Source organism: Episyrphus balteatus, chromosome 3 (assembly GCF_945859705.1).
Source record: "Episyrphus balteatus chromosome 3, idEpiBalt1.1, whole genome shotgun sequence".
Taxonomy (NCBI): Eukaryota; Metazoa; Arthropoda; class Insecta; order Diptera; family Syrphidae; genus Episyrphus; species Episyrphus balteatus.
In genome coordinates, this window is record NC_079136.1 from 86,700,320 (window position 1) to 86,988,677 (window position 288,358).

The following is a 288,358-nucleotide window of genomic DNA, read 5'->3' on the forward strand; positions in this document are numbered from 1 at the left end:
GATCACACACTTGAATGTCTTCTAGTTTTTGAGAAAATCTATAAGAAATAATGTAAGAAAGGTGTTATTAAAAAAATAAAATCCTGTGAAACACCATTCCTTCTTCGAATGCACAATATGAAATACTAAAAACTATATTTTACTAAAAAATATTGCTCTTTTATTTATAATTTCTTTCTTTTTTTTTATTTAATTGACATTTTTCCATCTAAATGACAAATATGTACACAATATTGTATGAATTTTAAGACTCATTTTTATTCTTAAGGTAGGGGAGAGTGGGGCAGTTTTGAACACGGGGCACATTTGAACACTGCATATAAAATTTTAGTATATCAATCTTTTTTAGAAGTATTTCGATATTTGAACCCGTCAACACGATATCCATAAATGTCAACGACTTTCCATCGTTATCTCGGCTGACTTTCAGATTTATAAGTGGAAGGTGATTTTTATAGTGGTTTTGCATTATTTCAGTTTTTTAGTTGTAAGAGTTTAAAAAAAAATTGGCACGTGATTTCAAAACGCAATACAGTTTTTGTTAATGGTTAATGAATTTTAAACTAATTGACGGTGAATTTTTGAATGAATATATTAATGTTAAATATTTATTCAACATTTTATGTCGTTGACACAGTGGGGGCAGTTTTGAACAAGTATGGTGGGGCACTTTTGAACATGTTCAAAACCGCCCCGAGCAGTTTGTGTCAGACATTTTAAGGACACTTGAATGTGTTTTATTTAATAAATCGTAATGTTCTTATAAAAAAAATAATGAAACTAGCATTTGTGGGCAAAATTAAAGAAAAAATGGGAATATGTACAACATAATTGAAGATTTAAAAAAATGCCTGAATTCTTCAAGTTCTGCTAGACTGTTCTCGATGAGAACTCGATTATATACCGCTTAAGCGTTATAGGAATTAAAGTCAAGCTACCTACACCAATTAATGCTCCTGATACATGAAGAACATCTTTTTTTTTAACATTTGGATTTAATGTCTAGAAATATATCTATACATTTATATTGAAAATAAATCTATTTTACTCTGAGAAGCATAAATGGTATGAATTCCATTTTTCTAAGATATTTTAAATGAATTTTTCTTGGTTTTTGTTTTTCTTTTGAACTTATAAATGTGATAATCTGATAACTATAGTTTAAATTTTAATGTTATTTTTTCTGAGTTTTTATTATTTGTTGGTTAATTGAATATGATATAATAATCAATTTGGAGTTTTTGTATATTCTTATTAAAAAACTAATAAAAAGTTAAGTATTATTTATTCATTACAAAGAAATTAATACTGATGTTCAAAACTGCCCCTTTTATGTTCAAAACTGCCCCATACATGGGGCACTTTTGAACATAAGATCTAATATTGGTTAAAAATTAAAATTAAATATAAATAATATGCTAAAATAACCAGCTATAATTTAAAATCGAAGTTCAATATCACTGCTTCATATGAATAAACTTAACAGATCAATAAATCGAATAAATATCTTTCTAGCAGTTGCGAAAGCAAAAAGTGTTCAAAACTGCCCCACTCTCCCCTACATAATCGCAGTAGGTATAGGAACAGCAATTTTTTTTATTAAACATATCGCTTTTTTTAAATTGTTTTAAAAGAATTATAAATTTTTTTCAAATAGTTTATTTTTTTTTTTAAGTTTTTAATTTTAAAATTATTATTATTATTTACATTAGTATATATTTGTATTATAATTAAAAAATATATAAGCTAAAATAGTGTCTTTTATTCTTGGTTCTCTCCGAAGTATTTCGCTTCAAATTTTGTTGTTGTTTTTTTTATTGTTTTCTTTTTTATATTTAACGATATTTACAAAATTATTAATTTTTTGTTTTAATTTTGAATTTAAAATATTTGCGCAAAAATAGAATACTACTGATGGGTCTTTTTTTTTATTAGTTTTTTGTCAATTGAGTTTGGAAAAAAATTAATAAATATCGTTATGTTGCTTTAAAGGGTTTCTTATTTAAAATAAATAACTATACTTAAAAATTAATTAACAAGTTTTAAATATATAATAATTAGATTTGTCTATTAAATACTTTTTTTTTTAGTATTTTAAATAATCAAAAATTGCTTTTTTTTTAATTTTTTTTGTTTTGTAAAATAAATAATATATTATAATAGGGAAAGGTAAAATTGACAGTTTTTTGTTAGGAGGATAAGTTTAACTTTTTAGACTTACTACTTTTGTTCATAGCTTAAAAAAAGTATTTATTTACAAAAAAAAAAAACATTTTCAAAGTAGCTAAATGAGGCGCAAGGAAAGAGGCCAATAGGTCATAAATCCATATTGGAATTGTAACCCAAGTGCGACATAACTCCACACTTTTTTTTCTACACTTATATCCCATTAGGAAGGAAAACAAGTTCATATTGAAATTGTGGAGTTATATCCCAACTTATGGGAAATAAAGTCCATCATGGACTTATGTCCTATGGATCGATTTCCCTGCGCTGCTAAGTGAATGCTTGTGCGTAATTTATAGCTCACAAAAAAATGTTTCATTTTGTAAATTTTGAGTAGAAAGTTGACAACTTTTTTTTTTATATAGTGTATGTTTAATTTCTAAAGGTTTTTGAAACCATTTTTTTGAGAAGCCTTTTGTAGTTAAAATAAAATAATAAATATAAAATAAGAAATAAAAAAACACAAGAACTTTTTTTTTATCACACTTGTGGATGTTCATCGTGGTTTTTTGTCGTCCAAATGCCGGGTATTAATTCCGGAGGTAGATTCGATTTTTTGCTAAACGCTTGATTATTGTTATTGTTGTTGTTATTATTAATATTCGACGACTGATGGAGATTTGTAGATGGATATTTTGTGTCTTGTGTTGACGTCGTCGTCGTCGTCGTTAGTGTTGTCTTTTGTTTGCTTATTGTACGTGGACTAGATATAAGGATGGATAAAACTCCACCAATAATTGTAAATGAGGCAAATGCCGATTGTGGCACAAGCTGCCCAAAAATCACAGTTGCCCCAACAAATGGAGCTGTTAGGAGCCATATTCGTGCCCAAACTATTGTCGAATATGCACAGATTTTCTTTTTATCTTCAGTAACTAATTCTGTTGTGCATGTTGTGAGAATTGATAGTGTGCAAGAGATTGCAGCTTTTGATATCATTGCAGATAGCATTAGAAGGGCTACACGTGGATTTCCTTTAACTGGAAGAAGTTTAAAAAGAAGGAAATAAGTACAAAATTACTGCAGTTTCATTAAATAATAGCTCAAACTTACTACTATCAGGAATCAACCAAGCTGACCAAGCAATCATACCGGCAACAATATTAAATGCACCTGTACATTGCCACTTTTTACTTGTTGTCAGAATTAACAATAATCCAATAAAAGTTCCAGTTATTTCGGAGCAACCAGCTATTATCGTATTTATTTCCAAATGTTCTCGACTAAATGAACGTATATTGAGCAACATTCCGTAGTAGACTACAATGTATAAGGACCAACACAAATGTACGCAAATCATGTGTCGGACAGCTCGAGGACCCTTCCATAGGGACCACCATCCAGATGGAGGAGCTGCTTCCATACTTGTGATTGCTTGCAATTGTAGTTGTTGGTCAATATCATGTGGAAGACAGTATTTTGTGCCATTCATTTCGATGCATTCTTGTAAAATTGCCTTAGCTTCGAGAACTCGACCTCTTTGTATCATCCAACGCGGTGAGTCTGGAATCCACCTTAAATAAATTTAAGTCTTAGTAAAAATTTTGTTAAAATTAAAATTCTCTTAAAATATGATACATTTTGGCTGGAAAACGATTGATACAAGTGTGATTTTGCATTTAAACAGGGTTGCCGCATTCTTGAGTTGGCTTATGTACATATACTTGGCAACTGGTCTTATATTAAAGCCCTTCTACAGTGCTCATATTGACAATAAGTTATACCTGCACCTGAATGGTATTCTGAAATACTTCAATTCTGATTACTTCAACTGCATAGAGAGCAAGTCAATGTACATATAGGCTACTTTTTGAAAAAAATCAAAAAAGTAAAAGTTTTCAAACTAATTTTATGATAGTTCTTCTTAAATTTAAAATAATAATGTAGAAAGCTTGTATCTTGGTTTCAAAAACAATTTTTGTAGGTTTTTTTCGAAAACAAATGACGCTTGTAAGAAGAAACAAGTTTTACCTTGGTAATTTTCCCTCTTTTTGCAAAAAGTGGCCATTGTTGTTATACCTACAAGCTCCAAAATCCAAAATGCAAGAGTACATATGTATACAAATTTTCATTAACATCGTTTGAATCCTTTACTAACTCGTCAGAAATGAAGAAAACGGTTCTATGACCGGTAATGTTAAAAACGGTTCAAAAAATATTTCTATAACTGCTTAAGTAAGTTAAGACAAACAATTTTCAGTGGTCTTATGAAGCTTTCCAATTCAAAGTCTAGATACTTTTAATTTAACTATAAAAAAACGAAAAATTAAAACCATCTACATCGAGTTAAGTTCTTAAGAAATCCGACTTTTTATTGGGTAATTTTTCCATATTTTTTAAGTTTTGTACCCTTTCAGAATACAAAAACTTAAATAATATGGAAAAATTACCTAATAAAAAAGTCGGATTTCTTAAGAAAATTAATTTTATCCCGGTTATTTATGGAATATTCTCAACAATGTTATACCATTTTGAAAAGAGAAATGAACACACGTAACATCGTAGTGCATTTTTTTTACACTGCGGTTCATTCAATTAGAATCATGTAAAATTTTTTAATACTAAGTTGGACAAAAAATTGAAATTTTCTTTAAAACTGATGCAGCTGAGTAAAAATTTTTGAATGCATTTGGTAGCAGGGTTATTCACGGTTCCGTAACAAAAAAAAAAAAATGAGAAAAAATAAGATTTGTAGTCACGGCACATAAAAAACCTTCACAGGGTGACTATTTTTTTCAACTTTTATTCAAATGCCCATAACTCACAAAACATATGTATGGCTGCGATTTTTTTTATTATTTTTCTGATAACTGTCCACCTACCCTATCTACCGTTTTCGTTTCGACGTTAACTTTTGGGACACCCTGTATATAAAATATATTTTTGTTTCAAAAATTTTACTTATTTTTGATTTAACGGTTACTAAAATAGTATATTTATATATAAATATACAAAACTCGTCAGAAATGAAGAAAACGATTCAATGACAGGTAATGTTAATAACGGTTCAAAAATATTTTTTTACTTTAAAAATACAGGCACACACAGCTTATAAAAAATGTTTTCAAAATCGTTAGAGGCGAGTAATTTATTAAAAATAAAATGCACGACTGGGTCGCACGAACTTGCTCTTAGAGATAAAGTTGCTTAAATTTTTAAGACTTTTTGTATAAAAATTTGGAAAAAAAAATAAAATTCGTTTTTTAAAAAAATAAAATAAAATCTGGAATCAAATTGCCCTCCAAAACAAATATGCAGTTTTGATTGATATATTAAGGTATATTTTTAGAAAAAAAATTTCAAAATCGTTAGAGCCGTTTTTTAAAAAACTAGTTTTTTATAAATAATTTCTTGTAAAAAAAAGTTTTTAAATAAAATTGGTATGCCCTTTTGTAGAAATCACTAATCAACATCTAAATACAAAATTTCAAAAAAATTCAATGTCCCGTTTTCAAAAATTTGATTTTTCAAAAAAAAATTTTCAAATTTTTTTTAAAAATCCAAAAATTATTTTTTTTTGAAATTTTGTTTTTGGCTCATATTAAAATTATATAAATACTTTTTCACAAAAAGTTTCGTTGAAATCGAATTAGCAGTTTCGGAGATAATCGGATTTGAAAAAAACGGTTCTATGGCAGGTACCAAGTTTGGCATCAATCGGCCCATCCGTTTAGGCTGTAGTTTCGTTTACAGACAGACAGACAGACGGACTTCCGGGACCCACTTTTTTGGCATTCTCTATCATCGTAATGTCATGGAAAAATGCTATCTCAACTTTTTTTTTTTACGAATGCATAACTTGATATATAGTACCTATATCGCAAGTAAAAATCAACATTACGATGATGGAGAACTCCGAAAAAGTGGGTCCGGCAATTCCGTCTGTCCGTCTGTGTGTCCATCTGTACACATTTCTACAGCCTAAACGGGTGGACGGATTTTCTTAAAAATTTTTTACAGATGATTTTAATGGAATTCTGAAAGTGTACCTCCCATAAACATTTTTCAATTTAAACCAAATATCTCGAAAACGCTCTAACGATTTTGATTAAACTTTGCAGACGTAACACTGAGGGAAAAACCGCAACGTTCAATGTTGATTTAATGTTGAAAAAACTAACATGAAATGTCTTTAAATTAAAATTGAAACAACTTAAGAAATTTTTTTATTTTTGTCGGACTTCAGCTTTTGTTGCATTTTATCACCCTAATTTCCAACAGTGAGATAGCACAGTGGTAAAGCATTCGCCTAGTGACCCAATTTTTTTTTTTTTTTTTAATAAATTGATGCTTTTTTAAAGTTAAAACAACTTTGATTTAAAAATGTTTTATAATGGCAAACCACTTTAAACTAACCATGTTCTACTTTGATTTTAAAATTTTCGTCTTCAACGCAAAATCATTCCGAAAAATAGTTGGATCAACGTGGTTTTCGTTGATTTTAAATTTTTTTTTCCTCAGTGAATATTCAAAGCGATTGCAATAAAACTGCATTTTTATTTTTTCCAAAAAAAAGTCAAATAAAAATTTTGCCCTAAATGTCGGCTCTTCCTCAATATTAATTTTTTTGTTTTATTTATATAGAGCCAGATTTAAAAATCTACAAGTAGATTTGGTAGATATTTTTTGACTTTTCTGCATTGCGATATCTCAAAAACAAAACCTATAGATATCGAGCAAAGACCTCAGAATCACATCGAATTCTTCAAGATTTCTAATGCATTTTGAGTTTTCTTATTTCGCAGTGGAAATAGTCTCTCGAAAAAAGAACCAAATTCAAATAATTAAAATCCCATGCAATTTCCGGCGTTCTTCAATTTTCTACAGGTCGAGATTTTTAAAGTACCTAATGAAAAACCACTAGATTTCTGAACTGCTACCTTTTATTTTTCCTAAGCAACTTTTTAGCGCAAAATCATATCGTAGGTATATTGTTTACTATCCTAATTTTACCATTTAAATTTTTACTTACCTCCATAAATAAATAAGTATGACAGTCGGCCATGATATTGCCATATAGAGAAATGTCCAGCTCTTTGAAAAGCTAGCAACTCCTGGTAGCATTATGACACCAACAGACCAAAATTGTTCAAACAGTGTACAAACTACAGTTCGATATGTCCCTGTTGTAATATCCATGACTGCAAAAGATGAACGTTTATTTAAAAGATAGAAAGAAACAATTATTTCAATTTCCTTACAAATCATAGCTCCAGCGGTATACATTTGACAACAGCAAACAGCTGAAAGGCAGCGAAAGAACACATGTAATTCATAAGATGAAACGTGACCCGTTAAATTACCGCATATTATTTGAGTAATCATTCCAAAGAGCATAACATTGCGAGGACTAAAGCTGTTAAGTAACAATAAATACAAATTTTGAGCAAAATGAAAACAAACAATTTGGGCTAATGAAAAGGTGCATTTCTGATAACTGTGATAAACTGTGATAAGTAGCAGCTAGTTTCCAGAGATTCTGACTGATGTTTAAAAGCAATTCAGAATTTCTACAAAAGCTGCTAAAATAAAATAATTTTCAACGTATAACTTATTCCTGGTGCAAGGCCTTTTTCGTAATAGATAATGTATAAAAAAAAACTTACTACTTAAGTAAATGAGTGGCCAATATGCCACCTGTTAGAACACCAAACAAATGGAAGAATTGTGTGACAGCAACCAAAATATCACGTGAGCATACCAAATCGAACTGAGTTATCAGCGATGGATAATCCGATTTATGCTCGAAGGCTTTGCAAGGAATAACTGTAGCGTTCTTTGTTGATGGTTCATCCCACAAACGTGGTTCCATGTCTTGATGTTGATAATGATAATATTGATGAGCATGTTCCAACGCATCCTGATAAACATTACAAAAGTCTATATTAAACTCATGATCTTCCACTTCTTCCAGTGCCGGATGTGAGACTTTAATCCATTTTGTATGATTTCGCGGACTTAAAGTATCCGGTGGTTTACAATAGAATTCACCATGACGTGGGGCAGGTGCAGTGAATATGATGCATGCCATGAACCATGAGGAGGGTATTTTACATAGGAAGATCAATAAGACTGTTCGGAGTTGCCATTTGCCCCATTCGCCTGTTATTTTTCCAACAGCATCGACTTTTGTTTGCATTTTAGTGGCAGCTTTAGGTGGTTTTCCTTCGATTAGGGCAAAGGAATCGACTGGATAGAGGGTTTGTTTGTGTATGGGTGTATTATGTAGGGATTGTGTAGATGATGTAGCGTCGTAAATGGCGGTAGCGTTGGTACCGTCTGAGGTATCTAATCGGGTAACTGATGAGGCTGAACTTCTTCTTCTGCAGGATATATTGTTATTAAAGTTAATATTATTATTTCGACTTGTTGTGGTGTTGTTGTTGTTGTTGTTATTGTTGTTATTATTAGGTATTCGTGCTTCGTTTCTCACATTCGCCGGAGATGAAGACAACGATTCAGGTATCGCTATGGGAGCTAGAAGTGGTGTTGATATGTTTGTTACGGAGGTGGGTAGTGATTCAGTTTTGTCTTGATTCCGCAGGAGTGGTGACTCCGCCTGAAAATTTAGGAAAAAATATTAAAACAAATATTTGCAGCTTATAAAAAATTATAGAAACAGAATCATTTCGTTTAACTTTAAGGATTTTTTTGGGTTTATTATTACAGTCAAATTAAGTTTTGACATTACAAAACCTTTGAACAGGACGTTTTTTTAGATGCTGTTGTTGTACAAAATGCAAATCTCCGTACCATTTCCCCCTTAAATTGATGTATTAAATTGATTTATTTCAATTCACATTGATGATATGAAAACCGTGTGATTTAACATTTGATACCTTTTATGGTTAAGAGCTTGACGCTCTATAGTTACTACTTGGGTACATAGAGGGCGGCAATTTTTAGGTCCCCTTTTAGAATGATTTCGATTTTTGTTTGGTTGGAGGGAAAAAAATTAAATGCTAAGAATATTGAACTTAAAATTTTAAACCTAAATACCAAAAAAAGCAGAGAAAATATCAATTTAAAAAAAATGCATTTGAAATTAAAAAAAAAATGCATTTGAAATTTAAAAAAAAAAAATATTTATCGCAAGTGAAAAGAAATTTGTATTAAAAAACAATATTCATTGCAACTGAAAACAAATTGAATTGAAAAAAAATTTTTTATTGCAACTCAAAAATATTTGCATTAAAACAAATTAAAAAAACATTGCATTAAAAAAAATGATGTTGCAACTGAAAAATATTTGCATTGAAAATAAAATTTTTATTGCAAATAAAAATATTTTGCATTAAAAATAAAAATATTTTGCAATAAAAATAAATTTTATTGAAAATAAAAATATTCTGCATTGAAAAACAAAAAAATTCAATGCAAAATGTGTGCATTAGGTACATATTTTTTTTTATGTTCATCGAATTTTACAATTTTTGACTTATGTGAATCCAACATAAGGGTCAATATTATTATTATAGAAATTCGACGAATATTAGAATAAAAATATTTAATGCACAATTTTTGCATTAAATTTTTACTTTCATGGAGAAAAATTTTTATTTGCAATACAATTTTTTTTAAGTGCAAAATATTTTTATTTGCAATTTAAATTTTATTTTTTAGTTGCAATAAAATTTTTTAATTTAAATTTTATTTTTTAATTGCAATTAAATTTTTTTAAGGCCAATTTTTCAAGAGTCAGATAAACCTCAGATAGAGCTTATTCTTAGGAATAAAAGTTTTTTTTTTTTATATTGACATTTATTCTTCTGATAGTCTAACTGACGATTGAAAAATCAGGGCTAAATGTAAAATTTTTTTTATTTGCAATAAATATTTTTTTTAGTGCTAATATTTATCAGTTGCAATCAAATTTTTATTTAATTTTTTCTTTCAGTTCTAAAAATATTTTTTTTACTGCAATTTTTTTTATAATTTTTATTATTTTTTCTTCATTATTGGAAAACAAAAGCATTAAAAAAATGATTTTTTACAACCCTGGTCTCTTCTTACTTGCAATATATTGGTACTATACCTCTATAGTACCAATATTGCAAGTAAGAACATTATGGTGATGAAGTATGCAAAAAAAAGTGGGTCTCGCAATTCTGTCTATGTGTGTGTCTGTCTCTATCTCTAGCTAGAATCTTAACCACAGCAGCGATTTGCTTCAAATTTGGCAAATAAGTGTTTTTGGTTATTTAGATTAGAACCAAAAATAACGGTTCTTGCCGTATGACCAAAATGAAAAAGGTTGTTTTTCTCACAAACGGCTCTGATTCAAGAAAAAAATACTTGTAATGTAGCAAACTTTTGAAAAAAAAAATATATTTTGAACAGTTATTGACGGTACTTGCCAAAGAACCGTCTTGCTGAGGTCTTACTTTCTCCTAAGTTTAAGTAACTTTAATGTTAAATTTAAGAAAATTAAAAAAAAAAAACACTTTTGGATTTTTAAAAAAGTTCAAAATTTTATTTTTGAAAATCAATTTTTTGAAAATGCATCAATGAATAATATTCAATTTAATATGTTTTAATATATCGATTTATATTTTTTTGGCATACCTACAGTTTTTTTTTGGAAACTTTTATACAGGGTGTCGCAAAAGTAAAGGATCAAACGAAATATGCTGATAGGCCAACTTAGGGGCTCTAAGAATTTGGTAACTTGTTCCTAACATATCCTTACGGTTTTCGATTAGATCATTAGATGCAGTTTTTGTGAAATTTTGAAAAATCCCAACTTTGCAACAGTATTTTGTTTCTTCCGACCATAAATTATTTTTGGTTTTTACTATTCTTTCACTAAAATATTGCCTGATATATTTATTTCATTCGCCATTTAACTGCAAACTAATTAACAATTCCAAGTTTTATGAATACTCAATTTCTTACTTTTATTTCAGAGCCGAAAAACATTTGTATGGTCTGAAACTGGTTTATTATTTAAAAAACCTGTACCGGTATTGCAGTTTTCAAAAAGGTATAAAAGTTGTTTTTTTTTAATAAAAGAAACTCCCAAATTCTATAAAACTTTTCGATTTTTTTAAATTTACTTTTCACAGAACCAATCCCACAAATCTTAAAGAAACCATGAGAATTTGGTTTTCATTTTCTGTTACGTCTCTTGTATTTGAGTATGCATAACACTTCAATGGGGATACAAATATTTTCCAAACCTACAAACATTAACATTTGTCTTCTATATGGCACGTGTCTGGTGTTAATTTGTTGAGAAAGATATAAATCTTATATCCTAAAATTATTGTTCTTCATTTATTTGGCTTTTTGTTTCTGTTCATTAAAATACAGAAGATATAAAAAAGTTTCTGAAATTAAACAAAAAATTGTAACCAAAAGAAATAATAAATTTGTTTGGAAAAAAAGACTATAAATAAATTTATTATCATTTGTTACGATAAAATGAAACCACATCCACCATAAAAAGGTGCTACTTTTACTGTAATAGATTCAATATAAAGTTATGTCACACAAACAAAAAAAGACACAAGACCAATCGAGACATTTATTAATAATGTCTAAATCGAAGCTTTTCAAATAAAGTTAGAGGACATATATAAAAAAAAATAAACATTTCTCTGTGGATGGAATATGAAATATCTTATATACTATGATAGGGATAGGGATACCTTTTGTGTCAAATAAAGGTTCAGTAGGTCAAATAACTTTTTGATGACTTTTTGTTGTTTTTTTTTTTTTTTATTTGAGTCAGTCTATCGAAATATCTTGGGGGAAATCTACGGTCAGACGGGTGTTATCAAAAGAGACAACTTGTTGTTAAGATTTTTCTATAAAAGAAATACAAAACAAAATTGTATCAATCTGTTGAAGGATTTTGTACTGAAATAAGACCCAAAGAATTTAATCTTTTTATACATATACCATAGAGGTATTTATATATTTTAAAGAAACTCTTTATTGAAATAGCCTATAGGAAATTAGATAGCAAAATGGAATGTCGAAAATTAAAAACATGGTTCGATTTTCAAAAGTATTTTTCACCAAAAAACTTTGCCTGCGGGATGGTAAATTTTTAATGACCTAAAATATATGATATATGTAGGTATAGTATATGTCAACATAGTAAGTAGTAGTTTTATTAATTGATCAGTGATAGCAAATGTAATAAGAATTTTTAAAGTTTTCAATTTAACCGTTCACTGTGGCGTATGTGGAACATTTTTTTCCACTCGTAAATGTTTCACCGATAATGAACTTTTTTTTCATTGTTGAACAAGTAATGTAGCCAGTTGACTTATTGGGCATTCACTGATCTGTTGAATAATATTAAGAAAGTACATAATAACTATCAAGAGAATGGGAGAAATTATCTTGTAGTACATTTAAAATAGGCATTTAAAAAATAATAAAATGCACGACTGGGGTAGAACGTACTTGCTCTTATGCTTAAAGTAACTCTAATGTTAAAGCTTTTTATTCAAGAAAATTAGGAAAAATTTGATATTTTCAAGAAATTTCATAGGTATAATAAAATCTGTTTTTATAATTAATTAAACACCGTTTTAAATGATGTTTAAAAAAAAAAACAAGTATGCCATTTTATTACTTGTAATAAATATAAGGTATTTTTAGAAAAAAATTTTCGAAAATCGTAGGAGCCGTTTTTTTTAAAAATAATTTTTTATATATAAAAAATTTCTAACATTTGTTGTTGGTATGCCATTTTGAAGAAATTATTAATTTACACATAAAAACTAAATTTCAAAATTTTTCATTAATCCGTTTTCAAAAAATTTATTTTCAAAAAAAAAATTTTGAAATATTTTTTAAAAATACAAAAATGCGTTTTTTCTAAAATTTTAATATTACCTTTACTTAAACACTTTTGTATAAAATTTTTTATTAAAATCGGGTTAATGTTGTACGAGATATTCAGAAACGAAAAAAACCGTTCTATGACAGGTACCTTTAATAACTGTACAAAAAATATTTTTTTTATTTTAAAAGTTGGCTCTTATGTGTAATACTACAAACAAAAATTTTAATCAAAATCGTTAGAGCCGTTTTTGAAAAAAAAAAATGAAATGAAATTTGTCAAAAAGTTTTTTTTTTTGGGATAATAACCCAGGATAAAGAAAAGGGAGGGGGTGAAGCTCAAAAACATAGTGAACAAAATTGTTTGTGGAATATTATCATATTACACATCGTCCCATTTTTGTTTAAGATTTTTTTTTCTGTTAAAATTTGCTCTAGAACTTAAAAAAAGAATAGATACAAAGGTTTTAGTTTAGAAACAACTCAATCAATATGTCATAAACATAACTTGATTTCCTTTTGTTCAATTCATAATTTTAATTTTTAGAAAAATGTATATTTCTTTTAAGAACAGAACAAAATTTGCTATGTAGATACGTGGTTCACGCAGAAACGGGACGACATGTTTTTAAGGTATTTTTTGATGCTGAATCTAATGAGTCAAATAAAGTCAATACGATTGCTCTAAGAAAAGTTATGGCCGATTAAAAACAAGGGTGCTTGGATGAAGGTTTCAGATAAAGCAGAGACAAAGGATTCATAAAGTTCTTAAAAATATTTTTGGTAAAAGGGTTTTTTTTTTTTTTGATGGGTTGGTAAAAGGGTTTTTTTTTTTTTGATGGGTTGAGTTATGTGTATCATAACAGATGACTTAAATTTTATTAATTTTTAAAACTTGGTGAAAAAATTTTGATTGGTATAAGAATTTATAAAGTGTACAAAATTATCTTGAGTGAGAGGGTGTTTTTTTTTTTTTAAGAAATGATGAAATTCGGAATTAGTACCACAAAAACTTGGAAAAAATTGTTACACCAATGAAAATCGGTAAAAATTTTTCATTTATAACAAAAACCAAGAACCCAAACAGTCTATACAAATATTTTAGGTTAAAGGGTGTTTTTGGGAAATAGGGAAATCCCCTTTACCTTTACGAAATTCATTAAATATGTTCTCTTTCTCATGTGAACTACGAATAAAAGAAATCTTTAAATTTTTTTCATGTGAAAGAATGATTTTTTTAGAGGTAGAGAAAATATGGGTACATTTGAAAAAGTGTTTAATACTAGAGTAATATTATTGGTACCCTATTGAAATTCAGCAATTATGTTACTTTTAAAATTAGAAACAATAATCTAAAGTGTCTATAAAAATATCATGGTTAAAAGGGTGTTTTTTTGAGTGAAAACAAAAATGATGGGTCACCCTAATGAAATTTGGTTAAAACATTGAATTTGGGATAGAAAGCAAGAATATAAAGAGTTTTCATAAAAAAAATATAGGTGAAAGGGTGTTTTTTTTAATCGAAGAGACAGTAAAATCTGTAATTGGTCCCAAAAAGCCAAAGATTCGTGTAAAACGTCTAAGAACTTAAGTATAAACGTTTAATTTGTCATCAAAACCAAAAGTAAAATGAATCATTGGCTTTTTGGGACCAATTACAGATTTTACACTATTTTATATTTATCAAATAGTGGCTACTGGCGAAAACAACGGCGTAAGATATTCCAAACATTTTAATTAAATAACAAAAAATGGCCCTCTATAAAATAAATAGGTAGTTTAATTAAATTTAAAAAAATATCCAACAATTTTAATGAATATGTCCCATTTGTTGTTTAAGTTTCATTTTTTTACAAGCGTTGTTCCAAAGTGTATTTCCAGTTCCCAGGTTATTGACAGACCATAACATTATTGACGAGTAAACCAAAAAAAAAAAAAAACTAATTTATTCAAACATCTTGTGTATACCTGATAGGTATTAAGTATTTAGATCTCGCAGAATTAGTATTAAAACAGGTGTCAAAGTCTGTCAACGAATTTCAATCAAAATAACATTTGAGATTATCTGTATAAATTTCCATAAGAAATTATTTTTATAATAACAAAATAATATTGTAATATAAACAAAACAAACTAGAAAGAATACTAAAGAGTGAATTTTTAATATATAAAAAATAGTTGTTACTTTTATTCCAATACAAAGTCTTGTTGCAAAGTTTTGACAAACTAAACCATTTATTTAACAGAAATCTAATTTCTTAGAAATTGTCAAAATATTAATAAATTCACCTACAACTTAATTTAATTTCTACAAAATAGCAGTTATCAAGTTTTAGCAGCTAACGAAATTTTTGAACAGTTGCGTATTTTTCTGCAATGAATTAAATTTTCGCAAAAATGGATCAATTCTAATTCGGAAAGTTGTCGTTTTCATTATCATGTAAAAATTTTCAGTTTTATTCAGCTGGATAAAAATCTCATTAAATAATTTAAAATTGAGATCAATTTAAGGTAAAAATAAAAAATAAGTGTGTTTCTGATCGAAAAAAATAATATTAAAATGCATTCAATATTTAAACGTTATCCGAATTCAATCGTACTTTAAACGAGTAAAAATCTTAATTTTTTTCACGTGTCCTTTCGTTTTTTTTTTTATATACATACGTACTTTTTTTTGCACTATGTGCACTAGGTCACTTATTAAAGCTTAAAATAAACACATCCCGTTATGTTTTTTATTTTGTATATTGTACCCGGAAGTTAAACTTTCAAAGTAACTAATTTCACTTATTTGGTCAACTGTTCTCTTAAGACTGTCCTTTGAATCCACAAATCCAGAAACGGAGAGTTTTTTTTTTTTTTCTTAATACTAAAAACAAATAAGTATATTAATTGAGCACATGCTGAAAATTGGTCGTACGTATATAATTTTGTTGTTGTTTTACACACCGGCTATTGCCGGTCCAATTACGCCAATAAAACCGTTTTATGCATTTCAAATGAGTATTTCAGAATAAAAAGATATAAATATCTCTGGGTAGTTCACCGGTAAGGTGATATCGAAATGATATGACTTCCGGCATAAGTTCAACGGACACAAAAAAAAAAAAAAAAAAAAAGCCCAAAATTCAAAGGAAAATTTATCTTTATAACTTAAAATTAAAAAAATGTGCGTGTTCATTCTTAAACAATGAATTTGCTTGATTGTATCGGTTAATTCAAATTGGTTGCAATTTGTTAATGATCCTATATGGAGAAATAAAAGGTCTAAGAATTCTGCTTAGCTTATCTAAACTCTGATTCATAGCAAGTATAAACCGAGAGCCCAATAAAATTTTTGGGTATGAATGTTTGTATCAGAATAAGATGAATGAGATGTACATGGGCAAGCTTGCAGTCCCTAGAAGGGGCATCTGAGTAAAAAAGTATAGAATTTAATATAAAAAAATATTTTAATACGTCATGATTTCGAAATCCATTATTTAATAATTATCTTTTTAAGTCATGTTTTTAAAGTATACCTAAACATAGTTAGTAAATTATTATTAATTATTATTGTTTTAATTAGCTATTTTTATATCATACATAACTGTTCATGCTTTACAAGCCTTACAAATCGATTCAAAATAGAAAATAGATCATGGATCAAGAAAAAAACTGAAAAGTCTGAATAAGATTTCAATTTTGTCAAATTTTTTTTACCCCAAATCTCTTCTAAAACAATGCTTAACAGATAACACCCAAACGCGATTGAAATCCTCTTGGATATGAAAAATTCCGAGAAAATCGTTTAATCAATAAGAAAAATTTATGTGACAAGTTAAAATTGTTCAAATAAAATTAAAATTATTAAATTCAGTTAAGGTTTGGTGTTGCAATTCAAAGAAAATAACAATGAAAAAAGTACTTCATTAAACCATAGTCTTTGTCTATTCGCCAGATGCATAGACTCAACAGTTCTTTAAGATGCATTTTTAGACTTTTTTCACATTAGTAAGAAGCATGCAAAAAAAAAATATATTTTTTGGAAATAATTTTTTTAAAGAAAATTTAATATACTTTTATGGAATTTTTTTTTTAGTAATTTATTAATCAATACCTAAAACCAAAAATTCAAGGTTCTGTCTTCAATAATTTTTCTTTTATGAAAAAACTTATTTTTAAAATCTTGTTTTTGACTTTAATTCATGTAAAAGTTTTTGTTAAAAAAATTATTGTTGAAATTAAATTATTCGTTTTCGACAAATACAAAAACCAAAAAAACTTAGAGCTAAAAATCTACGAAGGTAGGCACCGCTAATAAATTAATAATTATTAATTATATATTAAAATCGTAGAGCTGTTTTTGAGAAGATTGAACTTTTACAAAATCGTTATTTTTCGTTTTAAGGAATTAATTAAAAAAAAAAATAACTCTCTGGACAGCGAAGTGAATAAGGCTGTAGCTTCTAATAAGACAAATTGATAAAATGACAGATTGAAAAAAATTAACAGACTGACAGACCTTCCACTTTTTTTTTGCATCTCGATATTTCATATTGTATGTATTTTTTTTTTACAACGCATAACTTGATAAAGTTAAAAAATCGCAAGTAAAAACAGCATTTAGGTTCGAAACCCCTTAACTAAAGCTTTTCATTATAGTTTTTGATTTGGAGAATCTTTTTTTTTCAAAAAAAAATTGCAAAGCAATGGTTAACATGGTACTAGAATGATAGAGCCACTACTACTCAGAAAATGTTACACATACGCCACAGTGAACGTGGATAGAACTAAGAGCTTATAGTAGAGTAACTAAAGCAAATTATTAGGGAACCCGGCCGAACAGCTCTGATTTTAACGATTTTTTTTTTCAAATGTAGGTAATTAAAAATACTTTAAAGTCTATATTTTAAAAATTGCCGGTGTTGCCGTATTGTTTTTTAAAATTCAAATTAAATTTTTTTTTAAGAAAACCATTTTTTTTGCTTAAATTTCATAATTATAATAATAATTTAAATAATTTTATAATAATTTAAGGAAAATATATAAAAGGCAGTAAGGGACAATCTTCCATCGTTTAAGCGATAAATGCAATTTTCTAACATTCTGACCTCAAACACAAAAAAAATATTTTGAAAACAACGGCAACACCTACAATATTTTAAAATATATTTTTAAAAAGCCAGAAGCTCATTCTTATCTCTTAAATTTAAATCCACTAAATTTAATCAAGACTTTTTGAAAAAATGGTACTCAAACTAAGAATTCAAAAAAAAAAAAATATTATTAGAAAAATTTAAAATGACTTTTTTCCAAACTTTTTCTAATAAAATATGAATTTATTTAAAAAAAATTTTTGGCCATAAATATTATCAGTTGAATTTCGAAGTAAAAAAGGTAAAATATATCACACTTTTGAAAAAAAAAAATGAAAAATTACTTCAATTTCAATGGTTTTTTTTATTAAAACTGAATTTTTGCATTGAAATAATTAATTTTCTCAAAGACTGTGGTAAATAGGAACTTTAAATTTTTGCTCTTTAACTTTCAACAGTAAGGGTTATTAAATGAATAAAAAATAATTTTATGTTTAGATGTTGAACTTTAAAAAAAAAAATAAGTTACATTTTTTTCAAAACTTTTATTAAAAAAAGTTCTTCGAAAATGAAATACTTTTTGATTTTTTTCATAAACCGTAATACATATTGACATTTCCTTTTATAATTTGAAATCATAATAAATGCGGCCAAAAAAATTTGAAAATAAATACATTTTATATTAAGATCAAGTTTAAAAAACGACATGTTAAAATTTTTCCAATAATTTTTTTTTTTCAAAAATCTGAGTTCAATTACCATTCTTTCAAAAGCCGTTCATTCAATGAACTTAATTTTAATTTTACATATATGACTAAGCTTCTAGCTTTTAAAAAATGTATATTTGAATATTGTAGGTGTTGCCGTTGTGTTCAAATATTTTTTTTTGTGTTTGAAGTCAATTAATAAGAAAATTGCATCTATCACTTGAACTATGGAAGATTGTCCCTCACTCCCATATATTTTTTTTCCTTGAATTTCCTAGACAATCTTTAAGCATCAATTAATTTATGAAATTTAAGAAAAATTTTTGAAAAAAATTTGTTTTTGTTCACAAAAATCTTCAATTAAATTTAAAAAATCAAAACGGCAACACCGGCAATTTTTAATCTATAGACTTTAAAGTATTTTTAATTACCGACGTTTGAAAAAAAAAGATCATCAAAATCTAAGTTGTTCGGCCGGGTTCCCTAATATTGCCAATTTTTGAGCTTTAGTTACTCCACTATTAACTTAACCCATGTAATATAGTTTTTTTTTTTAATTTTATTTTTCAAGTTTATTAGGCCAATTTAGACAACAAACCAGTTTTAGACAACAAACAGTTGTTTTTAGAGTTGTTTTTCAAATAATTTCAAAATTAAAAAAACTATTTTAATTCGAGATCCAAAAATAAAAACTTTCCGTATATGCAGTTCTTTTTATGTTTTTTTTTTTTTTATTGCAGGTTTTACATTTTTAATTTTAAACACCTTGATAAGAAATTAGAACAACAAAAGAAGATGACGCAAGGTTTTTGTTTTATTAGCAGATCGAATGTCTTGAATTGATTTTGATGTTCATTTCGAATCTTTATTATTGATTAGTCATCGTTTTATATTAAATATTTATATCTTCCAAATACTATTCGTATTAAATGCATTTTTGAGGGAATCCCCTGTCGACAGTTAACGCCTTTGTCTTTACTCCTTAAACCTCTTACCTCATAAAAAATGCTTCTTTATAAGATCGAATAAAAATAAATACAAATTTTTATTATTATTCGAATTTACCAATATGCTAAGCTTTCGTAACAGTTAGATACAAGACACAAATATTATCATGAAATGAATCAATAAGTGCTGAACTTGACGTGTTTTTGTCATAAACACCTCAATAATAAAACATTACATCCATTTTGTTCTCAAAATAAATCTGAAGGAAAAAATAAAAAACAGGGACTATAAAAAGTAACTTGAAATCGTTCACAATTGCATTTTCATGTTCAAGGACATCATACTATAACAAAATATTGAAAGCAAAAAAAGGGGCCAACCAAGGTCACCATTTTTTGTTGTTGCCTAAATCAGGAAGGTGTGTTTCGCATTAAAGAAGCTCCTTATTGAGTCACAATGGGATTTGCATTGATCGATTTGTTGTTTCACAACTTTGTTCGTGTCGCGCCTAAATAACTATAACAATTTGAGGTAAATGAAAGTGGGGGTTTGTTGACTAAATATCCACACAGGGAGCTATATCCTTACGTTGATTTATTTATTTCCGAATAAGTATCGGCACGTTGTTCTATATTTACATGTAAGAAAATGATGAGTAGAGCAGGTAATGAAATTGATATGAAGTAGGTATGTATATAAAGGACACGGCAAAGTCGCATTTACTTATTTTTGTTATGACTTAAAGTTCAAGGCTATTAAAAGGATGCGATAAACTGGGCAGTTGGTTATTCATTAAAAATGAAAGGGTTGAGAAAATAAGGAGAAGAATGAATCTTCGTTTTAATAATTTTAGCAAGTTGAAATTACATCGCCTTAAGTAGGCAATTTGTTGGTTGTAATAAAGGGACAGACAGAAGAAGGGGCTTCAATCGAAACTGCAAGTAGCTGGTTGGAGAAGCTTGTTTGTTGAGGCCCAAACGATGGACTGCAGCGCCACCAAACCGGACAGAGTTACCTCTGGGTTATTTTGTTTAACTAATCCAGAGTTTAACCTTGGTTAGCTGTTTACTGAAAAAGTAACCCTCAAAGTCATAAGAACTGACTTTTTAAAAATATGGATAGTTCCAATATAAGTTAAAACGGCTGAATACGTTTTTTTTTAAATTCTTTGACTTTTTTTCATTCTCATATATACATTTAAACAAAAATTAAACCAAACCTTAAGTACTTAAACGTATACAAGTATAGAATGGGTTACAAGTTGTGATCAAAAAACAATAAAATTTCACTATAGGAAATAGTATAAAATTTAAATTTATACCCCAATATCTATCAACTTCACCATTTGACATTTAAAATTGTATTTGAATTTTAAATTTCAATAAACTCAATACCCAAACCCAAATTAATTGAAATTCCTTACCAAACTCTCGCCTGCTGCGAAAAGACCTTTTACTTTCACTTAATCTTCCTACACAAGACACATTTGTTTATTCTTGTTTGTATTGTATCAACACTTTGTTAGATTTTCAAAACAAATATTTGAACTTATATACGTTTTTTGGTTTAATCAATTTTTAAGAAAAAAAAAAAAAGGAAGACACAAAATTTAATTTTTTAAGGAAATGTCAATTTGTCAGTATCAGAATAATAACAGTGAATGAGCTTTGCAATGCAATATAAAAATTTCATTGCTTAGCTCTTTAGTTTCTTATTATTTACTTTAGAAAAGTTAATTGAAAAATGAATTAAAAAGTAAACATATTACCTTTTTTTTGATAAGATTGCTCTATTTCCTGATGAGTTTCACAAGTTTTGAAATACAATACATATACACGTTCTTCTACAAGACATCATTACATGACTGTGATATTGTTTGTTTTAAACGTCTGTCCAATTGAGAGTAAGAACACTGCCTTTAAGTCTGGAATTTTGATTTTAATCACTCAACACTCGAGATGGACTCATGTTTTGATAAGTATCGATGAACTTTGCTCGTATCTTGAGATAGAATTCGAAAGTAAATATGGTGTAATATCTTATTAATCATACTAGGATGTCGTTCACTTACTTTAAAAATTTGTAACTTATCTACAATCTATCTATCTTATCTATCTGTTCTGTAGTGTCTGCCATTCAATTCATTTAGTTATTTAATTAAATTATTACTTTCGAAATTTTCGGAAAAATTTTTTTAACATTTTAAGCAATTTTGAGCAAGTTGGTGCAACCTATTCGTGCATTTTACTTACTTACCTGCTTTCTATGGAAAATAATCATTTTTATAAAAAAAAAAAAAAACAAAACCGACTTCCATGGATAAAAACAGGGTTTTATGGTTTTTCTCATAGTTTTTATAGCAATAACTGGACGAAATTGAAATGGGACCACACTGCAGGCTAATACAAAAAAGAATTATCAAAATTGGTTCACTTAGTCCAAAGTTATGAGGTAACAAACATAAACAAAAAAAACAAATTAAAAAAAAACAGACGAATTAAATACCTACTCCATTTTGAAAGTCGGTAATAAAATAACTAAAATATGGCTTTTTGAGATTACAGAAAAGGTTTTGCAAGGACAAAATTCAAATTCGTAGTAGCCGTTTGAAAAAAAAATTTTTTTTCTAAAATTGATATATGACAGGTATCACTATTTTTAGCCCTAAAAAAATTAATTCCAAGAACCTTTCTGTACAAAAAGCAGACGAGTAACAGTCGAAAGATTTTTCACGGATAAAGGCGACATTTCTTCGGCAAGGATACGGTCATGTATCCAAGTTTTGAATATACTGAACGAATTAACCGAGAAGTTATTACCTTTTTGTAAAAGAACTCTTAGTTATGGAGATAGAACAAAAAATGTCAAAGTCAAATAAATAAATATATAAAAATATTTTTTGAACCTGCCATTTCGGACTTTCTCATAAATGACTTTACCGATTTCAACTAAAATTTTTGTACAAAAAACCTTTCAGCAGCCTTAATTTTAAAATTAAGAAAAAATTTCAAGTACCTATTTGTTTTTGGATTTTTTAAAAAAAGTTACAAAATTTTTTTTTTTGAAAAATGAGTTTTATGAAAATGGGTTGAAATTTTGTGTTTATGTGTTGAATAATTAATCCTTCAGAAAATCTTACCAATTTTGTTTTCAACTGTTAAAAAAACGATTTCTACAATTTCAAAAAAACAAATTCTAAAAAAGTTATTAATTCCAAAAACCCCTCAATTCAATCTCCCAAAACTGCTATGTACATTTAATATGAAGGGAATCGACCGATTGGCCTGTAGCTCCATATACAGAGAGACATTTCTTATCATCGTAACGTTATGTTTGATTGTTGGTTCAACTTATTCTTAAATGCAAAAACTTGATTTTAGTTCCTATATCACAGAATTTAAGCAAAGAGTTTGTGTCAGTAAAAAAACTCTCAAATGTACACGGGATAATCAGAACCACTCAAATCCGAGAGTAAAATTTAAGAATTTACTAGTAAAAGCAATCTTAAATGGACACACAACATAAAGTTAAGAAAATTCTCTATTCAGATTGTTTGCTTTGCAATGATTACTTAAACAGTAATTTGAAGTTTTTGATTAAAGAATTTATTTATGCAAAAGCACATACACAAAATTTCAGTTCGAAGTTAGGGTAGTTTCAATGTCCTAAAAGTGCCTATACATATTTTTTCTTGGAGTTTATTTTTTCTGGCAGCGTTGTTATACATTTTTTTTTTAAATTTCATTAAAACGAAAAAAAAAATCAAGATTACAAAGTAGTAAGTATGAAATTAAATTGAATTATTTGCTAGAAGACGAGATGAAAACCTGTGAGAAAAATACAAAATTTCAAAAAAAAAAAAACGTAGCTACTTCATCATCTGAACTCTTCTCTTCTACTAACTACTAAAAATTTTATTGAAAATTGAAAACTAAAACAAATACTTTTTTGCATTAAAAAAATGGTTCGCAACTGAAAAATATTTGCATTAAAAAAATATTTGTTGCATTGAAAATAAAATTTTTACTGCTAATAAAAATATTTTGCATTAAAAAAAAAAAAAAATCATTGAAAAAAAATTTGCTACAAAAATTCAATGCAAAATGTGGCCACTAAATTTTTTTAATATCCGTCGAATTTCTTACAATTTTGACTATTCGGACAAACATTAGGTTCAATCTTCAATGTTAAAGTTGACATAGCTGATGTACTATGGTCAAATAGTCAAAATTGTAAGAAATTCGACGAATATTAAAAACAAATTTAATGCACACATTTTGCATTGATTTTTTTTTCAATGCAGAAAATTATTTGCAGTAATTTTTTTTTTTCAATGCAAAATATTTTTGTTTGCGATAACAATTTTTTATTCAATGCAAATATTTTTCAATTATAATAAATTTTTTTTAATGCAAATTGTTTTCAGTTGCAATAAATAATAATTTTTGTCATTGCATTTTTTTATTTCCAATAAATATTTGTTTTTAATTTGCAATGGAAAACAAATGCATTAAAAAAATGATTTTTTACAACCTTGGTATAACATCACTGCTTTGAAGATTTCTAAACAAAAAAAAAATTAAAAGGATTTCGAAATATCTTGTATATAGCTTTAGATAGTCTAGCACTGGAAAGGGAGAATTTATTTATTTGATGATGTTGCCTTTAAATTTCAGCCTCTTATTCTTACAAAATACGAGACATCTCACGTCCTTGCCAGTTGATTAGTGGCACTTATTTGTCAGCGTGAAATGTTTGCAATTATAATAAGATATCTTCTAAGTTTCATTTTCTTTGTATTTTTTTTTTCATTCATTAAATCACTTTTGTGTGAAAGTATACATTGGTATTTCTTGCTTGCTTGCGTGAGTGGGTGTGACGTCCTTACGAGTTTTAATCTTTCGCAAAGTTTTGTGAAAATTAGAAAACGAAATGTTGAGGTATGGATGGAAGACTTTTTGTGGGTGAACCTGTCATTGTCAAGCTTGTTTATAGAGTGTTTTGTGTCATCAGTTTTAAATTATTGATAAAGACTTTTACGTTATTTTTTTTTTTTTTGTTCTAATCACCATACTACGAGTATCGTACAATTTACAAAAATTCGTGAAGGTATTTTCTTGAGTGAGACCACGAACCGAACAAATATATGGACTTAATTATAATCGTGTCAGGAGGACTTCTTCATATATGCTTTGTTATTCACTTTCTCCATAGTTGCTCAGGAAGCTCTTGTGCACGTGGTACACATGCTTTTATTATAGAAATTCAGGAGTTTGGACATTCAAAAAATACGACTATTGTTCCTTGGAGAATATTAAATTCATGCTAATAAAGTTTAATTAATGGATGGATTACAAAGAATATAATAGATTTTGAAAAAAAAGTTATTATCTTATGGGCAATTCCATGGTAACTCACGTTACATTCACAAAAATTTCGAACACATAAATAATTTTTTTTTTTTCAATTTTAATGTAAATTGATACGAAATTACTATCCATGAATGGAGCATATCTATTACTTTCATAATTAACTAAAAAAATTGTCTTTATTTTTAACATTTGCTTGGGAAAAATAAAAGTTTGATGGTAACTCACGTTACAAAAATCGGACACGAATTTTAAGAGTCCGACAGTATGAAGTTTTTATGTGATAATTAAGAATCTTAATTTGTTTTCAATGAAGATTCCATACATACAAAATTACAAGCTTTTAATATGAGTGACAAAACCAAACATTTTTTCAATATTTCGAGGAAAAATTTTTAAATATTTAGGTAACTCACGTTACATTATTTTGGTAACTCATGTTGCCTGCGATTTGTGGTTCCAAAAGTAAAGAAAAGATGCATTTTCACTCAAGTTTTTTTTTAATCGAATAGTGTGTAACGAAGCTTGCTTAAATGTTAACTTATTTTAGCACTCATTAGGGGATATTGTCATCGTCACTATTAGACTCATCATATTTTCAGTTTGCTAGTTTTTCCGTCATTTTCATGTGAAATTCTTCTGTTGTTGTCAAGCTTATGCTATAAAAATGCTTTAAGATTATTAAACTCCCTGAATTTTATGTCTATCCATAAGGGAATACAACAAAGAATATTTTTTTGCAACTTGCATAAAGAGTTGCCGTTTGTAAATAGTAATTTTCTAATAAAAAAAGTAAAAAAGACTGCATAATTTGTTCAAAATTCGTGTCCACTTTTTCATGGAATTACCCTTATTATATTACTTGATTTTTTTTGTTTCGTATTTTATTTAACATACTTAAATAAAAATGTTCTTAATAAGAAAGAAATAAATTATTTAGTTTTTTCTTTCTATTATTTTTTTGTTAGGTTGTTTACATTGTTTCAATGTGTGAAGACCAAGAAGTCTCAATAAAAGGACACTATAGATGGCTATGAATTTTATAGAGCCCACCAAAATTTTTACGATCAAAAAGTAGATGCTTTTAGTCAATGATTTTGAAGTCCACTTATATGAGTTTCTTTTTATTACAAAAACATTATTCAAGGCTATAAAATTATATGTGTCGTGTTTTTATTCATGAATATATTTTTTATTAAAATTTATTGCAGAGTTGTGATTTTTTAAATAACACAAGTAAATAAGTAAACAAGTAATCTTCTTGATAATTAGGTACTGTTCAAATTTGATAAAAGTTAAGTAAACCATGAGTTCTCGAAAATTCCTCATACTAGTTGTTGCATTATTCTTTGAAAGCAAAGCATCCTTTTTATAATTGGGGAGTCACATAAAATAGTGATGATGATATTATTGTGTTATTTATGCGATTTTTTTTTTTTTAATAATTTCTATTCTTGGCTATGGAAAAAGGATTCTTTTATGCACTTCTATTTTCAAATAAAATGTTATATTTTCTCTTGGGTGATTTTTAAGAAAATTAAATTGTAAAATATCGAAAATTAAAAAAAGAATCCTTTTTTATGATGCTCAAAAATATATATGCTTTTCTAATTGCTTAAAAATAGCCAGTAATTTAGTCGATATGTTGAGGAAGACTGTGCGTCAAATCTGGCCATTATTTATAACAATGGCCCAATAGTACTAGTTTTTGGACACGAGTGTCGAACGCAACATTGTCAAAAATATCAAAAAATACCTGAATTTCTTAATCTTTGTTCGTTTAAAGATTATCTTTGTGGTCTCTAAAATATTACTTTTCAAATTTTGTCCGTTTCTCCAAAATCGATTAATTTTTTCAATACTTTTTACTTGCTCTATAGGGCAAGTATTGGTTTCGTGTAGAAAAAAAATTCGAGGTTTTAATCAAAACCAACATTACGATGATGGAGAAGATCAAAAAAGTGGTTTTCGTCATGCCGTCCGTCGCGTCGGTCTGTGCGTGTGTGCGTCTGTGCGTCCATTTTCCAATACATATTTAAGATAAAGATACTTGGAAGTACAAGAGCAAGTACGTGCGACCCAGTCGTGCATTTTATTTAAGTAGGTACAAGTTATTCGGTCAGAGGTGAATTTAGTATTTCAAGGGGTGATTTCGTTTCAATTTTTGCACATGTTGTTTTAAAATTGATTGTTACGAAAAATGCAGAGTTTGACAAAGCTGTAAGGACATAAAATAAATGTTATGAGATTTAAACAACGTTGGAAAACAATGGTACAATTTGGCATTAAGGTTTGATTTGTAAATTCTTTTATTGTACTTATGACGTCGCACCTTTGTCAATATTTTATTTTCCGTACTGGTACCAAGTTATTTGATAAAATTGACTTTTTTGCGTCGTTGATTCAAAATTGTGGATTCCTTCTCGATGTGGTTAAATTGCATTGAATTTTTTTTTTTGTGTACAAGTTGCTTGTCCACATGGTTCCTATGTGAGTAGAATATTTTTTCGAAGTCAATGTAAAAAAGAATCATCTAAATTTTCGTTTTATATTAATTAGGATTCAGTAGTTCAAGGAGAGACTTTAAGCTTTAAATTTCGTTTTTATCATTATCATTTTTAACAAAAATACGGCCATTTGAAAAATCGCTAAACATTTGGATTTTTTATTTTAATTTTTTTCCAATATGGTATTTAAATCCACCGATGAGCTACAAAGATGATATTTGGTGTAAAGATACAATAAGTCTCAAAAATAAAATGACGAAAACAAATTGGCATATAAGCTTACGTTGGGTTCTAATATCTTTGTTTTCTTCATTTTTTCATATTACAAAAATATTTTCTTACATAAAAAATCTACGAAGCCTTTTAAAGCTTTTTAGGTGAGAGCAATAAGGCTATTGATTCATAAGTGCGTTTGTATTCAGGATTTTTAAAATGCAGCTGTTAATCATTTTTATTGATGAATTCATTTCCTACAGAAATAAGCATATAATAAGACAAATAAACAAGTGACCTTTTCAATATTAAACATATTAATAAATTAGTTATGGCATCGTTGTAAAAATGGATCGCTTGACCTATACATAGCGATTAAAGCAAAGCACACTTCTTGTTCTTTATCCTCTTCCTCAGTGCATACATAATATGGTACAATGGAAAAAAGGATATAGAAGGCATTACTTTATTATGAGTATCGACCTTCGATATTATACACACATACATACAAGGTACATATAAACAGAACACAGATGTGAGAAAGTTAATTTCCTTCAGGGTGTTAAGTTTATTCTTGAAAATCATCCAAGTGTAATGTCATTAAATTTGAACTTCATTGGTTTTGGTTTGTTCAAATTATTGTGTTTACTTTGAGATATTGATATATTTATTTATAATGTAATTTTGATTACCTTACATACTCTGTTTTTTATTAAATATATTTATTGTGTTTTCATCAATCAATAGTTGAATAATAAAAAATATTTCACTGTTAAGAAAAACGTATCCTTAAAGTTTTGTTTTTCTCAGTACTCTGTTAAAGTTAACAAGTTTTTCTAATCAAGTTCTATTTGGTGGTATCGGAAAAAAACGTTCATTCTCCTAGAACTAAGGTTTTATGTGGTATTTATGAGTAACTTAAAAATATTTTTCAAGAATTTCTTTTAAATTTTTATTCTGTGATTCAAAGCAAAAAAAAAAAAAAAGAAAATGGTGATATTTTTCCCACCCTAAAAAGTTGTATGTTTGATCTTTAAATTTTAAAGCCACTTTATTTAGATACTGTACGTTACCTTATTAACGTTATTTTATCTATAGGTACATACATCCTCCTTGGTATTTCCTTTGAATATTTCTATTTTGAAACTTTTAATTAGCCTTAAAATCTTCACAATGAAATTCTTTCAAAGGAACTCCAATAGCACATTAAAATTTGAAGGTTAAATTCACCTATTCTCGTCTTGTGTCCCACGACCCAGGGCCGGTTTTAGGGGGGGGGGCAGCCTGGGCCGTCGCCCAGGGGCGCAAGAATTGAGGGGCGCCGCAGGCGCCCCGAACTTTTACAAAGTTATATAAATAACGAAGTCTTTCCAATCGATGTTTTATTCATTTTTACTTTCACAAAGGCGCCCCAATTTTTTTCTATTTTACATTTTCAACAGCGCTCGTTTTGTTTGTCCTAAACTTTTTGAAGAATGAAGGCGCCCCCCCAATTTTGGGTTAATTTGTTTGGCTTCCGGAAGGACAATGGTGTCCAAAATCTTCGTTCATCTTTGAAGAACAAGGCGCCCCAATTTTTTTGAAAGACTTAGGCAATCCTAATATTCACAGAAGGGAGACGGACAGAATCCCGAAATTAAAAATCCAGAAAGCCCAAAACAAGAAAACTCTAAATCCCGAAAACCCAAAAACTCGAAACCCCAAAATTCCGAAAACCCAGAATCCCAAAATCCCGAAAAACCAAAATCCCGTAAACCCAAAATCCAGCCAAAAATTGACAGCTTGTCCATTTCTCATAAGCACTACATTCGTGTGTGAGAATAAAAAAATAGGTCTGTTCGTTGTTCCCCCCTCCAGGGCAATCTAAATCATGTCAATTAACTGTCAAAAAATCAGAGTTTCTCGGGTTTTCATTTTTCATCGAACACCTCAGAGCTTTAGTTTCATCAGCGAGCATCGAATTTATTATGTCTTGGACAACGAATTCGGAGCGACCCAGAGTGCCCTAGAGCTCACAACGAGCAAACCTAATACTTCTAAATGTATGTCGTTTTCAATTGGCCGTCCGGAAGCGTCCGGAATCATTCAGAAGCCTGCTGCAAGTTTTTTATTTTCCTAATGAAAAAACAAAAAAAAATTATTTGATTTTTCACCAATACAGATATTAAATTTCAGGATTGGGTGGAAGCGATTCAAACTTTTTTATTGGGTTTCAGAATGAGTGAATCATTGAGTGATTCCAATCGAAAACTATATTAATGTACCTAGTTGAAAAAGTTTTTGAAAAATTATTGTTCAAATAAAACCAACTGTACCTACTCTTTAAATGTGTTTAAACAAAAAAGTCAGATATAAAGGTAAACGTGTCAATTGAGCCTAAATGACATGATTACTTAATTTTTTTTTAAGTTAACCTTATGTACTTTAATAAACTGCACATTGTTAATAAATGCATTAACAAGTATATGAGAGGTAAGACATAATCTGCTGTTGCTTTTTTTCGTGATTTAAAAAAATTGTTTTAAAATCAATTTTTTTTGAGAGGCGCCACTTGCAATCTTGCCCAGGGGCGCCGGTAGTGCTTAAGCCGGCACTGCCACGACCAAACACGTTATTGAGCAGGAGTATAGCTCAATGTCAACAGTGTCAATGTGCTCATACTCCTACAGGTGATTTCGTTAACATCATACCTAGTATAAGTTGCGTGTCCTGTTTCGTGTTTTTTTTTTTTTTGGCTACTTTTCGTGAGGGAGCTTAAGTAATTCATAAACAAAACAAATCCTATAACCGGCACATAAATCAAGTAAATAAATGACCGTAATTCAAGCGATAAAGTATAAACGGATGTCAATATTTACAGGGCAACCATCATAAATGTCAGACATTTCCTCGAATCTGTCAACAAGCTAAACACATACCTTAAATGGAATGAGGATGTGTTTGGGAGGGGGGAGGCCATTAGCACCTAATAAATTTCAAACGCTTTTATGTCGACTTACAAAATAATTATGTCAGTTAAACAAGGGGGATTTTCGTTCATTAAGTTGGAAAAGTAGAAAAAAGCTTTAGCGAACCTAAAACATTCCAATACAATTATTATTGTTATTGATTTTAATCTTTGAAATTGTGTTCGTGAAAATTTGTTATAGTTAAGGCTTTTCATTCTATTAAAGAAAAAAAAAAAATGTTTGACTTTATTTGTAAAATTATTGTCTTTCTTCAGTTAAACGCTTTAAGTGCTAGAGATAAAATACCAATTAATTTTGGCTGTAGATGACATTTTAATTTTTTTTTTAGTTTTAAACTTTAGTTGTTTCGTGATGCACTAAAATAAAATTATTGCAAAAACTACTAAAAGTTCACCAACGTCCACAGGTCTTTAACCAAATTTTCTCTCATGTTCACGTGTCGAACATCGAGTGGCCAGTATTTCAAACAAAAATTGGGTAACATAAAAACTCGTTGAGAAATTATTGTTGGTGGCAACAAAAGAGAGGGGGGAGGGACATATTGGTTTTCTCTATGTCACGTTTCCTTGGCAACCAGGTGGCAGCGGAGGAATTTCCTGGATGACATCAACGATGATGTCTACAGTTCCAATTGAACATCTTATATGGGATATCTCGACCATCGTCCCCTCCTAAGAATTTATTATTGGCCCTCCATCCGGTTGTCGTAACTACCAGCCCAGTAATAGGAGGAAGATTTAAAACATCGAAAAATCTCCGATAAGGACGGATTTACTGATGAAGAACCCTGGCGGGGTTGATTTGTTGATTTTATCAACACCCGATTTCCTTTTATACTATGAATGTTAAAAAACAAGAAAGTTTTAATTTAAAATAAGGTTTTTGTTACAAAAAATTGGTTTGGATTCTTTTTTTTTCATTTCTCGAAAAAGACAAAATCATTTTTGCATCCAGATTTATTTTTTTTGAGTAAAAACTAATAAGAGCATTGAATTTTGAAAATTAGTACTAAACTACATATTTTTATGTTTTGAAAACAATTAATTTGGTTTTTTTTTTATTATTTTTGAAGTGAAAACTTCTTAAGTATCGTAGTGATTTGAAACATGATGAAACGAAAACGCGACACGACCATTCAACTTGTTATAACTTTTTTGTTTTAATAGATAGATGAATGAAATTTGTACTGCAGATAGGTAATTAAATAAACTATAAATGTACAAAATTTCAATTAATTTCATATTCAAAATTCTGTGATAACGGTAAAAAGATGTTCTTTTTCTACACACGTTATATATTTTTTAATTTTTATTAATGCGCATTAAATTTAACTTTAATACGCATGCTGATAACATAACCTTTCATTTGATATATCACAATTAACTGTACAAGCTCTTCAAGTTACACAATCTTAAATTGAAAAACTTGAAAAATATCTCAAAACACCTGTGGAGATCTGTTGACGATGACCAGTGTAGAAAGTACCGTAATCTCTGCTTGAAATTTCGACATAGTTGGCTTTAAAAAATTCTTATTTTTTTTCTAGGCATGGTAGAAATATGATTCATACGTCATATAAAAGGTGAAATAACCTTTCAGGTGATATAAAATTTTACTAAAGGTTGTCATATAAAAAACATGTATTTAAATTAGATAGAATAAAAAATATGTAGATTTTTTCTTTTTTTTGCAAGAAATTTTTTTTTTAAAGGTTTCACTTCTACCACGTGTGAACTGCACACATGAATTTTTTTTATCAAACATTTTGAATTTGAAAATAATATTTTTTTTAAATAAAGGATTTTTCATTATAAAAAAAATAAAACAGCTTTAATTTTATTTGCCCTTCTCGGCTAAACGGAGGGGAATATACCCCCTATTCCCATACGATTTCTTTCTTGTCTTAACCCATCCTTCACGCTCTAGATTTTGGCACAATGCTTATTAATCATCCTGTGTATAAAGGTATTGAAATAACTAAGCAATTGCAGATTGTTTTGGGTTTCTCCTGTTTGGTTTGTTCTCTATTTGAATGCTATTCTTAACTTTTCCTGACCGGATTGAAGTTTGTGATCGTTATTCTCCTTAGGACGGGACCTAAAATTCTATGAAATGACAGTGTTAAATTGACAATAGAATATTATTCTGTTTATTTTCTAGTTCCATATAATTTAATTAAAATAACATGAAAAAATTAATAAAAATTACAATTTCACAGGACTCGTCGATTCTTCTTAAAACCTGATTTTTACAGGATGTTTTGTTTTTACCAATAACGGATTAACAATTTAACAAATAAAAGAGAAGTGCGGAGAGGGAATACACAATTTTTTTAGGAATAATTGATCTCAAGAAAAGATCCGATTTTTTGTTTTTTTTTTTTTTTACTGTACTTTAAGATTAATCTTAATTTTCACTGTGGTGTATGTGTAACATTTTTTTTACAGTCAAATTAGGTTTCAAAAACACAAAATTTATTAACAGGTTTTTCTTTGCATTTTTGTATTGTGTATTCCCCCTCCTAGCACTTTCGACCTATTAAACCTCTCCCCTCACAATTTTATAAATAAAAGCAATCAAATTTCAATAGCTGTTGGTCAAAGGAGAAAAGTGTTTGAGTGTAAAATATTGACGTTTAAATTTTTAAAAGAACTTGACGGAATGTAGTTGTTGTTTTAGAACTAAAGACGGCGGAAGTAGCTTTATTTATATATTCGAAGTTTTTACATCAGAGATGTGATCAAAGCATCAAACTTTAAATGCAGTGTTGTAAAGATAAAGAAAAACTTATGATTTCTCCTCATTATTGTCTCTTCCCCCGATCTTATCCTTTTTTAACTGGATTCGATTTTTCTTAAAAAAAAGTTTTGCTCGGAAAGTTGAGATGTGTTGACAAAAATTAAGTTCAACTCAATATCAAAACTTTTAAGAATCGACTTCTGAATATTTTTCTTTGCGTTCTATCTCTCTTCAAAGTTACCATTTTCTGTTTGAAACATTACTTTTTGGGCACCCTGTACTTATCACAAAAGAAAAATTCAACAAATAACTTAAATATGTTGATGCACTTCAACCCTTTTCTATGTGCATTCAATAATGCATTTTATTTAATTCTTGTGAATGAATGAAGGACATCGAGTGTTATTCCGAGAAAAAATTATTTATTTTGGTTAAACACAATATGGTCGTTCTGACCAAAGGCAAATTCACAAAAAGAGAGCAGACATGGTGTGTGGGTATCTTTTATTACCCGCTGCGTAGCTTTTCCAACCAACTATAAGTGTGATGCCATACTTGGGTTTTAAAAATAAAATGTTAGAAGCATATCCTTGGTAATGGATAAATGCATGCATTAGTATTTAGAAAGTCCAATTGCGCAAATGAAAGTACAGCTGTTGTGAAGCATTAAAGACTAGGGGTTATTTTAACCCCCAAAATTGATTCACACATTTAAATTAATTATGATTTTTTTGTTTTCTAAAAGAGGATACAAAATTTTGGTGAAGTTGGAAAGCAATATTTGGAAATTTATACTAAACTAAAGATAATCTGAATCTTAAATTGTAGGAATATATTACTTAAAGTACCTATCGGTTATTAAATATTTTTTTTTGCTCACAACATTGTCTGGAATTTGACTTGTTCAATTAACAAATATCATTACCAGTAAGAAGAACTGAATATGATCCAAATCCGATGTATAAAGTTACTGTACAATTAAACATCTCGAGAGAAGGATACAGCTTTTATAAAAATTTTGGATGTCAAATTATTTTGGCAACTTAGCTCATTACCATTGATGTTTATTAAGTACAAGACTTGCAAAATTCTATTCGAGTCAGCAAATTATATTTAGTAAAGTTGACTGACCTAGAATAATAAGGTGACGCTTTCAAATCAAATCCACCCCAAATAACCTTTCCCATAGCTTTTTTTAACAAATTCCAAGCTATAACCAGCAGACAAAATGAAAATAGTAAAACCACCCAGGCATAAAGAACAACATCAAAAAAAAAAAAAAAAAAAAAAACAAAAATATCCTACCGTCAAATCATCTTCGTCCTCCCCATTACTGCTATAGTCCTCGCCGATAAGGTATGATGAGGCCATTTTGCTGACAAACAGTTTCACTGACACTATTTTACCTCAAAATATATTTTTTTTTTTTTTTTGTATTTTCTTCAAACTTATCCAGGCCACTTCACCAACTGAGGCGGGCTTTTCTCAGGGAACTTTAGGACTTAGAATATAATTTTATCAATTCTTTTTATATTTTCTTTTTCTACTTCTCATTTTTCTAGTTTTCAAAAAAAAAAAAAAAACTTTTATTTTGAGCTAGACATCGACTTTGATTTATTTTTCAATTTCTTTTTTTTTTTCAGTACTCGGAAAATTCTTCACTTTCACTTTTCTTGATTTTATAATTTTTCTATTCGTAAACTCAAATATCAGCTTCCGTAAATGGTAGCAGACCACACTTATATCGGAAGACAACTGATTTGAGGAGAGAGCTTATAACCTTTCACTAGAGAGACCGAGGCAGTAGCACGGCTACCACAAGACGAAACAACGGACGCAGATGACATGACGGGTGGCATTGCATGTCGAATTTCAATTTCATTTCCAAGGGTAAGTTGCGTGTGAGTGCCAATTCGTATTTGAATTTTTTTGGGTCGGGTCTGGGGGATGGAAAAAAAAAGCATAACTGGAAATGTGTTATCCTAGGATATTTGTGTTTATGGAACATCAGCTGTTAAGCTCTCTGAGAGGATACAGTAAAAAAGCTTTTTCCAGTCTACTTACTATGTATAGAAGTATTGCCAATATCGTGTATTTTCGTTGAACTTTTGGATACAAAAATTGAAATTATTTTTAAAAACGTTGGTTATATTCTATGTATTTTTTCTCTTTGTCAGAGGGAAATTAAGAAATTTGGTGAATTTGTTATCTTTGCTTAAATAATAAAAATGTTTCCATTCACAGGCATAATATGATATGATTAATATATGATATATGATTTATTATGAGCACGTTAAAATCCTAACGTTACAGATAATTAATGCACTAGCAATCCTCGGTATTTTTGAAGGACTACAAATTAACGTTACCTATGCCATACCAACTAAAATAGGAAAACTTATTTTTCTCATAAACCCAATACTTTGATATTTTATTTTGATTATAATATAATATATAATATATGTAAGTGAGCACCATCGAAAATAAGGCCAAACTTTTGAGATACAAAACATATTTTTTAAACCTTTTGTTTTTAATTTTTTTTTAAATACACTATGTACATAGGTATGTAATTTGGAAATTTGTATACACAAAAAATTATTTTTTTACTTGCTCTAGGTATAGGGTCTTGGTTTCGTGTCAAAAAAAATTGCGTCAGTGCGTCCATCTGCGTACATAAAGCTGCAGCCTAAGCGGGTGGTCAGAATTTCTTGAAATTTACAGATGGTTTTTTCGTAATTTCCAAGGTTGGTATTTTTTTAAAATTTTTTTATATCTCACTTAGAACTTGTACCTACCTCCCATACAAATTTTTCGAGTTTTTGCATTTTTCTAAAAAACACTCCAATGATTTCGATTAAATTTAGTGTGTGAAATAAAACGAGCTATTGCAACAATACTGCATTTTTAGTTTTTCTCAGAAAATTCGGATAATGTAAATACGGCGTTGCCGTTTTTTCGAAAACTGACGTTTTTGTTATTTATGTAGATATATTGCGTTGATGGCTATAATGATTTTCTTTGAACTAAAACAGACAGGTAATTCTTATCATTCTAAAGATTTTGTGAATAAAAATTAAAAAAAAAAAACAACAACAAAAGTTTTACAAATTCTGATATCTAATCAAATCGCTAATATTAATGCATTTGAACAATAAGAGCAAGTAGGTGCAACCCAGTCGTGCATTTTACTTTAAAACGTATCGAAAAATAACCAAAAATTGTTTGCAAGAAATCCAATGAGAAAGTTTAAACCGTTTTGAAATTTCAAACATTTAAAAGACCTTGAATTTTGAAATATTAAAAAAACGCATCCAAAACTGTACACTTTTTTTCGGTGCAGGGTCATAAGTCCACGGACTACTGACTCACTTGGGTGGGTTATAAGTCCACAAATCAATTATGGACTTACAACTCACCCAAGGTAGTCGGAAACCCACAAAAAAGTGAGCCAGAACTTCCTAATGTCGAAAAAGATGTGGAAATTGCTTAAGAAATATTAATTTGTAAACAATGTGGAAACGTTCAATTTTTTTCAAGAATATTTTTGTAAATTAATTTTTTTGAAACTTTATGTTTTTTTTTAACTGACTCGAGTTTCGTTTGTAAAGCTTATTGAAGTGATTTACGAAAACTCGCACAAAGCAAAGCAGAAAAAATTTTGTTAGTTTGGAGTCTCATAGTGATAATCGCCACTGATTTGGGCAAACAAAGCGGACTAATTAATAATCTCACGGAAATTTGCAATTTTTTTCCGCATCGCGTTTACCGAGTTATAATATAAACATCTTTGGTGTTCGGTATTATCATACAATTGCCAAAACGGGCTTTTTTCATTTAATGTATTCAAATGTTTATTCAAATATTTTAAAAAGCACAAGCAAATGAACATATAAATGTTGAAAATTTTTGGGAGTTGGTCTTATTTCACTTGGACTAATTTCATGGCACACAAATTGAACATTTAATGAAAAAACTTTCGAAAATCGAGGAGCGTTCCAGTTTTGAATACTTATTAAAGTAGTTCAGTCAATGGGGAAAAATCCGACAAAAGTTGTGACGTCAGCTTAGTTTGGATGCAGAATTAAAGAGGGGTTTATCCTGACTATAAAAAAGAATATAAAATGTTATAAGAATATAAAATATCAAAAAATGCACTATTTGCGGTACTGTAACTTTGAAAGTATAACTCTTAGAGAAAAATATTGTACTGAGGAAAGAAAGATAAATATATTTCCAATCTGAAAAGTCTTTACAAATTTTCTGTTCGACCAGTCGTTCTCGAGATATTGAGACTAATGCGTTTTTTTAAAATGGCGCACGCCCCACAAGACCAAATAATACGCAAACTGAGATTTATACTCAAGATAAACCCCTCTTCAATTCTACATCCAAACTTAGCTGACGCCACAACTTCTGTCGGATCCACTGCATTTGACTCCTCATTAACTGAACTAAAGTATTTTTCTGAGATTCAGTCGAATTTAAAAGATATTTGCTTAATTTTTTTTATAAATGTTTTGGAGAGATATTGCGAAGAAATTTCGAAGATGAGAGTTCAGCCACATTATGAATTTTAGCTTTCTTAATTGGTTACAAATTTTTAATAGATCGGCCAAGAGTCCACAGTTTTGTGTGAACTTTTGACCCACTTGGGTGGCTTGTAAGTTCATAATTGATTTGTGCAGCTATGACCCACACTAGTGAACCAATATGGACTTTTGACCCTGCACCTTTTTTCTTCCTTAATTACAGAAAGATTTTCTTGAAATTGGGTGCAGCTTGTTTTCATGGAATTGTTTTTTTTTTTTTTTGTTAATTACTGATATGGGATTCAGTTATCTTTCACATAATATTTTCGAGGGATTATAATTTTCTCAAAAACCGCAATAACGACTTTTATATAAAACGTCCATCATTTGATGGACTTTACGCACCTTGCACCTATTTAATTTTGTTTGTATGAAAATTTTTGTAATACCTGCCTAGTATCATTCTTTAAATGGTTTTGTTACCACCTATCTTTAAATTAAAAAATCTTAAAAAACGCACTTTTTCCCAGTACCTTATCCATTAATTTAGAACGGGTCACTACGGTGTATGTGTAATTTTTTTTTTGTTTGTATCGAAACATTTTATCGAGTAATTTAAATTTGTAAAAATTTAAGTTGAAAGGACCATGGGCACTTTTGTATATACTTTGGGCCCAATTTCAACATTGCTCAACAGTGATGAAACGCATGTCAAATGAAAGGTCTTGAGGAGTACTTTAATTTATTATATGGGGGTGAAGTCGAAATCAAGCGCAAAAGTGGTGTTTTGACCATTTTATAAAATAGTACTCAAAATGAAAAAAAATATATTTAAAAAAAGTGGCAACACTTACTATAATGTGTTTAACCTTTTTCAAAAGCTAGACATCCCACCTTTAATTCAGTATTAAAATAAAGTTATTTCTATTAATAGTTTTCGAAAAAAATCATTTATAAATAAAAAAATGTAAAAAAATAAGGTAAAATCAAAATATTTAGTTCTAATTTTTTCTCACTTTTTGTGAAATAAAGCTCTAAAATGACTTTTTATTCACTGCACTATCAATTTATCATACACTGAAAACCAAATAGTTTTATCTCTTCTAGTTTTTAAGAAAATCGAAAATTACTAAAACTTCATTTTTTCCATACGATTTTTTATGCTGAGTCCTGAGTATCAAGTTTGGATAAGTGTAAACGAAGTCTCCTATTTTGTGAAAATACCCCGATATAATAAATTGAAGTACTCCTCAAGACCTTTCATTTGACATGCGTTTCATCACTGTTGAGCAAAGTTGAAATTGGGCCCAAAATGCCCATGGTCCTTTTGCAGCTTAAGTGTATCTATATACTTGAATTGAGGCTATACTTGAGTTGAGGCCTTAAGGCTTGGCCACACCGAAGGGTACATGCGGTAGCGGTACGGGTAATTGTATGAAAAAAAATTCCACATCTGAACGTTGATGTGTCAGCTTAGAATTTTTTTCATACAAGTACCCGTACCGCTACCGTATGTACCCTTCAGTGTGGCCAAGCCTTTATACGTCCCGTTAGGATCGTTATAGACTTAAAAACTTTAGTACATAATTCTTGCATAAAGAGAGAGTCGAAACAATTTCCAAACTTCCTAAACTACAAAACCTTATGAACATCAACACAAAAAACAACTAGAGACTACACACTAGCAATTAAAGTTCATAAGGTTTATTAAAGTTAATGCTACACATAAAAGTAAATTTGTGTGTAATTCTATTACAGTTTAGTAATTAAGATAACAGGAATCAATAAACAGCAAATAGTTTCGGCACTATCGGTCCTTGTAACCAAATATGTCTAAAAAATAAGCCGACTTTATTATGGATTGGGGTTGTGGTAGGTAAAGATTCTGACATAGATAGAGTATTAACATTTATCGGAGAAACAAGATATGAAATACTTTATTTTCAATAGAAAAATATGTTAGGAACAATTTTTTTTTTTTGCGAAATTCAATAAAACATCTATTCACTTAGATAAGAGTTTGTGTATACAACCAAGGGAATTATTACAAGATTGATGGGCTAGTTTAAGTTATTACTACGATATTTGCATTCAAAGAAACTAATTCGCGTAGTTAACTACTATTTCTTTGACAGATTATTATTTTCTCAAAAAAAAAAAAATAAATCTGTTATTTCCGTTAATAATGTGCATAATCTTAATTTAATTCATCAAGATAATAATATAATAATCGATGACGAACACACACTCGCCTTTATAGGTAATACTCAAACCTCTGTGTTTTCTATACAAAAATAAAGCAAATATAATCCTCTTCAAGGTATAGGATATCTATTTCGTTGATTTTATTATTTCAAGAAATTCGATGTCGTTCTAAGAAAAATGATACCAAAGGATTTTTTACCAAATCAGCACGTGCCATAAGAATATAGAAATAGAATCACAAGGACAACATTATCATCCCATTCCAAATTTATTGGTGTCTTTGGTTTCCATTTTTTTTTATTTCATCAGAAAAAAAACCTATACCTTAATCCTACTTATTTATGGCGGAAAATACCTACTTATGTGTATACGAATTAAATTGTTGTTCATTTGCTTGTGGTTTAATAATTTATTATTTGCTTAACGATATATACCTAACCATCGTGAACAATAATAAAAACCCAAGTCTTTTAAGTGGCTCCGTGACTGAATACCATCGGATGTCTTCATCTTGATATATATACATAACTTTGTTTATAGTATATAAAGAAATATTGCTGCTACAACAAAGGAATGTTCATCAAGCCTTGCATGCAATTTTTTGAGTTGCTGTGAATTTATTATAATTTTTTATGAAAACGAACATACAAAGGTCCTTGAAAAAATCAATTTCTTTAAGAATTCATTTAGCAAGGTGCTTTAAAAATTTACTTCGTATTTAAAGTAGTTAATTTTTTTTTTGTCGTGAACATAAGGAAGTTGTAGTAGTATTGCTCCGGACGACGCACGCCTCGCCTCAGCCGTTATAACTTGATACTCAAGAAATTTACTTACAACTAAATTGAAGCTACAATCATAGAATTTAACTTTTTATGTCTAAGCAAATTAAAGAAAACGAATCTTTCATTTAATGCTGCAAGTCAATCAAGAAGAGGACATTTTGTGATTGTTTGCTTATGTGCCTCAAGGGTATTCACACACACTCGAATAGAAAAAAATCTTATAAAAATAAGGTACATATTTCCAAGATTTTTGTTTTTTTTTTTCCAGACCTCTTTATTAATTTTTGTCTCATCAGACAAAACATTCCTGACTTCATGTCATATTAATGACATCGACAGAGCTTAGGCGTTGCTTATTACGAGATTGGTTTTTTCTTAAGCTTTCTTCGCTTCGAGTGCATACAAGACATACATGTCCTGACTAAACCCCTAGTCCTAGAAAAATGGTTTATACCTTTTTGAAAAGGGTGTTTAATACAGAATAGAACTTAACCCTCTTGGGGCGCCATCTAGTGTCAAAATTAGGGAAACAGTTTTTCCACTTAGGAACTTGATTCCCGAAAAAAACGTAAATAACGAACGCCCTAGTATATGTAGGTACTAGACTGATTAAAAAATTTTTTTTTTTTGTTCAAAGCATCATTGAAAATATTGTTGGAAATGACGAAAAAAATACTGTAAAAGTTTTAGCCCTTAATATTAACATTAAGTACCGCCGCATCGCAAATTTGTATTTCCCATATGATTTACATGGGAAAGATTGTGTTTTTGTATAAGTTCAAGTGACCTCAACTCCAAAAATTAATAAAGCGTTTCGCCCAGGTACGACAGTGGGCTCATCAGTTAGATCTGTCGTACCCTTACTAAGACGCCTTATTTTGGTCGATGTTTACCGACACTATATAAAACTCACAGCATGAATATACTGTGAATTATAATATTCTAAGGGAATTTGTTTAAATTCAGACACTTAGAAAATGTATGCCCGTGGTCAGGATTATATAATAACGAAGAAAAAATAACAAAAATAATAAAAAATTATTAAAATTATTTTTATTTTAAGTGGAGTGATTGAATATAATTCAATATAAGTTCAAGTGACCTCAACTCCAAAAATTAATAAAGCGTTTCGCTATTATATAAGCCTGACCACGGGCATACATTTTCTAAGTGTCTGAATTTAAACAAATTCCCTTAGAATATTATAATTCACAGTATATTCATGCTGTGAGTTTTATATAGTGTCGGTAAACATCGACCAAAATAAGGCGTCTTAGCAGAGGCGTACAATCCCTTGGGGCAAGCGGGGCGGCGCCCCGGGGCCCCGACTGACCCTAGGGCCCCCACTAGAGACAATGCAGAGAAGGAAACTGTTAGCATAAATTGAGTTATGAAGTACAAGGAAGACAAATTATGTCATTCAGTGTAATGTATATTGCATTGGTAGCCACACAATATATATTGATTTAAAAAAGGTTACCCCAGGGGCCCCAAAAAAATGAACTGCTTTTTTAAAAGAAAAATTATAATTTTATCTTAGGGCCCCATAAAATATTTGTTGCAACCCAAAAAAGCAAAAAAAGCTTTGTTAATGGCATACTAAATATTACTTCAAGTCAATACGTTAGGGGCTCCAAAAAAGCAAACAAATTCAGGCCAGGGGCCCCAAAAGCCTTTACTTCAGGATGTCAAAAAAAAAAATTAAATTAAAAAAAAATTGTTTTTTAAATTAAACTACATTTGTTGATGGATTACTAAATATTACTTTAGGAGTCCCAAAAAATATGACTTTGGGGCTCCAAAAATATTATTGAGATTCCCAACAAATAATTTTTCAGGAACCCCGTTAGTTGAGAGGCAATCAAATATTAATTTGGTGGCCCCAAAATCTATTACTAAGGATCCCAAAAATATTCATCAAATTTTTTGATGGCATGACAAATATTATTTGAGGATGCTCAAAAGCTATTACTTCAGTGGTTCAAAACAATCAAATGGAAAATTAAATATCAATTCAGTGGCCCCAACATAAATACATCAGGGCCCAAAATAAAAACATCACGTTATTGGTGGCAATCCGAATATTACTTCAGAACAGAGGCCCCAATACCTTTTAATTCTTGGCTAAAAAAAAATTATATTATATTTTAGGGGCCTCTAAGCACTTAATTTTGAGGCCCCAAAAATAATATTTCAGGGGCCCCAAAAGAAATAAACTATGTTTGATGATGGAAAATCAAATGTGTACATATTACTTCAGAACAGAGGCCCCAAGAACTATCAATTCTGAGCTAAAAAAAAATGTATTTTAGGGGTCTCTAAATATTTAATTTTGGGGCCCCTAGTACAAGTATTTACTACTTTTATGATAGACATTTTAAGTAAGTATAGAAAAGTGGATTACGAACATATTAAAACATTCAAATAAACCTAAAAATAAATAAGCCATACAATAAAATGTATGGCGTATACGTACTTTTTTTTTTATCTGAGGGGCCCCCAAATATCAAAGGGGCCCCAAAATGTATTCTTGTCCCGGGGCCCCGGCGACTAAACGTACGCCACTGCGTCTTAGTAAGGGTACGACAGATCTAACTGATGAGCCCACTGTCGTACCTGGGCAAAACGCTTTATTAATTTTTGGAGTTGAGGTCACTTGAACTTATATTGAATTATATTCAATCACTCCACTTAAAATAAAAATAATTTTAATAATTTTTTATTATTTTTGTTATTTTTTCTTCGTGATTGTGTTTTTGAGTTTGGAATTTTATAACTTTTTAATGGTTCATCAAAAAGGCTAGATTTCTTGTATAAAATTGAACGCTCTACAAAAAAGCTCTTATTAATTTTTTTGGTAAACTGCCCCGTTTGGAAGTTATTCAACTTTAAAATATAAAATGTAATTTTTTCTTAATTTTTGTTCAATTTTTTGACGAAACTATTGGGTTTTTCAAAAAATTTGGCAAACTTTTCGAATTTTTGTATTCTATGTTGTGTATTGGTTTCACAGATCATTTTATATAACTCTCAAACCCCTTCTTTTTAAATTCTATAAATGCAATTTTGTAGAGCTTTCAATTTTATACAAGAAAATGATTAAATCTATCCTTTTTGATGAACCATTAAAAAGTTATAAAATTCCAAACTCAAAAACACTATCTTTCCCATGTAAACCATATGGGAAATACAAATTTTCGATGCGGCGGTACTTAATGTTAATATTAAGGGCTGAAACATTTACAGTATTTTTTTTCGTCATTTCCAACAATATTTTCGGTAATGCTTTGAACAACAAAAAATTTTTTTTTTTGAATCAGTCTAATATGTACATCCCTAATATTTTAACGAACACTTTTTGGCGGAATCAAACATTTTAATTTCACAAATTGAAGCTAATTGTATGATAATCTGTTGCGCAAACTTAAAATTTGTATCTCCTCAGTGAATGTTTTGACGCTAGTGGACAAAATCATGAAATGAAAAAAAAAAATTTAATTTGGCTTTTAAACGCACACAAATTTTGTTTTTATAGCTTCAACAGTTTTTTTTTTTGATATTTAAAAGTCTGGCAAAATATGACTGAAGTTAGCGAACAAAAAAAAAAATTATTTTTAATATCCAAAATTATAGATTATTAAATCCTTATACTGCGTTATTTATTTTGTAGCTCCTATGGGAAATTTTTATTTTAATTTGAAGTTTAAAAAGTGGACGTCCAGTTTTCGCAAACTAAGAACAAATTTTTAAACGAGTATCATTTATGTTTTTTTTGCCAGTTTATGTATTTTTTTTTTGTATCTCGAACGCTTGTTAAAAATATTCAGGATTTGGCTCAAAAACGGTATTTGTTTTAAACTATCCCCATAGGTATAGAAGTGCACTTTAAGAAAGCATTAAATAAAAACTGATGAAGCTACAAAATTTTAACGTAACGTATTTTGTTTTGAAAAGGTAACATTTCTATGAAAGAAACAAAAAAAAGGAAACATTTAACTCTTCAAAAAAAATATTTTTTTAAATTAAGGAAAATAAAGTGTCTCTCAAAGCTACAAAATTTTAACGTAACGTATTTTGTTTTGAAAAGGTAACATTTCTATGAAAGAAACAAAAAAAGGAAACATTTAACTCTTCAAAAAAAATATTTTTTTAAATTAAGGAAAATAAAGTGTCTCTCAAAGTAATAACGTCACTTATGTGTCCATGTGTCATACATAATGTATGTATATATGTATTTTTCTTAATCCACACCCCACGGTTTCATAACAAAATTGAAAAAAAAAACATTTTTTTAATATCAGCAAAAAAATGCTCTATAAAATGTGTTTTCTGATAATTAAAATATTAAAACAATATTTGTATTATCAGGATGATATTTAAACATCACATTTTTTTTTTTTTTTAATCAATTTTTATTATCAATTTTTCATATCAATTTCTCATTCCAAATTATTGAAAAATATTGACAAAAAAAATCTTATTGTGTACTAATTTAAAGGTGCTTTGTGTTTTTTCGAAGTAAAATCTATGATTTACTGAGAAAATTTGATCGGTAATAAGATTTTACTTCACATAGTTTGGGAGAAAATAACAAAACAGTTATATAAGCTATAATAGAAAAAGTAATATCACCACTATTTTATAAAGATTATTCACTTTCAGTAATGTTTTGAAAAAAGAAAGAAAATACTTAAACTAATAAAAATAATAAAAAATGAAAAAGAAAGAAATATCATTATAATAAACTGAAACGTAAAATCTAGTCAACATTGATATTTTAATTGTCAAAGTGAAATTTTCATTTTCCACCTAAAATTAAAAATTGTCAAAATGTTATGATAATCATATCAAAATTGATATTTTAATTGTTGGACGACTTTACTTCTAATATAATCAAAAAAATGGTCAAGTGCTCAAAATATATGCTAAATTTTAGCTAAAATACAAAATTCTATCCAAAATCTTAGATCAAATGTATTTTCGAGGATTTTGTTTCGGAGCTTAAATTAAGATAAATTTTTGGCAATACATTTTTTTAGAAAAAAATTTTCAGCTGTCAAACATTTACCCTGCTCAGGGACACGGTTTAACTTTTATTTTTAGAGTATAAATTGTTTGCAGAAAGATTAACGTATTTTTTTTTAATAAATAGTCAAAAACTGAAAATAAAGAAAGAAAATTGGGAAAGTAATGCCAACTTTTCACTAGTCGATTTTAGCCGCACGATAGCAGCTTACAATAAAAGCAGGATTTTGTTTTGTTATTGTTTCGCAAATAGATACAATGATCTGACCTGGATCACGAGAAAAATAATACAGCTTTTATTGATGATGAAAAAAAAAAAAAAAATTTTAAGTGAATGTAAGCCCAAAAATAAAATTCACAGGTCAACGCTTGATGGAAGTTTGTAAATTGTTAATATTTATAAATGTTTTAAACACCATTAATTCTTTTGTTTTGCAACTAAGAAAGTATTAATCCAATTCAAAATTGTATCCCAATTCTCAAAGCTAAATAAAGTCCAAGATAAATTCTATATTCAACAGACATAGATACAAATGTCAAAAACTTATCCCCGGCTAAAAATTTAACCAAATTCACACACGGCCTAAAACTAAGACTTGAAAAATATGTCCCGTTTTCGAAAAATTTATATTTAAAAAATACATAATGTATGTGCCTATATATGTGTTTTTCTTAATCCAAAGAATTAATTTTTCTATATTTAATTTTTAATTAATCAAATCAAAGCTTTTGTTTAAAAAAATCAGTTGAAATTATTGAGGTTGTCATTTAAAACAAATTTGGAAGATAATAACCGTTCTACCCTGTGTGCGAATCTTGAACCTAGTTAAAATATACAGAAACCACTTTGATTTAACTGTTTTTCGGAATGATTTTGTGTTTGAAGGACATCATTTTCAAATGTATTTCATTTTTTTTTTTATTGAATTAACGTTGACCTTACTACATTTTACATTAGAGTTGAATGTTTTTATCATATTCGCAGGGACCGGTTTGGAGAAAATTACCTATATTTTTACAAAATTCTTACGTGGAAGGTACCTTAATTTATGGTTCAACTGTACTAAAAGTAGTACTAAAGTACTAAAAGTACGAAAATAATTCAGAAATGTTTTTCTTCCACATAAGTAGTAGAACTCGCCTGGTGCCCTTTACTTAAAAAAAAAAAACTTTGAAGTTTCGATTACATCGATGTTTCCAAGAGCGATGTTTTCAGCATCATTATTTTTTTGCAGAAATATCAAACCATAAATATTTTTTTCTATAAAAAAGTAAAAATAGTATAATTTATTATATGATTAATACGCATTTTAAGAAATGTGATCTCTGAAAGCAAAAGTTAGCTTTAAAAAGAAAAAAAATGTACAAATTAAAAAATACATAGGTATGTTTAATATGAAATAAATTTCCTCGTATATCTTAAATTATTATTAAGATATACGCTTTTCTTTGTAAGAAACCTGTGTTCTTACAAAGAAAAGCGTATATCTTAATAATAATAATAATAATTTTAAGTATCTTCTTAAACCAAAATATCAAATTAAGTTATTGCGAATAGTTATAACTTATAATATAGCGTTCGTGGATCGAAATACATGTAATCATGTAATAGTTATACATGGAAAATTATCATGACCCCCACGGGAGGGATACATGGGAATTGCTCTGAAAGAAGATATTTTTTTATGAATTTTTAAAAATAGCTTTAAATAGAAGAGAATAAATAAGTAGCCGCCTGAGTCATTCCAATTCATTTTCTCTGTGTTCAAATATACACTCCGCTTCAACTGAATAAGCACACAAATTTTCAAAGGTATTTTGTCCATTTTTTCCTAAGATTGTTCTTTCATGTAACATTTGATGATGTTTACAGTTAGCTTACGATGTTGAGAAACCAAATCAGAAAGAATAATTCTCAAAGTACCGCTATTTTTTTTCGTGTTCTCTTACAAAGCGCCCCATATGGAAAAATGCAGTTTTTTTTTGCGTCAACTGAATAGACACACGGTCTTTCAAGGTCGATATCTTCGCTGTTTATGAGAGTTTTGAGGTGTTTGGCATACCAAATCAAAGGTTGAAATTTTCTCAGTGCGATTTTGTCATTTAATTAAAATTTAAAAAAAAGTAGTAGATTAAAAGCTTTGAATACTGTCGACAGAGCTAAAATTAATTTGTTAACGGAACAAGTAATGACCGGGTCTGCTATAGCTACCAAAATTGATCGGAGTTTTAGTGTGTTGCCTATTCGTACCTCAAAAATAAAAGTTCGTACAGGAAAAATATGAATTAAGGTAAAAAACGGCAAAAATAGCAGTTAATCGACGAGAAATTTTGAGATCTGCCTCCAATTCATTTGACTCTGGGGCAAAAATCAAACAAAAAGCTGGTGTTTCTGCAAGTGTTTCAACACTCCGCAGAGTAATTAACAGCACGGATCATTTTAGCCAATTAAAAGTCCAAAAGAAACCAACTTTAAACAAGCAACAAAAAGGTATTCGTTTAGAATTTTCTAGACTCCATATGAGCTGGAAAAATGAGTGACGCAAAGTGGTTTTTCTCATTTGAAAAAGTTTAATTTTGATGGATTCATAATTGAAGTCATCGGGGCCATCAAAATTGACCTTTTTCAAATGAAAAAAAACCACTTTGCGTCACTCATTTTTCCAGCTCATATGGAGTCTAGAAAATTCTAAACGAATACCTTTTTGTTGCTTGTTTAAAGTTGGTTTCTTTTGGACTTTTAATGGGCTAAAATGATCCGTGCTGTTAATTACTCTGCGGAGTGTTGAAACACTTGCAGAAACACCAGCTTTTTGTTTGATTTTTGCCCCAGAGTCAAATGAATTGGAGGCAGATCTCAAAATTTCTCGTCGATTAACTGCTATTTTTGCCGTTTTTTACCTTAATTCATATTTTTCCTGTACGAACTTTTATTTTTGAGGTACGAATAGGCAACACACTAAAACTCCGATCAATTTTGGTAGCTATAGCAGACCCGGTCATTACTTGTTCCGTTAACAAATTAATTTTAGCTCTGTCGACAGTATTCAAAGCTTTTAATCTACTACTTTTTTTTAAATTTTAATTAAATGACAAAATCTCACTGAGAACATTTCAACCTTTGATTTGGTATGCCAAACACCTCAAAACTCTCATAAACAGCGAAGATATTGACCTTGAAAGACCGTGTGTCTATTCAGTTGACGCAAAAAAAAACTGCATTTTTCCATACGGGACGCTTTGTAAGCGAACACGAAAAAAAATAGCGGTACTTTGAGAATTATTCTTTCCGATTTGGTTTCTCAACATCGTAAGCTAACTGTAAACATCATCAAATGTTACATGAAAGATCAATCTTAGGAAAAAATGGACAAAATAGCTTTGAAAATTTGTGTGCTTATTCAGTTGAAGCGGAGTGTATGTCATCAAAATCCTCCTTTTGTCTGCACAAAATAATACATATCAAAAAAGTCTTTAAAATAAAATTTATAGTTGGGATTCAAAAATTCAAAGCACGTATATAAAGTATGTTAGTTACCCATCAAAGCTCTTGGAAGGAATAAGACAAATTTTAAAATTCAAAAATGACAAATTTTTTTTTTATTTTTTTTTTTTCAAAACTTATTTTTTTTTTTAAACAGACAGGCTAGTTGCTAGTGCTAGTACCTCGTGTTGAATTTTCACAAAATAGATTGATTTTTCGAAAAACAATTTAATGACTCGAAACACACTCTAAACTTGGTAGCTATTTAGGTATTAGAAAACTATGAAAACAGTATCTGCATCACCTGCTTGGCTAGAAGCAGTGCTGCCATTTCGAAATTTGCAAAAAAACATGATAAAAAATATGATTTCAGTTCAAAAAACATGAGTTATAAAGAAAAAAGAAAAAAACTTATAGAAAATGAACAACCACATCGTGACTAGGGAGGAATAAAACAAATTATTTCGAGTTTATTTTATAAAATAGTATTAATATAGTATCAAAGGTATAACTACATAGGCTCCGTTTTGCAAAAATTCTAAAAATGAACGATTTTAAACTCATTTTAGGATGCAGAAAGCTTAGATCTTGGCTTCAAACATTTTGTTTATAGTTGATGAAAGTTGGAAAAAATAGTTTTTTGCTTTTGTAATTTTCCCACTTTTTTCAAAAAGTTGTAGTTGTAGTTATAACTTAATTTACAAAGATGGCAGGAATAAAACTTGAAAACATAAATAAGTTTATAGTTTTTACGCATTATTAAAAATAACAGTTCACCAAGTAAAACAGTTTGTTGGTTAACAAACCAAAAAAAAAATTTAAAAAAAAAACATGATTTTGGGCACGAACGAAACATTTAAACATGATTTTAGTTCAAAAAACATGAAAATCATGCTTCATCATGATTTCTGGCAGGCCTGGCTAGCTTATTATTGTGCATACACCAAGTTGTTAGATTTCAAAAAATTAACATTAATTTGATCAAAATAAAATATTCATAATGTTGTTCTTATTTTATTGCTTTAAGTTTAATGTGTCATTGGCATTTTATTTTTGATTCTACTACCCATAAAATAATGTCAAAATGAATATTTTCAAAAGTTGAGGCAGGAAGATTTTTAAGACAAATAAAACGCTATTATTTTTAATGAAATAAATGAAATTTAGTAAAAGCATAATGTACACAAAAATTCTGTCATCTTAGTAGCTCTATTGTCTTCATTTAAAATATTCCTATTTGATGGAAAGAAAATCTGCTTAGCATTTTATCATTTTGATATCTTAATGGAAGTTCACTTATACCTTTCTATTTTGTAAAAGTCAAGTGTCTTTTACTACAAAGAAAATAAATTCTCACAGAATTATTCGTCCCCAACAAACAACATCTTAAAATATTTATACAAATCACAAATCGTTGATTAATAAGCAATTAATATCATTTCAGATTGATCATAATTTGTCTATTGAAATCTCTTTCGCATTTCAAATAAAATCATCCACATGTTTACATATTGATAGACGAATAAAATAGTTTCTACAAATGATGTTTACTCGGGCGTATACGTAACAAAAAATGCAATTTATTTTTAGTGTGCAAAATCGATTCTTTTAATTTAAGAGTAAAATGAAAATAAAAAAAAAAAAAAACATTTCCTTAAGTAAACATTGAAAAGTTCAACTACTAATTGGTTGTAAATGAAAACATTACATATATAAAAGAATAGTTTTCAAAGGAAAAACTCCATTCACATTATTGTACCTCAACTTTGACCATGACGATTTTTATCTGAACAGTCTTGGGTGGTTTTTCATCATCATCCACAGTGGTAATCCTTTTTGACGTCTCCTCATCCTCATCGTTGTTGGAGCTGCTATCAGACATTGCTTTTTAAATTTGTTGTTATATAATATAACCCGTAAAGCACTATAAAACCGTAAACGATTGCTCGTCGTCAAATTTATTTAATTTGCATTGATTTATCACCGACCAATATTTTATTTTTTTTTTCAATTTTGTATGTTTTTTTTTTTTATTTTTTAAAATATTTTTTGTATGACAAAATTTAAAAATTGAATCTATCTACAGTTTTGTCTCTGCGATAACTAAAACAGGGAAATCAACTAAGGGTATTTTTTTTTCTCTGTTCCCCGATCAAATAGAAGAAAAAAAAAATCCCAGAACCATGCCAACTGTTACCAAATTCAAATTCAAGTTCAACATGAGATGCAACATCAAATTGTTGTTATTATTGGATTTGTAGAGATCTTCCGTTTTGGGGCTCGAAAAGTGAAAGCATCTTTTAAATATTTGTTGGGTTTTTGTAGTGTCTGCTGCCTAGCCGCCTGCGCCTTGTATTTCAATATATCAGACACAAACGTAACGGAATAACCAACAAAAATTTTTCGTTTCATACAAAAAAAAAAAAAAAATTGCATTTTCCCAAAAGGTATAGTGCAACGAAATAACATTTTACTCTACCCCCACACATCTTTATTAAAAATAGCTCTCTTAAGTCTGCTTACACAGATTTGTGATTTTTTTTTTCCCTTAAAGTTTGTCTATTTCCTTGTTGAAGAAGGAGACGAAGGCGACGACGGACGGTGGGCGACATGGTGCTAGTGGAGACAACTACCATAAGACTTTGAGTTAGTTACCTTGAACTTGAACGTCATATGTCTACATTGGTAAAGTGGGCGATATGTGAAGCGCACACAACAAGTAAGCTTGATTGGGACGAATTGTTCAGTGCGTATCACTCTTGTAGCAGTGTTTTTATCAAAATTAGATTTATTTATAACTTCTAGCCATCAAGGTGCTCATCCATAGTTTTTGTATATTTTTATTGCGGAATAGGTAGCATAATATTTTTATTGGCATAACTTGTAAATTTATTTGTTGGTGGGGATGTAAGGAACATGCTCTTTTGATATATACTTGTATTATCTCGTCAAATTAATTCGAATGAATGAAGAGGAGGGTTAGTGACTGAGAAAAATTTTGGCATTTCTTCGAAGGGTGAACTTTTGTGTACGGAAGATTTAGAAATCAAAATAAAATCATACAAATGGTTTTGCATTTCTTATAAAAATAAATTATTTGATGCAGCAGATGCAGGCTCGTTTGACTGTTATATATAGCTATTTAGATTTATATTTTATATAATTTTAGTCTGTTGTGAATGTGAAAGAATTTTAAGTTATTTTTTTTTTTAAGTTTTGAAGAAATGAATTTCTGGTTGATGTTGTTCGCCTTGTAAAAGTGTCAATTAATTTTGTTTATTGTTTATTTAAAATTTTTATTTCATCAAATTTTTTATATTTTATAGTTGACGTTTTATTATATTGTTTTATTTGAAAAAGAGTGGGACATCTATATAGCATAGCAGACATTCAGACTTCTTGTGTTTGTTTTTTTTTTCGGGTTATGTTCCAAAGAAGTCTCAAGGTTTTTGTAGACCAATTCAGTATTGTTCAGATTCGATTTGGTTGAAGAAAAAGTTTTAAATCTTAGCCTAGTTCTAAGGCAGAGCAGAGTATTTGTTTATAGAAGTGTCTTGGGTAATTCCCTAGAGGGGATTTTTTTAGAAACATAATTTATATAGCCGAATAAAAAAAATATTCTCGTTAACGAATCAACCGTTTGCAATTAAAAATCATATACAGAAGCGTAACCGCATATTGAAATTTAAAAAAAATTTAAAAAAAAACACATTTTATTGATTTATTTAAAACTTTGTTGTGATATGACTATTATTATAATTTATTTCGAACTAGCTGACCCGGCAGACTTCGTTCCGCATTTTTCTAGTATATATTTCCAATTTTTGGCTTTGTAATGTGTTAACCTTTTCCAATACAAAAAAAATCGGGCCACAACTTGATATATGGAGCACAAACACAAAATTGTATAAAGTATTAAAAAAAGCAAACCATTTATTTGACAGCTATTATAATTTTAACATAAATCTTCAGCGGAAAACAAAATGGTGCTATGTGCTTAACAGATCCTATGGAGTTACAATAATTTAGCTTCCAGGCGATATGTATGTTGTATGCATGCCACTGTTTTTTTCTGTTATTGGCACTGGTTTTTTGCGTCAAATAGTAAAAAACTGTTTTTAAAAACACAATCTTATATGTGATGTGTCTCGAACTCCTTTCAATCACTTGCAATCGCTACTAAAATTTGATATTTTTTGGCTATTTAGTTAATTCAAAAAGTAGCGATCTTTTTTTGTAAATTGTAAAAAAATCGACTTAAAATGAAAAGATTCCGTCTTAATTCTATGCATACGTCTAAATATTAAAATATTTTCTTAAAAAATTAAATCATTTTAAATTAATGCGGAAGTTGTATTAATAAATTGGAAGTTGAAACAACTTAAACAAATTTTAAGTTTCAGTTTATCATACCAATTTTCAACTATGAGATAGCTTAGTGGTCAACAATTTTAATTGAGGAAATAACATTTTAAAGAGTTAAATCATGTTTGTTTTTATTAGCCTTGAATATGAGCTCTTTGAAACCCAAATATTGAATTTGCTCATAACTTGACAGCAGCGCCACGTACCAGGTCCAACTATAAAACAAAACCTATCTCGAATGAACCTTATCAAACGCAAAAAATTTCATAAAAATCTATACAGCCGTTCGGACTCCAAATATGGAATTTAACTATAACTTGACAACAGCGTCAAGTCTTTCGAACTCCAAATATGGAATATTTGCCTATAATTTGACAACAGCGCCAACTACCGCATACAATTATAAATTACAAAACATGGATGAACCTTATCACACAAACGAACTTTCACAAAAATCTGTCAAGTCTTTCGGACTCCAAATATGAATTTTGTCTACACATACTTCGGCGACAGTGCCACCTACCGGGTCCAATTTATGAAACAAAACATGTTTCGAATGAATTTTATCAGACACAAAAAATTTCACAAAAATCTGTCCAGTCGTTCGTTCAAAATATGCAATTGTCCTAAAACTTGACAACAGTGCCAACTAAAAATCATGAAACAAAACTTGTCTCGAATGAACCTTGTCATAAGACAAAATTTCACAAAAATCTGTCCAGTCATTCGACCCTACCTATGGAATTTACCTTCACTGAGGGAAAAAACTCAAAGTGAAATGTAATACGTTCAACGTTGATTTAATGTTGAAAAAACTAACATGAAACATCTTTAAATTAAAATTGAAACAACGTAAAAATTTTTTTTATTTTTGTCGGACTTCAGCTTTTGTTGCATTTTATCACCCTTATTTTCAACAGCGAGATAGCACGTTGCTAAAGCATTCGCCTGGAGATCCAAGAGTTTTTTTCTTTTTTTTTTGAAGTGAAAACTTCTTTAGTATCGTAGTGATTTGAAACAAAATGAAACGAAAACGCGACACGACTTCAACTTGTTATAACTTTTTTGTTTTAATAGATAGATGAATGAAATTTGTACTGTAGATAGGTAATTAAATAATATATTATTGTACAAAATTTCAATTAATTTCATATTCAAAATTCGGAGATAACGGTAAAAAGATGCTCTTTTCGAACACACGTTATATCTTTTGATCTAGTGCACATACAAATTTGATTTAACTTTAATACGCATGCTGCTAACATAACCTTTTATTTGATATATCACACATAACGTTGCGTGCTCTACAAGTTACACAATCTTAAATTGAAAAAAAATTAAAAATACCTCATAACACCTGTGGAGATCTGTTGGCGATGACGAGCTATCAGTGTAGGAAGTACCGTAATCTCAGTCTGGAAATTCGACATGGTTGACTTTAAAAAATTCTAACTTCTCTTGTAGACATCTTTGACATAAGATTTATACATCATTATACAAGGTGAAACAATAACTTTCACATGGTATAAAATTTTGTATACGTTGTCAAACAAAAAAATTGATTTAATAGCATGAGAACATAAAAATAAATGTTTTTTTTTGCTTTTTAGATGAAATTTCATCAAGTTAAAAAAATTCTAGCTCTTTTTGTAGATGTCTCATACACCTGATCGATATATATATTTTGAGCTAAGACAATAAGCTTTCCGATGGTGTAAAAATTTGTATAGGTTGTTTGGGAAAAAATGGATTTAATAGCGTGAGAAGATAAAAATACGTGTTTTTTTGCTTTTTTTGATGGAAATTGATCGAGTTCAAAAAATTCTAGCTCTTTTTGTAGATATCTCATAGAACTGATCGATATATATATTTTGAGCTTAGACAATAAGCTTTCAGATGATATAAGATTTATATAGGTTGTCATATAAAAAACATGGATTTGAAGGTGATAGAATAAAAATAGGTAGATTTTTTCTATTTTTTTATTTTTGCAAGAAAAATGATTTTTTAAGGTTTCACTTCTACCACGTGTGAATTGCACACATGATTTTTTTTTTAATAAATTGATGCATTTTTTCAAAGTTGAAACAACTTTGGTTCAAAGATGTTTTATAACGGCAAACCACTTTAAACTAATGATGTTCTACTTTGATTTTAAAATTTTCGTCTTCAACGCAAAATCATTCCGAAAAATAGTTGAATCAACGTGGTTTTCGTTGATTTTAAGTTGTTTTTTCCCCCAGTGTATAACTTGAAAACAGCGCCACCTACTGGATCAACTTATTAAACAAAACCTGTAACGGATAGACATTATCACATACACAAAATTTCACAAAAATCTGTCCAGTTATTCGACCCCAAATATGGAATTTGCCTATAACTTGACAGCAGCGCCACCTACCGGATCCAATTATAAAACAAAACCTTTTTCGGACGAACCTTTTCACATACATTTCACACAAAATTTCAGAAAAATCTGTCTAGTCGTTTAGGAGTAGGGTCACAAACAAACGCACATTAAAAATATATACAATACATACATAGATACAAACCATAACTCTGATGGATGACACCTTGCATAATGGTGTCATACACATACTTTTGTTGATCGTTTAATTTATTCAACGTAATTGTATTGCCTTTCGCGTAGTATTTCTGATCAAGAACATCTTGGTTTGGACGATTTGGAAGAACCAATCCTATGTGCCCTTAATTATGAAAGTGGACTAAGTCACTCCTAAAAATGGCATCAAATCTAGCCTAAAAATGATTATTATTTAAGGGGTAAAGTTTATTTGAAAGCGAAAATGCAGTAAATAAAGTTCTTTATTGCTCCTCTAGTGATTTCATAAAAGAAATATAATTAAATCGTTATAAGAAAATTATTATGTAAGTTTCTATTCAAACAATGCAAAAAGTGACTTAGTCCACTTTCATAATCATAAGCACATATAAGATAACACACCAGCTTTTTGACATTTCTTATAATAATCGTTAATTTAATATTTTTTTTTTGAGAAGAGAAATTTTAAAGTGGTTAGGTTCTTATTAAAAAAAAATAAAATACTTTGTTTTAAGTTTCTGAAGAAGTTATATTATGTAGAAGGAATTTGATCTTAAAGGCAAAATTTCGTAGTTCGTATTTTGTATAGTGTTGTCCAAAAAAATATTTTTTTCGATTTTCGGTCGGGCCACCCGCTAAATTTGTTCCACTTATCTATATAACATTAACGTTCTGAAATTTCAATTCGCTATCTTAAGCGCAAGAGTGTGCTAGTAACAGTTCAATTTTTAGGTTTTGTAGGTAATTTTTTTTTAATTTTATTTATGTTTTACTTGTCTTTATAAAACATATAAAATATTTTTTTTTTTCGAAAAAAGTGAGAAATAATAAACAATAAGCAAAATGTGCAAAAAAAAAAGTCTGTGTACTACCTGTTAACGAAACTTACTTGAAAGTGCCCCCAGAAATTATTACTTCGATATTTTTTCAGAATAAGTACAACAACCACAACTTTCAAGCAATTTTTAACTAAAAAAAAAAAATTTTACTTTTTTCCAACAAAATAAAATTTTTCAATATCGATCAACAGTATGATACCAATAGTATGTGGAACCAAACTAGTGGGTGGCCCATCGTTTATTTGAAAATTTTATTTTTCCCATACAAGCGTGGGATCTATACCTAGATTACTTTTAAATTTCATAATTTCTTTTTTGTATCAAAACTTAACCAAAAATCATAAAAAAACCTTTAGTAAATAGGGAGCGATATTTAAAATGGAAAAAAATATGTACATACATATCCCAACTTCCCAACTCACAATTTAGAAACTTCAAGTTAAGTCTGGACTTCAAAAGGGGTTATGGGAAGCGGTTTATAAAAACAGACCGACTCTAGAAATAATATGGGAATTCATAATTCCATTGTTTGATTTTCTGAGAAATTATCAAACGTGTTTTTATCCTCCTAAGAAAAGACACTTCTCAATTAAACTTGTAAGAAGAATATCACTCTCACATACAAAAAAAAAGAAGTTGAGGGAAACCCGCACTGATAACTTACACTAGTCTGGGACTTGAGTCATTTTTCACGTTCAATATCGTTTTTTACTTGCGATATGGGTACTATATATCAAGTTATGTATTCGTACAAAAAAAAAAAAGAGTGTGTGTACACATGTACACCCGACTGAAGTTATACTTCTCATTCAGTATATGTAAATGAATTTCATTTGATATTTTTAATTTCTATTTTATTAAAAATGTAAAAAAACGAAGTGTGGATTAAGTAATTTATCAAGTGAACAATAGATTAATTCTTTCATCCTCCTTGCGTCCATGTAGCTTTCAATTTATTCTGTAAAATTTACTCTTGTTGTGCGGTTCAGAACGTACTGTATATGCTTAACGAAAGTAAATGAATTGCGCATAAAATGTGCGATATGGTAATTTTATGAGAATTGTGTGTGCTTCAGCACTAGTAGTAGCAATATGCAACTTGCAGGGTTGCTACAAAGCTCAAAAGTGAGCTGAGCTCAGCTCACAGCTCAGCTCAAATTTTGAGCTAGCTCACTTTTCAGCTATGTACCATAGCTCAGCTCATTTGAGCTGAGCTGAAAGTGAACTGAGCTGATGGTTGAACTGAGCTGTTCGGTGAGCTGAGCTGTGTCGGTGAGCTGAGCTGTTGGGTGAGCTGAGGTAAAGTGAGCTGAGCTGAGCTGTGATGGGTCAGAGGATACATTGATTTTTATTTGGAAAGTATAATGAAATATGAAGATATTTTAAACTTTTATAAAACACCATAGCTTAAGATGTTTGGCTCTAGTTCTTAATGAAATTATTTTAACACATGGATATTTTTATAAATAAAACAGATAATTTTTCGTGATCTTTTCTCTTGTTTTTTTTTAATAGTATATTTCTATTTTTTTTAGTAAAATATTTCTTTTTTTGTCATAAAAAAAATTCCGGTACAATCCGGTTTTTCGACTTTTTTCAAAATTCCGAGAAAATCGCTTTTGAAAGTTGGGATAAATTTTTTTTTTCGAAAAATGCTCGAATCCTTGAACGCTCCTGGTAGCTTAACCGCTTGAGAGCAATTTTTGGGAGTAATGCCAAATGATAGCTTGTGTCATGGGCCTACGATTAGCACATTGTCAGATTTTTAAAAAATCGCCTTCCATATTAAACCGCCACATCATGCTTATTTTTTCAGAATCGTGCCAATTTTTTTTTTTACTTTTAAGTTCTCCCGGTTTGAGAACGCGTGGACCTACAGGGATGAGAGTTGTACCCAAATGTAGGTTAGAGTCCCCGCTACCTTTTGGCATCAAATTTTTTTTTTTCATTTTCTTCAAAACTCCGAGATATAGGCGTTGGAAGTTGGGGCGCTCACTTTCAGCTCAGCTCACTTTCAGCTCAGCTCAAATGAGCTAAGCTATGGTATCTAGCTCAAATTTGAGCTGAGCTGTGAGCTGAGCTGAAATGTGAGCTTTGCAACCCTGGCAACTTGCCACATGGAAATTACCACATGCAACTCGCCACATGCAACTTGCCACATGAAACATGTAACTTGCAACGTGTTGAGTGTTTTATGTTTGCCGTACTGCGGCGTACTGCATTTTTAAATACTAAAGTACTGCCTACTCTAAAGGTGAAACCACAGCCCTGCTACCCAGGGTGATCGCGTCATAATCGCTTTGACATTCTTGTCAAAAAGTAAATTTTCATACCCACCCTCCCATAAGAAGTATAACTTCAAAAAAGTTGAGATAACATTTTTCCATGACATTACGATGGTAGAGAATGCCAAAAAAGTGGGTCCCAAAAGTCCGTCTGTCTGTCTGTCAGTCTGTCTGTCGGTCAGTCTGTCTGTCTGTCTGTCTGTCTGTATAAGGAGCAACAGCCTAAACGGATGAACCGATTGACTTCAAATTTGGTATGTAGCGTTATTTGGTGACTCTCCAGAGGGGTTTTCGGAATTAATTTTTTTGGACCAAAAATAACGGTACTTGTCATATAACAATTTTAGTAAAGTTGAAATTGCTCAGAAACGGCTCTAAAGATTTTGCTTAAAAAATTCAAATGTTAGTTTTAAGACAAGGTCTATCTTCTAATGAAAAAATTTTTTTTTGAAAATCATTATTAACGGTAACTCCCATAGAACTGTTTTTTTTTTTAAATCCGATTATCTCCGAAACTGCTGATTCGATTTCAACAAAACTTTTTTTGAAAAAGCATTTATATAATTTAAATATAAGCCAAAAATAAAATTTTGAAAAAAAAATAATTTTTGGATTTTTAAAAAAACAACATTGAATAAAAATTTCAAACTTAATATCAACATTTTCAAATGGACAAATCGCACCGAAATTTTGTTTTTAACATCTTTCAGCCCTATGATTTTTAAAACTGGAGTTCCTACTTCTTATTTACTAGTATGTAGCTACTTATAAAACAATTTTTCTGAAAAGTGCATCATGAATTGGTATCAATTTTAACTTCTTTTATTAAAAACGACACACTTTTTTATACTTAAAGCTTTGTACTCTGCAATCCTATTGTTTCATATAATCACTTTCACAATAAATAATTATTTTCTATTGACTCACCTTATCAAAATTAAAATTTAACTACAGAACAGAAACTTTTTTAGTTATTTACACAATGTTTTCCTATCACAAACTTTTTTTCTGGGAAATATATTCCATTTCGCTATGATCTTCGATACTGCGAAATTTTACAACACTTGAACCAGATCAGCACAATAATCAAAATAAATCTGATATCAGGTGTCAGTTTTTAGTTTTGCACTTTACCTTCGCTAGCGCCAAAATTGTCAACACAATAAATATGAAAAAAAAAAATTCTTCGATTAATAAAACGAATAACAAATGTTATGCATATCGATAATTTATAAGTTCTCGTCATCCTTTTGTTTGACAAAAAAAAGGGTAAATATTTGGCCAATCAATCTTTAATTAGCATCTTCTTGTGAGTGCAAATAATAACTTACACGCGATTGTTGGATAATTGATTGTCACAAGAAAAAAAACAAAAAAAAACTGCTGCGAAATTTATGATAATAATGTGATAGACATAATTTTGTTTGATTAGTAAAAGTATAAATTTTCAAAATATTTGTGTTTAGATTTGTAGTTTTTCATTATTAATGTTATTATAATTTTGTTATTATAGGAAATGCGGTAGGAAAACTATCAACGTCAAGGCAGGTAATAAACAAAATTTTTTTCATCAAAAGGTACTAATTTGTATGAATTTTTTCAACGGTCTCCTGAGTATAAGAATCCTAATTCTATACTGACTCTAGTGCTGAATGTCATCTCATAAGCCTTCGTTTGAACAATTGAACTTTTAAAAAAATGTTCAAAAAATGCAACCTCATCTGATTAATAAAAAAAATACAATTTGAATAAAGATTTTTCAGTAAAAAAGGTTACGTATACGCCGCGTTGAACTTTTAATTTTTTTCTACTTAACCGCTAGCTAAGTTAACTTTTATCAGCATATCACTGAATATTAACAGTATGTAGTTGTTTAGTCTTCCGACTTAAAACATCATTCACAAGTCGGCTTCAAAGATGTCGGAAGCCTTACCAATATCGAAAGCGAAAAAATAGTGTATTTTTTAACTAACTCATGTGGAAAATATTAATTTTCTCAACTGATTAAAATGGCAATATGCATAGACCAAAATTACATAGTCTTTGCATGCTCCGAATGATAACATACAATTGGGTGAAAAGTGAATCGAAATCAAAAAACAAGTTTAAGGTATAAAACATTATGTTTGAAAACAGAATTATAGAATAATGAATGTTGATGCACAAATCAATAACATTTCAATATTTTAAAACGTTAATTATGTTTAATTACTAAATATATTTTGTTTTGTGATTTTATTATCTAAAAATTTACGAAATCATTCAAAATCAAAAACAATTTTAATTTAACACGAGATAGATGCATGATCAAGAGCTCACAAGTTCTTTATTGTATTTTTTTTTTTCTTATATAATAAAAAAAGTTTTTTTTTTCAAATCAAATCGCAGTTTTGTATTTAAGAATACTGTATTGTCCATACCTTGAAAAAAAGCAGATTTCTCCAATTGATATCTGTCAATATCATTTTGCGGCTTTTCCTTTTTTCCTTTCAAAATTCAATTATTGTTCTTTTATTCTATAATCACTCACTCATAGGTAACAAGTTGTAAAATAGTTTATTTTATTATTTTTTCTTCTCGTTTTGTTTTTTCTTTAGTAAAAAAAAAAACACTTATATTATGACAGTTCTTATAAATTCTTTACAAAACTTAGCGTATTAAATACAGATGATTTACCCATGGGAAAATTTTTTTTGAATGAAAATGATTGAAGTACCATTGACATTCAAAAAAAAAAAAAAAAAATAAAAATACTCGAGTAAATAAAAGAATGAGAAGAAACAGATCTCGAAAAATTTTAGTTTTAATTTTTTTTTTCATATTTTCTTCCGGGGGATGGGAAATATGTTGGTCTAAAAATAATTTTTTCTTTTCTATTAGGTATGTCTCTCAAAATTTTTCCATCATTGATATGAATTCAATAATTGATAAGATGTACCGGCCTCTGGTTTTTTTTAAATTTTGGATTTTTTTTCCAAAGAAGAAAAAAAAAACATGCTTCAGGTATTCAAAAAAGCTTTTCATTTTCAGGGGGTGTGTGCAGTTACAATATTTTGACAAACTTTTGAACTTTATTCAAATTAGCAAAAAAAAAAAAATATTATTTAAACATTCTGTTCTTCGTCTGTCTTCAAATTCAATTTTGAAAAATCAAACTTTTAGATCATTGATAGGTCATTGCATTAGAACTTAATGACAGCGCAAATTTCGTAAGAAAATTCAAGAAATAAGTAAACAAAAAGAAAAGTATCTCATTGCCGGATTATAAAGCGTGCAGCCCGAATCGGCAAAGAGGCCTCGCACTTTTAGATTGAATGAACTTCTTTAATCAAATTAATTTCTTACGGCAATAATAATAATTTACAAAACTATTTCTATGCCAAAATAAGTATCAAATTTTCCACAAATTGGTCAAAATATTAAAACAAGATTTGAATAAAACTTGAAATTAGTAAAACCAGAAAAAGCTGGTTTTATAAAACTCAAAACTTGGTTTAAACCAGGGTTGTAAAAGTATCAATTAAAAAAATGCATTTTAAATTAAAAAAAATATTTATTGCAAATAAAAAAAAAATTTTATTAAAAAACAATATTTATAGCAAATGAAAAAAATGTATTTGCATTAAAAAAAAAAAATTATTGCAACTGAAAAATATTTCCATTAAAAATAAATGTTTTATTGCAAAAAAAACCATTTGCTTGAAAATAATTTTTATTGCAAATAAAAAATTTTCTACTTTGAAAAAAAAAAAAATCAAAATTCAAAATGCGAAATGCATTGAATATTTTTGTGTTAATATTCGTAGAATTTCTTACAATTTTGAATATTTGACCATACTTCCGCTATGTCAACTATAAAGTTGAACCTAATGTATGGTCAAGTTATCAAATTTTCCTTTCAATCTCAAGGAGAACTCGAAATAAGGAAGTTATTTTCATCCAAATATGTATATTCTTAATACAATATAAAAAATGAGTTTTAGTTTTTAATGAACTTCAAGACGAAAGGTAATATATCTATGACGAATGTAGTTTTTAGATTACGTAGATTTTATGTTGATTTTTTACTTAAAATAAGAAAATCATTCCGGGGTAGAATCACGGCACACGATTACGATCATACACTGAGGGAAAAAGCGCAACGTAAAATTGAATATGTTCAACGTTGATTTAATGTTGAAAAAACTAACATGAAACATCTTTAAATTAAAACTGAAACAACGTAAGAAATTTTTTTTATTTTTGTCGGACTTCAGCTTTTGATGCATTTTATCACCCTTATTTCCAACAGTGAGGCATGTTGGTAAAGCATTCACCATTTAAAAAAAAAAGGATGCTTTTTTTTCAAAGTTGAAACAACTTTGATTTAAAAAAGTTTATAACCAAACCACTTTAAACTAACGATGATCTACTTCGATTTAAAAATTTTCGTCTTCAACGCAAAATCATTCCGAAAAATAGTTGAATCAACGTGGTTTTTGTTGATTTTAAGTTGTTTTTTTCCCTCAGTGTAGGTAGATCTAAATTTTTTTAACTTTTATGTCTTATATGTCACTTATATCTACCATATTAAACTATTTATAGAGTCCTTTTTCCCATTTTATAGCAAGCAATACAAACTCGCTAATGGTAAAACATTGGAAAAGGCTCGAAGTAAAGAAATAACAAATTCGAAAGAAAAGAGTTTACCTTTATTCAATCAATTTCTCTCTCTTTTAATAAGGCAACCTACCTCTATCAGTCTTTCTATAATCATGACTTTTCTTTTTTTTTTTGTTTCTTTTTAAAGTTCAAGGTTGCTATAGTGGAGTAACTAAAGCTCAAAAATTGGCAATATTAGGGAACCCGGCCGAACAGCTTAGATTTTGATGGCCTTTTTTTTCAAACGTCGGTAATTAAAAATACTTTCAAGTCTATAGATTAAAAATTGCCGGTGTTGCCGTTTTGATTTTTTAAATTTAATTGAAGATTTTTGTGAACAAAAACAATTTTTTTTCAAAAATTTTTCTTAAATTTGATAAATTAATTGATGGCAAAAGATTGTCTAGGAAATTCAAGGAAAAAAAATATATGGGAGTGAGGGACAATCTTCCATAGTTCAAGCGATAGATGCAATTTTCTTATTAATTGACTTCAAACACAAACAAAAATATTTGAACACAACGGCAACACCTACAATATTCAAATATACATTTTTTAAAAGCTAGAAGCTTAGTCATATATGTAAAATTAAAATAAAGTTAATTGAATGAACGGCTTTTGAAAGAATGGTAATTGAACTCAGATTTTTGAAAAAAAAAAATTATTGAAAAAATTTTAATATGTCGTTTTTTAAACTTGGTCGTAATATAAAATGCATTTATTTTCAAATTTTTTTGGCCGCATTTATTATGATTTCAAATTATAAAAGGAAATGTCAATATGTATTACGGTTTATGAAAAAAATTAAAAAGTATTTCATTTTCGAAGAACTTTTTTTAATAAAAGTTTTGAAAAAAAATGTAGGTAACTTATTTTTTTTTTAAAGTTCAACATCTAAACATAAAATTATTTTTTATTCATTTAATAACTCTTACTGTTGAAAGTTAAATAGCAAAAATTTAAAGTTCCTATTTACCATAGTCTTTGAGAAAATTAATTATTTCAATGCAAAAATTCAGTTTTAATAAAAAAAAACCATTGAAATTGAAGTAATTTTTCATTTTTTTTTTTCAAAAGTGTGATATATTTTACCTTTTTTGCTTCGAAATTCAACTGATAATATTTATGGCCAAACATTTTTTTAAATAAATTCATATTTTATTAGAAAAAGTTTGGAAAAAAGTCATTTTAAATTTTTCTAATAACATTTTTTTTTTTTAATTCTGAGTTTGAGGACCATTTTTTCAAAAAGTATTAATTAAATTTAGTGGATTTAAATTTAAGAGATAAGAATGAGCTTCTGGCTTTTTAAAAATGTATTTTAAAATATTGTAGGTATTGCCGTTGTTTTCAAAATATTTTTTTTGTGTTTGAGGTCAGACTGTTAGAAAATTGCATTTATCGCTTAAACGATGGAAGATTGTCCCTTACTGCCTTTTATATATTTTCCTTAAATTACCTAGAGAATCTTTTGCTATCATTTGTTTTATGAAATTTAAGCAAAAAAATGGTTTTGTTAAAAAAAAATTTAATTTTAATTTAAAAAAACAATACGGCAACACCGGCAATTTTTAATCTATAGACTTTAAAGTATTTTTAATTACCTACGTTTGAAAAAAAAAAAATCGTCAAAATCAGAGCTGTTAGGCCGGGTTCCCTAATAATTTGCTTTAGTTACTCTACTACTAGACTAAATACAAATTGGCAAGTCAAATTTCCATTTGAATGAATATAATAATTGCCTTGATTGTTATTGCGACTCATTGATAGCTTGTAAAGTGTGAAATTGAATTGATATCCATATAGCACCCAAGTGTCGTTTAAATATTCCAAACTACACATAATATTCAGATTCACCCACTGAACTACATATAATTATAAATGTTATGTCGCAACTTATTTAAACACCTCAAATTGTTAATGAAAATATTTCAAAATCAAGGTTCTGTACAGTGAGCTTAACTCATTATCACTTGATTACACTTAAAACAACCGATTATCGAATAATAAAACTCGCGTGTTCTCAAGTCTCAACGTAATAAAGTTGTCTTAACATCATAAAGTTAAAGTACCTATGTATATTAAGATAAAATGCTGTCAAACAATTCAACTCATATTACTTACTTCTTTTGGCTTGGATTTTTTTTTTATTTTTTGTCAAATAAAAATATTGAAAGAATGATTTTGTAAATGAGTGTATTTTATTGTTTTTATTCGACTTTTATCAAATAAAACAAAATTGATTTAACAACAAACATCAAAGCATTTGAAAGAAGTATTTATGTTTAAGAACAAGAAAACTCCATTAAAGATTTTAAATTAAGGGTTACAAAATTCACAGGTGTAAAGACTTCAACTTTGAGAAGTAGGCATGTTTTCTTTTAAATGCCAAGGGTATAAAACAATAAAAAAAAAAAAAATAGAAAGTAAAACATCATTAGAATGTTTTTATAGGAATGCCCAAAGGATTCTGAAACTGGTAGGTGTCTTTTTAATTAATTGAAATGAAAGTTAAGATTGATGTCAAGGACATACCAAAAGATAAAGGTCATACTTTCGTGAAACGAGGGGGAGAAGATAAATGAAGTATTTTATAACAAAAGTGACAGTTTTATTTATAACTCATTTTATTTTTTTTTTTTTTTTTCAAAGTTATAATAAAAATAATAAAATATTGTATCTGGATAACACTTAATTCAAGAATAATTGTTGTTTAATTTTATTTTTAATTTTATCACCTACCACTTTTTAGATAACAAATATGAATTAAAAATATTGTTTGAATGATTTTTTATTAAAAGAATACATTTTTGCTTAAATATAATTAAAAATTATTATTTACTTCCTTAATTTGTAGATATATGTTATGTACGTCCAAATATAAACATTTATACATATTATAAAAAAAGGTACAAAGCACAGCCATTTAAAGGCCCCAATTTAAGTACAAAAATTATTTGTTTCTCAACACATTTGGTTTTTTTTTTTCAACTCTCTGAGCTTATAGGATTATCATAAACTTCGACAGTCCAAATGGCTTTGTTGACGTCTTTTGTCGATGGTTCATGTTCTACTTCCGCATTTCCATTTTCTATTATATATTTCGTTGTAGGCACCGATGATGGCCTTGGTGTAAGTAAGAAACATAAACAAATACCACCGACAATACTTAAAAAGCAAAATGCACTAAGCGACAATGGAACGGCAATTTTCTTGAAAACGTTAACAAATGGCGCTGTCAGTAGCCAGATCCTGGCCCACGTCACAACTGAGAACATGAATGGTGCCTTCTTGTGCTGTGGTACTAATTCTGGCAAACACGCAATTATCATCGATTGAGCGAGGGAGACTCCAGCCTTTGGTATAGCTGCTATTATAATCCAAAGGGTTGCTTTTAAGTCATCATCAACTGGAAATAATAATTAATTTTATAGTAAAGTTGGTTTAATAAACTTGAAAGTTTTTTAAGGTCATGCTATATTATGAAAGTTTTTTTTTTAGTTAAATGAGCTGAAAAGAAAACTTTGACATAACAATCATATTGTGAGAAAATAGACTTGGTCTTTGAACCTATTAATAGAAGGTAGAAAGTTTGTGTTTGATAACAAAAGAATTTGAAGAAAGAGAAACAAGTTTTTAAAAAAATATTCGAGCTTAATCAAATTCTAACCCAAAAAGTATTTCGTATTTCATACTTTGGAAAATGCTGATTAAAAAACCGTCTGTCTACTTTATTTCAATTCCCTCATATAAAAAGAGTTTTGGCAAAACTTAATTTTTTTTTTTTATTTTTATTTTTTTCAAATCCTAACCTAACATATAATTTTTGATTTTCAAAACTATTTGGAAGGCAATACTTTCTTTTCATTGAAAACTTTGTACTTTAACATGACTTATAAAAAGTTAGAACACAATGTCAAAAAACCTAGTTTTTTTTTCATGAGTACCTAACCTACTAGCATTCGTTAAATTATATGAAGAGTTCAAAGTTATGCAAAATATAAAATTTTGATTTAATTTTATCATAAATTCTATACTTCAAAAAAGTAAGAAAAAAAACTTTTAAAATTGTGAAACATTATTTTTGTTTTTAATCTGCTACTTGTATAACAAAGAATTTTTGCATTATGTTTTTTCCAAAAAAAAAAAACTTAAAAAATAAATATAAATAGGTATACCTTTCTGGAAAAATTATTATTAATCCGCATTCAAACAAATTAAAAAAAAAATCAATAAACAGGTAAAAAAAATATTTAAAATTTCAATTTTTTTTTTTCAAAATCCAAGTTTAATATTTTGGAAATTGTTTTTTTAATTTTTGATTTAATGTTACTACCGTTTAAAAGTTACAACATTTCTCTTGATATATTTAAATAAAATAATAATATGTTGATGGTGATGACCTTTTGTTGATAATAATTAAATGTTTAAGTCAATGAAAACAAATATATTTTTGTCTCGACGTTTCGTTTATGTCTATGAACATCATCAGGTGATGGCAAAGGATAAATAAAATAATAATTATCAATAATTAATAATAATAATTAATAATAATAATTAATAATAATGACACTGGTATGCAAGGAAATCCTCCTTTAAATAAAACTATACTTTTCTAAAGGATTTTTGTATGCTAATTCCAAATCCGAAGTCAGAATTGATCTAGCACGTCACGTTTTTTAGATATTTCCGTTAGAAAATCTCAAAAACCCATTTTTTGCTGTTTTCGAAGAAATATTTTGGCATAATTTAATATTTTTCAATTAAAATTGTTAAGTTTTATGAAAGAACTTATTTTTTTCTTTCAAATTCAGTTTCAATCTTCTCAATATCTCTTTTCTTCTCCGAGATATCTTAATTTAAGTAAGTTTAGTAGCTTTGGCATATCTTATCATAAAAAAACTGATCTCTAAAAATTAATATATCTTTCTCCCTAGAACAAAAATATACTTTTCTAATGAACTGTGTTGATTTTGAATCCGAACTCAAAAAATTTCGGTCAGCTCTGGTTTGTGAGATATAGTAGTTTTTTTTAGATTTTCTAAGAAAAAACTTGATTTTGTGTTACTTTAATGCGAATATCTTAAAATCCTCACGTGATAGAATTTTATTGACTTCGGATTCTAACTCAGCACATCAAAAACTATAAGAAAAGTATACTTTTGTTTCTAGGAGAAAAAAATCTGAAGCTTTACAAGGCAGTTTATCGAATGGTTTATTACAATTAAGATATTTCTAAATAGATAAATAGTATATAAAATTACAAAACACGTAAAAATTTTGTTTAATATATTTTATTATGGTTTTCTTTACATATTTGACTTTTTAAATACAATGAGCGTTGATATTTTACATTTTCCTTAATTAAGGTGTTTTTGTTCATGTTGGATTTACTAAAAAGTAAAGGATTTCGATATTTCTGCTTTTTTTATAAATCAGTATTTGAAAATATGAGTAAACATTTATGTAAAAAGACATATTTAGTGTCAATCGATAGGCCATATTACGAGGAATAAGTCTTCCAAATTTGAGCTCAATGCTACAAATAGTTTTAATTTTGCACGAGTTCAAATAAATCTAAAAGGTTGATTTTTTAGAAACTACCCACATTTTTTAAAATTCATTTTTACAAAAATGGTACCTGATAGAATTATTCTGAATTATACGTGACACAAGTTACACAATCTTAAATTAAAAAACTTGAAAAATACATCGAAACACTGATGTTGCTGATGACTAGCCACCAGTGTAGGAAGTACCGTAATCTCTTTTTGAAATTTTGACATGGTTGGCTTTAAAAAATTGTAATTTTTGAAGTGAAAACTTCTTTAGTATCGTAGTGATTTGAAACAAGATGAAACGAAAACGCGACACGACTTCAACTTGTTATAACTTTTTTGTTTTAATAGATAGATGAATGAAATTTGTACTGTAGATAGGTAATTAAATAAATTATAATTTTACAAAATTTCAATTAATTTCATATTCAAAATTCGGAGATAACGGTAAAAAGATGTTCTTTTCCAACACACGTTATATCTTTTGATCTAGTGCACATACAAATTTGGTTTAACTTTAATACGCATGCTGATAACATAACCTTTTATTTGATATATCACAAATAACGTTACGTGCTATACAAGTTACACAATCTTAAATTGAAAAAAATTTAAAAATACCTCAAAACACCTGTGGAGATCTGTTGGCGATGACCAGCTACCAGTGTAGGAAGTACCGTAATCTCAGTCTGGAAATTCGACATGGTTGACTTTAAAAAATTCTAACTTCTCTTGTAGACATCTTTGAAATAAGATTTATGCATCATTATACAAGGTGAAACAATAAGCTTTCACATGGTATAAAATTTTTTATAGGATGTCAAACAAAAAAAATTGATTTAATAGCATGAGAACATAAAAAGAAATGTTTTTTTTTTTGCTTTTGGGATGAAATTTCATCGAGTTTAAAAAATTCTAGCTCTTTTTGTAGATGTCTCATAGGTCTGATCGATATATGTGCCCATGATTATGAAAGTGGACTAAGTCACTTTTTGCATTGTTTAAAGAAAAACTAACATAATAATTTTCTTATAACGATTTAATTATATTTCTTTTATGAAATCACTAGAGTAGCAATAAAGAAGTTTATTTACTGCAATTTCACTTTCAAATAAACTTTACCCCTTAAATAATATTTTTTTTTAGGCTAGATTTGATGGCATTTTTAGGAGTGACTTAGTCCACTTTTAGAATTAAGGGCACATATATATTTTGAGCTAAGACAATAAGCTTTCAGATGGTATTAAATTTTTTATAGGTTGTTAGGGAAAAAATGCATTTAATAGCGTGAGAAGATAAAAATTCGTGTTTTTTTCGCTTTTTTATGGAAATTGATCGAGTTCAAAAAATTCTAGCTCTTTTTGTAGATAGACCATAGACCTGATCGATATATATATTTTGAGCTAAGACAAAAAGCTTTCAGATGATATAAAATTTATATAGGTTGTCATATAAAAAACATGTACATATTTGAAGGTGATAGAATAAAAATAGGTAGATTTTTTCTATTTTTTTTCAAGAAAAATGATTATTTAAGGTTTCACTTCTACCACGTGTAAATTGCACACATGATTTTTTTTTTTCTATATGTCGTATAAATATGATTGAAACATTAAATTAAAGCTAATAATAATCTTTCATTTGATATAAAATTTATTATAGGTTTATAAAATATTCGAATTTAAGGTGATTGAAGAAAAAAAAGATAAAATGATTGATTTTCTTGCTTTATTGGATCAAAATTTATTGGCTTCTAGCTCTTTTTGTAGATGTTCGACAGACATGATTCAAGAAAAAAAACAACCTATAATATTATATAAAATTTACTATATCAGGTTGTCATATTAAAAAATGGATTCAAAGGTGTTGAAAGAAAAATAAGTTAGATTTTTTCGATTTTTTTCAAGAAAAAAGATATTTTAAGGTTTCACTTCTACCCCTTACCTAAAAATAATGCATTTTCAAAAGCGTCCTCCAAATCCATCAAGTGTCACATCAAAAAAGTGGTCTCTATTTATAGCTGAAAGCCAAAAAGTTCTTGGACGTTTGGTTGCTGAATTATTTGCAGTCGAAATAATTTTTTTTTTCTCAAAATCGAAATGTTTTTTTTTTCATTTGGGAGCAGATATTTTCGAATGAAAGTCTCGAAAAAAGTTTCGGTTTACAGATATTAGTTCAAAATGAGCAGGCCTATACATTTGGGTAAAAAACTACATCTATTTTTTTAAGATTTTCGAGAAAAAATCAAGGTTAACCCCTTGCCCAAAAAAATGCATTTTAAAAAATTTCCTCCAAACTCATAAAAAATGACATCAAAAGAAAGTTTCTTTTCAGCTGTATTCATAACTGAAAACCAAAAGTTTCTGTGAGGTCTGGTTGCTGAGTCATTTGCATCTAAACATTTTTTTCTTACATTCGGAAGCAGATAACTACGGACCAAAGTCTCTAAACAAGCTTTGGTTTACATATATAAGTTCATAGTGAACAGGCCTGTGCATGCATTTAGGTAAAAAAATACAATTTTTTTTTTGGATTTTCGAGAAAAAATCAAAGTCAACCCCTTGCCTAAAAAATGCATTTTCAAAAATTCCTTCAAATCCATTGAGTGATATATCAAAAGAAAGGGTTCTTCAAGCTCTATTCGTTACTGAAAATCAAAAGTTTCTTTAAAGACAGTTTAAAAGTAGTTAATCAAATAAATACAATATATCTTTCTATATATAAATAAAATAAAGATTTCTTTTAGTATTTTTAACAATTAAAGTGATTTTTTTTAATGAGGACTTATAGTTTTATCAACTATAATCGAAATCATTTAATCAATTTCATTCCTCAATTTTTTTTTCTTGGGTAAAATGTCACAAGGACCAAACAATGTGAAATTTAGGTTTGAATACTGGTTTTCTTTGAATGATTAAATTTTTAAATGATTTAATTTTTAAAAAATGTCTAAATATTTTTTCAATGAGCTTTAACAATTAAAATTGGTTAGAAATTGAAGCTAGAATTTTTGGAAAGGTTCAAAAAACTATTTTATTCCTAAATACTGAAAAAATAAACCATGAAGTTTTAAACCCAATTAACTCTACAAAACGTACTAGGCCTAGAGAATTTTTTTTTAAATTTTGAAGGAGTCAAAAACTTGAATCAAAAATTTTGCAAATACATGTCAACTTATTGAAGTTTTTCTTTCTAATAATATCAAAAATGTTGCAAATAGGCATGTAATAGTCATGGACATGACTTCACTTATACAATATTAATCAGCTCTATTAATATATTTTCTATACTATATTTTACCTATAAATTTTATGAAATTTGTAGATACAATCCTTTCATAACAATAAGTAATTTTTTACGTAATAATAACTCACACCTCTTTCACACATAAAATATTTCAAACCATCTCAATATACTTACTCGAAGTTTCATAAAATGTCCATCCTAGGAAACCAATTAGTCCAGCAACGATATTGAATCCACCCGCCAACTGCCATTTCCAGTTATTATACTTAAGTGTTAAATGCAAAGCCAAGAAACAACCCACAATTTCACTGAAACCTTTCAACAACAAAAAAAAAGAAGAAAAAGTTATCACCATTAAACGTTTAACACTGTCCAGTGTCCATGTCTCTCTACAACACACACAGACTCTATGTCATCTCGCATTTACCCATAATTATTGTGTTCAGAATCAAGTAATCTCGTCCAAAGGACCTGATATTCAGCAGCATTCCCATAAAATTAATAATAAACACAGCCAACGCAATGTGAGCAGCAACTAAATGAGTTTTTGCTCTCGGCCCCGTCCACAATTCCGCCCAACTGGCTTCCTTAGGCGGATTGTTCTTAAACGACTCAGCTTGGGTGCGCAACTGTTGGGCAAAATCAACTGGTATTTTGTACATTCGATCATTGATTTTTGCCGCATCACGAACTATTTTCTCCACTTGTGTAATGTCCTTGGCCTTTCGCAATAACCAGCGCGGGGAGTCTGGTGTCCAATTGAGCAGCAATATAAGGACGAGTGTCGGAAAAGTGATACCTAAGTAAATTTGCGTCCAGTTTTGAAAGAATGATGCAAGGCCGGGCAAAAGGAACAGTCCAATCGACCAGAATGTATCATACAGTATTATCACACCAAGTCGATATTTTCCAGCTGTTATATCGGCAACTAAAGCAGACAAAAAGGAGTTAAAATCTTCAATGAATACACTTGGATAGGTTTAAATTGGCTTACAAATTGTATGACCTCCAGTGAACATGAGTGCACAGCATGCAGCCGAAAGACATCGAAATGCACAGTGCAATGTGAAATCCCTGGCGAATCCTGTTACACAACCACAAATGATTTGCAATACCATTCCAATGAACATAGTTGTCCTTGGACTTATCCTAGGAAAAAAAAAATCAAAAGGATAAAGTTAGAATTCTCCTGAGTGCCATCTTGGGTTTTGTCTTATACCAAAGCATCATTTTCGTGGCAATTACACCTCCCACAAGTATTCCAAACAGATGCCAGAATTGTGTCCACGCAACAAAAATATCTCGCAAGCAGACCAAATTAAATTGCATTACCAACGAATTAAAGTCATATGTGTACTTGAAGCTGTTACACTCTTCTACTTGGCCATCGATTGAGTTTATATAGCATTGATCTTCGGAAACTGTTACATTGCTAGATATTCCAGATGTATCACATTGGAATTCCTCGATGGGGTATAGTTCGGGGGCAGTGAAAATAATGCATGCCATAAACCATGACGCAGGAATCTTACACAGAAAGATTATGAGCACGGTTCGAAGCTGCCAAATTCCAAAGTCACCAAGAATACTGCCAATGAGGTCAGGTTCGGGTTTTGGAGGGGTAGGAGTTGCGGGTGATTTGGTTGTGACATTATTAACTGAATTCGATGGCATGATGACTTTCGAGCATTTTAGTTTACAAAAAACTATGAATTATCTGAAACAAAAATATATATATATAAAAATTTGAACGTTTTAATAAAATAGTAAATATTTATAGAAATCAGTTATTAGAAATATGAAGCGGAAACGCTAGCATGGTTTATTTATTGTTTATTTGTGCATTCATTGCAATAACGTAAAAAAGACGAACAGCAGTCATCAAGGTATATTTTTAGAACGGGTTAACATCAAGTCCTTAGCAGCTTGCTACAGTGACGAGCAAAAGTGGTCAAATGTTTTGCCTTTTTTGAGAAAGTTGTTTAAACTTAGTGTTCTTTACATGAATTAAATCGTTTTTATTTTATTATTTTTCTATATTATGCCAGCATTTGTTTTCCTGATTAAGATTTTAAAAAGTGCTTCATTGTCCAAAAATGGAGAGTATCATATTGGTATTTGGACTTGACCAATTCTGCTCGTTTTGGAAAAAGGCTTTTGTTTCAATATATTGAGTGTACTAGAATTAATTTTTACCACTTTAAACAATGTCTCGAGATAGGATCTATCAATCTGTGAAGAAATAATTTTAAAATTCGGTCGTATTTCAGCTTAATGGAAAGCTCAAAGCTCATCGCTTTTAGACTTGTGTTTTTTTACTGCGCTTACAATTTCTTCAAAAATTCCAACAGATTTTCAGCCAAAATGGGTCAGGGCCTTATGCTGACTACGCAACTGTCTGAAATTTCTGATTTCCGAAGCAATATTTGACAATTTTAAAGGTTTTGGTGGGGTCTTCATCTTCTTTTGCCAAAAAACTTGGTAAATTGTTTCGTTTTACATCAGGATAGGTTCGCTTGTTCATTATTTTTTCAAAATTAGCTAGCAATCCACAAGATAACACCGGAAAATATTCTTGAGTTCATAATAATTTATGTCCGTTCTATAAACTTGATAGTGCTGAAATGTTTTTTCCAGTTTTGGATAGTAACTAGATTTGCATTCTATTTCTTCTGTGTTCTCATCAATCCAATCTACTTTTCCCATTGGTTATTGATTCCTTTTTGTGGTTATAGTTAAAGTTTTAGTAAATGTTTTAGTAAAAATTCATCTAACCTAACGATTTTTGACTTGAAAAAAGGTTTGGTAATGTTCTGTTTGAGTTTTTGGGGGGAGTTCCCGACCTTTGATAAAATTTGAAGATATGATGAAGAGGAAAATCTATCTTGATATAAAACGGTACAATTTAACAAGTTTTTTTTGGCAAAAGAAAACTCCGTGTCGTGTGATATCATTTTTCAACTACATGAAGACCCCACCAAAACCTTTAAAATTGTCAAATATTGCTTCGGAAATCAGAAATTTAAGACAGTTGCATAGTCAGCATAAGGTCCTGACCCATTTTGGCTGAAAATCTGTTGAAATTTTTGAAGAAATTGTAAGCGCAGTAAAAAAACACAAGTCTAAAAGCGATGAGCTTTGAGCTTTCCATTAAGCTGAAATACGACCGAATTTTAAAATTATTTCTTCACAGATTGATAGATCCTATCTCGAGGCATTGTTAAAAGTGGTTAAAAGTGGTAAAAATTAATTCTAGTACACTCAATATATTGAAACAAAAGCCTTTTTCCAAAACGAGCAGAATTGGTCAAGTCCAAATACCAATATGATACTCTGCATTTTTGAATAATAAAGCATTTTTTAAAATTTTAATCAGGAAAATTAATGGTGGCATAATATAGAAAAATAATAAAATAAAAACGATTTAATTTATGTAAAGAACACAAAGTTTAAAACAACTTTTTCAAAAAAGGCAAAATATTTGACCACTTTTGCTCGTCACTGTATATTGCTTTGTTTGTTTGCTTGGCAAACTACAGAAGAATTCTACACAAACGTGAAAAAACTCAAAAGCGGTATTGGAATGCTGGATCTAAAAGTTCCTATTCTTATTATATTTAAAGTAAGGAAAGTAGGTATATTCGACTGTCACGGAGTGAAAAGTCTCGAAACAAATAAAAAAAAAATTGACCTTTCGTCCATATGTTGAGTTGTAGTCTTGTTCTTATTTCATAAGAGATTTTTAGAGTAAAAAAAAATTTAGAATAAAAAAAAATTGTACATCGCCGTGAAGCAAAATTGTTCTAAGTCACAAAAAGCAAATTTTACAGGGCACGATTTTTAAGTTTCAAATTGGTTTAATACGACATTTTTCTGCTCGTTTCCCATTCAAGTTTCTTTTCTGCATTAAACTCCTTTTTAATAAAAAAAAAAAAACAAAACAAAACCATCTGCAAAAAAAAAATTAACTCAAATTTAACCAGGTCCCAGAGCCCATTAAATTTTTAACAGCTGAAATTTTTTTATTCACCTCAATAGTGTCAAAAATTTTACACGGTTTTAACTATTTAACGCAATTCAAACACGGCCTAAATGTAAAAAATTTAAGAGGTTTGTGTATAGCTTTCATACTTGCAGGGCAGCTGCTTGTGTAAAAAATTGAATTTTAAGAATTTTAACGAATTTTGAAAATTAAGTCGTATCTGATCATAGATCAGGAATAATAGGAAAACTAGAGCAAAGAGGGTTACAAAAATTAACTCTTGATTTATGATGGGTTTCGATGCAGAATTTCACCTTCTTTAACAGTTTCAAAGTCCATCAAAATGCTCTTATTGTAATACATTTTATAACATTGTAATACATTGTGAAAAAATGAATATTTACAACAATTAGGTAAAGAATAAGCGAAAAATAGAAAAGCACGCTAACAAATATGTCGCTGTGGTCTAATTTGTTGTACAAAAAAGGAATAAAGAAAGTTTATTTTAATTTTTCACGGGAGAAGGTATTTTTCGAGGAAAATGTTAGAGTTTGGAACTAGCTAGTTACGAAGCATCCAATCACGAGTCCTAAATATGTTATCAAATAAGCCGCCCAAATTTGTCACAAATCGCTCTTATTCATCTAAATTTAAGATTTAGTTTGTAAATTGTCCAAGATTACCTAGGATTATGTTAAACTAAAATCTGATTTTTTTCACTGCAAACATTTCCGTTTTCACTATTCAATAATCCAAATTTTCATTTATCAATCATTATTTATGAAAACGTATTCAGTATACACAAATAAAATTATTTAAAATTTTTCCGAATTATTTCTTTAAACTACCTATCATTAAAAACAATTTTATGCAATTTTTTTAAAGCATTTACTTAAGCACTTCAAAAGTTTACGTTCTGCCAAATTTTTTTTAAAATTTTTGTTTTGTTTCAGATTTGATACCGTTCCGTTTTTATTAAATTAACAAAAAAAAAAAGAAACTGAATTGTAAGTTCCATAAACCGACGACACGATACAAAATCAGACGAATACGCACTAAATAACTAAAGAAATTCATTCGATTATATCTTGATATTTTTATGATAAGAAATTTGCCAGATTATGCAAATTATAATGCCAACTTCTAGATCAAAGGCAAGTGGGTTTTCATCATGATTTTAATTTATAAGTACATAGATATCTAAGTATGTAGGTACCTATCACCAATTTTTTTATTTACAAAGTTAATATTTATTATAACCCACGAGGCTGCTTATAAATGTGACATGTTGTGTTTGCTTAAATTTATGTTCTTACTGATAATTTTAAAAAATTCAAAAAATGGGTAAATTTAGTATTGTCACAGCTTGAAGAAAAGAAAAGCAAACACTGCGAAAAACTAGGTCCAATGCATTGTTGAGGTACGAACTTCACAGAAGGTGGTTAAGCATTTGAAATATGTAAGCTGGTGGCAGATATGTTTGTCCAATTGATTTTAATTTTTTTGATAAGAAATTTTTTATGAGTCAACCAATTATAAAAAGAACTATAATCCATGAGCCATAAATAAAACTGGGTATTCAAGAAGAAGAAAATGTACTTATTTTTCATATCTTAAATTGCAAAAACACTGCTAAGTTTAACTTCCAATATTTGCACTCACTTTAAAAATTAATTTTCTTTAAAACAATTTTTTGTTAACATTTTACTGCTTTCTTCAATGCAACTTTTTTTAAACTTGTAGAGTAATTAGATTCACCGTTATGTAAACAAATTATTAAATAATTACGTATGTTACAGGAATTTGTTGTAGAATTGAACAAAACTAATAAACTAAAATTCCTTTAATTTAAGACAAGATTCAAACTTGTACTGAATAAGTAATAAAATTCTTTGCGGTCATAACTTCATGTTATTATTTTATTATGGGAATTTTATAAGTATTACCTATGCAAATTTGTGTGTGAGTTTATTCTAAATCAAAGGCGAGAAAACCTTGATTATGATTGTTATAATTAATATAAGAAATATAAATATTTATTTTTACTATGCGATATACATAGAAAGCCCAGGGCCGTCTTTAACTATCTTGGGGCCCTTCGGCACACAAGAATTTGGGGCCCTTTTGGAAAGTAAAATAAGTACAATGGTTGGCTAAAAGGCAATGGTTGGTTATAAAGGGGTGCAAGTATGTATATCGTTCCATATAAAGTACCTAGTGTCTTTATTATTGGCAGGGGGTGTCAATAATACGTGCATTGAGACATCAAACGTTGCCACTGCTAATAATTGTACATTTTATATTGCCAATAATTATACCCTGTATCCGTTATAAGTTTCAGTTTGAAGAATTGGAAAAAAAGAGCTCAAACGGATTGATAGATTTGCTAAAAACTCGGTACAAACTATTTGTACGTGATTTCCAAGAGCCGTTATTTTATTTTAATGTCTCCTTTTTAACGTATATATCCAATGTAAAGTTTTCGAGATATTTCTCAAAAACGGATAACGATTTTGCTTTGAAAAAAATCCATGTAATGCTGCAAATAAAGTCGCACTTTTGATAGAAGAAAAATGTTTTTGGACCGTTATTAACGGTACCTATTGCCATCAAAACGATTTGTTAATGTAAACAACCGATTTCAATGAAAATTTTGACATAAAAAGGTTTATACTAATATTAAAATTAAGAAAACTTAAAAAAAAATATTTTTGGATTTAAAAAAGATTATTTTTTTTTTTTTGAAAAAGTTATTTAATGAACTTTAAATACGAGAGCAATTCGCAATTCAAATTAAAAAATGTTTGGGGGTGCCAACCATTGTACCATGGCGTTTTCCATTGAACCAAAACATTGATGTACCGTCGATGAGCCGGCAATAGTTTTTTCTTAAACGTTTTCCAACGAAAAAAGTATTGATGTTTTTTTTTTGCCGACGAATTGATTCTTTTTTCGTCTTTTAATACGAATCTACACATATTTTTACACTAATTTTAGCACGCACTACAAATTTGACAGTTTTGCAAACTTCAAACGAAATTATTATTTAAAGAAAAAGATAGTGGAAGAGAATTCGTTGTTTTTATTAATAATAAATAATCTTACCTTCAGTGAAAAAAAAAGAAGATATTTTTCTTGTTTTTTGAAAATATTTATTATTGTCTTATTTTTTGGATAATTGAATTTGGGTTTGGTCGCATACGACGCCACATAATTTGTTTTCATTTTGAAAACATATACATATTTTCCGTATAGGTGTAGAAAAAACTTTATTTGGTTGCCATATAAAAACTAAAATTTTTGTTAGATGGTCTGCCCGCCAAAAATGTTTTGAGAATAAATGTGTGAGAGAAATTTTCGTTCCTTCGGGGCCCCCCTCAGAATGGGGGCCCTGGGCACGGGCCCCGTGTGCCCTTATGGTAAAGACGGCATTGAGAAAGCCCATTACTTAATAAATATATTTATATATGAATGTACACATATTTAGAAGTAATGCATTCGTAAAATAAAATAGAAAAAAATAAACTTGTTCAACCTACTGAAAGCAATAAAATGTAGACCAAAAATTGAATATGTCAACCTTTCGGTAAAGCTTAATTATTGTTTGAAAGCTACAAAATTTTTTTTGAGAAGAAACAAACCACATTATTTTGATTAAAAAGTGGATTTGGGCATCTTTATCAATAATATGTTCTAAATACTCTTTTTTGTAATTCTTCCTCCAACAACTTACCCAATCTGAAAATTTTGTATATGTTGCTTTTTTACTCAAAAAAAAAAAAAAATTAGAAGAATTGAAAACTATAGGAGCAATTTAAACTAAATTAAATTTTTTAAAAACACTTCCAAAAATCCAAAATAAAATAAAATGCACTATTGGGTCGCACGAACTTGCTCTTAGAGTTCAAGTTGTTTAAATTTTTAAGACTTTTTATTATCATTTGATATATTAAAGTGCATTTTTAGAAAAAAATTTTCAAAATCGTTAGACCCGTTTTTTTAAAAATTAATTTTTTAAAGATAGTTTTTCTGAAAAAAAAAGTTTTAAATAAAATTGGTAGGTATGCCATTTTGTAGAAATCACTAATCAACATCTAAAAACAAAATTTCAAAAAAATCCAATGTCTCGTTTTCGAAAATTTGATTATTCACAAAAAGATTTTCAAAATTTTTTTAAAAATCCAAAAATTACTTTTTTCAAAATTTTATTTTTGGCTGATATTAAAATTATATAAATGCTTTCTTACAAATAAAATTAAACTAGAAAAATAAATTTTTAATTCGTACCCATTTTTGACAAAAGCAAAAAAAAAAAAACACACATTTTTTAGTGATTTTACCTGGTGCAGGTTTTCCTAAATGTCATAAAATCTATGTGTTTTCTGGCAAACTTGTTCATAACATTTTTGTTCATTATTGTTTTCTTCATAAGATAAAATTTAGCAAACACTATGTTTATAACACATTTATCGAAGAAAATCGGACCCAAAGTATAAAATTGTCATGGGTAAGAAAAAAATAATTCCATTTAAAAATTAATATCTGAGCAACTAAAAAAGATTTTAATATTTTTTAAATGCAGTGATAAAGGATAGCATTTCTTCTAAAAATCAAGACATTAATGAGGTTTTTATCATAAGTATTAACCGAGTTATTAACATTAACATGAGTGAGGGCATACCAAAGTAAGCGTTTTTTTTAATCATCGCTAAAGGGTATCAACTTTTCAGATAGAGAGTTACTGTAGAACAATTTTTTTCTTAGAATATACCCATCCCTTCTTATTTCATCCCCGGAAACCCTGTATAGTACCTATTCGCAAGTAAAAAGAAGGTACGTACAACTTATAAGTACATCTTATTTATTTCCATACTTTTGATATGTACATATTTGGTATATGCATGCACTGGGAAATTGAATATTAAATATGTATCTGGTGTGGCGGGCGTGTTTCTGTATAATAATATTATTATTGATATAAATTAAATTTTTTTCTAATATTAGGTACACAAGTATAGCTTAAGTACATATTGTTACAGTTTGGTTCTTGAAAATATAGGCACACGCATTAAAAACTAGAGTAAATCGAAATCCCATGTCTGTACAGTCATTGTACAGGTGCAAAACGTGAACGTGCAGATTTTCCAGTTTTTATTGCTCAAGGCTATGAATTTGGAATATGCTAGAGCCAAAAAAAAATGAAATTAGGATGAGAGAAAAGATAAAAGGGATGTAAGAAAATATAAGAACAACCAATTACTGAAGTTTGGACTCAAAAACAAAAATCATTGAGTTTGTCAGTCTATCTGTCAACCTGTTGAATTGGTCGATTAAAAAAATGCATTTAAATTCATCAAGTATGACATAACTGAAAACCAAAAGTTTTTGGAGTTCTGGTTGCTGAGTTAATTGTATCCAAACATTTTTTTCTTACATTCGGAAGCAGATATCTGTTAACCAATGTCTCTGGACAAGTTTTGGTTTACAGGTATGAGTTCACAGCGAACAGGCCTATGCATTTGGGTAAAAAAATTACAAATTTATTTTTTTTTTCATTTTCGTGAAAAAAAAATGCATTTAAAAAAAAAATTCTCCAAATTCATCAATTCAAAAGAAAGGTCTTTATAAGCTCTATTCATAACTGAAAACCAAAAGTTTCTTGGAAATCTAGTTGCTGAGTTATTTGCATCCAAACATTTGTTTTCCTACATTCGGAAGCAGATATCTACGGACCAAAGTTTCTAAAAAAGCTTTAGTTTACAGATACATATGAGTTCATAGTGAATAGGCCTATGCATTTAGTTAAAAAATTACGAATTTATTTTTTTTGGATTTTCGAGAAAAAATCAAGGTTAACCCCTTACCGAAAAAAATGCATATTAAAAAATTTCCGACGAATTCATCAAGTAGGACATCAAACGTAAGGTCTTTAAAAGCTCTATTCATAACTGAAAACCAAAACCTTCTTGGAGGTCCGGTTGCTGAGTTATTTGCATCCAAACATTTTTTTCTAGCATTCGGAAACAGATACCTACGGACCAAAGTCTCTAAACAAATTTTGGTTTGTAGATATGAGTTCAGAGTGAACAGGTCTATGCATTTGGGTAAAAAATTACAAATTTAATTTTTTTTCATTTTTCATCATCAAGGTTTAACCCCTTGCCGAAAAAATTGCATTTTAAAAAGAAAGGTCTTTAAAAGCTCTATTCATAACTGAAAACCAAAAACTTCTTGGAGGTCGAGTTGCTAAGTTATTTGCATCCAAACATTTTTTTTTTATTTTTGGAAAAAATATCAAGGTTAACCCCTTGCCGAAAAAATGCATTTTAAAATTTTATTTATTTTATTTTATACGAATAAAAAAAAAATATTTCAATTGCAAATATTTCAGACCTGCTAGAAACTTTTTGTTTTCAGTTATGAATAGAGCTTAAAGAGACCTTTCTTTTGATGTATAACTCGATGGATTTGGAGTACTTTTTTTAAAATCCAAAATTTTTAGGCAAGGTTATGAATAGAGCTCAAAGAGACCTTTCTTTTGATGTATAACTCGATGGATTTGGAGAACTTTTTTTAAAATCCAAAATTTTTAGCCAATTGATTTTTTCTCGAAAATCTTAAAAAATAGATTTGTGATTTTTTTCACATAAATGGAAAGCCCTATTCATTGTGAGCTCATATCTGTAAACCAAAACTTGTTTCGAGACCTTGATCCGAAAATATCTGCTTTCAGAGCAAAAAAAATATCTGCTTCCGAATAAAAAAAAAATATTTCAATTGCAAATAATTCAGCAACCAGACCTGCTAGAAACTTTTTGTTTTCAGTTATGAATAGAGCTTAAAGAGACCTCTCTTTTGATGTATAACTCGATGGATTTGGAGAACTTTTTTTAAAATCCAAAATTTTTAGGCAAGGGGTGATTTTTTCTCGAAAATCTTAAAAAAAATAGATTTGTGATTTTTTCACATAAATGGAAAGCCCTATTCATTGTGAGCTCATATCTGTAAACCAAAACTTGTTTCGAGACCTTGATCCGAAAATATCTGCTTTCAGAGCAAAAAAAAATATCTGCTTCGGAATAAAAAAAAAATATTTCAATTGCAAATAATTCAGCAACCAGACCTGCTAGAAACTTTTTGTTTTCAGTTATGAATAGAGCTTAAAGAGACCTCTCTTTTGATGTATAACTCGATGGATTTGGAGAACTTTTTTGAAAATCCAAAATTTTTAGGCAAGGGGTTAACCTTGATTTTTTCTCGAAAATCTTAAAAAAATAGATTTGTGATTTTTTCACATAAATGGAAAGCCCTATTCTTTGTGAGCTCATATCTGTAAACCAAAACTTGTTTCGAGACCTTGATCCGAAAATATCTGCTTTCAGAGCAAAAAAAAATATCTGCTTCGGAATAAAAAAAAAATATTTCAATTGCAAATAATTCAGCAACCAGACCTGCTAGAAACTTTTTGTTTTCAGTTATGAATAGAGCTTAAAGAGACCTTTCTTTTGATGTATAACTCGATGGATTTGGAGAACTTTTTTTAAAATCCAAAATTTTTAGGCAAGGGGTGATTTTTTCTCGAAAATCTTAAAAAAATAGATTTGTGATTTTTTCACATAAATGGAAAGCCCTATTCATTGTGAGCTCATATCTGTAAACCAAAACTTGTTTCGAGACCTTGATCCGAAAATATCTGCTTTCAGAGCAAAAAAAAATATCTGCTTCGGAATAAAAAAAAAATATTTCAATTGCAAATAATTCAGCAACCAGACCTGCTAGAAACTTTTTGTTTCCAGTTATGAATAGAGCTTAAAGAGACCTCTCTTTTGATGTATAACTCGATGGATTTGGAGAACTTTTTTGAAAATCCAAAATTTTTAGGCAAGGGGTTAACCTTGATTTTTTCTCGAAAATCTTAAAAAAATAGATTTGTGATTTTTTCACATAAATGGAAAGCCCTATTCTTTGTGAGCTCATATCTGTAAACCAAAACTTGTTTCGAGACCTTGATCCGAAAATATCTGCTTTCAGAGCAAAAAAAAATATCTGCTTCGGAATAAAAAAAAAATATTTCAATTGCAAATAATTCAGCAACCAGACCTGCTAGAAACTTTTTGTTTTCAATTATGAATAGAGCTTAAAGAGACCTTTCTTTTGATGTATAACTCGATGGATTTGGAGAACTTTTTTTAAAATCCAAAATTTTTAGGCAAGGGGTGATTTTTTCTCGAAAATCTTAAAAAAATAGATTTGTGATTTTTTCACATAAATGGAAAGCCCTATTCATTGTGAGCTCATATCTGTAAACCAAAACTTGTTTCGAGACCTTGATCCGAAAATATCTGCTTTCAGAGCAAAAAAAAATATCTGCTTCCGAATAAAAAAAAAAATATTTCAATTGCAAATAATTCAGCAACCAGACCTGCTAGAAACTTTTTGTTTTCAGTTATGAATAGAGCTTAAAGAGACCTTTCTTTTGATGTATAACTCGATGGATTTGGAGAACTTTTTTTAAAATCCAAAATTTTTAGGCAAGGGGTGATTTTTTCTCGAAAATCTTAAAAAAATAGATTTGTGAATTTTTAACATAAATGGAAAGCCCTATTCATTGTGAGCTCATATCTGTAAACCAAAACTTGTTTCGAGACCTTGATCCGAAAATATCTGCTTTCAGAGAAAAAAAAAATATCTGCTTCCGAATGAAAAAAAAATATTTCAATTGCAAATAATTCAGCAACCAGACCTGCTAGAAACTTTTTGTTTTCAGTTATGAATAGACCTTAAAGAGACCTTTCTTTTGATGTATAACTCGATGGATTTGGAGAACTTTTTTTAAAATCCAAAATTTTTAGGCAAGGGGTGATTTTTTCTCGAAAATCTTAAAAAAATAGATTTGTGATTTTTTCACATAAATGGAAAGCCCTATTCATTGTGAGCTCATATCTGTAAACCAAAACTTGTTTCGAGACCTTGATCCGAAAATATCTGCTTTCAGAGAAAAAAAAAAATATCTGCTTCCGAATGAAAAAAAAATATTTCAATTGCAAATAATTCAGCAACCAGACCTGCTAGAAACTTTTTGTTTTCAGTTATGAATAGAGCTTAAAGAGACCTTTCTTTTGATGTATAACTCGATGGATTTGGAGAACTTTTTTTAAAATCCAAAATTTTTAGGCAAGGGGTTAACCTTGATTTTTTCTCGAAAATCTTAAAAAAATAGATTTGTGATTTTTTCACATAAATGGAAAGCCCTATTCATTGTGAGCTCATATCTGTAAACCAAAACTTGTTTCGAGACCTTGATCCGAAAATATCTGCTTTCAGAGAAAAAAAAAATATCTGCTTCCGAATGAAAAAAAAATATTTCAATTGCAAATAATTCAGCAACCAGACCTGCTAGAAACTTTTTGTTTTCAGTTATGAATAGAACTTAAAGAGACCTTTTTTTTGATGTATAACTCGATGGATTTGGAGAACTTTTTTTAAAATCCAAAATTTTTAGGCAAGGGGTGATTTTTTCTCGAAAATCTTAAAAAAATAGATTTGTGATTTTTTCACATAAATGGAAAGCCCTATTCATTGTGAGCTCATATCTGTAAACCAAAACTTGTTTCGAGACCTTGATCCGAAAATATTTGCTTCCGAAAAAAAAATATCTGCTTCCGAATAAAAAAAAATATTTCAATTGCAAATAATTCAGCAACCAGACCTGCTAGAAACTTTTTGTTTTCAGTTATGAATAGAGCTTAAAGAGACCTTTCTTTTGATGTATAACTCGATGGATTTGGAGAACTTTTTTAAAATCCAAAATTTTTAGGCAAGGGGTGATTTTTTCTCGAAAATCTTAATAAAATAGATTTGTGATTTTTTTTACATAAATGGAAAGCCCTATTCATTGTGAACTCATATCTGTAAACCAAAACATGTTTCGAGACCTTGATCCGAAAATATTTGCTTCCGAAAAAAAAATATCTGCTTCCGAATGAAAAAAAAATATTTCAATTGCAAATAATTTAGCAACCAGAAATGCTAGAAACTTTTTGTTTTCAGTTATGAATAGAGCTTAAAGAGACCTTTCTTTTGATGTATAACTCGATGGATTTGGAGAACTTTTTTTAAAATCCAAAATTTTTAGCCAATTGATTTTTTCTCGAAAATCTTAAAAAATAGATTTGTGATTTTTTCACATAAATGGAAAGCCATATTCATTGTGAGCTCATATCTGTAAACCAAAACTTGTTTCGAGACCTTGATCCGAAAATATCTGCTTTCAGAGCAAAAAAAAATATCTGCTTCGGAATAAAAAAAAAAATATTTCAATTGCAAATAATTCAGCAACCAGACCTGCTAGAAACTTTTTGTTTTCAGTTATGAATAGAGCTTAAAGAGACCTCTCTTGTGATGTATAACTCGATGGATTTGGAGAACTTTTTTAAAATCCAAAATTTTTAGGCAAGGGGTGATTTTTTCTCGAAAATCTTAATAAAATAGATTTGTGATTTTTTTACATAAATGGAAAGCCCTATTCATTGTGAACTCATATCTGTAAACCAAAACATGTTTCGAGACCTTGATCCGAAAATATTTGCTTCCGAAAAAAAAATATCTGCTTCCGAATAAAAAAAAATATTTCAATTGCAAATAATTCAGCAACCAGACCTGCTAGAAACTTTTTGTTTTCAGTTATGAATAGAGCTTAAAGAGACCTTTCTTTTGATGTATAACTCGATGGATTTGGAGAACTTTTTTAAAATCCAAAATTTTTAGGCAAGGGGTGATTTTTTCTCGAAAATCTTAATAAAATAGATTTGTGATTTTTTTACATAAATGGAAAGCCCTATTCATTGTGAACTCATATCTGTAAACCAAAACATGTTTTGAGACCTTGATCCGAAAATATCTGCTTTCAGAGCAAAAAAAAATATCTGCTTCCGAATAACAAAAAAAATATTTCAATTGCAAATAATTCAGCAACCAGACCTGCTAGAAACTTTTTGTTTTCAGTTATGAATAGAGCTTAAAGAGACCTTTCTTTTGATGTATAACTCGATGGATTTGGAGAACTTTTTTTAAAATCCAAAATTCTTAGGCAAGGGGTTAGTTAACCTTGATTTTTTCTCGAAAATCTTAAAAAAATAGATTTGTGATTTTTTCACATAAATGGAAAGCCCTATTCATTGTGAGCTCATATCTGTAAACCAAAACTTGTTTCGAGACCTTGATCCGAAAATATCTGCTTTCAGAGAAAAAAAAAATATCTGCTTCCGAATGAAAAAAAAAAAAAAATTGCAAATAATTCAGCAACCAGACCTGCTAGAAACTTTTTGTTTTCAGTTATGAATAGAGCTTAAAGAGACCTTTCTTTTGATGTATAACTCGATGGATTTGGAGAACTTTTTTTAAAATCCAAAATTTTTAGGCAAGGGGTGATTTTTTCTCGAAAATCTTAAAAAAATAGATTTGTGATTTTTTCACATAAAAGGAAAGCCCTATTTATTGTGAGCTCATATCTGTAAACCAAAACTTGTTTCGAGACCTTGATCCGAAAATATTTGCTTCCGAAAAAAAAATATCTGCTTCCGAATGAAAAAAAAATATTTCAATTGCAAATAATTCAGCAACCAGACTGCTAGAAACTTTTTGTTTTCAGTTATGAATAGAGCTTAAAGAGACCTTTCTTTTGATGTATAACTCGATGGATTTGTAGAACTTTTTTTAAAATCCAAAATTTTTAGGCAAGGGGTTAACCTTGATTTTTTCTCGAAAATCTTAAAAAAATAGATTTGTGATTTTTTCACATAAAAGGAAAGCCCTATTCATTGTGAGCTCATATCTGTAAACCAAAACTTGTTTCGAGACCTTTATCCGAAAATATCTGCTTTCAGAGAAAAAAAAATCTCCAAATTCATCAAGTATGACATCAAAAGAAAGGTCCTTAAAAGCTCTTTTCATAACTGAAAACCAAAAGTTTGTTGGGGGTTCGGTTGCTAAGTTATTTGCATCCAAACTTTTTTTTTTGATTTTTGGAAAAAAAAATCCAAGGTTAACCCCTTGCCAAAAAAAAAATGCATTTAAAAAATTTCATCTTAATTCCTCGAGTGAGACATGACATTCTACAGTTTTTTTTTTTGAGCCCAATACTTTTCTCTCAGAACAAGTTCAAATAAATATTCTCACATTAAAAGTGTTGGTGGTGTCATACAAATAATATAAAAAGCAATTAGAATTAAAAGTACATTAACCTTCATCAAAAGCATAAACACGAAGTTGAGAATTTTAAAACGGTTAGATAATTTAAAGAATTAATTAGAAAAATTTATATTTTTCCTACTTATAAATTCTTGCATCAAGTTAGATAAATGCAGCTTTGATTTAACGAATAATTTGTCTTCTTACCAAGGTTAACTCTTATAGTAAAACAAATCAGGCTAAGGTATTTATAAGAACAAACTGGTATCTGTTCTTTGAGAAAGCATTTCAATTATGAATGGGAATTGATAAACTTGTTGCAAGAAATAAGTGTGTTTATTTTCCATCTTTCTAATCTTGACCCTGAGACTTGTAAATTATAAAGAAACACGATTTTATAACAATACAAATTCTGATGACTTCAATTTGCATTCAAAGAATATTAATATTTCACAATTCTATTAAAATAGTAATTATATTAAATTAAATACTTAAAGCTTATCCAACAAGAGGCAAATAAAATAAAGATTGATCTCAAATAACCTCAAGAATTTTTTTTGTTAAAAAGCAAAGTGTTAATTAATTTGACTATCCAAATATTTCTAACAAATCAATTCATTGTATAAAATTTCTTTGCTTTCATCACGGATAGGGTTTAAATAAATAAAAAATAAAATGCTTTAATATAATTATTGTTCGAAGAAATGAAGACGTCAATAAAAAGCAAGCAAATAAATTAATTTTTATATTAGTTATGATTATATCATAATTCATAACCAATTGGATTGATTTGCTTATAAGATTAGAATTCATTTATGTTAATTGGAATTATTGAGATTAATTAATTGCGGAGTGTCAACAGGAATACTAAATTAGTCACATAAGTAATTTGAAAATGAAGAGAAAGAGAAGAGCAAATAATTTAAATTAATTTACATTTCTTTGTGACTGGACCGAAAAAAAAAGTGGTTTCAGTTAAATCTGGATGCCAAAAATATGTTGCATTTTAAAACGTTTCAATAAAAGGTGACCATGAATTATGATGAAGCACTATTAGCAAATGAAATTGGGATACTTTTGCTACATACTTTGTTGGTAATAAATATTTGCCGGAAATTTGATTTTTATGATAATGATAAAAAAATCTCTGCAGGATCAATTTCTTACCGCAAAGGGTTTTCGAAAAGAAAATGCTCTTGTGTTAAGCCCATTGTCAACAATATGAAAAATTGATATATTGACATGGTTCCTGAAAAACATTTCTTTTTAATCTTAAAAAAGTGCACACTTTTTAATCTTAAAAAAGTGCACACTTTTTTATATTATCAAACCGATTTTACAGCATTTCAAAATGCAGAATTTTGAATACAGAATTTTGAAATACAGAATTATGCATTACAGTATTTTGGTCATACGAAATTTTGAAACACAGCATTTTGACTTAAAGTATTTTGAATACAGTATTATGACACATACAGTATTTCGAACCCAACCCGTCAAAAATCATTTGCACGGCCATTTCTTGACGAAAATTTTTAAAATTCGATTCACTAAAGTATATGGGAACGGGTCGTTATTCTGTATTCCAAAATTCTGTATGACCAAAATTCTGTATCTGAAGAAAAAATTCTGTTTAAACATAATTCTGTATTCCATTATTCTGCTTTTCTATTATTCTATATTTCAAAATTCTGTAAATCCAAAATTCTGTTTTTCAAAATTCTGCAAATTCATTATTCTGCTTTTAAAAATTCTGTAATTCTTAATCTCTACATTAAAACATGTTCCTCAAGTAAGCAGAGCAAGTACCCCAAAATTATATCAAGTGCTCCCCTACTTTACCAGAAAATGCCTTAAACTGTTTGTACAAAATTCGGGTTTGGTTTAATATTTAGGTGCCAAACAAAATTCCAAAAATAATTTTTTTTCTGTGATCTTCGAAATTTTTTTTTTTGAAATTATCTTGAATAATTAAGTGCTTTGAGTTAAGTACCCAATTTTCGCAAAAAAATTTCCGAGATTTTCCATTAAAAAAAAATAATTTCATTTTCCATACAAACTAACTTGAATTTGTTTTTTTTTTTTTTTTTTAATTCCAATTTTTCGAAAAAATTGGACATAAATAATTGAATGTTCGACTAATTTGAATTAAGCGCTCCATTTTCCGATAAGTTTTCCGAGATTTTCATGTTCTGCTGGTTTGAATTTCATTTTTCTCAAAAAATTCAATTTTTTTCGACAAAATTCGAATGGAATTATTAAGTGCATGACTAATTTGAGTTAAGTACCCTATTTTCCGAAAAATTTTCCGGGATTTTACATTAAAAAAATATTTCATTTTCCATGTTTTTTTTTGTAAGTTGTTCTTTCTTCGTTATTAAACATAAAACCATCGACACACAATTTATCCTTTCCTTTATTAGGTTCTAATAATTTAATATTTTCCATTTTTCTGAATTAATTTTATATCACGATTAACTCATAACACTTAACTTAAGCTGTCGAACGCAAACTTCTTCAAGGTTCTGCATAGAAAATATCAAAATTCTGTACTCCAAAATGCTGTAAATGATAAAAAAGTACAGAATTTTGGAATACAGAATTTTGAAATCCAGAATTTTGTGTTTACAGAATTTTAGAATACAGAATTTTGAATTTACAGAATTTTAAAATACAGAATTTTGAATTTACAGAATTTTAAAGGAATACAGAATTTTGGCCCATACAGAATTTCGACCCCAACCCAAAGTATATTAAATTGGAAAGCACGAACAAGCTGCCACCTGTTTTTTTTTTTTTTTGGAGTAAAATGGCGGCTCCAAAATTGCGGATAGAATAAGCGTTCAAATAGAATTTTCGTTTTAAAAAACAGTATATAAGCTAAATTCATGTCGAAAAGGTGTTAGTCCTAAGATTTCATATTCATGTTCATATTTAATCAAAAAAATTAAAAATTTTGAAAACAAAGTGCAAAAAGAAGTGTCAAATTTGTAAAACACTATCACAATTTTGACATTTATTTTTCATAACAAATTTAAGATTTTGGGGTTATATGGTTGCCAACTATATTTTAAAATAAATATTAGAAAAAACATGATTTAATAAAAATTACAATGTTCAATAAAACTAAGTATTTATTTTTTTCGGTAATTTAAAATATACTTTTCTAATAGATTTTAATATTCTTAATTCAAATCCAAGGTGAAAAAAATGTTATGACGTTACGTTTCGAAGATAAATACTCAATACTCATTATGAACTTCTTATATCTCAAAAACGCGTCGTCATAGTAATTGCGTTTGAGTGGAATTTTCTATTAATATTTAAATTCTTCGCGTAGTTTTTTATCCTGTTTTGCATTGATGGTGATTGTAGAACATGATACAAAAACGAACAATATTGAGGTGAGGGACATTAACAACGGAAGCGATTTTTCTTTTCTATTATTTTTGATTTTTAATTCCACATATTGAATTTTGTAAGTAAAATACCTAGAATTTTTTTTAATAAAATTAAAAAATAAAATGCACGACTGGGGTCGCACGTACTTGCTCTTGCAGTTCAAAGCACTTTTATGTTAGTCTACTTGTAGATTTTCAAAGCTGGCTTTAAATTTAAAAAAAAAATGATAATGGGGAAGAGCCGACATTTAGGGCAAAATTTTGTGAAATGAAAAAAAAAATTTTTGTTATTTGACTTTTTTGAGAAAAAATAAAAATGCAGTTTTATTGCCAATGCTTTAAATATTACGTATACAAAGTTTAAATTCGCAATATCGTATTTTTTTGTATGGGAGGTATACGTTCTAAACGAGATATAAAAAAACAAAAAAAAAACCAACTTTCAGAATTCCATAAAAATCATCTGTACCAAATTTGAAGAAAATCCGTCCACCCGTTTAGGCTGTGGAAATGTGTACAGATGGACGCACAACCGCACAACCGCACAGACGCACAGACGCACGGACGGAATTGCGAGACCCACTTTTTCGGAATTCTCCATCATCGTAATGTTGGTTTTGATTAAAACCTCAATTTTTTTTTTCGACACGAAACCAATACTTGCCCTATCGAGCAAGTAAAAAATGTTGATTTTATTATTATTAAAAAAAAAAAAAAAAAAATAAGCACACTTTGACGAATGATAAAATTGGTCTTTTGAGGATTAATTTTTTATCATCTTATCTTACCTACATACATATAAAAATACCAACATAATCCAAATAAATATATAAAATATTTTTAAACAGATTAAGAGATGAGGTTAAACATGAGCTTTTGTTGTTCAAGATAAGATATTAAACCCATTGAACACCGTTCAAAGTACGTCACTTAGCAAATAAATCTCAGACATTCTGTATGTGCAATTATTTTTGTCTACCTATACACGTTTTAACTGATTCACATGTTAAAAGTAGAATTTTATTATGTTGTTAATGGCAATTGACAGATAAGATTAATCTCTCGTGATTCTATAGAATAATTAAGTTATAGACGGTTATCTATCAAGCAGAGTATTTGTGCTCAAGAAAACCAAAAGTAAATTATCTTAAGTAAGACTGATAATAAATATGTTACGGTGTATTGACACTTGACAATAATACCTGCCGAAGAGAGTGCACCACTGATTGTTACCATTTCGAATTCCTCAGATTTCGAGTCGTCAAAGATCTTGCCTTTCATAAATTGGATATTTGCTAGACGTTTGTCAATGTCGTCAACCCATAAACAAAATTCATCAGTTACTGATTCCTTAAATGATTTTTTTTAGATTTTAGATAAGATTTTTTTAACACCAATCTCTTTTTAATTTTTCAAACTTAGCAACAATCTGGTCGAAGGAGAACCGAAAAATTTACTGGACTTTTGTTCACAGCTGATATCAACCCCTTCACTACTGGATGCGTTTTGGTTGTCGACAAAGTTGAAATATTTGGGGGTACCTTTCCCAAATTATATTTTCCTTTTTTTTTTTTCTTCCAGAAAATTCTTCGTTCAACAAGAAAAGTGCAAGTCTAGAGTTAAGAGTCTACAGAAGACGAAATCCCTCAAGCATTGAAGTCTAGACGACCATTTCTCTGCAGGCTCTATTAAATTGGGTAGGGAAAATCTTCAACCCACGCCTCTTCAAAATTTTCTACATAACAAAATAGCCAAATCGGAGCTTGTGTGCTTTAGGAAACCAAAAAAAAAAAATGCAACTAAAGGGTAAGGGTGACAATTGATTATTATTTTTTGTCGGTTTTTTAAGATAAGAATTCACAATTATATGAAATGAATTTCCTCTTATTTACAGAATTTAAGCGGATTCCACTTATTTTAATGGGGAGTCCTATTGTTTTTAAGTTGTAGGATTTAAGGTGCCCTTTTTTTCTCCGTGTATGTGTCCATTTAATATTTTGACTCACATACAACTTTGTGTCGGAAACATGCTAGCAACGTTTTTCTGCAATATTTATCCTATTACAGATTGACGAATGTTGCGTACAAACACTAAAGGAGATTCTGTGAAATAAAATGTTGTCGTAAAAGTCAGGGAATCTCCGTCGCTTAACTTTTCCTTTTTTTTAATTATAATTTTTTTTGTTGCATGAAGCAAGTGCATGTATTGCGTCAGGTTGTGACACAAATAAATAAACAATCGTTCGTAATATTAATCGTCTCAACAATCATCGACGCGACGGACGATCCAATTATAGATATAGATAAACCTGATTAATTCGCGCTCAATAAATAATCGTATCGCTAATCAGATTAAATTAAACCAAAACCAGAAATATTTTATTGCTTCTGATATAATAGTGTTGTTTAAAGACAATAAAACGAATATATTTTTAATGAAAACATGTACATATGTTTAATTCATTAATATAGAGTTGCCATTTTTATAATCTTTATATTTTAAATCTAGATCTTAAATAATGAAATATGATACCTATTTGAAAATCTGAACATTTATTGCAATTAATTGGTTGTTTAAACACAATAATGGACCTACAGCAATATACAAAAAATTAGGCCCAATTATTTAAATTAATACATATATTAGTATATAAATAACTACTCTATGGCTTTATTAGGTTAAGAATAATTTAATTTTAGGTTTATAAATATTCCATGCAAAAACGAACAAAAAGTAATATGAATAAATGTTCACACTCTAAAAGAAATTTGTTGTAGGTATATTTTTTTCAGAAACCGGTAGAGATATGAGTTTATCGGTTTAGTAAAGATATAATTAAACTAAATTTTAACGAAAGTTAGGTATAGAATTTGAATTTTGATTTAAAGCCAGATAGTTTAAAAGAAAACAGTTTGACATATATATTTAAGATAAGAGGAGTTTAGTGTGAGTACCTAATTAAAACGAAAGTTATTTTGGAATTTAAGTTTTTTTAACGATTTATTAAAAACGATTATTAATTTCGTAATATTTTATTTCCGAAAGAATGAAATCACGCAGTTTGCAGTGAATTCACATTTGCTTTCGCATTTAAAATTAATTACACTATCATTTAAATTTTTTGCGAGATTTATCAGTTTTGGGTAAGATTCAGAATTTGCGTTTAAAGCGTACTAGTTTTGATTTTCATTTACACTTTCGGAAACATTAGGTATTTAGATTCCGCTAAGATTTACTATCAAGCTCGTACGAGACTTAAGAATCTCAGAAAAAGTTTTCTTAGGTGTTTGAATCCATTTTACTCTTAAATCTATTGCAATTATTACCTACTGGGTGTCAATAAATACACAGGCAAAGATAAAACCATTAATAACTCAATTTTTAATCAATTTCATTATTATCATTTACCAATTTTATTCAAAACAAAAACACAACACATCAGAATTGAATAACTATTAATAAAAAGAATACCTATTGTAACCACTTTCTTGTCACTTTAACTATTTTTGACAACTATAATGACCAGGAGTTGATTAACTAAAGCACTTCTTACTTTACACTTCTTATTAGTACTTCAAAGCAGAAGGTACTTTCGTCTGTTTTTAAAAACTAAAAGTCATGTTTGATGACAATTGTCCAAAGGATACAATTATATTTTATAATTAAATAATAGTTTGGGGGACATATAAGTGGTATATTAAGGTACCCTTTATGTGGACTAATCCCAAATTACCTTTAATTTCATTGAAAGCTATTTGCCCAGTGAAATTATTATAGCTAAATTGGTATTATTTATTTAATTATTAAAAAAAAATAATGACGAAACTTATCTGATCCATGAATGACCAATTCTGCTCTATCCAAAAAAGGTTTTTTTTCATCATGTATTCACTCAATTAGTAGGTACATAAAATTGTTAGTATAGTTGGAGCTTATTGGCGTTAAATAGCTTAAGGCATTTTTTAAGAAAATAGAGAGTGTGAAGTATTGAACAATATTGTGCTATTCTGCCCATAATCTCGTAAAGGCCCTAACTACACTTTTCTTACTTCTGAGTTAAAGAGCGAAACTCTAAATCTAATATCGCAATTTGCATATGTGCCCTTAATTATGAAAGTGGACTAAGTCACTCCTAAAAATGGCATCAAATTAAGCCTAAAAATTATTGTTATTTAAGGGGTAAAGTTTATTTGAAAGCGAAATTGCAGTAAATAAACTTCTTTATTGCTCCTCTAGTGATTTCATAAAAGAAATATAATTAAATCGTTATAAGAAAATTATTATGCAAGTTTTTCTTCATGACTTAGTCCACTTTCATAATCATGGGCACATATAAAAATGAAAAAAAAAATCAAAAGTACATTTTGAATTTTCTAACATATTTGAAGACCTAGGCTAAAAAAAGAAATGAGAATCAATTAGAGACAATGCCCTAACTCCTAATATGCAAAAAAATCAAAATCGAAAATTTTGTAGTTAGGGCCTTTACGAGATTATGGGCAGTATTGTCCTTAAAACTTAGCGGAAATATTTTTAATGAAGTTGTTATCTAAAAACACCGTCTATAGTTACAACGAAATTTTTTTTCTCAACATAAAAAAGGAAAAGTATCAAATTTTAAGTGACTATTCATATGCATAATGTTTAAGGTGAAACACCTAACTGGTTATATTGCTTAAATTAATTAAATAGGGGAAAAAATGTTCCACATACGCCACAGTGGCCGTAGTTCAAATAATGAAAGGTAATTTAGAAAAAATGCTCCTGAAAACTAGGCGCTATTTCTTAATTCTTAAGTGTTGTTATTTTGTTTTATGTTTCCTTTGCATTTAACATAAGAATTTTCGTTATTTCATTCAAACTGAAATTAAACCAGCTAACTTTCAAAATAACAATCACATAATCACAAAGTCGGCTTTTCATTAAAATTCGATGTACATAGTTGCTCTGTTAGTTAATATAGGTAATTATCATTTTAATATCTTTCGAAAAGTAAATTTTTTTCAACCAAAAAATTGATTTCTCAAAAAAAAAATTGAAATTAAAAAAAAAATCAATCAAAAATTTTGTTTGAAATCGGTAAACTTGTCTTTTGCGAGAAAGAAAACTGGTTTATAAGCACGTTATAACTCTTTAATTTCATATTACTATTCTTCTTTGTGTTTTTTTTTCTCGATAAAACCTGGAAGCCTTTTTGTAAATGAATTCAATGAAGAAAAAAAGCAGCATTTTCTAATTTTTTTTTTGTAATCGAACCAACTAACAGAACAGCTTCAATTACAATATAAAAATTTAAATTGAAACAAGTCATAGCTTTTCTCTGAAACATAAATTTGTTAACTGGTACTTAAAAATTGTTTAAAATTTTTTAAATAAGTCCTAGCAAACATTGGTAAGACTTCAATAAGTGAGCTTATCTATAGAAGTATGTAAGATGATGGAGGTTCCTTCCTTATATACATATCTACTGCAGAATCATGAAATTTAATTTTTATTTGTCATAAGTGACATTAAAATATTTTTAGATTTCTACTGTTGCTTATTATTAGCAACAGTATAATTTGTTCAGATACTACAGTGTCCACTGATAATGATAAACAAACTAGCAAAAAAAAAAGTCTGAAGATTTGTCTGCATAAAGTAAAAAAGGAACCGAGTTGTCCTATGTTTGAATAAGTTTAGCACCAAATTTTAAAATTTGATCTCAAATTTGTTTTGAAAGTTTTCAAACAAAGGTAATTAAAAAAAATTGTAAAGGTGTTTATTAAGCTTAAGAATCACTGGTATCACTGATTCTCGAATATTTTCAAAACAACTGTGAGTTAATTGATTAAAACCATTGGCATCTTCTTATGAAGCGCACTTCAAAACAAGGTCTTACCTTACATTTTCAACATAAAAAATCAATTCAAAACCAAAGTCTCTAAAAGTGTTTCAATTCTGAAGGTTGCTTGACTCGTTTCTTTTTAGTCCTTGGTTTATTATAAGAACATATTTTTTTTTTAATATTGAAATATTTAGTTTCAAGACTCAGTTTCCGAAGCAATAGGGTAGTTTTAAATACAACCAATCATTTTCTACATAAATATTTTAGAATATTCCCATTACGGTTGATTCTCTATTGTGCTTTAAGTTTTTCTTTTAAAATTATGCAAGGTCTTAATAATTCTGTCATTCTATAGTAATTTATACACCGACTATATAGTATAGAACACACAGATACTTAGATACAATTTATACTATAGAGTTGATAGCTTTTTGCTTCCGTATTGAGTGGATAAATTGAGTTACCTTCTCTGTGCAAATAAATTGTCCTGTATTCAAATTACTTGTACCTCAATTTTTTTTAAATCAAACAAATATATTATACATACAATGAATTGAAATACAATGAATCTTGATAGAAAACTACATATTGGCAACACTCTCAAATTTTCAATGAAAAAAGTATATACAACAAATTTTTATCATTGATTAAATAGTCCACAACAATCGAACTGGTTTAATTGACAAAGACATTACGGTAAGGCCGCGCATCATAAAGATTTAATTACACTCAATTGAAAAGAGTTTAAAAGGGTCAGTGAAGCAACTACTGATAAAAGAACATTCTTATATAAAACAAGGTTGCACAAAAAAATTTACAATATTCACGAAAATATTCAAAAATTTTAAAAATCATGTCAGTAATACCTTGACCTAAGGCTTCAATCCTTATTTTGTTAAGTATTTATGTTGTATTCAACCGGTAATCACGCTAATTCTCCTATCCACTTGATTAATGCACTTTAACTGCACTCTAATTAATTACACTCGACCAAAACCGAGAAATTACCAATAACGTACTCAACCGAATGTTGCACGCGAACTTTTTGCAACTTGTTGTTCGTCCAACAATAAAATTATATTTCATGGATATGATGGTGACTGACTACTGACGAGCGATCCGATATCTGAGCAGCCTATTCCCTAACTGGAGCTATGGGAAATTGCTCCTTTATGAAGTGCGACCGTTTTGAATTGTTTTCGTGATTAAGTGACATATCGCAATTTTCAATATTGCCATACAAACGGTCTGTCTTCGAAACGATACGGTATAAGGAACACAAATTCTTAATGTGTAAAAGACTTGAAGAGATATAGAACATTTCTGAGGTACTAATTGTTTACACATTATATCAAACAATTGGATTAATTGAATTGAAACTTAGTTGTGTGTATATCAAATGATTAAAGATATATCAAACGACACACACACACACAAATACATTATAACGTGGATTTGGGGATATTCGCAAATAGTTTTGTTATCTTTACTTTATGGATAGAAAGGGTGTTTCGAATTTATTCTTTGTGTATTCTAAATAAAGCTAACCTAATCAAGTCAATAATATTGACCACATTAATTTAGTCAATTAGGGTTTGTAGAATTTAGAACTCTAAATTTAACTATCCAGGGAGTGGTAAGTTTACTTTTTGTGAGAAAAAACTTTCCGCTTTTTATTTATTTAATAAATATTTAATTATTTAATTAAATACAAAAAAAACTGTGTTGGGACAACAAATCCATATTTATACAATATGGAATGCAGGTGCGTTGTTTGAAAGAGAATACAAAAAATTAAAATAAAAAAACTTCAACGAAAAAGATTATTGCTAAGCCAATTCAATGATGAAGATTCTGGCCTATTTACAAGAAACCATTCTACCCCATTTCACAAATTTATCTCGCTCTAACTTCTTTGTCAAGAAATTCAGTTTTTCAGATTTTGTTAAAAAAATTCAAATGTAAGTTTTAAGACAAGGTATATCTTTCAATAAAAAAAAAATGTTTTGAAAATTATTATTAACGGTACCTGCCATAGAACCGTTTTTTTTTCATTAAATAGGATTTACTACGAAACTACTTATTCTATTTCAACGAAACTTTTTGTAAAAAAGTATTTACTATATTATTTTAATATAAGCCAAAAATAAAAATTTGAAAAAAATAATTTTTGGATTAAAAATTTTTTTTTTGAAAAATCAAATTTTCGAGAACGGGACATTGAATTTTTTTGAAAATTTGGTTTAAGATGTTGATCAGTGATTTCTACAAAATGACATACCAATTTTATTTTAAAACTTTTTTCCCAAACATTTTTTTATAAAAAATTAGTTTTTTTAAAAAACGAGTTAACAATTTTGAATTTTTTTCTAAAAATGCACCTTAATATATCAAATAAAACTGCATACTTGTTTTGGATGCCAATTTGATTTCAGATACTGTTTTATTCTTTTAAAAATGGTTTTTATGGTTTTTTTTTTGTTTTGTTTCTTGAAAAAAAAAACACCCTTTCACTCAAGATAATTTTGTACTTTTTATAGATTCTTGATTCTAATACCAACCAAAACTTTTTCACCAAGTTTTAAAAATTAATTAAATTTAAGTTAGCTGTTATGATACCTTTCTCACACACAACTTAACCTATCAAAAAAAAATTAACTTTATTTTTTCAAAAATGCACAAATGACAACAGACAACATTGTACTTGACTAATTTTCAAATTTTCTGAAAAAAAAAGTATTATCCAAAGTGGTTACTCCTATTACCTCTTGAGTTATAATTTTGCCTGTTCGATGTCGATTATTTTCGGATGTGATAATTTAATGCTATCGCAACAAAAAATAATAAGTTTTCTTCAACTGATAACTTGAACACTTAAGTTTTATAGTTTTATCAAAATTAATTTACTATTTTTTTTTTCGTTACATTTTTTATCGTATTCTTGGTATTTCTTAAGTGTTTTTGGATAATAATTTCTACTTTAATTGTAATAAAGAAGCTTTTTCAGGCTGACGGTTAATAGCTACTCATCATAGGTATGTACCTACATTATTTATGTAGGTACTCACAAAAACTTAAACTTTTTAACTGACTTTCAAAAAAGAGGAGGTTATCAATTCGTCTGTATTTTTTTTTTGTTATGTTCGTTATGTTTGTTGCCTCATAACTTTAGACTGGATGAACCAATTTTTATAATACTTTTTGTATTCGAAATCTGGTTCCTCCATTTGTGACAATAGAATGAAAATTGTGATTTTTTTCGTTAGTTTAAAATCGTGCTTTGTTTGCCCAGGGTTAGCCCAACCTTTATGTTTGCTATTCTTAGTTTAGAAATTATAGAAGCATTATTTTGTAATCACCTCATAAAACAAAACAAAAAATAGTACGCATACACCACAGTGACCTGTTTAATTTATATTTTAGAAAAAGTAAATTCACTGGTGTGTGCATTGCGCCTGAAAAGTTATTTATTTGACTTTGAATTCTTACTTGATTGAATGTAGTCCATATTACATTCCTGTTAAGAAACTTAAGTTGATTTGTTTTATTTCACCTTAAAAACCACAAAATACAAATATTTTTTCAAGTGTAAAAATAATTGATTTTTTTTGGTTTCAAATATGAGCACCACCTAGAAAAGTTACATGCTTAGTAAAATCTATCCAAACATTTTTCATAAGTAACAACAAATATGAAATGGTGTGTGTGAGGTGATTTCTTTTCAGTACACGAATATTATTTTTTAGACCTTTCTCAACTAACAATGGTATCTAGTTCCACCAAATAACATCACTTTTTTTCGTTAGCCCACTCTTAGTTAAAAAATTATGCCAAAAAACGGGCAATTTTTACACTGAAAAAAAAGTGGAAAAAAGATTTTTCGTCATGATTTTCGAACAAATTGTGGGCTTACGATAAAATGTGATATCATATGTTGGAATTACAATGGTTAATTGAAAAAAAGCGTGAAATATACCTACAATTTTTGCACTGAAAAAAAAAATTAATTTTGAGTTTTAAGAGGTTGGTAATTTGAAAAAAAGTATTTTTTTGTAAAAAAATTATGTTAATTTTCATTTATTTTTTATTTTTGAAATACTTTAAGGTAACGTATTTTTTAATTTAAAATTTATTCACCATCGAAAATATATTTTTCGTTAAGTTAATAAACATACCTCACTTACTTGTCTCTAAAGCTCCCTTAAGGTATGCAATAAAAATTTACAAGTCTGTCGTGTGATAAGGTTCTTGTCAAAGCTACTGCAATTAATTCATGTATTGGATAGGTTTGTGTATACAATATTAATTTTTTCATGTAGTAGTGGTACAAAATATACATAAATGCCCAAACATTCATCGCCATTTCCGTTTCTTGTTTGCCATTGGATTTTTGTATTTGAATAAGATTTTAAATTCAAACTATTTTCAAATCAATTCAATTTGACTTTATTTAAAAAAAAGTTTCTTTATTTTATTTCATTTATATTATCATAATTGTGTAACTAAAATAACTCAACATAATTTTTGTATACCTCAAACCGAATTCCTGACATATTTGCTTTTTTGCTGCTTTGATTCCATCCACAGATCCCTTATGCTTATACTTCGTGAAAATTCCAATTTGGAAATTTTGTTTGGCATCACTGGTTTACGTTTCATTCGAATAAATGCCAAGCTTTTTCTATAAACCGCTAATGATGGTACCCGAGCTGAACCCTGCTGTTCTTTACTCCAAAACTCAGTATTAAGATAACACATTAGAAGTCCATTTAAAACAGCTAATGAGGCAAACATTGTCAGTGGTGCCAAACTATGAATTAGACTCAATGCTGATGATAACGATGAAAATATAAGCCAAAATCGACTGTGAATTACAACTGAAGCCATTAGAGTTCGTCTGCAATTTCGTCTAACAAGTTCTCCAGAACAAGTTGTGAGAACTGACATTGATACTGCACTTGCACCTTTGATTCCCAAACACAGTATCATGCCAAGTCCGATTCGTTGAGTTTCACCAACTGAAATTTGAAAAATTTCTTATTTGTTTGCCCAAAATATGAAACAAAAATGTATTTTTACGATTTGAAGGTATTAACCAAATCAAATATGCCAATAATCCCGTACTAATCATAGATATTCCAGCCCAAAGCCAATGTCTTTTGGTGTATAGAATTAAAAATAGTCCAAGTATGACACCAACCATTTCTGCAAAACCTATGCCAAATGATTATAAGTATGATAGTCTTATACATAAACTTTTTTACAAAATGTACCCATAGTAACGGTATTAATATGAATATGATCGACTCCAAATTGTCGAATAGCCAGTATCATTGAGTTGTACAGAAAACTGGCCCAAACCCAAGCCCAATGCAAGGCTAATACATACTTCCAGTTAGTAGTTTCATCCCAAATGCATAAATAAGATAGAGATTTATCATGTTTTATAAACGATCCATACTCCCTGAGTTGTTCTTCAAGGTCTACTGGAATGTTTTTATTGTTAATTGTTGCTGATTCAAGAAGTTCTTGAAGTGCTTCATCGTATTTTCCATGTTTTGCCAGCCAACGAGGTGAGTCAGCAATCCATCTGGAAAAAGATCATGTCCTTTTTCAAATTTTTTTCTTTGCTGCAGAAACTAGACTCACCTATTTAGAAGCAGCAAAAAAATAGTGAACGATGATATCACATAATATAATTGACTCCAATCATCTACAAAAATTGATATTCCCGGTAGTAAAATTAGGCCAATTGACCAAAATAGTTCAAAGAGGCATCTCACAATTACTTTAGCTTGTCCACCTGTTATGTCTGTAACTGTATACAAAATATTAGATTAGCGTTTAGAGTATTATTAAGTTGATATGAATAAAATTAGCACAGTAATAAATATAATGCAGCTCCAACAAATAATCTATAAATAAATTTTTATAATGCACTTGAGTATTCCTTGTGCAAAATGGCTCCATGAGAGAAACTCTATTTAAACTCTCGATTCTTTTTCTTACCCCAAACCTATGATGTTCCTTCTTCTTTAAAAGTTATATAGAGAAAGAACATTTCACAACTGACATTTTTAGAGCCAATGTTTAACAGAAAACCTAGATATTGGCACTCGCCAACATACACATACTGCGCACCATTGCGGTTTTCGTTGATGTATCAGCTTCTTCCAGGGCCCCATTTCACCAACTTACAAATTTGTAATTACAAGTAATTTTCACAATATTTGTGAAAAAATCGATTAATTTTGTTTCACCAGTTTCTTGTGATCACAAAATTGTACTTGTAATCTACAATTTTAAATTTGTGAAAAAATCCATTTTCTGTTTCAAGTTTCGTATTTTACAAGTAACAAATTTGTTAGCTTTCAAGTTTCTTGTGGGTTTCTGTTTCACCAAAAAAAAAAAGTTACAAGATTCTATTTATCTGTGAAGATTTTCTACAAGAGTCAAGACGTATGTCATTTTTGATACAAGTTTGTAAAAACCGTATTTAGAGTGTTAAAGTTTTAAAATGGCCTTACGTCGAAGGCCATTATTATTATTTTTAGAAAAGCTACCTACGTTATAATTATTCAGTGTTGTAAAAATGCATTTGAAATTTAAAAACAATAATCATTAATTGCAAGTAAAAAAATTTCATAATGAAAATATTTATTGCAACTGAAAAATATTTGCATTACAAAAAAAATATTTATTGCAAATACAAACATTTTCTTTAAAAAATGTTATTGCAACTGAAAAATATTTGCATTGAAAATAATATTTTTATTGCAAATAAAAAATATTTTTTGCATTAGAAAAAAATTATATTACAAATAAAACATTTTCTGCATTAAAAAAATCAATGCAAAATGTGTGTATTAAATATTTTTTTTTAATATTCGTCGAATCTTTTACATTTTGGCCCTTTGATAAGGTTATACAGTATAGGTAGATGAAATAACTTATGTTGGTATGGTCAGATACCCAAAATTGTTAGAAATTCGACAAATATTAGGAAAAAATATTTAATGCACACACTTTATTTTTTTTCTATTGAGAACATTTTTTATTTTTTATTTTTTTATATTTTATTTAGTATATTTTAATTTGCAATAAAATTTGTATTTTCAATGCAAATATTCAGTTGCAATTACATTTTTTTCAATGAAAACAATTTTTTTTTGCAATAAATATTTTTCAATTGCAATATTTTTTTTTAAATGCAATTTTTTTCAGTTGCAATCAATATTTTTTTAATGCAATTTTTTTTTATTTGTAGTAAATATTTTTTTTTTTTTGAATTTGGAATGGATAACAAATGCTTTAAAAATTCAAATCAAATGAAAAGATCACAAAATATCTGTTTAAAACATTTTTCTGATCGCTTTAACCTGCCTCTTAAGTATGTAAAATTCGTTCTCTTTTGAGGCTTGTTTTTGTTTGTCATATTTGTAGTTCTTCATTCCTTAAATTTTTTTTATTAATTTTACTCACTATTTTACCTTTTGTTTTACTTCTATAAATCCATGGATATCATTATAAAATAATAAATATAAAAATAATCCAGCAATAGAAAAATCTTAATACATACAATATATTTACAATTTTGTTTGGTATCTAAAAAATTTTCTTATTTGATCAAACTACTAAGATATGACAGTATTAGTTATTTGACAATTTGCCGTTTAAAATAGGGTTGCCAAATAAGAGCTCAAGTTTTAAAAATGGCAATCCTATTTTTTTCATATTAAATATCAACTTAGTTTTCATTTGAAATCAATTTTAACCTCTGTCGTTATGAGTTAAGTAACTCAACGGTCAATGCTAAGACTACAACGAACTTTACAAGTTTGTGAGATAAACTTGTTGTTTACAAGAAAAAAATATATTTGGTGAAACGGTAATTCTACAAACTTGTGGTTTTTAAAAGTTAGTTGTAATTTGTTTTTCCATAATCACAAATTTGTGAATTACTTATTTGTACTTTGTGAAACAGAATTCCATTGTACAAATTTGTACTTGTGATTTACAAGTTACAAATTTGTGGTTGTAACTTGTAGTTGGTGAAATAGTGCCCAGCTCTAACTATTTCACGACTGTTATCCACTATGGCCTTCTCAGGTTTCCGACTCTTATGGCTTCTTGAGTGAACGGAAAGGGTTCAACGGGTTGATATCGAAACAACATTTATACATTCGATAGTATTTCGATGCTAGGACTTTTCACTTTACTTAAATCAATTTCCCAATAATCTTATAGAACTAATTTCGAATTCCTATATTCAGGTCTTCTTACGTCACAATTGGAAGCTTAAAATCAACAGCAAGGGCCATATAAACCGTGCTTGCAGTTTGCGAAACTCAAACCAACCTCTTTTAGTCCAGTGCATTTATAATTTGACCCAGCAGTTTGTACCACCCCCAAATTTTTTTTGCTCATTCGATAGAACATTGGCTGAATATCATTACCCTGATTTTTCGCACTGGCAAAATTCACCTTTCGGCCGCCATCTTGGATTTTAGTTTTTGTTGAATATCTCCATTTCTATTTATTCTACATAAAAGTTGTGCATACAAGAAACGTAGGCAATTAAAGTTCGCGTCTTTTATGTTAAGAACACTTTTTCGATATTCTGAATATTAAAAATGTTACAAGCCAACAAAGTAAAAAAACAGAAAAAAGTGACAATTTTAAAGTTTTGAGCATTTTTATCAAAATTATGAAAAAACCTTCCGAAATAAGATTATTCACCTTAAAATTCTCTACACTTCTGCTATACAACTTTTTTTCTAGCGCTATAAATACAAAAATTATTAATACTTTTTTTTGTTAAAAATTCTCTTTACTTTTTTCTTAATTTTTTTTTTTTACCAAATCCCTTATTTTAAAATGATTAGTGAGTATTTTTTACAAGAGAAAATTCATGACCTGCAATTTTTTTATATTTAAGTCTCTTCATTTCGTAAAAAAGGGGTATTTATTAACAAAAAAGTATTAATAACTTTATTAATTATAGCGATACAAAAAAAAAAGTTGTATAGCAGAGTTGTAGAGAATTTTAAGGTGAATAATCGTTTTTTCATAATTTTGATAAAAAGTGCTCAAATCATTAAAATTGTCATTTTTGTCGGTTTTTTTTATTTTTTGGCTTGTAACTTTTTTAATATTCAGAATATCGAAAAAGTGTTTTTAACATAAAAGACGCGAAATTTAATTGCCTACGTTTCTTGTATGAACAACTTTTATGTAGGATGAATAGAAATGGGGATATTCAACAAAAACTAAAATCTAAGATGGCGGCCGAAAGGTGAGTTTCGCGAGTGCGAAAAATCAGGGTAATGATATTCAGCCAATGCTCTATCGAATGAGCAAACAAAATTTGGGGGTGGTACAAACTGCTATGTCGCCCATATATGAACATCATAAATGCACTGGACTATTTCTGAGAATCGGAAATCCTTCTGTTTGCCAATTATTCTCTGCTAGAAGTGTCGCAGTCACTTTACGATGCATGTCGGAGCTTTCTCTCTTTTCCACCTTTTGTCCATGTTTTCCACCCAAAATTTTCGTTAGTTAACCCTTCAAAAATGTTTTAGAATAAAATCTATTTTTGTATGGGTGTTTGCAAATTAAAAATCGTATAAAATGCCCAAATTTAAGTTTTTTTTTGCGTAAGATTGTAACATACATAAAAGTAACGCATATACATCACAGTGACTTTCTTAGTTTCCTCTAATTTAATAGTGAAGTGAATAGTAAAACCATTTGAATTTTTTTGAGCATTTAAAAACTCAAAATTATACGGTGGGAGAGTCTAAATTTTGACTGTGGGGCTTACTTAGTTGAATAACTTGTTTTTTTTTTTTAATACGCAAAAAACCACCTTAAGTAATACAAATTAAAACCATATACAAAAATTAAAAATTGGCTTTGAGGATGTCGCACAGTGGGACGAATGTATGGAAAAATCGGCATTTCTAATGTCTTGTGTTTTAGTGACTGAAACTACGCAAAGTTGCATTAAGACGTCTATTTACACCTAAATCTATGAATTAAACATGAAAACCAGATAAATGGAAACGTTTTAGCCAGGAAATTCATTTTTATTTAATTAAAAGAGTTGAGCAGCGAACTTTGTTTTTTAGGATTTTCTTTTTATTATTATTTTAATTTATGTAAAATAGAACTAATAATAGTATAGATAATAAAACACTTTAATTTGAATATTCAAAACAAATAATAAAATAAAAAAATAAAGAAACAAAACTTTTTATTCATTGTCGATTTCGGAGGTATAACTTAAGTCGTCCGGGTTAAATTCTAGGGGAAAACTAATATCTATATAATTTTTTGATGAATATTGGTATATATATCGATCATAATTTGATATATATAAACTTTTTGACCGCAGATTTGACAACTGCTAAGAATTTTTGCGTTTTTATAGAATTTGATCCCATCATTTTTGATTAAAATGGTAAAATGTTATAAATAATATTGGTTTAAAGAGCATTTTTTTGTTTTAAATTGATGTTATCACTTACGCAACCATGTATATAGCTTTAGTGATATTCATATTAAAATTCAGGCATTATTCCTTAGCGCTCATGAACCGATTGAGTCTTTTAGAAGACTGCTCCATCTTCTACTTTACTTTGAGGTAATAAAATTTAGTTACTTCCTGTATTTGAGCTTTTACATCTCCTGTTGACTCCTCTAAGCCAGAAGAAGTTGTTGAATTTTCAAACAGAACCCATCAAAACGTCTGTTTTCGCACTATCCAGACAAGTTTTTAAATTTTGGTCATTTTTGATATAGGGGGTCGAACCTAAAAAACGCGATTATAATTACTTGGGGCAAATTGGCGCAAGATTTTTTTCTTGATTCCTTTAGAGGACGCTTTCTTGAGTATAAAACCATAAAAACCCCAGAGAGCCTTTTAGGTGTAAAAAAGAAAATCTTACTCAAAGTCAAAAAATTAAACTAGACAATGTTTAGCACTCTATAACTTTTGCACTAATTGGACAACGCAAATAATTTTGATGCAGTTAGAACCTAAATATATTTGGGATGACATACCAATCACTCAAAAGTACCGCAATAATATTTGATTTTTTTATTTATTGCTATGGGTCGTCCCACTGTGTGTCGTCTCTATTTTGTATCTATTCAATTTAGAGTTCTGTTGTTTTGTATAAACAACATACGGTTAACGTTAAGTGCTAAAATATTTGGACATTTTTCAGTGAAAACTTTGTATGTTGAATATATTCTAAGCCTTTAGGATGGACTAAAGACGATTTCTGTCATAGGTACATATATGTAAAGAACTCGAAGTAGACAAACGACAAATATTTGAATTTTGAAAAAAAAAAAAAAATTATTTAATAATTTTAGAGGACTTTGAATTTTTCAGTATACAAAAGTAATTTTTTAAATAAATCTTCTGAACTTAGGGTGGAAAAATGATGACTTTTTGTTTATATCCATTTCTCGAGGTGGACAAATAATTGCCTTCTTAGACAATTTTTAATTTTTTTCAGATTTCCTATAAAAAAATAATTTGGTCTAAACAAATTTTAAAGATCAAGCTAATTGAATCAAGCTAATATTCTTGCGTACATAATTTTAAAAGAATTGGCTTGAAAGCTATGAACAATCAATTTAAAGCCAGCAATTGCATAAAGGCTTAGAAAAAATTCTAAGACTTCGGTAGGAGACATAGTAAATGTCAACGCGAAACGGAATACGGAAGATTCAAAGCATCGATTATAATTTTAACAATTAAAATAAAATATAAATAAGAATGCTTAGGTACTATCAAGACTAGGATAATCTATAAGCTTTAGTTTATAATTGTACTCATTGCTTTAAAGAATCCTGCCATCCTTAATTTCTGAGAGAATATTGACTGGCGGAACTTGTGGGGTAATCATTTTTGAGCCAAATTATAACTCAAAGATAAGTCCTAGAACAATATCATCAGATTATAAGTGACAATATCGGATATTTCAAAGCTGATGAGCGTCCTCTTCCCATGACTTAAGAGGGCTTTAACTTTCTTATATGTATGTAAAATAAATCAAAAAAATCATCAATTTGTTTGATTTATTTTTTTGCCTTTTAACGTGGACCACACTAATACACATATTTTTATTTTTTTTTTGTGTGCTTTTCATCGACATGTAAGGCTAGGCGCACACATGCGATTTTAGTCGCGCGATTATTCAGTCGCAAAAATGGATCACAAGGATTTCACACACATGCTTCCTGCGATTAAAAATTTGAAAATTGTGTCTACAGTCATTGAAATTGCTGTCATCTAATTTGCGACTGAATAATCGCGCGATCAAAATCGCATGTGTGCGCCTAGCCTAATTCTTGGATCTAAAGTGGGAAGCAACGGAAATTACATGAATATTCTTAGCCTAATCTATCACCCAAGCAGTTTATAAACAAAAACTTCGATGCGAAAAACAGATACCTAAGATCTATGTGATTTTGGTTCATTAGTAATTATATTCACTATTTTGTGTTGGGAAACCGACGAAGTTACGAATACCAGAGTTACGGGCGACAGAGTTACGAGCGTCAAAGTTACGAGAAACCGAAGTTACGAAAAACTACAGTTACGAATTCTAAAGTTATGTTAAGCTATGACATGTGATTTTTGGGTTGGCAACAATTGCGAGGAACGATATAGGAACTATGGAAATACAAACAAGAGATTAACATTTTTCTCATTGGTCAGAACTAAATGAGTTAAGCGAAAATGGGTGTTATTTAATCTTGTAAAATTTTGATTGGATAGGTATAGATATACATATATGGTTTTGTTTTTGTGAGAAGATCGCAAAAACGTTGAAATAGAAAAAAAAGCATAAGTATACTTATGTAAGTTTGGGGCACATATTTGAAATTAACTTCTTATTTGTCCAACTAATATTGCACCTACGTATCAATATTCTCTTATTTATGTTTCCATAATTCCATATCGTTCCTCGCAATTGTTGCCAACCCAAAAATCACATGTCATAGCTTAACATAACTTTAGAATTCGTAACTCTAGTTTTTCGTAACTTCGGTTTCGCGTACCTTTGACGGCCGTAACTCTGTCGCGCGTAACTCTGTTATTCGTAACTCCGTTACCATTTCTTTTTTGTTAGATGGCAAACAAAATTTGTCATACAATAAAATTACAAACTCGGATTATTTTCCTTAAAAAATAAATAACAGAGGTAAACAAAATGATATTTATCTTACGTATAACTTGTCCAGTAGTATACATAAAACAGCAAAAAGCTGATGTTAAAAGCCTAAAGATCACATGCAAACTGAACTTTGGCATCATTCCTGTTAGATTTCCGCAAATAATCTGGCCAACCATTCCGACCAGCATCAGTTTTCGAGGACTAATGCTGAAATTATGTATAGAATCATTAACAATAAAAAACAAAGATTTATGACAACCAACTGATTTAAAGCACTCTTGGTTATCAGCCCTCCGACAAGAGTTCCAATTGTATGAAATGTCTGTGACACACTCACAAGCACTTGTCGCGAACAAACTAAATCAAACTGCGTCACCAAGCTCTCAAACTTTGAATTGTGCTGAAAATGTTCACATGGTATAATCTTTTGTTGAGCCTTAGGCTTTCTAAACGGATTTGAATAGTTAGAATGCGTTGCTGCAAAATTGTTTTGTATTGTGTTTTCATATAAATGGCACATGTCAATGTCAAATTCGCGATCTGTATTTGTTCCTTCTTGAACAGAATGTGGAACCATAATCCAATTTTTGGTAAAATTTTCTTTTAAGGCCTCCGGTGGCTTACAGTAGTACTCCCCTTTTCGAGGAGATGGCGCTGTATATATTATTGCTGCCATTAACCAAGCGGAAGGAATTTTTAAGAAAAATATCAGCAGGATTGTTCTCAATTGCCAACGACCGAAATCACCATTCACCTGGCCAATAACATCTTCTTGCCTTGGGGACATTCTTTTTTAGAAGAAAAGTGTGGAAACTGTTAAAAAAACCGTAGGTTTTTTAAAGGCTTTTTTGACTATTATTCTTGAAGCTATTTCAATATTTTTTTAAGAAATCAACAGAAATTTCTTTCTTTCTGAACGAACAACAACACGACACGCGACGAGACGAGACGTTGCAACCACAGAACTTTGCCTACTTCTAAAATAAATTTTCCCGCATTTTATTCGTGTACCTCCATGTTCGTAGTCTTTAAGTTTAAAAATAAACATTTGGCACAATTCGTTCAGATAGTAAGCAGATTATATTCGACAAAAGTGCAATAAACTGAGACATCTGATAAATGTACATTTAGTGAAAGAAATCGAGTGTAAAAAACTAATCATTCTGTTGAAGTTCATGTTCTTGTAAAATGCCAATTAGGTACTCTTGATTGAAATTAAAATGATGGAAATTAACACAAATAGAAAAACAAAAAATATGTTGTACGTATAATACATACATTTAAAAAAGAATTTATGCATATCCTTTCATAAGCACATCGAACAGAAATTTCCACACATTTTTTTTTTTGAAGATTTATTAATTTAAATTACAAACGACAAACCTTAAAGGTACAACAAATTAATGCAATTATAAGAACTAGACGGAATAAATAGCGGGAGCACCGACAAGAAGAAAATCACTTTCTTCAACGCAATTTCTCAAATACCTATCAACAAACAAATCAATTTTTAAGAAAGTTACTATATAGAAATAACTTTAACGATGATTTAAACAAATTACAATGCACGACTTCCACGTACTTGCTCTTATAATAAATAGTACATAAATATTAGCTTGCCAATTGATTTTAACGATTTGGTTATAAAACAGAAAAAAAATTTTTTAAAATGATTAAACATTAAAAAAAAATTGTTTCTACTTTTTTTAAAATTTGAATAAACACAATCCTTTTAAGGGCCAATTTTTCAATAGACAGATAAACCTCAGATAGAGCTTATTCCTAGGAATAAAAGTTTTTTTTATATTGACATTTATTCTTCTGATAGTCTAACTGATGATTGAAAAATCAGGGCTAAGTCATAAGAAATATATATGTGAACGGTTTGAATAAAATCGGTCCATCCTTAAACGGTCCATCCTTATTTCCAGTAGGTATCCGAATTTTTTGAGAAAAACTAAAAACGCAGTTTGATTAGAATAGCTTAGATTATTATTATGTAGGTACACTAAGTTTAATCGAAATCTTTAGAGCCGTTTTCGAGGAAATTGCAATAACTCAAAAATTTTGTATGGGAGGTACACTTTTTAAGTGAGATATTTAATAACAAAAAAAAAGTACCAAAAAATCGGTTTATCCGTTTGGGCTGCAGCTTCATGCACAGATGGAAGCGCCAACGCATAGACCGACGTGGAAGTCATAACGAAACCCACTTTTCTAACTTCTCCATCATCGTAAAGTTTTGATTAAAACCTCGAAATTTTTTTTTTGACACAAAACCAATACTTGCTCTATGCTATAGAGCAAGTAAAAATCCAAACAATACTATATAGTGGAGTAACTAAAGCTCAAAAATTGGCAATATTAGGGAACCCGGCCGAACAGCTTAGATTTTGATGATCTTTTTTTTCAAACGTCGGTAATTAAAAATACTTTAAAGTCTATAGATTAAAAATTGCCGGTGTTGCCGTTTTGATTTTTTAAATTTAATTGAAGATTTTTGTGAACAAAAACAAATTTTTTTCTTAAATTTCATAAATTAATTGATGCCAAAAGATTGTCTAGAAAATTCAAGGAAAAAAAATATATGGGAGTGAGGGACAATCTTCCATAGCTCAAGCGATAGATGCAATTTTCTTATTAATTGACTTCAAACACAAAAAAAAATATTTGAACACAACGGCAACACCTACAATATTCAAATATACATTTTTTAAAAGCTAGAAGCTTAGTCATATATGTAAAATTAAAATTAAGTTAATTGAATGAAAGGCTTTTGAAAGAATGGTAATTGAACTCAGATTTTTGAAAAAAAAAAATATTGAAAAAAATTTTAACATGTCGTTTTTTAAACTTGGTCGTAATATAAAATGCATTTATTTCAAATTTTTTTGGCTGCATTTATTATGATTTCAAATTATAAAAGGAAATGTCAATATGTATTACGGTTTATGAAAAAAATTAAAAAGTATTTCATTTTCGAAGAACTTTTTTTAATAACAGTTTTGAAAAAAAATGTAACTTATTTTTTTTTTTAAGTTCAACATCTAAACATAAAATTATTTTTTATTCATTTAATAACCCTTACTGTTGAAAGTTAAATAGAAAAAATTTAAAGTTCCTATTTACCACAGTCTTTGAGAAAATTAATTATTTCAATGTAAAAATTCAGTTTTAATAAAAAAAAAACCATTGAAATTGAAGTAATTTTTCATTTTTTTTCAAAAGTGTGATATATTTTACCTTTTTTGCTTCGAAATTCAACTGATAATATTTATGGCCAAAAATTTTTTTTAAATAAATTCATATTTTATTAGAAAAAGTTTGGAAAAAAGTCATTTTAAATTTTTCTAATAACATTTTTTTTTTTAATTCTGAGTTTGAGGACCATTTTTTCAAAAAGTCTTGATTAAATTTAGTGGATTTAAATTTAAGAGATAAGAATGAGCTTCTGGCTTTTTAAAAATGTATATTAAAATCTTGTAGGTGTTGCCGTTGTTTTCAAAATATTTTTTTTGTGTTTGAGGTCAGAATGTTAGAAAATTGCATTTATCGCTTAAACGATGGAAGATTATCGCTTACTGCCTTATATATATTTTCATTAAATTACCTAGAGAATCTTTTGCTATCATTTGTTTTATGAAATTTATGCAAAAAAAATGGTTTTGTTAAAAAAAATTAATTTTCATTTTAAAAAACAATACGGCAACACCGGCAATTTTTAATCTATAGACTTTAAAGTATTTTTAGTTACCTACGTTTGAAAAAAAAAATCGTCAAAATCGGAGCTGTTCGGCCGGGTTCCCTAATAATTTGCTTTAGTTACTCTACTAATAATAAAAGGTCTAAGGTCCATTTTCTTCACTCGGAGTTGAACAAAACTTGAGAATTTTTATATTAAAAATTCTCAAGTTATGTTCAACTCCGAGTGAAGAAAATGGACCTAAAAGTCCTTTGGACTTTGTTTTAAAAATATTTTTGTTTTCTCATTGAAAATAAAAAGTTTTACCTAAATCTAAGATCGAAGATTTTTTGTACATCAATTTAGCTAAATCTGACTATTCAGATTGGAAAAACAAAATTCTATAAACGCTTATTCTGATCGCAGTTTTTGAAAAGACTATTTTTAATAAAAAAAATTTAGAAGCTTTTTCGCATTTCTCATACTAATATTGTACAAAATTTCGTGACTTTCCGTGAAAATTTTCACTGGCACAAAAAAAAAAAAAATTGTCATGTACCAGGAACCAGACCTATCTTTCTATATGTTTTTGGACACGCTGAATCCAAATTTCAAGTCTGTTTGGCCCGGTCACCCTCCAGTTTTGAGCTCTGACTACATTTTGTTTGCATTTTTATGACGTTTTTGGAGTTTTTTGCATTTTTCTCAAAACTGGAGGGTGTTCGGACAAATTCATCGGGTCCAAAAACATATAGAAAGATAGGTCTGGTTCCTGGTACATTACACTTTTTTTGTGTGCCGGTGTTATTTTTGACGCCAAATAAAAAGTCAAAGCCTTTTGATCGGCAGATGCACAATAAGAGTTGTTAAAAGCTACTATGTTCATTCAAAAAATAAGATGTTTTTTTGTAAAAATACCATTTTAAATTTTATTTTTTCAAACTTCTGAACCGATGCGCGACCGGAAGATATGAACCAATTTAGATTTCGTATAAATTTTACTTAATCTTGGCCCTGGTTTCCCTAGTCAGCTACGTAGCATGAGCGGGTGAGATAAAAACTTTGTGTTGAAAAATATTTCAAAAACAGTACGGCATAAATTACAATTTTGTTCAAAAACACGAACATTTTTAACACTCCTTGAGAATCATTGAGTACTATTATGCAGTCTTTATCTTGCAATTTTAATTTTTAAATGAAATAAAAAAAAAAATGTGCTATCTAATGGAAAAACTAAAGCAAATTGTTAGAGAACCCGGCCGTACAGTCGAAATTTTTAAAAAGCCTACCTACAGCGTTAGCTCTCTTTTTTATAGGTTTAGAAAACCTTCAAAGTCTAAATAACCTTTCTCAAATATTATCTTTATTAAAATAAAACAAGTTTTTGAAATTTTATATTGGGCTATAATTTTGATTTTACATTAAATTAGTATTCACATTCATACTGTTATCTCATGTTATTTTATTTTTTTTATATTTAAAAACGTAAATACTATTAAAAATGAAAAATGTTATGCTTTTGAAAGAAGATCAAGAAAGTTTATTGTGGTATTGATGTAATTTTATTTATTTTCATATCATAAAGTAAATATGAATAAATTATAATATTTTTTATTTTTCTTAATATAAAATTAATTATTATTATTTTATGAATAATGTCGACTAGAAGATCAAATATAATTATTTTTTGTTAATAATATATTTATAATAGAATTTAGTATTCAAATATTATTTAATTTAAATTCTAAGTATTTATTAAAATTATTTTATTTCATATATATTTCCATTTAAAATAGTGTGGACTGGACAAGTTTTTGTAATAAAATTAAATATTTTATATACCCAAATAAATCAGTTTTATTTTTTTTTTATTATTTTTTTAAAACAAAAAAAAAATAATAAAGAGTAATAGATAATTATATTATTATAGATACATTTCATTATTTTTTTTAATAATAATTTACAACCTAGCTGTTCTTAGAATAATAGTACATCAACCAATTTAAATAGCATCCTTAGTTTATGTTGATTTTATATTCACTCACTACAATTGTTTTCCATTTGTTTTTTTTTTTTTTTATGTCTTTGGTTGAACTATGATTTAACTTAGAAAATATTTAATTTTTTTTTTAAATTTATATTTAACATTGCTTTTGTCTTGTATTACATTATTTTATTATATCTAAATTAGTTTAAAGGAATTACTTAGAAATATATTTGTGCTTAAAATTATTAAGGATTAATTTTTGTTGTAATACTTGTAAATTGAACAAACATTTATTAATTATTTTTTTTGTAATAGTGTATTAGATTTTTTTTTATGAAATATACGAGTTATCTTAAATTTTATTAATTTTTGATTGATGTGGAAATATTTGCATACTTTTTTCTTACTATTTGCAATTATATTACTATTTTTTTTTTGTTGTATCACAGAAAACAAAGTATAACCGATGTTAAAATGGATTTGAAATTCTTAGAGCTACTTAGATAAAAGGAACATTGGTGATTCAGTTTCTATCTGCAATGCATGGAAGTTCGTTTCGGGTTATTTGAAAAGAGCGAAGTTAATATATTTTGATTTTATATTTTTTATAAGTTTTACTTTGCTTGTCCTAATAGGATTTTTTTGTGTCATAATAAATCCCATCACTTAACAATTTTATAACACAAAATTATTTAGATACTTCATTGATAAAATAAAATTAACTGAGTAATTCGTCCTCGGTAGACCCGAAATTTTTGGGAATGCATAAAATCACTCCTTCTATGTTAAAGATTCAGTTTCAGTTGAATCGGAAATTGGTTTATCGAAAACCGTTTAGAATGTTTCAAGTTTTTGACTGAGAGAAATTATTAAACTCGATAATACTCCGGCAGAGGTCCATAACGTTGTGTACGGATTTCATTACATCAACAAAATCTTGATTTAGACGTTAAAAACAATTTTTCGACATTTAGCCAATGCAAAAATGCATAAGGCAACATTTGTAGATTATTTTATGACGAACAGTTTTGCGATAGGCCTCTATTGACCTCCGAGCAACAGGTCACGAGATATATGCGAAAAACTGATTTTCGGGACCTTTTGACCTCTATAACTTCTAACGCGGACTCGATATCAATGTCGATTTTTCACATCTTCATAACAACGCCGCGCCGTAACGAAGGTCTATACCAAAATCGAGCCCAGTAGGAATTTTGTTAAAATTATGTTATTATGGCAATACTATATATTTGTTCTTTCTTCTTTGTTCCATTGTAATATTCTTTGTTTTATCATTTCATGTAATTCTTTTTCTCATTACATTCTTTCAATAAACTTTGCCTCATTAAGACGTGTCTCTTTATTTCGAACAAGCTTAAATTCTAACAAATTTTTCCGCAGATTGGGGTAAAAAATGACTAAAATTACTGGGCTATTATTAGATAAGGATTCTGATAAAATTCCCAGATAAGCCAAAAATAATAACAAAATATGTCGATGACATTTTTATAATCCTAAAATCTAGTCTATTAATTCTACAATAACTGCTTTAAATTCTTTTCATTCGATGAAACAGTTTACAGTTGAGTATGAAAATAATGGAGAACTTCCACATCTTGACGTAGTTGTAATAAGAATAAAAATGCACGACTGGGTCGCACGAACTTGCTCTTAGAGTTAAAGTTGCTTAAATTTTTAAGACTTTTTATATAGAAATTTGAAAAAAAAAAAAATAAAATTCGTTTAAAAAAAAAATAAAATAAAATCTGAAATCAAATTGCCCCACAAAACAAGTAAGCAGTTTTATTTGATATATTAAGGTTCATTTTTAGAAAATAAATTTTCAAAATCGTTAGAACCGTTTTTTAAAAAACTACTTTTATATAAATAATTTTTTGGAAAAAAAGTTTTAAAATAAAATTGGTATGCCATTTTGTAGAAATCACTAATCAGCATGTAAAAACAAAATTTCAACAAAATTCAATGTCCCGTTTGCGAAAATCCAAAAATTATTTTTTTGGAAATTTGTTTTTTGGCTTATATTTAAATTGTATAAATGCTTCTTCACAAAAAGTTTCGTTGAAATCGAATAAGCAATTTCGGAGATAATCGGATTTGAAAAAAAACGGTTCTATGGTAGGTACCGTTAATAATGATTTTCCAAAAAAAACTTTTTCATTAGAAGATAGACCTTAGCTTAAAACTAACATTTGAATTTTTCAAACAAAATCGTTGGAGCTGTTTTTGAGATATTTCAATTTTACTAAAATCAGTATATGACAAGTACCGTTATTTTTGGTCCAAAAAAATTAATTCCAAAAACACCTCTGGAGAGTCGCCAAATAACGCTACATACTAAGTTTGACATTAATCGGTCCATCCGTTTAGGCTATAGCTCCTTATACAGACAGACAGACAAACAGACAGACGGACTTCCAGGACCCACTTTTTTGGCATTCTCTACCATCGTAATGTCATGGAAAATGTTATCTCAACTTTTTTTTTTGTACGAATGCATAACTTAAAATAAAAAAAAAAGTATATATAACGTATACGCCCGAGTGTATTATTTTTCTTTTCACAAACTCCAATCCAGCATGGCAGATTAAAACCTATTCACCAATGCTTTGTTGTTGTTATAGTTTCATTTCTTTTGTTGTTGTTTTGTTTTGTTTTTTTTTATAAAAATAGGTAAAAATGCACTTAAAGATAGTTTAAAGATACTGTAGTTGAAACTCTTAGGGTATTGTTTTGTTAGTTTTGGTGGTTTGGATTTTCGATAAAAATTCAGAGAGAGACAGAGAGATGGGAAAGGATACAAATAATATTGCAACATTTTTTTTACTCTATAAGATACCTGGAAATTATTTTTTGTTGGTTTTTTGTTAATGTTTCTTATAAGATTGTTAGCGGTTTTTTGTTTTGTTGTCGTGGAAGATTCGATAGTCCATAGTTTGGCAATCGGTTCGGATAGCATTTATATAGCACGCAAATGAATAACGCGTTTGATTCATTTTGGAAAGCAATTTTTTGTAGATATAAAAGAGTAGTATCTAATGTAGCAAGTGTATGATATAGGCAAGCAAAAAAAAACTTAATGCCTGGTGTTTTTGTTTATTGGTTTAATAAGGTGTTGGTCACCTCAGAGAAGGACAACAAAGGACTCCCGTCCGGTTGATCGGAGAACGCACTGGATGCGTATGCGAGAGCTGTGTGAGCGGTGATATTTGAGATATGGTGCCTCCCGATGCTGTGGCCACTGCTGCCGCCACCACCGCTGCTGCCGCCGCCGCATGACGAGGATGATGAGGATGAGGATGTAGAGGATGTGGGTGGTGCGGCTGCTGGTGCTGCGATGATGATGGGTGATGCGATGATTGCGAGGTGGTGTTGGTGGTGCTGCTGCTGTTGTTGTTGTTGTTGCTGCTGCTGTTGTTGTTGTTGTTGTTGGTGGTGATGGTTGATGTGGTGTTGGTGCTGCTGTTGCTGTCCGGATGGTGATGTGGTGGATGATGGTGATGAACTGGATGAGGCTGATGATGGACATCCGTGTATTCGCTGGAGTGGCTGTTGTTGCTGCGCAAAGGATAATGATGCGATGGATTGCTGTTGTTGTTGCTGCTGGATGAGCTGTTAATATGATGATAAGTTAGTTTTAAGATTTTTTAATTTTACATTAAATAAGTGTGTAAGTGCAATATAACAGTTAGTTAGACAGACTATAATAAAGGCTAATCTAGTTACTTGACAGAGCTGTTCTACTAAGCTAATATCTGGATCACGAGGAAAATAAAACAAAGCTAATATCTACGAGTACCAACCTAGGTTTAAGTATGTTTTGCTTAATAAGCACAGAACAATAAATTCGCTCAAAAAGAATAAAACTAAACTGTGCAACTTTTTGCCTCTCACATTTGCCTCAAAATAGAGCTTTTAAAACACTGTTACCTTCGCAAAAGTCTTCCAAATTAATTACACACTAATTTTTGAGCATATCAAAAACAAATCTGCAATGCGTTGCATGAATGGCTTTGCCTCAGATTTTCGAAAAAAAAAAATGCCGAAAAAAAGTGTATTTTAAAAAATTTCTTCTAAGTTAATCGAGTGAGATATCAAAAGAAAGGTTTCTTTAGACTATATTCATAACTGAAAACCAGAAGATTGTAGGAGTTCGGGTTGCTGAATTATTTGCAATCCAAAATATATATTTTTTTTCATTCGGAGGCAAATATTTTCGGATCAAAGTCCCGAAACAAGTTTTGGTTTTTCAGGTATGAGATCACAGTGAACAGGCATAATGCATTCAGCTAAAAAAATTACAAATTTATTTTTTTAAGATTTTCGACAATTTTCCAAGGGACCTACCCCTTGTCTAAAAATTTTGAATTTTCAAAAATTTTCCCCAAATACATCGAATGGGGCATCAAAAGAAAGGACTCTTTAGACTCTATTCATAACTGAAAGCCAAAAGTTTGTAAGAGTTCGAGTTGCTGAATTATTTGAAATCCAAAATACCTATATTTTGTCTAAAAATTTGGAATTTTCCAAAATTTTCCCCAAATACATCGAATGGGGCATCAAAAGAAAGGACTCTTTAGACTCTATTCATAACTGAAAACCAAAAGTTTGTAAGAGTTCGGGTTGCTGAATTATTTGAAATCCAAAATATATTTTTTTTTTCATTCGGAGGCAGATATTTTCGGATCAAAGTCTTAAAACAAGTTTTGGTTTACAGATATGAGATCACAGTGAACAGACCTATGCATTTAGCTAAAAAAAAGGAGAAATTTATTTTTTAAAGATTTTTGTTGGCGATCTGAAAACCTTTTGAAAAATGTTATACAATAGTCAAGATTTAGTCACATATGGTTACTGTTACAAAGCCTATAGGCCTTAGTTAATTTTAAATACACTTACTAATAGTTTTTAATTCTTTACTTGCCCCAAAAACTTACTTTGAAAAGTAATAACTTAATTTTAAGCAGAACAAATATAAGGAAAAAAATAAAAGAAATCATAAAATTTGTAAAAGCCAGCTTCTATTTGAACGCACTTACCTAAATCTCGAGAACAACTCTGTGCAAACAAATTTTCTTACAAAAAAAAAAAAAAATTCTGGACTAATTTTAAGCATACATAAGCAGGTTAAAGGATACTAAGGGCTACATTATGAATAGCAAGTCGAACTTTCAATCCAATTGGTAATTTTTCGAAAATATGAAATTATCAAATACGTAAGGTTCGATTCGCTATTCACAATGAGACGGAAACTTAGAAAAGTCTCTATTGGGGAATATTGTCAACTATTTTTTTTTTTTTTCTAATTTGACACTCACTGAGTGCTAGCGTGCTGAGTGGCTGAGTGGTGGTGGTGGTGATGGTGATAAGTAAAATACTGCGAATATTGCGAGTAGGACGCAGGACTCCATACCTCGCTGCCATTGGAACCGGCTCCAACAACAGATTGCTGCTGCATATGATGGTGATGTTGATGCTGATGGCCCGTCGCACCAACAGCACTATGATGATGATGTTGATGGGAGGTGGCATGAGGATGTGACAAATGATTAACTGGCTGATTAGATGCAACATGAAGCAATGCCTCAGCTGAATGGCTATGCGGTGATTGTATGTGTGAACCATCCGCAGCTATTCGATGATGAGCATACATTGCTGCATCATCACTCGCAGGATGTTGGTGAAGATGGTACGATTCTGGAGTAGGAATTTTTCCATCCTTCCCCGAACCAGTTCCATTCACCAATTGTCCATCACCATAGATTCCATTGGCAGCAGCTGATGTTGGCGAAGCATCTTGCGGCGAACGGGGTGTTGCATCACGACTGCCACTTGTACCCCACATTAGAACCGTTTGACGTTCGTAAGGATCATGAGAGGCCATCTCAACTTTCGGTGTTACACCATTCGTGGTGCTCGAGTTGGCCGGAATCGATGAAGCGGGATTAACTGGCGACGGACCATCCGACGAACAGGATACTACCTCCATAACTTGAGGGGAAGATTTTGGCGTTTTCAGTGATATCTGTAAAAGGATTCCTACAAAAATTTGACATAGGCTTTTCCTGGTCATGATACCTACCTGTGGTGTTGAGGTCGGACTTCCATAGCCACTGCTATAGCCACTGTAATATTTACTAGATTCCTGCCATTTGTCTTCTTTGGGGGCGATTGTGTAGCCATCGTAGGATAGGAAACCATTTGTAACATAGGAAGCTGGGGGTGCTGTGTGATGATGATAGTCGGGGTAATACCCACTAACACCTTGTAGCCGGTATTGATGGAAGATGTTTTCGGTAACTGGATAGAAGTTTGTTGAGTGCACCGAAGGACTCATGTAAAGATTGTCAGCTGCAGACGCATATGGCGAAGTGGTGTACATTGGATTGAGATTGGAGTAAGCAGCAGCGACAGCTACAGCTGGATCGGGAATGTATTCAACAACTGGAGCTGGTGAAGTTACCTTTAAAGAATGAAAAGATAAACAAAACTATCCAATATTCGACGTTTAACGAAAAGTACCTGTCCAAGTGGAGATGTCTGTTGCATTTTGCGTTTCGACCTACATGTTGATAGAAAATCCCGAAGCTGAGTTTTATACCGCCGATTGGGCCTCGTTGGTGTTACAGGAGGTGGAAGAGAATTCGGTGATCCGCTTGGAGCTACTACCAACTGATCAGCTTCCGAAAAATACGTCGACGCCAGTCCAGTGTCCAAGTAACTCACTTTAAAATCCATTGTTCTCTTGCCCAAAAGATCCCTTCCCTCTTCGTCCATTAGCTGGCGATGAGTACAGATCACAAAATCTGGCTTGGAATTCTTATAGACCAAACGGGAACTAAAGGAAAAAGGTTTTTTTCAAAAACTTGTTCTCCGGGAAGTTCTTAATCAAGACAAACCTTGTTTGAAGCCACTGCCATTCGCCATCTTTCTTTTGGTAACGATATGCAATCATTCCAGAGGCTCCCGTCTTCAACACTTTAGAATAAGTTCAAATTAGAATTTCACAGTCGATAAGGATATAAAACTTACATTCTTGATGTGCACTTGCAACATATGCCAGATCATCATAATGCACCAAATCATAACCACCCAAATTTATCAGTTCTGAATCGGAATAACCCAATATCATCTTTCCTCTAAGATTAAACATAGATAAACGATATATGAGGATAAAGGATATTTATGTTGTTGTTTTGTCATACCTTTGATCCATCGAAACCAGCGACAGATCAAGCTTATGCTTTGACTTAAACATATTTTCCTTATGAGGAATTTCTAACAGACTTGGCGGTCCAAATGGTGTACAATAGGCAAATAGTGCTAAGGGAGGTTCTTCGGTCTTGCGATTTTGACCGTGAAGAATTTTTATTCGACCACGTATGTCAAGACGCAGGAAACCGGAAGTGTTGTCCAATAGACATCGGAAGCGCACGGTAAAACTTCGCTCGAGAAATGCTGTTTTGTCTGGAGCTAAAGCATCAGCCAATTGCATACTGGACATATCGGCGGGTAGAAAGGAGTTCCACAGTAATTGGCGTTGGAGTTCTTCACGATCTTCGGAATGAACTAGCTCGTATACTGATTGATGAACGATGTCGGACTGTAAGAATAGAAAAAAATCAGATTTATAGAAAAATGTTTAGGAAAGTGATAAATTTAATACTTTAATTAATGAAAATTTTAGTACTGGAAGAAGATTCGAAAAAAGGGGTTCTTAGTAAACAAATCAACTAAACATTTGAAAAAAGTAGCAGTAGAGATTTTATATACATTAATACATATAATACGTTAGTAAAGTCGTTTAAAAAGCCGTTTTGTTGAATCAAATCGCGCTAATGAGCTTAAAGGAGATTAATAACCAAATCTTAGTTCACAAAATCTCGGGAAAAAAAAATCCCATAGCTGAAAATCTCGCCGTTTCAATGCCAAAAAGACCTGAATAATTGATTATATCGATTTAATTTTCATAGCTTTTGGTGACACCAATTGATGAGAATCAACAAGAACGAAGTTTCCTACTGATTTCTTTATAATTTTATTTATAATGTGGCCATTAAAGCCCTCGTATACTATACCTTTTCAAAGAGTATTAGTTGGGTCGGTTCTGGGTGCGCAAACTAGGCAGACTTGTAGTAAGTTAGGTACTTTTGGCTGTGTCTTATTACACTGAAAATAATAAATTTCGTAAAATTACGAAAATCGTTTCATACACTACATTTTCGTTGGCCCAACGAAACTTTCGTTGTCTCAACGAAAATATGTAATTTTTCGTAATATGAAAACCTTCATCAATTGAATCGTTTATTTTCAAAACATGATAAGTCCATTTTGAATTTTTTCTGTTGAACCCACAAAAACGATGATTTTATTTATTCTTATGATTTCAAATTTAATAAATAAATAATTTGTTGTGTAAGGATAATATTTGCATTTAAGGTTAAAATCAAACTTGTTAAATACAAAATGTATTATGTCAGAAACTTTTTGGGATGAAATGGACTTATAATGTTTTGAAAATAAACGATTCAATTAATGAAAACGTTTCATACACTTTTTTTCCCTTTTAAGTGTCAAAAAGTCCAATTCAATGAAAAGATTCATCAATCAAAGAAAAATTTTATACTCATTTTAAAGAATAAAAATAAGAATTTTGTCCTTACTTTATCAAAGTTTTAATTAAGTAACGAAAAAATTCATTAACTTATGAAATTCAACATTAACTAACGAAAATCTGCATAAGCATATGAAAATTCTTCATATACTAATGAAATATTACATTGGCTTATGAAAAAATACATCAGTTAAAGAAAAAAAATCGTTCCCTTACAAAAAAAAAAACCTAGACTTAGGTGCATTTCTGTTTTAATGATTAAAAATTTAATCTTGCTGGATATAGTTCACATTAGATTTTTGTTTAAAAATCTAGGTAAGTTGAGCTGAATATAAAAAATATTTGCGTTTTGACAAGGTGTCTCACGATAAGTCCAAGTGAGCTCCACCGGGTCGAAACCCCAATTTTTTGTTTGGACTGTATTAAATTAATAATTTAACAAGTCCAATAAATATATACTATAATCTATTAAAAAAATAATTAATACGACGAAAAGTTTCGTTAGCTAACGAATATTTTTTCGTAATTTAATTTAAATATTCATAAAATTTACCAAAAAATTCGTTAGCTAACGAAAGTTCTTTCATATATTAATGAAAAAATACATTGACTTACGAAAAATATCACCGTGGTTAGTTAAATTTTACGTTAATCGATGAAAAAATTTCGTAAAGTGATGTAAAAATTCATTAATTCTCGATCAAAAATTTTTATGAAAAATTTCATTAAAATACTATAGTTTTCGTTGATTGATGAAGTTCTTCATTAACGTATGAAAGCCATTTCGTTGAGCCAATTAAATTTTTCATCGGCTGAAAATTAATTAAATTTTCGTTGGCTCAACGAATTTTTTCGTTGTATTTACGTAAGGATTTGGTTCAGTGTAGGGGAGAGGTGCGGACAGTGAGACACCCTTTTTTTAAATTGGTTTATCTTAGAATGTTTTCAAGATAGCTTAACGAAACTTTGAACACAGCTTAAGACATATTTTATCTTAATGTTGCAAAAAAAATTGTAGTTAAAGAATGAATGAGAGCATCACATTGGACTAAAATGTAGAAAAAGTCAAAACGTCTCACTGTTTGCAAGGGGTGCGATCAGTGAGACATTCTTAGGTGAAAAAAAAAAATTACGAAAACGTCAAATAATTAGGTAATTGACAAGTATGTAATTAATTAATTTATGTTACTGTAACCCATTTTTTCAAAAAAAAAATAACAAAAAGCCAAAAAAAAACGAAAGAAAAACACTACGAAATCATATTGAAGTCATGCTAAAATAATAGATTTTTTTAAAATCTATATGTCTCACTGTTTGCTTTTTAAAAAATCTATGTCTCACTGTTTGCTTTTACATAATGTCTCACTGTTTACTTTTTGTCCTTTTTCGGAAAAATATAAAATTACAAAAAACGAGAAGGAATCAAGGGGCACGGTAGTGCCCAGCCAAGTTCTCTAGCAACTTTGGCACTACACCCTTATTTACAGGAAACAACTCAGGCCATTTTCGACCCCCCTCTAACTTCCACACCAAAGATGCTAGAAATTTCAAACTCACTACATTTGTTGAGCTCGTCACAACCAAACACCTCAAAAAATTTCAGCCTCCTACGATGAGTAGTTTCTGAGATATAGGGCTTCAAAAATCGCAAAAACCGTAACTGACTCACTGATCATCAAAATTATGGAGAACTTCCCGATATCGTAGAAACTTGAAATTTTACACGGTGATAGGAATTGTGGTGTATACAAAGGAAAAAATCGAAAATTTGAAATTTTCAACTCAGTAGGCGTGGCATCCGCCCATTTCCGCTGAATTTTCATAAAATATTATAGAGCACTTCTGGTTATCGTAGAATGTTGAAATTTGGTAGAACGGTGAGCTGGTTTATACAAAGGGCAATTTTTGAAATAACTTTAAAAATCGATAATTAAAAGAAAAATTGTCAAGAGAACAATCAAAATTTTATTGATACGAATTTGAACCCAAACTTTAGAACTTGGTACACTTTTACATCTCAGTACTTTTTGTGCCAGCATAATTTCAACATAGGAGAACTTGGCTATTTTTTTAACACTATGTTTTTGTTGTGATTATAATTACATGATATTTATTTATGAATGAACATATAAATATAATACATGTAAAAAGAGTTCTGTCCACTAACCAGATTTTTTTGTGTTATACACTCTTTTTATAACACTTCAAAAATTACTTTCACCTGATTTTGTGTGATATTTTACGGTGTTGGAAAATGGACAGCTTTAATTAAGTCGGGACAAAATTAAAAGACGCAGACGGGGAAATAAACGTTTTGACCCAAACTAGAGTTACTGTGCTTATTTTCAGAAAAGAGAAAAATGGATTGTCTCACTGTTCGCACCTTTCCCCTACTTTTAACAATGATTTTTCGAGTTTCAGCTGTGATTTTCCAGTTTAAGTTTTGATTCTAATTCTACGACCTTATCTTGAACGCCCAAGAAATACATCTACTGTAAACTTTAAAGAGAATTACGATTCCCCAAAAATTATGCAACTGAATTTCAAGATTAAGAAAAAGACCTTAAAATAAAACATGGTTTACTTTTTTTTAGTTCAGCTAATCTAGACCTCAGAACCAAAACTGCACCATTGTCCAAAGAAAACCAGCTGCATTAGATACCAACATCCAAAAGAGCATCAAACAATTTGGTTAGTTTGTTGAGAACTCCTTTTTTCTTTCTTTTTTTTCTTATTTTAATTTAAAAATTTTCAAATGATTATTATCAGCGCGGACGAAAATTAATCACCAAGTTCATACTGGGCCAAATTGAGACATAAATTCTTGTGGCAGCCATAAATACAAGACACATACGTACATCTTTCGTAGAAACAACACACATATAACCTGTGCAACCTGCGCACCTCCAACCAACGTCTATCCTTTCAACTCAATTTTCGATCGATTCTCAATACCTCAATGCGCGGTTGATATCCTTGCCCCTCTGTTCGATTTATTCGAAACTCGAATCGAATGGATGCATCTCGCACAGCGATACATTTCCTCTTATGATCGGATTTAGATTAATTTTTAATGTTTTCCGATATTTCATATGTAATATTGGCAGAACAGCAAAAAGCCGGTGGTAATCAGTGCTTGTTGAACAAATAAAGAACACACGGAGCGGACCAAACGATAAATAAAACGCAGCAGCATCGCATCGCTGCAACATGCTTTCTGTCCCCCTCTTTTGACCAAGTTGGAATCAGTATTTCGATTTGTATTTTTTGTTTTTTGTTTTTGTTTTGCCTGGATCTCAGGTATTCCCCCTGGTGCGGTGGCAATGGAGGCGGCTGGCTAGTGGGTGCTTGCCTTTGCGATATCTTGGTTCATGATACACCTTTTCTAATATATCCACTATGTATTCAAGTCAGCCCGAACTTCTCAAATGGGACGAAAGTACTTGTTGTTTTAAAAGTGTTGTGTAGCTGGCCTTCTGGTTGTTGTTGTTGTTGTCGTTGTATAGTGTTGCAACTTGCAGCATTGTAAGTATAAATGGAGATTTATTCGGAGGTATTTTTTTTTTTTTTTTGGTTTTACCTTCAGAAATAACAAAGAATTGAGTGTTCAATCTAAAAGTTGTTAGTATAAATCCATGAAACGCCGCGCCAGCTGCCGCCCATTGCTCGTCCTCCTACTGGGTCGGTGTGCAAGATAACACAAGAGAAGTTACATGGGTACTAGTAGAGGTTACGCAAGTTCAATTTAAAGTAAGACATTTCAATCGAAATTGAAATTTATTTTAAAACTTAAACTGAATGCTCCTCAAAATTTATAAACAAACAATGGGCTTTGGACTTTAATTCATACTCTTTTTGCCATAAAGGTATTAATTGTTATTAAGATACCTACAAGGAAATTTACTTTGTGAAAAAAAAACATGTTTCCAAAAAAACCAAGGAGTCAAAGAATAATACTGGATACTGGTAGTCAAAATAGGAGCACTTCACTAAAATAGAAAGAAGATTAAGCTGGGAAGCGTGCAACACATTCCATGCATTAAATATGAAGTAATTTCACATTAATTTCACTGTGTTACAAAATAAAAAAAAAAAAATACACCCGAGAAATAACATAGTGTAGGCTGTTCGTATGGTCGAATAATGCATAAAAATATTTTTGTTATATTTTTGGAACCCTGCATTTTTTTTTATTTACAAAAAACCATTTTTACAGACCTTACGATGTAATCTATCAATATTTCAGTCATTTTTCTAACAACTCTCAATAAGTTGTATGTTTTTGGAAAGAGGAGCATATAAATTCTTATTATTTTAAAATAACGAACACCCTATTGTGCACCTTGCAATTCACATCATGAAAAGCCACATTTTCTATTTACGAAAAAGTAGCATAGATTCCGCAGTTTTGGTCAAATTTAATAAAAAAAAATACGCCAATTTGTGCCTAAATGTATATTCTTTCAGAATATAACCTTACTTTATTTTTTTGTTTGTTTTATTTTGCAAAAAAAATTGGGTAAAGTTGAAAAAATTGGGAAAAAAATCACTTTTTCAAGATTTGTGGGATAAAAACCTACACTTAATTTGTTTAAACAATAGACTTATATACATACATCATTCAAAAGGTCTGGAAATCCTCTTTCCAAAAACATACAACATATTGAGAGTTGTTAGAAAAATGACTGAAATATTGATAGATTACATCGTAAGGTCTGTAAAAATGGTTTTTTGTAAATTAAAAAAAAAAATGGACGGTTCCAAAAATATAACAAAAATATTTTTATGCATTATTCGACCATACGAACAGCCTACACTATGTTATTTCTCGGGTGTATTTTTAGTGTCGCACCGTGTTTTCAATTGAACGAAGAATTCATATGGCGCTTATTACACTTAGACCCTTTTAGTAAACAACGAAGAATTATGCCAAGTTGATCTTAAATCCAATAGACGAATTTTAATGTAATAAACATCAAAATCTATATTGCGTGCTTAAGAAGTGGGAATCATTTCATCTAAACAACTTCTATTCGTAATTTTTTGTGTAAACCGAAACTTTTGAAAAGTAGTTTAGGTACCTACCCTACATACTTATGTTTGTCTATAAAAAAAAACCGCACGAAAATTCAGTTTTCTTAATGAAACATGGCCAGGATTTATTTCGGACATCTATAATTTTAATACTTTTTTGAAACCAATGGAAGGGTGCCATAGGTTCTGTTCATTAAATAGTCGCCTGACAAAATTATTGTGAAAAAATGCGTTCTTCAGGTTTTGATGCAGTTTTGGCAGAAAAAATAAATCTTTCAGAAGGACGTGTACATAAAGAGAAACTTCAGTCGACTTCAGGATGTCGTTCAGTTCAGATGGGTCCTCTGCGTGGGAATTGCCACTAGAACTTATTCCGTAAGTATATTAAGTCAACTAACAGAAGTTCATTTATTTTAACTTTACCAGAATGAGTGATGAAATTTTGAACGAAAGCATATCAAACGTCGACTTTTCTAATGATGATGAGGATAAGGATCCACTTTTTCTCTTAAAACCAATATGAAACGGTGTAAGCTCTTGGTAAAACTGGTAAAATGGTAAATGTGATAAACGAACTGTCAAACACATACAATATTTTGACACATTTACCAATTAACCACGTTTACAATATTCACTTAAAGTTTACACCGTTTCATTAACACCACTAATATAAAACGATTTTTAACATCCATCTTGTAGGTAGCTATTTTTAGAATTTAAATCACAGTTAAGATTTTCTATTCATAGAGTAGAACATCGAAAAATGTGAATTATTCCTAAGTCAAAAAAAAAAAAAAAAATAATAATTTGAAAAAAGAAATATCTGATAAAATTATTTTTCAATTTCCTCAAAACCTAGAAGCTAGAAGGCATAGAAACATATAGTTTTCACTATTCGATACAGGAATCAATTGAGGGAGTTTTCTGCATGAGTCAATTTTTTATTAAAATTCACAGTCTGGGCAAAAATAGAAATTAATGAGTTTTTTTTTAAATTTTGTTCGACTATTTTTAACTTTGAAATCGATTATTTCAAAAACTATTGGTTAAAATATATTGATTTTAAAATAACAATTAAATGTACAATTCCCCCTTTCGGAAATGGTATCACTTATAACTGTAAGTGTTGCCGTTGTTTTTTAATATTTTGTTTTAGAAAATTGCCCCTCCCTCCTAAAGGGGGGGACATAGACCCCCCACTCATAGTAAAAAAGTGATTGTATTGAACTCCTCTACAAAAAACCGTTATCAAATCCTGGCGCCCAAGTTATCGTACTACGTGCCAAAATAACATTTTTGTTCGGTGCCTAAACGTTCGAATTTCTGTATCTGGGTTGAAATCGTAAATGTTTTTTTCTAAGCCAATTTTGAACTGATTTTGATAAAAAAATACCTCGTTTGATTTGGAAATAAATATTGTTTTAGAATATATTTTTAAAACAGCATAATGTTGTGAAAATATATACTTTAATTTGATGTCGAAGTTGGGTAAATGACGAAAAAAAAATGGAATTTTTGAACTTTGACAGCTTATAAATTTTAGGTGGTTTAACCGAGTTACATGTTTTATACATTGTTAAAAAATATATATTTATCTCCTATCAGAAACTGTAGAAAAATCGAAAATGGGTAAAAATTTGAAGAAGCTAGATTTTTTTCAATGTTTGAAGGTCAAATAAAAAAAACCGCTTTTTGCCCCTAACTCCAGATTTTGGGGGTGTTAGGGACTTTTTAAGTACCGTTTTGTAATCAGTACGACAAGCTCTACAAAACGTGATAGAACTCCGCCCGCGTATATTTTGAAACCTAATTTTTGTAACACCGTGTAATACTAAGAAGTTTTGCAAAATCACAACTGGCTTAAATTAGCAACATAATAAACAAACTCTTCGCAAATTGCCTGGCGATATGTTTTGCTAAGTTTGTGGTCATACTGCAATGGCCTATTGATAAGTTTCACATCACAAGTTACCAACGAGTTTTTTAATGCAATTCAACACAATTTCGGCTTAAAACAACAAAAAAGCTAATGAATTAACTCTTAATTACTTTTGAAGATACTACAGGAAGATCTCGTTCTCGTTTTTCTTAATGTTCATGCTTAAAATTTTATTTTATTTATTTTTTTTTTTTTTTTGATAATCCAAAGGTATCAAAAATTTGATTGATAAAATTTTCTTTCATTCATAAAAATATTCTGATATAAATATTTTCAACTTACTTGATGGAAACCCAAGTAACTTTCTATGCTGTGCGTTGCAAAGAAAACCTCCCCCTCGCATGTAAGGATCATTAGAAATCCATTTAATGCCTGAAATGAAGAAGAAAAAACAAAAAAAAACAGATATTATTATGTAAGATATACATTTCATTTGCTTGCTCTAGATTGTTTTAATGTTGACCAAGAGTATAAAAACAACAAAAACAAGAAATTCTTTCCACAAAAAAAAAATCAGAAAAAACAAAACATAATGATGGTTGAACAATTATTATAAACTCGAAATGAGACTCTGCCGACACTTTGCCTTATTTTCGGGATTATCTGGATATTACTACCTGATGTGATTTTCAACTTTTTTTTTTACGTTGTTGTTTAAGTTGAAATTTCATCTTGAGAGTGAACCAGGAAATGGCAGACAATTAAATCAATAAAATAAGTTCATCGCCATTCGGCGTTTATCTTTATCTGGTATCCACGCATTGAGGTCATTTAAAATGTGATTTGGAAGAAGAAGGGTTTTGAATTGGAAATCTGTCGACGGATGTTTTTGATCCATTGAACTAATAAAATGAAAGAAAAAAATGTATCTAAAAACAGCTTCTTCATTTACACACAAACGCATATTTGCGCTCTAGGCAAAAGCAAGTAACATAGAAGACGCGTCTTGATTGAGTAACTTGTCCAGTTCTTTCGTTTGCTGACTGCCTTTTACTGGAAAATCTATTCCGAATGATGCTGCTGCAGCGTTTTGTTGGTGGCTTAAGTGATTTTTCCATTACAACAAAACCGGGGCGCTAGTTATTAAAATCGCATTAGAATGAAAGATTGTTTCGCTATATGTGTATTTCAGTGTGCCCGCCTCCTCCCTCCTTAATAATGACAACCATATAAAGGATGTAGAGAATGACAACCGAAGAAGTCGTCGTCCAGCAACGACATACAGAATCAACAGCAAAACAACAACAGCAAAGATAAAGAAAACAATTAATGAGATGCGAGAAGGAGGAGTGCGCCAGAGACTTAGCCATGGCCACATTACTGCAATCTCAGCCTTTGTATGTGCGCGAGCGCCCATATTTTGATTCTTATATGAGTCTATAGCGCCCCAGGATATATATGAATATACTGATGCTCGTATAGTTAATTGAGGTTTGGTTATAGCCACGACTGACGACGGCGGCGGTGGCGGCAGCGGTTGTATAGCATCGATGATATGCCTCAAGAGTGGCTTATAATACCACAACTTTATATTATGCCAGTCAGTGGATTTTGAGGGCGCGGATTCGGATGCAGTGTGTATCACTCTGTCGGCGAATTAATAAATAATAATTGTTGTTATGATGATTAAGATGATCAGCAACCGTAAGCTGAAAAAGTCAGCAGTAGATAGATAGCAAGGTAAAGATGGATTGAAGTAGGCGCATACTAATCACTTATGACTGCAGAGAGATAGAGATATATATGCAGATGTCGCAATTAAAGGCAAATTAAATTAATCTTAACCTGAATTGTGCGAGAAAATTTATATTTAACGTTTAGAATTCCTTTGAAATTTGATAAAATATTAAAGTATTAAAATGACAGAAACATATTTTTACTAATTTTACTTATCTACTCGTATGAACTCTTCAAGGTAATTACAAAAATTAATAAGCTTTACCACAAAACTACAGACATAGAATTTTACACAAATGTTTTGGATGTCATGTCGAAATTTTTTTACAATAATTTTGATAGTTTAGGCTTGAAAATGTGATAGTAGAGTTACAAATATTAAAATTTTTTCGTTTTACATTTTGAATCGAACATTTCCTAAGAGTTGTCAGAAAATGTGATTCGTTTGCTTTAGGTTAGCGTTTTTCTTTAAGTCTTGGCCAATTATGACCTTCCTGTGTTCTAAAAAATACACTGTGCTTCGATTGAATAATTTGCCTAAAAACCAACTAAGTAGGTATGTGTTGCTTTCCGCTAGCCCAATATAATTTTAAAAGTTACAATGAAAAATAAAATCTTTTTTTATTTAATAACAGTGGTAAATTTTTTTGCACAGTTTTGGCCGTGCAAAAAAGCTTAATGTACTGAAATGTAGTAAATTTAGATTTGTACAAAAACTATGATAAGAATTTTTTTTTTGGTCAGATGAGCCTTTATCGAGAAAAAATGTGATATTCAAGACGATCTCCGAAAATTTTACATTTTTTCGTTAATAACTTTTTATACGGAAACATAACAAAAAAAATTTCTTAAAAAAAAATAGAGAATTAGTTTTTCTACAAAACAAGACAAAACAATCTTTTCTACAATAAACGGAAGCCGAGAAAATCATAAAAAATTGAAAAATTTTGTTTGCTTTATATTTGTCTTAATGTAAGTCATTGTTTATAAAATATAAAATTCAAATCCTTTCCAAATATTTTCAGATGATTCTATTGTCTGTAGAAAAAACTGAGATTTTTTTTTCAAAAAATTAACAAACCTCAAAAACTTCAGTTCTGCTTTAGGTAGAAGGTCGAAAACTGAGATTGATTCACTTATTAGGTGTACCAAAAACTACTTGCCCCTATTTTTTTCCATTTGCTTTCATGACCCCGTGACCAACCCCCCCTTGTATACGCCTTTGGACCGCGATGAATTGTACTATAAGTGAAGTTAAGTCAAATGGTGGCCGAAAATTAGTAAGCCAGTCCTGGGGTCGAATTACGGCACACGTTCGTTATCGTATGGTTGCTATATGTCCCTATCTTTTTCTACTAATTAAATAGAGACACAAATATTAAAAACGTTAGCGAATGATCGTAATCGTATGCTGTAATTCGACCCCTGTTTTCCGATGGAGAACAAGAGTCAGTAAAACGCTTAAGGACGGAGATTTAAACGGGATGATTTAAAGCATCTTGATGGTGAATTGTCTGAATAATAAGTGATGTCAACAAAATTATATTGTAAGGAACAGTGTCAAGTCTGGTTATCCTCCAAATAGCAAAATGTTGGACAATGGACGGTACCTTTTATGTGGTTCCCACTATCATGCGTTAATTTTTTACAATCAACACACGGTCAAATGAGAACAGTGTTGTCCAACTTATTTTTTGCTTCATGTCAAAAAAGACAATTAAGTGTTATGAAATGCAACTGAGTTCAAAATTGAGTTAAAGCCCGAAAGAATCATAACTGATTTCGAAAAGGCTATAATTTCGCCTGCGAAAATGTTTTTGTAGCTCTCAGATTTCATAAGATGTGTGTTTCACTTTGGTCAAATCATTTGGCGACGAATGCAATTTCAATAATTTGCAAGCATATACGGGAACTGTAATGAGTTTGCATTGAAAATAAGAATGATCAAACGTTTAGCTTTTGACCTTTTGTATCACCCGAAGAAATCTCTTCCTATTATCTATATAACTCCTTGAAAAATATATTGAAAGATGATGAATACCATTGAATAATTACAATGTAATTAATTGATGGAAGGCAATTGGAATACTTTATTAACTTTTAGTCAGTACTGTAATAAGAAAGGTAGGCCTAAAAACTCCTGGTACAAGCAAATGCAAAAACACCAGCATTCAGTTGGCCTTAGAAATGGAACAATACAAAACCGGGAGGCTTGCCGCCGATTTCTGAGGGCAACCCGGCGAACCCCACAAGCGGATCACTAGTGTGAAGCAGTAACGTGGGATAGTTATGATCCCCTCGACATCGAGATCATAACAGCGCCGAGAAAAAAGGAAGAAGAAGAAGTCAGTACTGTACCTATATGACAGTGAAAAAGATAAAGAATTCCCGCGAACCCAAAATAATGCAGAGTTTGGCATTGCTTCGGTGAAAGTTTAAGTTGGAAGAAAAAGTACCTGCTTGTATAAAATAATTACGGATTTGAGAAAAGAAATAGAAAAGATGAGAAATGGAAAAGAGAAATTATAAAAAAAAAAAATCATGTGTGCAATTAACACGTGGTAAAAGTGAAACCTTAAAAAATCATTTTTCTTGCAAAAAAAAAAATAAAATAGAAAAAATCTACCTATTTTTATTCTATCACCTTCAAATCCATGTTTTTTATATGACAACTTAATTTTTTTTTTTATATTATCTGAAAAATTGTTGTCTTACCTCGAAATATATATATCGATCAGGTCTATGAGACATCTACAAAAAGAGCTAAAATTTTTTGAACTCGATCAATTTCCATAAAAAAAAAAGCGAAAAAACACGTATTTTTATCTTCTCACGCTATTAAATTCATTTTTTACCTAACAACCTATAAAAATGTTTACATCATCTGAAAGCTTATTGTCTTAGCTCAAAATATATACATACATATATCGATCAAGTCTATGAGACATCTACAAAAAGAGCTAGAATTTTTTAAACTCGATGAAATTTCATCCAAAAAGCAAAAAAAACATTTATTTTTATGTTCTCATATTAAATCAATGAAAGCTTATTGTTTCACCTTGTATAATGATGTAAAAATCTTATTTCAAAGATGTCTACAAGAGAAGTAAGAATTTTTTAAAGTCAACCATGTCGAATTTTCAGACTGAGATTACGGTACTTCCTACACTGGTAGCTGGTCATCGCCAATAGATCTCCACAGGTGTTTTGAGGTATTTTTAATTTTTTTTTTCAATTTTAGATTGTGTAACTTGTAGAACACGTAACGTTATGTGTGATATATCAAATAAAATGTTATGCTATCAGCATGCGTATTAAAGTTAAATCAAATTTGTATGTGCACTAGATCAAAAGATATAACGTGTGTTGGAAAAGAACATATTTTTACCGTTATCTCCGAATTTTGAATATGAATTTTATTGAAATTTTGTACAATTCTAATTTATTTAATTACCTATCTACAGTACAAATTTCATTCATCTATCTATTAAAACAAAAAACTTATAACAAGTTGAAGTCGTGTCGCGTTTTCGTTTCATCTTGTTTTAAATCACTACGATACTAAAGAAGTTTTCACTTCAAAAAAAAATGTTGTTAAAATGACGAGCTTTAAAAAAAATCCTAAGAAATACCTACACAAAAAATGAGTACAACAATTTTGTTGAATTAAAATACATTATTAAAACATTATTAATTTAAAGAACTTCGGTTCGTTTTTTAATTTGTTTTAATTTTTTTTATAATTTCGATTTTTCAATCCAAACTACTTGACTTATTTTAAAACATCATGCGATTTTTATACCAATCGATGGGGCCCCTGAAAAAACATAATAATAGTCTGGACGAACTCACTTCTAGTCTAACGATGCTGAATTCGCGCAGAAGCTAAAATCAGGCTTTTAACGATAACTTGGTTGATGGTTAACAATTCATCATCAAAACATGCCAGTACTAGCAAAAATAATTCCATATTATAACCTGTTAAAAATCTGTTCAAATTTATCTACAAAAGCATGAGATATATCATGTTTCTGTTTCTGTGAAATATTACAAAACTTTGTCAAATCTTTAAAATTTGTATGTCAAATCCAATAATTTAAAATTTTCTATAAAGCTTCCATTAATATTGACATTTAATGTCAAATACCAACCTATCATGATTTATAAAAATTAAATATTAGTATAAAATTTAAATAGTAGTATTTATTTTCAAATTCGCATATACCATTGCGTGCGCGCTTCAACTTTTGGACATGTTTTTGTTATTGGTTTATAATAATAATATCATGCACAAAATGCACGCAGAGCAACAACGACTCAGCTTTGCAGCGGCGGCGGCGGCTATTCGCATTTAAATTGCATGCACTTTAACAATTAACAGCCACTTAACCTCAAATCTTATTGAGCATTAAAGCCTTAATGTATTCACGGGGCGTGTATTGGCAGTTACAAGCAACAATAAAATTATAAATATTATTAACCGCAATCAGCATCAGCGCAAACAACTAACAATTGCAGAATCCCCCGAAATGATGGCCAAGCGCGCATCAAGCAAGCGGTGTATTTAAATAGCTTCTCATCTATCACACAACTTTTATATGCATTTTCTGAGACACGGCAGGAGACCATCTCTGCACCTTTAGCTTTGCCATTTATTATTTTCGCACCTAAAATTGGTGGGATTAAAGATGGAACTTGGGGTTTTGCAGGGGGCGCTGCTGCTATAGCCAAGTAGCATATAGAAAACATATATTATTCTGTGTAATAGATACGGTCGAATGAAAATCCCTCCTCTTTGATTCTATTTTGTATGCATTCGTGTATCTAGTCGGAAAGCTAGATGAAGATAGAAAAAGATACAATATTCGGTGGATAAAAATCACTGTTGCACTGTTGCACATTGGATACGGATATTCCGGTTAACAGGTTCACTCTATCAAATGATTAAGCACATTAATTAGCTCGGAACTTATGAGCATCGAACGCGCTAACATGGTGTTTGCTGGTTTGTGTGTGCTTATTTTTATTGTGATAAGTTGAGTGGATACAGTGGCAATGTCCCCATTAGCAAGAGAGGTGAATTCAGAGATGAGGTATGTAGTATAGAAGTTTGTATTTTGATTGCACAGTCTGCTGGAGGTCTTAATATGCATCCCGCGTTCATAGATGCTTATACAATTATTTAGAACAGCTGGAAAAAATTATAATTTTCACTGCTCCAATAAATTGAATGCATCTTCATCAAGTTAGGGATTCTTATAATTAAGATTAACTTTCATATTTATATGTAGCAGTTGGATTAATTTTAATTATATAGATTGTAATACAAAATTGCAAGTTATCTTTGTTCTTGTGAAATGAGATACATACATCAGATGAGCTCGAAGAGAAGTTTTTCATGTTTGGATGTAGAATTACGGTCAAAGGAAGAAGTAAAAAAGACTTGAGTTGAAACGGTATCAGCGAAGGAATTACGATGTTCCGGAGCGCAAATGCCCTTAATGAAGAGAACACCTTAAAATAAATCTTCTGCGATCCAAAACCTAAGAGCAATGTCCCAAGAACGACTTAAAGATACTTTTGGGTGATTTCAATGCCTTAATTGGAAGGGAAGATCGCTTTGATGGAATGAGAAGGTAAGTAGAACCTGTACGACATTACTTTCGGAAACTGATTCAAGCCTATTGACATCGTAGCTGGAAAGGCATTTGTACAAAGGCACTTTGTTGTCCCTACGTCACGACTGAGTCGCACGAACTTCTTAGAATTCAAGTTGCTTAAATATTTCAGACTTTTTATAGGTATATAAATATAAAAACAAAAACAAAATAAAAAAAAACAATAAAATTCGTTTTTTAAAGCAATTAAAAATCATCTGAAATCAAATCTTTCGAATCCTTTTAAATTTTTATGTATAGTACACTTTCTAACCATCAAAAAAACACCCTTTCACCAAAAATCCTTTGTCCCTGCTTTATCTAAAACCTTCATCCCGAATTTTATCAGTGTAGCATGTTTTTCACATGGGTTTCGGTTATATTTTACTTGTTGAAGTCAAAAAACAAGCACCCTTGTTTTTAATTGGCAATAACTTTTCTTAGAGCAATCGTATTGACTTTATTATTATTTATTACATTAGATTCAGCATCAAAAAATACCTTGAAAACATGTGTCATATGATGATATTCGACAAACAATTTTTTTCAGTATATGTTTGACCTTCACCCCCTCCCTCTTGTCCGCGAAAAAACACCCTTCCACCCAACTTTTTTTATAGACTTTTTTTGAACTTGATTCTTATCCCAAAAGCAAACTTTTTGCCAAGTTTCATGAGTGTAACAATTTTTTTTTTAATATCTATTTTACCTGTACTATTGAAAAGCAAGCCGAATTTGAAAATTTTAATTAAATATGTAATTTTTTGTAGATAATTAAATTTCATATCGATATGTATCCTTTTAAAAAAATTTAAAATTTAAATATTGTAAGAAACTTAAGAAAAACTATTCAAAAAAGAGAAAAAACGAAATTTTTGATGTTTTTACAAAATGGCCTGTTTTTATCATTTGAGCATTTATAGATATTGAACATGTAATGGAGAAATGAAGATAATTTATCTTTCAACATAATGGTCACAAAACTTGAATACCTTCAGCTAAAATTGGATGAAATATGGACTTTAAAAATCTAGTATATTTGGTCTTTTTAACCATTCAACATAGATTTTGAAAAAAATTATTTTTTTATCTTTGCCAGAAAGTGTACTATGCATACAAAAATTAAAACTATGAGGATTCTAAAGATTTTGATTTTCTCTTTCAGTGTATAAAGTTTTTTTTTTTTGCAAAAATTTCCTTTAAAAATCGATATTTTTAAAAATGTTTTAATACATTGCACTTAAACATCTGGAGTGACCCAGAAAATTTGTACTAGTGTTTGTGGCTTATTTACTCAGCTTTCAGGCGCCGGCTGTTCAGATTAGTCGTTTATTACTGAAGATATAGCCCAAATACTAAGTAGGCTGGAAAAAAACAACGACAAAAAAACTTTGAAAAATCATATCTCGAAATCCTATCCATAAATATTTTTTTAGATAAGATTTTCGAGTTTTCTGGGATCAAATCTATACGAAATGTATAACGGCACTTGGTGTCCAAAAAATTTTTATTTTATTTTGTAAACTAGTGTAATTTTTTTGGAAAAACAGTTTTAAAATAAAATTGGTATGCCATATTGCAAAAATCAATGAACAACATCTCAAACATGTTCCGTTTTCGAAAATTTGATTTTTCAAAAAAAAAAAAAAAAATTCAAATTTTGTTTTAAAATCCAATAGGTAATTATTCCTATTAAAATTGTAAAAGTGCTTCAGTATAAAAAATTTCGTTGAAAATGAACAAATAGTTTGGTAGAAAATCAGATTTGAAAAAAAAAACAGTTCTATGGCAGGTACCCGTACCGTTAATAATGATTTTCGAAAAAAAATTTTCATCGTAAGATATGAAAGATAGTACGCAAAACTCAGCGTACTACCGAAACTGCTGATGAATACTTCCTCTTCTTCTTTAAAAACTGCGCTTTTTTGATATTGATGTAGAGTGGAGGACAGAGGACACTGCTTTAAACTCGGCTTATCACACCAGCGAAGAAACCAAGCGTAGAATAATTCTTGCTAGTTGCTGTGATGTTGCAATTGATCACAAAACGCATTTAAACTACCAATTATTACTCCAGCTTGAACTTACTAACATGTGGATGGAAGATTTTTTTGTGCAATAAATAAGAAGATCCTTAATAAAATAAGATTTATGCTTCAGTTTGCATCAAAACATCTGACGTTCACTGGTAAAAAGGTAGCCCATTAAACGTTTCGAAAGCTGGAACAAGTGCAACAAATTCACGTCAACACTCGAGTCCGTAAAGTCATCAATACTTAGCCAGAGTGCATAGAACAAAGAGTGTGTCCTAATCGGACTGATCTCTAACGTGTGAAATTTGAAACGACCGGCTAAAATCAAATCGAGCTGCATTAAAAAGGCTACTGGATGCGACGCATACAATGCTGAATTGCAAATTTTTTCTCAAAAAAAAAAAAAAAAAAACGATTCAATATCAATTCATACTAACTACCCTTTTTCCAATAAAACACTCAATTAAGTTCTTTTCAAAGAAAATTAAACAAAAATTAATTTTCTAACACCTCGCGTTAGCCAAACGACATAACGGAATGTCAACTTTAATGGTCAATTCTCAAGTAACTACATTTCCTTTCGCAATTCACTTGCATTCAAGTGCAATTTCTTTGCATGCAATTGTTAGAAAGGACCTCCTTTTTATATAGTATATACACACCACACTGGTACTCTTTGGTTATGTCTATCAATTTAAATATATCTACGAAAAAACCATTCAAATTTAAAATTTCACATATCTATATGTACTCTTTTATGCTTTGCTACCGCATCAACAAGTATTATTCTATTGGTGCAGTGTGTATAATATAGCTTAAGCCGATTGTCCATTCAAATGTCTAAATGGAAATTTTTCAACAACCTTAACAATATTCCAGCCAACAACTCTCTGCAACCTTTATATAATAAATCCAATCCAAGTAGTTACCAAAAGCCTTTAAAAGAAGTCTGTAGATAGATATACTATAAAGTAGTCCATGTCGTGTCGTGACTAGGTAAAATTTCCAATATTGCGTTTGCAACAGGTCCTTGCGCCGCGCCGCGGCCAACAAGAAAAACAATAGACGACCAGGATATGCACTTTGTGCAGTTGCAATCCGGAAAATAAGCGCGCACAACCTTACACTGTTCCGCGTGTGCATTTCACACGACCATCAGCAGATTGTGTCGAGTCGAGTCGAGGCGATACGATTGGAGTCCTTTTTGCCAAGTGCAATTGTGGCATTGGAAGGGTAAAAAGCTTTTTATCCATCAAGAAGACTTATTTTCGATTGAAACGCGAAAAATCCTCATTCTAAACCCAAATGCAGTTCGGGAGCATTGTTGCTACTAATAACTCTTCTCACGGATCGTGGTGTGCCAAAGTGCAGTTATATTATCTCGCAAAGGAATCACGTAACACACACACAGACACACTATCATACTACGAATACAAGAGTGAATTTGTATAGCAAAAAATAAAGCCTGATGGGCCGCGTGTAAAAGAAACGTGCAGTTCTTTAAGTAGGCCCGATACTTGACATTGAAATCCTTTAGCGTTGAAAATGAGGTGAAGAACGCCGCCGCTGCTGCTGGTCGTGCGCCAAATGGCAACATAAAAGCTTAGGCTTTGTTCCTTTTCTGCACCCCCTGTTGCATGCACCTGAATGTATTGTATATGGCAAACGAATACTGTCCACTATACCATCACGCTAATTTGTTGTAAATTAATTCATCGTTTTGTTGCATGATAAATGGCGCCCAACTCAAACCCACCAAACGGAATTAAATCAATCAATAAAATCTAAAACAACTATAATATTCACATTCACTCACACATATTCAAGTTCGAATGTGTGATATGGATGATTAATGATTAATATTGTCGATGATGTGCAGTTATCTTTTTTTTTTCATTATAAATGTGTGTATGTGATTATGTGTTCATTTTATATGATTATAACATAATCACAAATCACTAATTAAGCTGTTCGTTATTATTGATAGTGTAGATTTGTATTTTTACCTGAAGGAACATATCACCATCGAGAAGACCATGTTCAAAGGCTCCAAGCTCTCGAGTCCGGTACGCGTCATGTGAATGGATGTGCGGCATTAGACCATTCTCTTCTTTGTCCTTATGCATAACAACTGAAATGGGAAAAAATACAAAGATATATATTCATTAATGTTTCAGACAAGATAATTAAATTAATGAGCAAATGGGGGATAATATATATCCGCATACAATTTATTATTATTATTTTAGATGTCGAATGTGTGAATGAATTGTAAAAATTGAAAGAATAAAGACACAATCATAGGTACATGGAAATTAATATACATTACATTATAATTGATAAGTTGTTATAAGTAATATTTTAATTCAATCGGAATATTAATTCTTTTTTCATTAGAATATAATGTAGGTGGTATGTTCAATTAATTGACATGTGTATTAAATTTCATGACATTAATGCATTGACATTTTTGTTTGTAATGCGAGGAAATTTATCACAAGGAAGAAATATCAAGGTGATGGTGTTGCTGATTTGTTGATGTGTTTTTATTTTTTATTGAACACGCATTTTGACGGAAGGATTAATTCTATAGATTTTTTTATATTACATATTAACTTTGCGTTAGAAAAAACACTGCTCATAAACATTTCCAACTGGTTGAGAAATCTTTCCAGGACTTTTTACTTAAAATTGACAAAAAAAAATTAGTTTTTGTTAGGGTAACACGAATCGGTAATTTTGTCTTGTTTTCCTGTTTTTTTTTTTTTACGTGATAATGCTTATAAATCGATGAACCATGGCAGCCACCACAAAAAAGTGACGCCATTTTCTCCCGTTCCACTCTTGCACTTTCGCAGTGCAGCAATCAAATCAAAATTAAAAATAAACTGTTACAGATACAAAAATTTTCTATAAATCTTTTTCTAAAACTAAAACATGCGGTAGTGATTATAGGTAGGGGAATTTTTTTTTTTTTGACAATTTGAAAAACGTCATTCGAAAGATAATAAAAAAAAGTAGATGTCTGATACGGATTTTTTTTAAGTCTCTGCGTTTCGAAATATGAATTTTTGAAAAACACCTACTTATTTTGGGGTATTTTTGGGTGAGCTTTTATTTTTTTAAATTTTTTGTTGCATTCAAAAAATCTCAAGCTTATAGAACATGTAGTCTATGACTGTGCGTATACATGTGCAAAGAATTGGTATTTCAAAATAGTTTTTGACCGAATAACGGGAAAAACAAGTTTTTTTTTGTCCCAAGTTTTTTGACCTTTTTTAATCTTTTTTTATTTTTATCTTTTTTTCTTAAACAGACAAATAAATGAAATTTATATTGTAGATAGATAATAGACAGTACTATATCTGTGCAATCAATTTTGTAGTCACAATTTTGAGATAACGGTAAAGTAAAGTTCTGTTATTCAACAGGTTCTATCTTTTGATCTAAAGCAAATAAAAATTTGATTTAACTTTATTGAGCATCCTGATGATGTTATCTTTCATTTGGTATATCACACATAACTGTACATTCACTACAAGCTACACAATGTTAAATTAAAAACCTTGCGAAATACCTCAAAACACCTGTGGAGATCTGTTGATCATGAACAGCCACCAGTGTGGGAAGTATCTTAATCTCATTTTGGAATTTCGACATGGTTGGCTTTAAAAAATTCTAACTTTCTTTCTAGGCATCGCAGAAATAAGATTGAAACGTCATATGAAAGGTGAAATTATAAGCTTTTGCAGGATATAAAATTTTATAGGTTGTCTAAAAAAAATTGATTCAAATAATAAAATTATATGTTTTTTCTGCTTTTTTTGATGAAAATTGATCGAGTTCAAAAAATTCTAGCTCTTTTTGTAGATGCCTAATAGACATGATCGATATATATATTTTGAGCTGAAGCAATAAAGTGGTATAAAATTTGTTATAGGTTGTTATATCAAAAAAATGAATTTTTGGGTGATGGAAATGATTTTTTCACTTTTTTCATAAGAAATGATTGTTTTTAATAAATTATTTTAATACTTTTTTTTTTTAAATGGTTTTATTATTTAAAGAAATATTTGGCTTTTTAATGGTATAATTTTTTTTGGAAGCTTTTAAAATAAAAAAATTAATATAATGAGAAAAGAAAAAATGTAATTTTTTTAGCTTTTTCTTCTAAATTATGATTATTTGAAATAAATAAACACTTCAATTGACTCATTTTAAAAGCACACAACCTGTTTTCTTACGACGACGTTTTCACGTAAAATCATCGTCCGTAAACCGGCTTTACAGACAACCTCTTTTTTTTTAATAAAAACTAACATTAAGATTTTTTTTTTGAAGACAAAAAACGATCATTTTGAAAAAAGAGAACCCTAAGCTTTCAATACATTTAATATAGTACAGTGCCTTTATGAAATTGTATTTTTGGTGACCTAGCAGTGTGTACCACGCCACCCGCAAATGTTATTTTTTTTTTTTTTAATAAAAAAAATGTAATTTTAGAAAATTTGGTTTTGATTTATATTTAAGTAACCTTAAGAAAAGTATATTTTGGTTCTTGGTTTAAATATCTTCTTGACCAGTAACGCAATCTTAAGATTAAGTTAAGTTAGTCTTTGGCTTATTACCTTTAACTTAAGATATCTCGAACAATAAAAGAGATATCGCAAAGATTTCAACAGTTTTTGAAAGAAGAAAAATAGTTCTTAAAGACAATTTATGTTGAAATAAATAAAAGCATGCTTACAAAAATAGTCAAAATGCGGTTTTTTATAATTTCTAACGGTAATATTTCAAAAACGGAAAGAAAAAGTTTCGTGTTCAGTATTCTTCAGAAAAGAATATTACATAATCTTGTAGACCAGTGTATCTTATCTATAAACTTTAATCGATTAAATTGATTCTTTTCCTTGAAAACATTTCAAACACCTTTAAAAAAATGGCCAATCTCGCGGGTCCAATCTCGCCATCAATATCAATCTTATTAATGGCTGCCAGGATAGCCTTGGATGTCGTTAAAGATTTAAAACAACTCCTTAAACCTCATTCTCAAAGCTGTTGTTGTGCTCTATTTAAATGTAACACCAAATACACATAATTTATCAGAGGCCTATTGAAGCCCATTTTAACTTTGATGATACATAATGTATTGTCATTTTCATTAAAGTTCAGCTATTGTTTCATGAGGGGTATAACCACGTTTTAAATAAAACTGATGGTAAGAGACCCAGAACTTGAAGAGCATCCGGTTAATACAACTTAAGTTTTTAAACCATTTTTTTTTTTTTGAAATGTTTTTGTTCGTTTTAAAAAATATGATGGCTCATCAAAATAAAAAGGTCTGATATGTTTTTTGTGGAATTTTTTTTTTTTTTTTAATTCCTTAAATTTTTAAGTTGTAACTATCGCTAAAGAAGGCCAAAACTTATGGCAGAGGTGAAACAAGTTTTATATGAAAAATTATTATCATCCATTGGTCTAACCTTAGGGTAAATTTTGACGTAAGCAGCAGCTCTTCTGCAATAAATTATGATTTCTATCGCTCCAGTAACGATAATAGTGCGCACATATAAAAGGTAAAAAACGATAAAAAAAAAAATATGAAAAAAAAGCATTCCGCAAAACTAATTTACGCATTCGACTCATTCTACCTTAAATTGAGAGTATAAATACCCAAAATACAATATTCATTCCACTCAAATAATAACTAAACGGACAGACCGACCGGACGGTCGGTCACCCTCTATGCGCCCTATATCAGTCTTATCTGGAATCAATTCTGACCATTTGGCAGTTTCGGCTACCACCACCGCCGCCGCTGCCGCTCGTTGCTGGTCGAAGTGGAAATAAAACGGATTTTATTACTACCTTTAGTACCCTATATATAGCTCATTTTCTTTTGTTTAATGTTTTGTAGAATTCAATTACAAACAAAGGACGAAAAGGACCAAAAAGAAAAAAAAAAAAAAAACACTGAACTTATCAAATTAATGCGATAGCAGGACGAATTGAAAAAAAAAATGAGGAGAAAACTTCTAACCTCTCTAAAAATGTACCCTTTTGATGAATATGTATGTTTCCATGTAAGTTATGTGGTTTGGGTTTTTTTTTTTCTTCTAATTTTTTTGTTTTCTTCTGTGGCTTTTGGCAACCTCAACGTGCGTGTCATTTCGAAGTGAAAAGGACACACATAATTCATAATTTAATTAGAGTAAGTTTAACGTACTCTCACTATTATAAACCTTCTACAACTATAAGCCTCATTACAGCGGGTGTTTTTGATTTACTTGCTGAGGCTTTGAAAAAGCTTCAACATGAAGAAAAAATTTGTCCCTGACGTTGATGCAGATAGTTTTAATTTATTGTTCACTTGTGAAACAATGAAATGTGATATATGTTAGCTAGCCTTTGTACACCTTAAGGCTCTTATGCAGGGGAAAACGGGGATAAAAATTATGTGGTTTTGTTTAGGAAAAATGAAAAACATAAGTGTTGCTATGATATCACTAAATTTCTCCCTCTTCTAATTATTAAAAAAAAAAAAGAAAACAAAAAAAAATACAATTAAAGCCTATCCCTATACGAATGAAAATTAAAATGAAAAAAAAAAGCTAGAACTTGCCGTCGACTTGGAGCAAAAGCTAGATTAATCAAAAAACATTTGTAAGCAAATTGTGACATTAGAAAAGTGAAAGAAAGCCTGAAACAATTAGGGCCGCAATGGAAGTCAGATTTCTGCCAGCACTTTTACTGTACTTTACTTTTTACGGTTTGAGAGAACAAATCATGGAGAAAATCTCATGGGTTATTTTGTGTCCCGTTTCTCCTTCTCCCTATTTTTCTATATACAATTCAAAGAAAATTAATATTTCAATCAGAACCTGTCATCACGTTAAGTGTAACGCAGGTGTTAAGGTTGTATTTGGAAATGCCCGAATGTCACGAATTTTTTTTTTTTTTATTATTTGAAATTATGTGAAAAATGAGGCTTATAAGAAGGAATCCAAGTTACGTGTCCTTTACAATAGAAAGACCATCAAAAAGTTTTTTTTTACGTGATAACGTCGCACACTGGGGCCTACTATATGGGAGGGATACCCAAAAGAAAATCGTTAATTTCACAAAAAAAGACCTCCGACTTCAGCCTCAAATATCTCTGATATTTTATAAAGTATAATTTTAACAAACACTTCAGTGAACTCTACTAACCTTGGCCCATAGCTTATAATTTTTAGTTATTTTTATTTTCACTTAATACGAAGAAAAAAATTATATCCATGATTAACCACTAAAACTGGATGAAATCAATGGTATCAAACTTTGCACTTTGATGCTTCACTTTTTCAGCTGTTGTGCTTAATTGATGATATAAAGCTTAGAAATAGATAGGGAAGAACATATACTCATGAAATAAAACAAAAAAAAACGTTAAAGTTATAATTTAAGAAATGGACTTTTGGGCACCCCTCCCATATAGTAGGCCCCAGTGTGCGTCGTCAGAAAACAGGTTGTGTGCTTTTGTTTAAAATGAGTCAATTGAAGCGTTACCTTATTTCAAACAATCATAATTGACAAGAAAAAGCTAAAAAAAATGCCTTTTTTATTTTCTCATTATATTAATTTCATCTTTCCGTTTTACACCTGTTTATCCTATTAAATGACGGAATTTCTAGGTTTTAGGTTGTTATCTTTCAAATAAGCTATAGAAGATTTTTGTATCTCTAATAGTTTATTTTTAATTTTGAATTGAAATTTTTGCCGCACTGTTAAAATGAGAGATGGTAACGTTAGAAAATGGCTTCACTTTTTTTTGGTGGCTGCCATGGTTCATCGATTTATAAGACGTTATCACGTCAAAAGTTAACTAATCTCTATTGATGTTGAGAATATGATTTCTAAGCAAACGCTCAAACCACAATTTATTTTTTTAATCAATTTTTATTTTGAAAAATATGCAATTATTAGCCAGGTCTGACGTTTTTGAAAGTTTCAAGACTTTTAAGCATATCTCTGAAAAGCGTTTCAAAAGGCCAACTAGACAGAATTATGATTATGTTCAAAAAAAAGGTCACGCAGATAAGTATCAGTTCTAAACGGATGACGTAAAATGCTGGCGTAAGGTACACAGTGTTCCTTAACAAAAAATGGATAAATTAATCGAAAAACTCTTAGAGCTCCCGAGCACTACAGACTGTATTTTCCAATACTTTAGTCGGGCTCTTGATCGGTAAGAAAACATGAAAATACGTTCACTTCAATCTTATTGGTACCAAATTGTAAGCGAATCCGTCCAGCCGTTTAGGTTCTCTCGATGCAAAGACACAATGTTTAAATCAGTGCTTTATTTTTATGACAAATTAACCAAAATACAATTTTTAATTTACACTTTCATCCATCTTTAATTCCTTAAAAAATAAAATGCACGACTGGGACGCACGAACTTGCTCTTAATGTTAAAGTTGCTTAAATTTTTAAGACTTTTTATATACATATTTGGAAAAAAAAAAAATAAAATTCGTTTTTTTTTTAAAAATAAATAAAATCTGAAATCAAATTGCCCTCCAAAACAAGTATGCAGTCTTGATTGATATATTAAGGTACATTCTTAGAAAAAAAATTTCAAAATCGTTAGAGCCGTTTTTTAAAAAACTAATTTTTTATAAATTATTTTTTGGAAAAAAAGTTTTTAAATAACATTGGTATGCCATTTTGTAGAAATCACTAATCAACATCTAAAAACGAAATTTCAAAAAAATTCAATGTCCCGTTTTCGAAAATTTGATTTTTCAAAAAAAAATTTTCAAAATTTTTTTAAAACTCCAAAAATTATTTTTGTGGAAATTTTATTTTTGGTTCATATTTAAATTACATAAATGCTTCTTGACAATAATGATGCTTCCGTTAATAATGATTTTCAAAAAAAATAATTTTTCATTAAAAGATAGACCTTAGCTTAAAATTAATATTTGAATTTTTTAAACAAAATCGTTGGAGCCGTTTTTGAGATATTTTAATTTGACTAAAATCGGTATATGACAAGTACCGTTATTTTTGGTCTAAAAAAATGAATTTCAAAAACCCCTCTGGAGAGTCGCCAAATAACGCTACATACCAAGATTGACATTAATCGGTCCATCCGTTTAGGCTGTAGCTCCTTATACAGACAGACAGACAGACTGACAGACAGACAGACGGACTTCCGAGACCTACTTTTTTGGCATTGTCTACCATCGTAATGTCATGGAAAAATGTTATCTCAACTTTTTTTTTTGTAAGAATGCATAACTTGATATATATGTAGTAGTACCTATATCGCAAGTAAAAAAACAGCCATTAAGTGGCTGATATTTGATTGATTCATTAGTTGACAACGAAAAGTTTGAGAAAAGTTGGCCAACTATCTGTCTGGTGTGCACACTCACTTAAAGTTCCAATTCGTGTATTTATTCCGCACAGTGTGAGTAAAAATAGTTCAGACCGATTAATGGCCGATAAAAAACTTGTAGTACGCTGGCGCTCTTAAAGTGAGCAAACAATTTTTTTTCAAAATTTGGCAAATATCCAGGCCTTTCGTACTTTTATGTTATATATCTAAAAATCTGCTAATTTTGAACACTGAACATATTGTAGGGCTGCCACAAATGATTTTCGAAAATCGAGTTCTTGCAGTCACCTTTTTATATGAACATACCAATATTATTGAGAATGCTTGCTTACCTTGCCTTTCCAATACCGAATCTTAGTGGGAGCAGTGCCGGTTTAAGCACTACCGGCGCCCCTGGGCAAGATTGCAAGTGGCGCCTCTAAAAAAAATTCTCTGCACTCTGGGTACTGGGTCGCTCCGAATTCGTTGTCAAGCGTTTTTTGAAGCTGCTTTTTCAACCAGAGTTATATCCTCTGTGTTCGATGTTCGCTCTGTATTTTGTCAGAGCGAAGGAATTCAGAGTTATCAAAATGAAATCAGCTGTTTAAGAAAAAAAAAATTGTTTGGAGTGCGAAAAGTGATTTGTCGTTTGTGGATACAAAATTTGTGTGGTAAATATGAGATTTTCCAAGAAATTCATGAAATAAGAAACTAAATAACGTAAAATATGTCAAAACTGAAATCAGCTGATATAACTAAAGCTCTGAGGTGTTCGATGTAAAATGAAAACCCAAAAAACTCTGATTTTTTTGACAGTTAATTGACATGACTAATGGAGAAGCTGACAATTTTTCAAGAATTGGAATAGTTCTCGCGTCTAGTTTGAAATAAATGAAAATTGTGGACAATAAGACTAATAAAAAATACCGAAAGTTTTAGAGTGCTTACGTTGCACCTATTTGAAACTATTTAGATCTTCATTTACTTAATTCTTTAAAGTATAATATTTTTCAAATAACCCATTTCGTAAATACATATTAATTTTGTTTTGACACATAAATAAGACTGTACAGCTGAGAGCTGATTGATATTCTTTTCGGTACAGTTCCAGATTGGGGTCAAAATCCCGAAAACCAAAAACCTGAAAACCCAAAATTCCGAATGGGATCCCGAAATTTTTTTCGGGATTTCGGTTTCGAAAAAATCATTAGTGTGTAATTAAGGTGTTAACACGTAAAAAACAATATAAGTGTATGATTCCGTTAATATCTCTTTTTTACATGATTTCAAGTTCATATTGTGCTTTTAGCAGTGTTTTGTTGTAAGTTGGAAAAATTGTATGTTTAAATTGTTATTTAACTGGTTTTAATGTTATGTTTCTTCTCTCGTGAGTGTTGTGGGGTGCACATGTATCGAGAAAAAAGCAGTCAGTAAATCAATCAATTTTCAAGTAAAATTAGAAATAATTTAGCAAAAGACTTACACTAAAACAAGTTTATATAAATTTAATCAATTCTCTGTAACTTAAACTGTGAATTTATATAAAATGTCTTGCATATGTAAGAAAAAAGTTGATCGCAGTGAAGCTAAAATTCAGTGTTCTGATTGTAAAAATCATTTCCATGCAAGTTGTGTGAAATTGTTGCCTGACGAACTCGATTATATAAAAAAAAACCGCTGCACATGGAGATGCAATAACTGCGATTCGTTGCGTAGAGTCTCTTTCTCTGCCGAAAGCCCTCTCCCAAATTCTAAAAATCATACGAGTGCAGATGACAATATAATTGAAATCGAAAAAAAAACACCAAGCATCATAACAATAGAAATGCTTTTTAATGAAATCAAAGAATTAAAAAAAGATATTAAAGAATGTTTATCTAAAATTTCTGAGCTTAAAACGGAAAACATAGAACTTAAAAATACGGTGAGTGTTTTAAAAGAACGCATTAATTCTTTGGAACAATCAAAACTATGCAATTCCATTGAAATCGTAAATGTGCCAGACTTAGAACCTTCGACTGCATTGGAAACCGCACTGAAAATCGTCCGCGATGGAGTGGGTGTTGATTTGGATGAACGTGACATTAACAACTGCTTCGTGAAACAAATTAAAACACCAAATAACCCGACCAAGCCACACTTAAACATTCTTTCTCTTAATTTTACTCATCGTCTAACCAAAGAGAAAATTATGCGATTGAAACATGAAAAAAAGAGAAGTCTAACAACAAAACTTCTGGGTGACGATCAGGATGGATCTCAAATGTACATCAACGATAGCTTAACGTCTCACATGCGAGCGCTCTTCAATGCCACCAAAAAAATCAAATTAGAAAATAAATTTAAGTTTATATGGATGAAGAATAGCATAATCTTTTTGCGGAAGAAAGAGGGAGAAAGTGTTATTAAAGTGAGGTGCTTTGAAGACCTCGATAGACTTAAGTCTACTTGCTTTTAACAATGAATACAAATAACCCAAACTACCAAAAAGATTATGCTACTCCCATCAATTCTATATTAAATATTATCCATCAAAACATACGTAGTATGAGAGCTAATTTCAATTCATTTTTAGCGCATATAAATACTTTTAACCATAATGTTGATATAATTGTTTTAACTGAGGTTTGGTTGTACGATTATGAACTATCCAATTATAATATATTTGGTTACGAACAATATGCAAACTGCAATAATTCCTACAGCTCGGGTGGTGTCGTAGTGTACATAAAAAGAGATTATGAATGTAATGTTGTTAAGATTAGTCACTGTAGTGCAGATATTTTAAAAATTGAGTGTAATATTGATAAGGAAAAGTTAACCATTTTTAGCATTTATCGTCTGCATGAAAATAATTTAAACAAAAACATTTTTATTGAACATATGAATGACTTACTTAGAGATGTAAAGATGAGGAACTTATTGGTGTTAGGAGATATTAACATAGACATATTAAAGAGTAACGTAGATACTGATAACTATATGCTTCTAATGTCCTCATATGGTTTGGAATCGCTTGTAATGGAACCTACACGAATAACAAACTCATCTAAAACATGCATTGACCATTTGTTCATAAGGTTAATCAAGCAATTCAAATACAAATTACTTGCTCAAGTTCTGGACCATAAAATTACCGATCACTGCATGATAAATCTTAATATACTCGTAGATAAATGTCAACCATATACTATTCATAAACCTATACCTTTTAAAATTGTTCGGAAAACAGATTTTATTTCCTTAATAAGACGTTTGACGTTTGAGTTCTGGGATCCGGTCTACGCAGAGAATAATCCCTCATTGGCGTACGAAAAATTTATTTATATATTAGGAAATCATATTGAAAATTGTACTGATGTAATGAATCCAAATAGCTCTAAATCAAAACGTTTTAAGCCGTGGATAAGTCAGGGGTTGTTGAAAAAAATAAACACAAAGAACGAATTTAGGAAAAAATGTTTACGATATCCACAAAACAACAATTTAAAAAAGCACTACGAAAAGATAAATGAGGAAGTTAAATCACTTATAAATATGAGCAGAGATAATTACTATGCTAATAAGCTCAAGAACTGTAAAGGGAACATTAAAGAAGAGTGGAAAGTTGTCAACAACATCCTTGGCAATCAACCTCATAAGGATAATATTTTAAAAATTGAATTTGAGGGTAAAACAATATCAGATCCTGTCAAGATATCTAATCATTTTAATAAATTCTTTATAACTGTCCCAACTGATTTAAAGCCTCTCTCATTACAAAATAATTGCTCTTGCGATTTATTTCCAGATTTAGTTGACGAGACATTTCAAAGTAAAACTTTTGTTTTTACTCCTTTTTCTCCATTGGAAATACAAAAAGAAATTTTATCTCTGGATAACAAAAATTCAAGTGCCTCTGACAATATCAATAATTGCCTATTGAAACAAATTTCATTTTATATTGTTGATGTACTAAGTCATTTATTTAATTTAAGTGTGGTTTCTGGTACTTTTCCTACATCTTTAAAAACTGCCGAAGTCATTCCACTATTCAAAAAAGGTAATCGAATTTCAATGTCTCAATATAGACCCATTTCAATTCTCCCAACCTTCAGTAAAATTTTTGAAAAGCTAATAAAAAAACGCATTGTAGCTTTTCTAAATAAAAATAATTTTTTTAGTGATGAACAATTTGGTTTTCGAGAAGGGAGATGTACTGAAGATGCCATTCTTAAAGTTTGTAGCGAAATAAACGATAGTTTAAATAAAAAAAATACATCTGTAGTTCTTTTCATAGATATGACTAAGGCTTTCGACATGGTCAATCACGGTATACTTTTAGACAAATTGTACAAAGCTGGATTGAGAGGAGTTATACATAGATGGTTTTCTTCGTATCTCTCAGAAAGAAGTCAGCGTGTGAAACTTGACAATAATTATAGTGATGAATTAAATATAAATATTGGCGTTCCTCAAGGATCCGTTTTAGGACCTCTTTTATTTTTAATATATATTAACTCACTATTCATACAAAACTTCAAAAGTCAAGTTACCGCATTTGCTGATGACGTAACTTTTACGTATTCGGATAAAAATTTGTTTGACTCCACCGTTAAGCTTAATATGGATTTACAAATCCTGCGGCAATGGTTTGCAAAACATGAATTACTTATAAGCGAAAAAACTAAAATGATGATTTGTAGCTTAAAGGGTCCTTACCCTGATGAATGTGAGGTTTATTTCCATTCCACTAATTGTTCAAGATTTGCCTTATCAGCTCACACATGTGGCAAAAAAAACTTTTCTGATGACTTTATGTGTACAAATTGTTTTAAAGTTGAAAATGTTGAATGCTTTAAATATTTAGGTGTTTTAATTGATAAAAACATGAGCTGGAAACCGCATGTAGATGAACTAAAAAAATATATGTTATCCGTGACGCGCAAAATGTATCTTTTGAAACCCCACTGCTCAGCTAAAATTCTCCTGCAGATATACTATGGATTGGCGCACTCTAAGTTACAGTACGGTATTGCTAGTTGGGGTGGAATATACAACTGCACAATAGAACAATTAAATGTTGCCCAAAAACATATGATAAGACTTATATGTAGAGTCAACAGGCTAACAAGTACCTGGCCTCTTTTCCTTAATCTTCGGGTGCTTCCAATAGCTCATCTTTATATCTTTAAGGTTTTGAAAGTGTTTTTTTTACGAAGCGGTTATAGTGCTACCTTGAGAAGTTCAAACATTTATGGATTAAGAGTGAATAACATGGCAATGGTAAATATTCCTTTATCTAATAGGACACACTTTTATAAATTTTACACTGCGGCGGCACCTAGGTTTTTTAATAAACTACCATTTGAAATACGAATAGAAAAGCAATCAAATTTGTTCATAAATAAAGTAAGGAATTGGCTTTTCACTGTGGATAGTTCTATGGTCAAATTATTTTTAAACTGAGTTTTATATCAAAACAAATTATTTTTCAACTAGCTTTCATACTTAAAATTGTCTTTCTTTTGCAATTTGAATTAATTTCTTTTTTTTGTAATTTTGTAATTTCATAATACATATTACCCCATAAACACATAATAAAAAAAAAAAAAATGAAATTTTAAAATGACGGATCATTCGCCTCTAGTCACACAAGTGCTACAGAATGATACCTTCTTCTAAAAATTATTAATCTTGTTACAATTACTATATAATATTATTATTGTATGTAAGGTATTAACTATGTATTAATAATTTTAAGAAATTTAATAAAAAAAAAAAAAAAAAAAAAAAAAAAAAAAAAAAAATTTCAGTGAAACACAATTTTGAAGAGTTTTTTATTTTTTCTGTTTTATTTTCGGGATTTTGGCCTTTCTGAATTTTGGGTTTTCTGAATTTTGGGTTTTCGGGATTCTGGGTTATCGGGATTTTGGGTTTTCGGGATTTTAGGTTTTCGGGATTTCGGGTTTTTGGGTTTTAGGGTTTTCGGGATTTAGGGTTTGCTGGATTTTGGGCTTTCTGGATTTTGGATTTCGGGATTCTGTCCATCTCCCTTCTGTTTCTTTATTCATTATTGCAGTCTGGATATTCTCCATAAACTATTTTGTCTCGTCGGTCCATTCTTTTCCATATCCGGAAAAAATAAAGAAACACACTCCATCTCCATATTATCAGCTATGATTTAGTGATTTATATATTGGGGCGCCTTTGCAAAAATTAAATTGGTTGGAGGAATATTAGGATTGCTTTAGTCTTTCAATAGAAATTGAGGCGCCTTGTTTTCAAAGATGAACAAAGATTTGGGACACCATTGTCCTTCCGCAAGCCAAACAAATTGACCCAAAATATGGGGGCGCCTTCATTCTTCAAAATGTTTAGGACAAAAAATACGAGCACCGCACAGTAAACGAGAAGAAGTTAAACGAGAAGGTTAATACTTTCTAAAAACATAAATTATATTGTTAAATAACATTAAGGCTAATTGTAATGGGGCTCGTTAGCGAAGCAATTTTAACCAAATTTATTTTTGCTCAATTTATATTAAATTAGAGATTTAGTTGGTTTGCCTTCGAGTGCCCTCTACAATTTAAGTTCTCAAATGAAGAATACCGTCCTACCTTTCGAAATAATAGCGCCGTTTTTTCCCCTTTTTTCCCCTTTTCGAGTAATACGATTTTAAATGACGATACACGGAGAAAAAAAAATTACAACGTAAAACTAAAAAAATTCCTTTTTGACACTATTATTTTTATAAAAGACTGAACTAGAGGGTAAGGGTAAAGTGCTCGACTGACAGGCAGGTCCATTTCCGGCATTAACCATTTTTTTTTTTATATTTTCAAAAAAAAAAGAAGATTTTTTTACCTTTTTTTATTTTTCTTGAAAATAACCAAAATTTTAAAAAACTGACTTCATGCATTTTTTTGCAATAATAAATCATATAAAATGATAATGCAGGTGTTTCATTAAAAAAAAAATGGTCATTATGTTTTTGACCGCACTTTGTATGGGAGGTGACCCACTGTGCACCGTTGAAAAAGTAAAATAGAAAACAAATTGGGGCGCCTTTGTGAAAGTAAAATAAAACATCGATTGGAAGACTTCGTTATTTATATAACTTTTGTAAAAGTTCGGGGCCCCTCAATTCTTGCGCCCCTGGGCGGCGGCCCAAGCTGCCCCCCCCCCCCCCCCCCCTAAAACCGGCCCTAAGTGGGAGTTTTTTTTATCCTGTTATATCTCTTAATTAACTTTGGATTTGTTAATTCTAAAGAAATTAAACCATATACCAAAGAGTTAACGCAGTGAAGTTTTTCTGTTCAGTAGTATGATTAAATAACCTTTGAAATGATAACAAAAAAAAAACAAATCTTTTGAAATTTTATCAAAATAACTTTTTTCTAACTAAAATTATTATTTTTTGGTAGGAGATCCTCATTCCGAGCTAAGGTAGCCAAGAGTTTAAGGATCAATTATGAAGCAGGCCGCCCCTGTATTTCTAATTCCATTTCGTTTCGACTTTACCCTTATTCCTTCCTTTGAATATGTTATTAAAATTCTAAGTAGTTTACCTTAGCGGTTGAAAAGAAATAACATCACCCCTTGGTGGTTTATTGGTGCCTTTATGGGTTTTATCTAGGGTAGCGCATTAAATCATCATGCCAGACTAAACTTCTATACCAAATGCGGAACGATTGTGCTGGAGTCATATAGAAGCAGTACCTATAGCTCAAATTAGCCCGAGTGCCTCTTAAACTAAAAAAACATTTTTATTTCTTTTGTTTTTATTTATATTTTTTTCTTTGATTATAACATTGTGTGGAAATACGTTTTCGATTTAGCAGATAAAACGACGAATATTTTTTTTACTGACTATCATAAAAAAAAGAGTCATTTTGGCAATTAGTAAGTTTTATTATTGGCAACCCACACCATTCAGAACACCGTCATTCCAATTCCATATTATCAGAGTGTATATAGTAAAAGGACCACACACTTTGTGGCGGGCGAACTGTCACTTGTTATTCACCGCCAAGCCAACTTAATACTGAAACAGGGTGTCACATTTCCATATCACCCGCTTATACATAGATTTTCAACTTAACATTTATGGAAGCAGATTTAATATCTTTTATGAGAACCTAGGCTTGCCGCATTGTCTGACGTCGTCGTTGTTAGCTTCGTCTTCAACAGTCACCATCACCACGGTAGAGATAGATACTTTTGTATCTTTTTTTTTTCTAGTTTTGCTGTTTTGAGCTCCTAAGTATGATTTTAATTTGTCTAATTACTTCGTGAGTGCTCTGTAGAGCTGAAGAACAGCACCTTTGATTTAATTAAGTAAGTAACTCAAGAGGAGTTGACGCTTATCAGGTTGCATAATCTTTTCACATGAACATATTACCAACCAGTCGCAGTCCTTATGTTATTAGTTTTTTTTTTTTTTATTTTTATAGATACACGGGAAGGTTGGCAGAAATGTATTTCATTTTTATGAGCGGCTTTTTAGTGTGTTTTTTTTTTTGCTTTTTTAATTTTAGTTTTTATTTTGCTATCTGGGATTCTTTTTTTTCTATTTTGTAAGTGTAAGTGTGTTAAATTTCCTGTATTATTATTATAGTAAGAGTAGAGCTTAGGGATTTGATATATGTTTTTGATGTCAACAAAAAAAAAAACTTGTGTATGTAATTAAAATATTAAAAGAAACAGATAAATATTACGGAATGACAGTTCAGGGATCTTCAGGTTGTTACATAAAGTAGCCTACCTAGCTTTTGTTGGGAGTGAAAGTTAATCTATTCATTTGCTTTTAAATGCCTCAGGTAGGTATACATATATGTCACTCAAGTTGAGATAAAAACACAAAAAATCAACTATGTATTTTAATTTAATTATGTATTGTTGAAAGTAAGGGATGGGTCTTCCAAATGGCATATTTAGTTATTTCTTGAGCCCTAACAATAATGGTTTGAAATTGATACCTGATAATTTCAATTTCGTTCGTTTGAAAATAAGCCAATTCACCAGGCCCGTAACCAGGGGGGGGGGGGGCATTGAGGGGCAATGCCCTACCTTAAATTTAAAATGCCCTACCTTTAAATAGTCCTATCTTGGAAAATGCCGTAGGTACATTAAAAAATGCCCTACCATCAGAAAGGAATTACCTTTCTACCTTCAAAAATACACTTCTTATAAAAATGCCGTACACTCGATAATTCCCTGCATTAAAAATGCCCTACCTTAAAACATGTCCTACTTATGAAAATGTCCTACTTTCTAAAATGTTCTGGCTTTTAAAGTACCCTAACTTCAAAAAGACTGTCCTTATAAAAATGCCCTACCTTCAAAAAAGCTCTAGCTTTTAAAATGCCGAACTTATAAATCAATTTTCAAGCTTCAAAATTGCTCCAGCTTTAAAAATTCCTTGCCTCAAAAATGCACTACCTTCAAAAATGCCGTATTTATGAAAACGTTCGACTTTTTCAAAATTCAAAAATGCCCTACTTCTGAAAATGCCCTTCTTTTAAAAATATCGTACTTAAAAAGAGACTTTATATTTCTCCTTTATGATATTCTAATATGCCAAACAACTGAAGATATCTCAAATAATAAAAAAAAATATCGGAAAGATTTAAACAGTTTTAAGAGAAGACAAAGTTTTTTTTAAAGAAACCGGTACATTAGAGCATAACTTCAAAAACAGTAAAAAACGCTTTTTTTTTTACATTTTCCAGCACTGCATTAATATTTCAAAAACGAAAAAAGTACCTAAATATTTTGACTTCGAGTTCAGCAGCCTTAGGAAATAAGGTCCCAAAAATACACACAAAACAACGAAACGAAATTTCTCAAATTTTGGGGTGTTGTTTTATTTTTTGGGCCTTATTTCATTTTATTTTTGAAGCATAGATAATTTTATTATAGAATAAGGCCCCAATGAAATAAGACCCTAACACTAATTTTGGGGCTTACTTTCATTTTATTTTAAAAATAATTTGGGGACTTATTTAATTTTTCATAATTTACATGAAAATGCTAAGTCTTTAAAAAAACTTTTGTGAAATTCCGCTTATCAAGGACCCAGAATTGTCAAAGTATCGCTTATTGTGGACTCGCTGATGGTTGGCAACAAGATTTTTTTTATTGAAAAGCATTAGTAAGTAACAGAATAGCTTACAAAATCGCAAGATTTAACTAATGATGAAAAAGAAAACTTGGAGATTTATTTCATTTTTCAAAAAAGGTCTAAAGAAGATTTTTGAAGAATTTTTTCATTTCGTGGGGGCATAATTTCACTATGGAAAAATACCCCAATTTGAGCCTTATTTCATTTTTTCTTTTGGGGGCCTAATTGTTGGAAGAGTCTACTATGTTAAAAAATTATTTGAGTATAGATTCGAAGATAGAACCGAAACAGATTGTTTACAAAAAAATTTAAATTGGTTGTATATTGTGCTTGCTCTATTGGGATTTCAAGAAAAAAACAATGATACAAATTAGATTTCACTACATATTTGTCAAATATTACACTGTGTGAAAAATTAACATTTAAAGATTACTTTAGTCACGACTTAGTACCTTTTGACGAACATAGTAAAAAGGCCTACTTTCTTTCTTCAATATATACGCCCGAAATCTGGATTTAGGTCAAACAAAAACAATAGGGTATTCCCGATTCTATGCAAATGGTTTGTATCGTTGCAAAAGTGTTACATTTTCTTACATTAAACAACCAAATATACAGACTAAATTTTTACACTTTTGTACTTTTGCTATATGTATAAAAAAATACAATGGTGCAAAATTTGTTTTTTTTTTTTTTTTTTTTTTTTAATTAAAAAGAAAGCACTTGACGCATGGGATACTATCACTGCTTTGCCAGTTATGCGAGTTATCAGAATTATACTGTCGTGCTAAGCGTATATGGGTCAAAATTATGTATGTGGGAAATTTTGATGACCGAATTCTTAAAAAAAATCAACTTTGTTTTATGATAAAAATTTGTCGGTTCATGAACGGGCAAAGCAAAATGTATGTTTCTCAATTTACCACAAAACCCCAAAAATTAGTATACTAGAAAAACGTTCCTGGTGGTGATCTCTTCAAAACGACTTTAGGGGTCTAAAAATAGTATCAATGTGCATGATGTATCATAATATAAAGATAGTAGGTCTTAAATAAATCAAATATAAATTTATTCCTTGGTTCAGAGATCAATTTCTACAAAAAATGCTTTTATGCACGTCCGAAACACTTAGGGCATAAGTAATTTTTTCTTTTGTTTTTTTTTTGTAACTTGTTTTGATAGTGTATATTACAGCCATACTCAGAAAGGATACTGAGTAAAAAAACCTAAGAAATGCAAAATTATGAGTGTAAGACTACATTATTTATTTAGATTCTAAGAGCGTTTCCGGAAATGACGTTTTGACCTTAATTTATTTTTATTTTTTATGTAACAAAGTAAAACGAAATATTTTTGAGATTATATTGAAGTGGACTCGATTTTTGATCATAATATCACCAAAAAATTAAAACTTCAATCTAACTACCCCCAAAACAAGCGTTCCCGGAATGACAGTTTTTTTTTTGTAAGAGATGCACCAATTTATAAAAAGTATTGTGTAAATGTAGTATTTAGAAAATAAATACTTAAAAATAATTGACTTTAATGTGTTTTTCAAGTCATTTGAATATCAGTTTTTGAGTTATGGACATGTCCGGGAACTCTGTTTTTTGGTATATGTATAAGATGCAATAAAAAAGAAATTTAAACTTTTCTAACCGAAACAAATATATTCGTATAGATGCGTGCCTACTATTTTAATTGGTAAATGAGAAAAAACTTTAAATAAATGTTATTTTGATTTAAAAAAAATGCCTGAACATCAAATTTTCCACCTCCGCGTGATTTTGACCCATATCCACTTTTGAAGTTATGAGATAAATGCATTTTACTGACAAGGAAAAAAGTTGAGAATTGTGAATGTCTTTAATTTCAAAAATGATTTTAAGCAACTTGTAGGAGGAAACTAATATTTTTTAGTTTAAGCAGTAATAATAAACTTATAGTGTTACAGCTTCCCAAATGCGAATCTATTTTTTTTTTTTTTTTTTTTTTTTGAGTTAGAAAAAAATGCATTTTTCTATAAAAGAATACAGCGGAGTTATATCGTCCTCATCTTCTTTGAATATTTTGAGCCACTTGGAATTTGAAATGCGAGGTTATTAGATAACATATAAATCAGGCATCATTGGAGAACAGTGTCATAGTTCTGACAGCAAACATAGGTCCAGAGAAAGTCGTCTGGGAGATGACCTCTTTATTATGGTAGATCGGAATTAGAAAGTGGAGGTGGTGTGAACTACTTTCTAACAAGTGATGACTGGGAGTTGAAAATCAACTTTCACAAATCAGAACCGATTCTGTTTAGGACTTTCTTTTGTCTAAGGCTTCAATACCCGAAAAAACTACTTCGACAACAGACATAAGAATAAGGATGCCTCATTGCCCAGGACTAGACCTTATGTCCTGACGAAACGTTTAGTTTATAACAGCCTACTTGACTACAGGATAAAGGTGATTTGATTTGATCTACATGGCCCTCATCCATCCGATGATTGTCAATGGATTCCCGGTTCAGGCATGGGAACCAGTTTTGGGGGCTTAATTTTAGCCGCGATGTATAGGTTAGAGTGATGTTATGTTTTTAGGTGCAATGTTTATCTACTATTCCTGTCCTTTAAGATGGTGCAAAAAAAATAAAAAATAGTAATACAAAATTCGCTGTGGCTTTAAGGTACATATTTTTTGGTGAAAAATAAAAACCATTGAAATATTAGAATTTAAAAAGTTTTAAGGCCGAAAGACATTCATATTAAACAAAATGTTGAAAGTGATTGATTTTTGATATGAATTTTTGTCTACCTACCTGTAACATAAATTGAGTGTGCCTTTTTCTTATTCTTTTCTCTGAACTCAAAAAATTAATTGAGCTCTTTTTAAATTAACAATTTTGTATCTGCTCATTCCGATAATTTAAGAGTTTAACAGAAAACTAAATTATTAAAAACGAGTTTCAAGTAGAAACGGAAACCAATACTACTTGACAAAAATCGACAGGAAATCAATAATAAACATTAATTTTTAAATATAATTAAACATTAGGTATGTTGGGAAGAAATTATGAATTCTAAAATGTTTTTCCTGAATTTCTTCTAATCACCTAACAAATTTGTTTTCATAAGTTTTTGTGAACAAAAAAGATTGATAAAATAAACAAAAACATAATCCTTAAGATTATATCTGCTTATAAATATAAAATCATACAAAAAAAATTACAGTAGCCATTTTATCAATCATTCATATGATTGTAATATCGTTTTTTTTAATTAAAATATCATGTTCGAATTATTTTTACAAAAACAAAATTAGAACCTCCCTTATATTGCAAGAAACAATAAAATGACTGTAAAAAAAAAAACACAACACTAAATTGAAATTCCAACACACAGCCCAACATTAACCCCTTCATAATAAACTTATTAATAAAGCAGTGTTCAATTGATAAAGTCCATTATTAAGGTGACTAATGGCGAAACGCGTCAATGAATACCTACTCCAATATCGACCGCTTTCAAATAAATTCTCTCCACCACTCATCCCCCACCCATTATTTTTGCCCACACCCCAATACAAAAAAAAAAAAAACAACTTGGCTATGCGAATTGTTTGAATAGTTTTTTTTTTTTTGTAGTTCGCTTTCACAACATTCTGCGCATGTCAATGCTCCAGAATGATATAAGGGTGTTTTCAACCTTCTACTATATTGCCCCACTTTTAAAAACAACACAGACAACAACACTATATAAGACCATCTTCATGTTTTATTGAAAATGTTCAGTAAAAACCTCCCCTGTACTCATTCTCTCCAGGGAAGATGTTATAAATAATAGAATAAGAAATATAGAAGAACCCTCTTTCGACTTCTAATAAATGAAGTAGGTATTAATCCCTTAGTCTTGTTCTAAGAAAAAAACAGACAAAACCGACCCTTTTCAACAAAATATATCGACAATGAAAAATAACAAGTAAACTTTTTTAAGGGGGTTTGTCTTATGTAATACAACTATTTTCAGCAGTGAATCTTTCCTGGGGATGGTGAATAAGAAGATAAACAGAAAATAGGCAGAAAATCAAGAAAGTATGAAAAAAAAAAAAAAAAACCCTTAAATAGTATCTGCGCACAGCGACGTTTGGATTTATATGAACCTTAAACGAAGAAGAGACAGGAAATTTCGAGGAAATTTCTCCTGGGATTGGGATTAGTATACTCTTAAAGAAGGGGGTTGGTATGGGTTCTTCGAATAAAACGACGCCATTATACATTATACCATCCACTCCAGTCAATGTAGAAAGATATCAAAAGAAAAAAAGCAAAAGAAGTAAGAAAAAGAAAAAACAAAATTAACTGCAACAAAGATGGCCGCCACCATCCCGTCAAAATAAATATTGACTTTTTGATTGAAAATGATTTCTAACCGCTTATCTATTCAACAAATATAATTGTTGACAAATCACATTACTCTCGTTTCTATCACTTTTATATCTCTTTTTTTAACACTTCCCTCCCCCACTCTTAACAACAACAACAACTATCAACTGACAGCTGTCAGTGATTGACATGCTATAGTGTTTTTACGGTATTTTTTTTCGTTTTTTTTTTTTTTTTTGCGGATTAGAAACTAGTAACATGCATGTTTACGTTTTTCTAAGGAAAAGTCAACTTTCGATAAACAATGCAACTGTTATAGACTCCTTATTTTTTTTTTTTTTTGATTATATGAGTGAGTGTCTGATGACTTTCGTAGTACTACTGGCATGTTTACTATATTATCTACTAACATACCTATGTTTAACGGTAGCAGGCTCATTTGTATCTCGATCGTCATGTCACGCAATGGCGTGACCGTTTGGCAGCGAAACTGGGCAAACTATATGCTAAGTTTGATGCACGCAGAGCCGATTTCAGCAATCGTCGACTTAGCCGACACTACTGCCGCCGCCGCCGCCGCTGCCTTCGTCATCTAGACGTCTTCGACTTCAGAGGTTAAACAACAACAAAAAAAAAAACACATCATCACATGTGTTAGAGGGTTCCTTATGGTATATTTGTGTTTGTGTAAGACCTTCCTGACCAAATGACCTTGTGTTGGGTGTTTAAAAAAGAAAAAAAAAATTAATTTACTCAAATTCCAATGGAATATACAGAAACTCAGATTTTGTGGGCTAGCCGGCCAAGGGAAGTGAGGGCTTTCGTCTATCTATAATATCTCTACTAATAAAAAAACAACAACAACAAAAGATATATACAATTACTTTGTGGTGGGAATGGGAAATTGTTGGCCTAGTTTTTGTTGGTATTACTTGATATTACTGTTGAATTGCTTGCAAACCTTATAAGTAAGTATATAAGTTGGTACTAACTGCAAAGAGATAATAATGTCTCAATCAAAATGTATTGTGATTGTGATGCATGTTATCAAATCAAAGTCATGTAAATTATACAATTTAACAAGTTAATTGCTATTTTTTTTTTTTTTGTAAAACAAGATAATTGTTGAAATTCTTTGATTGCAGAAATGAAGGAAAATTGTTGTCTATGTGCTTCAATGATATTGCATTTGCAATTATTGTTTTTTTTTTTTTTTATTTATATATAATTGGAAAGTTAAATTATTATTACATTGTTAAATGAATATTTTTTTAAAGAGTTTATATGCTATCGATAAAAAAAACTATTTAAATTGATTGTAGTAATAAATATGATTATAATGTAGTTAAATATCATTATTGTTTTGTGGGATTGACGTTTCAATAATAAATATTTCAGCTAATTCTAATCGAAATTTTTGTTTCGACAACTTTTGCTCACAAAATAACTGGAAAAAAATTAGTTATAGAGAAACATTTATATGTTTGTTTTTGTTTATTGCTAGACCTTTTAAAATTAAGTTTTTTTTTTTTTTTTTTTTTTTTTATTAAATTTCTTAAAATTATTAATACATAGTTAATACCTACATACAATAATAATATTATATAGTAATTGTAACAAGATTAATAATTTTTAGAAGAAGGTATCATTCTGTAGCACTTGTGTGACTAGAGGCGAATGATCCGTCATTTTAAAATTTCATTATTTTTTATTATGTGTTTATGGGGTAATATGTATTATGAAATTACAAAATTATAAAAAAAGAAATTAATTCAAATTGCAAATGAAAGACAATTTTAAGTATGAAAGCTAGTAGAAAAATAATTTGTTTTGATATCAAACTCAGTTTAAAAATAATTTGACCATAGAACTATCCACAGTGAAAAGCCAATTCCTTACTTTATTTATGAACAAATTTGATTGCTTTTCTATTCGTATTTCAAATGGTAGTTTATTAAAAAACCTAGGTGCCGCCACAGTGTAAAATTTATAAAAGTTATAAAATATTCATTAAAAAAAATAATAATAATAATTTCGTTAGAATAAATTGGAATTTAAAGGGTCACTACGGCGTATGCGTAACATTATTTTTGTATGCAAACATTAATTTCATTATGAATGCTAATCTTTTTTTGGGTTATGATAAACATTAATTGACATTTCGAATAATACAATGAGTAATAAGCAATGAAATTATTGTGTGCCAATATTTTGAACAATTTGGAGTATGCGTTTTTATTTCAAATCAAATTTGTATGATCTATACAAATTGATCGTAGGCTTAGTTTCAGTAAGGGCCAATTTTTCAATAGTCAGATAAACCTCAGATAGAGCTTATTCTTAGGAATAAAAGTTTTTTTTTATATTGACATTTATTCTTCTGATAGACTAACTGTCAAAATGAAAAATAAACTAAATAAATAGAAGAAGACAAAGAAGTTTATGTCAACATCCTTTAGCACACATTTGTATTCTATTCAGACGGAACATTTAAATTTATTAAAGAAGAAGATTTGTATTGTAATAAAATAAAGTTCACTTTCATTTTAAAATAGTTTAAGGGGATTTTATTTTTTAAATTAGAAATCTTATTTAAGAGATGGGATTTTAAAAGAGCATCATTTTGTTTTAACCCTAGTTTACCGCACGCAAAATAATGCAATAACCAAACTTGGGGGTTCGCGCGAACCCCAAAGCTTTTATGCACCTCTAATTGTTCATTATCAACAATTTGATGCATTGTCTCTTTCTGTTATTGATTAAGGTGACAGTTGCGGTGTCTTTTTATGATAACACGTATATATAACAGGTATATTTTTGCCAAAATATACCTAATAAAAATTGTTGAAAATAGTCCATTTAAAGTCTTGGGGTTCGCATGAACCCCAAGTTTGGTTTGTGACTTTTTTTCAGAAAAAAATTCCAGAAAATTATATAAAACCGCTTTTATGGAAAAAAGACAAAAAACGTAAACAAAAATGAATTTCGTTCACTGAGTTTTCATCCCAGGTCGAAAAAACGATTTAGAAAAAAGTTAAGCATGCGTTGGGGTTCGCACGAACCCCAAGTTTGGTTTGTGACTTTTTTTCAGAAAAAAATTCCAAAAAATAATATAAAACCGCTTTTATGGAAAAAAAGACAAAAAACGTAAACAAAAATGAATTTCGTTCACTGAGTTTTCATCCCAAGTCGAAAAAACGATTTAGAAAAAAGTTATAACCATATAAACATGCGTTGGGGTTCGCACGAACCCCAATTTGTAAACTAGGGTTAAAGTGCCTTTTGTACGATTTCCATTCCATTTAGATTTAAATATGCATTAGGTCTCAAAAGTTTCTCAATAAATTACAAATAATATTCAAGTTTTAAGTATCTTATCATGTATTTAATCTTGCTCTCTAATTTTGAACATATTCATGAAAAATATCGATTAATCACAGGTAGTTTTGAAGTATATTTCTTAAAAATTAAGAAAAACCGTTGAAGTTGATAGGAACATTTCAAAACTGTTGAATAAATATAGATGAACAAAAGAGTAGGTACATGCCAAGAAATTATTTATTTTTTCTTACTGAATTTATATATTTTGAAAATTTGGGACAGTCTAAAGCTTATGCAATAGTAAATTCTTATATTTACTTATAATTTCGAACAAATGACAAAGCAAAAATGCATGGTGTAATTTTTTTCAAATAATTAAAAAAATCTTTTTATCTAGGACATTTTTTTATTTCATTGTTGTTATTTTTTAATATCATGTTAGTCCAACAAAGACTTTAGAAATTGCAAACAAATTTACCTAATACACGACTGGGTCATGAAATATTTATACATAATTTGATTATTCAAGGAATTTCATAAGAAAATATAAAAATATTAACTATAAACTTAAAAAAAAAAAAAGAATTTTTTCGAAAAATAGTTTAAAAAATTAATATTTTTGTATGCCATTTTGAAGAAAATATTAATCAACAACATTAAAAACGAAATAAAAAAAATTATCAAATCGTTTTAAAAAAATTGTTTTTTGAAAAACTTTTTTAAAATTTCAATGTCAACGCTTATGTGGGAAAATTTTCTATGAAATCCGTGAAATTGTTTAGGAGAAATTCAGAAATAAGAAAATCGGTTCATAGCATAATTATCCAAAAACATTTTTTTTATAATAAATGTACACGTACAGCCTTATTTGTTACAATACATACACAAATTTTAATCAATATCATTCAATTTCTCCATTAGGAAATCATCTAAACTACTAACTTATAAGTGTGAACGAAATCGCTCCAAAGGTTTAGGGTGTAGAATGATGTACGTACATACAGACAAACAGGAAGAATTGATTAACACCTTTATTTGGCATTTTTTCTATGATCGTAATGTGTCTTGTCAGAATGTTATATAAAAAAACTGAATTCTCAAAGGAACATATTGGTATGCTTCTTTCATTCAAAAACAAAGTTTTATGGACCACATTCTCACAAATTTCTATCTCAATGATCCGGGAAACGAAAAGGAACTGTTGAAGCTCCGTAAAAATTTGGTCAAGTTTATTCCAGAAGCGAAAAGCACAACAACATGTCCCTTTGAGAATTCAGTTTTTTTTCGATTTTTGTTTTATGAGATAAATACTGTATTATCTTCCCATAAACATGGTAAAATTGTCTTGTTTGAGCTCAATGCAAAGGGTACTTTTGCTAACAAAGTTTTTGATGAAAGAATGGCATTTCCAAATTCAGACTTTTTGGAGTCAATCCGCGATAAAGTGAATTCTTCAAAATGCTTCAATTTTTGTAAGTGCATTTTTTTCATTTTTTGTCCGTTTGTGGTAAATTGTGAATAGTATAATTATATTTTTATGTTTGTATATTTGGTAATTTTTAGTTTCCCGCGATAAATTCAGTTCTCCACAGATTTTTTAACAGACACACAGAAATTATGACTTGCAACGGAAGATGCACTAATTTCAATGTTAAGTTCCGCCGTTTTGCCCAATTTTTTACAAATCGGGGCCTTAACAAGTCCGTCAGTTGTATACGTGCTTGAAACACGTAAAATGCATTACCTTACCTTACCAACGTTGAAAAAGAACGTTTGTCAAAATACTTTTTTCCCTCAAAAATTAATACTTTTTATACAAAAAATGCAGCCTCGAAGCATAATACCAACTATATGACTGACATTGACCATCGTGAGATTCACCATAATATACTTAATAAATAACCGTCAACTTCCTTATTTTATGTTTAACCGTTACAGATTATTCTCATCAGTTAGAAAGATGTTCATTTTGTCAAAATACTTTTTCCGACTGTTGTATAATTCCTTTTTTTTTTTTTTTTTATTTTTGTATTAGTTTATTTACTTGTTATTAATGTAAACTTTACTTAAAACCAATTCATACTTTGTATTAAGAAATTTTAAAAGCTCTCTTTTTCGGCTGACGGCACATGCCAATGCTCTTTTGTGAAAAATTTTATACCAAACTATGTAATTACTTCTTATAAATGTAAATAAAAATCACACTTACTACTACTACTACTACTACTACTACTATACCGATTTTAGTAAAATTGAAATATTTCGAAAACGGCTCTAACGATTTTGTTTAAAAAATTCAAATGTAAGATCTATCTTTCAATGAAAAAATTTTTGTTGGAAAATCATTATTAACGGTACCTGCCATAGAACCGTTTTTTTTCAAATCCGATTATCTCCGAAAGTGCTTATTCGATTTCAACGAAACTTTTTGTGAAGAAGCATTTATATAATTTAAATATAAGCCAAAAATAAAATTTTGAAAAAAACAATTTTTGGATTTAAAAAAAAAAAATTTGAAAAATTTTCGAAAACGGGACATTGAATTTTTTTGAAATTTTGTTTTTAGATATTGATTAGTGATTTCTACAGAATGGCATACCAATTTTATTTTAAAACTTTTTTCCAAAAAATTATTTATAAAAAATTAGTTTTTTAAAAAACGGCTCTAACGATTTTGAAAATTTTTTTTTCTAAAAATGCATCTTAATATATCAATCAAAACTGCATACTTGTTTTGGAGGGCAATTTAATTTCAGATTTTATTTTATTTTTTTTTTTAAACGAATTTTTTTTTTCCAAATTTCTATATAAAAAGTCTTAAAAATTTAGAGCCCCCGCACACTACAGACTTTCTATCGGCCGATAGTTTAGTCGGGTTGGGCTCCTAGTGTGCGCACAGGCAGCCAACTAAACAATCGGGTCGCTAGGAAATATTTTAGTTTGAAGGCAATTGTGTAGCAAAACAAACTTTTTTTTCGATCAAACAAACTTTTTGATCGGCCGATACTTAATCGTTGTAGTGTGCGCGCTCTCATACATTTTCATTCTGATTAAGAGACCGACTAAACTGTCGGCCGATAGAAAGTTTGTAGTGTGCGGGGGCTCTTAAGCAACTTTAACTTTAAGAGCAAGTTCGTGCGACCTAGTCGTGCATTTTATTTTTTACCGATCCTAAACTTGCCCTATAGGCTATAGCACCTATACGTCGCAAGTAAAAAAAAAACACAAAAATACTATAAATTTAGTTGTTTTTGCTTACAAATTGATTAGAGCATTGATTATATTATAATGATGGGTTGCAACAAGTATTTTTTGCAAAGTCACTTTTGACAATTTTTTTTTTAATTTTATTTCTATTTATTGAAAATTTATTGAAAAATAAAAAAACTGGTTTTTACGTTTTTGCACGGTGTAGTTAGTGTTTCAAATTACTTTATTAGATCACTTTAAAATTGTGTATTATATTTAAATTTGATAATAAATGATTCAGTGTTGGCACTCAAAATAATTCTTAATTTTCAGTGCTGTCATTGTTTTTATATATTTTGTTTCACTTTAAGTCATTTAAGAGAAAATTGCCCCTCCCACCTAAACGAATGGTCCTCGAAAAAATCATAATTTAAAAATTTTATAATTTTGGGACTTATTCAGCAAGAAAGGAATAGTTAACCTCTTGAAAGCATGTTGAAAACTATGAAATTCGCAAAAAAGCAAGTTGGTAAGCCTCCTTCTTTCTGGAACAAGGTTAAATGGACCGATGAAAGTTCTTTTGCACTCCATAAATTACCAAGAGTGAATTTTGTTCGGAAGCGGTCTAGAAAACTTTGTTAAAAAAAAAACTCTTTACAACGTGCTTTTTTGCGAATTTCATAGTTTTCAACATGCTTTCAAGGGGTTAACTAATGCTTTTCTTGCTGAATAAGTCCCTTAAATATCTTTTGGAAATTTTAGATTTTTTAAGTGTCGAGAAAAAAAAAACATCGAAAGTTAAAAAAATTCAATTTAAATCTTTTTTCAAAAACTTTTTTTTAAACTTTTTTTAACATTTTACAGTTCAAAATGATGTCTGTAAATTTTGAATAAAATTGACTTATGCTTTGATGAAATATATAAACCTTAAAAATATGTCAATTTTTGAAAAACGGCAACGTCATATTCCGTTCCCCGCATTTTTTGAGAAAAAATAAAAACGCAGTTTTGTTAGAACCAATAAGACTATTACGCACACCAAATTTAATCAAAATCGTTAGAGCCGTTTTCGAGAAAACTGCAATACCTCGAAAACGTTGTATGGGAGATATGCGTTAAAAAGGAGATATTAAAAAAATAAAAAAACGGTCCTAGCAAATTACGTAAAAATCATCTGTACCAAGTTTCAAGCAAATCCATCCATCCGTTTTGGACCTAGCTCGATGTACAGATGGACGCACAGACGCACAGACCGACGGACGGCATGACGAAAACCACTTTTTTGATCTTCTCCATTATCGTAGTGTTGGTTTTGATTAAAACCTCGAATTTTTTTTTCTACACGAAACCAATACTTGCCCTATAGAGCAAGTAAAAAAGCTGCCTGAAAGCCTTACTTACTACAACTTTACCTATATAAAGTTTAACTGTTAGAAATTATTCTTATCAGATCAAGAACTCTAAATCAGTCAAAATAATTATGCCGACGACTTTATGTGCCAAACAAAAAGACAGATGGACGCATAAAATGAGTCAAGTTACTGTTATTTTTCGATTTATTTTATGTTCATTCATATTACCTACATAACTTTTCCTGCTTATTTTTTTTTTATAAAATATTTTATGGCATTCATTAAATGGAAAATAATTCTCTGAAAAAAAAAAAACAAAACTTAAAACTCAATTTGGTCTTTTGCATTTCATGCTACGTATTTCAGTAGCTTTTCATATGTCAGATGAAATTTAACGTTCAAAACACCATCCTGCCCAAAATATTGTGCAGGTATCTACCATGTTATTAATTCAATTTACTAAAACCAATATTCGGCATTAAAAAGTAATTATTTTTCATTAGATACGCATCCCAATGATAGATTAACTGCGTATATCCTTCTTTCTATATTTTCCTCATTTAAAGAGGATCATTGAGGAAACAAAAAAACCCAATTTATGGCATACGTATTCGTATATTCATATAAACAATTGGAGCGCCTGCCGCGCTCTGTCGACATAGCAAAACAAAACAACAATTTGGTTGATTTACAATGGCATATGTTTCCTCAAGAGGAATCTATAACCATACGACTACCACGATAACGAACAACCGGCCCGGGCCTTCTTTGACGGCTGCATTTGAACCGACTTTTAGTTAATAGTTTGAGGCCTTTCCACACAAGTTCAATGACTTTTCTGCTGAACCGTACCCATCTAGAAAAACACATCTAGAAGAGATAGATACCTTTTGTTTTGTTGTTACCTGGCGGTCGTGCGACCAACGAATGTATCTATAATATAGTTAAAGGAACCCCTTCTGAGGATTGGCCTTTAATATGGTACCGTACCGTATGGTCGACTAACTTCCCTTTTTCCTGCACCAGGAACTACTCGAACAACAACAGTTCGTTTGTCCCACCGTTCATTAACATTAGTTCCATTTCTTTTTCCTGTTTTTTTCTTTCTTATTTTTTTTTTCTATTTTATTTTGACTTTATACAACAAAGTTGATGGTTTAAAAGTTCCCAGCTCGAACAATCAACTAAAAGTCCTTCTAATCCTTGGAGAGAAATTAATGACAACAACTACATATCTGAAAAATGTGTCAGGTAGGTATATGGATGGAGGTATCTGCGCGTGGTTGTCTTATTGTTATTTGGTGCGGTGGTTAAGGCATACAACATACATCAACGTTCGGTTCGGTTGCAATTCACATTAGACTGAATAGTCAGTCCACCACCACCGGACCGTTCTGGTCCATTAACTCTTTCGGGTTTGTTTTGACCCGAGGCGCGTGTCGTCAAGTTAAATAAACAAAATGTTTATATGTGTTCTTAGGTTTTATGTTGTTCTTCATAGTCATTTGTGGTGGTCTATTAGCAAATAGAAAAATAGAAAACAATCATATCTAATTGATGATGTTGTTGCAAGTAAAAAGTACCATCGACTTTATCATAAGGAAAGGATAAGGAAAAGAAGCGAGTATGATTTTGAAATTTTTCAGGTTATAATATTTTTAACCCAATGGATTTCGAGCTATTATTGATAACTGCAAAAATTGTGAGCTATATACTGTCCACTCTTGAGACCAGGATTCACTGAGAGAGTATTTTCGGTCATGTTTAGGTATGAACAGAGACTGGAAATAACATTCAACCTTTATTTTCAATCGGTTTCTCTCTGAGAGTTACCACATTACTTTAAATAGTTTCGGTTAAGGTTTGAGATTTATTTAAAAAATTTTTTTTAAATATCTCTCAAGGGTTGAGATTTTTACAAAAAAAATAAATGGAAAAGGTTAACCTTTAACCGTTTTCGCTGAAAATAAATCAAAAATGGTCAATTCAAAGGAAAATGTCGAATATTACAAGCATGTCTTTATAATGCAAAAATAAATATGAAAATGATGTTTTTTCTAAGTTTATGTATTAAAGAATGTATGAACTTAATAGACTCTCAAAGTTCTTTAGACCCAAGATTATATCTCTTTTCGTTTAAAGTAAAATCTAAAGACGAAAATGTGTTTTCCACTGTGATTTGAGTCGCTGGGACGACAAGTACAAAACCAATGCAATTTCGAATATTTCAGAAGACCGATGTTCTAATATCTAGGTCAAAATGTTCAGCTTCCAGAAGCGTTTTCGCCCGCCCAACTTTAAACGGCTATATCTCATTTTTTGATGCCAAAAGGTAGCGGGGACTTTAGCCTACATTTGGGTACAACTCCCATCCCTGTAGGTGCACGCGTTCTCAAACCGGGAGAACTTAAAGGTAAAAAAAAAGTTAAGCCCGATTCTGAGAAAATAGGCATGATGTGGCGGTTTAACATGGAAGATGATTTTTTAAAAATCTGACAGTGTGCAAAGCGTAGGCCCATGACACAAGCTATCATTTAGCATCACTTCCAAAAATTGCTCTCAAGCGGTTAAGCTTGATTTGGGGATTTTTCGAAAAAAAAGTTTAACCTCAACTTTCAAACACGATTTTCTCGGAATTTTGAAAAAAAAAAAATCCAAAACCCGATTATATTACTATCGGGTAGCTGAGAATATAAGCATTCATATGGCACCACTCCCATGTCTCTAGGAATTGATACATTTGCAGATGAGATTTATTTTTTTCTCTCAGCGATAAATCTCACTGGTTGACCGAAACATAAAAAAATACAAAATAAAGGTTTCTCTCAGACCTTGACCGAGATTTGTCTTTTTTAAAAATAAAGGTTATTTTATGACCTTTATTGAAAATGGCGACAAATAAGAGTTATTTAGGAACCTTTCAAAAGGTTGAGATTTATTTTTTGATCTCTGGGTATGAAGTGAAGTGGCGAGATGAGAGGGACAGGGCTTCATTGAATTTGATCAAAAATAAGCTCTTAATTTATATGAATATTTAATTTGAATGTTTAGAGTCATACTCATATTTTAAAAAACAACACAAAATTGTTATGTACTACAAGACTTGAAATAAATGGCACTCTTCTTTTTTCAAATGTACTCTTTTTTTTCGTCTGTGAAATCAAATACATATACTCTATTCTTTCATAAAAAGTTGGCAACCATAGAATGCACCCAAGGCTTATTAATCCATACTGCAGGCAGATCTACATCCAAAACTGAACAGAGACAGAGAATAGCGAATTTTGTGACGGAAAAACACGTAATTTGAAAAAAATTGATACCTGCCGGTAAGAAAAACTGGAATGTGGAGGGACACACTCTAACGGTCCTGAGGATGGAAAGAACCTTTTTCCAAACTACAAAAATTCCACTTTGGTGAACAATATTATTTTTTAAACAATGACGGTCCTCTTGAACAATGACGTTGTCAGTAGGCCCTATCCATTTTGTTGATATTTTCGAGAAAAATTCAAGGTTAACCCCTTGCCTAAAAATAATGCAATTTCAAAAAAGTTCTCTAAATCCATTAAGTGATACATCAAAAGAAAGGCCTCTTTGAGCTCTATTCATAACTGAAAACCGAAAGTTTCTTGGAGGTCCGGTTGCTGAAATATTTTCAATATTTTTTACATTCGGAAGCACATATTTTCGGAGGGATCGGGTCAAAATTCTGGCTTCAAAATTCTGCTTTTCAAAATTCTGCTTTTTTAACGAAAATTCTGTTTTTCAATATTCTGCTTTTTTTCTATTCTGCTTTTCAAAGTTCTGCTTTTTAAAATTCTGCTTTTCAAAATTCAGCCAGCATTATTCTTGAACAAAAAAATTCTGCCAATTCTGTTTTTTTTTTTGGGAACGGGTCGTTATTCTGTATTCTAAAATTCTGTATGACCATTTTTGGGAACGGGTCGTTATTCTGTATTCTAAAATTCTGTATTCTGTGCGCACTTTTTTCATTATCAAAACCATTTTTCTGTTATCATTTACAGAATTTTGGAGTACAGAATTTTGGAATACAGAATTTTGAAATCCAGAATTTTGTGTTTACAGAATTTTAGAATACAGAATTATGAATTTACAGAATTTTAAAATACAGAATTTTGAATTTACAGAATTTTAAAATACAGAATTTTGGAATACAGAATTTTGGAATCCGAATTTTGGCCCATACAGAATTTCGACCCCAACCCTTTTTTTTATAGCATATGCGCTGACTAAAGAAAATACACCTCATTAATGTAATTCAACATTGGTACTTTTCTAAATTTTTTTGTTTGAGTGTCGCAAATATTTTTTAAAATGCAAAGACTGACTTTCTTTCAAATAAAATCTATAACTTATTGGAACCTATCGGTTGTTTGATACAAAATATTCCTTTTAAAAAATTTTTAATTATTTTCAAAAATGTTTAGTATTAAAAACCTTTTCTTAATTTTTTCAAATTTATTTATTTAGGTATTATTATTATGAAACGAAAATTAATATGCATTCAAAGAATAACAAATTATGTAGGTAAGTAATCAAATAAGCAGATAATTTTTCAAGAAGATGATTTTACAGAATTCTGCAAAAAATTAAAAAACGGTTTGGAAAATGTTAAAAAGCGCGCGCTTTTTAACATTTTCCAAACCCTTTTTTAATTTTTTGCAGAGTTTTGAAAAATAGAATTATGAAAAGCAGAATTTTGAAAAACAGAATTTTGAAAAGCAGAATTTTGAAAGCAGAATTTTGTAAAGCAGAATTTTGAAAGCAGAATTTTGACAAAAGAATTTTGACCCCGGCAGAATTTTGGCCCCAACCAATTTTCGGATCAAGGTTTCGAAACAAATTTTGGTTTACAGATATGAGTTCACAATGAATAGGCCGTGCGTCGTCGCACAATGGGGCAAATCGACCCAAAAGCTGGCAATAATTAATAAAACAAAATTGCAAATAAACTTAATTTTTTAATATTTTCTAATAGAGTAATATCCATCCTTTAAAAAAATTATTTTAATTTTTTTCTAGCCCTTCCCGTTTTTTCACAACACAGTTTTGTTTAAGCTTAATTAGTAGTCAGCTGAGCCACAAGTGAAATTGTCGATTTTTCATAGTGATCTTTGAGAACAGTTTTTCATTTTTTTTTGTTGATTCCTTAAAAATTTAAGTATGCAACCTTCAACTTCGGGTATGTAAGAGTTATTTAAACAATTTTTTTTTTGTTGTATGTAAATATATATGTCAAATTTTAGTGAAGTTCCGTGATCAGTTTTTTAAAAGTGTTATTTTAGAGGTTCTGTTGAAATCTATTGACTTTTAAATGTGTTCCGAGTGGGATCGAGTTGTGTTTAATGTGATTTTAAAATGTTTGTGATGTTTATTTTGTGATTCCGTCAAAAAAAACGTGCTCGTTTTGCACCCTTTTTGTGATATGTGAATTTTTGTAACTTTTGAACCTTAACTTTTTTTCTTTTTTTATTTTTTCGTTGCTTTAGGAATCTCTTCAAATTTAATTTTTTTTACAAGAAAGCAACTTGTAGAAATTACGAAAAGATGTGAGAGTGTTATGATTGAGGATCAGATGGATTTAAAAAAAAAAATATCTTCTAAATATGATAAAAAGTACCGAAATTAGCCAAGTTAATGAATTCAATAGACTTTTTTTGCATTTTAAATCCGAGTTCAAAATGCGGTGGGTCAAAGCTTCTAGAATCAAACAAAGATTTAATGCAACAAACGAAAATTGGCTCAATATCTCAATTGTTTTTCAAAAGGCAGAAGAATCTGTAAAGAAACGTGGTCGTCCAAAAAAATTGCAGTCTTATCCCCCAGAAGCACTAGCGCTATTGAAACCTTCAAGCATTCCCGAAGCAAACATTTTTGTTGAAACTAACGTATCTGATGACGAAAGTGATGAATAAACTTATCTTATAATTTTGTTTTAGTTTTTTTTTAATTAAATTTAAAAAAGTCGATGAAAATAAAAACTTTAAATTAAAAAATAAAAGATTTTTTTAAAATCAGATTTTCTCTACAATAAGGGTAAAGTTGGATAAAAGCATGGATAAAAATTATGTCAGATAAGAAATTAATATATTATTAAGTATCTTGAGCCTTAAAATAACCTTTCAATCTGAAAAATACTAACATTTTTATTAGATCCCAAATAAGTGGGCGTTTTAGTGGGCGTGGCAATTATAGCTTTAGATATGACCTAGTAAGGGTCTCAGAAGCATATATACAAAATTTCAGGTTCCTAGCTCTTACGGTTGATTTAATACCACGTTTTAAGGCATTCTGCCCCACTGTGCGTCGTGTCGGTGTCATCTTTGGGGTCTTCACAGTAGTTTGGAAATGGTCTGTTAGTCTTCTTTTTCGTTTTCCTTGGCCTCGGTGGTGCCGCCTCTGTGATTGAATCAACTAAAGTTTTTGGTGTGGTAGCAGTTTTGTCGGTATTTTAAGATTTTTGGTAGATGTCCCCACTTTTTCTTATCTCTTCTTTTCTTTTCTTCCTTGACCAGTCAATCAGCCAAGTTTGTAGGCCTTTAAATGTTATTCTTCTATTTTGAAATCATTCACCTTCTAACAGCGAAGAAAATCTTGTACCCCTACTATACTAAATTGCAATAAAAAAAAAACATACAAAAAACAATTAGGCCCATCCCAAAAAAAACCCTAAATATATTCCTTTTGTATACCTAACCAAACTCCTCATGCGTCATTGTCGAAATGGTCAAACGGTCAAATGGCCGGATATGTTTAGTATAGATGGTAAGTAAATTCAGGAAATATATTAAACAAAGAATCCTCTTGTGTTGTCTTTTTTCTGATCTGAAAGTCTTCAATGTGGTTCACACAAAGTTCAAACAGAAAAAAAAAACATTTTATGTTCGACACGTGTCAAAGATTTGCACAGTTGTTGTTGTTTGTTTGTGAAGTTCTTCCATTAATTTGACCACACTTTCAATTGAGACAATATTGTTTGATAGTCATTTTTTTGAATATTTTTATTAATGGCATACGACAGCGTGCCATCAAAAAATTAAAGAAAAAAAAGGCAAATCTCTAAATAAACATAATTTTTAATAAAAATGTACAAAATAATAACACCAAAGGCAAATTGATAATAATTTGTCAGACTATTTGTCAAACTAATTAAAAGCTATTAAGTTTTTTATTAATAGAGTTCTATATGCTTACCTTGAAAGTAACTTTTAGTCCTTAAGTAACTAACAGACAGCCTTAGTATACTCAGTCGATCTAATTTGCTAAGAATATTCTGCTCGAAGGGCAGCAATGAAGCCAGCAGATCCAATTCGGCATTCAGACGTTCGCGATGTCTTTTTGATGGATTGCTTTTGGTGACGCCATCTTTTGGTGGGGGTTTTAAACTGCAAAAGAATAAAGAATAAAAAAAATTACAAAACAACAAAAAAAAAAAAATTAACAAATTGACAAAATGAATAATTGTGTTGGACAATTAACGATTGGGAATTATTTTGTAACCGATATCAGGTAAGGGTAATTGTTGCCAACACGAAAGGACTTATATGTAGGTTTTTATATCAATATCCATACCAGACGTCCAGTGCCTTCGTCGTCGTAGTCGCTGAGGACGCTTAAGGACCCTTAAATTATAATAATGGTTGTCCCTCTCCTTTTGGGAGTTAAAGTATATGCATATTACTCTTCTTATTGTTGTTTTTGGTTTCGGGTGTGAGGTAAACAATAGAAAATATATTAAAGTACAACAGTCAGCCAGCCAGAGTAGCGACGACGGTAAAGGACCTCACTATATAGGGTGAAATCGATTAGCCATGCCCACTTGATCTCATAATTACAACATAAGGTTGTTTAACAAAATATTATCTATACTCGTGTACATACAAACCTTAAAGACAGAGGGGTTAATGGTAATCAATATCCTCTTTTTGGTTTCGCAATCTTTTTTGTATATATTGTTTGGGTTTTATTCTTGTGCCAGGGGTGTTATTCAAGTCGAGGTCGACATTGGCATTTTGAGGGATTACACACAGGAAGAGACTTAACACCCTGAATATTAGAAAACCAATCCCAAATATGGATTTGAAATTCGTTTCCTTTTTATTTTGTTGGAAAAAAAAAACTAGGAACAGCTTGAGATTTGCTTCATCATAATTTAATTATGAAGGTGTGGCATTGTCGACTATGACTACCTATAAAGTCGGTGTGTTGTTTTTGTTTCTTCTTTTCCCTTAACATGCGTTTTGCCTATATGACGATGGTTTTTTTGTTTTTTGTTTTTTGTTATCCTCTTATAGTTTTTTTTTTTTGGTTATGAAGGATTATAATTTATCCTCTATGTCAGAGTTTATAATAATCCCTTTTAATGTTTGGGTGTCAAATTGAATGACTTGGAAAAAATTATATTTTGGTTAAACAAAATATTTTTAACTATCTGATTCTTATATGTAGGTAGGTACCTAAAAGGATAATAATTGTCCTTAATAAGCGTAAGTGGTCATGTGATACAAATTGTAATGTTTTTGTGCAAAGAAGTATCTCGTGGCTTAATTTTTAGTGCGATGAAATATGACGCCAGAGGTCTGGGTTCGAATCCCAGCCTTCTTCACCTAAATTACATTTTTTTGGTGGAACTGCATTTTGCGAGCAATTGACAAAGTCTCCGAGAGTCTCATTGTCAAAGAAGGGTGCATTTCTACTTAGACGTTCGAACTAGCGGTAATATTTATCCCAAACATCAGCTATGTACAACTGTAGATTTGGGCAGAACTCAAGTGGAAAGTTGTTCGTAACAGGAATAGAAATTGAGCAGTAGTTTTTTATTTGAGTCACTTCTCCTTGGATGCACACTTAAAGTGTTCACTTCACAACTTATATGGGCTACCTATCGATATATTGAAGTAATGAAAGGACCTGGTTTTTTACGGTCGGTGCCGTGTAATAACATCGAGCGAAATAACGCCGAATTTCAAAATTCGTTTGGGTTCTGAAAATTAAATAGATTCTCATGTAAGTAATTTTTTTTCCGCTCTGCTTTCCACCCATCAAAACAGGTGGGATTTATTTGATTTTGATCTTTGCATTGTGATTAATATGACCGCTCTCTTTGCGAAATAGTTCTCAAAATGACCCGCGCTCATCATCCAAGATTGGGTGTTTTCAAAGTTTCTTTAGCATTTAAATATTCTGGAATAAAATGTGGAAAAACTACTGTACATTATTGTCTTATGTTTTGAAAAGGGTGGGTCTTATGTCCCAGTTTAATAAAAAATATATGGGGTTTATGTCCCACTCAAGTGGATACAATCCTTAAATTATGAGTCGGCTTACTCAAGTGGAACATAATGTAACGAAGCGTTACATTTTTCTTATATATACCCCTGGACTATATACACCGCTTCAATCTTAAAACTGTACGCTCAGACTATAAAATCGAAGCAACCGTACCGGCCGGACTATAAAGCGTACCAACCATCACCACACCACCGACAGCAACAACAACAACATCTTATTTATTTAAGAATTAGTAGAATGTATAAGAAATTACTCTTTAGTTTATACGATTCACACTTACTTTAAGTAATAATATCACTAAGTAGATGTAAGATTAGTAGGGAAAAACCGAGAATCGTCAACCTTCAATACCAGAAGTAGTTCTCCCGCCGCTACTAAAGTTGAATAGCAACTTGGTTATGGTGCCAGAGGTTCAATTTTAATTAATTGATCCGATTTTTGAATAACTCTTTCACCCTCGTTAGGAGGCTGTGCACTAGGGACTTAATTAATTCCCACTCACTTTGAGGTTGGGCTTTCTCCGAGAGTTATCAGGTAGCGCTCTATTCATCCTCGCTAGGAGGTGTGCACCAGAATATTCCCTCTCATCTTAAGCCTGGGCTAATTCCCACTCAACCTGAGACCGTGGCTTTTCTAATCAGAGCATGTTAGGGTATAACATTGTGTAATAAATAAATAATTTAATAATTATAAAAGAAAGTAGTTAGTCTATTGAATGAATAAAGAATATAATAATAATTGGAAAGAATTCGGTGTTTTTACTCTAACTGAGTTTTAAGATTGCTTTTCTCAGGACGAACCTTGGATTCCGGCGAGCTTACCTCAGCCTTTGAAAATTAAGCATCACAATAAGTCCCATAAATAAAAAGTGGGCGTTTTGTCCCTGGGCCTCATCTCATGTCCCTGCGCCAATTCTTGAAACTAATCTAGGTTATGAATAACTAAGAGGCACATAAGACCCAAAACTTTTTTGGAACCTATACCTCGATGGGATGGACATAAGCATAAGTCCTAAATTGGTGTTGTTCCTTTATAAATTTGGGCCTTCTATGCCTTTGAAAATAAAAAAAAGGTTAACAGACCGGTTAACTTGTGTCAGCTTTTATGAGGTAAGGTCGGAAACGAACCGATTTACGTATGAGTTATGACGAATCCTTTAATAAAATAAGGACAGTGAATTTCTGAACTGCACGTCATTCCCCGTGTTCTAAGGTTGATTTAATATTTATATTTCTTGATCATTCAATCTCTTGTATGTCAAGGAGGTTTTTATTTGTGGTGTTCGACATCGAGTCCATTTTTCTGAGACCTATACTTTTGCTCGTACCAGTTTCCTAATTAAGGAATCTCATGATTGTTCCCATAGCAGTACCTAATACTTTTTACTTCATGTAATATGTAGAATGGCCTCCATTGCTACTGAAGGACAAGTTTTCTTTCATTGAACTAGTAATTCATATGCAGTCTAATCTTTGAACTTGGTTTAGTGCCTTTTTAGTTGTAACCAGTTCAAGTTTATCCTGCCGTTCTTGAGCGAAGCATTTTTTCAAACTATTTAACTATGGTGATGGGAACGCACTTTCTAACAAGAGTCTTGGAAACTGATTCATGAGTGGTGTCATCGAAGTTTCTTCAGCGCATACAAAACTTTTTGTAAGGTATTTTTTATGTTTGTGATTGTGCAGAGGTATCTTTAAAAGTACTTCTGATCTTATAAATGTTTCAAATAATTTTTCCAATATCTTCAGTAAAAATAGATGTAAATCTTATTTGCCTGATTGTATAAGTTGTATATTTCTTTACTTTGATCTAAGCAGGCAATTGAATGGTAAAGCGCTCTCCCAAGTAATTGAATTGTCACTGAACGAAAATTTTATGATCCGAATACGAGTTGTGCTGTGTGATGCAGAGGGATGAACTTTGACGAAGGCGGATGCAAAACTTTTTGAATTGTTTCGAGAGACAAATTTTTCGGGCGATTTTTGGTCCCGGTTACATTAATGGTAATGGGAAAAGTAGATACGATAACGAACCGTACGGATTGTTCAAGAACAACACCACTAACTTAGGCAAACGAGTAATAGTGCAAAGCCTGAAATAGCTAGGTTAGGTTGAAGAGCATAAGGTTTGTGTTTAATAGTAGGTATTTGGTAAAAATCGATACCTCTCAAATCCATGTTTAAGAGTTTCTTAAATTAATTCGACTTACAGATTATTAAGATTTTCTAAGTTAGTTTTTGAGACATTTCTAGTAAAACTGGGAAACTAATTTTCTCTCTTTCTATCTAAAAGTAGGTAGGTAGGTATCGACTTTATTGATACCTGCCGAATAAAGTGTATAAGAAGCAAAATATGTACCTATACAAAAAAACAAAGAAATCGATAGTTTTTTCTATAGCTTGTTCCGTTCTTTTATATTCTTCCATTTAATTTTCCAAGGTTTTTTTTTCTCCTCCTCAACAAGCAACGTTTAGTAATTCCCTTAGTGTGTCTTCTCATAGCGAAGAAAAAAAAACTCCAAGCAAATCCTTTTTTTTTCCTTCTTATCCCTCCACACAACTTACTAGCAGACCTTCAAACTACCTTACCATCAAGCTGAACAACTCTCAGAAAAAAAAATCGAAATACCTACTTTGTTCGAAGATAGCAAACTTTTGCAGAATATAAAAGTTCAGTATAAACCGTTTTTCGTATAAAAAGAAAGAAAACCAAATTAATGCTAAAGAAAAAACAAAACAAAAAAAAACTCACAATAGCACAACTTTTAGGAAGGGCGATAAGGGAACGGCATGCAGGTCAAAATAAAATACACACACACTCATACAAATATATACACATTTTTACATATATCCCAAATTGCTAGCATTCTTTTCGCATTCTTCTTTCATTTCTTTTACACTTATTTTATTTCTCTATACACAAAGTAGCTATATTCCGTTTCTGTTTTTTTTTTTTCGTCGAAAACATCATATCGAAATTCACTTTCTTCTTATTTTTTCTCTCACAAGGATATTTCCACGTCATTCTTTATCTGCCGCCCACCCTCTTCCAGTTTGATTTTTTTTTTTTTTTTGTTATTCCTTCCCTACTCTGGCCCATTTTTCCTTCAAGACTCTATTTTACAGTTAGCCATAAATAATAAGGGTTTGTTGAACAACCACTTTTCGGGGGTATGTGTAATATGTATAATTTTCTTATTATCTGCAGACCTTGAATGTATGGTGGGGGGGGGGACATTAGGGAGATATAACCAGACGGCCGGTAAAACACCCAAAAACTTCCAAAATAAAAAAAGGAATCAAACTCACACAAGCAGTTATCGTTATTTTTCAGTCCTTTGCTGTATTCCCCTTTTTCGGTGTTTGGTTCTTCTTAGAAACCTTCAACATAAAACATGGTATGAAGGAGAGATAGTGGTCCCACTAATTTCACTTATTACGGGCATTTAGGTTGAAATAGTAAAATGGACGGTCTTCTTATAGTTGCATGGAATTGGCGGCGCATGGCGCGGTGGAAGAAATGAAGAATCATCGCGAAGAAATCGTTTTGTCTGCAGAAGAAGAATGTAGCAAATCAAAATGAATAGTTATAATTTTTTCATTATTCGTATTTTGGCAGAGAAACGGTTCTCTATACAAATTACTACCAAACCAAGTCTCGCTGTCTCTGGCCAAATTGTCAATTATTTTGAAAAAAAAAAAAGATATATAAAAGAAGAAACAAACGAGAGATCAATTCATATCTTTTAAGTGTTCAGAGAAATTAAGTGATTGCTGGTATTTGAAGATACGTGATGCGATTTGGATGATGAAGACAATTGTCATGTTGGCAAATGGGCCAAATTAAAATGATATTTGGTTTGAAAGTCGTGAAGGTATTTTTCTAATAATAAATTGGAGGCGAGAAACGCAATTTTCGATTATCTTTCTGAAGAATAGAAAATAGAAATACTTGCAGAACAAAAATTTTAGTACAAAAAAAGTAGGTACACTTTGTATAAGATTAGATAAAAATTCATACAAAATTGGTATTAATTTAAATTGAAACTAAAATCTTATCGCTTTTAGCTTCTACCAAGTGTAACAAAAACAATACTTATATCGCATCAAAAATCGACAAAGTCAAACCTTTTGTCAAATTCTTCAAACATCACATATCAACAACCCATTCTTTAAAAATGGAATCTTTTTGCAATAATACTTAATCTTCATCGCTTCCCAAATTTTATTATAAAAAAAGAAAAAGTTAGAACTTAAAATTATTTCACTATTAAAAGTACCTACAAGTTATTTTTCCCAAGAATCATTATCTACGGTTTGATGAAAAATCACAAAATTTATCGTAACTTTTTGGGGTTTCAGGTTTCAACGGAACTTGCTAATACTTTCAGACATGATCGATCATACCAGAAGACACACTTATTTAATAAATATTTCAATTTTATTTTTTTCATGCAACACAGTACCAAAAAGGTCTTGCCCCCACTTCCCCTACATCTTTTTCAAAAAATAACACTTGAATTTTTACGGTTCGAAATTTGTAGCTTGTTAACAAAGCGAACAACTTGTTAACAATCGTCATTCGTCCCTCGCGACCGCAGTTTGGCAGTTAACCCCTTGTAGCCCCATGTGACATTTCTGTAACAAACCGAAAAAGATCGCCCAAAAGCTGTAAAAAACATATTTTTATTCTTTTAAAGCTTCTTACACAATCTTTAAGAATTGCTTTATCGAAATAATGCGCCATATTTCTAATAAATAGCACCAATAGTTTTTAATTGGCAGTTTATGTTGAAAGTTCGGTTTTTTTTTTGGAAAACAAGCAAATTTATATAAAAACTACGAAATTCAGAAAAAATATTTTTCGTGCATAAACTAATGGGGTTTTATTTTTGGATTTTAGGAATGCACTTAAAAATAAATATTAGATAGCTTTTTGTTTGAATTTTTGCATTTATATACAAAAATAAATTATTTAAACTTTTTTTTTTTACTGCGTAAATTTCGAAATAACCAAGCAAATAATGAATTTATTGAATTTTTAAAAAATACGTGTTTTATTATAGCTAAAGCCCTTTCGATTGACATTATTTATTTTAAAATTTACGATGTTGGGTTACAAGGGGCTAAACTTTTTCGACAACCACACCAATCAATATGGTTGTCACGATATGTTAACAACAATTGTATTTTTTAAAGGACCATTAAAACAAAAAACCGGAAAACAATTTTTCAGAAAATAACAAAATTTTAAATTAAATTTTAGTAGGTAGCAGTGTAAATTTCGAAAGGAAAGAGTCAGTACAACGCACTTAAAGGCGGAGAACATATCGTTAAAATAGCACCATCTGAGCACTTCCACAATCCTGACTCCGGTGCTAAGGAAATCCATGGCAGAATATTCTTGACAGTTTAGTGGAATGTGAATCTTCAGTGCGACCATATTTGCCATTTACTTCTCCGAAAATGCAAAAAAAATTTCTCGTGCCCGAGCGACTTCTATTAAGGAAACGCTAAATATAAATTATATTAATACTACGGTCATATTAAGAACACTGTTGTCCCACTTATTTTCTGTTTCATATCGAAAAAGTCAGTTTATTGTTATGCGAAATTTTTTTTTTCCAATTTTTGCAGAGTTGGAATTGGAATTGACTTCAAAATTGAGCTACAGTAGGCACGTGCAATACTCTTGGCCTGTGTATGACAATGCCGAAAGGCTTTGTAAAAAATCATTGCAAATTTGAGAAAAGAAACAATTGTAGTAGCAAAATGAAATAGAAAAGATGAGAAATGGACAAGAGGAACAAAATTAGAACGGGAAAAGATAGATGTTCTTAAAATTTTTTCCAGGGAGTTTTCATTTAGAATAGGGCTGAATGTTTTGAAATTACGAGCTAGCCAAAAAAAAAAAAAAAAAGAGTCTTAAAGCCCAGCAAAATTAAAGTGGGATTATAAAAAAGCAAGATTATAAAAGCAGGATTATAAAAAACGGGATTTTAAAAGTGAGACTTAAAACAATGGGAATATAAAATATAAAAAGCGTGATATTAAACACAACCCCAAAAATATTCATTTACTTTATTCGTTTAAAGTTTCGTGGTGGAGCCCTAAGTGGTAAATGTTAAACTTACTTGATGCGGTCACTTGGTTTAGAATTGCACAAAAAAAAGCAAAGCATTTTGGATGGACATATTTGCATATGCACCAACTAATAGTTAGGTACGGTTATTGGAACGAACATCGGTGTAAACAATTTAGAAAAAGTTCAATCTAAAATAACCAAAGTTAAAAAGCCCAATCAAATTAATTATTCCAAAAGCAACTGAGTAATCACACTCAATTTATTGCTTAATACCACCTCCAAAGCACCATTTAACTTATGAGCTTGCCTATATACACTTACCTACCGTTGTTTTTTTTTAAAGCTATGGTCTAGGTATCAAAAACAATAATTAAAAAATCAATTACTTGCAACCCCAACGATAAAAATGTGTTCAATTCTATATGTGCCTAGTGCCAACATCCTAAAGTAATATAAATTTCAAAAAAAAAAAAAAAAAAAAAAAAATGAAATAATTTGAGAGTAACATGTGAAAAAATATCCTGATTCTCCAGATATCAAACATAAATAGGGCTTTGCGACAGGTTGGAACATTTAAAGTAAATCACCAGACCTTTGATGAATCCACATAGACAGGCGCGACACCAAACGTCACACGTCGTCGGCGGCGGTTCTTCTCCCCCCCCCCCCCCCCCTTTACCGTACCCCTCACCAATCGAGCGGCTTTTATCGCGGCAATGAAACGAGTTGAACGCCACTTATCCATGAGGCTATTGGCTACTTCTACGTATACAGCAGCATTTAAAACCGCGTACGCGCATGTAGCGTGCCGACAGTAATTTAAAAGCCACTGCAATAAATGACAGTCGCTCAGTTAGCTTTTAGTGAACGGTCATCTCAATAAAAATGAAAAAAAAAAAAAAAATATATATATGAAAATAACAACATCCACACAAACTATTTTAAACATCATCATGCTAAAAAAAAAACTGCATGTTTGCTTGTGTGTATGTGTGTGGAACTTTTTATAATGACTATGGTTTACCGTTTGGTAGGTCCACATTAACATCGATTATAAAAAAAAGGCCCTAATAGGATCACTATAAAATGAAAATACCCAAGCTCTTCGACGCTGAACGTTCATTCTTTATGGTGATACATTGCAGATAAGGTGGCTCTTTATTTAATTTCAGATTCAAATTATAGATTTTTTCAGTTTGTTCGTAATTATTTCATAGCCCATGATTTTCTGAAGTTCTGTTTGAAATGCGCAGTGCATTTAAAAAAAAAATAACAACAAAACAGCATCAAAAAAGAAATTTTATATAATATGACAGAGAGGTAGGTACCTATATTCTCAGAAAGTTTTTTATATGCTCAAAATTTTGTTCGTTCCCACACATCTATTTTGTCAGGGGCCTGTTTCCCAGAAACTAAATCAGTTACATTAGCTGCATCCATGACTTTACACATTAATAACTGCAGACTATTCGACTTCTTGAAGTACTTTTAAGAAAACTTTCACTAATTAAACCATAGAAATAGATACAAAATATTTCGGACAAAACTACTGATATTTGAGGTCGCTATGAACAGGGTCAGACTGGAGCAAAGGGGCGCGGGTGGCAAAATGATAAAAAGGGCCTGCTCCTCGGAAGCTGTCATGCCTTACCATAAAAATATGCTCTCTTTTCTGTCAAATAAATAATATTTGAGACGCAATGCCCACACCAGTGGATTTAATTTTTCTAAATTATAAATTGATAAAGGTCACTGTGGTGTATGCGTACTTTTTGTTTTGTATGTAACAACTAATTCTTCTATAATTTTTAAACTAAGCGTAGGATAGCGAAAATAAAAATGGGCTAACATTGGGCAAACAAACCACGGTTTCAAACTAACGATTTTATCACAGGAAACAAAATCACATTTTTTTCAGTTTCTGATATAATAAAAAAATTGTTTGTTGTATCTTTTGAAAAAAATAGTGGAATAAAGAAAAAAAAGTTGGGCTATCCTGAAATTTTACACTAAATAATAAAAAAATACTTTTTGTGATTTTTGAGGTAAAAAAAAATAATTACGTTATAATTACATATATATATAAAAAAAAAAAAAACTTGGGCTAATTTTGGCCAATCGAACCTTGCAAGTTTGAAAAAAAAAAAAAAAAATTAGCATTTAGAGGTGCCAACTTCACATAGCCCTCTTTTCTTAAGGAAACTTATTTCTGCATGATTATACTCATACAACCTGAATTTATTATTTTCTGTGTGAAAATATGGTAATATCATGTTAAACAAATTAATAGTTTAATTTTAATTCAATATTTAAGTGTTATAATTTGGAATGATGTGTTAATTTAAAAACGAAGCTTGTGTTATGTTTTTAAATATGTATTTACAATTAACGCTGAGGAAAATAGCCCAGTCATTTTAGTCATTTTTAAGCCCAATCTGCGGAAAAATTCCTACTGGGCTGAATTTTGGTATACAGCTTAATGACGGCTTTGTTATGAAGATGTGAAAAATCGACATTGATATCGTGTCCGCGTTAAGAGTTATAGGGGTCAAAAGGTCACAAAAACTGTTTTTTTCACGATTTTCAGCAAAACGGTAAGTCTTATCAAAAAATTTTCAATGCAAGAATTGTAGACCAGATTATTATATATAAAAAGTGTCATGACACTTTTTTTCCTAAGACCCACCGTTTCTTAGGTATAACGATTCAAAAAGTTGAAGTTTAGTTGTAATCGTCATAATCCTATTCCTGAAAAAAAAACTCCTAACTGAAAAGTTCCTGAAATTTCATTATTTTTTTTAGCTTGAATTTCGTTCCTCAACTGTTAAGAATATGGGGAAACCAAAAAAAAAATGGAAATTTTCGCCATTTTTCCGATTGGGGCCCTTCTCCCGAAACCATTTCCCTGGGAATTTTTGTTTAGAATATGTCTGAAAATATACAGGGTGTGCAATAGAGAATGGACAACCCTAAAACGGCTTATAGCTACACTTATGATTGTTCTAAAAACAGATAGAAAAAGTTCTATCGCAACCAGTTCATAAAATATGGACTTTTTTTCGTTATGTGCATTTTAAGTTTTATCATCTTATGTTTTCGTTCACTACAACCACGAATGAATGAATTTTATTTATTTATTTTTTTTTATAATTTTCTACAATAATTGGATGAGTACATAAACACTTTAAAAATTTCATAGCTATTGTACATTTTCGTAAAAAAAATTTTGAAATCTGTTTTTTGATGCAAAATGTAAAAAAAGTATTTTATGAAAAATTTTAAACACCTGTGGTATAAAATAAATCTATAGAAACCTAGGTGGCCAACTTTCTTAAAAATATTCTGGTATAAGGAGAATTTAATTTTTTTTGTAAAATGAATTCGAAGACTTTCTATGGAAAAAATAAGTGTGATAATGCTAAAACTGGTGATGGCTTTCGAAGTGATGACGATCTAGCTTCAGATTCTGACCCTTTTTAACATCAAACAAGCCATCTCCGAGCATTTTTGCAAATCTGTAACACCTACAATGTCACGAAAAAGGGGAGGCCCTTCAGCTTTGGCAGTTGATCAAAGCAGAGATGGAACAAAACAAAGCTGAGGGAGTTATATACAAGTCACGGAAGTCCAGCCCCATCTAATCCAGAAACAACAACCAAGGGCCAAAGCCGTTGAATTCAATGCTAACTGAAAACATCGACCATATCCCTGAATGGCAAACAAAAACACCGATATGTCAAATTTGCGGACTGAAATCGTTTTGTGTGCGTGTAGAAAATGGAAGGTGTTCTTCTGCAACAATGATAAAAGAAAGACTTTGAATAAATTCCATGAATAAGGAAAGTCCAATGTAATAAAAACATACTTTACAAAATATACCTTGAATGCATACTGAACCATATATGGGTTATTAATTGTTTGCTGGAAATCGACTTGCTGCATACTAACCCATATATGGTTTATGTTTCTAAAAATTTATATATATGTAAAAAAATTAAAAAAATTATGTAATACCTTTTTTCAACTCCTAATAAACCTAAAAATTGCTCTTCTATAGGAACACTTTTCTTTTATGTTGTTTGTAATAGCTGGATGCGTTCTTCAAAAAAAAAAGTGGTCGTCTGTAAAGCCGGTTTACGGACGATGATTTTACGTGATAACGTCGTAAGAAAACAGGTTGTGCTTTTGTTTAAAATGAGTCAATTGAAGCGTTTATTTATTTCAAATAATCATAGTTTACAAGAAAAAGCTAAAATAAATTTCCTTTTTTTTTTCTTATTATATTAATTTTTTTATTTGAAAAGCTTAAATTTTTACAATTAAACAAAACAATCATTTCTTATGAAAAAAGTTAAAAAAAAAAACACTTCCATCACATCCATTTTTTTATAATAAATAAATTTGTTTTTATCTTTTTTTCTTCAACAGATAAATAAATAAAATTTATGCTGTAGATAGATAACACTGGTTAACAAGGGTTCTGTTGCCGAAACAAAAATATACTTTCCTGAAGGTTTTCGGTGTGCTGAACTCGAATCCGAAGTCAGAAAAAATTGATCAGCTCCCGTTTTTTGAAATATTACCGTTAGAAAATGCAAAAAAAAACGTTTTTTTTAGACTACTTCGGACCTTATTCTTTAATATAAGGAAAATTGTTAGAAGATAATTAGTAACGGTTTCTATAAGAACTGTTTTCCTTCTTTCAAGAACTGTTCGATTAAAAAAAATCAACTTTCTACAACTTCGCGTTTAGAAAATAGCCACTTTTTTCAATTTTATTTTACCCCTATTTACCCTATTATATGACGGAATTTTTAAAAATCCTTCATTTGTATTCAACTTTAGGTTAATAACTTTCAAATAAGCTATAGAAGATTTTTGTATCTCTAGTACCTAGTTTATTTCTAATTTTAAATTGAAATTTTTGCCGCACTGCTAAAAATTGTCGATTTATAAGACGTTATCAAGTCAAAAATTATAAAGAGCACCGTTTTCTGTTGGAAGAACTAGATTCCTCTTGAATAGATGAAAACTCTATTCTAGTAGGTACGTACTACAAACTAACACATTGGCATCATGCAGAAAAGCATGTGAAAACACTCCTTTTTCGGTAAAACATTCATGAGGAAATGATCTGGTACAATTACCTACTATTAGATAAAGTTATGATCTTATAGGCCCAAACAAGATCGGTAATTACATTGATTTCGTTGCAACTGCGTTCCATATAAAAAACCGCTAGTACTCATGAATAGTCTTCCTTACTCCTTCTCTACAATTACCAAAAAAAAATTATAAAAGTTGATAGCTTATTTTATTAACTTAACTTTTAAAAACATTTGCCATAAAAATTATCCTAGTTTTGGATAAAAAGAAGACTTTTTAAATAGTAACCTCAAAATAAACACAAAATTGGGCAAAGTCTTCTGAGAATGTCTGATTGTGTTTTTTGAACTCATAATAATTAAACTATAAGACCAAATACTTGGAACTACAACAGCAATCATCATACCAATTCCATATAAAAAGAAATAAAATCCAAAAGCATTATAAAAAATGAATGACTCTTAATTGTTTTATAGTACCTGGATGGGCTATAGAAACCTCCATAATAGAACAACAACAGACTTAAGGTAAAAAGCATGAATGGGTATAACATGTATTATCCTCGTGTAGAATTATTAAAAAACATTTGATATAATCACATACAAACTCTTATACATATCTATATGCGCTTCAAAAATTAATGTTTAAATGTAAATCGATCCTTTTCGATGAAGCTTGAAGACTTGTATAAAGGCTTTGCAAATAGTTTAACATTAGGATTAGTCTAATTTATTTGTGTTTGTTTTGCTTCTAAAAACGACTGACATTTTAGAATATTGTGCAACATTGGATGGATTAACTATGGCTAGCCAAAGGGAAATGGTAGTTTTAGTTTTGCTCATTTTGCTTTTACGGATTCGTTGTGGTGGTATGAAATCCAAACTGGATTTCCGTAAAACGATTAGCATTTATTTGACGTGTAAAAGAGATTTCTTGCGTAAAATCCATTTAGTAATCTAGATAAAATGAGTTATACCAATGCCTATTCGTCAATTCGAGCAGGTGGATGACGCGAATTTATACATTTTCTTGTTGTTTGTTTTCATTTTTTAATTTGAAGCCATTATAGTGATTGATTGGTGGATTTGTTGGGATTTATTTGCTTTAACCAAAGACTAGGTGTTACTTACAGTGTTAATTTACCTATATTGTTTCTATAGATTTGCATATATGGCCATAGACAGCATTAAGCCAAATGTCATTCTAAAGTTCATGTGAAAAGATAGGTTAAACTTAAGTACCGTTAATCTTTTATCGATTTCATTTTCGAACGAAATGGAAAAGGTAAGTAAATGTAATCAAATGGCAGCTAAAGGAGATTTGCCAACTTAAAATGAGTACCTACTAACTGGCTCTGAAAATTTCCACAAAGGAAAGGATAATGTTTATTTGTGTTCAATGAACTTAAAACACTTTTTTTCCTTTAGAAATAACTAAATTTAGAGATTGCTTATAAGAGAAATGATATGACTGCTTAATAGAACTAAAATTTATTACCCATATTGAGCACAATGCATTTGAGTAAATGGAAATAAATAATAATAATAATAATAAATAAATAATAATAAATATTTTAACAGAAACTTGGTTAAATGCTAGCTTTTTAGACACGGAACTATTTTGTCAAGAGTTCTTAGTTTACAGAAAAGATCGCCACGCCGGTAATGCAAAGGAACTCGGAGGAGGTGTCTTAGTAGCGGTTCGAAATAAATTTGTTTCTTCTTCCATATCATTCCCGTTTAAGCTCTCAATCGACTTAATCTGCGTTAAAATTTCTTCAATGACTAAATCTATTCATATTCTAAATGTATATATCCCTCCAAAAAGTACATCATCCTCTTATACAGAGCTTTCGATGGCTTTAGATTACGTACTTGACCTGTCTTGCTCCAATAGCAACATATTACTTTTAGGAGACTTCAATTTACCTCACATTGATTGGGTCCCTTCCGATGATGAAACATATCAAGAAGCTTCACTTACATCTTCACAAAATGAGCTTGCTTCATAAGACAAAATTTTGTATACTGACTTACAGCAGATAAGCTGTATTAAAAACTATAAAAATCGAATTCTCGATTTAGTATTTTCCTCTGACGCTATTAGTACTCTTGTTCTAGAGTCTAGAACTGGTATCACTAATATAGACGGTTACCATCCACCTTTGGATATCTTCTTTGACTGGAGCAATCATATTACTGAAAACAGTAACGATTTTTATTGCTCTTATACTCTTGATTTTAAAAAAGCAAATTTCGAGTTGCTTTCTGAAAACATATCTAGTTCAGGGGTAGAAAATATACTTACATTATCTAATATTGATGAAGCAGTTACAAATTTTTATAACATCCTTAACAGCTGCCTTGTAAATTCCATTTCCATGAAAAAATCAAATAATAATAATAATAATTTTAGTCACCCTTGTTACACAAAAGACCTAAAAATACTAAGAAATAAACGAAATAAAGCATGGAAACTTTTTTTAAGAACCCTTTCACCAGTTGATCACGCTTCTTACGTTGAACTATTTGAAGAATTCAAAACTCATTCAAAAAATTTGTACACCGACTATATGATTGAGAAAGGAAATTCCCTAAGAAAAGATCCAAAGTCATTTTGGAACCTTGTTAACTCAAAGAAAAACTCAGATGGATATCCGGCAAACTTCATTCATGACGATATTACATTACATCAAACATTTGACATTTGCAATGCTTTCGCCAATAACTTTCGTAATTCATTTGTTAATGAGACTGTTGATGTTGACGAAATCTATTTCAAAAATTTACATTCATATTCCGAAACGAGTTGTACGAACATCCCTGTACTGCAAAGTACTGTGTTAGACCTTCTTTCATCCTTAAATGATGATTGTTCTGCTGGCCCAGACGGTGTGCCACCAATAGTATTAAAAAACTGTAGAAACTCCCTAGTTCAGCCTCTAACATTTTTATTCAAACTTTCCATCAAGTCAGGAAAATTTCCCTCCATCTGGAAAATGTCATTCCTCACTCCTGTTTTCAAGAAGGGTGATAAAACAGATATAAAGAATTATAGGCCTATTTCGAAACTATCCTGCATTCCAAAGGTTTTTGAGCAAGTTGTTTGTGATAGTCTAGCATTTTATAGTAAAAATCTGATAAGTGAAAAGCAGCATGGCTTTGTAAGAAAAAGATCTACTACAACTAATCTTCTTAGCTTCTTAAATAAATGTTCAAATGCATTAGAAAAAGGTAATGAAGTTGACTGACGACGTAATCTCGTGCATAACTTCAAGTGATATTCTCATATTTGCTGATGATATGAAGATTTTTAAAGAAATTAAGTCTGACAATGACCGTATCCTTCTTCAAAGCGATATTAACAGTTTTAATGTTTGGTGTGGTAAAAATGGCCTTTCACTTAACCCAGCTAAATGCCAAACAATTACATTCTCGAGAAAACGAGTCATTAATATTTTTGATTACTACATCTATTTAGCTTCAAAGACTTGGGTGTCCAATTTAGTTCAAATTTAGGATTTACTGAACACATCAATTTTATAGTAAATAAAGCGAGCTCAATGCTTGGTTTTATTAAACGTTGGGCAAAGGAATTTGATGATCCATTTGTTACTCTATCTTTGTACAACTGCTACGTTCGACCCCATCTTGAGTACGCTTCTCAAGTATGGAGTCCTTTTTATGAAGTTCATAAAAACCGAATCGAATCTATTCAACACAATTTTGTACGCTTCGCTCTAAAAGGTCTTCCTTGGACCGACCCTTTCAACTTACCACCTTATGAACATCGCATTCAACTTCTTCAGATACAAACTTTAGCACAGAGACGTGTAAATAATGATTTAATCTTTCTTCATCAGCTTATTAATTCCCAAATTGACGCCCCTGATCTATTAGCTTGTATTGGTATAAATTATCCGGGTGGATCTCACCTCCTACGAAGATTTGAACCTTTGCATATCGACTTTCATAGAACAAACTATGGTATTAATGAGCCTCTTAGTCGCATGAGTAAACTTTTTAACTTGAACCATTCATCCTTAGACTTTTATTTGACGAAAATGGGTTTAAAAACATTGTTTCGAACCAGTGCTCCACAATCGTGACTGTTAATCAATGTTTTAAATAAATTATACATGTTGGATTTTTTGTACTTATAATTTTATAACTTGTAAATTTGTTCGTAATTATTTTGTTTTAAATTGTGCATGTGGGAGGTTGTATTTTCTGTCTACTAACCACTAACATGCACTTATGATGAGCCTCTGATTGTAGTTAAAAGCTTGTTCTAAGCTTACTACATCAAAGAATCTGAAGTGAAAAAAAAAAATAAAAAAAAAAAGTTGTGTGTAGCAATAAATCGCAACCAGTTATCAAAAGCACTATTCCCTCTTGAAAACAGGGAATCTTAGCCAACTTTCTATATCTATAAAACCTTCAAGTAACCCCATTTCCACTTTTTCATTTGTTTTAAGTTAATGCTTTTATTAATTTTCTAAAAAATTCGTGGTATTCATTGAAGATTTTGTATGGTTTGAAAATAGAAAAATGTTGGTTTCGAAACATTGAATACTACTCGATTTTCATATCCCCGTTAAACAATGATGTCAAGTACAGAACTTATCCTGCGCAACAATTCTAGCTTATATCTGAAGACCAGCGACTTGAAGTTGGAAACGAATATGAGAAGCCGAGTGTTGAGTATTCCGCAAAACAATTTAGTGGATTGGAAGTTTTGGATAATCGGTCGTTTATTAATCTAACTAAAAGAATCGAAGAAAAAGAAGAAGAAGAAGAAGAAGAAGAAGAAGAAGAGAAAGAAGATGAAGAAGAAGAAGAAGAAGAAGAAGAAGAAGAAGAAGAAGAAGAAGAAGAAGAAAAAGAAGAAGAAGAAGAAGAAGAAGAAGAAGAAGAAGAATAAGAAGAAGATGATGAAGATGATGAAGAAGATGAAGAAGCAGAAGAAGAAGCAGAAGTATTGGTCTGCAAAATTTATCTTTTTTTTCTCCTTCAAATAATTTTTTAAAATTATGAAAGTTTTGACTTTCCTGAATCTAAATCAGAAAAATTCTAGCACGTACCATTTTTTTTAAAATGATTTTTGAAAAATATGAGTAGTTTGTAGAAAATAACACTTTTGGATTCGGTTGACCTAGTACAAAAATAAAACTAATATTCGTTTCGTTTTGAGCTCAAATTTGGAGGACTTATTTTTCATAACATTTCATAACAAATTCAAGTTTAAACACATTTTAAGATACTAATTGACAAAAACAGCAAAAATATTGAAATGCTGCAGTTTTTAGTAAATTCCACATGAACAACAACACTTTAATTTAGGAAAATGTAAAATCTCAACGCCCGTTATACTTATATAAAAATAAAAAGTCAAATATGTAAAGAAAACTATAATAAAATACATTAAAACAATTTTTACGTGTTTTTTAATTTTATAGGCATGATATTTTTCTTTTAGAAATATCTTATCTATGATAAACCATTCGATACATTGCCTTCTAAATCTTAAAACCATTCGATACACTGCCTTCTAAATCTTAAAATGTTTGTATCTCCTAGGAATAAAAGTATACTTTTCTTATTATTTTTGATGTGCTGAGTTCGAATCCGAAGTCAAAAAGAATCTATGTAGCACGTCAGGATTTTGAGATATACGCGTTAGAGAATCACAAAATCAAGTTTTTGGTTAAAACATCTAAAAAAAAAACTACTTTATCTCAAAAATAGGAGCTGATCGAAATTTTTTGAATTCGAATTCAAAATCAGGGGTCGAATTACGGCACACGATTAGGATCATACGTTAACGTTTTGCCTATTTCTGTCTCTATTTAATTATTAGAAAACGATAGGGATACATAGCAACAATTCGTTAACGAACGTATGCCGTAATTTGACCCCAGCATACTAAAATCTATTAGAAAAATCTATTAGAAATGAATTTTTAATGATCAGTTTCTTTATGGTAAGATATGCCAAATCTACTTAACTTACTTAAATTTAGATATCTCGAATAAGAAAAGAGATATTGAGGAGATTGAAACTTTGAAAGAAAAAAATAAGTTCTTTTATAAACCGTGACTAGTTTAGTTGAAAAAGTTTTCATTACGCCAAAATATTGCTTCGAAAACAGCAAAAAAATGGGGTTTCGAAATTTTCTTACGGGAATATCCTAAAAACGTTACGTGCTAGGCCAATTTTGACTTTTATTTTTTTATTTTATTTTTATTTATTTATTTCGTTATTGCTTAATAACAGTAAGATACAATATCTTATAATTCGGATTCGGAATCAGCACACAAATCTCTTTTAGAAAAGAATATTTTCATTAAAAGGAGGATTTCCTTGCAGACCAGTGATATCAGATAATTACTAATCCAACGGAGAAATCATTCATCGATACCAAAAGCACGCATTTTCGATAAAAAAGCCTGATGCTAAATTCTGTCAAATGCTTTGAAAATATCAAGCTCAATTACTTCCTTCAAAGCGGTGTTAATACCAGTGGATCTATTACAAAGAAACTCTACTGCGGGTCATTGTGAAGCTTTCGTTCTTCGAGATATTTTATGAGTTTTGATTGTTAAATAACGTTTCCATGGCATTAGAAAAAAGGGGTGTTAGTACAGTTTGAGGAAGGAAGAAAGGAAGAAAGGAAGAAAGAAGAAGATTCACCATTTTAGTAACCGGTTGATCAAATGCGGTTTTCAAGCTACTACGGAAAAGTCCAGAATAGTGAGATAGATGGAAAATCTTGCCATGTGGTTTTTTCACAAGCAGAAGTACACCGCTTTGGAATAATGGCGGGGATACCATCTAGACCAGCGGATTTGTGTTCAGCGAGATCTCTAAGAATTCTTGCTACTGAGCGAGTGCGAAAAATTTTGTGCTTCATGGCTCAGAAGGAGCCAAGGTTTGCTATAACTAGTGGTAAATTGTGCTGCCAGCAAGTTGGTTTGGTCGAGTGAACTGTCAGTTGAATTGTTAAGACCGATGATGTTGTAAGTTTTTGATGTTTTTGACAACATTTTTGGAATTTACATTTTTTTTTTTTTTACTTATTTGTTTTTCATGCAAACATTTGGTCTTCCGAATGAGAAGAAATAAAGTACAACATATAGTCTAAGAGCCAGGAGCAGATTTCTTGCGTGAGAGGTAACCGATTCATATGAATGTCAGAGGTAGCGTGGGTCATGGTGATGACGAATACCTTAGTCTGCCTGCATTTATTTGGGGCGTTGGTTGTCGAGAAAAAGCGCATCAAAAGTACCATTTTTCTGAAAATCGATTTAGTGAGGGTAACCACTTAAAATTTATTGATAACCAACGCCACATACTCACTGATAACAAATATACCAATGGCAGACATTTTAAGTGCGGCCAAACCCCCGGCAGACTGTCCCGAAAATGCGTTTTTTTTTGGCGTTTTTAGACTTTGGGGTAACCACCTAAAATTAATCGCATCCTGTAGCGGTGGACTCCCTGATAATAAAAATACCCATGGCAGACATTTTGAGTGCGGCCAAACTTTCGGCAGACGGTTTCGAAAATGCAGTTTTTCTGAAAATTGATTCATTTAGGGTAACCACTTGAAATTAGTCGCATCCTGTAGCGGTGGACTCCCTGATGACAAAAATACCCATGGCAGACATTTTAAGTGGGCCCAAACCCCCGGCAGACGGTCCCGAAAATGCAGTTTTTCTGAAAATTTATTTATTTTACTTTTTCACATAACTCGCGTATTATTGGACCTAGCAGAAAAAATTGTATAGCAATCTTGAAGATAATTTAATTTCCTACAGAATATGTAGGAAACCTTCGGTTTAAAAGTTAGGGTGTTTTTTTTTTAAGCAAGTCAAAGGGTGATTTTCTTATTTTCGTCATATCTCTTTTATTTGAGCTTTTTTAAAAATTAATTTGAAGTAAAAGTTGTACATCTTTATATTACCTTCATTAATTAGATTAACGGTTTTTCGATTTGACAGACCGTTTTCGATCTGTAGGAAAAAAACTTCAAAAAGTTTGCAATTTTTTATATAGCTTTTTCCTATATAAAAAATTGCAATCTTTTTGCCCCTCCCCACCTAAAACTATACGATTTTTTTCTTGCCTGAGTGCAACCTACACGCCTAGGTTTCTTGTTACATCTATTGCAAATTACCCTGTACTATGTAGAAAATTTTTCCTATATAAAAAATTGCAAACTTTTTGAAGTTTTTTTCCTACAGATCGAAAACGGTCTGTCAAATCGAAAAACCGTTAATGTAATAAATGAAGGTAATAAAAAGATCAACAACTTTTACTTCAAATTAATTTTTAAAAAAGCTCAAATAAAAGAGATATGACGAAAATAAGAAAATCACCCTTTGACTTGCTTCAAAAAAACCACCCTAACTCTTAAACCGAAGGTTTAATCGAAAAAAACTTATTTAACATATTCTGTAGGAAATTCAATTATCTTTAAGATTGCTGTACAATTTTTTCTGCTAGGTCCAATAATACGCGAGTTATTTGAAAAAGTAAAATAAATAAATTTTCAGAAAAACTGCATTTTCGGGAGGGGTTGGGGTCGAAATTCTGTATGTTGCAAAATTCTGTATTCAAAATACTGTATGCCAAAATACTGTATGTCAAAATTCTGTACGTGCAAAATGCTGTACGAGCAAAATTCTGAAAGTCAAAAATCTGTGTAGCAAAATTCTGTTTGGTCAAAATACTGTATATCAAAATTCTGTACATCAAAATTCTGTATATCAAAATTCTGTAAAAATGCTGTAAAAAAATATCGTTTTGATAATGTAAAAAAGTGCGCGCGCACTTTTGTACATTATCAAAACGATATTTTTTTACAGCATTTTTACAGAATTTTGATATACAGAATTTTGCAGTACAGAATTTTACAAAACAGAATTTTGCAAGTCAGTATTTTGTCCATACAGTATTTTGACGTACAGAATTTTGTATTTACAGTATAATGACGTACAGAATTATGGTCTCACAGTATTTTGACCCTACAGAATTTTGTCGTACAGAATTTTGACAAGCAGAATTATGGATGGAACTTAAGTTAGGTTAAAGCTTATTTAACGAATCATATTGGCTCTACTTTTATAGATTTTTTAATTCAAACAAACAAGAAACAAAATTGAAAATACTCCAAAATATAGACGTTTAACGAACCCCTGGACGTTGTTTTGCCTTTTGGTTTGAGATATAAACCCCACTAAAGTATTTTTCTTAAAAATTCTGCTTTGTGAAAAAAAATCCGAAAAAGCTTCCAATTAAATTCTTCTTATCAATTTTTTAAGAATCAATTCTTTTAATAAACATATTTTGAGTTTAAATTAAACAAAAACCCACATTTCAAAGATTTTTGTTTTATTCAGACCCAAAAAAATGTGACTTATTACAAAAATATATTTTGAATTGGACTCAAAGACAAAAGATTACACAAAATCGTTAAAGAATATGTAGTTTTCATTCGGTGTTATTTTGTAATGCTTAGCTAATAAGTAGATATTCATTGGAATAAAATATTGACACTTTGGTATACTTTTAAAAGAACCGATTTCGAAATATCATAATTTATTCATTCTTGACTTGACTATAAATCAAAAAGTCATTCGTATTTGCATTTTATGTCGCCATATATGAAATATATATGGATTAAAGTTAAGTATAACAAAATAGAATCGCATAACTCAATATTTTCACCCCGGCAACACCCTCTTCTTAAAGTCCTAGACATTTCTATATGGTTCACCTGTATATCTGACCTGTTAATAATAAACAAAATGAGTATATATAAACTGACAAACTAACAAAAGTATTATGTAGATAGATAGAAAAGGTTTATATACATATACAACGCGCACTAAATGCCAAAGTAAATGTTATCGATTAAACATTCGCGATTTTCATTACAGTGTTTTATTTTATATATAGCTTCTCTATCTATCTATTAAAGTATGTTTATATGTGTACATATACAATTCCTAGAATTCAGGATAATAAATGACGACAACTACAGTCAAGTTGTCCTCAAAGCTCACTCACCCCTATTAAAGAACTTAGCAGAGAACAACAACCCCCAGGTTAAAAGGTAGGAATTGGTATTACTATATACAAAAACGGTGGAGGTGGAATACACATCGGCAAATACTAAAGAATGACAGACGAACGGTTTAAGCAAACGTCACCGTCGTCGAACAAAATAAAAATGGAAAGTATCTCCAACTATTTTTTTTTGTTCTGTTGTTTTGTTTTATATGTAGTTTTTTTTTTTTTTAGTTCCAGATAGAAAAACTTATTCCCTTTCAGCCGCCATCAAATATCCTATACTTCACTATTCACTCAAGGCCGTAGCCAAGAAAATATTTCAAAAGGGATTTTTTTTATTAAGATGAAAAGCTTATTTTGCAAAATTAAAGATAGAGCATGCACAAAATCAACCGAAAACAAAAAGGCTTTTGTTTCAACTTCTAAAATGTTTGATTTTTATTAATAAAAAAAATCTTACATCATGAGTTAATAAAACTCGTGCGCAACACTTTGATCAAAAATTTATAGCTGAAATACGGAACGGTTCTTTAGTGATCAATTGAAACTTTATCCGATGCCAAAAAATCTTACAAATATTTGACAAATGAAAAACATTGGAAAATCAAAAATTAAATAATATTTTGATGTTAATAGAACTACCTACGCTCTTGTTTTTCCCAATCTCCTTTTATGGTAGAATAAAAATAGTGTGTGCTTTCACCCATGTAGTTCATACTTATAAAAAGTTATTGGCAAAATCTACATGAATAAAGTGACTTACCCCTAAATCAGGAATTAATCAACTTTTGAAATAAAATATAACCTGCTTCTCCGATACGGTCTTTAAGGCATAAGGCAGGTAGTTACATAGTCGTTCGTCGTCCTCATCATATGAATACTCGTATATCTTTGTTTGTTTTGTTTTTGCTGGATTTCAAGTCGAAAAAAATTTATCATTATAGGTACACAGAATATAGTGGAGTTAATTGTCAGGGGTTAAGTAAAAGTTAAGAAAACAAAAACTTAAATTGATATGTCAAAGAAGAAAGGAAGAAATCTGACAGAATAAAATTAGTTTTAAGTTGAGGAAAAATTACTTTTCTATTTATCAATGTTAACCTAAAATAAATTATAATGTCAGCAGAAGACTTAACGTACTAATGCCAAATATGTAATTTTTTTTTTAATTCAGCGAAAAAAAAAAGTAATGTAATTCGTATCATATTAATGGGAGGGGCGAGGGGCCATTGAAAAGCATCTTAAAACCTGTTTGACCCAATCCAAATCGCTTTCAAAAATCCTTTTTTTACACTAAAACGTTTTTGTTTCCCCTTTTTATTCGTAAAAAAAATCGAACTCGAGAAAACAATTTTAGGCTAGGCGCACACATGCGATTTTAATCGCGCGATTATTCAGTCGCAAATTAGATGACAACAATTTCAATGACTGTAGACACAATTTTCAAATTTTTAATCGCGGGAAGCATGTGTGTGCACAGGCATTGAAATCCTTGTGATCCATTTTTGCGACTGAATAATCGCGCGACTAAAATCGCATGTGTGCGCCTAGCCTTACATGACATTACGATGATGTCTGTGTGTACCTCGAGCTACAGCCTAAACTAATGGAGCGATTTCCTTCAAACTTGGTAGTTAACAGTTTTGGGTAATTCCCTAGAGGACAAATTGAAATTTTTTTTTTAGGACCAAAACCAACGGTACCTGTCATAAAACGGAAATAGAAAAGTTAATTTTTTTCAAAAACGGCTCTAACGATTTTGATTAAAATTTTTGTGTGTAGTGAAGCACATAAAAGCTTCCATTGGAAATAAAAAAAATATTTTTTGTAAAGTTATTAACGGTACCTCCCATAGAACGGTTTTTTTGATTTATGAATTTCTCGTAAACGACAAAACAGATTTTTACCAAAATTTTTATACAGAAACGTATAAATATTCATTATTTGAAAAAAAATTAAATTTTTCAAAAAAAAAAATTTTTGGATTTTGAAAAAATATTTCAAAATTTTTTTTGAAAAATCAATTTTTTGGAAACGGGTTGGTAAAAAATTTTGAAATTCCGTTTTTATGTGTAAATTAATTATTTCCTTAAAATGGCATACCAACTTTTACTTTTAAAAATGTTTGAAAATTTTTATATATAAAAAATTATTTTTTTAAAAATCTAATGATTTTCGAAAATTTTTTTTCTAAAAATTCCTTTCTACACAAGAAATAAAATGGCATACTTAGTTTTTTTTTTTGCACCTCTTATGAAATTCCGTGAAAATATCAAATTTTAAATTTTCCCTTATTTTAACATTAAAGTAACTTTTACCATAAGAGCAAGTACGTGCGACCCCAGTCGTGCAATTTATTTTTTTTAAATCCTCTTTTTTCCCAGAAAAAGTTTTCGGACTCGAGAGTTGAGCGTATTTACTAAATTCAAACACTGTAGGTAGATAGATAACATTATTTCTCAACGTGTGGTTTGGATCTCGAAAGATTTATTTCATCCTCTAAAAATTTTGATATTTTCTCTTTTATTTGTAAAATGTATTTTAAATGTGTTATTTCATGAAAAACACTTTTGTGCATCTTTGATTCTAAGTACTGTATCGAACTCTTCTTTGATTTCGAAAAATAATTGCAGTTTTCAAAAATTTTTCTAAAAATTGGTACAAATTGGAAGAAATTAACTGTTTTTAAGCATGATTTCCTCCTAACTTATCTCTTTAAAAAGAAAATTGTGTGTAGCCTTTTTTTAAAGCTCCTCGTGACTGGAATCGAATAACCTTAAAAGAAATTTGCTTTTAATTGGATTCATACGACCAAGGGGGAAAATTTGCAACGTAGACTCTGAGCACTACCTGGTAGAAGCTAATGAGCGGATGGAAATATCCAGACAATTGCTAACACTAGGAAATATACTGTGGGAAGGTTTGACAATCGTAATAGATTGCCAGGGCCCCATTTCACCAACTTACAAATTTGTAATTACAAGTAATTTTCACAATAATTGTGAAAAAATCGATTAATTTTGTTTCACCAGTTTCTTGTAATCACAAAATTGTACTTGTAATCTACAATTTTAAATTTGTGAAAAAAATCCATTTTCTGTTTCACCAAAACTTGTATTTTACAAGTAACAAATTTGTGAGCTTTCAAGTTTCTTGTGGGTTTCTGTTTCACCAAAAAAAAAAAGTTACAAGTTTCTATTTATTTGTGAAAATTTTCTACAAGAGTCAAGACGTATGTCATTTTTGTTACAAGTCTGTAAAAACCGTATTTAGAGTGATTAAAGTGTTTAAAATGGCCTTACGCCGAAGGCCATTATTATTATTTTTAGAAAAGCTATGTTATTATTATTCAGGGTTGTAAAAATGCATTTGAAATTTAAAAAAAAATCATTTATTGCAAGTAAAAAAATTGCATTAAAAAAATTTTTATTGCAACTGAAAAATATTTGCATTGAAATAATATTTTTATTGCAAATAAATATATTTTGCATTACAAAAAAATTATATTACATATAAAACATTTTCTGCATTAAAAAAAAAAAATAAATGCAAAATGTGTGTATTAAATATTTTTTTTAACATTCGTCGAATCCCTTACAGTTTCGACTTTTTGGCCTTAGATAAGGTTCAATAGTATAGGTAGTTGAAATAACTAATGTAGGTATGGTCAGATACCCAAAATTGTAAGAAATTCGACGAATATTAAGAAAAAATATTGAATGCACACACATTTTGCCTTGATTTTTTTTTTCTATTGAGAAAATTTGCGATACAATTTGTTTTTAGTATATTTTAATTTGCAATAAAATTTTTATTTTCAATCCAAATATTTTTCAGCTGCAATTTTTTTATTTGCAATAAATATTTTTTTTTAATGCAAATATTTTTCAGTTGCAATAAAAATTTTTTTAATGCAATTTTTTTTCATTATAAAATTTTTTTACTTGCAATAAATGATTTTTTTTAAATTTCAAAAGCAATAAATATTTTTTTAAGGCAAATATTTTTCAGTTGCAATATTTTTTTTTAAATTCAATTTATTTCAGTTGCAATCAATATTTTTTTAACGCATTTTTTTTTATTTGTAATAAATATTTGTTTTTTTTTTTTTATTTGTAATGGAAAACAAATGCTTTAAAAATTGGTATAGCATTTGTGTTTCAAATCGAATGAAAAGATCGCAAAATATCTGTTGAAAACATTTTCCTGATCGCTATAACCTGCCTCTTAAGTATGTAAAAACTCGTTCTCTTTTGATCAAAGAGGCTTGTTTTTATTTCTCAAATTTGTAGTTCTTCATTATTTAAATTATTTTATTAATTTTCCTCACGATTAACAATATTTTTATTTTACTTTTATAAATCCATGGATATGGATTATAAAATAATAAATATAAAAATAATCCAGCAATACAAAAATCTTAATATATATTTACAATTTTGTTTGTCATGCCAAAAAAATTTTCTTATTTGATCAAACTACTAAGATATGACAGTATTAGTAATTTGACAATTTTCCGTTTAAAATAGGTTTGCCAAATAAGAGCTCAAATTTTAAAAATGGCAATCCTATTTTTTCATACTCGTTATCAACTTAGTTTTCATTTGAAACCAATTTTAACCTATGTCGTTCTGAGTTAAGTAACTCAACGGTCACCGCTAAGACTACAACGAGCTTTACAAGTTTGTGAGATAAACTTGTTGTTTACAAGAATAAAATATATTTGGTGAAACGGTAATTCTACAAACTTGTGGTTTTCAAAAGTTAATTGTAATTTTTTTTTCGATAATCACAAATTTGTGAATTACTTATTTGTACTTTGTGAAACAGAATTCCATTCTACAAATTTGTACTTGTGATCTACAAGTTACAAATTTGTGCTTGTAACTTGTAGTTGGTGAAATAGGGCCCAGGTTCTTTTCCGTTTGTTCTTCGAATAATTTCTTAAGAAGTTCAGCATAAAGCTATGTTTAACTCCGAGTGAAAAAAATGGCCCTAAAAGAAAATCTCAAGTTTCAAATCTCAAGTTTCTGAACCTAGAAGTGAGAAAGAGAAAAAATAGTGCTTTTCCGAAGAAAAAAAGTATTCCCGCTCCCGGTACTTTTATGAAATTCTTCAACTTTCAATTTCTTACATCGATTTGTTAGCTCAGATTCGGGATTTAGTTCTGCTAAAAACATTTAATGGAGTTTTTCTGTCATAGCTAAAAAAGTAATGATTTATTGATAGTTTCTTAAAAGCAGAGCTAAACTGTTGAAACTATTTCGCTATGTTCACAACTGTTAAATAACAGTTCGAACTCGAATTAGTTCGAACTTCATCATTCAACACTCTACAATTCAATAAACGTTAAGCTTTCCTATGCATAAATAAGTAAATAAATACAAAAGAACATCTTACTACTTATGTCATCAATTTTACCTAAAAACATATCAACCTTGAACAAAATTTCTAGTTTTTTTTTCGCATCCAGCTGTCATTTCATTTAGTCAACAACAAGAATATTTTGTTCAACTATTTCTATTATAGATAAAGTAACTCCTGTTCTTGTAAATTGTCCCTGAAAAAATAGTTTCATGTAAGAAACTAAAGTTGATAGTTACCAATACCATATATTATTATTTGTGCGGTCGAATTTTCTTATACTATTTACCTACCCTTTAATTATTCATAATAACCTACGTTATGGCCTATCACTTATCTATTTACGGTGTCACGTTTTGTTGTCTTTGACTTGAAGTTGAAGTTAAAGTATAATAAAAGCCTTCGAGACCATCATTTATAAAAAAAGATACTACTTTTATCACATTGAAATGCGTTTATATTGTGGCTGCACCTGCACCACACACCGTTTTTAAGCCCCTCTCCAACATCTCTTTCACAATTAATATGCAAATTCTTTCAACTCATCCCGAAAGAAACTCCTGCCACGCAAAAAGGACATTCCATTACACACAAACACATGCACACAGAAAACGTGATGCATATTTTGAATGGACCGCGAGCAACTAAGTGACATAGCGCGGAAGAGAACCGGGTGTGTAGGGTGCATCCAGGAGACATAAACCGGAAAGGTCTCTCAGATTAAAGTGTGACATGTCGAACAAAAAATTTACATTAAAGTCACCAGACAGTTCCTACCATTTAACACTATGCCACTGAGAAAAAACAAAAAAAAACCAAACTGTCTGTTATTTTGGTCCAATAAATGAAGATGTCCTCGTTCTGGCAAGCGACAAGCACTCTGAGGTGATCTGGAAAGTGCTCCCGTTTTTTTGTTTTTTTTTTTTTTACTTGAGGTCCATGAATCTTGAAAAGGGTTATCGCCAACTTATCTCGACGCTTCTCGCTACCATTTAACAAAAATGCAAAAAAGAAAAACAAAAAAGGATTCTGATATGAGGAGAGTATCTTCTGGAAGCGCCTCTATACAGATTTTCTTGGATTTAGATGCATCAAACAGAGGACAGACAGAAGACTCAAGACTGCTTGGACCTCACGATCTTTTCTGTTTGTGTTTTTTTTTTCTTGCTTTGGTGACATTATATTTTAGGAGGTGTTCTCTGGCATTGCGAACACGAAATTAATGACATTGTTCGATTTTTATTGGTTTTCGCAGCTCGAAAGGTATAGACGATGACTATACGAAGAAGACGACAACGGGACGATTGAAGACAAAAAACTTCATTCGACTTAAAGCGGGAAAGATAAATATTTTAATCGTTGTTTATACAGTAGCCGCTCTTTAAGCTGTTATGGCGCTCAACATTTAGTCACTTGATCAGCTCAGTCCTCCTCAGCTCAAGAGTGAGTTGTAATCTTTTAGGAAATGGATTCTACTACTTATATTGTTGCCAGTATTGGGTATTGCCGGTGTCCATTGTCGGCGGCTCAGCCGTGCGGACAAAATGTTGTTGATATTTTGTATGGTGGCGGTAGTTGGTAGCGAGGACATTAATGTCGCCGATTTATACGTTCCTAATTATTTATTCAGAATTTTAATTTGATTTTAAAATATTCACTTTTTTTTCGAGGGTGAAAACCAATCGTTACAACCAAGCCTCCAAATGCGGACATTATAGCCAGTGAGAGTGATAGTTTTGTAAACTCACACCAGTTTTGGTGTGCAATGGCAACGTTTTTCTGCCGCCAAGTTGGTATATATCAACACAACAAAGTATAAAGTTGGATACGTTGCCATAGTTCTGATGCAGGTGTTGAGTATTAATTTCTTTTAATTACTCTTGACAATCTTATTTATTTAATGAATTCAGTGACAGAGTTCATGGGTAGGTACAGATGGTTTTAATAAGAAAAAAAAGTATTAAATACTTATTCACAGTTTTTTTTTTTAACTTCAACATTTCAAAGCTGTTAAATTTTTAAAATGCTTGTTTAACCCTGTACAAATAGTTTGGAGAAAAATGTTGATTGGAGCTATCCGAAAAACATTTATGTAAAGAACAAAATGGAAAACCAAAAATAAGGATACTTTAAAGGTTCCATATAATAATAACTCTTATCATACTTAAATAGGGACTTCACAAAATATTCTTTTCATTCTAAACCATTTGATATACCTCAAAAATTAGCGTTAAAGTAGCAATTGTTTTGTCAAAACAGTATTTGAGTTAGAACTATAGCTAAATTGATATGGAAAGGGTGCTCGATAAAAAAAAATCAATAGCATTGAGAACAAAATCCAAAAAGATCTAGTAAAACATAAAACTTGGAGAAACTTGCTGGTATTTTAAAAATAAAAAACTGCAAAGTTTGGCGTTGTTTTATTGTCAATTACATATCGCTAATTAACTTGAACACTGTCATAATTGAATAAAAACTGTGTTTTCAAAAAACGAGTTTTAAATTTTGTATCGATCTATTTTTATGTGTAAAAACTAGCTGACCCGGCGGACTTCGTTACGCCTCTTCTGCTATTCACTTCCAATTTTGGAGTGTGTCAATCTTTTCCAAACAAAAATCGGGTCACAATATCAAATACAGGTCTTTATAAATAAAAGAATGTGTTTTTTGAGTTCTATTGATCGCATTATCAAGATTGATGTTTGTAGGCCTAAGGTTTCTGTATTTAGAATATGAAATATTACGAACTTAGGCTATTCGTACGAGTTGGAAAACTAACTTTTTTGAACCCCTTGAAAAAAATATACAGCCAAGACTTGAAAAAATGGGTTAACAAAATTTTTGGAGTGGGCCACGCTAACCATTTATGGTATGAAAATAGATGTTGCCCGATTCTTAGACTTCCCCGATGTACCCACAAAATTTCATAAAAATCATTAAAAAAATACATACAAAAAATTTTTTGGTGCACCACCCTAACTATTTAGTGGTATAAAAATAGATGTTGGCCGATTTTAGACCTACCCGATATAACCTACAAAATTTCATAAAAATCATTTCAGTAAAATATAGAAATTTTTGGTTGGACCACCCTAACCATTTTATCATATGAAAATTCATGTTGGTCGAATGGCCGATCCTCAGACTTCCCCACATACACAACAAATTTCGAAAAGATCGTTCCAAGAAGATATATAAACAAATTTGGCTGGACCAACCTAACAATTTAGAGGTATGAAAAATAGATGTTGGCCGATTCTCAGACCTACCCGATGTTTGTAAAAAATTTCATAAAAATCAGTCCAGCCGTTTCGGAGGAGTTTGAGATTTAGTTTCTCAAATAAAACTAGTGATCCCTCTCCGTCAGTTTTTAAAGCTAAGAAATGACTTTCTGCAGAACGATTACTTTATTCCAATAACTTCTGCATTAATAACTCAAAATAAGTGATTTTCAGTAAATGAGCCATATATGTATAAAGTTGAGATTAAAAAGCATATGAAACAATGAAAAAAAAAAACAAAGTTCAACAAAACTGAATATATAATTTTATTTTTTGAACCAAAATATACTTTTCTAATAGATTTACCTAAATATTCTAAATTCGAATCCGAAGGCAAAAAAAAAAATCTACAATCTCAAGTTTTTGAGATACAAGATCTTCAAGGTGGCATTTATTTTCGAAAAGTGACGACATACATTGTTTTTAACTTCGGATTCGAATTAAGAATATTTTGGTACAAAGAACAAATAAATATTAGGTTATGAGACATTCTAATTTTTTATTATATCATCTTTTTTAATCTTTATTTTACAATATATAGTTGGCCACAGCATAAAACCAAAATTGTCAATTTTTGTTATGAAAATAAATAGGAAAGATATCAAAATTGCGCTGAATAAAAAAAAAACTCGAAAAAGTAGCATGATAAAAGATCAAAAAGTGTGTTATAGGTAGGTACTAATTTGGCTCCTTTTGAACCTCGTTTAAAAAATTTTGGAAATTTTTCATTGAATGAGAACAGTTATACCTAGATCAAAGATCAAAATTCTTTTTGACATCGATTAAGTTTTTTAACTTATTATACAGTTTTTGGAAAAGAAAGTTATATTCTATCAGCCATTTTGAATTTTAAAAAATGTCATATTTTTGTACTCTATACTTCCGCATGGTATAAAAAGACAAGGTGTGATCATTAGAGCCGCCATCTTACAAAATGGGGTAATAAGGTTTTGACGTTTGGCATTTGGCAAAGTCAAAAGCAACAACAATTTCCAAGACAAATTTGTTTACAACAACAATTTTAATGGGCTGGGCTGTCAAAACCTTAAGTAGCCATAAGTTTTGACAGTTCTCGATACTGAGTTTTTTCTAATGATCATACCTTCTCTTTTTATACCATGATACTTCCGTGTACCGAATTTCATGACTTTTCGCCCGTATAGGGGAAAATGTAAACGAACAAGTTCGGCAAGAATGTTCGTCCTTCAGAGGCAGCTTAAGCGCATATAAAGTTTTAAGAGCATTAGTATTAAATATGAAAGTATTTAAATTGTCCTGGGTGATTTTAATGCAATGCTTAGGAAGAGAAGAAATCTTTAGAGTGGAAATTCAGGAATCATAGTCTGCACGACAATACGTCTGTTAACGGATTCAGGCAAGTCGACTTTGCTGCAGGGCAAAACTTTGTCATAGCAAGAACGCGGTTTCCGCTTCTCAATATAAATAAATAAAGGGACATGGAAATCTATAGATCAATCAAATGTCAACCAGATTGACCATATTGCGATTGACGCTAGACATTCCCCCAGTATTATGAAAGTCCAAACGACCTGAGGAGCGGACCACTACCTGGTAGTAGCCATTGTAAGGATGCGGATATCCACACCATCATCGCCAAAACAAGGAAATATTGTGAGAAAAATCAACGTCGAACCACTACAAACGCAAGAGATAACCAAGCCCTTTTCCGATCGCGTCTCTAATAACCTCTTAATAAGTCCTAGGCCGCCAGCAGCAAGTCTAGTGAACCAGTGGCAACATTTCTTATTTTTTTTTTTTTTTTCTTAAATTCGGAAGCAGAACCAAGGTCTTGAAACAAGTTTTGGTTTACAGATATGAGTTCACAATGAATAGGTCATACATTTATGTAAGAAAATCACAAATCTATTTTTAAGATTTTCGAGAAAATATATTGGATTTTCAAAAAAGTCCTCGAAATCCATCGAGTGATACATCAAAAGAAAGGCTTTTTTAAGCTCTAAAAGTTTTTTCGACGTCTGGTTGCTAAATAATCTGCAGTCGAAATATTGTTTTTTTTTTTTTCTTAAAGAAGAACTTTGGCTTTCCGTGATGTTTTTTTAACGTAAACTTTGTCCAAAAAACATCAATCAACGTGGCTTACGAAACGTGAAGCAACTGGCTTATGATTTATCTGCCTGGAATGAAGCTACGCCTTTGGACACTTGTGTAATAGGCCTTAATTCAAAAATTGCAGTCACATTGCATAAAACACTGGAGTTTTAATTTTCTGTCTCTGAAATATTTTCATACGAGTCCCAAAACATAACTAACCTTCCTTTTTTTCAAAACACTATGAACAATTTTGCATACCAATATGAAAAACAAAATTAACAGATTAACACTATCTGTTAAACACTAAAAAGCTTTTTCAATACGTATAATTCAAATCCATATTCATAATAATGTCCTTCTTATATGTTTTAATAAAAAAAAAAAAACAGCTAAATTTCAAACAACATGAAAAATACATCACCAACAACATTGATAGGTACATAAATACAAATAAAAAAAAAATGTATAAAAACTAAACAACAACTAACGAAAACAATTTTTTAATAGTTGATTATTTTAGTTTTTAAAAAATTAATTAGCATTCCGTTGCTTCGGACGGTCGTTGCGCAGCAGGAGTGCCCACCATATGGAGTCTCTTCATATTGCTGACCAACTCAAGGATCACATATTCTTTTTTTTTTTGTTCGTTGTGGTTTTTATAGAATTAAAAATAAAATTAAAAAAAAAAACACAACAATTCCATCCAAATGATAATTATACCTACAATAGCAGTCAGAGTTCCATTCGAACCAGGCAACAAAAGTGTTTCCCAAGAGTGAACAACATTGAATACCTTATAGTATACGATAGAGCAAAAAGGTCCTGCCATATGCCACACCACAGTGTCTCCATACATTTCTCTATACTTGTTTCTATACACAGAAAACAGATATGATCCTTATTCCTTTATAGTCTTAGTTATAATAACGGTCAATGGGCATAATAATAAGAGAGCGAGGCTACTTAGTGCCGCGGGCGGACAAGAAGGTCGGGGGAGACAAATTACACTTTATGCTTGGCTGTGCACTATGATATCTCTAGTCTATGGTCAATGGAAAGTATTTCGTCATCTGGACTTGGTCTGAATTGTGACTTCTGGCGCCCAACGTGGAATGGGATCTCCTACGAAAAAGACCAAGAAAATTGACATATGCGAGTTATAGGAATGTGTGTGTCTAACTCACAGCTCGCAATATAATACAGAGCAAACAGAGTTGAGTAAATAGATTTTTTTGTGAATGCGATTTACACCTGACCCAGTAAACTTAAAATCGACACGGTAGTGTAGGTTGTAAATGTCGTTGTCGGCATTATTTTTGTTGTTTTTGTGTCTTGTAGACGACGACGATGATTCGCTTGGTATTTATATGCGAACACGCTACTTTGCGTTTTATGCGCTCATTGTGGCTAGTCTGTCCGTGCGTCACACACAAACACACACACATACTAACACACACGTGCCCGACATTGATTCAAAAAAGTTGGCGCCTTTTTGCAAAAATTGACATGACATTATACAAAAAGTGAATGAACTAACTTCAATGGGCGACCGAGAGACCCGGAGGAGTCTTTATAATCTAGCGCTTCTTCAACTTTGCACTGGTATCTTGCCTGAAGCACGCTATAATATGGTTTGATTCGGTTTTAGTTAGGTATTGGGTTGCGTTACAGAGTTTTACATGAAATGCAATCCTTTGGCTAACGCACCAGACACTTACACGCACACATATTATATTGGATTGTGCCCCCCTCCCCCCAACATGAAGATAGATATCTGAATTGAACGCCTATAATATATCGTGTTTAAATATAGAAGTAGTTTTTTTCTCACAGATTTCGTTGTTGTTGTTGTTATTGTTGATAATTTATAATAAATAAAAAGGATTGCGTGCTATTTGTTTATAAACATTTCAATCTAAGTATAGACACATGAGTAGGTACACTCAACCCACTATATAATATATAAACCATGATGATTATGGCGACGATAATTGTTGCTTCTAATCAAAACCGCAAATCCAACTACTATCAAATTGTCACACGATATCTGTATTTCTGATTGCAAAAAGGGTTTTTTTGCTAACAATTTTTTTTTTCCTAAGGCAAAGCTTTACGGGCAAAAATCTCATAATTTGAATTTAAATATATAGCATAGGGAATCAGCAACACCGACTCGACACTGGTTTAGTAATTTATCATCGTGTCATTAAGGTTAGTCCTTTCAAGCATTATATGATTGCTCATTTATAATGTGGAACTAACGTTTGCAAAACTACCTATATGATGATGCATTTTGTTGTTTGCAACAATGCAATTTTATAACATTTAGCTAGGTATATTCGCTTAAGCGAAATAAAAAAAATGTTTGACGAGATTTCAAGCTTTATAGAAAGAAACCAATACTTATTTTTAGCATTAATTCCAAATTTTAGATTCCAGAGTTAAGTTGGATTCGACAAGTTAACTCTGAAATAATATTGAATATGGCATCATAGCTTCATTTCAAATAGGGGTGACCCGTGCCTAAAGGCGGGACTACAATCGGATCCGTTGTGGATTTGAGGCCCAACCAACACACTTCTCCAGCTAGCCTAACGCTTACCCAGCCAGCGATGATCTTTCTCATCTGCGCCGTTTCTCTAGGGTTGAGTAGCTTGAATGGGTGGCACCCTGGGCGGCTATTATGGTGTCACCCCCCCGAATGAAAAACAGTAGGACTTAAATGAAATTCCACTTTTCTATATTATTAAGATTTTTTACTTGCTCCTTAACATAAGCAAATTTTGGAATCGCAAAAATCGAATACAACCGATTTTTTTATTTTTTTAAGTAGCTAAGGAAAATTTTCAAAAAAAAAAAAAATCATGTGTGCAATTCACACGTGGTAGAAGTGAAACCTTAAAAAATCATTTTTCTTGAAAATAAAAATAGAAAAAATCTTCCTATTTTTATTCTATCACCTTCAAATCCATGTTTTTGATATGACAACCTATATAAATTTTATATCATCTGAAAGCTTTTTGTCTTAGCTCAAAATATATATATCGATCAGTTCTATGAGACATCTTCAGAAAGAGCTAGAATTTTTTGAACTCGATCAATTTCCATAAAAAAAAGCGAAAAAACACGTATTTTTATCTTCTCACGCTATTAAATGCATTTTATCCCTAACAACCTATAAAAAATTTAATACCATCTGAAAGCTTATTGTCTTAGCTCAAAATATATATATCGATCAGACCTATGAGACATCTATAAAAAGAGCTAGAATTTTTTAAACTCGATGAAATTTCATAAAAAAAAGCAAAACAAAATTTATTTTTATGTTCTCATGCTATTAAATCAATTTTTTTGTTTGACAACCTATACAAAAATGTATACCATGTGAAAGCTTATTGTTTCACCTTGTATAATGATGCATAAATCTTATTTCAAAGATGTCTACAAGAGAAGTTAGAGTTTTTTAAAGTCAACCATGTCGAATTTCCAGACTTAGATTACGGTAATTCCTACACTAGTAGCTGGTCATCGCCAATAGATCTCCACAGGTGTTTTGAGGTATTTTTAAATTTTTTTCAATTTAAGATTGTGTAACTTGTAGAGCACGTAACGTTATGTGTGATATATAATAAAAGGTTATGTTATCAGCATGCGTATTAAAGTTAAATCAAATTTGTATGTGCACTAGATCAAAAGATATAACGTGTGTTGGAAAAGAACATCTTTTTACCGTTATCTCCGAATTTTGAATATGAAATTAATTGAAATTTTGTACAATTATAATTTATTAAATTACCTATCTATAGTACAAATTTCATTCATCTATCTATTAAAACAAAAAAGTTATAACAAGTTGAAGTCGTGTCGCGTTTTCGTTTCATCTTGTTTCAAATCACTACGATACTAAAGAAGTTTTCACTTCAAAAATAATTTTTTTTTGAAAATTCAATAGTAAAAGATAAAGAACCAATGAAATTTTTTATTTATGTTACGATTAATATTTATTTTTAAAACATTAAAAACTTAAAACAAAAACGTTCGAAAAATTTTTTTGTCACTAAATTGCATGCTTGGTTTGGAGTTTAAAACCATTTTTTTAACCCTTTCAGTACCAGCGTTACTCTCATGTAACATATCTTTAAAAATTTGTAAAAAATATTCCATTAAATATTTTTTTTAGGTTTCGATGGCGTAATTGAAAGATAATAATTCCTTGTTACTGGATTAGTACAAAAAGTAAGTCAAATATAGTACTTTTAGGTCCATTTTCTTCACTCGGAGTTGAACATAACTTTAGAATTTTTAATATAAAAATTCTCAAGTTTTGTTCAACTCCGAGTGAAGAAAATGGACCTTAATCTTTTTTTTATCGAAAAAGGAACTGAAATTACCTAACATTTTTTTTTTTTTTGAAAAAAATTTTTTTTTATACATATGTATTATGTATGTAACGCTCTTTCTACAACTGATATAAACTACTTTTTGTTAATTAGCCCAGTCGAATTATAAACGTTTCAAATAGAAAAAAAAATTAGATCGTGTAATTTTTTGTTTCATAGAACGGTAGAGGGGATCACGGAGAGCTTAAAACCAGTTTATTGGGAAAATCGATCTTGAGCCAAAGCCGCCATCTTGGATTTAAGGTAAAACAAGTTTTAGTGAATAACTCGGCCATTTTTGAATTTTTACAAAAATTATATGCATAAAACTTGTAGAAAGTTTTATTTTCTAAAGCTTTTATCTTAATACATTTTTCTATATGACTTATATTTTTCGAGTTAATATGAAAAAACTATTCCCTTACTCAGCTTAAACATTATACGCGCTTTGAGTATAGATTTTAAGATCAATTGCAATATGGGAGTTTTTTTTATATGTTTTTTGGGGGCTGAAAAATCTAGCTGCAATGTTAGTTTTTGCAAATTCCTAAAATTTTATAAACAAAAGGAACTATCTCAAAATCGTTAAGTGTCATTTTAAACAAAATGAGTAAATATTATAATTGATGGTTAGCAAGTCTTTGAATTTTTCAAATCGGTTCATTAATGCCTGAGATATGAACAATTGTTATAATAACAGATAAAAAGAGAGAGAGAGAGTTATAAACAATTGGTTAAACTCTGGCCTCTGGCGTCATAGTTCTTGCGCTCTGAACCGCACGGCATGAGTAAATTTCTCAGCATAGAATAAAAACAATATGGATGCATTGGAGATGGAAGAATCATTTTCACTTAATAATAATATTGATAGAAACCTTTTTTATTAATATTTTTGTGCAATTCAACGTGTTTTTTTTACACAAATGATGGAAAACAAAAATATATATTGTGACAGAAAGTTATGCGTTTTCCGTTTTGTGTTCATCATGGTTACTTCTAATGTATTCAGAAACGGAACGAAGCAGTTCGTTCGATTTTGACATAAGCCCATGTAGTACAGGTAAAATAGGCATTTAAACAAAAAAAATTGTTATACACTCATGAAACTTGGCAAAAAGTTTGCTTTTGGGATAAGAACCAAGGACAAAAAAAGTCTATAAAAAAAGTTGGGTGGAAGGGTGTTTTTTCTTGAACAAGAGTGAGGGGGTGAAGGTCAAAAATATACTGAAAAAAATTGTTAGTCGAATATCATCTTGGACAAGAGGGAGGGGGTGAAGTTAAAAAATATACTGAAAAAAATTGTTAGTCGAATATCATCATATGACACATGTTTTCAAGGTATTTTTTGATGTTGAATCTAATGACATTAAAATAAAGTCAATACGATTGCTCTAAGAAAAGTTATTGCCGATTAAAAACAAGGTTGCTTGTTTTTTTACTTTAACAGGTGAAATATAACAGAAACCTATGTGAAAAACATGCTACACTGACAAAATTCGGGATGAAGGTTTTAGATAAAATAGGGACAAAGGATTCATAAAGTTTTTAAAAATATTTTTGGTGAAAGGGTGTTTTTTTGGTGGGTTGAGTTGTGTTTGAGAAAGGTATTATAACAGCTGACTTGAATTTTATTAATTTTTAAAACTTGGTGAAAAAGTTTAGTTGGTATAAGAATTAAGAATCTATAAAAAGTACAAAATTATCTTGAGTGAAAGAAGTTTTTTTTTTAAGAAATGATGAAATTCGGAATAAGTACCACAAAAATTGGGAAAAAATTGCTACACCAATGAAAATTGGTAAACATGTTTCATTTAAAACAGAAACCAAGAACTCGAACAGTCTTTACAAATATTTTAGGTTAGAGGGTGTTTTTTTTGGGAAATAGGGAAAAATCCGAGATAAGTCCGATAAAATCAATGGTATAAATGGTACCCTTACAAAATTCATTAAATATGTTCTCTTTTCCATTGGAATTACGAATAATGTAAGTTTATAAATTTTTTTTATTTGACAGGGTGTTTTTTTAGAAGTAAAGAAAATATGGGTATATTTGAAAAAGTGTGCAATACAAGAGTAATATAAGTGGTACCCTATTGAAATTCAGCAATTATGTTACTTTTAAGATAAGAAACAGGAATCTAAAGGGTCTATACAAATATCATCGTTAAAAGGGTGTTTTTTTGAGTGAAAACAAAAATGATGGATCACCCTAATGGAAGTTGCTGAAAACGTTGAATTTGGGATAGAAAGCAAGAATAAAGAGTTTTTATAAAAAAAAATTAGGTGAAAGGGTGTTTTTTTTTCGAAGAGACAGTAAAATCTGTAATCTGGCCCAAAAAGCAATGATTCATTTTATTTTTGGTTTTGATAACAAATTGAACGTTTATACTTAAGTTCTTAGACGTTTTACAAGAATCATTGGCTTTTTGGGACCAATTACATATTTTATTGTCTCTTCGAAAAAAACACCCTTCCACCCAACTTTTTTTTATAGACTTTTTTTGTCCTTGGTTCTTATCCCAAAAGCAAATTTTTTTTCATGAGTGTAACAAATTTTTTTTTATTTCTTGATTTTATGTACTACTTTAACTGTAATAATGCGAGGTAATGCCTATTGCTATTACCTATATAGTTGGGCCTAAACAGATTACGTTTTTTATCTGTCATGTTTTAACGGCTTTTTAAAATCTACAAAAAATTAAGTTAACGTTAAATTTTAATGGATGAATGTATAAAAATGGCTGCCTTCACTGCAACGTTGTCAAAAGAGTTTTTCAAGGAAAGTATTAGCTGAATAATTAATTAACTATGAAATGTACTCAAAATATTAAAAAATAGATAAACAAATATAAACCATAATCTGTAGCTGCACGATACTGACAATATTTTTTTTTTGTGTCCACTCCCCCTCACAATAATTAGACACCTCATGTGTTGTAAGAACTTGCAAGTAAAAACAAGAATAACATACATATTAAGTTTTTTTAGTACACTACGACGACGACTAAAAATTGACATCCAACCATATTTGACAGATTTTTTTTTACATTTTGACAGCATGAGTGAGAAAACGGCTTGCCTTACACCAACGGACATATTCATATCGAAGTTTGAATCAAATACGGCTCCAACTTCAACTACCGTCCGCGTTATTCGCATTCGCGACCACGATATTGGTGCACTGTGCCAGTTATCTGTCTATCTGGCTGGCTTTAGCTGTCTGTCATCTTATGAATAATTGTGCGCACTCATGTGGTGCAGTCGTGTAGGTTTTCACCATCACCGGGTGACAACTCTAATTACAGGTGTGGATTTCCACTATAGATACACCCGAGGACCGACGACGACGACGACCGAGCTCGTTGGCCAATTTGGAAAGAGGGAATTTTCCTTTTACTAACAAACTTTGCATCTGCATATACAAAAAAATATACTCACTGCACTGCGTTGCACCATCACAACGTTGTTGTTTTGTGTCCTCATATCTAGTTTACATCGCGCAAAAATTATTATGAACACAAAATGCATTAAAAAAATAATAACAAAAAAGGTTGAAAATATATCTTTTGGTGAAGTTTTTTTTTTTTTTTTTGTTAATTTTAAGTGCAGATATTTTTATGTGCAGATCACACAAGTATATGGTTATTGACATAATTGCAGACGGCAGAGAGCAAAGGATAACAATGAATATTTATTGTGGGCAGCCAAGCAATTACTCCCATTACAGAACCCTTTGAGTGGTTCTCTCTCATTTATAATTATTGCTAAGCGCGCTTTGAAATGGTTGCGATTTGCAAAACGATCGGACATTGGATGGCCGTCGCCGTTGTGGTAGCGCAGCGGTGGCAACGGTTAATAACGCGGTTGATATCTTTGCAATATAAAATGTTCAACGAGTAATGAACTTGAGCTTGTGAGATGCGGTTTTGAGGGCTTAATGTTGTTTGATTAAATGAGATTTTTCAGAATGAGATTGTAAAATTCAAACACAAAAGGGCATTTGTTTTTTGAAACAAAACAGAGTACGATTCATCGCGCACTCAAACCATCAAACGTAAGAGCTTTGATCGTAGATGATTTATAATCTTTTTGCGAATATTAGAAAGCTATAAGCAGAAATCTTTAAAACTTTTTTATGGGAGGCAATTTCTTAAAGGGCCTCCACATGTAATAAACACAAATATTTAAAAAACGAAAATTGAGCTCAGTGAAGCCAAAACTAAGACCTCACAAATTTTGAACCACACTTGTCCAATTCGTTTTTTCCACCTTTTGTAGATGTTGTAAGTTTGTCAGCCCTTTAAACAAATTTTAGAGCAAATTCTTTTTTTTTTTTTTGGGAGGTATACGAAGACTGAAAATTAAAAATCGTCTAAAACGCTCCAATTTTTTACACATCCCATTTAAGAAATATTCAAAGAAAAAATTCTGCACTAAAAAAATTGAAATTCCCCGAATATCCCCAAAAATTATTTTTTTCTTTTTTTTTATTCACTGCTGTCGTTTTTCCACCTCTAGTTCTTTACACGTACAAAAAATAGTAGTTTAGAAGATATTCAAAAAACAAATTTTGTACTGAAAAATTCAAAGTCCTCTAATATTTCCAAAAATTAATGTTTTTCAAAAATTTAAATATCTGGCGTTTGTCCACGTCGAGTTGTTATCATATACCAAAAATAGTCGTTTTTCCACCTCATGTTTAGGAGATATTAGAAAAAAACGAATTTTGTACAGAAAATTCCCCCAAAAAATTACGCATACACCACAGTGTACCTACTGAATATTTACAAATCCCCAAAAATAACTTTTTTCAAATTTTCAAACGGCAGTCGTTTGTCCACATCCAGAAGAAGTTTAGAAGTTATTTAAAAAAAAAATATTTTGTTTTTAACTCGAGGTGGACAAACGACAGAAGTTTGAATTTTTGAAAAAAAAAAAGAATTGTTTTGGGGATTTTAGAGGACTTGGCTTTATTTCACTCCTCCGTGAAAAAGGCAACTTCAAGGGCTCCCGGGATTTGGCAACTTTGTCTACAGTGGAGTAACTAAAGCTCAAAAAATGGAGCAGCTTCGATGTTGATTATATTTTGTTCATCCTCTTCAGCAATTAAAAATACATCAACTTCTAAAGGTTAAAAACTGCCGCTATTGCCGTATTGATTTTTTAAATTTAATTGAAGATTTTTTTGGACAAAATATTTTTTATTTTAAAAAATTTTGCTTAAACTTCATAAATTAATTAATGCCCAAAAGATTGTCTAGAAAATTAAAGGACAAAAATATATGGGAGTGAGGGACAATCTTCCATTGTTTAACCGATAGATTCAATTTTCTCAGAAATCGACTTCAAACACCAAAAAAATTATTTGAACACAACGGCAACACCTACAATATTTAAACATACATTTTTAAAAAGCTAGGAACACATTACTATTTGTAAAATTAAAATCAAGTTAATTGAATGCAGCGTTTTTGAAAAACTAGTCCTCAAACTCAGAATTTTCAAAAAAAAAAAAAAATTGTTGCAAAAATTTTAACATGTCGTTTTTAAAAACTTTTTTCGTAATAAAATATGCATTTATTTTTAAATTTTTTTAGCTAGATACTGTTTTTTTTTAATTCATAAAAGAAAATATCAATAAGTTTAACAGTTTACGAAAAAAATTAAAAAGTATATCATTTTCGAGTTTTTGAAAAGAAAAATTAACTTTTTTTCAAGTTCAACGTTTAAATAATATAAAGTTATTTTTTCTTCAATCAATAGCCCTCATTGTTGAAGGTTAAATAGAGTAAGTTTGAAGGTTTTATTTCTCAAAGAGAAAATCAATTATTTCGAAACAAAAACTCAGTTTTTATCAAAAAAAAATCCAATAAAATTGAAGTAATTTTTAATTTTTGTTACAAACCTCTTTGTATGTACAGTATACTGTCTTTTTCTCTTTGGAATTTAACTATTAATATCTATGGCTAAAAAAATTAAAAATAAATTCATAGTTTATTACGAAAAAGTTTAAAAAAAAAAAAGTCATTTAAAATTTCTTTATAACATTATTTTTTCAAAATTCTGAGTTTGAGGACCATTTTTTCAAAAATTCTTCATTAAATTAAGTCGATTTAAATTTCACAAATAAAAATGACCTTCTGGCTTTTTTGAAAATGTATTTTTAAATATTGTTGGTGTTCCCGTTGTGTTCAAATTTTTTTTTTTTTGTGTTTCAAGTCAGTTTGTGAGAAAATTGCATCTATCGCTTAAACGATGAAAGACTGTCCCTTACTCCGACATATTTTTTTTCCCCTTAAATTACCTAGAGAATCTTTTGGTATCATTTAATTCAGAAATTTAAGCAAAAAAATTGGTTTCGTAAAAAAAATGTAAAATAAATTATTTTTTCAAATATTCTTTATTTCGAACGCGATTTGGGTTCAATTTTATTAAAAGCTTAAATATTTATAATAAAACTCAGTTTCTAACTTTTACTTCAGAACAGAACTCTGCAAAAAAATCGTATCTTGTATAAAACAAGCGCTCTGTAGATAAATAAAAGAGAGAGAGACAGAGATAGAGAGAGAGAGTGAGAGATAACGCTAATTATATAGTTAAATTGTTATGTTATACAAAAACAAAAGAAAGAGATTTGAATTGTATTAATCATATAGCAAATGATGAGATGAAGTTTGTAGCGGAGGTCCAAAGAATTTGGACTCCAATCCTTACCAGCAAAACCAAATGTCTGAATATTTTAAAGTTTTTTAATTTTATCAAATTTCTAAAATGTTGTCATTAATTAACTAAATCAAACAATTCATAATTAACAAAACTCTCCAACAAACTTCTCAAATAGATAAGAGAAAATTAACATTGTAGGTAAAAAAAAAAGAGTTCCCTCTCAAAATGTAACTAATAACACACATAAATAACTCACGTCATTCGCACATTTTTTTTCACCCGGTAAGCATTATTTCCCTCATCGTCGTATAGTCAGGTCATTCCCGCTTACAAGTTACAATGTCTGTTCTTTCTTTCCATATGTATATGTACATTCCCGATAATCGATATCAAAATTATTAGTCCGCTACCATAACTACAACATTTCTTCCTTCTTTTTATTTAGTCCTCTTTCACAAAAAAAAACCAGGGAATTCCATATAATATATTGTATGGCAGTGGCAGGGCACTTGGGCACAAATGGGCACTTAACGCCAATTGCCTCTTCTCAGTAGGCCAAATGTATGCACTTTAACGCAACCAATTGCTCTTTCCCATCTTCGTGCCTGCGCTCCTTTCTATACAATCAGCTTATACACCTATACGACACCAACGACTGACGCTATAACTCCCAACAGCTGGAGGCACAATCAACGCGTGTTTATATACTTTGCAACCAGAGAAACAACAGCAACAGTATAAGAGTAACAGTAGCAGTCGCAGCGCAAATGCATTCGAAATTAAATTCTAATAAAATTTTTGCACGCAATGCAAATATTTGAGTGGGGAACCACTCAAATTGAGCAATGATAACGGCCGGCAATGGTAATAAATCGAACTTAACGATGACTTTCATATGGAAAGGAGAAAGGACAAAAAAAGGATTCCTACCCTACCCATATTCCACTCACCCATCAGGAGCACAAAAAAGGTGCCACTGGATCATTAATTTCACACAGAGCGACCCAACAAAAAGCTTACAGAAAAAAAATGTCATCGTCAACACTTCTGACACACAGAGCCAGGATAAGTCATCAGAAGTCACCGAGAACGACAACGAAAACAACACACAGAACACAACGAGGACGCGCTTTGTCGTTCCATACACCATATACCTTCTGCAAAAGGAATAAGAGCGCTGTCGGTGATGGTGGCGAGTGGAGAGATGTCCCAACAAAACACACATTGTACCTACATTGCCGACGCGCCACAGCTGGTGCGGCGCGGTCGGGCGCACAGATTGATTGATGAACGCTTAGGTAGGCGAAAGCGCCAGCAGGTGGTCGCATTGCCATGCCACTCCTGTAAGGCAAACTATAACGTTGGCTAATGATTGAAATGCTTCAATCTATCTGGCTGGCATGAGATAGAGGAGTAGGTATTATTGGGTGGCTTATGATGGGCCACCCTGTGGTGGACGAAATGATGAGTATTTGTAACATTTTAATCAAAAAGTGAACTTACCTTTTGCCATTGCGTCGACGCCGCTTTGTGGCATAAACGGTGCCCAGCTGGCTCATTGCGAGGGCGCTGCTGTTGGTTATTGTCGCCGCCGTCTTGTCTGATTTTTGGGGTTTCCTTGTATCTTGGATTGAATAATTTTATTGTAAAACTTGATGATTGAATGTTGTTTTAGAATTTTTATGTTGCCACGATCATTTTGACTTCTTGAATAAGGTTTTATTATCATTAGCTATTCTTAATTTTGTTTTTTGTTAATTTTATATTTTGCAAGTTGGAATTTTGTATGTAATATTTTCACTTGAATTATTTATTTAGCTTGAAAAATAAAATGTAACTTGGATTTAGATTTTTTAATTTTCTACTTGTGAGCTCCTGTTGAAAGTTTCAAAGTTTCCAATTAGTTAAACTACCCGAAAGTATTTTATATCTAATCGGTGTATAGATAAGTGTAAAAAAATGATCAAACATAAGATAATAACCAATTCAATGACAGAGAATGATTATTTGGATATTTAAATCTAAACAAGAGCTAGAACACGATTAGGCTGTTCATTTTAAACGGTAAACGTTTCTGAAAAATCTTCGGTTTAAATACAACTGGCCCTTAAAAAGTTGAACCTAGGCTGAACCAATTTCGTAAACCTGTAGTCTATCTGTCCGTTTCTGAGATTCTGTCTGTGAGTCTTCAAATCTACCGATTTGTCATTTTATGTTTGGATTTTTTTGGAAACTCTCCACAAAGCAGTTTTGATTTATAGGTTATATCGAATTCAAAAGTCTGACAGGAATTGGAATAAAACTCATACAAAAAAAATTATTTCGCTTCACAGAATTTCTCAAACAATTTTCTCGATGTGAGAGATACGGGACGAAAGGCTTGTTTTGTAGACTTTTTTAATTTCATTTTTAGTTGATTATTTAAGCCTAATACGCTGTTGAAGTGATACCAAATTTTGTTTATGTCTCCAAAGTTAAAAAAAAATGAGTGAAAAATCATTTAAAACTCTTCAAGTCAAGTACTAAAAAGTACTAAAAAAGTACTATTCATGTACTGAAAAAGAAATCACCTCACACACCATTTTATATTTTTTGTTACTTTTGAAAAAAATTTGGATTATACTTAGCATGTAGCTTTTGTAGGTGCTCATATGGAAAACCAAACAAAATCAATGATTTTTACACTTGAAAAAATATTTGTATTTTGTGCTTAACTTAAGCTTCTTAAGAGGAATGTTATATAGACTACATTCAATCACCAGTGGATTTACGGTGACGTGAAATAATGCCAAATGAAATAATACTACTTACTTCATTTTTCAAAACGAAATTTTAAATCTAGGACATCACGAATCGAAAAATTCGCTCGAATTTTTCGATTCCCTAAATTGATTTTTTTTTCATTTGGATTCCACAAATTGGATTTTTTTTTTAAATTTCTCGATTGTCTTCTTAAGCCTAGTACGCAGCTGAAGCGAAACGAAAAATGTTCAAGTCTCCAAAATCGACAGCAAAAATGCTAACGAAAAAATATCATCGAGTAAGTCGAAGCCAAGAATTAAAAGTGAAAAAAACCATCAACACTGCTTTTGGAATCAAGAAAAATGCACAGGACAGTAAAAAGTAAGTGACAAAATGAGTGAAAACTCTCCAATTTTCGTACTAAATCTGCGTATACTGAAAAACGAAAAGCAAAACGAAATTTTTCGTTCAAGATTTCGCTATGTTATTTTTGTATAGAAAATTTCGTTTCGCTTCAGCTGTAAAATAGACTTGAAGCGAAACGAAAATGTTCATACAAAAACAGCACAACGAAATCTTGAACAAAAAATTTCGCTAGGAAAAATTGAAAAGTTTTCACTCATTTGTCACTTACTTTTTTATTGTATTAGACATTTTTCTTGATTCAAAGAACTGAGGTGACGGGTTTTTCATTATCAATTAATTTATTTCTTGATTTTAGAAACAGGAACATTTTTCGTTTTGCTTCAGCTGCGTACAGAGCTTAATTATGCAAAAAATTAAAAACGAAATAATGCCAATTTGGTATTATTTCGTTTTCTAAAGCGAAATAAATCTAAATAAACCAAATTAAATTTCATTTAAAAAAAGGTCACTGTGGTGTATGCGTACTATTTTTTTTTTTTTTTGTGAATACAAAATAATGCTTCTATAATTTTTAAACTAAGGGTAAGATAGCGAAAATAAAAAATGGACTATCCTGGGCTAATCTTGGGCAAACAAAGCACGGTTACAAACTTACGTTTCTGATATAAAAAAAAAGTTTTTTTTATTGTATCTTTTGACAAAATGGTACAATAATTTGTTATTTTCTGTTCACACGTGAAGAAAATTAAACATTTTCGACGGATTGTGGTATTGAATTGTGTAACTTGCAGAAGAGAAATGGGTATGAAAAATTTTAAATGTTTCAGTCAAGTAAGGCTGATTTCACACGTAGTGGATCACTGTCACCTTCGTTTTTTATTGGTTTGCTTTTCGATTTGTTGGCGGCTTTTAACCGGTTGCCCGCCGGCTAAACGTGAAATGCGAGCTCAAGAAGCGTCACCGCTGAGCGACTTTTGATACGACTAAGGTACGACTTTTGGAATAAAGCGACATTTTCATAAAAACGACTTTTATTTTTTTTTTTAAATATCGTAAATTCAATCGATCACTGAAATAAAGAGTTATATCAGTTTCTTTGGAGAAGTGTCCATCACTTTTCCCCCACAGAAATAATTGTCGAGGAAACATTAATTTTGTGTGGAAAATTTGGTAGGTAGTTGAGTTATCCTTTTTTTACATTCATTTGTCGATGCATTTCTGTGATCGCTTTATTTTTATAGTTCTGATTAGCAATTTGTAAAAATACTTAGTTTCTGGAAATTGAGAGTTTGTTGTTGGAAACTGACAAAAAATTTCAATTCGCTTAAGAAGAATATAAACCGCGTTTGTAAGATAATATTCCGTAATCCTACTTATGTAGATCTTGAAAGTTTATTGTAATTGAATGCATTTAATTCGGACCCAGCTCTAGTCGCTGAGGCACAACTTGAAGCTGAAAAGAAAAAACCCTTGATGTCGATACTGTCTTAGCGACGCTTATGTCGATTTTTCACGAAATCAATTATTATTTTTAATACAAACGGCTTACATTCACGTCATTCACGTCGAAAAGCTTCATTGCACAGCCAAAATCGACTTGTGTAAATCCACATTATGAAAGTCACTGGTAACACATTATTATGTCACTGGTAACACGACACCAATTTAGTAATAATATTTAATGACGATTTCTGCTGTCAATGTTCTTAATGCCAAAAATATTTACAAATAGTTTTACCACGGTTATATCATGAATTTCAAAAAAATGACAAAAATATAATTTTGCCATCACTTCTATAGATAAATCCGGCATTAGTATGTGAAAATGAAACGATAAAATCAACGCATCATTGTAAGCTGTAATAGGTATATGTACTTAATTTATTTAGCTGGAACTTTTTCTTGAGAGTAACACCAATCGAATCTTCCAACGGAACAACCCAAGAACTGACATATTAGACGTTTTCCTTTGGGGTGGTGAACATTGAGAACACGAATCTAGTAACACATGCTCTGTTGCCCAAGGAGAGAGGAATTCCATCAATTTTTTTTTCAAATAAACATTCCACTGAAAATCCTACCTTTTGTAAAAGATCACGGCTATTGTGAAACCGACATTATTTAAATCCGCAACTAGCTATGCCAATTTTTTCAGAGTTTTACCTGCTCTAGCGGTATTGGCATTCTTTTCTTTCATTAGTTAGGCAAGGAAAAACTTTTTATAACAGTCTTAAATGTATACAGGTACTTTTTCTGGAACTAAACCATCATAAGCAAAACTTATCGGATAAGATTTTTTGATATATATTGTAAGAAAATATTCACAAACGTCTCTATTCTCTACTTTGATGAAACTTTATTATCCTTTTTGATTCTCATGTTAATACATTCATGATTAATCCATATCTACATTGTTGAGCATTCATCAGATCACTATTTATTTATACATATTTTCACTTGCAATTTATCACGGCTCTTCTGATTTCCATTCGAATTTTATTTTCTTCCGTTTTCGCATTTAAGCTTCTCCGAATACCGTATTCGAACAAATTTTCACGGCTTAATAGGTTTTCAGGGCCGTCTTTAACTATCCTGGGGCCCTTGGGCACACAAGAATTTGGGGCCCTTTTGGAAAGTAAAATAAGTACAATGGTTGGCTTAAAGGAAATGGTTATGGTTAAAAAGGGGTGCCAATATATCGTTTCATATAAAGTAAAGGGGGTGCCAATAATACGTGCATTGAGACATCAATCGTTGCCACTGCCAATAATTGTACCCTGTATCCGTTATAAGTTTCAGTTTGAAGAATTGGAAAAAAGAGCTCAAACGGATTGATAGATTTGCTAAAAAACTCGGTACAGACGATTTCTACGTAATTTTCAAGAGCCGTTTTTTTTTTTATTTTTTGCCTTTTTATTTTAATGTATCTTTTTCAACGGATATCTCCAATATAAGGCTTTCGAGATATTGCAATTTTCTCAAAAACGGATAACGATTTTGCTTTAAAAAAAAAAAAAAAAAATATGTTTTGCTGCAAATAAGGCCGCACTTTTGAAAGAAGAAAAATATTTTTTGGACCGTTAATAACGGTACCTACTTGCCATAGAACCGATTTCTTAATGAAAACTACACAACCGATTTTAATGAAAATTTTTACATAAAAAGGTTTATACTGATATTAAAACTAAGAAAACTTAAAAAAAAATTATTTTGGATTAAACAAAGAAAATTTTTTTTTTTTTGAAAAACAATTTTTTTAAAAGTTATTTAATGAATTTTATGTGTCAATCTTTAAATACGAGAGCAATTCGCAATTCAAATTAAAACCATTGTACCATGGCGTTTTTCATTGAATCAAAACATTGATGTACCGTCGACGAGCCGGCAATTGTTTTTTCTCAAACGTTTTCTAACGGAAAAAGTATTGATTTTTTTTGCCGACGAATTGATTCTTTTTCGTCTTTTAATACGAATCTACTCATATTTTTACACTGATTTTAACACGCACTACAAATTTGACAGTTTTGCAAACTTCAAATGAAATTAATATTTAAGGAAAAAGATAATGGAAGAGAATTCGTTGTTTTTATTAATAAATAATAAATAATCTTACCTACAGTGGAAAAAAGGTATTTTTCTTGTTTTTTGAAAATATTATTGTCTTATTTTTTTTTTTTTGAAAATTGAATTTGGGTTTGGTGGTTTGGATTTAAAATTTTGTCCGCATACAACGCCACATAGTTTGTTTTCTTTTTGAAAACATATATTTTCCGTATAGGTGTAGAAAAAAATTTATTTGATTGTTTGGTTGCCATATAAAAACTAAAATTTTTTGACGGTCTGACCGCCAAAAATGTTTTGAGAATATAATATTCGTTCCTTCGGGGGCCCCCTGAGAATGGGGGCGCTGGGCACGGGCCCCGTGTGCCCTTATGGTAAAGACGGCATTGTAGGTGTTTCGAAAAACGAACGGATCTACAATCCGACAAATTTTTGCCGTTTTCAATCTGGGTAGCAATTTTCTATCGGAAAACATTAATCTCCAACATATTCTCGAACGGATTCAATTTTCGTTTCCGTTTTCAAATTCGAACAAATATTAGAACAGCCGTGTATTTGAGATTAAAAAAAAACTCATTTCAAATGCATTGCAGAAAACAAATTATTTCTCTTCAGATTTTCAATTTTCACCGTCTTCCGAGGAAATTAAAACAAGATGTTACATCACAAAAAAATTAAGTATTTGGAAGACTGATTACACCGGCGCATAAAAAAAATGTGGAACATATCTACTTTGAACCAGACCTACTTACCGATATGTACTTGGAATCAACGGCGTATACAGGGGGGGGGTCATGACCCCCCCCCCCCCCTCAAGAACTCAAAACTTAATTTTTCGGTATTCAAACCAACTATTTTCCTATATTTGGGGATATTTTTAGCAACCGTTATGCTGGATTTGGATTATTTTGATTCGTTCGATAATATAAGGCATTGATAGGCATTGATATCACTGGTCTGCAAGGAAATCCTCCTTTAAATAAAGCTATACTTTTCTAAAGGATTTTTGTATGCTGATTCCGAATCCGAAGTCAGAATTGACCTAGCACGTCACGTTTTTAAAATATTCCCGTTAGAAAATCTCAAAAACCCATTTTTTTGCTGTTTTCGAAAAAATATTTTGGCATAATGTAATCTTTTTCAATTGAAATTGATACGGTTTATGAAAGAACTTATTTTTTTCTTTCAAATTCAATTTCAATCTTCTCAATATTTTTTTTCTTCTCCGAGATATATTAAGTTAAGTAAGTTTAGAAGGTTTGGCATATCTTACCATAAAGAAACTGATCTCTAAAAATTAATATATCTCTCTCCCTAGAACAAAAGTATACTTTTCTAATGGACTTTAGTGTGCTGATTTTGAATCCGACCTCAAAAAATTTCGGCCAGCTCTGGTTTTTGAGATATAGTATTTTTTTTTGAGATTTTCTAAAAAAACTTGATTTTGTGATACTTTAATGCGAATATATCTTAAAATCCTGACGTGATAGAATTTTTTTGACTTCGGATTCTAACTCAGCATATCAAAAACTATAAGAAAAGTGTACTATTGTTTCTAGGAGAAACAAATCTGCAGCTTTACAAGGCAGTTTATCGAATAGTTTAATAAAAATCAGATATTTCTAAATAGAAAAAATAGTATATAAAATTACAAAACACGTAAAAATTTTGTTTACTGTTTTTATTTTGGTTTTCTTTACATATTTGACTTTTTAAATATAATGGGCATTGATATTTTACATTTTCCTTAATTAAGGTGCTTTTGTTCATGTAGGATTTACTAAAAAGTGAAGGATTTCGAAATGTCTGCTTTTATTGTCAATCAGTATTTTAAAAAATGAGTAAACATGAATGTAAAAGAACATATTTGGTGTCAATCGATAGGTCATATTATGAAGAATAAGTCCTCTAAATTTGAGCTCAATGCGACAAATAGTTTTAATTATATACAAGTTCAAATGAATCTAAAAGAGGGATTTTTTAGAAACTACTCACATTTTTCAAAAATCATTTTTACAAAAATGGTACCTGGTAGAATTTTTCTGATACCAGATTTAGATTCAGGAAAGTCTAATCTTTCATTATATCAAAAAATTATTTGAAGGAGAAAAAAAAAGTTAAATTTTGCAGACCAGTGTATTTAAGCAAGCTTATAGATCACTTAAAATATCCTTCTATAAATCAATTTAAGAAAATCTAATAAATATGTATAACTGAATATGTTTTATATTTTAAACCGCCGATAAATACCTCGAAGCTGACGAAATCAGAGCCGAAAATTGTAAAATCCTTAGTGAGTGATCTAAAGCATTTCTTTAATTAGTATTGGCGTTTGAAATTTCGAAAAAATATCTACCCTAAAACTAGCATAATTTTGTTTAATATTTTCTGTTACGACAAAAATATTTTTTTGTCTTTACTATTTTCACAGAGGTACTTATTTGAATCCTGTAACCCCCTCGTCTTAAAAAAAAATAAAAATTCGCGTACAATTTTAAAACAAAATTTAAAAAAAATTATATTTTCAAACACAATTTTTTTTGGAAAAACTTTACGTCGTTTGCCTGAGGTTAGGAAGACAATTAATTCGAAAGTTACCAGTGTTATTAAATTAAAATTATTTTTATTTTAACTTATAAAATAATTCTGGACTAGCGGAAAACAATGCAGAGTTGTTTAAAGGCAAATTATTGAATCGAAGGACTTGTACATTACTAGGGATCGGGTTTCCATGCAAATGCATGTTTTTTTAGGAGCACCTCGGAAGCATGGCAACGAAGTATGTACAGATGTACACGAATCAGCATATTTCCTTAAAAATGGCAATCAATCGTTAGTGTATATTTTTGCATATTTTGCATTTATTAGCATTTTTTTTGCATATTTTGACATATTTTGGAAATAAATGCATGTTTTTCGTGCATATTTTCGCAAAAATTGGCAAAAATAACGAAATTTCACGCTTAAAATTTTTGACTAAAAGTGACTGAAAGTCAATTGGAAAAAAGTCAAAAACGTAAGCAAATGCTGTGCAAAACTGGCAAATCAACGTTGTCCAAACTCATAAACAACACGCTCAAATGATAAATTGGATTATTTAAGAGTAAATTTTCGCCAATTTTATTTATTGTTTTTTTAAAGAAAACCCCAATATTTCCAAAAAGTTACATCTTTGAACTCGGAAATGGTTTCGTATATAGATTTCATAAAAGTTACGTAAAATCTTTTTATAATTTTAAAGAAATATTGATATTTTACAAATTCATGTGGCCTTAAAGCTTAAAAGCATATTTAAAGTGCATATTTTTTTTTAAAAAGTATATTTTGAGCGCATATTTTTCGTTTTTAAGTGTATGAAAATCCTATCCCTATACTTTAAGACTAATTGGTTAGACTTAAGGTTGAACCCTAAACAAAAGCAAACGAATCACACAACGTTTTTGTTTGGTTATTCTTAGAACTCTTCGGAACTGCTCGATTCGATATGCAAAACGAACAAACTGTAATATTTTTAATTCAAATAGCACATTTTCAAGCTTATGCCTACCATCAAAACTTTTGTAAAAAAAAATTTGGCATGACCCCCCCAAGAAGAAATCCTGTATACGCCCCTGCTTGGAATCCACTGAATCGAAATTTCAAGTCCGTTTGGCCCGGTCACCCTCCAGTTTTGAGCTGTGGCGGCAGTTTTTTTTTTATGTGCCGGTGTTATTTTCGATTCTGCATATAGAAACATGAAAGTTTGCAAGTGTATATCGAAGAGTCCAAAAATGCAGGAAGAGGTTTCGTCTCATGAAACACAAACACCTGTACTTTTCGCATCTTTTCAGATTCATTAAACAGACCAAGTGCCTACGAGAAACACATTAATAGAATTTTATCGGTCACAGAAATGCTTCCTAACTGAAATTGTGTGGGTTTACTTCAAAAACGTTAATCATCAGTTCATTTTTCAAAAACCTGGACAAAACAAGATTTTCAATACCTATTAAAAGCTAGTATACGCTGCTGATGCTAAAAGGAAAATCCCATAAAAAAGCACAACAAAATCGTAGATGAAAAATTTGGTTCTGATGCTTTTGGTTCAGCAGAATTTGAAAAGTCTCCACCTAAAATAGCACAACAAAATCGTAGATGAAAAATTTGGTTCTGATGCTTTTGGTACAGCAGAACTTGAAAAGTCTCCACCTCATTTTCGCATACAAAAAAATTGCCGAGAACATTAATTATTGTGTGCAGAAAAATGATGACGTTTGTTTTCCTTTTATTTAATTTTATTTCTGTTTTGCAATTTGTGAATATTTTCCCGTTGAGATTTTTCAAGAATTTTGTTGTCCTGGTGGAGACCGACAAAAAATTTCGTTTCACATCAGCTTAATGAACCCAAATACCATAAAATTTGGTAGGCTGGTATATTGACTATATAGGTATTTTTTAGATCTCAACGAATTATTTACGTTAATCTTTTTTTTTTAATAAAAACTTTATAAAATAGGCAAAAAATAAACAAAAGCACTTTCGACAACAACAACTCAATTGATAAATATTTTTTTTCAAACAGGAGCTCATTTGATGTACAAATATTTTGTTGCAGATGAGTTGGCATAATAAAGATGTTTTAATCCTTGATTAATAGTGTGTCATAATTTCTTCTTTCAATGAACTTCACCTCTAAAGTATTTATGAATTCACATCGACACTATTCGTCATTTTGTGTTAATCCATCAACCGCTTTTATTTATTTAAAAAAAAAAAAAACTAAGATTGATTTAAAATTCAATTTAGATTGAATGCCGGTAAATTCAAGTTTAACAAAAAAAAAACATAAATACACAATAACAACAACAACAACAACAACAAAACATCATCAATGGAACATATAAACCGCACTAATTACACGCACTCACGCAAACGACACGCAATCTAAGGATCAATTGATCCTCTCTCGCGCTCATTGATGATATTGCACGTAACGTAAACTAACACGGATGACATGACATTTTGTCATCACTGGCAGCAGCAGCGGCAAGTACGTAACCTATGCGTGTTTTGTTAAGAGATATGTGTGTATATTTATTTGAGCTCTCTCGAAATGGTCTCAAAAACATGCACCAAATTCACAGACACGAATTGCATTCGAAAAACAACAGAAAAACCTAGAAATGTCACACCAGAAGTATCCTTTCTTTGATAATTATTTTTTAAGTGATGCCATATGCATTTTTTTTTTTTTTAAATCGCGACGGATATTCAACCGTTAGCCGCAAAAAAATTCTTTTCACCAGAAAAGAGAGATGATAAGGTCGGTATCCTTTTGTAAAACTAAGGAAATATTTTTAGAGGGAGCGAATGAATTAGTAAATAACAGATGAACGAGCGAAGGCAGAAACAAAAACAACAACAACAACAATACAACCGATTTACCAACAAGATTTTCAAAATAAAAAGAGTCACACGTGAGTGACCAACGGACCTCGTATGCTTTTAGTACAATAAGCCAGGCTAACTCTTTGAGAATCCAACAAGAACTAAAATGGGAAAACCAGTCCTGCAAGCCATGGGCGAGTTTCATTTTACACAATTCCTGTTGTTTGTCCGTCCTCCTGGTCCGGTTTTTTTTTTTTTTTTTTTTTTTTTGTTTCTGTTGTCTGACTTGAACAATCGTTCAGGTACAAGGAGATATTGTTAGACAAAGAAAGATAGCTCGTATACATTTGTAATTGAAGTAAGCGGGATGAAAATAGAAACCAATCTCTATATTAGTAGGAGGTTACGAATTGACTGGAAGTATGACAGAAGTTACATGTGTTTTGGAATTGAAACAAAGCTTATTGGAAGAAAATGGTTGCTTGTTGTGTATTTTAGTGGATGATAAAGAGAGACAACTGTTTTTTTGTTTTTTTATTTTTTTCTGAAAAGAGGTGGAGTCTTGATGAGGCTATTAGAAAAGCTTTGGAAGAAGTAGGTACTTATTCAAAATTTCGAATAAGATAAGGGGATACGTATTTGAGATCTGACTGACATTTGAGTGGAAAGTGAAAGTTTCCAATAGGAAATTGTTTTGGATATGTGAATGTCAGTTTTTTTTTTCTATGTGGGAAATGTCAAACAAAAATTCCATCACCGCGTTTTTGCCGCCTAGCAGCAATCTAGTTTAATTTTTTACGCAATTGATTTGGATAGTTGATGCCAAGGTAAAACGATAAACAGTGTCAAGTAGAGTATAGAGACGATCAAACGCAAATGCTTACCCCATGCCGCTATGACGACGCTACGTAACTACGTTTACGTATACAGCCTTCGTTTGAGATGGCATGTCACGCATGTGCGGTGCACATCAGTTACCAATTTCAATTTTTTGTTTTTCTTCTGTATGTGACGTCAATTTGTGTTTGCGTGATAGATAAATGTAGTAACGTAGGTTATATCAAAACATATACCTACTTTTATACTTACAAGAAGCTATAAAAATATTTTTTATGTGTCCAGTGTCCCCCCTCAGGATAAAAATGCAAAAAAAAAATAAACAGCATGAGACGATTAGAATACGGTTGGCCGGTGGCGGTTTCGCGTAAATTTTAAGACACTATCGCAATATTATAGTTCGGAAATGTCAGCACAATGAGTGGCGTATAGTGAAGTTTCTTGCGATAGATACTTATGTTGATATGGATGAATGTACACTTTACAACATTTCATTTTTTTTTTTCGATTAATTTGTGGATGGATTCCATGAAAGACTTTAGACAAGTAAGAACAAATTTTGGTTCTAAGTGAAGGCCACTGAACTACCATGTTTTACCTATAAGCGTAGGTACCTATACTAGACTTTCTTAATAGTTCGTATCAGTTAATCTTGATAGTTTCCTATGTCCTATCGATAGACAATTTAAATGTAGAAAAAAGTTAAATAGGTTATTTCTAAAACAATTTTTATTCGAAGGTTAAAATGACATGAGTATAATTTTTGGATATCCTGGAACGCACAGTAGTTCTTAATTTGTATAAAAATGCATTTGCCTTAATTTGATATACATATCGCCAGTTACATGGAAATGAGAGTCGTAGGTAAACCTTCTAGACCCTATGTTTCCCATCTTTCTCCAGAACTCAGTTTTTTTGCAGACCCAAGGGCTTTTCTTTCTTTTACAGTTTATCACCGCCATTCTCACTTCTCTAACTCTGTTGTCGATTACAATAGTGCCTGTTCACAAGTTAAGTAATTGTTTTTCTTATCACATAAGCCGTTTTTACCTAATAATTTCGGAAGAGCCAAGCGAATTGATAAACCGAAGTTATGAAAATCCACAGTTATGAAAAACCAAAGTTATGAAAAGCAGAGCTTTGAATCCCAAAGCTATAAAACTTGTTTTTGGGTTTGCAACTATGGAGAGGAACGATATACGGGATGATTCAGGACGAATGTACCAAAAAGGAAAAGTGTGTAGGTTGGGTCCAGACAAAAAAAAATCGTATGGGACGGAGGTGTCTATTCCTCTTCTAGTAAAGTGCATTTATGATGTTCATGTGTGGGCGACCCAGCAGCTTATACCACCCTAATTTTGTTTTACTCATTCGATAGAGAATTGGGTGAATATCATATAACACTCATGAAATTCACCTATTAGCTGCCATCTTGGATTTTAGTTTTTAATATATATCTTGACTTCTGTTCATTCTAGGTAAAAGTTGGTTATACAGAAACGAGGACAGTTAAATTTCGCGTCTTCTAGGTATGTTAAGAACACTTTTTCGATTTTCTGAATATTAAAAAAGTTACAAGCCAAAAAAAAAAACGGAAAAAAAAAGAATTTTTTTAAGTTTTGAACACTTTTTATCAAAATTATGAAAAAACCCGATAGATTGTTCACCTTAAAATTCTCTACATTTCTGCTATACAACTTTTGTTTGTATCGCTATAAATACAACAGTTATTAATACTTTTTGGTTAAAAAATGCACTTTTTTGTCTGTGTTTTTCATCTTTACTTTTTTGTTAAATTTTGTTCAACCAAATCTTGAATTTTAAATGGTAAGTGAGTATTTTATACTTATAACACTTTAAAAGAGAGAATTCAAGATGCAATTTTTTTTGCTGATCGAATTAAATTCATTTTGTTTCTGTTTGTGAATTTGGTGCCTTTTGAAATTGAAATTGAAAAGTGATTTCAATTCACTTTCGGACGAATTGCGGAACATGGGTGGTTATAATATTATAAATAGTGAAGAGTATAGCTATAAAAATTAGATGTGATAGGAATAAATCTATAAACAATTTTGAATTAACGACATGGCAAAGTTCGAACGAAATAAAATGTTTTTAAGATTGCTCAACACCTTGCTGTTTGTGTAAAATATTTGGGATACAATAACTTTGAAAAAAACACTACTTTGAATGCCGAAAGCAGTAAAATGCTACTATATCACTTTAAGTACAAAGATGAATAAAAAAAAAGAGAAAACATTTTCGTACATTTTACCCTATAAAAATTTGTATACCTAGGGTAAATGAAGTCGAAAATTTTCTAACCCCCTCCAAATTTTTTTCTGGATACGCCACTGTTCTCCACATTTAGATCTCCAAAGTAATGACAAATTCAACACCTTCTTTTACATAACCAGTTAAAAAGATATCAAAATAACACTTCGAAAAAGTCGAAACACTAACAAAGTAACATTTACATATCGTCGTCCTAGTATTGGAGTGCCGTATACGTATACGCCAAATTGCATTTTTTTAACTAGGTATGCAGTCTTAAATTTTCCAGGGTGCTCTTTTCAAATCTGTTATTCGTTTTTTTTATCTATCTTTTTTCTTTGCTGAAATAAACACGTATTTTTTTGACGTAAACACCAAATTTTGGCATTTATGTATCTACGTCAATTTTTTTATGCAATTTATGAAAATTTTGAGAACTGTTTTGACGTAGGTTATGTTATTTTTTTGACGTAGGTACGTGTCAATGAATAAAAGAAGCTTCTGATTTTTATGGCGTATACGGCAAACTCATTTTGGACAAAAATTTGGGTTGGGGTCAAAATTCTGCCGGGGTCAACATTCTTTTGTCGAAATTCTGCTTTTCAGAATTCTGCTTTTTAAAATTTTGTCCCTCAATCGCCTCGAACAACAAACTTAATTCTTAGCTCGTAACAGTAGGAAACATCCATGCTCTGTCTACATAATTGACCAAGTTTGAGTTATGATTTACTAGGGCTTCTTTTAAAACTACAATTTACTGCGAGTTTTAACAAAATTAAAACCTATCTGAGTTTCAAACCTTCAAAATTTTGCAGAACCTAGTTTTTTTGCAAGGAGAGAAATTGCTCTGGAGGGACTTTAAATATTACCCAGACGTGAAGTCGTTTAAGTTGCAACCGCCATTGCTGGAAACGGTCCAGACTTTCTAAGTCTCTCCTCTGTAGCAAATGTAGCCAACCGAATCAGCATATTTTTCCTTCATTCCATCCTTGATTTCAAGGGCGCTTATTATATCCAATTATTTTTTTCCTCTTAAATAGTTTCCACGAAAATATATCTCTGATTTGTTGTGTGGAAAACCAATTTTGAAAATTATTCTGTTCTTAATTTTTTTTTTTTTTTGTAAATTTGGTGTAGCATCATTTGCTACTGTCTGCCTGCCATCGCCATTTTTCTCAATTTTACTTGCCACTAATTGGCTGAATCTCCATTGACGAACGAGAAATATAAAGAAACAAATACAAAAAATATTATAAAACTTTTATTTTTTTTTCCAACACAATGTGAGTTGTAGTAGAAAGATACATGTCTGTCTGAGTATGATGGCTTTCCAATTCGAAAATGAAAAACGGTTATGATAATTGCGGTTATTATTTCATTTGAAACTGCAGCATGTGTTTAAGGCCTAGGAAGGTATCAAAATGCATGTTTGTCTTATATACAAAAATATACATAGCGAGTATATAGGTACAAACGACACGCAAGTCCAATGTAGCTTTAACCACATTGGCGGTCAGTAGAATACATGGATCGTATAATTTTCCAGACATCTAGAGATACCCACTTACTTGCGGCAGATGAGATAATGGCGGTGGTTTTGATCTCAATCATCTTTTTTTTTCGTTTCGATTCCATGTGAATATATTTAAAAATAGTTTGGATTAATTAAAATAACTTTTTGAACCCTTTTTTAAATAACTTTCAAAATAAAAAGAAGCTATCAGATAACAGATTCACACCAAGTTTTTAAACCTTGATATAGGTACCTACATTATAACCGCAATACAAAGTGTTTATCAATGGTCGTTTTCATCTCTTCTTGGCATCACTGTTTTATAAGAGGCGCTAGTTTCGCTAATTTCTAAGGGGGATGTCCACTCTTTAGAAAAACGTAGAAACAACACGATACAATGCGACACAATGCGACACAATGCGACATAATGCGACACAACGCGACACAATGCGACGCAACGCGACACAATGCGACACAATGCGACACCATGCGACACAACGCGACACAACGCGACACAACGCGACACAATGCGACACAATGCGACACAACGCGACACAATGCGACACAATGCGACACAATGCGACACAATGCGACACAATGCGACACAATGCGACACCATGCGACACAACGCGACACAACGCGACACAATGCGACACAATGCGACGCAACGCGACACAATGCGACACAATGCGACACCATGCGACACAACGCGACACAACGCGACACAATGCGACACAACGCGACACAATGCGACACAATGCGACGCAACGCGACACAATGCGACACAATGCGACACAATGCGACACAATGCGACACAATGCGACACAACGCGACACAATGCGACACAATGCGACACAACGCGACACAATGCGACACAATGCGACATAATGCGACACAATGCGACACAACGAGACACAATGCGACACAATGCGACACAATGCGACACAATGCGACATAATGCGACACAATGCGACACAATTCGACACAACGCGACACAATGCGACACAACGCGACACAATGCGACACAATGCGACACAATGCGACACAATGCGACACAATGCGACATAATGCGACACAATGCGACACAATGCGACACAATGCGACACAATGTGACATAATGCGACATAATGCGACACAATGCGACACAATGCGACACAACGCGACACAATGCGACACAACGCGACACAATGCGACACAATGCGACACAATGCGACACAATGCGACACCATGCGACACAACGCGACACAATGCGACACAATGCGACACCATGCGACACAATGCGACACAATGCGACACAATGCGACACAATGCGACACCATGCGACACAACGCGACACAATGCGACACAATGCGACACAATGCGACACAATGCGACATAATGCGACACAATGCGACACAATGCGACACAACGCGACACAATGCGACACAACGCGACACAATGCGACACAATGCGACACAATGCGACACAATGCGACATAATGCGACACAATGCGACACAATGCGACACAATGCGACATAATGCGACACAATGCGACACAATGCGACACAATGCGACACAATGCGACACAATGCGACACAATGCGACATAATGCGACACAATGCGACACAACGCGACACAATGCGACACAATGCGACATAACGCGACACAATGCGACACAATGCGACACAATGCGACACAATACGACATAATGCGACATAATGCGACACAATGCGACACAACGCGACACAATGCGACACAATGCGACATAATGCGACACAACCCGACACAATGCGACCATGGGTCACCCTAATGAAATCTGGTAAAAACATTGATTTGGGGATAGAAAGCAAGAATAAAGAGTTTTAATAAAAAAAATTTTGGTGAAAGGGTGTTTTTTTTTCGAAGAGACAGTAAAATCTGCATTTGGTACCAAAAAGCCAATTATTCGAGTAAAACGTGTAAGAACTTATATATCTATAAATGTTGAATTCGTCATCAAAACCATAAATAAAATGAATCTTTGGCTTTTTGGGACCAAATGCAGATTTTACTGTCTCCTCGAAAAAAAACACCCTTTCACCAAAATTTTTTTTATGAAAACTCTTTATTCTTGCTTTCTATCCCAAAATCAATGTTTTTACCAAATTTCATTAGGGTTGTGTCGCATTGTGTCGCATTGTGTCGCGTTGTGTCGCGTTGTGTCGCGTTGTGTCGCGATGTGTCGCATTGTGTCGCGTTGTGTCGCATTATGTCACGTTGTGTCGCACTGTGTCGCGTTGTGTCGCGTGCACCAAGTTTTAAAAATTAATAAAATTTAAGTCAGCTGTTATGATACCTTCCACACACAACTTAACCCATCAAAAAAACACCCTTTTACCAAAAATAATTTTAAGAACTTTATGAATCCTTTGTCCCTGCTGTATCTTAAATCTTCATCCCGAATTTTATTAGTGTAGCATGTTTTTCACATGGGTTTCGGTTATATTTTATTTTATTTTAAGTTTAGGATTCGTAAAAAAAATCGAACTCGAGATAATAATTTTACATGACATTACGATGATGGAGAATGCCAAAAAAGTGGGTCCGGCAATTCTGTCTGTCTGTCTGTCTCTATCTGGAGCTGCAGCCTAAACGAGTGAAGTGATTTTCATCAAACTTGGTAGTTAGCAGTTTTTGAGGATTCCCTAGAGGGGAAATTGAAATTTTTTTTTTTTATGACCAAAACTAACGGTACCTGCCATATAACGGAAATAGAAAAGTTAATTTTTTTCAAAAACGGTTGTAACGATTTCGATTAAAATTTTTGTGTGTAGTATTACACATAAGACCCAACTTTTGACATAAAAAAAATATTTTTTGTACCGTTATTAATGGTACCTGTCATAGAACGGTTTTTTTTCGTTTCTGAATATCTCGTACAACAATATCCCGATTTCAATGAAAATTTGTATACAAAAGTGTTAAAAAAAAAGTAATATTAAAATTTAAAAAAAAATTTAAAAAAACGCATTTTTGAATTTTTAAAAAATATTTCAAAATTTTTTTTTTGAAAAATCAATTTTTTGAAAACGGATCGATGAAAAATTTTGAAATTTAGTTTTTATATGTATATTAATTATTTCTTCAAAATGGCATACCAACTTTTTTTTTGAAAAATGTTAGAAATTTTTTATATATAAAAAATTATTTTTTTAAAAAACGGCTCCTACGGTTTTCGAAATTTTTTTTCTAAAAATAGGTTTTTATACAAGTAATAACATCGTATACTTGATTTTTTTTTTTTAAACATCACTTAAAATGGTTTTCAATTAATTATAAAAACAGATTTTATTTTTTTACACTACCAATGAAATTTCTTGAAAATATCAAATTTTTACTAATTTTCTTGAATAAAAAGTTTTAACATTAGAGTTACTTTGAACATTAGAGCAAGTACGTGCGACCCCAGTCGTGCATTTTATTTTTTTTATTTCTTGATTTTTCAAGAGTTTTAAAAAAGGAGAGATAAATAGAAAAGACTCCGTAGCCGTCGCGAGGATTGCTGGCTTTTTCTTAACCGTTGTTCCCTAGCCATTTTTATTGTACCTACTGAAATACATCTGTTATACACTCATTTTCGCACTTTTGTCATGTCTAGACTCTAGTGTCAATCTCGATATTGCGTTGAACATTTCGTGCTGTTAATGATAAAAAAACTGTTATTAATTGGCACGTGTTTAACTTAACAGCCTCAATTAAATCCATATATATACTGCAAATGTTTTGAAACAAAAAACAAACAAATAAACAACTTTAATTTGATATTTAAAGAAAACGTTGATAGGCAATTTTTAAGAAAAAGGCAGTAATGACTCTTTGACAAAATCATCAATTCAGGCAATTAAATGTTAAAAAGCGTAAGTTATACATATATAATCAACAAATAATGCTCTTGCAATTCAACAACAAAACTGGTTGAGTGTAGGAATACCATTTCCCTCATACAGACTTGAATCACTTTTCCTACCGGTTGCACGCTAAAAACTGCTTACATTCACTTACTCACAAGTCTTGCCTACATATAAACTTGAATGCATTTCCAAAAGCGTCAATTGCGTTGGTTTTGTATTTTTTTTTTAATTTTCTTGTCAATAGTAATGCGAATGCCGGCTAAAATGTACATAATGTAGACATAAACGAAACTGAAGGTCTCAACACACAAATAGACCAACGTCCCACGTTACCTTCACACAGAAACTCTTTCATCAAGAAAATTGCCGGTTAGGTTTGGTATAGGTACTACCTTTGCAATATGATGATGATGGGAATAATACGCATTTTAGCTGTTGAACATTGAAAAATAATAATACGTAGTACACTTTACTTGGTGACATCAAAACGACGACAATGGAACAAACGATGACAATGAGAAACAACAAGAAGTCCGGTCAAGCGTGACTTTGAAAACTCCCAGAAATACACCCACCTTATGTAGCTCCAACGAACGGATTGTCTGAGAAACCTTTTTTTCTATTTGAAAAAAAAAGCTGTAACACTGCGTTCGACATTATGTCCGGTGGCAGTGGGAGGGAAATTTTTGCAAGTTTTTTTTAGTTGATAGTTTATTACTTATATCTACACTGAAAAAAGTATTATTCTTAAAAACTATGAATCTCGTTCATTAACCAAAATTCATACATTTTTAAGAAAAATTCATTAAATTTAAGCACAAATTCTTAAAAAAAAAGTTTAGTTTTAAGAAAGATTCATAAAATTTAAGAATCAGTTTTCATAAAAATTTTCCTATGGAAAATATTTTTATGAATTATTTTTAAGAACGAATACGAAAGTTTATGAATAAATTCATAAACTTCTAGCTCCAAATTGAAAGAAAATTTTGCTGAATCATAGAATCTGGACATACTTTTATGAATGAAATTCACTATTATTTTCTATTCAGTTGTATTTTGAGTTAAAATTATTTTTAAAATTGACTTTTTCCCTTTTAAAATTGAAAAAAAAAAATCTATTTTCAAAATTACATTTGTAAGAAGTTCATAGATTTTGTGTTTTTAAGTATTTTTTCTTAAAATGAATGTATTTTTTCTTAAAATGAATGTATTTTTTCATCAATTGAAAAACAAGGAATATTTTACCGTTATCCTGTATTCGGTATTAAGAACTTATTCTTAAAATTTAAGAATCTGTTCATACTTTTTATGTTCGAAATTCATATTTTCCAAAATTTAAGAATTAATTCATTAAATATTATGAAAGTATACATATAATTAATGAAAAAATTCTTACGTTTTGAGTGTTTAAGTATATTTTCTTAAAGTCTATGTACTTTTTCATCAATCTAGAAAATAATAACTGTTGTTCTAATGCCTTAGAAAGATTTCTTTGAGGATTAAATTTAAAATCTGATATTCAAAGTGGACGCTCGTTGCCGAAACAAGTTATAAAAGTTTGTGAATAAAAGACGATATTGTTTATAGTGTAAAGCATTTTAACTACGTATACAATTTTGAAGAGTATAAGTACATTGCAAAAGTGTAAAATATTGTTGGTTCCTGTTGCCTCTTTTCCATATACTTAGATAAGTATAAAAACATATAATGTTAAAAAGTGCTATTTTTTATTTATTAAATATATTTAATTTTTTTTTTTATAGGTGCATATTTTAAAATTGAATATCGTAATTTGATATTTTTGTGAAATATGGAGGCAAGTACGAAATCTTCAACTTTGGACCTGCAAAGGGGGAAAAATCAACACAAAATAAAAACCATATTAAAGCCGATTCTCAACAAATCCTGTACACTTGAAATTGTCATTGCAAACTAAAGCAAAACATTGAATTAAGTAAGTGTTGCCTTTTATTTTATTTCTCTAAATATTTATATATTGTTTTAACTTAATACTATCAACATTTCTCATAGGTACCTAAATTCTTTATATTTTTATCTTTCCCCAACTTATTCAATTTTGTATTGTTTTTTTTTTTTCAGCTCCAAAATCTAATGCTGCCGATTACAATAAGGTAAGAATAAGATAATTTACCCTTCTACCTATTTCGATTTTTTAAACCAAATACTACATATTTATTTTACTAATACAAACTTTGTTCTATCTTTCCAGATGATGGATCCATTAAAGAAGTAAAATTAAATTCAAAATTTAATTCATACTGAAATTTATAGTGCTAGTGATCAATAAAACATTTTTATAACGTTTAAACTTAGTAATTTCTTTTATTTTTAAAAACAATTTTCATTTTTTTGTTTTAGATTTTGGGTTGTTTTCTTTTCCTGTTTGTTTGTTTGGAATACAATTTTTTATTAACAAATTAAAGGCTTGGAATGGTAATGTATTATATGCATTTATATAAATAACTGCATAAATTTTAATGAAAAGTGTATTATATTTTATGAAAACAATCATACAACTTTAAGAAAAATTCATAGTTTTTATGATTTTTTTCATAAAATTTAAGTAAAATTACATTTAAATTTTTACGAAATTTATGAAAAAAATCATAAAATTTAAGAAATAATCTTAAAATGTAAGAAACTTTTCTTAAACTTTATTCTTAAATTATAGCAAAAAAAAAAAAAAAAGATTTAAGAAATAATTCTTAAATTGTATGAATTTTTCTTAAAATCTAAGAAACTTTTCTTAAACATGTTTAAAAATTTTCGAATTCGTTTATGAACAGAATTCATAAAATTTAAGAACTTTTCCTTAAATTTTAAGAAAGATTCATTCCCTTATGAATTTGTTCATAAAAAGATTCTTAAATTTAATGAATTTGTACATTGGCTCATTTGCCATGAATTTTTACATTAATTTAATGTACAAATTCATTAATTTTATGTACCTTTTTGGTTCAGTGTACGATGTTATGTGTTATGCAATTATACGATTAATAAGCTATTATTACGCGGCACATCAAATATCAGCAATTGAACAATCACCTATTTGACTTTGAATTGGTTGTTTTCGTTGTTAAGTAGTTATTCAAAAATGACATGTTATGTGACTTTTTTATTTTCGTAAATACACCACTCAAATTCATTTGGTTAGAAATCTTAGTTTTTTAAATTAAGTAGACTCTCTAATAACTAAATCGCAGAATGCAGACACCAAACATTCACTTACCAAAAATTAATTTAGGTAGGTACATTGGGATCGGGTCAAAATTCTGGCTTCAAAATTCTGCTTTTCAAAATTCTGCTTTTTCAGCGAAAATTCTGTTTTTCAAAATTCTGCTTTTTTTCTATTCTGTTTTTCAAAATTCTGCTTTTTAAAATTCTGCTTTTCAAAATTCTGCCAGCATTATATTTGAACAAAAAAATTTCTGCTAATTCTGTTTTTTTTTTTATAGCATATGCGCTGGCTAAAGAAAAATACACCTCATTAATGTAATTCAACATTGGTACTAAATTTCCATGGTTCCTAAATTTTTTTATTTAAGTGTCGCAAATATTTTTTGAAATGCATATACTGACTTTCTTTCAAATAAAATATGTATACTAATTGGAACCGATGTTGTATATTCCTTTTCTTATTCAAATTTTTGAATATTCATCTTTATTTGATAAATTAATAAATTTTTAGTTATTTTCGGAAATGTTTAATATTAAAAACCTTTTCTTAATATTTTCAAATTTATTCATTTATAAAACAAAAATTAATTCGCATTTAAAAAATGACAAATTATGTAGGTAAGTAATCAAATAAGCAGATAATTTTTCAAAAAGATGATTTTACAGAATTCTGCAAAAAATTAAAAAAGGGTTTGGAAAATGTTTAAAAGCGCGCGCTTTTTAACATTTTTCCAAACCCTTTTTTAATTTTTGCAGAATTTTGAAAAGCAGAATTATGAAAAGCAGCATTTTGAAAAACAGAATTTTGAAAAACAGAATTTTGAAAAGCAAAATTTTGAAAGCAGAATTTTGTAAAGCAGAATTTTGAAAGCAGAATTTTGACAAAAGAATTTTGACCCCGGCAGAATTTTGACCCCAACCCAGGTACATTGTGACACAAAAAAAAGTAGTTTAAACGTGCCGGTAAGCGTGGAAAAGTGAAAGGTTTCACCGAATTTTTCGCAAACGTTAATGACAACTTTTCACGAGTCGACGCACAATATGTCGCACGACCAAAGTCCACTATGATTGTTCTATGGGGGATTGACACTTTAGTCACTTGCGGCCTACGTTCGCACAAGTCGACTAAAGCCGTAAAGCCTCACCGCACGGCAAAAATCGACTTGTGAAAAGTCGGCATAAGACTAGGGACACACATGCGATTATGGTCGCGCGATTATTCAGTCGCAAAAATGCATCCCAGGGATTTAAATGCCTATGATCCACTCGCTTTAATTTGGGCTTTATATGGTCGAGGCACAGAGGTACTACTTGTACCAGCTGTGCTTCCGGGGTGTGGAGGTTGCTTAGGAGCGCTAGCACTTCTAGCAGTCTCCGAGCTATCCACGATGGTCTCTTGGCTTGATGCCAAGAGTTCATCCTCCAATTCGGATGTTGTTGCGTCTGTCTTGTCTCTGTCCATTTTAAAAGATTTGAAAATAAATTAAGGTCCCACGAGTAGGTCGGGAAGAAAAGGTCAACCCCGGCAGAGCCGATTACCGGGGCAAGGCAAAAATTATGACGGATCCTGCCAAGGCATCCGAAAGAGCTCGTTCACGACTGGTTTATCCCCCAGCCTTCCATTTCTTCGGCACGGATTATGTGCACGGTCACCCCACCACTGAAAATTAGGAACCTTGTATCGATGGTAAAATTGCATTTCTGATTATTTAACTATTGAGGAGTTAAGATCAATACAGCTATGCAACCTGACCTTAGCTGATCACCATCTTGCCAAAAACGTACAAGATAAAACTGTGGTGATCATTACCGCCCGGCACCCACTAGGAGCGTTTGATACACGGATTTTTGCCGGGAGTTGTACCTTCAATAAAAAACAGCATTACATATGTATTTGTAAAAATAAGAAAAAAGAAGAATAAAAAAACGTTTGCAAATCATTAAACATAAGCCCCGTTCCATTGGAGGTGGTAGTTTACTCATGAGTTGATCTAGTACTATAATTACCACATGATCTTCTACTTCTACCACTGATCTTCTATACATGTGTTTATAATGAATTATGACTCCCATCCCATCCTGAAGGGCCCAACCCAGCGATGCCAGATTGAGGGATTTTTTCCTGTTTTTTTCGGTATTTTTGATTAAAGAAAAATGGAAAATCAACCCAGAACAGTCAGCTCAAAATATATCACGTTTAAATACCAAGACAAATACTGGTCTATTCGAATATTATTCCAACGACATCGAACCGAGTTTAGTAACGAGATGGTGCCATTAAAGCTCTTCATGTTGCAATCAGATGATATGTCAGAAAAATCTGAGATTGTGCATGCAGAGAAGTTAGAAGTTAATATAGGCACCGTTACAAATTTATTCATAATGAATTACCCCAAATAAAAACATAACTTCGAAAACAGCCAAAATGACGTTTTTAGGCATTTTCTAACGGTAATATTTCAAAAACGGATGCCAATAAAAAAATTTTCAGATTCGAGTTCAACACATTCAACACTACTAGGAAAGTATATTTTGGTTCTTGTGGCAAAAACCTTGTTGACCAGTGTTATCAATTAAAAAAAAAACTAAACCACCCACACGCGTTTTAAACGCGTTTCAAACGCGTTTAGGACGCGTTTTGGATGCGTTTTGGATGCGTTTTGGACGCGTTTCGGACGCGTTTCAGACGCGTTTCATACGCGTTTCGGACGCGTTTCATACGCGTTTCAGACCCGTAGAAGACGCGTTTTGGACGCGTTTTGGACACGTTTGGACGCGTTTTGGACGCGTTTCAGATGCGTTTCAGACGCGTTTTGGACGCGTTTCGGAAGCGATTCACACACGTTTCAGACGCGTTTTGGACGCGTTTCAGACGCGTTTTGGACGCGTTTCAGATGCGTTTCAGACGCGTTTTGGACGCGTTTCAGATACGTTTTGGACGCGTTTCAGACGCGTTTTGGACGCGTTTCAGACGTGTTTCAGACGCGTTTTGGACGCGTTTTGGACGCGTTTCAGACGTGTTTCAGACGCGTTTCAGATGCGTTTTGGACGCGTTTCAGACGCGTTTTGGACGCGTTTCAGACGCGTTTTGGACGCGTTTCGGACCCGTTTCAGACGCGTTTTGGACGCGTTTCTGATGCGTTTTGGACGCGTTTCAGATGCCGTTTTCGACGAGTTTCGGACACGTTTCAGACGCGTTTTGGACGCGTTTCAGACCCGTATCGGACGCGTTTCAGACCCGGATCAGACGCGTATCAGATGCGTTTTGGACGCGTTTCAGATGCGTTGTGGACGCGTTTCAGACGCGCTTTGGACGCGTTTTAGACGCGTTTTGGACGCGTTTTTGACAAGTTTCAGACGCGTTATGGACGCGTTTCGGACGCGATTCACACGCGTTTTCGACGCGTTTTGGACGCGTTTCAGATGCGTTTTGGACGCGTTTAGACGCGTTTTGGACGCGTTTCGGACGCGTTTCAGACGCGTTTCAGACCCGGATCAGACGCGTATCAGATGCGTTTTGGACGCGTTTCAGATGCGTTGTGGACGCGTTTCAGACGCGCTTTGGACGCGTTTTAGACGCGTTTTGGACGCGTTTTTGACAAGTTTCAGATGCGTTATGGACGCGTTTCGGACGCGATTCACACGCGTTTTCGACGCGTTTTGGACGCGTTTCGGACGCATTTCAGACGCGTTTCGGACGCATTTTGGACGCGTTTCAGATGCGTTTTGGACGCGTTTCAGATGCGTTTTGGACGCGTTTTGGACGCGTTTCAGATGCGTTTTGGACGCGTTTCAGATGTGTTATGGACCCGTTTCGGACGCGATTCACACGCGTTTTGGACGCGATTCACACGCGTTTTGGACGCGTTTCAGACCCGGGTCAGAGGCGTATCAGATGCGTTGTGGACGCGTTTCAGACGCTTTTCAGACGCGTTTCGGACGTGTTTCAGACGCTTTTCAGACGCGTTTTGGACGCGTTTTGGACGCGTTTCAGACGCGTTTCAGACGCGTTTTTGACAAGTTTCAGACGCGTTATGGACGCGTTTCGGACGCGATTCACACGCGTTTTGGGCGCGTTTCAGATGCGTTTTGGACGCGTTTCAGATGCGTTTTGGACGCGTTTCAGATGCGTTTTGGACGCGTTTTGGACGCGTTTCAGATGCGTTTTGGACGCGTTTCAGATGTGTTATGGACCCGTTTCGGACGCGATTCACACGCGTTTTGGACGCGTTTCAGACCCGGGTCAGAGGCGTATCAGATGCGTTGTGGACGCGTTTCAGACGCTTTTCAGACGCGTTTCGGACGTGTTTCAGACGCTTTTCAGACGCGTTTTGGACGCGTTTTGGACGCGTTTCAGACGCGTTTCAGACGCGTTTTTGACAAGTTTCAGACGCGTTATGGACGCGTTTCGGACGCGATTCACACGCGTTTTGGGCGCGTTTCAGATGCGTTTTGGACGCGTTTCAGATGCGTTTTGGACGCGTTTCAGACGCGTTTTGGACGCGTTTCAGACGCGTTTTGGACGCGTTTTGGACAAGTTTCAGATGCGTTTTGGATGCGTTTCAGGCGTTTTGGACGCGTTTCGGACGCGTTTCAGACACGATTTGGATGCGTTTCAGGCGTTTTGGACGCGTTTCGGACGCGTTTCAGACACGTTTTGGACGCGTTTCAGACGCGTTTTGGACGCGTTTTGGACAAGTTTCAGATGCGTTTTGGATGCGTTTCAGGCGTTTTGGACGCGTTTCGGACGCGTTTCAGACACGATTTGGATGCGTTTCAGGCGTTTTGGACGCGTTTCAGACGCGTTTTGGACGCGTTTCAGACGCGTTTTGGACGCGTTTTGGACAAGTTTCAGATGCGTTTTGGATGCGTTTCAGGCGTTTTGGACGCGTTTCGGACGCGTTTCAGACACGATTTGGATGCGTTTCAGGCGTTTTGGACGCGTTTCGGACGCGTTTCAGACACGTTTTGGACGCGTTTTGGACGCATTTCGGACGCGTTTCAAACACGTTTTGGAAGCGTTTTAAACGCGTTTTGGACGCGTTTCGGACGCGTTTCAAACGCGTTTTGGACGCGTTTCAGACGCGTTTTGGGCTCGTTTCAGGCTTGTTTTAGGCGCGTTTCAGATGCGTTTTGGACGCGTTTCAGACGCGTTTTGGACGCGTTTCAGACGCGTTTCAGACTAGAGATGGATAGTTCCGGAGCCAAATATTTCCTGGAACTAGTTCCTCACTCGGAACTAGTTCCACTAGTTCCCCAAAATTAATTTAAACAGTTCCATCGTTCAGACACAGCCACACACAAAAGAAAGAAAGAAGAAGAGGAACAAGAAACAAAACGAAAGCGAATATATCGCTTTCTCTTTTTGAAATACACAATACACACACGCATGTCATAGAATTCTCATCCAAAGCCAACACACATGGATGCAAACGAGTTGAGCGCCAATATTCAAAATATTCAAATTCATACTATTTCTTATTTTGATGCATTTTATTGAAAAAAAAACTTAAATTCTAGATAGTTCCGCGGAACTAGTTCCAGGAACTAGTAGGTAGATTAAGTTTGTGTCTACTGACATACGTTTTTCTGGCCGCTTTAAAAGGTAGATTAAGTTTGTGTCAAATGACATAAGTTTTGCTGGCTGCTTTAAACGGCCATCAGGAAAAAATATTCATTGTCATACTATTTCTTTTTTTGATGCATTTTCCTGAAAAAAAACTAAAATTCTAGATAGTTCCGCGGAACTAGTTCCAGGAACTTGTTCCGACCGAAAAAAGAACCGTTCCATGTTCGTTCCGGCTTTGGAACTGTTTTGCGGATCTCTGTTTTGAGTAATTTGCCTTGGCTATAATAATAATAAAATCAAAATTGAAACTTTTTCGTATGATTTCTCTTTCCAGTTTTATAATGAAACCGTAATGCCGACTTATAACGAGTCGATTTTCGCCGTGCGGCGAAGCTTTTTGGCTTCAGTCGAGTCGTGTGAACGTAAGCCGCACGCGACTAAAGTGACAATCCCCATACTAGAGTCCTAGTCGACTTAAGCCGTGAGACATATGTATCATGTGGTTAAAATCGACTCGTGAAAAGTCGGGATAGGTATACCTACTTATACCTTTTGAATCTAAGATATTTTCTAATAACTTATAGTTAATAAAAATTATCTGTGAACCATCAAGTTGCTAAATTTTTTTTGTTGAGATATCACTACAATATTTATTATAGTTATTTCAAAACTTTTAGTTTACATTTATAAAATGACATGATATGACACCAGATTATATCCAATTAGTCTCTAGTAAGTTACCTGCACAAATTTCTAACCTAACTTAAAAATAGCTTATGATATTGAAAAAGCATCGGAAAAGGGCAGAAGAATTATTTTGCCTAGAGGCCCATGACATGGTTAATCCGGCACTGGGTTTACTCTACAGCTGTTCGACTGCTAGACTGGTTTCATTAAAAAAAATATTATGTAAATCCACTATGACTCCTTTAACCATTAACCATTAAACCAAACAAAATCCCTATTTTAAATCGATCTTGTACCTTAATTCAGAATTAACACATATTTAACTATACGACGCGTATTCATAATTCGTTCATTACAATGTTTTCTGTTTCTGAAGAACATAAAACCAAAAACAAAAGCCATAAATGGCATTTTGCTTTTATCCCCCAACAAAATAATTATTATTATAAATTCCAATGCCAAGTCGGGTCATCTCTCTTATTATCACTGTAGTTTCGAGAAAATTACTTAAAACCAGCATTCAATCAGTCATTTCATTCTCAGGGCATCATAATAATCTATACTATAGCATATGACGCAAGGCTGTTTCTTTGACTGATGTACATCAAGAACACATAGCCCTGTTATTACCAACTGACTGACAACTATACAAGTGATTACCCTGTACGATCGGCAACAAAAAACATAATTTTTGGTTAAGCGCCACCAGAGGCTGAAAATAAGCCGCACCAGCCAGCACAGCGCTAGTTCGGCAAAATCTTACCCCAAAAAATATAATAAACTTCCACCTCCTCCTTCTTTCTCGTTTAATTCACCACGAATTGGCCGTCAAAAAAATATAATGACAGATAAATGAAAGGGATGCGCTTTGTGACAGCAGCCAATGCTCCGTACTGTCAATCAAAATGATTTATTAGTCTTCCCACAGTATATCATAATAATTAATCTTTGTTTTGCTGTTTGCGGCATCAAAAATATGTTTTTGAACGTATAACGGTGGCGGCGGCGGCTAGTTGGTTTATCGGCAGCTTTTGTCGCTGTTGTCGGTCAGAATGCGATGCTGCTGACCACAACGACGACCGACGACGCCGCCGCTGACGACAGTAATTAGCTTAGCGGGAAAACGGTTGTCACATCTCGCTCAATGCTACCACCATCAGACTTTTCCAAGGAACCAACAATTATCATCGTCGTCGTCGTTGTCGTAATCGTCGGCGAATATTTGTCTTACTTAAACCTAAAACCGTATCAGCGCAACGGTCTTAAAAACATGCCTGTTATACAAGTAAAAGAGTATCTATGAAATTGTATCTCATAGCTCCATTGCAGGGGGATGTACCGCATTGCCATTACCTAGATATCTAATCACGAGTAATGCCTAATGGTACACTTGGTGAACGTGTAGTTATATTGACCGCGGCGGTTGTTTTTCCGCCCCGAAGGTCAATTGGCGATGCGAGTAGATCTTCGAATGGAGATTTCTTAATTCCCAAAGTGCATATAGTCGAAGTCGCAATGAATGCGCGCGCACACTTATAGAAAACCATCAAGCTCTCTGAAAGTGCATCATGGGAATCCGATAAAGTGGCCAGAAACTGCAATTCAGTTATGAAAATTTACACAAAAGTCCAAGAGAGTGAGAGAGCGAGAGAGGAAGAGTGCAAGTCTAGAGTGGATCGGGAAACAAACAGATTGATCTACGGGCGACTAGGTAGTTAACCACATTCAAACGAACCATAGCCAAAGTATTAAATCCACCCGTCATCCGGCTACGGCCAAGAGGTTAAAGGCAATATCTGGATGGATGAGGTGGATGATTTATGGTTTTGAGTGCTGTGCGCAAGCCTGAACGCTGCTCGTTGGCCGGGCTAACTGCTGCGTATATAGAGAGAACACAGCAAGACTCTCTATAAACACACAGAAACATCTTCTTTTTGAATCAGAGTGGTTCCCAGCCAAATGGTCCCATCATATCGCCGCCGCGCTGCCGCACAATATTGCCATTAAGAGATTTTGCGAGAAAAACCAAACGACGACACGGGTTGATTGTAGGTATTGCGGATGAAGAAAAAAAAAAAAAGTGCATGGTGCGAGTTGCGGCACCGAAATCAGTTAACTCAACCGACCGTCCAAGAGATCGTTCCGCGTGGCTCTTGTGCAAACAATGAGTCATAAATAACCCGACAAATCGCGATTGCCGGCGCCCAAAGAGATGCTTGTATATGTAAAGGTATAAAAGTTAACCCAATAAATGGATCATCATAATGGCTTGAGCATTGAGATTGGGATGCAAAACATTTTGAGTGCGGAACATCGCAGTGCAAAAAAGTTGTTTTGCATATTTGCGCAAAAAGAAGTAAATTTTTCAGTTCTTATGAAGAATTTTAAGTTCTGAAAGGTTTATTTATCGAAAATAGTTTGAAAAAGAAAAGAAGTATCAATCTTGTCTAACATTAGCTGTGTTTTATTTTCCTCGTGATCCGGATCAGATCATTGTTTTTATTAGCTTTACAACAAAAGCAGGATTTTGTTTTGTTAGAAAAATAAAACACAGCTATTTTTACGCTAATAATATTTTCATATATTTCATGCTAGGTATTAAAAGTTAAAGAAAAGGCAAGAGTAGTTTGGGAACTCTCCAAAATGATCGGCAGTTTTTTTAACTCTATAATTCGAAGTTCGTTAACCATCCTTTTTAGTTCTCTAATTGACACCTTGACTTCATATCTGTTTTTTTATTTTTTGCGTCTAATAGATAAATAATCGATGATACAAAATAAAGGTGAAAAAATGGGTGAAATAGCCAAAGTTTTAACCACGGAGAGAGAAAATAGTACAGGGATAACTATACATCTGGTAGATTTAACTTCTTTTCTGGTATATTTAACCAGTTGTAAATTTGAAGAATGCATCTCTTCTTACCATTTTCAATTGAATGTGCAACTACCAAATCAAAAATGAAATCATCAATCGAAAAAACAAATGATGTTTATACCAAATTGAATGCGAATCGGTAGTCGCTAGTCATCTGGGAGCTTTTGACAAACTCGATGCATACTTTGGAGTTTTTTGTGAGTTGGAACCCAAGATACCTAGTCATCGTAGTTTTTGTACACTTTAGGATAGTGTCAATGGAAACCCAATTCTTCGAAAAGTGATGAGTTGGACACGATTTGAAGAGATCAACATGTACCCTCGTTTTGACGAATGAATTTTTCACCGAACCCATCAATCCGATAGAAATATTCTACAGCCCATTGAACCAATTGAATCTGACTTTATCAGCAAATTATGTTCTGTCTAAAAATCTATCCATCGATGTACAATTGAAAAGCTTCCGTGGAATTTTTTGCCCAATTATTGTTTTTGTCAACAAAAAACAAAAAAGCATTAAGAAATGATAACTTATGGAACTTTAAATTCTTCGGTGAAAAATTACTATCACGAAAACTAGCTCAGATGTCCTTCGCATTATGCGAAGAAATTTGCAATTTGCTCAAGTAGTTGGCGAGTAGAAAAAAAAATTTGAATTTAAGCTGTTTTTCCTCTGCACCCTGCATTGTGTTCACTAACTTTTCATCCTAGATTGAAAGAATGATAAAAAAAAAACGTTATAAACATGCGCTGGAGTTCACGGAGAACCCCAATTCGTAAACTAAGGTTGAAAGTAAAAAATACTTTACATCTTCTCCAAAGGCTTAGCACACGGCCAAATGAAATGCTACTTCTGAAAATGTTAATAGGTGACTTAATATTTCGTTTATAGTTGCCTTCAAGTCTCTTTTATTTGGTTTGAAATGAAAATGTGTTCCGTTTGGATGTCCTTATATCTTGGTTTTAGTTAAAGTCTGTTTTTGGCACTCCCTACTCCTAGTTCTTTTTGAAATTTTCGTAACTTTGATTATTTGCTTTCTTGGTTCAGCGCTACTTCCAACTTCTAAGTTATCTTTATCAAACTTCTAGGACGGCTCTGCAAAGTGGACTAAACTGTTCCTGAACCCGTCTCTATTCGAAGAACTTTCAAGTTTGCAAAGCTACAATTTCTAGAAAAGAAAAAAATTTAAAAATTCAACTTTTTTGAAAATTTTGACCGTTACATATGAAATTGAGTCTTATTTTAGCGGAATATTGAATAACAAAAAAACTAAACGAGCTACAAAATCGAGGTTTTTGGATTTCGTCTTAGTCTAGGTTACTTCAAATTTGTGCAAAAAAATTTTTTGAATTTCGCATTTTTTTTGGATTTTAGAAGGTCACTTTTGAGCTATGTTTTCAAAACAAAATCTTGAATATTTCAAAAACGGTTTGAGCTACAAAATTGGGGTTTGTATCAAAAATAATGTATTCAAAAGCTACAATTAATTGCAAAAGAAAAAATTAAAAAAAGTGATTTTTTAAAAAAGTCTCCACTGACTCGTCAAACCGGAAGTGTACTTCTGAAACTTTAAGTTGCAATACAAAATGACTGGGTGAAGCTACAAAATTAATTTTTGCGCAACAAATAAGCATTTAATTAGCTACAATTTTGGGCATCAAAAAAATATTAATTTTCCTACTTTCGTCCGCTAACTTCAGTCTTATTTTAGCGGAATTTCGAATAACAAAAAAACTGTTCAAGTTACAAAAACCAAGTTAATGTAATTGAAAAGCATTTAAAAAGCTACAAATTTGGAGGTCAACTATAAACTCATTAATTTCAATCATTTCAGATTTTGTCCGCTAACTTCAGACTTATTTTAGCGGAAAATTCAATAATTCAAAAACTATGCGAGCTACAAATTTTTGGTTTGCGCAACAAATTAGCATTTAATTAGCTACAATTAATGAGATAAATTTGATAAAATTCCGCCACAAAGTGTCCGCCAAAGTAAGGGACGTCTATAGCTCACTTATTGACATACACAGAGAAAAATATGACCCCCTAAAAACTAACAGATAGCCTTATTGTTTTACTGTCCATAGGTACATAAGGAAATCTTATTAAAGTCAACGATTAATAAGGTTTTTTTTAAAGAGATTTCTTATTATTTTTATAGAGAAAATCTTCTTAAAATTTGAGTGAAAAATTCATTTTAGTTTTCATTGTATTTATTACGCTCTAGGCTTAGATTGCCACTCTTTATTTGGTCCCCATGCTTGACCTTGGTTCAATAACCTCCCAATTCTTAAGTTTGTAGGCTTTCAGCCCATCTACTGCTGGGTATCTAGCACAGTTAACTTTAAATTAATAGAACCTTTTTTTGTAGGCCTTAAGACACTTTATCTATAATGACTTTATACGGTGTCTTTAAATCGTCGAGACTAATAGCAACATGTCTTATTGTTTATTTGCTAAAACCGCAACCCTTACTTCACTCATCACGCAGACATTACTTTGAAATTTTGTCATTACGGTGTTTCTTGGTACCTGGGGGCTTCTGGAAGGTTAGTTTTAAGGTGCCTTTTTCGTCTTCTTCCACCTTTTGCATTGAGTCTTCATGCCCTGAGCAAGAACCCTCGATGGGTCATCCAGGTCAGCTGGTTTTCCCACAGTTAGTGTGGTTTGCTTGGTGAAATCAGTACTGGATACTTCTAAACAAAAAGTTGTCCCAGCCCTGATCTTAGAATTATTGCATTTTGAGTGTGCACTCGCACTCTCTCTAAGGTGTAATAACCAAAGTGCCTAACAAATAACTGATTTAATACTGATCTCAACTACACACATACACATACTCAAAAAATCAAATTAGAGTATAGCAGTTGTAGATATCTACACGCGTTCGTCGTCGTTGTAAGGCTTTATTGAAACATCGTATCGTCTCGTTTCCGTATTCAAGAGCCTTTAGCCCTCAGGACCTATATCGTTAACAATTCAAAGTTGCGTTAAGTGCGCATGATTAAAATAGTCTTCATTGTTTTGTTTTCTTAACATTGTGCCCCAAATATGTCATACAACTAGAACCAATAGAAGACTATAACTTAGCCGTACCGTAATTTAATCATCCTTTAAATCGCTTTAGGAAGTAAAGTCTCTTGCGCACGCGCATTATCGTCTTTAGAAGGTTGCAAAAATAATTCCACAATTTGCTATCAGATGGCAGTTAAAAAAAATTCTCTCTTGATCCTACTTTCTTGTGCGCACAAAAAAGAGGTATAGACGTATATCCTTTTGTACAACGACGACGCAATGGATCAGTGCATAGTGCAGACTTCGTGGCTCCATCTGATATCACTGCGCAGGTATAACGTATACTCGGCCATCATTCAGTTCAGAGGGGGTTGTGTCTGATTAATTAGAGATTTGATTAATATACAGAAAAACATGGGGAAGAAACGAAATCACCTCTGCCGCAATATCACGACTTAGCGATCGCTTAACATTTTTGCTTTACTGCATTCGAATTTGTTTAACACCAATGCAAGCCGCTGTTTATTTAAATCCAATCCTCGTATAGTTACCGCATCAACCGTGATTCATTCATTCATCAGCCTCTCATCAGTAACGGTGGCAGAGTGTGGAGCACCAACTTTATGTAAGGTGACGAAACTTATAACTATAGTTGAGCCTTAAGCTCTACTTTATTCGGACAGAATCCGATCGGGAGCCGAAAATTCGAAGGAGAAAAATAAACACGGGAACTTTTATCAGATACGTTCCTTACGAGCGCAATACAGTAGCTTGAAGAATATGTACACAACATACTCGACTTGTACTGGGTTGGGATTGGGATTCGTGAAATCATTCAGCAAACTACTGTGCAGTTTGCAATAATAAGGCGATGACGACACAGAGGAACAACTGAAGTGTGGGCAGTCATGAGGAAGACCATTTAAATGTCATATCAACCATCGAAGATCTTAAGAGGACCCTGTGTCGTCGTCGTTGTCTTCGTTGGTTCTTGCAGAGGAATGGATGCTGAATTGTTTGTTTTTTTTTTTTATACTTTTCCGCTTAGTTCTTCTTGTTGTTTGTTGGTGCTCTATGAAGTTACCAACGAGGAATTGGCCAAACAACAGAAGGGTTTTTATACTCCTTTGTATATTATTCTTTTTACTTTTGTTTTTGTCTACACGAAACCAAAGTGTGTCGTTTTAAAAATGAACTGATATTGAGTGAGGGACATAAACTACCTAACCTACCTATAAGGAAGACGACTGTTAAAGGTGTTGAAATTTATGTCTTACCAGAGCGTCAGGTAGTAGTATATCGCGAAGTTGCAATAAAAAATGAGATGCAGGTAGCAGATACTTTGTCCAAATGAAATAAATGATTCAATAAGTTGTATAGTAAAAAAAAAAAAATAAATAAAATGAAGAAGAATTAACTGTATGTTGTCTTTGAATGCTTTCAAGATTGAAAAGATTATTATTGGATTTAAAATATTGGAAGCCATGTAAGGTATATTATTTAAGTTGAGTTTAGGGAATTTGCTGACGGTGAGACTTTTAAATAGATTGAAGTTCCCATATAGTAGGTTTATATCCATAAATGCAAGACTCATCAAGTTATTATTTAAATTTAGGTCTTCGAGTGTTGTCTGTTGTGTTGAACATCTCTTTACAATTATACAGCTCTTGATTTTGGGTTCATCAAGGTCAAGTAGAAAAAAAGACTGAACTACTTTTCACTCAAAAATCTGAGATCACTTTATTTCCTGTCAAAGAGCAGAAGTCCTTGGATTTTAAAATCAAATCCCATAACCGAAATCAACCATCTTAAGAAAACCTTCAACACCTATTCCATTCACGTGAAATTCTAAAATAAGAAGCGTTCAAATGGAGGTTAGATTAAATTAACCTAAAGCATTTCTAAAACAGGCGGAAACAACGCTTTGCTTTGGAAAATAAGAAGTTTTTCAAAGCCATTTTGACGTGATAAAGGAAGGAAATCTTTTGATTCACGTGAATCGAATAGCAGAATAGGCCTGAATAGAATTCTTTCTGGCATCTTCAAACCAGGGTTTCTTCTTTCCAGAATTACGAAAATAGGCTTTCAACACCAGTCAAGCTGAAGTAGTAGGAGTTACAGTTACCTGAAGAAAACATCAATAAAGTTAAACTTGGTGAGAAAAAAAATTATTTTCTTCTCTCTATCATGTTGTCCTTTGGCAAATGGTTATTTTCGAAAACTCTTTGCGGCGATGCCTCGCAGCTGACTACAAATATTGCAGGAATGAACAAAGAATTGTGGCGACACGACACCATCAGTTGCAACTTGCACTAGTTGAAAAAAAGCACGAATATTTTGCGATTTTAAAAAAGTGAGAATTTAAAGTTATTGTGGTAAAAAAAAATTTGATATGTTTATCGACAATCAAGGTATGTTTAATACTTTAAGCAAAAATTTATTTGTTAAAAAACTGTATTTTTTCATACGGAAGAATTGAACATTTAAACATTAATGTTTTAAAATATGCGCAACACGCCGCAACACAGTCTAACGTATAGGTATATTATTCAACTGCAAGATATGTATAGAACAATCTTACATTTCAAAAAATTGCCCGAGTTTGCCCCCACGAACAGATAGTTTGAAAATTACTCTTCAAAAACGACCCTTGTTAATAGATTTTTATATTATTCCATTGAATATACATATTACACTAATTTTTTTTTTATAATTTTTTCTCCAGGGATACCTTTTAAAATGTTTACAGAAATAGTGTTCCGAATTTCAAAAGATTTGGTGAAGTAATTAAGTGGATAAGCACTTAAGTGGGTTTTACTGTACCAAGAAAATGAAAATGTTAGCTTCCAAATAAATTTTTAGTCACTTGGTACCTATTTGAGTTAAAAAATGTGCCCACAAAATTTTGGCCAGGTGTTAGACCGAAATACCGCACTTTTTGGGTTCATGGTAAACCAAAACAATAGATAATCACCCTTCCTCCTCCTAAGATTTGCTTTTGTAGTGTTGGGAGCAAAAATACAATTTTCATACCCTGTGAGTCTAACTCGAGTTTTATGAGCTATAGTGCAAGAACAGTGCGTTGTACAAAAAAACTGCTAAGGTATAAAATGTAGATAATTTAAAGCTCAACATTTTTGCTAAAGCACTTTATTCGACTTAAATTATAAGAAAAAAGTTATGATGAATACAAGGGTTTTTTACTCTGAAAAACCCTGTTTTTTTTTAGTTCAAACTGTAATATTTTTTGATCTAACTTCAACTTTGGAAACTTTTATACTTTTTTAAAAACTGCAATACCGGAATAAGTTTTAAAAATAATAAACCAGAGTCGCACAATACAAATTTTTTTCGTCTTCTTGCTCTGAAATAAAATTAAGAAATTGAGTTTTTGCGAAACTTGTAACTGATATTAATTTTCGCAGAAAAATGGCGTATGAAATAAAAAATATTTTTATTAATTAATTGTTTCTTATGAGTATCAATATAGCTCAGGGAAATTAGTCAAAATATGGGCATGAAATCGCATTTTTCGCGGGACAAAATTTTTTTCATGGAATGTGTTCGGGTGGTTGTCCTTATCATAAAAGTCAATTTGTTGGGAAAATTGGAGGTTGGGAACAGCCGCCATCTTGGAAAAGAGATTGGTATCGTTTTTATTGAATAGCTCCATTGTTATTCATTTTAACAAAAAATGACAAAGGTAAGACTTATCAACAATAAAATTATCTAAAAAATGATATACAAAACAATTCCGTGAGTTGATTAAATAAAATTTTACAGTTGGTCAAAGTGCGGGTTTGTATCACAAGGTTTGGACAAAATGACATTTGTTCATATATCTGACGAACTTTTGATTTGTTTGGATAATTCTTCAAGAATGAATTATAGTACTTATAATTACCTATAAAATGAGCCCACAATCGTTATTGTAACCATCGTATTGTAGAAGTAATCCAACTCCGAAACTCTCCATATACTAGTCAAAAGTGAGAAAAAAGCTAGTTTTTTGCTAGTAGGCCGAGAAAATTTTGGGAGAAGAGGTTTAACCAGAATACAAGTACGCAGTTTTGCAGCCATACACGTGTTAAAGTCGATTTCAAAGGTCTGACAACTCTAATTTTGTGCTTTATACGGTGTTTGGGGGGTTAAATAACGTAAGTTTTTCAATTAACGTGAATGGGCTAAATTTATACTATTTGAAATTATAAATACACAAGCTGATGCTCTATTATTTTTCCTAAATCTAGACACTTCAATCTTGAGGATGTGACCAATAGAACTCAACATATAAGCCGTTTATACGATTATGTTTTAGAGGCTTTTTTGTTTCGATTTTTGTTTGTTTATTTGAATTGAAAAGCCTGATATGGTTAGTTAAAAAAGCTTATATCGTGAGTTCTATTAACCCCATAGCAAAGATTGAGGTGTCCAGATTTAGGAAAAATAATAGAGCATCAGCTTGTGTATTTATAATTTCAAATACTATAAATTTAGCCTATTCACGTTAATTGGAAAACTTACGTTATTTAACCCCCCAAAAACCGTATAAAGCACAAAATTAGAGTTGTCAGACCTTTGAAATCGACATTAACACGTGTATGGCTGCAAAACTGCGTACTTGTATTCTGGTTAAACCTCTTCTCCCAAAATTTTCTCGGCCTACTAGCAAAAAACTAGCTTTTTTCTCACTTTTGACTAGTACATGGAGAGTTTCGGAGTTGGATTACTTCTACAATACGATGGTTACAATAACGATTGTGGGCTCATTTTATAGGTAATTATAAGTACTATAATTCATTCTTGAAGAATTATCCAAACAAATCAAAAGTTCGTCAGATATATGAACAAATGTCATTTTGTTCCAACCTTGCGATACAAACCCGCACTTTGACCAACTGTAAAATTTTATTTAATCAACTCACGGAATTGTTTTGTATATCATTTTTTAGATAATTTTATTGTTGATAAGTCTTACCTTTGTCATTTTTTGTTAAAATGAATAACAATGGAGCTATTCAATAAAAACGATACCAATCTCTTTTCCAAGATGGCGGCTGTTCCCAACCTCCAATTTTCCCAACAAATTGACTTTTATGATAAGGACAACCACCCGAACACATTCCATGAAAAAAATTTTGTCCCGCGAAAAATGCGATTTAAATTACTAATTGCCCTGGGCTAATATATCTATCATAATTTCATAGTCACAACCCAAGCACAAATTTCGTGTTGACCTGTGTAATCTAAAGTATGTTAAAAGTTTGGGAAAGCCAATGAGCAGAACATTCTAAGTGAAAGAGATCCGAACCAGACAGAAGTGGTTTTGCATTCACACTCTTTCTTTGAAAAGTAATGAATTTTTACAATAGGTACTTTATTGATTTTTTTCATGATTTTGACATGAAAAATTACTTTTGCTACCATTCTATCTAAGGATTTTTATAACACAAATTAATTTTATACTTTTCTGAATCCGCCGACTTTCTGGAAACCTATAAGTGGGTAACTTTCTGCTAACTGCACTGCATTAAAATAAAATAACACAAGAAAATGAAAATTCAAACTTTATTTAAAAAGTCCATATCCATATACAAGTAACTACATAAGCCTTATTTATCATAATTTGCATATAAACAGTTCCTGCAATAGTTTTGATTCATGACATCGAACTTAATAGCGACTTTGCAATCAGCTAAATTCCACGTCTCAAAGTTATCATTTACATCGGGCAGCCAATTTACATTTTTCCACTTCAATCAGGGTCTCATGCTTGATGTTTAAAGTGTTTTACTCTGACACTGATTCGCCAGGCAAGGCCTTATATCAAAGTGGCGTCCGATAAAAAAATACTTACAAAAAAAAAAAAAAGAACGTTGCACGAATTCATTTGACCAGCACATTGGGTCTTAGTTTTTTTTTTTATCCATTTTTCTTCTGCAACTGCATTTGCAGTTTTGCACTGAGGATATATGGATGTGTAAAAAACATAAAACCACTTCGTTTGCCACAAACAACAAGGACAGCGAAAAAACACCGAACGATATCAACAGAAGAGTCTTGATTTAGAGCTCAAAGTGCACTTATATAGCAAGTCCTTTAAATACACATACATACACACACCTGTACGCTCCCATGCACAAATGTGCGTGCTCAGTGATTCATTTCCGCATCGAGCTACATACCAAGTTGCAATTTCTGTCACGTCATCGCATCTACACGGGGGGCACTCTATGAGAGTGGGTGGAGGTATAGTCACTTCGTCTGCCTGAGGTTGTCCTTGCATTGTTGCACTTTATTTTGCTTTCTGAAGAAGCAATTGCAACTTGCAATCGTTTTTTTTTTTATGTGGCACATTTTTTTTAAGTAGAATCTTTGAAATTTGGAGAGCAATTTAACCCAAAAGATTGTCCTTGAAATCCTTCAATTTGGCAAAATTATGTGAAACTAAAAAAAAAAAAGTAATTGGCAATGCCCATCGAATTTCGGAGAAACGAAATAAGGTAATTTTGTATTTAAGCTGTCAATCAGACATTTTGGTTGATGTTGAGGGTTTTGTCGAATTTTGGGATTTTTCTTTATTTTCTTTTCTTTTATAGGGCATCTTCTATTTGAACTTATCAAAATTGACCTTACGAAACGATTACAGACACATTATACATGTTTTACGAGATTGATAGGAAAATTATACAGTATCTGGCTTTAATTTGTGTCGATATACAAGCGGTGGACCTTTTATCTGATAAAATAGTCTGAACCTATGATACGATTTTTTGTGAAATTGTTAATCAACTATGTTAAAGAGTAAAAATTATGTTTATTATGTGGGATTATAGCATATTGAGTGATTTTTTTCAAAATTGTTTTCAAGAATTTTTCATACCTAATATACCTACTGAGATCAAGTTGACAATGAACATACGAGCGTGATGACTGATGAGGATTGAATTTAAGGTCAATTTTAGTCAGCCAGTCAAAACCTCTGCGGGTTACATCAGAATTATAAAAGCTTAAATGCAACTAAAAGTCATAAGGAATTGGTCTTTGTGAAGTTGGCATTGGCACCCCCAAATGCTAATTTTTTTTTCAAACCTGTCTAGTTCCTACCAAGGTTAGGTAGGAAAGGATAGGCCAACTTTTTTTGAATTTTAAAGTTCAGTTTTATTAAATTAAATCTAAAAATATAAAGATTTTTTTTTTTTTTCAGTGTAAAAATTGTTAAATTTTCACTGTGGTTCGTTTGCCTGGATAGCCAAACATTTTCATCTAAATCCCAGTTTTTTTCAAAAGCTAAAAAAAATGTTTTTATTGCATAAACAAAATAAATAATTTTTTTTCCTGTGAAAATATTGCTAGTTTAAAACAGTGGTGTTTTTGCCCAAGGTTAGCCTAGGATCGCCCGACTTTTATTTTCGCTGTCCTACTCCCTTAGTTTAAAAATTATAGAAGCATTACTTTTTTTCCACCTCAAAAACCGCAAAAAATATTTTGTTTTTGTTCAGTGTAAAAATCGTTCCAACAAATTCTATCACTTTTTTAATTAACACACTCTTAGTCCAAAAATTATGTCAAAAAAAATTTTTTTTTTTCAAATTAACAACCTCTTAAAAATCAAAATTTGTTTTTTTTTTTCAGTGTAAAAACTGTCCTTTTCACACTCTTTTTCATATTTTTTTTTCTCATAATTTTTGAACTAAGGATAGGGCTGACGAAAAAAATGGCGGATTTTTTTGGAATTACCATGGTTTGTTGGGAAAGGTTCAAAAAATACTATTCGTTACCTTATGAAAAAGAAATCACCTCAAACACCATTTTTTAATTGTTGTTACATTTGAAAAAAAGTTTAGATAAATTATCATTTCATCATTATCATTTTTACACTTGAAAAAATATTTGTATTTTGTGATTTTTAAGGTGAAATAAAACAAATCAACTTAAGCTTCTTAACAGGAAGATTTTATGGACTACGTCTAATCAAGTAAAAATTATTCTAAATCAAATAAATAACATTTGAGGCGCAATTCCCACACCAGTGGACATAAATTAAAAAAAAGTCACTGTGGTGTATACGTACTATTTTTTTTTTTTTAATTTTTCAAAAAATTAATGAAAATGTTTAGACTTTGTACTAAAGTTGAGATAGCGAAAATTAATAGTGGTTTAGCTTGGGCTAACTTTGGGCAAATAAACTAAATTGATAAATAAACGATTTTTACAATGAACAAAAAAATAATGCTTATATAATTTTTAAACTAAGGGTAGGATAGTGAAAATAAAAGTTGGCCTATCCTGAGCAAACAAACCACAGTCTTAAAATAACAATTTTTGCACAGGAAAAAAATTTAATTTTTTCGGTTTCTGAAATGAAAAAAAGTAATTTTTTATATCTTTTGAAAAAATGTATAAACAAAGGGATCGGGTCAAAATTCTGGCTTCAAAATTTTGCTTTTCAAAATTCTGCTTTTTCGCGAAAATTCTGTTTTTCAAAATTCTGCTTTTTTTCTATTCTGTTTTTCAAAATTCTGCTTTTTAAAATTCTGCTTTTCAAAATTCTGCCAGCATTATATTTGAACAAAAAAATTCTGCTAATTCTGTTTTTTTTTTATAGCATATGCTCTGGCTCAAGAAAAATGCACCTCATTAATGTAATTCAACATTGGTACTTTTCTAAATTTTTTTATTTAAGTGTTGCAAATATTTTTTGAAATGCATATACTGACTTTCTTTAAAATAAAATATGTATACTAATTGGAACCGATGTTGTACATTCCTTTTCTTATTCAAATTTTTGAATATTCATCTTTATTTGATAAATTAACAAATTTTTAGTTATTTTCGGAAATGTTTAATATTAAAAACCTTTTCTTAATATTTTCAAATTTATTCATTTATAAAACAAAAATTAATTCGCATTTAAAAAATGACAAATTATGTAGGTAAGTAATCAAATAAGCAGATAATTTTTCAAAAAGATGATTTTACAGAATTCTGCAAAAAATTAAAAAAGGGTTTGGAAAATGTTAAAAAGCGCGCGCTTTTTAACATTTTCCAAACCCTTTTTTATTTTTTGCAGAATTTTGAAAAGCAGAATTATGAAAAGCAGAATTTTGAAAAACAGAATTTTGAAAAGCAGAATTTTGAAAGCAGAATTTTGTAAAGCAGAATTTTGAAAGCAGAATTTTGACAAAAGAATTTTGACCCCGGCAGAATTTTGACCCCAACCCATAAACAAATCCACCAACACTAGCAACACTAAGTTTTTTTTAGATCGGAGTTCGAAGAGACTTTTCCCCATGTTATTTAAGTCACTAAAAAAACTATAAGTTGCTTTCAAGTAAACTGTAATCAAAGAAACAGCTTAAACAATAAGTTCAACAAAGATTCAGAAATAAGATTCCAAATACAGACAACTCTTCACAGCATCATCATCATTATCATCATCATCATCATCATTATCATTTAAAACTTACCAATGGATCGGGTATTGGCAATGATGCTATGGTTATATGGTACAGGTACCAGGTACACATCGACGACATCGTTTACTTCGATTCAGGTTAAAAAGGTTGCAACAAAAAATTAATTGGCTTCCACATTCATTGAGAAAGATATAAATTTTGCAAGCATATAGTAGTAGTAGCTCCAACGCTCAAGCATCATCAACTCCAAAAGCCATAGAGCCATTGGACCAGCACACCAGACGAACCAATGCCAATTGTATTACGTTTGTGTGGAACTACAACAACATTGCGCAGTGGTCCCAGTCCAAGTCCAGTCCCCAGCAAGACAAAGTTCTTATACTATACCTCCTCTCTTATCGAATATAAGTCGCTTCGTCGTCGTCGTCGCACAGTTGTTGCAGTCACATCTCTCGTGAGCTGTTTGCTTTAAGTGCATTCCAGTCACCCTCATTTTCGATAGGGTCTCTCTAATTATTTTGGAATTCAAATTATAATTTCTTCGGGTTTTTTTCGTTTCGTTTTTTTTTTCTGTTAGCTTTTTTTTTAATTCGAATTTTAATTAATTTGAGATCCCAGGGAGATCTAACCGAGTTTTGTGGACAAAAAAAAAAAAAGGAGAATGTTGACTCTTGAAAGTTGTGAGCAGCAGCGTACGGAAGTGGTTTGGTAACTAGAAGCGATACGTTCTCGTTAAGACTCACAGTCCAATGAATTCGAATGGATGTCCATTCGGATGATGGTGTACAGTAAACAAACAGAAAAAAAAAAAGGACAACACATGAGTGAGCTTTGGTGAAGGCGGTGTTGAAATCCGCGCGTTGTGTGGGCGCAAATCAATGTTATGATCTGATGCCAAAAACCACACAAAAAGATATTGCATTTCGAAAACCGCATCAACATGGTAGTGAACCTCTACAAGAAACCGCAAAACTTATCGCGACATTCTGACGGCTTCACCATAATATTTCAGATTCCTTTCTTTGATACCACTTGACTCCCACACATGACATCTGATACTACTTATACAATTGATTAATGGGCCGTGTGATTATGCAAAGCCCTACAAATCCTCACAGGTATCAATGTTGGGACCTTGCGTCAAATGCCACGAGTTGAGTTTGAGACCTGTTGCGGTTTACGAAGTTTCAAACAAAAAACAAGGCCACACGATGACGATCCACCCTCACTTTGTAATTGATCCAAGCAAAAGACATCCACCGGAGTGTTGAGTTAAACAACAAACGGGATTAATTAACCTTTTTGTGAGCATGTTGTCCTACAATTAGCAAGAAGCGGTTTATACATTGTCATCATTTCATCTTTTGCGGTTATGTTTTACTCTGTAAATTCGGTACCCATAGACTAGTGGAATCTTTAAGGGGTATAGCATTACATTTTTGTTGTCAAAGTGTTGAGGACGAACACTCTGCAAAAGGGGAATTTGCAAAGTATGTTTTTTTTTGTTTCTGCTGCGGCTGATCAAGATAAGCTTCAGTTTTTTTTGAACGATGCTGCAGGCTCTGTGGTTTGAAACGATAATGGTTATGATTCTCATAAAATTTTTGACCAAAATATGGTATTTAAATGTAATTTGGATGGTGTGGTATTAAATTTAATTTAAAACGACATTGCATCACACGAGTGAGGATTTACAAAATTGCTACTGTAAAAATATTTAAAAGGCTTGGTAGGAAGATATACCAAGTGGGAAGCATAATCCGAAATCAGAGGCAGAACTTTGAGTTTTTTAGAGACAAATATGCTAATTTTGTTTAACTTTTAGGTACTACGCGTAGATTGGTTTGATATTTTTAAACCGGAACCGTAGAATACTTCAAAAAGTCAAACATGTTTAGCTTTGCCAGTCACTATGAAATAATCGTCAGCTGATGACATCAGGATTGAATTTTTGTGATCACATTTGGCTGTTAGTAGCCCTACTAACACAATGCTTTACAGAAGCAACAATTGCATCTGTAAAGCTTTATAGAACCAAAATTGTTTGTGGGGAGCTTAACCCAGCAACCTGTCACGTAGTTGACTTGCACCTTGTGTGATGATTAACATTCATCATCTATACATGCCAGTACTGTAAGAGGCTTATACAAAGGATTTTGTCGCGAACGAACTCACTTCAGAAATGGGAACTAAAGTTTCAAACCAACGGCGTATACAAGGGGGGGGGGGGGGGGGGTCACGGGGTCATTACCCCAGCCCCCCCCCCCCCCCCCCCCCCCAAGAACTCAGAACTTAAAAAAGAATTTGTTATGTGATACTGAAATCTCTTGAGTAAGATTATTTTCAAAATGTTGAAGTTTTAGAACATGAACGAAAATTAAAATTAAACAAAATTTTTGGTATTCAAGCAAACTATTTTACCATATTTTGGGGATGTGGTCATATTTTTAGCGAACGCTATGCTGGATTAGGATTATTTTGATTCGTTCGATAATATTAGTGCTGTAGAGTTTTGTATGGAAACAAAATCCGGATAAGTACTATATTCAAAGCTTTTTAAAAGAAATTGAATCTAGTAGGTACACAAAAATAATATCTTAAGGGCAAGACACTGCTTACCAGCAAATGAAAGAAGCAGCCATATCTTCTATTTTTTATATGATGAAGTGAATAAAATATGTTTTAAATAGGGAAGCTTTCTGTGGTCTTGCTGTGTGGAGGTCAATTCTGTTGATAAAATTCGTCATCGGCAAAATGTTAAAGAAGGATATCATTTCTCAAATCTTTTTAGTTTTTTGCAATGTTCCAGTTCAATACATTCGTCTGATAAAATTTGGTGAATTTTGTTTGATTACAGAATATAACAGTATTTTGTACATACTAAATTTGCTAGATCTGTTGCATTTTTTGAAACAACTATCGATTTGTTAATCATCAATGGCCAGCTAATTATAGAAGCAATGTAAGCAACCTTATAATATATATAAATAAAAGTTTTTTTTTTATAGTGACATTTATTCTTCTGATAGTCTATCTGACGATTGGAAAAGCAGGGCTTAATCTAATAAATACAACTGAATGTTTTTTATATTGTAAACCGCTGATTAATACCTGAAAACGGACGAATTCCAAAATATCGCCAAAATTATTTTTTTTGTCTTTACTATTTTAATAGAGGTATTTTAAATTCCCATACAATTTTAAAACAAAATTTAAAAAAAATTATATTTTCAATGCAATTTTTTTTAGGAAGACTTTTAATTCAAAAGTTAAAACTGTTATTAAGTAAAAACGATTTTTATTTTAACTTTCTGGGCTAGCGGAAAACAATGAACAGTTGTTTTAAGTCAAATTATTCAATCGAAGTACTCGTACAGTACATTTTATTTTTAGGAGAGGATAGCCTCAATTGGTCAAAATTAAAGCCTAGTACGCTGCTGATAAGAAACGAAAAATCCCATACAAAAATGAAACAACGAAATGGTAAACCAAAAATTTCGTTCAACTTTTCGTTCTGTAGTACGCTGTTCGGCACAACGAAATTGAAATTCTAAACTTCTTTTTCGCACACAAACAATTGCCGGAGACATTCATTGTGTGTGGAAAAATGACATTTTGAGTTTTTTGTTTGTTTTTGTTGTTCATTTTGTCATTGCATGTCTTTCTGCGATGCGTGTTTGCTTTTTTTTTCATTTATGTTTTGCAATTTTTGAGTATTTTTCGGTCCAGATTTCGCAAGCATTTCGTTGTCCTCGTGGAGACCGACAAAAAATTTGGCTTCACATCAGCAGCGTTCTAGGCTTTAAGGCTTAACGCTAAACTGAAACGAATCTCATACCGTTTTTGTTTGGTTATTTTTAGAACTACATTCGGAACTTTTCGATTCGAAATGCAAGACGCACAAATTTTAATGTTTAATAATTCAAAAAGCCTGCTATCAAAACTTTTGAAAAAAAAAAAAAAAATTGGCATGACCCCCCCCCCCCCAAGAAGCAAACCTGTATACGCCCCTGTTTCAAACTGCCTGCTGAATAAGACGATGGATACACTTCAGCGTGCCAATATGTAAATGACTAAATGCTTTTAAATATGTCCAATACCTATAATTACTGCCAAAAACGAACGTGTCCCGAATGTGCCCCGAATGTGTCCCGAAATTCTCCCGACCGTTTTATTTAATTTAAGATGTAAGCAATCATATCATTAAAAAAAAACACCCTTTAACTCAAGAAATGTTTGTACACTTTATGGATTCTTAATTCTTATACCAAACAAAACTTTTTCACCAAGTTTTAAAAACTAATAAAATAGCTGTTATGCTGTTATGATACCTTTCTCACACACAACTCAACCCACCAAAAAAACACCCTTTCACCAAAAATATTTTTAAAAACTTTATGAATCTTTTGTCCCTGCTTTATCTAAAACCTTCATCCCGAATTTTGTCACATAGGTTTGTGTTATATTTTACCTGTTGAAGTCAAAAAACAAGCACCCTTGTTTTTAATCGGCAATAACTTTTCTTAGAGCAATCGTATTGACTTTATTTGTATGTCATTAGATTCAACATCAAAAAAATACCTTGAAAACATGTGTCATATGATGAAATTCGACAAACAATTTTTTTCAGTATATTTTTGACCTTCACCCTCTTGTCCGCGAAAAAACACCCACCCAAATTTTTTTAAAGACTTTTTTTTTGTCCTTGGTTCTTATCCCAAAAGCAAAATTTTTGCTAAGTTTCATGAGTGTAATATTTTTTTTTTATTTCTTGATTTTTTTTTCCAAAAAAAAAAAAATCGGGTCACAACATCAAATATATGTAGGTGTTTATAAATAAAAGAATGCGTTTTTTGAGTTCTATTAATCGCATTATCAAGATTGATGTTTTCAGGCTTAAAGGAAATGACAGAGCATCAGTTCCTATATGTATTTAGAATATGAAATAGTACGAATTTAGGTTATTCATATGAGTTGGAAAACTAACTTTTTTGAACCCTTTGAAAACAATATAAAGCTGTGGCTTGAAGTTGCCAGACATTTTAATAAGTTATTATAACGCATAAGGCTATAAAACTGCACTCTCATTTTGGAGAAACCTCCACTCCTAAAATTTTCTGTCAACCTCTAAAAAGGTAGAGGTTCTTTATTCGACTGTATTTCTTTTTTATGTTTATTACCTCAGAATTTTCGACTGGGGGAACCGATTTTGAAAGTTTTTTTTTTAATTCAAAGCTTCCAGTACAGTTGAGTCCATTTCTGATTGATATGTTTATATCTTGAAAATGTTATTCCCACAAATTAATAATAAAACTTTTCAATAGAACGCAGTCAAAATAAGTTTACTTTCTTTTTTCATTTTACTAAGAAGAAAATTTGTAATTTAAATACTGTCGCGCACCATTTAGTTTTACGAAAATAAATCTTGGTAGATTCTCAGACTAAGCCGATATACACGCAAAATTTCATAAAAAAATGGTTACAAAAAAATTTAAATCAAAAATTTGAGTGGACTACCCTAACTATTTAGCGGTATGCAAATAGATGTTGGCCAATTCTTAGACTTACCCGATATACTCACAAAATTTCATAAAAATCGTTCAAAAAATATATGTATGAAAAAATTTTTTGGTTGGACCACCCTAACCATTTTATGGTATGAAAATGCATGTTGGGCGATTCTCAGATCTACCCGACTTACAAAAAAAGATTAAAATTGGCTGGACCACCCTAACAATTTTGAGGTATGAAAAATAGATGTTGGCCGATTCTCAGACCTATCCGATAAGCACACAAACTTTCATAAAAATCGGTCCAGCCGTTTCGGAGGAGTTTGGTAACAAACACTGCGACACGAGAATTTTATATACCTATTAGATTTTACCTGTACTATTTAAAAATTATTTTTAATTTTGAGTGATATTAATTTCAATTTGTGTCAGAATAATTTCTCCAGTCGTGAGATTTCCTGAAAATAATTCATTCGCATCACGGACGATTAAATACACTTACCTATTGTAATCGGGATAATGGTCAAAAAGTGGTTTAATATTCCTTTTCGATGATTCATTTCTTCGAAGAGCAAATAATAAAAAAAAAAATGTTAAAATAATATTCAAATTCTTTAATGATTTAATACATAAGTGATGCCTTTTTTCGGTGAAACAACGTTGTCGTCGAATTGAAAAGGTTCGCCAGGGAAATCCGCGCATATACATACGTCACCCGATCGACGCCGATTATAAAATATTGCCACTGATAATTTTGAAGTATTTTTTTATTTTTATTTGTTGGATAAAGTGGCAACATGAGCCTAATCGGCAGCCGGTGGTGGGGGAGGACAAGGAATTTGCGATGGGTGCACATTAACACACATATTGGCCAGGCCGCCGGCACATACGAAAACGGTCAGGCTGCGAAACATCACATTTTGAAATATCATGACTCCCCATTGAGGCAGACATCCGATATGTAATTAATTTCGTTTGCAGTGTTTAAAGGCCAAAACATTCGTAAGAACGAGACGCTTTTTAGAACCCCTTTCTCTCTCACTCGATGCAAGCCAGCCAAGTTAAAACCAGATAGCCAGTCCAGCCAGCATACTCAGCACAGCATAGCACAGAGAGTATAGCTTAGTAAAGGCGACGCGTTTCGCTGTGGCTATTTATGTCGGCAACTACCGAATAATTTTCGACCAGAGAAAGAACAAACGCTGAAATCAATACCCAAGGCAATAAATTCTGGAAAAATGTTCATTAAATTATGATTCGTCTCTCGCATCTCGCTCAGTGTGTGCGCGTCTCTTTCTCTTTTTGGGTCTCTTTCGAACGCCCGCAGTGAGTAAAGAAAGAGTTAAGACTCGCTCGCAACATAATACACAAAAAAAATAATAAAAAACAAAATCGTTGTATCTTATACCAGTAGTCCAGAAAATTTGTTCCAAACCAGGGATGCCCTAATCTGCGCCTTCACGGTTGAGGGCTTCTTTTTTCAAAATTATGACACCGACATAAAGAAAATATGTTGTAAGTCAAGAAAAGACATCACAGCAAAATAAAAGGAAGAAAACTTTGCAGAAAGACAGCCGCTGAACAAGCAAAACGCCTTTGTGGTGGTGGTCGTTGTCGTCGTTGGGTCGACAACTTCATGTGTTTGGCTTGAACAGCGCACAAATCCTGGCTGGGATTAAAAGGAGCCAGTTCGAATCTGACCAGGTCAAGCGCCCCGGTTGGTAGCCAGGCTCGGATGGAAGCTATATTCTTAAGCACCAACACAACACCATAGATAATTTTTAACCACGGTAAGATCGTCAAATCGAACTTATGCTTTTTTTTTTTGTGTGTTGGAATGTCGAATGTGTTGTTAACCATTCCTTTTGGAGTTTAAAGAATTCCCACTGGTTATTTTAAATCGAGCTGGTGAAACCTATGCCTTCTGATCGGTTGGGGTTTGTCATGGTTTGATATGTACATAATTTAATTAAGCAAAATTGATACGAATGACAAACATGCTGTAACAGTGTTGGTAATATTTGGCAGATAGTGACACTATCAGTCATTTGATTAGGCCCATCTCATCGGTTTGAAAGTCAGTGGTTTAAATCTTGTGGCATTATGTAGGTAAGAATCTTGCGTTTGTTATTGGGGCCTTTTATCTGCGGTTCTTAGTTGAATTTATTTATATTGCACAAGTAGTAGTATATTGTATATGGGTCAAAATGATGGAGGTGGAAAATTTGATGTCCAGGCATTTTTTTAAATCAAAATAACATTTGATCAAAGGTTTTTTCTCATTAACTAATTTAAAATATAGGCACGCATCTAGGAATACATACATTATACGCTTTTGTTAGAAAAGGTTCCATTTTTTTTTTTTTTATTTCATGTAACATACTACCCGGACATGTCCATAACTCAAAAACTAAAATTTAAATGGCACAAAAACATATTAAAGTCGGGTTGGGTACGATTGACCGCATTTTAAAATCTTGTTCTTAAAACCTCGCATCTTAAAATCTCGCATTATGAAATCTTTTTTATCGAAATCTCGCAATTTAAAAATCTCGTTTACCGAAATCTCGCAACATTAAAATCTCGCAAACTAAAATCTCGAAATTTATAATCTCGCATTGAAATAAAATATTAAATTAATTCGCGTGCGCGAAATTATAAATATTTTATTTCAATGCGAGATTATAAACCTACATTGCTAGCTTAGGAAAGCCCAGAACCTCACTCTTCTGTTTTTTCGTTTTGTTTTGAAGAGATAAATAAAAAAGGAAAAGGTTTGTTAACTGTCAGGCGCCTATGCCAGTTTTTTATAGTGTTTATAGTGTTGTATTCGACCTTCTCTTTTCATTTAATCTGTTGCTTATACATTTTGCTGCCAAAAAAGCAATTTAAATTTAAGATACTTTACGCTCTAAACTAATTCTTCTAATGCGAGATTTTGATATAGCAAGAATTTAATGAACTTGCGAGATTTTTTCTAAAATGCGAGATTTTAATATGCAGGATTTTGAAAACGCGAGATTTTGTTATGTGAGATGTTAAAAATGCGAAATTTTGCTTTGCGTGATTTTTGCAAAAATGCGAGATTTTGTTATAAGAGATTTTAGTTTGCGATCAATCGTACCGCTCCCATTAAAGCCAATTAATTTAGGTGCATAACAAAATACTTATTTCTTTTCTCAACACCCACTTATACTTAATATTCTTTATAAATTTGTACAAAAGGATTAAATTCTGTTAAGCCTGAACTACACTTAGGAGCAAAAAAACGGAATCAAATAAACAGGGATAGGATGTTGTGGAATTTGCCTTTTTTTCTTGCTCAATCGTACGACATTATAGATCAAAAACAAACACGTTTCACATCCCCCTCGTACCAAATATATGTATTTTATTTTGAATTTTTTTTGCCTTTTCTTTCGTTATTGCCTTTTTTTGCCTTTTCTCTTGTTATTGCCTTTTTTTGCCTCTTCCTATGTTTTTTATCTTTTTAGCGCCTTTAAAGTAATGCCTACACACAAAACACTCAAATATACAAAAAAGAAGGTAAGGGCCATTTGCTGAATCGAAACTTAAATAATTTATGTTGAACATAAACTCTTATTCCCTACTTTTTCCTCTGCGTAAACTGTCACATAAGGGTTTGTGTAGAACTAAAATGCTTAAGTTTCGATTCACAAAACGGGTCTAACTTACTCAGTACATTACTTACTCAATAGTTACCCCACACAAACAAAATTTGAGTGAAAAGATCTACCTATATGCAACTTGTTTGTCTGCTATTGCTACCATTTATTGTCTTCTACGTTCTATTGCGCGGCAGACAACCGACACGTATCAGGGTTCAAAAGCTAACTTACTCAATTTACAATACTCCATTGAAGAAGTTCTCCAGATTCTGGACATAATCAAGAGAGATTTGGAAGCTGCGAAAGGGGCAGTAGCAAAAGATGTTTTTGAGAAGTACAGATCAATTTTTTGGTAAATAAGGGACTCGAGAGAGTTGAACAAATAAATTGCGTAATACATGGGAACACAAATCAAGAGCTCCCGGCAAATGTTGAAGTGGGTTATGTCGAGTGCTTTAATTGGGGTCCATTCGTCTCAACAGATGTGAGAGATCTTTTAGCTCCTTTAAAGCACTCTTAAGGGACAATCGCAGGCGCTTGTTAACTGAAAATTTAAAAAAAAACTCCTGATTGTTCAAAATTACTGCAATTAATTTTTATATTTCATTCTTTCTCTCAATAAATGCCTTTTTATGCCTTTTTGGGAGTTTTATTTTGAATTTTTTTAAGTTTTTAGGTCCACAAGATCCTATCCCTGCAAATAAATTATATTATATTAAAAACAAAAATTGCCATGGATAAAATATTTTTATTCAAAGTCTCATGGTCTCATTTTAAAGCTTGTATTTACTTTGAATTGTTGGTAAAAACATAAAAATGCATACGATAGTGTTACCGCTATCTGCCAATAAATTGCACTTCATATTTGTTTTAATGTCAAATTTTCCAGATACTCTCTGTTTTAATTTCAGTTTTTTTTTCTTCAACGATAGTATTAGCGTTGTCTGTCAATGAATTGCACTTAATTTTTTTTAAATGTTAAATTTTCCAGATAATTTGTATTTTAATTTCAGTTTTTTTTTTCCTTACATACTTCATTTATGTTGGATGGATGGAACCAACTAACGGATTTTTGAGTTCTTAGCATTGACTTAAAGCTTTTGTTTCAAGCTTTTCAATGGTACCATTAACATTCATGTATGTCGATTACTTCACAACCAATTATCGTTTTTACAGAAGGCAAAATTTGATTCCATTTTTTTGCTCCTAAGTGTACATCAAAACACAAAGTCAAAAATGTACAAAAAAGTAAACACGATGTTTTTTCTTCTTCCCCCTAGTAGCTTGTTTGTATATCTCTCTTTCATTTTTAAAAAAGTATTCGATTTAAAAATCTTGAACAAGACCATGCTTTCAATTTTCACAAAATTTTAAAAACAAATACACTCAAACAATATTTTATATCCTTTCTGTAAGGTAGCTCTTCGATCACATAGTTCCTGTCATTTTGCGAAAAAAAAGCTCTTTTGACAAACAATTAAAATTTCAAATACAGTCGATTCCCTATAAGTCGTACTTCCTAGGTAAAACTTTAGGAAACTCTAACTCAAATTTGTTTAACGTTTTTAATGAAACCGCCTGCAGCAAAAAGATTAAATAGATTCCTCTTAGAGCCAATTTTTCAATCTTCTAATAAACAGTCAGTTAACTGTTCGACGAATAAAGTTATTAGGCTCATAAACAGTCAGATAAAAACATTGAATTTTTCAATCAAGAATAATTTATTCTACAGAATAACAAAAAAAAATTGTCAAATTCAAAAATATTTAAAATTAAACGTCATTTTTATTCATGATTGTTTTTGTTTTCTTGTGTTCCACTGTATTTTTTTTTAAATTCTTTCAAAACAGCTTTGACAACTGACACAATATTTTTGTTGAGATTATTCCTTAGAATAATTTTTATTCGTCTCCGAAAGAAGCAGATAGTTTTATTCTTAGGAATAAGCTATATCTGCTTGTTGAAAAATTGATTTTTTCTCTATCCTTAGGAATAAGTACTAACTGACTGTTTAACTGACTATTGAAAAATTGGCCCTTAGTCGAATTTCTCTCTAACTCGAACCAATTTTCGTGTCCTGTGACATTCGACTTAGATGGAGTTGACTGTAATTTATTTATTTTTAAAAAATTTTTTTATTTGAAATTTCAAAACTTTAAAAACAAAAGAGGTTTTTTAGTAAATTTTTTTCCAATAGATGTCAGGTAAATATACATGTGATTTTTATATTTTAAGCTTTGTTTACTTTTTCGTACTTTTTTGACTTTGTGTTTTGATGTAGTTCAGGCTTTACATTAATATTAGTTGTTGTCTAAAGAAATATAACGCATCGTGAGAACATTTCTTAAAGTGTCAACATTTTAATCATCTAACGTTTAAATGGTGCTACCAGCTGTTTTTAAAGTTGACATTATATAGATTTATCATTCCACGCTTATTTGTATGGATAAATTTATTAAATGTATGTTATTATAAGTTAGATTTAGTTTCATTTATAAGTAGCGTACATCAATTAACCGTCATTCCGGGAACGCTTGTTTTGGGGTATATGTATTTCGATTGCAAATAATTTAGCAACCCGAACTCCTACAAAATTTTGGTTTTCTGTTATGAATTAAGTCTAAAGAGTCGTTTCTTTTGATGTCTCGTTACATGGATTTGGAGAAAATTTTTGAAAATTCCGAATTTTTAGACAAGGGATAATTTTCGAAAATCTTAAAAAAATAAATTTGTAATTTTACTATCTGAATGCATAGGCCTGTTCACTGTGATCTCATACCTGTAAACCAAAACTGGTTTCGGGACTTTGATCCGAAAATATCTGCTTCCGAATGAAAAAAAAAATATACATATTAAGATTAAAACTAAAATTTTATTTTTTTGGTGATATTATGATAAAAAAAACGAGGCCAATACGATATAATCTCAAAAATATCTCGTTTAACTTTGTGAAATAAAAAATAAAAATCAATTATGGTCAAAATGTCTTCCGGGAACGCTTTAAGAATCTGAATTAATAATGTAGTTTTAGACACACAATTCTGAATGTTTTGGCTTTTGAGTATTTTTAATCCAGAATCCTATCCCAGTATATCTGTAATAAAAACTTTAATCAAAAAAGTTGCCAAAAAAATAAAAATAAAAAAACTACTTATGGCCTAGATATTTCGTTCATGCATGTATAGCATTTTTTTTTGTAGAAATTGATTTCTAAACAAGTCATATTTATAGGAAAAATATACGAAAAATTGTGAAAGAAAGGAAAAAAAACGGAAAAGGCTATTTTTTGGTATACAGCTACACTGAGGGAAAAAATAAATTGAAGTTGAAACGTCGTTGTTTCAAAGATGAACTACTTTGATTTATGTGACTTTAAGATACGAAACCATCAAAAATTAACCTTTTTTCCACTTTGATTTTAAAATGTTCATCTTCAACGCAAAATCATTCCGAATAATAGTTAAATCAATGTGGTTTTCATTGATTTTACGTTATTTTATGGTGGCTTTTCCCTCAGTGTAGGTGTTAGGGTGGTTTACAATCTGTAAAAAGGTCAAAGGTCACAAAACTTTTTATTTAAAAAAACGGTAGGTTTAGACAAAAATTATTTTCTACAAACTTGTAGCTGAGATTATTTTACAAAAAATTGTCATACAACATTTCAAACTATCTCATGTAATTTGATTAAAATAACAAATTTAATACAGTAAAATAAGGTGAAAAAAGGGGTAAATCTCGGAATGAATGCTAATAAATTTTTTTTTGCTCAATATCTTCGTTTTGGCATTCTATAACATACCTCAAAAGTCTAGAAAAATCTAATGTGCGCAAGTCGCGATTTTCAAGGTCAAAGCGCGAAAGGAGATTTTCAAAATTAGCAATAATAGACAATGATAATATGTACACATATGATACATGTCTTCGAGGTATTTAAAATCACAAATATGAAAATACCAAGAAAACCAAATGCGAGTTTGAATTGATATAATTTCTAAACGGTGCGTGATAGAAGAAAACTTTGTATAACAATTTTTTGTAAAATAACCTCAGCTACAATTTTGTAGAACATTATTTTTTGTCTAAAACCTACTGTTTTTTTTTTTTAAATAAAAAGATTTGTGACCTTTGACTCTTAATAATGGGACTAGCGGACAGAGGAAACTTGAGGATTTTTTAAAAATTGTATGCCAACAACTTTATACCGAAAATTAGCCTGTTACAACTTTGTTCCTTGAAAAAATCTATTTTTCCTCTGCTAACTATTAAAAGTTCTGAATTTCCAACTCTCATTTTTGCTTTATGTAAACCGCCTTAAACGAACCAAGTACATTTTAACTCCATCGAGATTTACAAAGGGATCGAAAAGTATTTAAAGCTAGCCTCAATACTACATGTAATCGTGGTGAATCTGTTAATTCTGTTGTACGTGTATTAAACTGTAATAACTATAACTGTTATACAAAAAATAAAGAATTGCATAATTAATCAATATTTTTTTCTGAACAAACTAATGAGTATTAAGCGGCCCATAGACACCACACTTGTGTGCACACTTGTGTCGGTGTGCCGGACTGTGTGATGTGTGTAAGCTGGATTGGACACCAATTTTCGGTGTGAGACACGGAGCGAGTAAAATCAAAAGATTTTGATTTTTTTGTGTCGGTGTCCAACCAAATGCGAGTTTGAAGTGGTATAATTTCTAAACGGTGCGTGATAGAAGAAAACTTTGTATGACAATTTTTTGTAAAATAACCTCAGCTACAATTTTGTTGATCATTATTTTTTGTCTAAAACCTACCGTTTTTTTTTTAATAAAAACTTTTGTGACCTTTGAGCCTTAATAATAGGACTAGCGGACAGAGGAAACTTGAGGATTTTTTAAAAATTGTATGCCAACAACTGTATACCAAAAATTAGCCTGTTACAACTTTGTTCCTTGAAAAAATCTATTTTTTCTCTGCTAACTATTAAAAGTTCTGAATTTCCAACTCTCATTTTTGCTTTATGTAAACCGCCTTAAACGAACCAAGTACATTTTAACTCCATCGAGCTTTACAAAGGGATCGAAAAGTAGTTAAAGCTCGCCTCAATACTACATGTAAACGTGGTGAATCTGTTAATTCTGTTATACGTGTATTAAACTGTAATAACTGTAACTGTTATAAAAAAATAAAGTGGTGCATAATTAATTAATTTTTTTTTTCTGAACAAACTATAATTAGTATTATGTTCAGTACATACAGACATCAGTGGTACACATTTGATGCCGGATTCAGACGGGTTACAATTATTGGAAAAAGAAAAAACTTTAAAAAGTGATTTAAAAAAAAAAACCGGAATCAAACCGGAAGTGCACTTTAAGTTGAAATAAAAAATTGCTGGGTGGAGGTGGACCTACAAAATTAATTTTAGCGCAACAAATTAGCAATTAATTAGCTACAATTTTGGGCATCAAAAAAATATTAATTTTCCTACTTTCGTCCGCTAACTTCAGTCTTATTTTAGCGAAATTTTGAATAACAAAAAAACTGTTCAAGCTACAAAAACCAAGTTTATGTAATTGAAAAGCATTTAAAAAGCTACAGATTTGGAGGTCAACTATAAACTCATTAATTTCTATCATTTCAGATTTTGTGCGCTAACTTCAGACTTATTTTAGCGGAAAATTCAATAATTCAAAAACTATGCGAGCTACAAATTTTTGGTTTGCGCAACAAATTGGCATTTAATTAGCTACATTTAATGAAATAAATTTTTTTTTGATTCAAAATTAAAGGTAATAGCATCTTATTTCAGGACTAAAAGGCTTTTTCGGTCAATTTTTTGACAGTTTCGTCACGCAGCCTCCATTATTTTCACAAGCGAAGAAAGTGTGTTTGAGAGTAGGGGAGAGGGGGCCAAATGTAACACTTTTTACTAAAACCGATGGTACTCCTACAAATTTAAAAATAAGTCAACCCAACCTTTTTTAAATAAAAGAACCACATTTTAGCTTCAAGTTCCATCATAATTTTTTTTTCAAAACCTAACGGTAATGTTGGAATATAAAGCTTCCAAAAAAAAAAATCATGTTGTTTCAACCTACCTACGGGGCAAAGTGTAACACATAGCGGGGTAGGTTGTACCAAGAACTAAAAATAAGAAAAAAAAAAATAACTTCATTTGTTTATATTTATTTATTTTAATTAGTAATAATAAAAACAAACCTCAGTCATGAAATTTTAGTGCAGATTTCAAAAAAAAGGGATCAAATCCAAGATTTCGGAGAAGATTTGACTGAAGTCTTAAATTAAAATTAATTGAATTCATAAATTGTTTTATAAGCTTTATAAATTCAAGTGTTCAAAATGTGTTTGCAATTCCAAAATAAATACAAATTCATTTACAAGCATTCATATCCAGGGTTGTTGGTTATACTAGGTAAAAATTAAGAAATTAGTGGGGTAAGTCGAAAAAAATCGTTACGTTGAACGTTAAAGTAAATCTTTCTTCCCTGAAAGTTGAATAAATATGCTCCAAACCGAGAAAGGTTTGAACTCTGGTACTTATTCAAAAAATTAGTTTACAATAGTTGATAACAAACAGCATTTGTTGTAATGCAAAATAAATAAAAATAAAATAAACGAAAAATCACAATTCACGTGTAAAAAGTAAAAAAAGTCGAATGAATACATAATAAGAGGAGTATTTTATCTGAGTCACACTTTAGCAATCATAAATACCTAAGTGAACAAATCTATAGGTAGGTTTTTGCATGTTACAACTTGCCCCGAAAAAATGTTACAACTAGCCCCAGCATGAAATTTTTCACACAAAATCAATTTGAACAAAAAGTGAAACTGATATAGACATAACATTTACACGCAATTAGAGCCAAAACACAAATGCATAGGGTAAAACTATACAATACGCCCCACTTTTTTTGAATCTTCAATAAAACCAAAAAAATAAAGGAAAATAATAGTTTTTGTGTTAAATATAGAAAGTATGGTCTTTTTTCTTAGTTTTGTCATATTCATATGTACTAAAATATGTTAGCATATATAATATATAAATCGTTTAAAAAAAGTTCAAGTGGGGCGTTTTGTAACTCATTTGCTGGGTAAAACGCCCCACACCAGTGACAAAACGCCCCTAAGGAAAAAGGAGGTACAAATGTGTTAAATTAGAAAAATTAAATTATTTGATTTTGGAATATAGCATTTTGCGATGCTTTGCGGCCGCAAATGTTGCAATCTTGTATGTATACATGGTAAAAAAAACTCGTTCAACAGCATATGGCAAGATATGCGCTGAATTCAAAACTTCTTTAAAAACGGTCCTGTAATAATTTTCGTTTTTGACCATAATGGCCGCAGTGTCGTCCTTTTGTAATTTAATGCAATTCTTAAGCATATAGCAATTAAAAAAAATGTTGATGAGTATTTTACTTCATAATTTACTGGGGCGTATTGCACTCACTGTACTGGGGCGTTTTGTAAATTTCGAAGTGCAATACGCGCATGCAAAAACATAGCAACCCAAACTGATTTCAAGGAATTACCAAAAATGAACTAAGAAGCCCATTT

At 30.8% G+C, this 288,358-nt stretch overlaps 4 protein-coding genes and 1 long non-coding RNA gene across 7 annotated transcripts; all 5 read right to left on the minus strand.

Annotated features, from left to right (window-relative positions):
• Window positions 1-2,216: 2,216 nt before the first annotated feature.
• LOC129914272 (solute carrier family 22 member 4) lies at window positions 2,217-51,691 on the minus strand. 2 transcript variants are annotated; one of them, XM_055993445.1, is made up of 6 exons: window positions 51,341-51,691; window positions 7,833-8,785; window positions 7,428-7,582; window positions 7,199-7,367; window positions 3,280-3,740; window positions 2,217-3,206 (listed from the first exon to the last, which is right to left on the minus strand). In XM_055993445.1, exons 1-6 carry the CDS (start codon window positions 51,461-51,463, stop codon window positions 2,707-2,709), a joined length of 2,361 nt encoding a protein of 786 aa, XP_055849420.1. In that variant the 5' UTR covers window positions 51,464-51,691; the 3' UTR covers window positions 2,217-2,706. The 2 variants fall into 2 exon arrangements, with proteins under 2 accessions (XP_055849420.1, XP_055849421.1); XM_055993446.1 differs by lacking the exon at window positions 51,341-51,691 and adding an exon at window positions 34,859-35,158.
• A 15,318-nt stretch (window positions 51,692-67,009) lies between these two features.
• On the minus strand, window positions 67,010-74,789 carry LOC129914273 (solute carrier family 22 member 13). The gene is made up of 5 exons (XM_055993447.1): window positions 74,298-74,789; window positions 74,073-74,227; window positions 73,506-74,006; window positions 73,253-73,393; window positions 67,010-67,683 (listed from the first exon to the last, which is right to left on the minus strand). Exons 1-5 carry the CDS (start codon window positions 74,750-74,752, stop codon window positions 67,262-67,264), a joined length of 1,674 nt encoding a protein of 557 aa, XP_055849422.1. The 5' UTR covers window positions 74,753-74,789; the 3' UTR covers window positions 67,010-67,261.
• A 28,222-nt stretch (window positions 74,790-103,011) lies between these two features.
• On the minus strand, window positions 103,012-112,476 carry LOC129915122 (solute carrier family 22 member 3). Its single transcript, XM_055994585.1, has 6 exons — window positions 111,941-112,476; window positions 111,730-111,884; window positions 104,128-104,296; window positions 103,752-104,068; window positions 103,558-103,692; window positions 103,012-103,496 (listed from the first exon to the last, which is right to left on the minus strand). The coding sequence occupies exons 1-6, from the start codon at window positions 112,462-112,464 to the stop codon at window positions 103,012-103,014; spliced, it is 1,785 nt and encodes a 594-aa protein (XP_055850560.1). The 5' UTR covers window positions 112,465-112,476.
• A 7,970-nt stretch (window positions 112,477-120,446) lies between these two features.
• LOC129914271 (neuronal PAS domain-containing protein 2) lies at window positions 120,447-228,218 on the minus strand. Of its 2 annotated transcripts, none has more exons than XM_055993442.1 (11): window positions 227,866-228,218; window positions 181,237-181,427; window positions 144,325-144,449; window positions 133,234-133,323; window positions 124,570-124,967; window positions 124,397-124,503; window positions 124,264-124,342; window positions 123,887-124,202; window positions 123,447-123,827; window positions 122,683-123,389; window positions 120,447-120,976 (listed from the first exon to the last, which is right to left on the minus strand). In XM_055993442.1, the coding sequence occupies exons 1-11, from the start codon at window positions 227,919-227,921 to the stop codon at window positions 120,484-120,486; spliced, it is 2,943 nt and encodes a 980-aa protein (XP_055849417.1). In that variant the 5' UTR covers window positions 227,922-228,218; the 3' UTR covers window positions 120,447-120,483. The 2 variants fall into 2 exon arrangements, with proteins under 2 accessions (XP_055849417.1, XP_055849418.1); XM_055993443.1 differs by lacking the exon at window positions 227,866-228,218 and adding an exon at window positions 226,619-227,845.
• A 55,166-nt stretch (window positions 228,219-283,384) lies between these two features.
• Window positions 283,385-283,633, minus strand: LOC129914287 (uncharacterized). Its single transcript, XR_008772166.1, has 2 exons — window positions 283,570-283,633; window positions 283,385-283,504 (listed from the first exon to the last, which is right to left on the minus strand). It is a non-coding gene; the product is annotated as an uncharacterized LOC129914287 (long non-coding RNA).
• Between the last annotated feature and the right edge of the window lie 4,725 nt (window positions 283,634-288,358).

Excerpts from the sequence above, each read along its gene's own strand:
- LOC129914273 (XM_055993447.1), bottom strand. The coding sequence starts at position 74,752 with ATGCCATCGAATTCAGTTAATAATGTCACAACCAAATCACCCGCAACT. Across the intron at positions 74,007-74,072 it reads CACTGGAGGTCATACAATTT|TTGCCGATATAACAGCTGGA; the intron begins GTAAGCCAATTT and ends TGTCTGCTTTAG. Across the intron at positions 67,684-73,252 it reads GACATTTTATGAAACTTCGA|TTGATGATGACTTAAAAGCA; the intron begins GTAAGTATATTG and ends TATTATTTCCAG.
- LOC129914272 (XM_055993445.1), bottom strand. The coding sequence starts at position 51,463 with ATGTCTGATAGCAGCTCCAACAACGATGAGGATGAGGAGACGTCAAAA. Across the intron at positions 8,786-51,340 it reads TCGTCATGGTCAAAGTTGAG|GCGGAGTCACCACTCCTGCG; the intron begins GTACAATAATGT and ends CTAAATTTTCAG. Across the intron at positions 3,207-3,279 it reads TTGGTTGATTCCTGATAGTA|TTAAAGGAAATCCACGTGTA; the intron begins GTAAGTTTGAGC and ends AACTTCTTCCAG.
- LOC129915122 (XM_055994585.1), bottom strand. The coding sequence starts at position 112,464 with ATGTCCCCAAGGCAAGAAGATGTTATTGGCCAGGTGAATGGTGATTTC. Across the intron at positions 104,069-104,127 it reads TTTTTGCTGCTTCTAAATAG|ATGGATTGCTGACTCACCTC; the intron begins GTGAGTCTAGTT and ends ATCTTTTTCCAG. Across the intron at positions 103,497-103,557 it reads TTGGTTAATACCTTCAAATC|TTGGTGAAACTCAACGAATC; the intron begins GTAAAAATACAT and ends TTCAAATTTCAG.
- LOC129914271 (XM_055993442.1), bottom strand. The coding sequence starts at position 227,921 with ATGAGCCAGCTGGGCACCGTTTATGCCACAAAGCGGCGTCGACGCAAT. Across the intron at positions 124,504-124,569 it reads CTGGTTTCGATGGATCAAAG|AGGAAAGATGATATTGGGTT; the intron begins GTATGACAAAAC and ends GTTTAATCTTAG. Across the intron at positions 120,977-122,682 it reads ACTCAGCACGCTAGCACTCA|CTCATCCAGCAGCAACAACA; the intron begins GTGAGTGTCAAA and ends TCATATTAACAG.